The sequence below is a fragment of the Myxocyprinus asiaticus genome, chromosome 25 (genome assembly GCF_019703515.2).
Source record: "Myxocyprinus asiaticus isolate MX2 ecotype Aquarium Trade chromosome 25, UBuf_Myxa_2, whole genome shotgun sequence".
Classification (NCBI taxonomy): Eukaryota; Metazoa; Chordata; class Actinopteri; order Cypriniformes; family Catostomidae; genus Myxocyprinus; species Myxocyprinus asiaticus.
In genome coordinates this window covers 44,358,347-44,646,704 of record NC_059368.1, presented here as the reverse complement: position 1 = coordinate 44,646,704, position 288,358 = coordinate 44,358,347, and the positions used below count along the sequence as shown (strand labels likewise).

General features: G+C 38.5%; 7 protein-coding genes, 2 long non-coding RNA genes and 1 pseudogene across 23 annotated transcripts in view; 5 read left to right on the top strand and 5 right to left on the bottom strand.

Annotated features, from left to right (window-relative positions):
- Positions 1-40,490, top strand: part of LOC127415775 (receptor-type tyrosine-protein phosphatase kappa-like) — a 300,986-nt gene extending 260,496 nt beyond the window's left edge. For 3 of the 6 annotated variants that reach the window (XM_051654680.1, XM_051654681.1, XM_051654677.1), the window contains 18 exons: positions 103-263; positions 3,706-3,741; positions 9,141-9,325; positions 10,206-10,293; positions 11,249-11,388; positions 11,526-11,543; positions 12,147-12,183; positions 12,856-12,953; positions 19,540-19,656; positions 19,820-19,974; positions 27,025-27,160; positions 27,580-27,729; positions 30,104-30,277; positions 32,404-32,535; positions 35,798-35,923; positions 36,052-36,215; positions 36,608-36,743; positions 39,461-40,490. In XM_051654680.1, the coding sequence (XP_051510640.1) occupies positions 103-263; positions 3,706-3,741; positions 9,141-9,325; positions 10,206-10,293; positions 11,249-11,388; positions 11,526-11,543; positions 12,147-12,183; positions 12,856-12,953; positions 19,540-19,656; positions 19,820-19,974; positions 27,025-27,160; positions 27,580-27,729; positions 30,104-30,277; positions 32,404-32,535; positions 35,798-35,923; positions 36,052-36,215; positions 36,608-36,743; positions 39,461-39,514 (2,107 nt within the window). In that variant the 3' untranslated portion in view covers positions 39,515-40,490. The remainder of the gene's footprint in view (positions 1-102; positions 264-3,705; positions 3,742-9,140; positions 9,326-10,205; positions 10,294-11,248; positions 11,389-11,525; positions 11,544-12,146; positions 12,184-12,855; positions 12,954-19,539; positions 19,657-19,819; positions 19,975-27,024; positions 27,161-27,579; positions 27,730-30,103; positions 30,278-32,403; positions 32,536-35,797; positions 35,924-36,051; positions 36,216-36,607; positions 36,744-39,460) is intronic. The other 3 variants (XM_051654679.1, XM_051654683.1, XM_051654682.1) reach the window with 3 other exon arrangements.
- A 716-nt stretch (positions 40,491-41,206) lies between these two features.
- On the top strand, positions 41,207-61,351 carry LOC127415800 (protein THEMIS-like). The gene is made up of 7 exons (XM_051654750.1): positions 41,207-41,537; positions 42,510-42,647; positions 44,313-44,774; positions 47,618-48,669; positions 55,695-55,815; positions 56,145-56,279; positions 60,432-61,351. Exons 1-7 carry the CDS (start codon positions 41,369-41,371, stop codon positions 60,482-60,484), a joined length of 2,130 nt encoding a protein of 709 aa, XP_051510710.1. The 5' UTR covers positions 41,207-41,368; the 3' UTR covers positions 60,485-61,351.
- A 1,309-nt stretch (positions 61,352-62,660) lies between these two features.
- Positions 62,661-68,261, bottom strand: LOC127416015 (protein leg1a-like; annotated as a pseudogene).
- An 18,124-nt stretch (positions 68,262-86,385) lies between these two features.
- On the top strand, positions 86,386-100,674 carry LOC127415858 (CMP-sialic acid transporter-like). The gene is made up of 8 exons (XM_051654860.1): positions 86,386-86,520; positions 86,821-86,998; positions 87,110-87,269; positions 89,777-89,929; positions 92,085-92,151; positions 92,235-92,411; positions 97,439-97,573; positions 97,849-100,674. Exons 1-8 carry the CDS (start codon positions 86,511-86,513, stop codon positions 97,977-97,979), a joined length of 1,011 nt encoding a protein of 336 aa, XP_051510820.1. The 5' UTR covers positions 86,386-86,510; the 3' UTR covers positions 97,980-100,674.
- A 2,737-nt stretch (positions 100,675-103,411) lies between these two features.
- Positions 103,412-124,686, bottom strand: LOC127415879 (probable arginine--tRNA ligase, mitochondrial). 2 transcript variants are annotated; one of them, XM_051654893.1, is made up of 6 exons: positions 124,417-124,686; positions 123,018-123,094; positions 122,724-122,882; positions 110,268-110,368; positions 104,014-104,077; positions 103,412-103,579 (listed from the first exon to the last, which is right to left on the bottom strand). In XM_051654893.1, the coding sequence occupies exons 1-5, from the start codon at positions 124,424-124,426 to the stop codon at positions 104,053-104,055; spliced, it is 372 nt and encodes a 123-aa protein (XP_051510853.1). In that variant the 5' UTR covers positions 124,427-124,686; the 3' UTR covers positions 103,412-103,579; positions 104,014-104,052. The 2 variants fall into 2 exon arrangements, with proteins under 2 accessions (XP_051510853.1, XP_051510851.1); XM_051654891.1 differs by lacking the exon at positions 124,417-124,686 and having other exon boundaries at positions 123,018-123,156.
- A 12,486-nt stretch (positions 124,687-137,172) lies between these two features.
- LOC127415877 (akirin-2-like) lies at positions 137,173-150,654 on the bottom strand. Its single transcript, XM_051654889.1, has 5 exons — positions 150,162-150,654; positions 139,804-139,947; positions 139,538-139,684; positions 139,297-139,368; positions 137,173-137,976 (listed from the first exon to the last, which is right to left on the bottom strand). The coding sequence occupies exons 1-5, from the start codon at positions 150,337-150,339 to the stop codon at positions 137,966-137,968; spliced, it is 552 nt and encodes a 183-aa protein (XP_051510849.1). The 5' UTR covers positions 150,340-150,654; the 3' UTR covers positions 137,173-137,965.
- A 1,896-nt stretch (positions 150,655-152,550) lies between these two features.
- Positions 152,551-200,821, bottom strand: LOC127415895 (uncharacterized). Its single transcript, XR_007893012.1, has 3 exons — positions 200,692-200,821; positions 158,954-159,049; positions 152,551-153,072 (listed from the first exon to the last, which is right to left on the bottom strand). It is a non-coding gene; the product is annotated as an uncharacterized LOC127415895 (long non-coding RNA).
- On the bottom strand, positions 181,970-184,602 carry LOC127415887 (uncharacterized). 2 transcript variants are annotated; one of them, XR_007893002.1, is made up of 5 exons: positions 184,201-184,602; positions 183,492-183,682; positions 182,557-182,649; positions 182,280-182,316; positions 181,970-182,107 (listed from the first exon to the last, which is right to left on the bottom strand). It is a non-coding gene; the product is annotated as an uncharacterized LOC127415887 (long non-coding RNA). The 2 variants fall into 2 exon arrangements; XR_007893001.1 differs by having other exon boundaries at positions 182,557-182,593; positions 184,201-184,588.
- A 404-nt stretch (positions 200,822-201,225) lies between the features above and the next one.
- LOC127415811 (heterogeneous nuclear ribonucleoprotein Q-like) lies at positions 201,226-213,295 on the top strand. 7 transcript variants are annotated; one of them, XM_051654778.1, is made up of 12 exons: positions 201,226-201,383; positions 202,550-202,709; positions 206,191-206,309; positions 206,399-206,506; positions 206,714-206,827; positions 207,387-207,563; positions 207,761-207,896; positions 208,403-208,608; positions 209,098-209,247; positions 209,329-209,450; positions 209,627-210,008; positions 211,624-213,295. In XM_051654778.1, exons 2-12 carry the CDS (start codon positions 202,562-202,564, stop codon positions 211,660-211,662), a joined length of 1,701 nt encoding a protein of 566 aa, XP_051510738.1. In that variant the 5' UTR covers positions 201,226-201,383; positions 202,550-202,561; the 3' UTR covers positions 211,663-213,295. The 7 variants fall into 7 exon arrangements, with proteins under 7 accessions (XP_051510738.1, XP_051510737.1, XP_051510735.1 ...); XM_051654777.1 differs by having other exon boundaries at positions 211,621-213,295; XM_051654775.1 differs by having other exon boundaries at positions 209,627-210,150.
- A 1,777-nt stretch (positions 213,296-215,072) lies between these two features.
- LOC127415776 (mitotic checkpoint serine/threonine-protein kinase BUB1-like) lies at positions 215,073-248,439 on the top strand. 2 transcript variants are annotated; one of them, XM_051654684.1, is made up of 25 exons: positions 215,073-215,141; positions 216,426-216,485; positions 216,584-216,725; positions 217,226-217,422; positions 218,880-218,926; positions 219,012-219,094; positions 219,202-219,242; positions 220,489-220,664; positions 224,684-224,781; positions 224,934-225,217; positions 226,549-226,595; positions 226,675-226,791; positions 227,000-227,104; positions 227,989-228,070; positions 228,153-228,228; positions 228,976-229,150; positions 229,261-229,333; positions 234,747-235,786; positions 236,385-236,534; positions 236,819-236,919; positions 237,564-237,725; positions 240,535-240,692; positions 244,921-245,098; positions 247,634-247,740; positions 247,936-248,439. In XM_051654684.1, the coding sequence occupies exons 1-25, from the start codon at positions 215,110-215,112 to the stop codon at positions 248,129-248,131; spliced, it is 3,927 nt and encodes a 1,308-aa protein (XP_051510644.1). In that variant the 5' UTR covers positions 215,073-215,109; the 3' UTR covers positions 248,132-248,439. The 2 variants fall into 2 exon arrangements, with proteins under 2 accessions (XP_051510644.1, XP_051510645.1); XM_051654685.1 differs by lacking the exon at positions 215,073-215,141 and adding an exon at positions 215,487-215,698.
- The last annotated feature ends 39,919 nt before the right edge of the window (positions 248,440-288,358 follow it).

Here is a 288,358-nt window from a genome sequence, read left to right as displayed (position 1 = left end):
TGTCTTGTTCTCCTGTGTGTTGGTGGTTGGGGTGAAGGGTGGAATGAAGTGTTTTCTGGACTAACAGATCCCTAAAAATTCTCTCTTTAATTGGCTTATCAGGAAGCTTGCCAAGAAGCGCAAGGATGCCATCGGAAACACCCGTCAGGAGATGACGCACATGGTGAACTCCATGGATCGCAGTTATGCAGACCAAAGCACTCTGCACGCCGAGGAGCCCATGTCCGTCACATTCATGGACTCCCACAACTTCAGCAACCGCTGTGAGTACACAAGTCCTGAACAACCAGAGATCATATCTCAGTATCAAGTGTGCAAATCAAGCTCCCGCCATCGAGTATTCACAGTGCTGTGCAGACTTTGAGAATTGAAGCATCTGGTAAAACAAAGCAATGAAATTAGACAGGCATCAAAAACTTTTGTAAAGGAATAGTTTTAGGCCAGAAACGTACTTTACACAATCATGTAAGCGCAGAAGGGAATGCACTCCCTGGGTATAGCAAGCATGCAGTCCTATTGAACATACTTGCCTCGTGTTCCTGTTGTGGTAACAAACAAACGAAGGTACTCCACTTTGAAGTAGTTGACCTGAGAAAGAAAACTGACTGTAGAAGAAGACAGTTTCCAATAATGCCAGCTATAGCACCTCACGGCAACGCTGAGAATGACACATTTTAAAACTCAACAGCGTGTGAAATCAAGCTTGCATTGCTAAAAATGTAGCTAACACTTTTTCTGAAGCCCATATTTAAAGGGATTACAAATTCATTCAAATTTCTAATTAAAATTCATAATGTCTCATAATACACCATATAATATGTTAGAACTTCTTATTAATAATTCCAACTACAGTTATAATACATTATACAGTAATACCTAATTATATTCTTTGTAATAATATAATACCCAATGCATTATAACACAATTGTCATATAATGTTATCTGCAGAAGTTGATGATATATATATATATATATATATATATATATATATATATATATATATATATATATATATATATATATATGCAGTATATATATACATGGTATAGATAGACAGACAGACAAACAGTCAGACAGATAGATAGATAGATAGATATTGTATAATTGCTATTATGCAAAAGCAGCATTGTTTAAAGTCATAAGACTTCATGACTTGATCATATACCATTACAAAATAAATAATAGATAATATTATTAAATAATAGTTACAAAATCAGTGTCTTATAAACAGCCAAAACATAAACTTGTAACATACAATGCATTACAAGTAAAGCTAATATAATGTAAGTTGTATAAAAATGTTCATATTGCAAAGAAACACACATTCACAATGTACATTTTGAGATGTTAGGACATTTTCCATGTAATTTTGCCCAACAGGGTGTAATTTAATTGAAACATATGCCATAAGCCTAATAAAATATATATAATACAACATCAAATTCATCATAAATCAAGTGGAGTATTGAGACTTAACAAGCTTTCCATGTTGAGTTTTCCTCAAAATGTAAATTGACTTGAGAAAAATTACTTTGTGTATATCTGGATTGATGTCTTTTTTGGACCGTACAGCACCATACTTTTATTTTTTTTATTATTATTCTAATGTATTTAAATGCATTTGTGCATATTAGGCATCTGTAGTTTTATGTACCTAAATAAGACCCACAAACATTGGAGTTTATTGAAAAGAGTCTAGTATATTAATTATTATTATTAATTATTATTAAATTATTAATTATTATAATTATTAATTATTAATTATAGTATAGAGTCGGTTTGATTTTTGGGTGTGTTTTGTGTAAGAAGTAACAAAGTTTTGGCTACATGTGTGATCAACATGCATATTTGCTACATAACCTTGTAGCTTTAACATTTCCCCTTGTGCGACCTTCGGGAAATTTTTATCTTTTTCATTTTAATTTTTTCAATCATTTTGGCTGTGTTAATGCCAATGGCATACATTTTGCCAAAGGTGTGTATTTTGATATTTCAACCTCAATTCCTATAATACATCAATAATACACTGTGTACACAAAATAGTTACACTCAGGGCCTTCAGGACAAAAATGTCCCCTTTGAAACCCATTAAAACCGCAATATTTGATCCCAGTGCCATTAAAGTATAAAATCATGAAGTCTATGATATTATGCTTTCATTCCCTGGAGCCATGGCTTCAAAATTTTAATTTTTAATATTTTCCACCAGATGGCGCCATTTTTCTCATGTTTAGCCTATGGAGCAAATACATGCTTTTTCCCTATTTTCTGTTTGCTGTATTATAGAGCACTGCACGCCAATTGAATAAATGATGCAGCTAAAATTGTGTGGGTGTGTTGGTATGGATGTCAGAGTGTGTTTTGTATGTGTGTATTGAGAAATTTGTGTGTGTGTGTAAAAAGCAACATTGGCATGATTTAAACAAACTGGCATTTAAAGGGTTAAAATCCTGAAAATGAATTAATATTTGGTAGTTATGATCAGGACAGATGTTGGTTAAAAAAATTAACTCATTGAAAGTGGAAAATAATATGAATATTAATATAATAATATTAGTAATATTATTAGCAGTTTTTAGACGTGGACATTTCTGTTCTCTAAGGACCTCTGAGTAACTTTTTTTTATTGACACACAAGGGTTAATGTCTCAAAATTTACACTGAATGTTCCTTTGTGTTTTGTGCATATAACTTCCATTTTACAAGCTTGACTTGTAATTTCCTATATCCACTTAACATTATCTTATGGATGTTTATAAAAAGACATTTGCTTTTTTCACTTAAAGTATACCTAATTCAAATATGTAAAATACATTAAAAATGTATGTTGGTCATGTTAACATGCATTATACTCTTAGTATTACTATGAATAGGTAAGTGTTATAATGTATAACAATTGTGGTTGCAGTTATTTATGAGAAGTTATAATATATTAGAAGGCATACCATTATAATGCATTCATAATGCCTTTACAATTAATTCTAAATATGGGCTTTATAGAAAGTGTTACCACGCTGTGTGTGCATGCGTAGAGTGTGTTTCTGGCCTTAATGCTGTCATCACCTGAACTTTTCTAAACCTGTCGGAATGGTTTGAGGATTTTGGCACAGGAGTTGATTTGGTCGCTATGCCTATGCCTGGAGATGTAACACACTTGATACATGTGTGAAAAGATTTGGTCTGATCCACCGGAACAACCAAGGAATCTCAAAAACTTACAAAAGCCGCCCACATGAAGAAAGCTGAGAAATGCAGTTGAGAAGTCTTTGCCGGGCACTGACATGTGTAGGATGATAAAAGTCACAAGATAAGCCCACTTAATTCCAGAGTACTGAGAATATGTTGCTTTTGTTCTGCAACACAGCAATGCATGATTAAATTGGCAACAGTCATCTTGTGTGCATAATTTGCATTATGTTTATGTACCTGTTCTATGCACAGACAAATGCAAGTGCATTTAATGTAATTTGGTGTTGATACTACACTATTCTTAACACCTTTTGCAGATTTTCAAGCATCAAGGTTCAATTATTAGTAATGACACAGTGCTGAGTGATCATGCAAAAATGGCATGCACCCACATTTACCATGCACTTCTGTTAAATTATGAGAAAAATCTCTAGTCTAGACAGCCAAACTGATGTCAATGTCTGCACATTCTCAAGCTGTGTTATATTTATGATAACTTTACATATTTTTCTGCAGTGCCAAATGACCCCCTTGTGCCAACTGCTGTATTAGGTGAGGATTAAATGTATCACGTGCCCACGTCTGTGTCTGGGTCACGGAGCAATTCAGTTCAGCCTGCTTTATAACTTAAAGACAACATGAAATCAAACTGATCCTATGTACTGTCTTTTCATATGTCACTGGTCTCTTTGTGCACAATACATCAATTAAGTGCATGTTACTGTAAAGAAAAAAAAAATATTTGAATACTTTATCATTGAGAGGCACGTCTGAAACGACATAACCAAGGTGTATTGGGTGTGGAAAGTGATTTTAACTTATAATATCATGGCTTACTTTTAATGATCCAGTCAAATCTTGATGAATAAAGTCAAGCCTAGCACTACAATACTTATACGATATCCTGTTTCAATCAGAAATACTTCATTTTGTTACCTCAACGATCTTCTTCTACTTGATCTAACCCATAACCCATAACTTAAAGGGAAAGTTCACCAAAAAAATATAATTCTCTCATCATTTACTCACTCTCATGCCGTATCAAACTCATTTGACTTTCTTCTTTTTCACAAACAAAGATATTTTAAAAGATGTATGAGGTATAAAGTCAATGGGGTCCAAATTTTCTAAAGCTCCAAAAAGAACATTAAGGCAGCATAAAGGTAATCCATACGATCAATATAATGATAACGGGATTGAATCAACGTCTTGAAGCTTGTACTGTGTTATAATCGGGCTGGATGTCAAGATTCATTATGGATAAGGTCTTAAATTTGTCTGTTTCTCACCCAAAACCGATCGTACCACTTCAGAAAATAATGGTTTATCCACTTGGGTTGTATGGATTACCTTTATGCTGCTTGAAAGTTTTGGACCCCAATTATATTGTATGGACAAAAATGCGTCATGCGTCCATCAATATATCTTGTTTTGTGTTTCGCAGAAGAAAGAATGTCATGCGAGTTTGAGATGGCATGATGGTGAGTAAATGATGAGAGAATATTCTTTTTTGGGTGAACTATCCCTTTAACCTCTCAGGTAAATAAATGAAACCAGGTAATTTAGACATTTTTTAAGGATACCTTACATTTCTTACAGTGTGTAAGTTAAATGCATTGTGAATGCGGTTTCATGTTGTCTTTAATTTTTCATATTTCCAGCCAAACCCGTCTCCCCAATTATTTAGAGAACTTCATTGCTTTGTTTGTATTTTGGCTGAAGTCATGAGCTAATGTTTGAATCAAATTGAAAAGAGAAAAGAACTGAATTGAGCTGAGGACTCCTTCAACACATCAACAACCTCATTACCCAGCATGCATCATTCATGTAGCCCCTCATCAATCCCTAAATCCCTAAACCACAGGCATGTCTCCTGAGATGACGAGTGAATGAAATGAGTCTTTAGTCATCTCAAGTAGAAAGGCATGCTGTCAGGGTGTGCTTCTGCCACTGTCACAAACTATACCTAAGTGAACCCCCACACACAGTATTTGTGTACTTTATATCTGTAGTTGTTAACTGGTGGCTCTCAGGTCTGTTCTGATAGAGTTCTGGACAGCAGATAAAAAACAATGCTAAATGCCAAGCGAAATCCTACTTGCCCCCTGCCAGTTTATTTTTCCTATCTAAACAGGCAGTAGCGGTTCTAGCTTGTATGGCGCCCTGGGTGAAACCCGCTTCAACACGCCCCCAAAGTTGTTAACTTGCAACAATTGGCCCTAACAGTAGCAATTTATAACCTGTCAGCAACTGTGGCAATGGTTCAAATAAAGAATTAATCTGTCATTTGGTTGAACCTAGCCAAATAAAGTAGATTCCAATCAAATAAAGTTTGCCCTCATTCTCAAAAAACTACGGACAAAATCATGCCAGGTAAAACAAAACCTGACCCAGACTATATTAAATTTGAGTTGAAACTAGAATAAACATGTTTTTTATCGACCACAATGTGTTTTGTGTGGTGAATTACTGGCTGTCGAGAGGATGAAACCATTGAAATTCAAAAGACATTTAGAAACAAAATATTTAAAGTAGAAAAACAAGCCTGTTAAGTTATTTTTAAAGTTTCTTGTGCTAATAATTATAGCTGGTTAATTTAGTTTGATTAATTATATAAAAAAATAACATGTTAAAAAATCAACCCTATATATATCATGCACCCCAATATATCATGCTCTCGGACTTTATTAAGGAAACCTTCCTGATTTAGTGAGTCTCAGTCAGCAGGGGTCAGTAAGAGCGACTCCAGCTGTACAGACAACAAACACACTTACTGACAGCAGACACACAAGATGAGGACGTGTTCTTACGATCAAACACAGCTGGACGGAGCACAGCTCCTAATGCAGGGGTCTCCAGATGTGTTTTAAGATTCAAACTACATTTAAATTGACGCAGTGTTTATGACGCGACTCAACCAAAGTAAGACACTTCAAATGCGTCTGTCTGATGTGTCCTTAGAAAAGCCCTTATAATACGTCAACATCGGGCAGATTGATGAATTCAGTTGCAAAATGGATTGATATGGACTGCAAGCCAATGATAGACTTATGTTCAATAATATGGAAATAAACAATACATTGTCTAATCAATACTATACTCATCTGCCACAATAATAAGAAGAAATATTAGAATTATTATATATATATAAAATCATTATTTATTTATTTATTTATTTATTTATTTTTATTTGGGGGCCTGTCTCAGCAAGTATTGATTCAATGAATTAATCAGCATGTCATGTAATGAATTTGAATACAAAGTTGAATCGATTGACAGACCTTTTAATAATACTACATACTATTGACTTTTGTAAAACAAATTTAAACAAAACCAGTTGAAAACCACAGCTCTATATGTGTTACTATACCCAAGCACGCTCACACATGAGGTCATGAGGTGTCTTCAGAGTGTGTCGTAGATGCTGAAACAGAATTGACAGCTTACACGTTAACCCAGTTGCACTTCAGTCATCTTCACAGTGTCAGCTGCAAACGTAAACCTAACATGACGGAACACGTCAGAAAGACATGTTTTCTCCAGTGGAGTGATGATGATGATGATGACAGAGTATTAAAATGTCCCCTTAAGTGACAGTTTTCAGTGTTTCACCTATGAGCTGAAGAGTAGAATGCAAGACTGCATCCAGAAAAATGACATCTTTCTGATTATCAGAAGACAAACAAGCATTAACAGCACAGTAGTTTTTATACATTTATTGTATGAGAGAAGCACATGGATGACACCAACTCTCTCAATTCAGGTATTTAATGCAGAAGAATGTGAACTACAAAAATACCACTTTTCAATATTAAATCTCAATTTTTAAATGGATAGTTTAAACTTTACAATCTGGATGAGCAATGCACAAAACCGTTGTAATATTCTAAAATTAAATCATCTAAATTAGGCTAAATTGAAATGTAATGAATTATAAGATATGTAATGAACTAGAAGGACTGTTTACACCCATTTTTACTGCTTAACACCCATTTTTCATGGTAAAATCTTTTAAACGTCCTCAAGTGGCTTATTGCTTTTTTTAATACAACAAATAGTTACGGTCCTGGATGCTGATTGGCAAAAACAGCATTCCAGTCAGTCTAAAATACACAATATATTAACAGCAATGCTGTGAAACATTTGTGTATGTCACTGCAGAGCACCCATAGAGAACAACTGTTAACCTGAGTATTAACCACAATTGTGTAGAGATTCTGTTTTACAAAAAGAGAGACATACTGTTGGTTAACCCCCTCGCTTCAGTCTCCTGTAGTTGTGTTCTGTACATGTTTAGTCCCTACCACCTCATCAGCTATAATATCGAGCCTGTATGTTTGAAGTGACGCTGAACTAAACCACTCTTTTCTTTCCTGCTGCCTCATCAGTGCCTATCACTGGTAAGTGTGTGTGAGGAATTGTATACGCATTTGTGGGCTTTGCATTTATTTGTCGAGTCGTTTGAATATGTACTTGGTTGCCACGATACCAACAATTCAGTAGTACATTTTAGTTGTTTTTTTTTTATTATTAGCGACATAACGGAGGGCAGAAGGTTTATTCGGCTGAATGTAAGCGTGCAGGATTAATGCGCAGATCTGATATTTTCAGCCTGATTTCATGAAAATTATGTGACGGTGGTGACATTTTTTTACAAAATTACAATTCGTGGTTAATTACACGTATCGCGTCAGTTTTGAGGTGAAATGTCCACTATGTGATGCTAAAAGTGAGTTCAATTTTCTCCCAAACAGATGAGGTTTTTTTAAGGTTAATGAGTTTTGGGAGCCTGGGAAGCTCAGCGAGTATAGACACTGACTATCACCCCTGGAGTCACGAGTTTGAATCCAGGGCATGCTGAGTAACTCCAGCCAGGTCTCCTAAGCAACCAAATTGGGAGGGTAGAGTCACATGGGTTAACCTCCTCGTGGTTGCTATAATGTGGTTCTCGCTATCGGTGGTGAGTTGTGTGTGGATGCCGTGGAGAATAGCGTGAGCCTCCACATGCGCTATGTCTCCGTGGTAACATGCTCAACAAGCCATGTGATAAGATGCGCAGGTTGACGGTCTCAGACGCGGAGGCAACTGAGATTTGTCCTCCGCCACCCGGATTGAGGAGTCACTACGCCACCATGAGGACTTACAGCGCATTGGGAATTGGGCATTCCAAATTGGGGAGAAAACCTCCCGACCCTAAACCTAACCAATAGTGTCAGAAAAAGCAAATGTGTGATGAAAAGCATGACCACGTCATTTTGTGGTGCTTCTATGACACTTTGGGTTCACGTGTGGACTCATGTGCTCTTCAGGACTTGTACCCCGCTCCTTTACATCACAAGTGCAACGCTCTATCAGTCGAGCTAACGCACAATTCGATCACACTTGAACAAGCTTGTAAATGTAGTTGAATATGTAATGCAAACGTTAAAATGAGTCATGTGCTATAGTAAAAGTGTTTAGATGTCATAAGATAGCATTGTGTGAGGAACAGGACAAAAAGTAAGTGCTTATGAACTGATAATCTGAACAGATAAAGTTTTACTTGTGATTTGTGTGAAAGTGAATAAAAGTCATTGTTGTTGTAGCACCACCAGTGTTCATTTCACCAGGAAACTGACGCGACACGTACATTGAGCCACTGAAAATAATTTTTCAAAAATGTTGGTATTGTAACGTGATTCTATGAGACCAGGTTAGATATTTTGATAAACATCTGATTTTTTTGTCCCACCTGTGTACGTTCACTTACAATGCAGTAATATCTTACCATTGATGTTCACTTGCCCAGTAACATTACTTTGTACTACCAGTACTGTAGAAAAAAACGGTCCTGTTCTGTTTTTATTTTAGTATTTACTTAATACTGAAGTGCTGGTACTTTTGACAGCTCTGGCATGTTTATTAAGTCTTGTGTGCAAATTCAGATGAACTGTTCCCAATCCGTTTTTCAGATGAGAACCACACCGCTGCAGCTGAGAACAGCAGACTGCTGGACATCCCGCGGTATCACTGCGAGGGCACGGAGTCACCCTACCAGACCGGACAGCTGCATCCTGCCATACGGGTGGCCGACCTGCTGCAGCACATTAATCTCATGAAGACTTCAGACAGTTACGGCTTCAAAGAGGAATATGAGGTTAGATTACGCTTGACTTGTGCACACTTAGATTAATTTTGTTTAGTCCAACGCAAGTTTTGTGACAAAGAGTATGTTATTGCGTCACTAATTTGGACTAAATGTACATTATTATTTCCTAATCAGTGGATTAGACATTTCTCTAAATCAAGTCCAATATTGTCAAAACAATGAACAGAAATATGTAAAAAAAATATTATTGCCATACAGCACCACAGAATGCCCACCACATTGTTTTCAGATAACTATATATATAAAAAATCTAAATGTGAATTTATTAATTATATAAAATAGTGATTTTTTCTGTGCTGTAAGTGAGATGGCAATTCTAGATTGACACTTGATTAAAATGAGCAAAAGTACATTACCCTCTTTAATACAGAATTAATTTAGAAATTTGAATTACAATTATTCATCCTGTTTGCTATCTCAATTCAAATGTAATTCTGAATAACGCAAAACCTGTTATTCTGTTTCTGGCATCCAGTACTGTGTCGTAAACGCTGCTGAGTTCTGTGATCTTAACACAAACTGCACACCCCTCCACGCTGATGTTTTGCACTCATAGGTTTGCTGGTTGCAGGCAGAAAAAGCTGCCGTTGTATTTCTGTTTCTGAGGTTTCATCAAACCACAATCTGATTCCCTCAGTCGAGGTGTTGTGCCAGATGCAGCAAAATTTGTTTCGTTTCATCTGCTGAGACCGCCTCTTGTTTCTGGAACTGTTCAATTATTACATTTGCATATATTTGCATACGCAGAGTAAATTCAACCTTCTGTGTTGTACTGACGTTGTCCCAATATTGAATTGAATGTGTTGAAAAAGTTGAATATACTGTGCGAGTTATTGTTGTAATTCTCTCTCTTTGTATCACTCCTCAGAGCTTCTTTGAGGGGCAGTCTGCTTCATGGGACGCAGCAAAAAAAGAGCAAAACCGAACAAAGAATCGCTATGGGAACATCATTGCATGTAAGAGTCCTCATTGAATGCAGGATATACAGTCTAATACACTTTAGCACTTGCCTCTTAAAATGAAAGGTTAGAGCCTGAACGTGTTTTACAGTTGAATATCTTAGCAGAAGATTCTGCAGATAACGTTTTATTCTCTAGCTCTTCATCCTGTAGCTCAACTGGTACAGCATGGCGCTAGCAACGCACCATGGGAACACACAAACTGATAAAATGTATAGCTTGAATGCATTGCAAGTCACTTTGGATAAAAGCGTCTGCCAAATGCATAAATGTAAATGTGCTTTATGAACATGTCCTGCTTATATTTCAGCCCAAATTCAAAAGAAATAAAGAAAGATCAATAAATGTAGTACTTGAATGTATGAAGAAAATGAAGCATAATTTTAGGACTGCATTGTGACGTTATTTTCATGTCAATTTCTTTCAAATTCTTATTGAAGAAATGCAAAAATCTGAAATATTATTGAAATATTATTCATAAATATCATAGTAGTAGGGTTAGGGTTACGGTTAGGGGTTAGGGTACTCAACTGAATTTTAATGAAAAAAAAATAAATAATAATAATTGTGTTCAGACAAAAAGAGTCTTATGAGAATCATCATTGAGAATAATGATATCCAAAAGTGAAAGGAAACATCTGGATTCTTTACAGCAATGAAAACTGGGATAAATGTGTTTAATGGTTCTAAAAGTAGGCTGCATTTTCTTTATGCCAAATAGAGTGTCTTATTTCTCCCATTTGATTCTGGGGTGAAATATGACCAAGACGTATTCTTTGTGAGATTCACCCTTTAAAGAACCCAGAAAACAATGAAGAAATAAAACATTAGGAACTTTTTTAATCTCCAAAGAACCATATATTGCAACTCAAGAGCCCTGAACAGCCTAACTGACGTTGTTTTTCTCCTGAATTTGCTCTGTGTGAACACACGGCTGTGTGTCGCGCTGCAGACGATCATTCTCGAGTGATCCTGCAGCCAATGGAAGACGACCCCTCCTCCGACTACATAAATGCCAACTACATTGATGTAAGTGGCGATGCCGCCTCCTCCTCCATTGGCGAACGTGTGAGAACCGTCTCTCCCTCCCTCGTATGTGAGGTCTTTTATGCATGCCTCAACTATACATAATTTACAGCTTTCTTTTCTTCCTTGTTGGAGGTGCTTGCTGACTCACTGACATTGTTGTGCTCTCTCTCACTCTTATGTGCTTGATTTTGGGGCGGTAGATTTGGCTGTACAGGGATGTAAGTATCACTGTGGGGCATATCCAAACACACCTACACCCCAACCCTCTCTGTCTCACCTAATGATGCCCTAAAACCCATCTGCATGAAGACTGCTTGCTGTGGCTTCCTCTCCCCACACACACACACACACACGCATGTCAAGCTTTATTCTGTTGCTTTACTTCACGCTGTGTCTCCATACGCTGTGCTCATGTCACGGTCTCCATGCATGTTAACATCCCTGGTTGGTGGTTTATTTAATACTCATGATTTTGTTGTAGTTTGTTTAGTTTTTTGTGGAGGTCTTTATTTTTGGTATGATGTTGAGTGGTTTTGTGTGTAAGTGTGTATTTAATCAAAATAAATTGTGCTGTCTGTAGAGTTTGCGAGCTAGATTATTATCTGACAATTAGAAAAAAACAATTAAAAACATGCAATAATTATTCTTTAAAGATATAACATAACCCTAGAGTTTTACACAGAAAACACAAATATATTAAACCATTAAAAGTAATCTCAAGCTAACTTAATTTGTATATATATATATATATATATATAAATGATTTATTTTAATTCTTTATTTTTACATAATCGTTATTTGCTGTCTTGTTTCTCTTGCAGGGATACCAAAGACCCAGCCATTACATTGCAACTCAAGGTAAAGGAGGACTACTTCGTTTAAATTAGCTTACATAAAATATTCTTTTTATTTTTGCCAAGAATCTTGAACATTAGAAACCCTAAAAATTTTTAATATGTAACAATACGATGAGCATTAGCTCATTGTCGAGACGTCTGTGAAAAAGTGCATCATCTGAAAAGCATTGCATTGTATTTTAAGTGTTACATTTTTGTACAAGCATTTGAGAAACATTGTAAACAGGAAAAAACATTCGCTCAATCATTCGGCGTTCTAACAATCCACACTGAACATTTTAACGTTGTGTTGCCGGTGAGCAAACTCTTTTAGACATTACACACACATCGAATATATGTCGAGTCTTGTCATTTCTGTTTGTAAAGCTCTTTTCACAACGCATTGATTCAAATCAGCTTTACAGAAAAGCTATAATGTCCGTATGTAATGTCTTAAAGTCCTCAAAGTGTAGTTTCATTGAATAACATGACTGTAGATTATGCCTCAACAAAAATGATCTGTCTTGCTAATGTATGTGTGCTCTCATGGAAACAGACAGCATGTCCATTAAGACAATAAGCTGCAAAAATACAAATTTAAAGCTGTCAAATAGTACAACATGCATGAAAAATTGGTGGACATGAAGAGTAGATTTAGAGGTACATTTTTTTCTTTTTTTGATCTTGCCGACAGGCCCTGTCCACGAGACGGTGTACGACTTCTGGAGGATGATCTGGCAAGAGCAATCGGCCTGTATCGTCATGGTAACCAACCTTGTGGAGGTGGGCCGGGTATGTCGCTATACTGCCTGCTGAGGGGCCATTTTGTGTTTGTGTGCTCTGTGATGTGACGTGAAGGCCCCTGTCTGTTCAAACCTTTTGAAGAGTGAGCGAGGACTAGTAATCAGATGACTGGATCATATTTCACCTGATCTGTGGAACAAACATTTGCTGGGCAAACTGAGCAATTCTGTTCAGGTCACATTTCACCCCAATATCACAAGAAGAACTAAACAAAAGAAAACAATAAGAAATAATATTTCATGTAAAGAAAATGAAGCCTTTTAAGGGTCATTAGGAACTTCTGCATTGTGACATTATTTTCATTACAAATCAAGCACATTTCTTAAATCAATTCTCAATTGTTAATTGCCTGCTGTAATGTGAAATCATGGCAGTAATATCACGCCAGAGTCCACTGTCTCTGAAGCATATTTTATTGAAATCCTTGAGGAGTCAGGCCTGAATCAGTTTTTAGCAAAAATAGGTCTTAAAAATCTTATATAGGTTTTATTTCCGAATTTTAACTTGTTTTTCGCCATGCAAATAGCCATCAAAAAAAAAAAAATCAAAATCACTTTTATTGTCACACAGCCATATACACAAGTGCAATGGTGTGTGAAATTCTTGGGTGCAGTTCCAATCAACATAGCAGTAGTGACAGTGATGAGACATATACCAATTTACAATAACATCAAATTAACACAACACAATTTAAACATCTGTTATACACATAATTACACTCAACAATATACAAATAATAACATACACTGTACAGTATACAATACGCTGTTTTTGTTTTTTGTTTTTTTTTTGTTTTTTACTATATAGATACACATTATTCAATAAAAATTAAAAATTAAAATATATCAAAAAAAAAAAAAGTATATATATATATATATATATAGAATGTACAGTATTGTACTGTATTGACATTCAGGCTGTCGGTTGATAGTCAGTTGTTAAGAGAGAATATAATATAATAATAATATAATTTATGACAGTCCGGTGTGAGATATAAGAGTAAGAGTAATAAAGTGCAGTGCTGATGTATTTTGATCGTGGGAGATCAAGAGTTCAGAAGTCTGATTGCTTGGGGGAAGAAGCTATCATGGAGTCGGCTGGTGCGGGTCCTGATGCTGCTATACCACCTACCTGATGGTAGCAGTGAGAACAGCCCATGGCTCGGGTGGCTGGAGTCTCTGATGATCCTCAGATGATCCTTTTTTCACACACCGCCTTGTATATATTTCCTGGAGGGAGGGAAGCTCACCTCCGATGATGTGTTTGGCAGTTCGCACCACCCTTTGCAGTGCTTTGCGGTTGTGGGCGGTGCTATTGCCGTACCAGGCGGAGATACAGCCAGTCAGGATGCTCTCCACAGTGCAGGTGTAGAACCGTGTGAGGATGTGGCGGTTCATTCCAAACTTCCTCAGCCATCTCAGGAAGAAGAGGCGCTGATGAGCCTTCTTCACAACGACTTCAGTGTGGACGGACCATGTGAGTTCCTCAGTGATGTGGACACCCAGGAACTTGAAGCTGCTGACTCTCTCCACTGGTGCTCCATTGATGGTAATGGGACTGTGTTCTCTGTCTTTTCTTCTGAAGTCCACCACAAGCTCCTTTGTCTTACTGACATTGAGGGAGAGGTTGTGCTCCTGACACCAGTGTGTCAGAGTGTGCACCTCCTCTCTGTAGGCTGTTTCATCATTGTCAGTGATCAGACCTACCACCGTCGTGTCATCAGCAAACTTAATGATGGCATTGGAGCTATGTGTTGCCACACAGTCATGTGTGTACAAGGAATACAGTAGTGGGCTGAGAACACAGCCCTGTGGGGCTCCAGTGTTGAGGATCAGTGATGAGGAGATGTTGCTGCCTATTCTAACCACCTGGCGTCTGCTTGACAGGAAGTCCAGGATCCAGCTGCACAGCGAGCTGTTTAAGCCCAGAGCCCGGAGTTTCTCATCTAGCTTGGAGGGCACTATGGTGTTGAATGCTGAGCTGTAGTCTACAAACATCATTCCCACATAAGTGTTCTTTTTTTCCAGGTGGGAGAGAGCAGTGTGTATTGTAGATGCAATGGTATCATCAGTGGAGCGGTTGTTGCGGTAAGGAAACTGCAGCGGGTCGAGATTGAGTGGCAATACAGAGCAGATGTAATCTCTGATTAGTCTCTCAAAACATTTGCTGATGATGGGGGTCAGAGCAACAGGACGCCAGTCATTTAAACAAGTTATTTTTGATTGTTTTGGAACAGGCACAATGGTGGATGTTTTAAAGCATGTGGGGACTACAGACAAAGAGAGGGAAAGGTTGAAAAATGTCAGTAAAAACACCAGCCAGCTGGTTCGCGCACGCTCTGATGACGCGGCCCGGAATGCCGTCTGGGCCCGCGGCTTTGCGGATATTCACCCGTCGGAAGGTTCGGGTTACATCCGCTACAGAGACGGAGAGTGGACTAACCTCTGTAGCATCAGCCGCGAGAGCTCTCTCCGCGAGGGCGGTGTTATTTCCCTCGAAACGAGCATAAAAAGTATTTAGCTCATCCGGTAGAGAGGCAGCGGTGTTCATGGCGGAGTTTTTATTCTCTTTAAAGTCCGTGATGATGTTAATTCCCTGCCACATGCTTCTAGAGTTGGTGGTGTTAAACTGTCCTTCAATCTTGTTCCTGTACTGGCGTTTTGCTGTTTTGATAGTTTTTCGGAGGGCATAACTGGCTTGTTTATGCTCCTCCGCGTTCCCGGAATTAAAAGCAGAGGTCCGCACATTAAGTGCCGCGCAAACATCACTATTGATCCACGGCTTCTGATTCGGATAGATCGGAATCACTTCCTCTACGCACGTTCTGATGAAACACATTACGCTATCAGCGTAAAGCTCGATGTCGTCATCAGAGGCGGACCGGAACATCTCCCAGTCCGTGTGATCAAAACAGTCTTGTAGCGTAGAGTCTGATTGGTCCGACCAGCACTGGATCGTTCTGAGGGTGGGTGCTTCCTGTTTCAATTTCTGCCTGTAAGCGGGCAGAAGCAGAATGGAAGAGTGGTCCGATTTGCCAAATGGTGGGCGGGGGAGGGATTTGTAGCCATCCCGGAAGGGAGAGTAGCAATGATCCAAAACCCAGTCCCCTCGTGTGTTGAAACTAATGTGCTGGTGGTATTTTGGTGCGACTGATTTTAAACTGGCTTTATTAAAGTCCCCGGTCACAATGAACGCGGCCTCAGGGTGCGCTGTTTCCTGCTCACTTATACTCCCATACAGTTCCTTGAGTGCCCGGTCTGTGTCGGCTTGTGGCGGGATGTACACAGCAGTGATAATGATCGCTGTGAATTCCCTCGGTAGCCAGAATGGTCGACACAGAAGCATAAGAAATTCCAGATCAGGAGAACAGAAAGACTTGATGGAATGTACGTTCCTCTGATCACACCAGGATTTGTTGATCATAAAACATACACCACCTCCTCTAGTTTTACCTGAGAGGTCTTTCGCTCTGTCCGCTCGGAGCATGGAGAACCCCGCGGGTTCGATGGCTGAGTCTGGAATCTCCGCAGACATCCAAGTTTCTGTTAGGCAGATAATGCAGCAGTCCCTCGTCTCTCGTTGGAAAGAGATCCGCGCTTTCAGCTCGCAGAGCTTGTTATCCAGAGACTGAACATTTGCCAGTAGAATAGTGGGTAGCAGGGGTTGATTTGCGCGGTGTCTTACTCTGATGAGAACGCCGGCTCTGTTTCCCCTTTTCCTTTTGCGTTTCCGCGGCCGTGCTGCCCAGACAAAGGGCTCCGCTGGCGTGTTTGTAAACAGCGGGTCGGCATTGAGGAATGTGAAGTCCGGTTTTCGGTGTGAGATCGCTGAACCAATGTCCAAAAGTGTTTGTCTGTCGTAGACAATGAGGCAGACAACATCCAAGACAAAAAACATAAGAATTGTAAACAAAACAAACAAAACATTGCTATGTTGTGTTGGAGCTCGCAACGCAGCAGCCATACTCGGCGCCATGGAAGCTGGCATGGTGTGAAATCACAAATGAACATATTTGTACTGTAATACTAATTGGTTGATGCTCACGAAACTTGTTAAGAAAATGTCCTAGCCCTATTTTACTTCAAAATCAAAAGAAACAAATATGACAATTTGTTTTGCATAAAGAAACTGAAACTTGCATGTAACAATTAAGATTTTTTGCATTGTGACATTATTTTCAGGACAAAATGTGTGATTCTGTCCTGAAAATAATGTCACAAAGCAAAATATAGGCTTCATTTTCAAAACATAATTTCTTATCTTTGTCTCATGATTTTGGAGTCAGAAAGGGTCAGGATGTTTTCTTAACAGGTTTCATGAGGATCACCGAACAAATTCAATTACAATTGCACTGTTGTACTGCCCTTAATTTATGCTTATTTTAATAATAAAAAAAATGGGATGATTTTCATTACATATTAATAATAATATCACAATGCAATCATTTCATAAAAAATGGACATAAAATACATTTTAAGAATTACCTAAACACTTGGGGCTCTATTTTCATAAGCGCACATAGACCGTGATCTACATCTTCCAATTTTCATGAGAGTGCTAATTCTAAATGCAGTTTTCATGCCAGCACAAAGTGCAAGTGGGTGTGGGTGGGAGTGTTTGCACTATCTGTGGGTGTATGCGCACAAACTGTGAGTTTATTATACTACCGGTCAAAAGATTTGAAACACTTTACTGAAATGTTTCTCATGATCTTAAAAATCTTTTGATCTGAAGGCGTATGCTTAAATGTTTGAAATTATTTTGTAGACAAAAATATAATTGTGCCACCATATTAATTTATTTTATTATAAAACTAAAATTTAATTAAAAAAAAAAAAAAACAGTTTTGAAATGGATGAATTGGACCAAATAATAAAGAAAAGCAGCCAATAAGTGCCCAACATAGATGGGAACTCCTTCAATACTGTTTAAAAAGCATCCCAGGGTGATACCTCAAGAAGTTGGTTGAGAAAATGTCAAGAGTACATGTCTGCAAATTCTAGGCAAAGGGTGACTACTTTGAAGATGCTAAAATATAACACAGTTTTGATTTATTTTGGATTTTGTTTAGTCACAACATAATTCCCATAGTTCCATTTATGTTATTCTATAGTCTGTCAACCCGTGCATCTTATCACGTGGCTTGTTGAGCGCGTTGCCACGGAGACATAGCGCGTGTGGAGGCTTCACGCCATCCACCGCGGCAACCACACTCAACTCACCACGCGCCCCACCGAGAATGAAACACATTATAGCGACAACGTTCCATTTATTTTATTCCATAGTTTTGATGACTTTACTATTATTCTAAATGTGAAAAAAAATATATATATATAATAAAGAATGAGTAAGTGTTTCAAAACTTTTGACTGGTAGTGTATATGTTAATGAACTGGCGGAAAGCACAATTTGCTATTTTCCTGAGAAATAGATCATTGCATTAAGACGTTTCAGTAGCAGGTCTGTTTTCAGCGCAAAGTTTAAACTCAGTTCCTGCATTTGCAGTTTGGAGATTTCACCAGCAGGTGGTTAATAAAGTTTGTGTCCAAACTCTGAAAATATAGTGGAACATCAAATTAAATCCCTGACAATCACCGTTGTAGCTGTTTTATGAAACAATCATTTATGAGTTTTGTGTTAAATTTTCTACAGGACATGGTTTTATTTTTCAATTATTATTATTATGTTTACAGTTGTATTTATGATCTAATTTAAACGTACCCAAATCCTGACGAGAATCACATTTTCTATGCGTATTGAAGGAACGTGTCACTGTCATAGAAATATTTCTATTCTTCTTATTCATTGCATACAGTCCATTTACACTGCTGACTTCTTATAAATGTGCTGTCTTTGTTTATGTCGCTGGTGCTTGAGGGAATGGACTATATAATAGGACACAGATGGTGCAATAACCAGAGAAGAACCTCAGAATTAAACTGCATTTTATCCAGCCCATTAGTGCTTTGTGCAAGTGATTTCACCAAACCCACTTGCGCCTAGACGTAGCACATGCTTGCACGAAAATATAAAAACTTCATGCCCATTCCCACTGACTTTGCACTTATGATTTATGGCATAGTGCTGTACTTAGCACTAGCACTCTTAAAATAGGGCCCCATGGGTCTATTTGTTGAAATCCTATGGTGAAATACAAAAGGACACTTCTCAAAGGGTTGAAGCATGTTTTTTTTGGATGTTTTGCACTTTCTTTTTTCTTTTTCTTTTTTTTTTTTTTTTTTTTGCATGTTTGTGGAGATTTTATTAAATTATGTCATTATGTACAAGTGATCACATTTAAAATTATTTCACAGCAGTTTTTATAATCACATTGTTCATGGGGCAAATGATCATAGAACTGAACACAGTACTTCAGGTTGACATTGACACTTTGTGTGTTTGTTCTTTAAATTAAACATTTGAAATGTGTCTGACTGCTGTGAATCAAGGCATCATTGTCAGTCCACAACAATAAATGCACTAAAAATATATTGGCTGTTGTGTGCATGTGATCAGTAGACAGTGTGTCTTTCTGCTCTGTATTCTACGTTTGATTGGTCTGTTCCTCCTGTAGGTAAAATGCTATAAGTACTGGCCAGATGATGCTGAAGTTTATGGAGATTTCAAAGTGACATTTGTGGAGGTGGAGCCTCTCGCAGAATACGTTGTCAGGACTTTCACTCTTGAGAGGGTGAGATTGTTTTGACATTATTTAAACTTATATCCTATGTTCTATCTAACACAACCTACCTTACAGTAGTTACTAATATTTCTGGGCCCTGGAGAATCTTTTATTTACGCCATATAAAACACACTTGTCACTGTTTTGTTGATTGTTTTTGCTGTGTTGACAGAGAGGTTTTAATGAGGTGAGAGAGGTAAAGCAGTTCCATTTCACCGGCTGGCCTGATCATGGAGTACCGTATCACGCCACTGGACTGCTGTCATTTATCCGCCGAGTCAAGATGTCCAACCCACCCACAGCAGGTCCTATCGTCGTGCACTGCAGGTACAGTGATGCACAAACACTGTGCACATGCACACGTACAGCCTTCGCTGTATATTTCGAGTTCATGGGAACAGGGCTGATTGTCGAAATGGGCAGCAATTCGTCAGCGTAAGGAATTTGATGGAAAAGTTCCAAATTGATGCTGTGTGTTTAAAAAGCTGTAATAGAGTGCAACAGTCAGGTTCCTGAAGTAAAAATCCCATTCATTTTGTCCGTAGGTGAATGGATTATTAACAATAACTTATAAACCTTTAACCTTATGCGACGCCGTGTCCACGTGTGGATGTTGTATTTTGGCTTCACAATTCGCAATGCATAATTTAAATTAATTTAAATTCAATTCATTTAAGTTAAACTTCTGCTGCACTGCGTCACGTGACACAACAGCATGACGTTGATTTCCATGAATCGCTCCTATGGGCGCAGCACCAACAAAAGTGCCTCTGGTAAGAAACCTCTTTATGTTTTTTGATTGAAACCTGTTTGGTTGTAAAGAGTCGTGTCTCTAGATTAATTTGATAAGCCACTTTAAAAAATCCATTAATTTTTCGTGCGTCAGTGCGCAGATAAACATGATGTCCACATATGTGGAAAATGGGACTTTATTACCTCAAAAGATGAAAAAACGTATTAGTTATTTTTAATAATTTTCAACATTAACACATCTGTGGGTCATTTCTCTTCATTTTAATATAACTCTTGTTATATTATATTTTGTTATCACTGTTCAATACGGTTCTATTCATTAACATTAATAAATGCATTCCTATATATTTACTGTGTATTTTCACATTGAGAATAAATGTATTCATGCAAAAGCTGAAAAATGTTGCTTTCAGAGGCTTTATATGGAGTTAGGATGAAAATAAGGTGCATTTCAAACTGTTCTGAGACCAGTGCAGACAGACAGCACACTAGAGGTTCAGTCATTCACTAAATAGGGAGCAAGGGAGCATCCTGTAGATTTCTGTGGAGCTAAATGCATTTACTCCTAAAATTCGACCAAAAGTTTAGAACAATGATAATCAGTACGTAGATTCAGAATTGTATAATGCTAAATTTTTATTTTTACATGGTTAGCAGTGATTGGATGATGCTGGACATTACTTTTAATCAGAATTATTTATTCAGCTTTACAGAAAATCAGCTGTAATGTCTCAAAAACATGAATAATCAACACTCCTGGACACATAATAAACTATTTGATGAAACAAATCTGACTTTCTATAGATTGGAATTACTTAAAAGTTCACAACTTAGTCCCGCTGTCCACATATGAGGACATCAATTTTTAGGGAAACTATTTGCTCTAGAAATTTTATTTATTTGTTTGCTTGTTTATTAGGTGCTACTAGTTATAAATCAAAAAGGGAAATGGAAAATGCACACAGCAGTCATGCGGGGGTCTCAGGAGGTTAAAGACAGAGCTGCCGTGAGCTCAGAGGTTATTAATCGACGGTATATGTTTCTGTTGAAGCCATCAGTCTGCGTTATTTCAACTTTTTTAGAAACCGTGTTTAATCACAGAATTCCTGGTGAAGAACTACACTACCCATGATCCTGAAGAGAAAGATCCACCAATCAAAGATTTGCAGCCAACAATCCGAGGCTAAAGAGCTCTGCAGTGAACGCCCACTCCCATGATGCACTGTGAATGATGCAATTTATATTTGTAAATGTCTGAATATTTTGCAATTCATATAAAATAAATTATTTCAATACCTATACTCAACAACTTTTAATAGTTTAATATTTTTCCATCATTTTTAATTCGATTACATCATTCGCAGTTGTAGTTCATTTAAGGCGTTAAGTACACAGTCTTGCACCTTCACCTTTTGGTCTGATTTTCAAATACTTTTTTGCTTCAAATCAAAGTTTGTAATGTTATGATTCACCTCGGAGCTCTTTTATAAAGGATTTCATGAAGTCCCTATGAACAAAATGAATGGGAAAAATACTTCCGGAACCAAGACGACTGAAAAGTGGGCGGGCACTGTTGCGCTCTGTATTTGCGGTTTAAGCTTGTGCAAGATTACATGCTGACATTGGTTGTCTGCTGTCAAAGTTAAAGGCAATTAAAAAGTTATTTTGAGACAAAAATCTACCTAGCAGAAATATTGCAAAAACATTGCAGACATTGTGTATTGAGTTCTAAAGAGTTCTAAAGAAATTGTGCCACTGCCATCTTTCCTACTACTGTATATTAGCTGGTTAAAGATAATTGTACTTGCTTGTGTGAATGACTAATCCGGCAAAGTAACAGTTTACATGCATGAAAGTGGTTAATGAAACATATTTAGATTTGAAATATTTAGTAATAATTGGTCTGCAATAGTTTGAAGAAACGTCCTGGTTACTTTCGTAACCTCCGTTCCCTGATGGAGGAAACGAGACGTTGTGTCGATGTAGTGACACTAGGGGTCACTCTTGGGAGCCCCAAACACCTCTGCTTTTTTTTAAAAAAGGCCAATGAGAATTGGCGAGTGGAATTTGCATGCCACTCCCCCGGACATACGGGTATAAAAGGAGCTGGTATGCAACCACTCATTCAGGTTTTGTGCTGAGGAGCCGAGACCAGGTCCCGGCCATTTCAGTGGGTAGTTCAACATTGTGGCAAGAGGGACACTACTGTCAGCTACTGTCGCTGTGTTGTCCGTCCGGACCAACACATGCTTGCCCTGGATCAATGGCCGGAACCTCCGCAGGGCGAGCAGTACTGCCAACAACTCTAGGCAGTTGATGTGCCAACGCAGCCGCGGGCCAGTCCAGGAGCCGGCGGCTGTGTGCCCATTGCATACGGCACCCCAGCCCATCTTGGAGGTGTCTGTTGTAACCACGACGTGCCTGGAGACTGCTCTATGGGAACCCCTGCCCATAGAAATGCAAGGTCGGTCCAATGACTGAAGAGGCGGCGACAGATCGGGGTGATGGCCACGCGATGTGTCCCGCAGCGCCATGCCGATCTCGGGACTCGAGTCTGTAGCCAGTGCTGAAGCGGTCTCATATGCACCAACCCATGTGGTGTGGCCGCCGCTGAGGATGCCATATGCCCCAGGAGCCTCTGAAAAGTTTCAGTGGAACTGCTGTCCCGTGTCTGAACGCCTTCAGACAGTTCAGCACCGACTGCGCGCGCTCGTTCGTGAGGCGCACTGTCATCGAGACTGAGTCCAACTCCAAACCGAGAAAAGAGATGCTCTGAACCAGGGAGAGCTTGCTCTTTTCCCAGTTGACCCGAAGCCCCAGTCGGCTGAGGTGCCAGAGTACGAGGTCCCTGTGTGCGCACAGCAACTCTCGAGAGTGAGCTAGGATTAGCCAGTCGTCGAGATAGTTGAGGATGCGGATGCCCACTTCCCTTAGCAGGGCAAGGGCTGCCTCTACGAACTTCGTGAAGATGCAAGGGGACAAGGACAGGCCGAAAGGGAGGACCTTGTACTGGTACGCCTGGCCTTCGAAGGCAAACCGTAGGAAGGGTCTGTGTCGAGGTAAGACCAAGACGTGGAAGTACGCGTCCTTGAGGTCTACCACCGCAAACCAATATTGATGCGGACGCTCGTTAGAAATGCGTTTTTGCATCAGCATCTTGGACGGGAGTCTGTGAAAAGCCCGGTTCAGTACTCACAGGTCCAGGATTGGTCGCAACCCACCGCCTTCGGTATGATGAAGTAAGGGCTGTAGAACCCTTTCTTCATCTCGGCTGGAGGGACAGGCTCTATCACGCCCTTGCGCATAAGGGTAGCAATCTCTGCACGCAAGGTAGCGGCGTTCTCGCCCTTCACTGAGGTGAAGCGGATGCCGCTGAACCTGGGCGGGCGCTTGGCGAACTGAATCGCGTAGCCGAGTCGGGCAGTCCAGGTCAGCCAACACGATGGGTTGGAAAGCGCGAGCCACACGCCCAAACTCCGGGCGAGGGGGACCAAGGGAATGATCACTTCAGACGTACCGACTGGTGGGGCCTCACGGCGGGGCGGAGCTCGAGGTGCCACGTCGAGGGACTTCAAAGCCTTCCTCGGGTTCTTAGTGGCCGGCCGTGAGACGGGTGGCATCTGCTTCCTGCGGGGGGGCTCCACGCTGGAGCTGGTGTTGTTGCTGCAGGAGGACGCCCTTGGCGACGAGCAGACAGGGTGCGGGGTCTTAAGCTGGCCGGGGCAGGATATGTTGTAAGGCCTCTGTCTGCTGCTTCACCGACGAGAACTGCTAGGCAAAGTCCTCGACGGCATCGCCAAACAGGCCAACCTGGGAAATGGGAGTGTCAAGGAACCGTGCCATGTTGAGCCAAAGGTGGTGCTCCTGGACCACCAGGGTGGATATCGCTTGCCCTAGAGACCGCACCGTTACCTTCGTCGCCCGGAGAGCGAGGTCGGTCACCGAGCGCAGTTCCTCCATCAATCCCGGATCAGAACTACCCTTGTGCAGTTCTTTTAGAGCCTTGGCTTGGTGTACTTGCAGGAGCGCCATGGCGTGCAGGGCGGAGGTGGCTTGTCCAGCTGCACCGCAGGCCACAGTCATCAGGGACGACATAAACCTACAGGCCCTGGATGGGAGCTTCAGGCGCCCGCGCCAGGTGGCGGCACTCTGCGGACTCAAGCGCACCGCGAGCGCCTTATCCACATGGGGGATCACTGAATACCCCCTGGCCGCTCCACCATCGAGGGTAGTGAGAGCAGGGGAGCTGAAAGACCACGACCGGGCAGTAAACGGTGCCTCCCATGATCTTGTCAGCTCCTCATGCACTTCCGGAAAGAAAGGGACCGGGGCGGGGCATGGCCATGGATGGCGCCCTGAGCCTGGGAACCAATCATCAAGCCGCGAGGGTTTAGAGGAGAGTGGAGGGTTCCACTCTAGCCCAACGCTTGCGGTCCCCCGGGAAAGTATGTCCGTCATTTCCGCGTCGGTGTGAGACTGGGTGACCGTTGCCGAAGGAGGAAGCCCAGCCACAGCCTCTGCGTCAGACTGGACGAGCCCGCTCTCCGATGCTGCGCTCGATAACTCATCGTCTTCCTGGAGTCTTCGACGAGCCAGCGTTCTCGTGCAAGAGCCTGATCGCTGGGAAATGGGATGTCCGTGGGGGGATATCCTTTCTCACGAAAGCAAGCTACGACCACAACGTTGCCATTCTCGCAATAAGGACATGACTCATCCACGAATGATGTCTCCGCATTGGCAGCGCCCAGACACATAAGACAGCGATCGTGGCCGTCAGAAGCGGAGAGATAATGACCGCAACCAGGAATAACACACAAAAGGAAAGGCATCTTTAAAAAGACGTTCTGTGTGTGTGCCGCTCTTTTTGTGAATGAAAATATACTCTTTTAGAATATACTCTCTTATTTTCGCTCTGCTGAAGCACCCGGGGCGTTCTCTGCACTCCACGGGTGCAGAGGGGGACAAGCCGCTGATATGTGCCATAAATCCAGCAGTTTTGAGGTGCGTCTTTTGGAGGGAATTGAATTCAGTGCACTGAATACAACCGTTCGGCTCCGAAGAGAAAATCTGAATAGTGGTTGCATACCAGCTCCTTTTATACCCGTATGTCCGGGGGAGTGGCATGCAAATTCCACTCGGCAATTCTCATTGGCCTTTTTAAAAAAAAAAGCAGAGGTTTTTGGGGCTCCCAAGAGTGACCCCTAGTGTCACTACATCAACACAAAGTCGAGTGAGTGGCAGATAGGGAACTGAGGTTATATCAGAATTCTTCATATTTTTGTGAACAATACAGCATTGGAAGAGACAGATTACATCAAGCGTAGATTTTCTATCCATTTTTATTAAACAATGTGTTGGTATGATTGACAATTGTGGAAGTCCTTTTCTCTGTCGGGGATGTAGAATGATTCTTATGTTGCAGAAGAGAATGCATTGTCATGCACTCACACACACATCCAGCAGCATCCACATCTGACACTACTTGCCTTGCTGTCACAGTCGCTCATGCCCTGAGAACAGGATGTGGTCTGATCTGCATTGTTGCATGCACAAAGCAATCCCTGATGCAATGCCTTCTAAAGCTACTTTTTGTGTTGTCTAGTCAATGCTTTACTTGTGTGCTACAATAATGCAATGCATTTGAATTATTTGAATTATTATATTTATATTTATTTAAATATAATTAATTATATATTGAATCGTTTTTATTTTGGGGCCTTTGTTAGGAATATTGTGGGATCTATGTAAGTGAAGCTCAATCGACAGTATTTGTGGCATAATGTTGATTACCATAGAAAATAGTTTTAACTCGTTCCTCATTTATTTGAAAATGTGTGTTCCAGTGAGACACTTACAATGGAAGTCAATGGGGGTCAATCTGTAAACATCAAAATACTCACAGTTTCAAAAGTATAGACACAAGACATAAACAATGTGTGTGTTAACATGATTTTAGTGATAAAATCACTTATTAACCGCATCTGTGTAAAGTTATAGACAATGTACAGCTTGGTTGCCATGACGATGTAATGTCAACATGACTGTAAAAATTACAATTTAAACAACTTTACAGCTCAAATAATAAATGAGTTTTAACAGAAGAATTAATGTAAGTGCTTTTATAAAATGATAAGCTTCATATTTCTGCCTTTAAACCCTCAAAAAATTTACTCCATTGACTTGCATTGTAAGTGTCTCACTGGAACACAGATTTTTGCCTTTTTTTAAGAGTCGAAATTAATTTTTGTGATTATCAACATTACGCCACAAATGCTGTCGATTGACCTTAACTTGTATTAAACCTGGAATATTCCTTTTAACTACTGGTTTGAACAGATTATTTCAGTTCATGATGGTTTGATTCTTCTTCTTTTTTTAGCAAATGTTTGAAGTGGCATTGAATGACAAATTAAAATGAAATACTGCTCTTTATATAGTAATGCTTCATTTTCTCATGACAAAATGAAGTTTTAGGAATTGCTCAGATGTTCGAGCAGTTGAGTGTTTATGTAGCAGTGTGCGGCTCACACACGTACAGCACATCTCTCTGCTGTTGTTACACCTCACATAGTTTGCCGAAATGAATTTGAGAGAATGATTTCTTCCCTGCTCTGTCCCTGGCAGTGCTGGAGCCGGCCGGACAGGATGTTACATTGTGATTGACATCATGTTGGACATGGCAGAGAGAGAGGGTGTGGTGGACATCTATAACTGCGTCAAAGCTCTGCGCTCCAGGCGAATCAACATGGTGCAGACTGAAGTATGTGGCAGGCGTGTTAACCTGTTTTAAACATGATCCTCCATCCTATTCATTGAATGAGTTGTCATAAAAGCCTTCTGGATTACAACATTCCTTTTCATTATTGTTATTAATTATTATTATTTTTCATATTTTAGGATAGTCGTGTATGTAGTATAGTGACCAAATAATGTTAAACAGAATAATCTTATATTTCACTTTCTTCAAAGTAGACTGCAGCTCTGCACATTCTCTTGAGCAGCAATTTATCTTTGTTTAAAAAAATAATTTCAAGTTTTTTTAAGCACAAGCTTTGAGATTAAAAGGATTTGAGATCCCGAGAAACATAAATTCAATCAAGTGTGTTCAACCTTTTAATTGATAGGTTGTGTGTAGATAACACTCACAATGACACACCCCGGTTTCCCTCTGACCCTCAGGAACAGTATATTTTCATCCACGATGCCATTCTGGAAGCGTGTTTGTGCGGCGAGACGGCGATTCCCGTTTGTGAATTCAAAGCTGCTTACTATGACATGATCCGCATCGACTCTCAGAGCAATTCCTCTCACCTCAAAGACGAATTTCAGGTAAACATTGCTATGAAAACATTCCCTGAATCAGTATTTTTGTTTTGTTTTCTAAACATCCTTAAAGGGGTAGTTCACCCAAAAATGCGGCTTATGTGCGACTTTCTTCTGCTGAACACAAATGAAGATTTTTAGAAGAATATTTCAGCTCTGTAGGTCCATACAATGCAAGTGAATGGTGACCAGACATTTGAAGCTCCAAAAAGCACATAAAGGCAGCATAAAAGTAATCCATATGACTCCAGTGGATTAATTAATGTCTTTTAAAGCAGAATGCTAGGTGTGTGTTAGAAATAGATCAGTATTTGACCCTCAACACTGGAGCCCCGCAGGGCTGTGTTATCAGCCCACTACTGTATTCCCTGTACACACATGACTGTGTGGCAACACATAGCTCCAATGCCATCATTAAGTTTGCTGATGATATGACGGTGGTAGGTCTGATCACTGACAATGATGAAACAGCCTACAGAGAGGAGGTGCACACCCTGACACACTGGTGTCAGGAGCACAACCTCTCCCTCGAGGTCAGTAAGACAAAGGAGCTTGTGGTGGACTTCAGAAGAAAAGACAGAGAACACAGTCCCATCACCGTCAATGGAGCACCGGTGGAGAGAGTCAGCAGCTTCAAGTTCCTGGGTGTCCACATCACTGAGGAACTCATATGGTCCATCCACACTGAAGTCGTTGCGAAGAAGGCTCATCAGCGCCTCTTCTTCCTGAGATGGCTGAGGAAGTTTGGAATGAACCGCCACATCCTCACACGGTTCTACACCAGCACTGTAGAGAGCATCCTGACTGGCTGCATCTCCGCCTGGTACGGCAATAGCACCGCCCACAACCGCAAAGCACTGCAAAGGGTGGTGCAAACTGCCAGACACATCATCGGAGGTGAGCTTCCCTCCCTCCAGGACATATATACAAGGCGGTGTGTGAAAAAAGCTCGGAGGATCATCAGAGACTCCAGCCACCCGAGCCATGGGCTGTTCTCACTGCTACCATCAGGTAGGCGGTATCGCAGCATCAGGACCCCCACCAGCCGACTACATGATAGCTTCTTCCCCCAAGCAATCAGACTTCTGAACTCTTGATCTCCCACGATCAAAATACATCAGCACTGCACTTTATTACTCATATCTCACACCGGACTGTCATAAATTATATTATTATTATTATTATATTATATTCTCTCTTAATAACTGACTATCAACCGACAGCCTGAATGTCAATACAGTACAATACTGTATATTCTATATATACTATATATACTTTTTTATTTTTTATTTTTATTGAATAAAGTGTATCTATATTGTGTGTATTGTATACTGTACAGTGTATGTTATTATTTGTATATTGTGTTGTGTGTAATTATGTGTATATTAGACTTTAAATTGTGTTGTGTTAATTTGATGTTATTGTAAATTGGTATATGTCTCATCACTGTCACGACTGCTATGTTGATCGGAACTGCACCCAAGAATTTCACACACCATTGCACTTGTGTATATGGCTGTGTGACAATAAAAGTGATTTGATTTGATTTATTTAAAACTTTTTTTACAAAAAATTCCAAGATGGTGCTGCAGTTGACGTATCCAACCAGCCGAATGAGGCATCTATGGATGATTACTATGCTCCTCTGTTGTAAACAAAATTGCGCTTCCGTATTTTTTTGTATTTCATGCGTCAGTTCTCTCATGAACTTGCCAACACGCTTACGTCATGCAAGAGACAGCGTGTATTCGACCCTCGTGAATTATTTGTAAAAAAAAAAAAGTTTTAAATACTGATCTGTTTCTTAAACAAACCTAGCGTTCTGCTTTAAAAGACATTAATTAATCCACTGGAGTCATATAGATTACTTTTAAGCTGCCTTTATGTGCTTATTGGAGCTTCAAAGTTCTGGTCACCATTCACTTGCATTGTATGGACCTACAGAGGTGAAATATTCTTCTAAAAATCTTCATTTGTGTTATGCAGAAGAGAGAAAGTCATACACATCTGAGATGGCATGAGGGTGAATAAATGATTTGAGAATTTTCATTTTCGGGTGAACTATCCCTTTTAAACAAGATGCATTTAATTTAAATGCAAAATGGCAAGTTTATTACTATATATTATTATTATTTAAATAAATAATAATGATTATTATTTTATTATTTTTTCTTGTTTTAAGCACAAGGCTAAACAAATTAGGTAAGGTTTTTTTATTTTTCCTGCAAAACAACACAAGAAAAATGCTGATTCAGAAAGGGATTTTTTTTTCCTGTGTATTTTTGGACCGCTCAAAATTGCTCCCGTTCTCAGCATATTAGCCCTTAACCTCAGCTGCCATTGTGCTGTCTTTTGACCCTGAATGTCCTGCCCTGTCCAGACGCTGAACTCTGTGACCCCTCAGCCCCAGCCCGAAGACTGCAGCATCGCTCTGCTTCCGCGAAACCACGACAAAAACCGTTTCATGGACAACCTCCCTCCAGACCGCTGCCTGCCTTTCCTCATCACCATCGACGGAGAGAGCAGTAACTACATCAACGCAGCGCTCATGGATGTAAGTATTCCTCCATGTGATCAGAGGTCTCCCTCCCTCTCTATTCCTCTGTCTCCTGTATGTTAGACACAGAAAGCTAGAGACAAATCCAGGTGGTGAGTCCTTGTGATTGTTGGCCAATTTTAAACCCATTCCCTGATGGTAGTTGACATGCCAGTCATTGATATGATTATTCATCTTGAATAAATAAAGAATTGAAATTATTTTGGAATATTCTGTAGCCCGTACAACATATAATTCTTTCTGATGGCTGCATGTGGTCCTAAATTGAACTTTCTTTCATTTGGGTGTTCAAAAGTCCAAACTATCTTTAATGACATTATTAGAAAGGGCGAGGTAAGTGGAACTGTGAATCTTTTGCTTTGAACTGTTAATTTTGTCATTTATTAAAGGAAAAGTTCACCCAAAGAGGAACAGTCTGTCATTTACTCACCATCACGTTTTTTCTTTCTTACGTTGAACACAAAAGAAGACGTTAGGCAGAATGTCCAGGCTGCTCTTTTCCATACAATAAAAGTGAATGGGATAGAGGTAGACCGATATATCGATTTTACAGATTAATTGGTGCCGATAGTTGCTTTTTGGAGCTATCGGTTATCTGCAAAAATCTATGGAGATAGATGCAGAAAGTTTTTTCATCATTTTGTATTTTCAAAATAAGAGTCCCCGGTGTGTTTCGGGCTTGTTTATGCTTAAAAAGTCCCACCTTATGCACCAACTCTTCATTTTGTTTCTGCTTATTTTGGGGGATTTTGGTTGAACAATGAACTGAATCTGGGATTTTATTCATTTAGGACTCTTTGTCAGTGCCTGTCATAGAAAGGGAAGAATAAGACATTTTATTTTATTTTTTTTACATTCTATTAATACATTTTAAAAACTATTGGCCTTAGTTATCGGTATCTGCAAAATCCACTATCAGTCTAGAATGGGAACTGGGGTTGTTTATCGCAAGACACGAGAAACAATGATGTGACTTATGCCAAACTTGGTACCTCAAAATACGGCAAAAACGATGCAACATTTTTGAATTATTTTTCCCATAGAATGTGAACAAAGCACAGATACATTTGAGAGCTGTGGCGAAGGGGAAGATTTGATTAACAGCAACTTTAATTCCGTTCTGTTCGTCACAAAGCTATCATTTGGTTTCAGAAACTTGGAATATAGCACACAGGTCATATGGACTACCTTTATGATGCTTTTTGGAGCTTCACAGCCCCTGGTTACTGTATGCTTTAATTGTATGGAAAGAGCAGTGTGAACATTCTTTAGAATTTCTTTTTTTGTGTTCCACGGAAGGAAGACACTAGGGTGAGTAAATTGTGACAGAATTTTCAGTAGCATGATTGTTTTAAAAACTCATTTAAAAATGCAATGCAATTTATTTAGTATCCAATTTCATTTGCAGAGTGTCAACGCATCCATCTCCTGGTGGTCTATTTGTCGTGGCTGTTTGTGCATAATATAGTGAATTAGGTTGTGTCAGCATTTGTATCGTGTCTTTCAGAGTTTACATTCTGTATATCTGGGAAATTGTTCATTCAGTAATGTCTTTACGTAGCTTCCACAAATTATACAGGTCACAGCCCATGACCTTTGACCCTGGGAGATGGTGCTATACCAGCCATAACCAGCTAGAATAACAGCAGATACAAAACGGTTGTGATTTTAGAGGGTAATTCTAAATCGCTTCCTCGTACGCTTCACAAACTCTTGGACTTTTTTTAACCAAGCCGTCAGAAGAATATCAGGTAATTTCTGATTCAGTTCTGCCTCTGTTAGACTGGATTTGTTTCATGGCTTTAGTGGTATGTCAGCACTTTCCATTCAACCTCTCTTTATTGGGTTTGCTTGAGCATGCAAAGAAAAATGAATGCATTGTATCACATAAAGATATAAACATTCATCACGTCCGCACATTTAAATAGACACTTGCACACGTGCACATACACGTTTCTATCGTTCTGTCATGTCTGAATGGATCACTGTGGTCCTTGCATGATCATACTCATTCACACGTCATACATGTTCACATCATCTTGAAAAAGGTTGTGTCTTTATCTTGGTTGTGTGTCGCAAATGAAAGTGCTCCCAGGAAATGCATTATGTTCTGTGTCCCACAGAGCTACAGGCAGCCGGCTGCATTCATCGTGACGCAGCACCCGTTACCCAACACAGTGAAGGACTTCTGGAGGCTAGTGTATGACTACGGCTGCACATCCATCATCATGCTGAACGAGATCGATCTGGCCCAGGTGAGATAAACCTCACCCAGTGTTGGGAAATAATGAAAAGTAGTGACATTACTAACTTAACAACCAATTTTTCAGTATGTGACAGCAGTTCCACTGTTTTCAAAATGAAGTAATGTGTTTGGCATGACAAAACAGTACATTGCTGTTTTTAAATACATTTGTGTAAGCAGCCTTGCAGCTGAGCAAACTTAGCTAATAATTAGGGCTGTCAATGTAACAATTAACTTTAGTGTGATTAATTATATAAAAAATAACATGTAAATAAAATTGACGCAATTAATCATGCCTCCTGACCTGTATGTGAATTTCATAATGAAAGAATGTATTTTCATATCATCGGAGCAATTCAAGCTTGAAGTACATGCAAGTTTGTGTTTTTCCGAGGCGTGTCAACGGGGGGCAGTCAGCATACCTCAACAAACCTAAAAACAAAAAAGCCACAGAAAGAGAGCTGCTCACACAGGATGCCAGACACCATTTTCAGAATTTCAACTACTTTTAACTCAACACAGCATACTAAATATGTGGCGTTTCTAATGCTGAAAACCATTAAGATGCTCTAAAAGCATTTGTCTGACACAGACAAATCAGTACATTAACCAACAATTGAAAATAGCACAAATAGATTGCAAGAAAGCATCCTGTGAGAACAGGATAGACGTACACTACTGGTCAAAAGTTTTGAAACACTTGACCGAAATGTTTCCCATGATCTTAAAAATCATTTGATCTGAAGGCGTATGCTTAAATTTTTTAAATGAGTTTTGTAGACAAAAATATAATTGTGCCACCATATGAATTTTTCATTATAAATCTAAAATTTAATTAAATTAAAAATAGTTGTTTAAATTGAAGACTTATAGACCAAATAATAAAGAAAAGCAGCATATAGATAGGAACTCCTTCAATACTGTTTAAAAAGCATCTCAGGGTGTTACCTCAAGAAGTTGGTTGAGAAAATGTCAAGAGTACATGTCTGCAAATTCTAGGCAAAGGGTGACTACTTTGAAGATGCTAAAATATAACACAGTTTTGATTTATTTTGGATTTTGTTTAGTCACACCATAATTCCCATAGTTCCATTTATGTTATTCCATAGTTTTAATGACTTTACTATTATTCTAAAATGTGAAAAAAATATATAATAAAGAACTTTGTGCATGACATGAGTAATTTTTCCAACAATTGTTTAGTGGTTCAGAAGTTTACATACACTAAGTTAACTGTGCCTTTAAGCAGCTAGGAAAATTCCAGAAAATGATGTCAAGCCTTTAGGCAATTAGCCAATTAGCCTCTGATAGGAGGTGTACTGAATTGGAGGTGTACCTGTGGATGTATTTTAAAGCCTACCTTCAAACTCAGGGCCGCTTTGCTTGACATCATGGGAAAATCAAAAGAAATCAGCCAAGACCTCAGAAAAGAAATTGTGGACCTCCACAAGTCTGGTTCATCCTTGGGAGCAATTTTCAAATGCCTGAAGGTACCACGTTCATCTGTACAAACAACAGAACGCAAGTATAAACAGCATGGGACCACGCAGCCATCATACCGCTCAGGAATGAGACACATTCTGTCTCCTAGAGATGAACGTAGTTTGGTGCGAAAAGTGCAAATCAATTCCAGAACAACAGCAAAGGACCTTGTGAAGATGCTGGAGGAAACAGGTAGACAAGTATCTATATCCACAGTAAAATGAGTCCTATATTGACATAACCTGAAAGGCTGCACAGCAAGGAACAAGCCACTGCTCCAAAACTGCCATAAAAAAGCCAGACTACAGTTTGCAAGTGCACATGGGGACAAAGATCTTACTTTTTGGAGAAATGTCCTCTGGTCTGATGAAACAAAAATTGAACTGTTTGGCCATAATGACCATCGTTATGTTTGGAGGAAAAAGGGTTAGGCTTGCAAGCCGAAGAACATCATCCCAACCATGAAACATGGAGTGGCAGCATCATGTTGTGGGGGTGCTTTGCTGCAGGAGGGACTGGTGCACTTCACAAAGTAGATGGCATCATGAGGAAGGAAAATTATGTGGTGATATTGAAGCAACATCTCAAGACATCAGCCAGGAAGTTAAAGCTCGGTCGCCAAATGGGTCTTCCAAATGGACAATGACCCCATGAATACCTCCAAAGTTGTGACAAAATGGCTTAAAGACAACAAAGTCAAGGTATTGGAGTGGCCATCACAAAGCCCTGATCTCAATCCAATTTTTTTGTGGAAATTTGTGGGCAGAACTGAAAAAGCATGTGCGAGCAAGGAGGCCTACAAACCTGACTCAGTTACTCCAGTTCTGTCTGGAGGAATGAAACAAAATTCCAGCAACTTATTGTGAAGCTTGTGGAAGGCTACCCAAAACATTGGACCCAAGTTAAACAATTTAAAGACAATGTCACCAAATATTAACAAAGTGTATGTAAACTTCTGACCCACTGGGAATGTGATGAAAGAAATAAAAAGCTGAAATAATCATTCTCTCTACTATTATTCTGACATTTCACATTCTTAAAATAAAGTAGTGATCCTAACTGACCTAAGACAGGGAATGTTTTCTACGATTAAATGTCAGGAATTGTGACAAACGAGTTTAAATGTGTTTGGCTAAGGTGTATGTAAACTTATGACTTCAACTGTATATCTATACAGTATATTTTATATATATATTGCAATTAATTTGATTAATTAATCGGCAGTTTGTGTAATTAATTTGATTAAAAAAAAATTTATCGATTGACAGCCCTAATAAGAATGAAATGCGCTCGCTTAAAATATCCTCTCTGTCTCTCATATGAAGCATTAGGAAGGTTTTTTCTGATACTTCATTTAAATAAACAGGTTAAAAAATGATACACCAAATTTTGTGTGTCCACACAGACATCATTGTGGTATTTTGTGCCAATTTATTTATTGTCATTTTGTTTATTTATTGATTGATTGATTGATTTTGGTACATTTATAAAAAATAAAAAAATAGATTTGTTAAAATTGGGCTGTTTATCACTGATTTCAACTCAGTTATTTCAATTACAGTGTTTTCTAGTTTTATTGGAGGTATTTAGTGGAAATTGATCATTTTCCAAATAAAGAAAAAAATATGTATGTCATCTTATTGTTTTTGTCTCTTCTTCGATTTTGGACACCGGCTCGAACACAGTGTCGATGGAAAACGGTGGTCTGTGTGTGTGCGTGTGTGTGTGTGTGTGTGTGTGTGTGTGTGTGTGTGTGTTTGATTACTGAATAGTGTAATCTGTGTTTACAGGGTTGTCCTCAGTACTGGCCAGAAGAGGGGATGCTAAGATACGGTCCTGTACAGGTAGACTGCATATCCTGTTCCATGGACTGTGATGTCGTTAGTCGTCTTTTCAGGATATGCAACCTGACCAGGGTGAGTTTTTTCCACAACATTTTGCTATTGGTTATTTTGGCAAAGCAACAACCCACAGAGCACATACATCTCTCGGGGTCACACTGTAAGTGCATTTATATATGTACGTGTGTTGTGTTTGTCCAAAGCCTCAGGAAGGCTACTTGATGGTCCGTCAGTTCCAGTACCTGGGATGGGCGGGACATAGGGAAGTCCCCGCCTCCAAGCGCTCCTTCCTCAAACTGATCCTCCAGGTGGACAAATGGCAGGAGGAATGCGAAGAAGGGGATGGACGGACCATTATACACTGCCTGTGAGTGTACACGTGTAATGAACACCAGTGATTGTGGTAGCCTAGTGATTAAAGGACTTAGGGGCCCTTCAGACTGAACGCATTGAACCTTTGATAGAGATCAGGGTTTTGTTTGAGGCAATTAATAACAAGCAAACAATATCAGAGCACAATTGTGTATTCCACTTTATTCGCAAAGTTATATCAGTGAAATTATCAGTGTGTTGATCAGATGACCCCTTCCTGTCTGAACTAGCGATTACAGACAGGTCTTTGTGTGCCATATGAATCAGATGCACAGTGAACAGACTGTGGGCATTCCATATGATGCTGAGACTACATGTTTGACCATAAAAGTGTGCTAAATGAGAATGAAGTGTATGCACAAACTCTTACATCATCTGTCTCTGTAGGAACGGAGGAGGTCGCAGTGGCATGTTCTGTGCCATCAGTATTGTGTGTGAAATGATAAAGCGTCAGAATGTGGTGGATGTCTTTCATGCTGTGAAGAGTCTGCGGAACAGCAAGCCCAATATGGTGGACAGCCCGGTATGAACAGCACCTCTTATACATTAACATCTACTGAACACTCTGTTATATCAGCTTTAATTATTCCTTTTTTTTTTTTCACCCAATTTGGAATGCCCAATTCCCAGTGTGCTTTTAAGTCCTCGTGGTCACGTAGGGATTCGCCTCAATCGGGGTGGTGGAGGACGAATCCCAGTTGCCTCCGCATCTGAGACCATCAACCCGCGCATCTTATCACGTGGCTTGTTGAGCGCGTTGCCACGGATACATAGCGCGTGTGGAGGCTTCACGCCATCCACCACGGCATCCACGCTCAACTCACCACGCGCCCTACCGAGAATGAACCACATTATAGCGACAACGAGGAGGTTACCCCATGTGACTCTACCCACCCTAGCAACCGGGCCAATTTGGTTGCTTAGGAGACCTGGCTGGAGTCACTCAACATGCCCTGGGATTTGAACTAGCGAACTAGCGAACTCCAGGTGTTGTAGCCAGCGTCTTTTACCACCGAACTACCCAGGCCCCCCTAGCTTTAATTGTTTTGATCAAATTTTGATATTTCATTATTTATGCAATGGCTCATTTGGTCCATTTAAGAAATTATGTCACCATTGTCATCAGGCCTAATCATTTATTTGAATAAAATCTCTCCAAATCTGAAATAAAAACATTATACTCAAGTACATATACTTTTATAGCAAATACCTTTAACAGTCTTTAAACAGACTTACAAATTACAGAATCAAGCACCTTAATTTAAAACAAGACTGTATATTTGTAACTTTTAATAAGTCTATCTAAAGTCAATATGAAATGCCATTCGCAACCCATTTTATTTCTGTGTAATGTGAGATTTCGGTAACACTTTAACATTAATGTTCCCTTTGTTAAAGATTTATAAAGGGGTTCATTAATGACTAATAAGTCATTTACAAATACATATCAAATAACTGAAATACAGTTATAACCACATGAATAAAAAGGTCAACTTTAATGTAAAACTTGCCAGATAGTAAGCTATTTTACCTCACAGGTTATAAATACTTAATAAATACACATATTCATACTTGCATTCAGATTTGAAAAAGAATTACAGTAAAATCATTTATAATACAGTATATATATATATATACTTATATAATATAAGTATGAATTTGTATTTATATACAGGACTTTGCAAGAGTTTGTGAAAAATTTGGTATAGTGCTGATTTTCTTTTAGAAAATGGAAAGACATTTTATATTCATTTACGTGATAATAAGTGAAGTATATATCTTTATATATACAGTATATATATACACCGATCAGCCACAACATTAAAACCACCTGCCTAATATTGTGTAGGTCCCCTTTGTGCCGCCAAAACAGCACCAACCACATCTCAGAATAACATTCTGAGATTATATTCTTCTCACCACAATTGTACAGAGCGGTTATCTGAGTTACCGTAGACTTTGTCAGTTTGAACCAGTCTGGTCATTCTCTGTTGACCTCTCTCATCAACAAGGCATTTCCGTCCACAGAACTGCCGCTCACTGGATGTTTTTTGTTTTTGGCACCATTCTGAGTAAATTCTGGAGACTGTTGTGTGTGAAAATCCCAGGAGATCAGCAGTTACAGAAATACTCAAACCAGCCCATCTGGCACCAACAATCATCCATGTGATTATCTAATCAGCCAATCATGTGGCAGCAGTGCAGTGCATAAATTCATGCAGATACAGGTCAGGAGCTTCAGTTAATGTTCAGATCAACCATCAGAATGGGGAAAAAAATTAGATCTCAGTGATTTGGACCGTGGCATGATTGTTGGTGCCAGATGGGCTGGTTTGAGTATTTCTGTAACTGCTGATCTCCTGGGATTTTCACACACAACAGTCTCTAGAAGTCTACATATACTGTAGATATAAATTCATGACTGTAATGTTTTGACTCACTCTTGTTGTCACTTTCCTTGTTACATTGATGTCAAAAGAATGGTGCTGTTCCAACATAACTAGTCCTAGTTAGCTAAAGTCCTCTCATGCTCATTCACAGCAGATATCATATAACACAGCCTAATGACCAATAAACCATAAAGAACTTTGTGTACATACATTTCAAATGTTGGTAACTCATTAATGAATTCTTTATATGTGTCTACTTCACATTAAGGTATATTTTCATAGGATACTAATGTTGAATAAGTTTTATAAAGCTCTTATATCATTTGAGGTAAAATAGTTCACTATTTGGCAAGTATTGCATGAAAGTCACCCTTTTTATTCATGTCGTTATAACCACATATCAGTAGTTTATAATGCATTTGTAAATGGATTATTAACAATTAATTAACCCCTTTATAAACTCTTAGCAAAGAGAATATTATATATTAATGAACACACACTGATGAATGATACACTTTTTGACCAGGAACAAGTATTATAAAAGTAAATAGGGTCAATTGGAGTAAGTAAATAAATGGTAAATATGAAAGAGACTTGTTTTGTGAGATTCTTATCAGTGGTTCATATTTCGTGATAAACTGTTGTGGCTTCGAATAGATCCCCACTTCCTTTGCACAGTTTACACCTGCACTCAAATTGAAGTCACCTCTTTAAAGACAAAGCCACATTGCTTCTGTGAAAGGTCAGGGTTTCAACAACAGTGCTCTGGATAGCATTCATCAGTGCCACAGACTGAATTTACGTTATGTTGTTTGACAGTAAGGCTTATTATTTCCATGTTGCTTTGTAGGAGCAGTACCGTTTTTGCTACGATCTGGCCCTGGAGTACATCGAGACGTCATAATGCAGATATCATCTCACATGGACACATCTCTGTGTCTGAGCAGCTGATTGTGTTGAAGCATTATTTCATATTTGGGTGCTGTGTAAATGTCTCCATTTGTAAATTCGCTGTGTCAAGTTTTAAGGGGTTCAAGTGCCGGAAACCTAGTTTAAGATAAGTTTTTTTTTTTTTCTTTCTTTTTTTTTCTAGTTTGTCTGTGCAGCCGTTGTAAACACTAAGGCCGAGCTGTTGCATGCTGGAAACGCTCATTTGTGTGTGTTTCTGTTAATAAAAAATGTAGATGGACATTGCTTTTTAAAAAAACAAAAACATATTTTTAGTCATTGATCAAGTGCTGGCATGTAACTTTGGCTCGGGATGTTTGCGTTATGCATTAATGGCTGGCTTACTATGTTTTATTTCGTTTTTTTGTAGCAGATGATGACCATAAGCCAAAGACTTGTGTAAATATGTCTATAGGAATGAAGCACATTGTTTGTATTTATTGTTTACTTGCATTTTTGAAAGCTTAAAACAATCATTGTCATTCCCCATTTAGCATAAATTTACACTGTAAACACTCTTTGTAGATTTTTATGTATGAGGCGGATTAAAGTAGTGTTATTTTTTGTTGTATTTAAATTGTATTTTCTTTTTTTAATTTGTAATCTTCTATGTGTTAATGTGGTTTGTTTAACGGAACTGATTGTGAATGATTCTTCACTGAAGAGATCTCCCAGAGGGAGTCTGGAGGAAAAAGAAGAGCACTATTTTTTCCTGATGTTTTCACATTTGTATTGTGCTGGTATTGTGCATTCAATGAAGTGTACGCATTATTCTAGTGTATTTAGGATCAAAGCCAATTTAAGAGACATTTTATAGGGGGAAAAAAAATCCATCATGTGAAATAAGTTATGTATTTTTTGTCTGTAGTTGTTGGCTTTATGGCTGTAATACAATATCAAATAGTCAAAATACTTTGAATAAAAAACATGTTAAGGAATTAGTTTCCTCCAATTTTTTACTTGTGTTAAAAATGGGTGTTATTGGAATTTAAGATTTCCTCATTACTTCATATTGATGGAAAACCCACAATAAATCGCACACTTTGTCACAGATACATACACTACAAGTCAAACGTTTAGACACATTCTTTATTATTACTATTTTCTACACCAGTACTTATATTTACTATAAGTCATCGAAACTATGAAATAACACAAATGGAAGGGAAAATGATGCAAATTTGAAACAAACTACATTTTATATTATAAATGTTTTATACTTCTAGATTCCAGCTGTGCCCACTTTGTTCATTCTCTCTACCAGCTTCATGAGTATTGATATTAATATTAAACGGTATTGAAGGAGTTCTCATGTATCCTGGGCACTTGATTGGCACTTAAAATGTTACTTTTGTAATGAAATATTTAGGCACATTTTATGTTTGTTTAAAAAGCAATTCCAAGCATCCAAGCATAAGCCTTTAGGTCAAAAGGTTTTTAAAACCAAACATAAATTCAATTAAGTGTGTCCAAAAATATAACTGTTAGTGTTCTGCAATTATTTGATCCCTGTCTGTTTTGGCTTATATTTGGCCCTCAGATATCATGATGTTCAGTCTGGCAGAGGATGTGGGATTTGTATATGTCACTGTAGTTTTGCAGAAAACCTGGTGCAACTTCTCTTAACAATGCGCTGAGTTGTGGTCTTTGAGCTTCGGCTTCCTGCCCTCGTCTGCTGTGCAGAACGCCTTATAATCTCGTTCTCAGTCGACACTGCTGAGCTAAACGGGCGTCTGGAGGGGGTGAAGGGCATCCAGGGATATCCTCTGACATCTAGCCCCCTGATAACCCTCTAACTAGACTCTGCTTTATGGACCATAAGGTCCGTTTCTTCAGCTCTCAGCCTGTCCACAGCTTTAAAAGCGTCCTGTTCACGACAGAGCAGAAGATGGCCATGACACTGCATGAATTCACACTGTCTGTGGATCCTAAAACTCTACCCCGAGTGCTACAGATCCAGTCCGGAGTCTACTGTCAAGGTAAGCGTCCGTCATTAACTCTTCATAATTCAGTTGCTATTAAATTCTTCAATTCAAATGTATTTGTGTGATGAACACTACCAATAATTTGACTAAAATGAGACCATGAACCTTTATGCTATTGCAAGGGAAGAATAAAAGGTATTCATATTATATATATATATATATAGTCGTGGTAATGGGCTGTTATTAATAATAAAAATAAATTAAAAGGGGACTGTGTTAACCTTAGCATATTTATACTGCACATTCACTTGAATGATCAGAACATTCTGTGTACATTTTGAGGTGAAATTCATGTTGAAAAGTACAACTGATATTATCTGTTATTCTGTCATTTTTCAAATCAAATATCTTTTTTTATTTATTTTTTTTCATTAAAGACAAAAATTGTAATGTAATCCAAGCAACACTGTTTGTTCTTAAATTATTAACATTAGCACTTTTTTTGCCCCACATGGTCCAATTTGAACTTAAATGAAAACCTAACCCTTTGGATACCTGACCTTTAATGCATTTAAAAAGCATTATCCACCATACTAATGTCATACCAAATATCATGTTAAACAGAAAAAAATCATTAATAAAAAATGATATCTATGATTTTTAAAATATTGATAAGTAGATATTTTTAAGTGCTGAAATGATCACTTGAAGAAGCAACTTTAAATTTTATTTTTCTAATCAATGTCTAATCAAAAGTTAAAATCCACCTCTTCATTTTATTTATTTATTTATTTATTTATTTTAAGTATTTTGTACTGATTGCTACTACAATATTCATTCCAGTTCTGAACTCTGAAAACAGAATTAAGTTTATTTACTCTTAAATTATATGTATTGTTATTGTCACTTAAATTAACATAATTGAATTGCAAAGTGGATTGGAAATATAAGTGCTGAAAATACTGGACTATGTTTGTAATCATGTTAGATGTGATGACACTGTAATGATTTTTTTTTTTTTTTCAGGCTGTGTTTATGAGATGTTTGGAAGAGAGTGTTCTCTTTCAACAGGAGATCTGCTGAAAATCTTTGAAACCACCATCACTAGATTCACTGCACAAAGCTCCAACAACACGGAGATCGAAATACCATTAGAATATCCAGGTAACTTTTTTTTTTTTCTTTTTTTTTTAGATACAGAGAATTGATTTCGCCTGAAGGCTGTTTTAGTGAGCAGTTAACTGGGACACATCAATATCACAAACCATCCAATTCATTTCTTATTTATTTATTTCGGAGACAAACAAAAAGCTTATAAAAAATACTTTTTATGCAATTCACAGGACCTACTTTTATACTTATTCGTTAAGTTAAGAGGTAAAAAAAACAAAAAAAACAATTAAGATGAATTTATGTTATGTTCTAAAAAAATAAAAAAAACCTTTCTCATATCATGCATACTATGCAAAGAAAGCTACATAAATATAAATATACATTGGTTTTCCCCTGAAAAGTGTAACACTGTGGCTCAGTGGTGCTTTCAAAGCATTGTTGTTCATTTAACACAGCAACACCGGCACAACCAAAGGCAGAAAAGAGTCATTATTATTGCAATTCCATTTTGTGCTGCTAAAGGCTAAAAAATGACACACTTTACCACTGACTAAGATACATTTCAATACTAAACACTTATCCCACCCTGCCGGTTTTAAGTCTTTTTTTTTTTCTTTTTTCATTTTGCATGTAATTATACAGAACATGTCTGGCTTTTTATTGCATGTTTGAATTTTTTAGGTAAAGGTGCACTCAGTAATAATCAAGTTTCTGTTCTCAGCAGAAGTTACCAATGCCACTGTAAAAATGTGCGATTTGCAGTCAGCCATGATTGAAATTTCGTAAGTAAAAACAGGTGGTTTTTGAGATAAAATTAGCAATATTTATCTGGTCATGTCATCTCAACATGGCAGCACTCATGAATGTGCACCCACCACCATATGGCTGAAATAAGTCTTCATCTCATGTCAGTTATCACATAATTTTCAACAATACTGTTCATTTCCTGCTGTTTAACTTCCTGAGACCCCCGCATGACTGCTGTGTGCATTTTCCATTTCCCTTTTTGATTTATAACTAGTAGCCCCTAATAAACAAGCAAAAAAAATATAACAAATTCTAGAGCAAATAGTTTTCCTAAAAATGTTTTACATTAAAATGAAGAGAAATGATCCACAGATGTGTTAATGTTGAAAATTATTAAAAATAACAAACCTGTTTTTTTAACTTTTGAGGTAATAAAGTCCCATTTTCCACATATGTGGACATCGTGTTTATCAGAGCGCTGATGCGCAAAAACAAACAAACAAAAAAGATTTTTTTAAAGTGACATATCAAAGGAAACTAGAGACATGACTCTTTACAACCAAACAGGTTTCAATCAAAAAACTTAAAGAGGTTTCTTACCAGAGGCACTTTTGTTGGCACTGCGCCCGTAGAAGTATTTCATGGAAATCAATGTTATGTCATGTCCCGCCAGAAGTTTAACCCTTAAATGACAGTCTAGAGTCTTGTGAACAGGATTCAGTCGGTTTAAATTAATTTAAATTATGCGTTATGTATAGCAAAGCCAAAATACAACGTCCACACATGTGGATGCGGGGTCAAACGAGGTTAAAGGTTTCTTTATTTCTGTTCAACAAAATCACTGAGTACACCTTTAACTATTTAGGGTATTTTGCATTTTTATTACTCCCCACATTCTGCAAGTCATCATAAACTGAAGTCCCAATAACTTAATTTGACTCAACTTTTATGATGCACTCTGTGTGACAGGTTTGTTCAAATTGGTGGCTGACAGTCAGCCATACCGAAGCATACAAGAAGTAACTGACTCACTGAAGATCAGCTCTCACAGGCTGGGCCAGCCCGTGTTCCTCACCTGTTCAGAGATCCAGCTCGCACAGGGGGTCTTACGAAAGGGAGAGAGCTTCAGAATCACTGCTGTCACCCATGAGCTCAACGATGGACGTGTGGACTGTGAGCTGCTGCACAGAGAGCCAAAGTTCTGCTTTAGCTTGAGCTTCTCACAGGAAGGCCACTTCAGTGAGTGTGAGGATGACCAGTTTTACACTCTGAAAGAAATAGCAGAGTGGAAAATCTCCAGAGGCAGGAAAAGGACAGTCACTGAAGTCAAAGCTCTGCTCAAGAAAGACTTCTTATTATCAAGTTTGTTGGAGAATGTTTTCGGAGAGTTGACGCTGACTCCCATGTATGAGCTGAAGGCTGTTACAAAGCGTAAGTATGACACTAGCTTCATGTCAAGTCAAGTCATTTCTATTTGTATAGAAGTTTCAAAAGCGCTTTACACAAAATGATGCTGTAATGTCTGTAATGTCTTAAAGTCCTCATCGTGCCATTTAAACAAATAACACTGCACTGTACTCAAACTTGGTTTATAACATGACACACTGCAAAACAATCTGCACAAAAAGTGTTTTGTATTGTTTTCCAGTAAAAAAGATTTAAATATCCTTAAAAGCAAGATGTATTTACTTGAGAAGGTCAAACGTGTAAAATAGTTAGACTTGTTTTTAAAGTTAATTTATTTGTATTATCCCATTGGCATTTTTTTTTCTCCAAGCATTTAATCAGCAAAATTTTGCTTCCCAGGTAAATTTATCTTGTTTTAAAGATGTTTCGATAACTAGAAACAATGACGGAAATGCTGATTAACTATTGCAGTGAAGTCAGGGTTGTGCAAAATTCAGAATTTCAGAATGAACTCCCTTTCAAATCATGAGTTTTGGGAAAAATGGAATTGGCCACACTCCACGGGAAGTTGGAATTGGAATTTGAATATAAATGATAGGAAGTGGAATTTACTGAATTGCAAATTCAAAGAAATTCAACACATTTACACTACACAGTTTCATTAGTCCAAGACACATTCTGTGACAAACAATTGTTATTATTTTTTCATCAAGTATGTCTATTTATTCCCTAATAGATCGAATTAAATTTATAGACATAACATCTATCTCTCTAAAATAAATAAATAAATCAAATCAAATTACAGCCATCAAAAGATTTTGTTTTTGCTGTACAGCACCAGAAATGGTCTACCACATTATTTTCAGATAACTTCATAAAAGTTAACTATTGATTTTTAATATATTGAGCAAATTAGAGCATTCTGGGATAAGAAGTGTTCTTCCACCATGGTCCATAAAATGAAAATGTATTAAATATAGTGAAATAAATAAAATACAAATTTCTATAGGTGGCATTTTAAGCATTGTTACATTTTATTATTGATCATTAATACTGTAAAAGGTGATTTGTTTGTAAAACTTAAAATGAAGTAGATTAATTCAACTTAAAAAAAGCAATGCTGATCTTAAAATGTCAACTCGCCATGTCTTTTACATATTAACTGCACAGTACATATTATATATTCATTTTACAATTACATTTTTATTTTGTATTTTTTGGGATTTTCTCCCCTTTTCTCCCCAATATGGAATGCCCAATTCCCAATGCGCTCTAAGTCCTCGTGGTGGCATAGTGACTCGCCTCAATCCGGGTGGCGGAGGACGAATCTCAGTTGCCTCCAATTCTGAGACCGTCAATCTGAGCATCTTATCACATGGCGTAATACCTGGCTGGAGTCACTCAGCACACCCTGGATTCAAACTCACGACTCCAGGGGTGGTAGTCAGTGTCGATACTCGCTGAGCTACCCAGGCCCCCCTTACAATTACATATTTAAACTAAGTTAACTTTAAGCCTGTCAACTTAATCCTGTGACAATTGCTTCCGTTATTTACATGGAATTTATATTCTGAGCATCTCATGCACATTTCTACAAACATACTGTGTATTTCATGGAGAGCCATGTGTTTGCTGTCTTAAACCAATAATGTCACATTTTTACTCATCACATGACCACTTATGAGAAAAAAAATATACAATAAGTATTTTAAAATGGCACACACAGACCTCAAAACTTGGTATATACAACACGACAAAGTTAACAATCAACAAACAGATCAACTGATCATTTTTTTAGAGAAACAAACTCATCCTGACATCATAAAACAAGTCATCTATCATGACAACAAAATCAACAACAACAATGTAAATAAAACCAAACAATGCAACCACATTATTCGTGCCCAAGTGCATGCTGGGAAGAGGGTAAATGGAACTGAACCACATAAACATTTTGTGTAGGCCAAGTTAAACTCAAATAAATGCAACTCGCTGCTGTGGTTGTTGGATCGACTGAGTATGTTGTAATTGAAAAGCTGCTTTGAGATGCATTACTTGCCTTCCTTAAAGTTTCTAAGCCCAAAAAACCTAAAATAATCAAGTAAACCATTCAATGTTTTTTCAGCAATGTTTTCTTGATCTAAGAACATTTTTTACAGTGTTATATCTATTTGTTATACATATTGCTAATATGATAACTCATTTCATGTTATACTGAAAAATCGAATGTATTACTCAAAAATGAGAGTTTCTCTGAATTTCATTCCATTTCAATTCTACTTCCTTAAATTCAAATTGGAATTGCAATTCTACATCCTTTTTGCTTCCCCAATTCAAATTCAATCCAAATGCAGGAATTGAATTGGCATTCTTCATTAGTTCTGAATGGTGCACAAGCCTGCAGTGAAGTGGTGGAACTGTTCTCTTCATTGTCTAATAAAAGAAATGTCACTTTAACCAATGAGAATGAGCTAATTGGTGATCATTAACTTATTGACGTTGTGCCTCTGCACTGTGCTCAGTTGGTATTTTAATGTGTCATTGTGTCATTTATTGACAAGATGTAGGAGAGTGCTGTGTTTAAAGTTTAAATTAACAAGCCTTGCACTTGTCCAGCAATGGAAGATTAATGAAAAAGACTTGCTGCTTAAATGTATTGGGACTTTTTCATGAAACATGAGCAGAACAAATTTCTGTATAAAATATTCATAAATCCATTTGCATAAACTGCAAACTGTCACATTCAATTCAACGGGACAGAGTTTTGCGTAATTCGTTTACCCAGAAATTCACTCTGCTCACATTTTATGAAAGTGGACCATTGTATATGTCCTCCGTTCCTGACCTCTTTTTACATTTTTCCACAGTTAGCGAGAAGGTTTTGCTTATCCCATCAAATTTGGACGTGGAGGTGGTGGATGTCACAGAAAACTTTGATTGCGACTCTTTTGCGCAGCCTCTCTCTCTTCCAGATGTTTTTAAGAGGCCTGCAGAGTTTTTTCCTGTGGTGGCCGAGTTGTCGTGTGAAAGCTCTTTCAAGTTTTCCCCAGACCTGGAGTCCTTTCTCCATTCGAAACAGGTGATCATCCATCATGCTTATCGTGCAAAACGAATACTGGCCTCGGAAATGTGTCACGAAGCTCCGAGACACTTTCTCATTCCAGAGTCCTACAATGGACGCCTCAAGCGTCGGCCACGGCAGTTCCCCACCGCCTACGATCTGGAACGGGCACGCAGTGAGACAGAGGAGTTACGCGTGGTGGCCACCAGGGACTTTGACTCAACGTATAACGGGCTTGCCTCTGTTCACGCTGGAGATCAGTTTTTAGTGACAAAAGGCAAAAGCTGTGCGGTTTCACACAATGGGACAGAGAAGGCAGCAGATGCTTTCGAATGTCTGAAGGTAACAGGCGTGAAAGAGTCTGTGCGCCTCCCTTTGTGTCTGGAGGGTGGATTCATGGAGCTTGTGAGTGACAAGCGTCAATACACCATTGCGGAGATATGCCGATGGTTCCCGCTGCCCTTCAACGTCAAGGTGTCTGTTCGTGACCTCTCTTTGAAGGTGGACATTTTGGCCGGAGTGCCCGGCTTGCACATCGAGGAGGAGATCTCTGACCCCTGCCTCCTCATTTCAACCTTTGATCTCTCAGAGTCGAGGGAGGTGCCAGTGAATCGTACAGACTTGATCCTTAACATCAAAGAGCACTGGACAGGCGAGAGTCCAGCATGTAGTGGAACTTCGGCTATAGAGGAGATCTCCGAGGACTGTTACTACACTCTGAGGAGATATGCTGTTGCTACGGTGACACCCCCACCAAGACCTCCAAAAAAACCCAAAGATCCTCCACCACGGCCCCCCAAGATGATGTCATCCAGATCTCAGAGTGCCACCTCTGAAAACTCCAGCTGCTCTCCAAAGGTAAACTCTATGTTCATTGCATTTTGTGTTACAGATTCGATGTTCATACTACTGTAGCATCTGCAGCTTAGCGTTGGGTGTGTGTGTGTGTGGGGGGGTGGTGTTGTGTGCGCTTAGTGTTGGTGGGATGGGGAGTTGTGTGCGCTTAGCGGTCTTGTGACGTAGGGGGCGGGGCGTTCACATTTTTACTTGTCATTATTGTCTTTACTAAAATGAAAATAATTGAGGACCCCCCAAAGTCTATTTTTAATATCTTATGGGGGAGGGGGATCCCCAGCCCCTCTTCAATTCGAGTTTAAGCAAATTTTGGCCTTAGTTCCATGCAAAATCTGACCTATAACTGCTACAGTGGTCGAGCCAGCAAGTGTACACATCTGTTTAAACTAACATAAGTTACAATGTCAACAAAGCATGTTTGACCATCTTTGTATATAGACCAATCCTCTTCTTTACATAAATGTCAGCGCATGCGCAGTAAGTGGTGGCAGAAAGCCTCTAGCATGTTGTGTTAGATTTGACAGATTAGATGATTAAACGAAAGTACGACACAAAGCCATCGTAAATACAGGCATATTCTTATCTATACAGTTATTCTAATTTTATTAACAAACATGTAATAATGTTTGCTATTAATGTTTTCTGCAAAGTCATGAGTTGAAATGATCTCCTCATTTCAGTCAGCTCTGTTGATGGCTTGAAGCCACAGCCATCTATGAAATAATTTTTCAACAATGGAATCCAATAAAAGGTTACTTTTTGTGCATGGTTTTTGCCACCGCTTACATGAAACATGGACGTTTTTGGATGTTGCCAAAGGATTGGACTTGAGAGTGATTGACTGCCTTGCACATACTCAGTGAGGTTCTCACTTGAAGCCAGGGCAGAGATTAGAATTGTTTGACTCGCAGATACTAGCAAATGTGAAATTAGGGTTGGGAACCGAACCATTCTTTAAAAAAACACCGGAATCGTATAATCTTCATGACTTTGGTCCCGTTAACAGTTCTCGTGCGTGCAATTTTCCGCCGATGCGGCTGGAAGACCATCCTGAAATACTCTGACAGTGTTTCCAGCAGCGGATCTCTGCAGCAGCGCTGCCCTCTACTGACTCTACAGCAGGGCTACTCAACTTTGGAGAGGTCAGGGGACGCAAAGCTGGATCCCTGTACCCTCGAGGGGCCGCGCTCTTAATTTTTATGATTATACAGTATATATAAAATTATAAGTTAACATTTTTATAGTAAGAATGTTGGAATGTTAGTTAATGGGATAGTTCATCTAAAAATGAAATTTCTCTCATCATTTACTCACCTTCATGCCATCCCAGATGTGTATGATTCTACACACAAACGATAATTATTTAGAAAGAATATCTCAGCTCTGTGGATGAGAGACAGATCAATATTTAAGTCCTTGGCTTTTTTACTATAAATCTCCACTTTCACTTTCAGATGTGAAAGTGACACTAAATAGACACACGTGTGACTTACAGAAAAGAAAAAGGGAACAAAAGATTTACTCCCGGCCCTCCACCGGTGGGGATGGAGTGGATGGAGTCTGGCTACCAGCTCCGGAGTTCCTGCAGACATCTCGATCCTCAGGTGTCCCGTCCCAGGGGTGCTTGAGAGCCCTCCTGGGGGTCTTTGCGGCTGGCTGAGAAGCAGGGGGTGTCCCTCTCCTGCAGGGGGCTCTACGCTGGGGCCGAGGGCTGGGCTCGGGCTGGGGCGGAGCCGGTTGAGTTTGTGTCGCCACAGGGGGACGCCCTTATTATTTTCATTATTATAAAACAGTGCCAGATTATTATAAAACAGTACCATATTTATGTAATATTTTATTAACCTGCATGCGGCATGGCTGTGCAGTCCGGGTAAACCCTAAAGCCTTTATTTTGGAGGAAGATGTTTCTGTTTGTAACAGTTTACTATGCCTTTTAATGCAGAGAAATGCTCTCATTCACTCTTCTGTCCACAAAAACCCAGAGTTATGGAGTTCCTTTAGATTTGGACGGTAACTTTTAGCGGCCAAGAATATTTGAAATTACACAAATGTGCAAGTGAATCTAGAGTGCTGCAAATATAACGCACATAGCTCATTAGCCTTATGCGTGCTTTGAGAATTAGTAAATACAGTACAGATAACAGTGCTGCACACATACAGTAAGGGCAGCGAGCAGTGCGTGCAGACTAATTATTTGATTCATTCGTAGCCTTTGCGGTTTGATAATTGCAAAAATGACAATTCTCTCATCATTTACTCACCCTCATGCCATCCCAGATGTGTTAAAAAAAATCACATAAAGGCAGCATAAAAGTAATCTGTATTTTGTAATCTGTAATCCGACTTCAGTGTTTTAATCCATGTCTTCAGAAGCGATATGATAGGTGTGGGTGAAAAATAGATCAATATTTAAGTCCTTTTTTGCTAGAAATTCTTCTCCTTGCCAAGTAGGGGGCGATATGAATGAAGAATGTGAATCACCAAAAACAAAAGAAGAAGAATGTGAAAGTTAAAGTGGAGATTTACTGAGCAGGGAGGAAAATTTATAGTAAAAATGGACATAAATATTGATCTGTTTCTCACCCACACCTATCAAATGGCTTCTGGAGACTGGAGTCTTATGGAATACTTTTATGCTGAGTTGTGTAATTTTTGGAGCTTATATAGGGTAAGTCGTCACATAAACAGCCTATTATAGGCTTTGCAGCAAAATATATAAAGTAGCACAATCATGAGGCACAAAATTATTCATGAAATAACAAATGGAAAAAGGTAACATTCAAAAATATCAAAACATTGTTTTGGCCAATATATGCTTATTTCTCTCAATACTGCCAGTCAGCAAGCCTCTCTCTTTTAACTTGGATAACAAATATTGCATTCAAAATATTAAAATGCATTCATATTGGAACTGAAAAGACAACTTTATGTTAAAATACTGAAAAAACAGTTGTTTCTTATTACCGTAACAATTATATAAATGTTACGGTAATGATAAAGTATGTTGCTAATGTTGTAATGAGGTGACATAACACAAAAACCTTAATAATAGGGACACCCATTACAAGTGAGCACAAATTATTGCTTCATCTTACAGAGGTAGGTAAACTAATAAAGTGGCAAGATTGATCATTAAATCCATTGTCTAACAAATTTAGCATCCATTGCGGTAATGGGAATGCAAAGTGTCTGAAATAGATTATTTAGACTCAACAACAACATTTTAATAAAACAAAGTGAGATTACAAGTATTTAAGTATCCTTATTTGAACTTCTACTCTTGCTGATGCATCATAGTAGACTAAATCTTTTCTTCACCAACATTTTGTGTTTTGAAAAGTTGCACTACAGATAAATGGCTTGATGGACACCAGGTTTTTCTCATTCTATTATCCAGATTGTGATGTTTGTAACATCAAATAATTTATTTTCATTTACTATTGGGTCTTGGGTACAACATACATTATTGACATTTCTTTTTGAAATTGTTTTATTGTATTTATAGTACATTTAGTCGAAGTGTTGCGGTTATGAGAATTTAACCTGAAAATTCAAAAATCTCAAATAAAGCATGACATCGTTTGTCATCTTTATGTCCAAGATGGAGCACATAATGTATATGATGTGCTATTGTATTAAATTATCAGAATATAATTTTACATTCAAGAATATTGGCATAATTTGCGTTGAACTACGGTAAGCCAAAAGGGACAAAAATAGTGTTTACAATAACGTTTTAAAGTACAGTGTTAAAGATGAAGTTTGAAATTTCTAGCTAAACAAGCACCACTGAACAGAATTGCAATTGCAATAGTTATTGTTGTGACTGTATATCAAGCTGTGAAAGGAGAAAATAATTTAACACTGAAAAAGTAACACACTTCAGCATTACAAGCACTCAAGGAAGCTGGAAACTTCTGTCACCAAGACAAAGTCCTTGTTTGTGTAAGCATACTTGGCAATAAAGCTCAATCCATCACAGAAATCCATACATTTAAGTTTGCAAGGCATAAAAAACACATTTACCAGACCAAGGAATGTAACATTTAGCGACAACACAGCACTGGCCCAACAGGACATGTGGCAGTTCCATAGACTAGCCCGAAACTCTGTCCCATTGGCACCGGGCCAGCGGACCATCCTTTTTTGTTGAGTCCTGCCCCAGAGATGTAACATTTAACCTCCTGAGACCCGAGCGTGACTGCTTTGTGCATTTTCCATTTCCCTTTTTGATTTGTAACTAGTAGCACCTAATAAACAAGAAAAAAATAAAATAAAAAAAATTGCTCAGCATCATCAAATCACTGCCAACCATGTTAAAATAAAATTTTGTATTATACAATTCTGAATCTATGTACTGATTATCATTGTCCCATGTCTGTCAAACATGTTGAGTGATCCAAACATCATCTGCAGCCTGAAACTGAACTTTTGACTAGATGCAAGTGAATGCACTTAGCTGCATAGGAAAGCTATAGGATGCTCCCTTGCTCCCTAATTAGGTGATGACTTTACATCCAGTGTGCTCTCTGTCTGCACTGGTCTCAGAACAGTTTGAAATGCACCTGATTTTCATCCTAACTCCATATACAGCCTTTGAAAGCAACATTTTCCAGGTTTTGGATGAATACATTTATTGTCAATGTGAAAATACACAGTGAATGTAAGATTTTTATGGAAAGTTAGTCCTATTGTCCATGTACATGGACATTGTGTTTAACAGTATGCCGTTTCACGATCAATTTATGCAATTTTTAAAATGGCATGTCGGATGAAACTAGAGACTCTAATCTTTTGACTCCAACAGGTTTTAATGTGAAAAGTTAAGCTGGTTTCTAACCAGATGTAGTTTTGCTGCCATTTCTCCAAAAGACAAACTCGGCTGAGACTGGCACCATGTTGTTTTGTCACATGACTCGGTGCGCTGAAAGTTTAACCCTTTAATGAGAGCCTAGAGTCTTCTGAACTGAGGAGTTTTGGTTTGGTTTAAAATTGATTTAAAAATGTTTTATTAAGATAGTCTATAGCGAAGCCAAAACGCAATGTTCACGCATGTGGACTCGGGGTCTCACGAGGTTAAACTTTTGTTATAAAGTGTATTCTATTTCAATATTCAAAGAATGTCTGTGTGGCAGGGCGGAGGGCGGGGCCGGGTGTGGAATCACGACTAAGTAGGCTGATTAAGCCTGAGAGGGATAAGGCCGACCAGAGACGGCAGTGCAACAGAGAGAGAGTTACGGACAGCTGTCCGACACCTATGTGTGTGTTTGTCTTTTTGGTTCAGTTTATCATTAAACCTTTATTTATATTATCAAGCCGGTTCTCGCCTCCTCCTTTCCATTGATGTGTTACAGTCTGCATATGTATCCATAGAGATCTGGGCTAAGCCCTGAATATCTACTGACCCTAGAACCACCCCTATAAGAAATTATGGATAATATCTGAAAACATTGCAGCTTATCTTATCTTAATAAGATATAAGATCATAAGCTTATCTTAATTATTCCTGACCTCACATTAATTACTTAAAACATCCACAGTGATGAACCAAATATATGACATATGTTTTACAGGAATAGTTTGCCCATAAACAAAAATCATGTCATATTTACTCACCGTCATTCCAAACCTGTATGACTTTCTTTCTTCCATGGACTTAAAGAAAGAAGTTCAGAAACATCATGATAGAATATGGCATAAAATGCATAAGAAACACTCATACTTTGTTTTACATTTCAACAGATTAGGTACTTTGTGAGTTACAAGCAAAGTCTGTGTCAGTCATCAGTTCAACACTGTCATCATAGCACATTGTCTTTTTTTTATAATTCTCATGTAAACCAGAGAGGCCGAGCACATGTCAGATTGTAATTTTCTGTGAGATTAAGATGACCCAAGGATACTCTTTCAGGCTAATTAGGCTGCTTAGATTAATTTCAATATCTTCCATGTATTGCTGAGCAATTTAAAGGTATCTAAAATGTATAGCTGACAGTGAAAACAGGATAATAATTGCCCAAAAGGAATATTCTGGGTTCAGTGCAAGTTAATCTGAAATGACAGCATTTATGGCATAATGTTAATTATCACAAAAAAATTCATTGCCACGACAATGTAATGCTGTAAACCCTAAAACGACCATAAATATTATGATTGTAAAAACTTTACAGCTCAAATAATACATGAGTTTTGACAGAAGAATTAATGTAAGTGCTTTTATAAAATGATAAGCTTCACATTTCTACCTTTAAACCCTTCAAAAACTGATCCCATTGACTTCCATTGTAAGTGTCTCACTGGAACACAGATTTGTGCATTTTTTAAGAAAAGGAGAGATTAATTTTTGTGGTAATCAACATTATGCCACAAATGCTGTCAACTGAGATTAACTTGTATTGAACCTGGAATATTCCTTTATAGTTTTTTTTTTTTTTTTTTCACAGGTTTACAGAGTACAGTATGTTGTTGTTTTTTTTAAATTGAGATCTTTCAGAATATTTACTAGAAAGCTTGTCATATAGACTAGACTAGAATAGAATGGGAAACATGTAGTGTTCTGGAATGGCACAGCCAAAAATTTGGTGTGACCTGGAATTGAGAGTAGACTGTCACTCCTTATTTAATCTGATGGATTTGGAGCAAAGTTGTTCTTAAACATGGGCAAAACTTTCATCACTTAAATGTTAATCATCAACTGTTCATCATCCTAATGTTTATCTAAATAAGCAAAGCTCATATAGAGCAAAACTCGTAACTGTTTTACTTTTGTAAATGAGAAATATAAGTCTTTCATTCTGTAGAATATTTCATTATATCATGTTGAATTTGAAGAGAAAAATGTAATAATTTATCCATGGATTAATACTTTCAGAATCTGAAGACACAGGCTATAAAAAAATTATAATATATAATTATAAATCTGGAGTTAATTGTAAAATATGAGAATATCCCAAAACCCCTTTGGTTCTTTAAATATGAAAAACAACAGCATCTGTCTATTTCATCATGTTCTGTCTTCCATTGCACAGAGTCTCCATGTTGAACCTTTTAAGCACGATGACTCCATACATTGCAGTGACTTCAAAAGTGGAAATGGCAAAAAGATTCCCATCAGTCCAGTCACCTTAGCTAAACCAATCCTGCAGAAAGGTAGGAACCTTCTCCAACATTCCTCTTTTAGCAGTATTCTGCATGCACTATATCAGAGTTTGTTAGCGTATTATCCAAGTAAAATAAAGATGCAAATACCGAAATAGTTGAAGTGTGTCATTTCCACCGTGTATTTCTAGCCACAGTGTTTACACTCTTTGGGGGGAATAAACCTACAAATGGCTTCCTTCTAGTTGTCGCTTCAATTTAAGCCGGGATAGAAGAAAGTATTTTAACACTGAGGAAATCGCACTTCACATAGACTGTGTTTCAGGCAGGTGTGTTCCTGAGTGTAAAATTATGTGTGGGTGTGTTTGATTCCTCCTCAGCTCTTGGCCGAAGTCTGGACAACGTATCCACAGAGACAAATGATGGCGATGATGATGTGCATGATTATGAATACATAGATGAAGATCAGCTTGACAATATAAGGAGGACATCCCAAGAGAAGCCTATTACCACAGGTGTGAAGGGAAAACCAAGCAACACAATATAAGTACACTATGGAGACAGAAACACACTCTCTGGTACATGGTGCAATGAGTTCGCTGGATCTGTTTTGAAACCAGACACCTGATTTTGGTCAAAACGTAATTTTGGAAAAATGTGTAGTTACTGTTTTTTGCCTTGGTGGGACAGTATAAGCTTGATAGAATTTGAATTATTTATCATAAGGACTTCCACATCTACTCTCATGGCAGAAAGTCCTCAGGTTTTTTGTTAGCTCTGTAAGAAAGCCGACTGAATGTACCATGCTTTTGGGAAATGTTGGCTGAACTGAGAAGAATGCTGAACCTCCAGTGAACTGGTCAATGTACATTAGTTCACAATCATCTGATGACCCAGTAGTTCTGAGTTCGTGTTTATATTTAAGTTCAAAACCCTGTTTTCGTGCTCTTCTATGATTGAAAGGGTATTATGGTGTTATTGTTTTATAATGAAATGGTACAATGAAAATGATAGTACACACAATCTTTCAATTCTATGGTTGTAAATAATCGGTTGTTTTATACTATATACGAGACAAATGTATCCTCAGATAACAGACAGCAGATTTCACTATTTTATATATATATATATTATATAACAACAATATTAAAGAACCCATTTAGATGTGAGGTACTCATCAAATCTTACAGAAAAATGAAAAAATATGTTTTTGCTTTTAAAGGTGGTTCTGCAAAGTTCTCAGTCAAATACATTTTCTTCAGTTTTTACACACATGCCTGTGGAAAGTTGTCTTTTTTTCTTAAGTAATGAATCAGTTTTTTGTTACCTACAGTAAAGTTAGACATATCTCTGGCCTGATAAGAACAGGACTTTTTTTGTAATGTCCTCCCTCACAAAAATCAAAAGTTCTAGCAAACCCCTATGGCATATTTGCCACCCATTATGTTCACATGCAAATGAGTTTGCCAGTAGCGACAAATTGTCCATTGTTGCCAAAGGTTTGCTGCAGGTTCACCATGACCAGTGAAGAGCTGCAAACTTCTGGCAAACATTTGCAGTGAATCACAATGTCATTTGCATGTGAAAATAATGAGTGGCAAATTTCCGGCAAGTTTGTCAGAACTCTAGATTTTTTTTGTTATTTAAAGCCATAGAACTAAAAGTGTGTATGTGTGTGTGTATATACTGTATATACACTACCGATCAAAAGTTTTGAAACACTTGACTGAAATGTTTCTCATGATGTTAAAAATCTTTTGATCTGAAGGCGTATGCTTAAATGTTTGAAATTAGTTTTGTAGACAAAAATATAATTGTGCCACCATATTAATTTATTTCATTATCAAATTAAAATGTAATAAAAATAAATAAATAAATAAAGTTTTTGAAATGGATGGATTGGACCGAATAATTAAGAAAAGCAGCCAATAAGTGCCCAACATAGATAAGAACTCCTTCAATACTGTTTAAAAAGCATCTCAGGGTGTTACCTCAAGAAGTTGGTTGAGAAAATGTCAAGAGTACATGTCTGCAAATTCTAGACAAAGGGTGACTACTTTGAAGATGCTAAAATATAACACAGTTTTGATTTATTTTGGATTTTTTTAGTCACAACATAATTCCCATAGTTCCATTTATGTTATTCTATAGTCTGTCAACCCACGCATCTTATCACGTGGCTTGTTGAGCGCATTGCCACGGACACATAGCGCGTGTGGTGGCTACACGCCATCCACCGCGGCAACCACACTCAACTCACCACCCGCCCCACCGAGAACGAACCACATTAAGGCAGCCACGAGGAGGTTACCCCATGTGACTCTACCCTCCCTAGCAACCGGGCCAATTTGGTTGCTTAGGAGACCTGGCTGGAGTCACTCAGCACGCCCTGGGATTCGAACTAGCGAACTCCAGGGGTAGCAATGACAGCTTTGCAGATCCCTGGCATTCTAGTTGTCAGTTTGTCCAGATACTCAGGTGACATTTCACCCCACACTTCCTGTAGCACTTGCCATAGATGTGGCTGTCTTGTCAGGCACTTCTCACGCACCTTACAGTCTAGCTGATCCCACAAAAGCTCAATGGGGTTAAGATCCATAACACTCTTTTCCAGTTATCTGTTGTCCAATGTCTGTGTTTCTTTGCCCAAATCTTCTCTTTACTGTTGTACATGAAACTGGTGTTGAGCGGGTAGAATTCAATGAAGCTGTCAGCTGAGGACATGTGAGGCATCTAGTTCTCAAACTAGAGACTCTGATGTACTTATCCTCTTGTTTAGTTGCACATCTGGTCTTCCACATCTCTTTCTGTCCTTGATTGACTGACGAGTTTCTAGAGAAAGCTGTTTCTTTTTTGCCATTTTTGAACTAATATTGACCTGAAGACATGCCAGTCAATTGCATACTGTGGCAACTCAAAAACAAACACAAAGACAATGTTAAGCTTCATTTAATGAACCAAATAGCTTTCAACTGTGTTTGATATAATGGCAAGTGATTTTCTAGTACCAAATGATCAATTTAGCATGATTACTCAAGGATAAGGTGTTGGAGTGATGGCTGCTGTCTAGATTTGATCAAAAATGATCTTTTTTCAAATAGTGATGGTGCTGTTTTTTTACATCAGTAATGTCCTGACTATACTTTGAAATACTTTCAGCTGAATGCCACTTTGGTGAATTAAAGTACCAATTTCCTTCTGAAACAGCTAAATCTGTCCATTTTAATTCGAATGACAACGAGGCTGTGTGGGATAGACTTACAGTCTCTTCAATGGGCTGTACTGCAGTTTAAAGTGTTTTTGGATCGTTCCGCAGACAAAACATTGACAAAATATCTGTTCAAGAACATTCATTTTACAAAGAAATCCAGACAACATGAGTTGTGAAAAATCAGATGTGAACTAGGAGCTTTATACAGCTTTATACTGTTCGTGCCATTGAAGAGACTGTACGTCTATTCCTCACAGCCTCGTTGTCATTCCCATTAAAAATCAAAGATTGTTGTGGTTTTTTGTTTGTTTGTTTGTTTTACATAAAATAAATGAGACAGTAAGGAACCATGTTTGATTTTTCAGTTTTTATTTAGTTAATGATGTATTTACAGTGGTTGTCATGGTAACATCTGGAATAGTGTTGATGCAGGCACAGCAAACTTCCCAGCAAACACCTGCAGTTTCATATAAGCTGTTCGCTGTTAAATGTCCTGTAAAGAATGAACTTTTTAGAAACTGGTGTTTATTGCATGCAGTGTTTAAATCCGTCGGAGATTGTAAACTGTTTTAGCAGATACTGTGTCTTCTCAAGAGTTGGTGGCCATCTCGGTCAGGACGGACATCAGGCTGAAACCAGGGAACTTGGGGTCAAGTATGAGGTCATGGAGGAGGGCTTGGTCTTTCTCAAGGGCCTGGGAGGAACACATAGCACTATGCCAGAGAGTCACTAGAGAACCACATGTTTCAAAAGAGCAAAATAATGCTCAATTAAAGGAATGTTTTGGGTTCAATACAAGTTAAGCTCAATCGACAGAATAATATTGATTAGCACAAAAAATAATTTAGACTCGTCCCTCCTTTTCTTTAACCCTTGTGTTGAGTTCGTTTTGTGCTAACACATTTTGAGTTCCTGTTCAAAAATGACTGGCCCAATAAGATTGTTTAAAAATCTCTCATATTGCATATGTTATCACATGATATTGCATTAGATCTTTTGATCAACTTCTTTTTTTGTAATTATGATGTTATGTTTTGTACTCCTTTTTTGAACATATTTTTAAATAAATATATTTTTATTGATAGAAGGATTCATTAAACTGAGCTCATACCGGGTCAGTTGGGGACACTCCCTGTGGAAAAAAAAAATATAATAAATAATAACTGCATAATAAATTAATAACCACTTGCTTGATCTGAACAAAATAGGTGTTGTTTTAAAGCAGGGGTGGGGAAACGTTTTCCTATTAAGGGCCATTCGACTACTTACAAAATTATTAACGGGCCATACAACTGCTTGCAATTTCTAATTGTGGGTTGAAATTGACTTATGCATTACATTATGTGCGCACGTACCAAGAAAAATTTTTAAAGGTATTTTTTCTTTCTATTGTACAATATATTACATGTTTTTCAAATTACTTTTAATCATTATTTATTTTTGTATTTTTTTACAGTTAATGGAATCAAGACCAGTGGAGACGTTGCCCACCCTTGTTTTAAAGCCTAGAATCTGAACTTTACAATGCATATAGCTGATCTGACCAATTCCTAAATAATGCTTTTTAATTTGCTGGCAAATAAGAACTGTTTCATTCTAATCATTTGCAAATTTGTTATCACTACTATTATATTCAGAGTTGGTAAAACCATAAAAAAAAGATGAGATAGCCATGTGTTTTATATCATTGGAAAGGTCTCAATTAGTAGAATTAATTGAAATTTATTTCACTCAGAGACCAAACTGCAGTGAGTATTAGTGTATGAAACACACATAAATATAATAAACATAGTGGCTTTTTGTCAAGGTTTTCCTTATTACTACCCGAAACACATATATAACATAGACAATGACATATTGTAACTTACAGCAGACTATCCCGATTCAAATGAGCCCAAACGCAACATAATATGATTAGTAACTCTTGAAATATTCCTCAAAGAGTGTAGCTGGAAAGACAACGATGCACAAAAGGGTGCTCAACACACATTGTGCGTGTGTATTTGTGTGTGTGTGTGTGTGTGTGTGTGTGTGTGTGTGTCTGCAACACAACATAAGGGTTAACAAAAAGCAAAAATCTGTGTTCTAGTGAGACACTATCAATGGAAGTCAATGGGGTCAATCTGTAAATGTTAATATACTCATTGTTTCAAAAGTATAGACACAAGACATAAACAATATGTGTGTTAACATGAGTGTGATAAAATCAATTATCTGTGTAAAGTTGTATGCAATTTTATAACCTTATAAAGGAATATTCCTTTAAATTATCTGGACTGATATAGGTATACTATATGAGTTTATTATGTGTGTGTTATGTTGCATTGGTTAATATTTTCAAATAATGTTTGCCTGCTAATTATTCTCCTTATTTTCGAAATCAGTATTTTTGTGCTGTTTTCCAGCAAAAATATCTAATCATCCTTAAAACAAGATAAAAATGACTTTTTCTTGTTTTAAGCATAAATCTAACAAAATTTTGTAAGGTTTATGCTTAAAACAAGAAAAATAAAATTGCTATTGTTCTTGTTTCGAGGATGTTTAGATATTTTTCAGATATTAAGACAAAAATACTGATTAAGAAAATGTTTGGGTTTTCTTGCAGAGATGTCAGGTCATTTTTATTTGTATAGCACTTTTCACAACTTACGTAGTTTAAAAGCAGCTGTACAGAAAATTATGCTATAACTGAAAATTAAGCTGTAATGTCTTCTTCATCATTGTTCTATATTATAAAAATGTAATGTACTGTAGATGAAAAGGTAAGGATGAAAATTGTAGATAGTGTGTAAAGAATTACCAAGTTTTAATTCACAAGTAAGATGTTGCAGTAACAAAAAATGTCTTCCTTACATATGCCTTGATATCTTATTTCCTTCTCTCCAGTTATTAGTTAATCCATTTATTTATTGCACCATACACACACATAACCTCTCTCCATCCTCCCGTTTCCTCTCATATTCTCACCCGGGGGGTGAGAATATGAATAATTTTTAAAATAATGATATTTTGACCTATAATTATTGTCCCTATAGCTTCTCAATATCACTATAATCCTCCCGTGGGCCTTTTACCCCAAGTGTGTTCCTTTTTACTATAAGTTCTTCTCCCTGCCCAGTAGGTGGCGATATGCACGATGAATGGGAGTCGTCAAAAACAAAAGAAGAACAATGTGAAAGTGAAAGTGGAGATTTATACTAAAAAAACATAAATATTGCTCTATCACCTACACCTATCATATCATTTCAGAAGACATGGATTAAACCACTGGAGACTTATGGATTACTTTTATTACTTTTATACTTTTATGCTTTCTATTACCTGATGTGCTTTTTGAAGCTTCAAAGTTCTGGTCACTATTCACTTGCATTATATGGACCTACAGAGCTGAAATATTCTTCCAAAAATCTTCATTTGTGTTCTGCAGAAGAAAGAAAGTCATACACATCTGGGATGGCATGGGGGTGAGTAAATGATGAGAGAGTTTTCATTTTTGGGTGAACTATCCCTTTAAGGTGTGCCTTTAGCCACGTTGTAACCTATTGTAAATGCTGTGTGTTTTTAAAAGGTTATGTTGTTTAAGGAAAAAAAAAAAAAAAACTGAAAACCAGTTGCAGTGGACAAATATTGCCCCTGAAAGTTGCACTGGGATGCACAAGGTATTATTGGTCATGTTATGCAAAAGTTTGTATGTGCTAATGGTCTCAATCATTTTTATCTTTCAATTCAAATACATTGTGTGCAGAAGGTAACAACTGCTGTGAGCTTTAACAACTGTATTACGGCATCTGCATCAATTGTGCAATATTGTGTAAGCCTAACAAGTCACTTTTTGTATCACTGATATCTCTGTCATACCACCTGTCCTGTATAAACCATATTTTGTACCTTTCAAGGCAATAGAGGCAGTTTGTAGAGAGTCCTCCTCTACTGCCCACAGCAGTCCCAGAATCTTGTCCTTCTTGTTCAAATCAGTGTCCTTGGATTCACTGATGTGCTGCAGAGACTACGAAGAGAGAGAAAGAGAGAGAGAGGTATATAGAATTAATCATTAAGTATCCTTGTCAAGAATTAAAACCATGAAATTCAATTTTTATTAACAGTGCCTTGCAAACGTTTGTGGACACTTTTGCCACGCTTAAAAATGTATGAATGCATTATATAATAAAAGATCAAATTATACCTGGAAGAATGTTTGCCATTTAGTCATGGCATCAGGATGTTTGGTGGAGCACTCTGTGAAACTGGAGCAGTAATCTTGAGCCATCTCAGCCAGAGCATGAATGTGCACCTGAATCTCACACTTTCCAACTACACCTGTATGAACTGCTGCCAGGAATGGAAGCACGGATATGTGGTAGTTCATACCTAGAGAGAACAACAGTAATGTGAGGATGAGAAATTACAGGAAGGACTGTAGAAAAGGTAGCTTTTGCTTTACCTCCCTCTAGTGGTGTAAATTAGAACAGCACTTACATGCATACCAGCTTTGGGGAGAGATGCAAACAAGTGCTGCTACTGTCTGAAGTTGGGTCAGTCAACCTGCCTGTGACACAAACTGTAAGTTAGGCATGGCAGGTAAACATTTTTTATTTTATTAGTGTACTAATATTTACTAAGCCTCATTTCACTTACATGCACTTATGCAATACTTTTTTCTGCTCTACATACAGGCAGCTATTTGTACTAGTCTATGGGTCATTGACAAATTTGTCAGAGGTGATAAAAATAAGAAATCTTTAAAAAAAAAAATAAAACTAGTTTAAAACTTGTGTCAAGTTTGTAGAAACGTAGCCTTTGTGGCCATGTTGGTTTCACAATTTATAAATGTATATACTGTGTATGTGTGTGTGTGTATATATATATATATATATATATATATATATATATATATATATGTTATTATTCATGTATGGTTGTTGAGTGTTTGTTATTCATGTTTTTGAGACATTACAGCTGATTTTCTATAAAGCTGAATAATTCATTCTGATTCAAAGTAATGTCCAGCATCATCCAATCACTGCTAATCATGTTAAAATAAAATGATACATTATAAATTCTGAATCTATGTACTGATTATCATTGTCACATGTCTGTCAAACATGTTGAGTGATCCAAACATCATCTGCAGTCTGAAACTGAACTTTTGATCAGATTTTAGGAGTGAATGCACTTAACTGCATAGAGAGTTATAGGATGCTCCCTTGATCCCTATTTAGTGATTGACTTAACCTCCAGTGTGCTGTCTGTCTGCACTGGTCTCAGAACAGTTTGAAATGCACCTGATTTTCATCCTAACTGCATATAAAGCCTCTGAAAGCAACATTTTTCAGCTTTTGGATGAACCCCTTTATTCTCAATTTGAAAATACACAGTGAATGTAGGAATTTTATGGAAAGTTAGTCCTATTGTCCACGTACATGGACACTGTGTTTAACATCATGCAGTTTTGCAATAAATTGACACAATTTTTAAAATGGCATATCAGATGAAACTAGAGAAAAGTTAATGTGAAAAGTTAAGCTGGTTTCTAACCAGATGTAGTTATGTTGCCATTTCTCCAAAAGACAAACTCAGCTGAGACTGGCACCATGTTGTTTTGTCACATGACTCGGTGCGCTGAAAGTTTAAGCCTTTAATGACAGCCCTTTATTGAGAGTCTCCTGAACTGCGATCAGCTGGTTTTAAAAAAAGAAAATTAAATTAAGCATAGCCTATAGCGAAGCCAAAACAAAATGTCCACGCATGTGGAAGTGGGGTCTCACGAGGTTAAAAACGTTATGTGCAAACATAGAGTAAAATAATTAAAATACTTTCCTTGTACCTTGAAAACATGAGTGTATATGCACCTTTTATGTGTATTTTTCAAGCATATTTTTCAAGGTGATTTTTTATTTTTATTTTTTCAGAAATATCTTGAATCTTTGAGACAAGAATATCAAAGAATATTCAAAGAATATTATTACCTGAAAAAATGTGCCTTTTCATAAGGATCATAATATATTGATATTTAACCTTGTATACTCGTTTTTCAAAGCCTTGTGGAATTTGGATAGACATTTTGGGGAGGAATTTAGGAGCCTAATTTGGATAAAGAATGTTAAAAATGATGCACTTGTAGTTTTCTAGAAGTGTGTTCAGTGAATTAGGTTTCTCCATGACTATTCAATACATCCCCATACACACAATTGTATTTGTGTATTTGTACTTCAAAAATTCTGTTCTTCTAATTCTAACTGTTTTCACTATTCCTACATGTCTATTGTAACATGTTTTGCCTATTACACATATTAAAAGTTCATAGTATGAATTGCTATATACAGGTGCATCTCAATAAATTAGAATGTCATGGAAAAGTTCATTTATTTCAGTAATTCAACTCAAATTGTGAAACTCGTGTATTAAATAAATTCAATGCACACAGACTGAAGTAGTTTAAGTCTTTGGTTCTTTTAATTGTGATGATTTTGGCTCACATTTAACAAAAACCCACCAATTCACTATCTCAAAAAATTTGAATACATCATAAGACCAATAAAAAAACATTTTTAGTGAATTGTTGGCCTTCTGGAAAGTATGTTCATTTACTGTATATGTACTCAATACTTGGTAGGGGCTCCTTTTGCTTTAATTACTGCCTCAATTCGGCGTGGCATGGAGGTGATCAGTTTGTGGCACTGCTGAGGTGGTATGGAAGCCCAGGTTTCTTTGACAGTGGCCTTCAGCTCATCTGCATTTTCTGGTCTCTTGTTTCTCATTTTCCTCTTGACAATACCCCATAGATTCTCTATGGGGTTCAGGTCTGGTGAGTTTGCTGGCCAGTCAAGCACACCAACACCATGGTCATTTAACCAACTTTTGGTGCTTTTGGCAGTGTGGGCAGGTGCCAAATCCTGCTGGAAAATGAAATCAGCATCTTTAAAAAGCTGGTCAGCAGAAGGAAGCATGAAGTGCTCCAACATTTCTTGGTAAACGGCATCATCCACAGACCTGTTTGCTCGATAAGCAAATTGAAGGGGATCTAGAAAGGGTCCAGTGATGTCCTTCAGGTGGGCCAACACTAGTCTCTCAAATGACTTCATGACCACAGACGTCAGAGCGATAGGTCTGTAGTCATTAAGTCCTGTGATTTTGGGTTTCTTTGGGACAGGAGTGATGGTGGAATATTTGAAGCAACAGGGAACTTTACACTGCTCCATTTATCTGTTGAAGATCTGTGTGAAGATAGGGGCCAGCTGGTCAGCACAGGATTTTAGACAAGTGGGTGAAATACCATCTGGGTCCTGTGCTTTCCTTGTCTTTTGTTTCTGGAAGACACGGCACACCTCCTCTTCACAGATCTTAAGTGCAGATTGAGTAGCAGGATGGGGGTTGTAGGAGGTGTTGATGTTTGTGTGAAGTGAAGGTCAGATGAGGATGTGGGTGTGAGATTGGGCCTTTCAAATCTACAGTAAAACACATTCAAGTCGTCAGCCAGTTGTTGGTTACCTACAGTGTTGCGGGATGGTGTCTTGAAGTTAGTAAAGTCTTTCAGGCCTCTCCACACTGATGCAGGGTCGTTAGCTGAAAACTTTCTTATCAGCTTATCAGAGTAGCTTCTTTTAGCCACTCTGATTTCCTTATTCAGTGTGTTCCTGGCCTGATTGTACAAGATTTTATCCCCACTTCTGTAAGCATCCTCTTTGGCCTGACAAAGCTGCCTGAGTTTTGCTGTAAACCATGGTTTGTCATTGTTGTATGTTAAATAAGTCCTAGTAGGAATGCACATGTCCTCACAGAAACTGATATATGATGTCACAGTGTCTGTGATCTCGTCCAGATTGGTGTCTGCAGTCTCAAAAATCCAATCAGTGCAGTCAAAGCAGGTTTGTAGTTCCAGCTCTGCTTCATTGGTCCATCTCTTTACATTGGTCCATTCCTTTACAGTCTTTACTACAGGTTTAGCTGATTTTAGTTTCTGCCTGTAGTTTGGAAGAAGATGAACCAGACAGTGATCAGAGAGTCCCAAAGCTGTTCAAGGGACAGAGTGATATGCATCCTTTATTGTTGTGTAGCAATGATCCAATGTATTTCTGTCTCTGGTGGGGCATGTAATGTGCAGTCTGTATTTTGGCAGTTCATGGGTGAGGTTAGCTTTATTAAAAAATCTCCCAGAATAATAATAAGTGAGTCCGGTATTGTTGTTTTCTGTCTGTGATCTGATTAGCCAGCTGTTTCAACGCTGCGCTCATGCATGCTTGTGGCAGGATGTACACACTCACCAGAATAAACGAGGAAAACTCCTGCGGCAAATAGAAAGGCTTACAGTTGATAAAGAGCGCTTCCAAATTAGGACAGCACATCTTCTTTAATGTTGTTACATCTGTACACCAACTTTCATTGATGTAAAAGCATGTTCAGCCGCCTCTCGTTTTCCCTGTTAACTCCGCAATGCGATCCGCTCTGAACAGCTGAAAGCCTGGCAGATGTAATACGCTGTCTGGAATGGCTTCACTCAGCCAAGTTTCTGTGAAGCACAAGGCAGCAGAGTTTGAAAAGTCCTTGTTTATATGGGTAAGGAGATGCAGTTCGCCCGTTTTGTTACGGAGAGAGCGGAGATTCGCTAGATGAATACTCAACAGTGCTGTTCGAAAGCCATGCTGATGGAACTTGACCAGTGCGCCGACTCACTTCCCTCGCCTGCATCTCATAGCATGCTTAAACAACACAGCAGCGCCTCCGACTAAACTGTCCAGCAAAACATCCGAACAGTCCAAAACCGGGAAAAAATAGTCTGGTATGTGCTGCCGAATGTTCAGCAGTTCATCCCTGGTAAAACTGATTGGAAAAAAAATACTAAACACAGGACAAACAAACAAAAACAACAAAAGAATTGGAGAGCTCCACACCGAGGCTGCCATCCACTGCGCCATCTTGTAGAATCTTGTAGAAGTAACTGTAAATAATCATAAGCAGTGCGCTCTTCTAGCAATATCACAATGGAAAATAGATTTTACCTGATCTGAGTTCCAGCACAGCTGCAGAGGAAGACTTCACATTGGGTTCTCTGTTGATCCAGGGTCCATGGAGCTCATGTAAGGGTTAGTGGAGTTGATCATCACCTTGTACAAGGCCATACTCTACAGGTAGTCCCATGGGTTAACCTGGATCACACGTCAGCTGTGGGCAGCTCAAATGGCTGGTTTGGGGCTTTAGGCAGTAATAGGTCTGCAATAGGCAGGCTATTCTTGGTCACTACAGCTGCCTGGCAGAGCACAGCTGACAATACTACAGAGACGACTATCATGATCAAATGCATTTTGGAAGATGTGGGTGGACTGCTGAAGTGTTGTGGGCAGGAAGAGAGCTTTTATCCATGGGGAATCAAAGGACTTTGATCGAATTGATCCCAAATGGAGGCAGGATCATAAAGGGGTAGGGATGGGGATGGAGGCAAACAAATAGAGACAATATCTGCAATTTTTACATTTTGATGAACTTAGGTAGCATAACTGGACCTTCAAATGAGATCTCAAGTAATATGCTGTCATAATATAATGTAAGTTAGTTTATAGGAAAAAATATATATAGAGGCCCCAAAAGTAGGCTATTTGGACACTTGAGTCATACTAAAAAATGTCTGAATCACTTTTAAAAACATTTCACAAAATGATGTTTGTTAGTTTTGAAAATATTTTAAAATGGGTATACTGTTCAAAATCAAGTCAAAAAGTATTGTGACACTTTGTGTTTGTGTCTCATATAGATAGAGAATGTGCTGAACTCCACCTGTGTTTACTCTGCTAGGACACCTGTGATCTGACTTAATACATCCACTAAAAATCCCCAGAACACCAGTTGATTAAACGTTATTGCAAAATTCGGAGAAAAGCTCTAGCATCATTTGTTAGCAGGTGACATTTTTTTATTTGATATTTCGTTATTTAATGAAAATGACATTCACACATTCTAAAGTTTGGCTTAAGTGTCTGATACTTTTAAAGCCACTATATGCAATATGTGCAACCATTCAAATGAAATGGCCGTAGGGTTATGGCAGCCAAAAGTTTGGAATAATGTACAGATTTTGCTCTTATGGAAAGAAATTGGTACTTTTATTCACCAAAGTGGCATTCAGCTGATCACAATGTATAGTCAACACATTAATAATGTGAAAAATTACTGTTACAATTTGAAAAAATGTTCAGAACTTCTTAAACTACTTCAAAGAGTTCTCATCAAAACATCCTCCACGTGCAGCAATGACAGCTTTGCAGATCCTTGGCATTCTAGCTGTCAGTTTGTCCAGATACTCAGGTGACATTTCACCCCACGCTTCCTGTAGCACTTGCCATAGATGTGGCGGTCTTGTCGGGCACTTCTCACGCACCTTACAGTCTAGCTGATCCCACAAAAGCTCAATGGGGTTAAGATCCATAACACTCTTTTCCAATTATCTGTTGTTCAATGTCTGTGTTTCTTTGCCCACTCTAACCTTTTCTTTTTGTTTTTCTGTTTCAAAAGTGGCTTTTTCATTGCAATTCTTCCCATAAGGCCTGCACCCCTGAGTCTTCTCTTTACTGTTGTACATGAAACTGGTGTTGAGCGGGTAGAATTCAATGAAGCTGTCAGCTGAGGACATGTGAGGCGTCTATTTCTCAAACTAGAGACTCTGATGTACTTATCCTCTTGTTTAGTTGTACATCTGGCCTTCCACATCTCTTTCTGTTCTTGTTAGAGTCAGTTGTTCTTTGTCTTTGAAGACTGTAGTGTACACATTTGTATGAAATCTTCATTTTTTTTTTGCCAATTTCAAGCATTGTATAGCCTTCATTCCTCAAAACAATGATTGACTGACGAGTTTCTAGAGAAAGCTGTTTCTTTTTTGCCATTTTTGACCTAATATTGACCTTAAGACATGCCAGTCTATTGCATACTGTGGCAACTCAAAAACAAACACAAAGACAATGTTAAGCTTCATTTAATGAACCAAATAGCTTTCAACTGTGTATAATGGCAAGTGATTTTCTAGTACTAAATTATCAATTTAGCATGATTACTCAAGGATAAGGTGTTGGAGTGCTGGAAATGGGGCCTGTCTAGATTTGATCTAGATTTGATCAAAAATAACATTTTGCAAATAGTTATGGTGCTGTTTTTTACATCAGTAATGTCCTGACAATATTTTGTGATCAGTTGAATGCCACTTTGGCAAATTAAAGTACCAATTTCCTTCAGAAACTGCTAAATCTGTACATTATTCCAAATTTTTGGCTGCCAATGTGTGTTTGAGCAGTCAGAACGACTGGTGTACGAGAGAGGTCAGGTGTGACATAACAGTTCCATGTCCCCATGAGCCACTGAGGATTAATAGAATTCAATGGAAAAAATGTATGTAAGAATGGCCTTACACTTTACACAATTTTGTTCTGCTTATGTTTCATGGATAAGTCCAAATGAATATAAATCGACAAACAACTTACAGAATTTCTGCTGTACTCTCAATTTGACAGCAATGCAATAGCCAGGCCATGTGATGAAGTTCTTATTGTTTACTTCCACCCTGCTACTTCATCACACAGAAATGGCAAACTTCCGTCCTGAGCAAGAGTTAATAGTTACTAACATTCAGCATGGTTGTGCAGAAAATAGATATATTCATGTGGACAACTTTAAAGTAGTAAAAACAAGAACGCAAAGGAGCAATAGTTATATGCTGTAATAAAAAGCTTGCAATAATACAAAATTATTATACAAATAAAATGGTAACACAAATATAAAAAATCAGGGATGCAAACTCATGAGGGGTGAAAAAAGTGAGATGATCACAGGTTCACAAACATGTTTTCCGGGAACATTTTTAAAAGTTAAAAGCACCCATTTCAAGTGATTTTTAATGATTTAAGTATAGCAAATTAACTGCACAATTTTGCAGAATTAGCAGCAGAAATATAGAGCATCCTGGTGTTTGCTTCTGTATCACACATGAAAAAGAAACATTTCATCAATGAAAATAGTGTACAATTTCATTTTTACTATCTGCCTGTGCATACAGTATGTTATTAGTGGGGAATTTGATTTATCCAAGTGGCTCGAGTCTTGAATCTGTTCACCAAATTTTTTTTTATTTATTTATTTTTTTTCAGTTATTAAGTTGTCTTCTATCAATTTTCTTCTTTTTTAAATGAAAATTGATTTTTGGATGAATATCATTCTGGTTTTAGAGTGCAACACAGCACAGAGACTGCTCTGCTCAAAGTATCAAATGACTTGTTGTTGTCTGTCGATGGGAATTGTGCTGTTGTAATTCTGCTGGATCTTAATGCAACCTTTGATATTATTGATCATGCAATCCTTCTGGAGCACCGATTCAGGGCACTGCTCTTGGCTGGTTCTCGTCCTACCTCAAGGATTGAGCATTATCTGTTGAGATTGGGAATTTCTCTTCCTCCTCTGCACCTCCTCCTACCTGTAGGGTTCCTCAAGGCTTCATTTTGGACCCTGTACTGTTTTCTTTGTACATGCTTCCTTTGGGTACAGTTATCATATCGCTGTTATACTGCCTTAGGGACATTAAAGTTGGATGGCTGAATGAATCTAAGACAGAAGTACTTAGTCCTTTTAGAAATATCCCCGATAACCTGGGTTCGTTATCCTTTAATATACACACACAAGCAAGCAATCTTGGAGTTATTTTTGATTCAGGACTAAAATTTGATAAATTAATTCTGCTTTCAAAAGTGGCTTCTTCCAGCTCAGGGTCATTGACAAATTGAAGCCAGTTCTGTCATTCAAGGATCTGGAAACTGTTGTACACACTTTTATTTCTCCCAGACTTGATTACTGCAATGCACTATATAGGAATCCCTCAGGGGGAATATCCCTATGGAATAATGGGGTTCAAAACAGTGTTACTATGAATGCAAACTTTAATACAGTGAAAAAGACACTCTATTAGCATAACATAAATATATATAAATAAATACAAATTTCCCACATACTTTTGAATGTCCATGTACTAAAATAAAATATTTGATGCCATGAGAGTACCTTCATTTACTATTACTATTATTTTGAATGGCCATGGAAAATGAAGCAATGTGATAATTTTACCTGGTCGCAAAAAGTAGTCCGTTAATTTACCTGATGAACTTTCACCTTTTGCTGACCCTTTATGCTTCACAGAGCTAATGTGTGCTTCTAAATCACTTGCACCTTTATAGCTTCTGGGAACGTGACGTCAGCAACGCAGTGCATGTTGGGACTTTAGGACACGGAAGCTGTGGTGGATACTGTGTTGTATTGGAAATAGACGGTACAGTTTGTATTATACAGATAAAAATACGTAACGATGGTGAATGCTTGTTGTGTAATTGCACTCACGACCGGCGTGGAAACCGTATTTCAAATGGAGTGCGATTGGTCTTCGTTCGTTCCATTATTGTTTTTTTGTTTTTTTTCCATTTATTATCGCTGTATACTAATATCTGATAACTGATGAGCGTGTCCTAAAACATGGCGGCAACTACCCAGAATGCAATGCATAGGGGCGTAGTTTCCCAAGCTCTATTAGCATCTGACACATAAGTGCCAGCTTTACATGTCATACATTCTGCTTCCCACGGATCTTGACCTGGACGAAAGCATGGGAATTTTTTGTGCAAATCTTCTGTAAATTTGCACTTTCATTTGGGCACTGTTTCCGCTTCCACTGCTACTGTCAAGCAAGTGTTTGGTGCCGAACACAACAGTGCTTCACGTGTTTGCTGAGAGATTGACAGGCAGGAATTTGGCCAATAGTTGCTGCAAAAGTCTTATAAAAAGTCTGCAAAAAAAAAAAAAAAAAAAAAACCTAAAAGTCTGTCTATTATACAATATTTTTCTTATTATCTTTTACAATTATTTGAATGGCTTTTTTTGTTTTTTTTCGTTTATTGAATCATTTTTTGCTTTTCAAATTATTTCTCAAATGGTCTCTTGACTCCTGGTGTAGGGTGTTTGTGGGGTCTAAATAAACACAATAAAAACACGCTGCATTGATGCCCCTATACTGTATTAGAGTTAATTAGCAGTGCAGAGAGATTCATCCCTGTGCCATTACAGATTTACGCCAGTAGAGAGCGACTAATGAGCATCTTTCACGTGTAATGAGTGTAGTCAAAACATCTCCATTGTCTCTCACTGCATGACCACTCAGAACGGATTACAGCTTCACTATAGCTGAGACAAACTTAAACTAATGTTAGCTAATGTTAGAGGCATTAATGCATTTATACAGCAATTACAATTGCATAAATTATGTTTTGAGATGAATGTTTTAACCTTTTAATGCATACCAGGACCTCATTCCACCCACTGTACCTTATCCATTTTCTGGAGTTGGGCCCACACCTCTTTAGTATTCCTTAGTCTATATCTTATTAATATTGTAAAAAAAAAAAAAAAAAAAAAAGTATAATGGTTGAAGTACCAAAAGTGTATAGGGTCATTAGAGTAAGAGTGTCTTTTTTTTTTTCTTTTTTCTTTTCACTTCCATAAATTATATATATTTTTATAATTATTTAATATCTATTTAAGTTTACTATCACATGGTATTTTTGTTTCTTACAAGAGAAATGAGTACTATATTCATACAAATAACTACATCACGCTGATTTTCTGTGCAACAATGGATTATCAACATTGGTGAATAATCAGTATTTCATATGCGTGTACACATACATAATATAGCCTACATGTAATTTCGTACTCAAGGTGGCGCTGATGTTTCAGTGATTGACTTAATTTACATTTGTCATTGCTATTTAACAAAGAAGCAATGTGGAAGTAAACTACAGCAAGTACAACACATGAACAGTATGATATGACTATTGTCATTTGAGTGTACTACTGAAATTATGTAAGTTGTGCATCTATTTAGACTCAGTAAGTGTCTGAAAAAATACATATGTGTAACGTACAGTACTGTGCAAAAGTTTTAGGCACTTGTGAAAAATGTTGCATAGTGAGGATGTCTTCGAAAATAATGCCATAAATAGTTTTCATTTATCACTTAATGTCATACAAAGTCCAGTAAACTTAAAAAAGCTAAATCAATATTTGGTGTGACCACCTTTGCCTTTAAAACAGCACCAATTCTCCTAGGTCACCTGGACAGATAGGATGTTCCAATCTTCTTGGAGAATTCACCACAGTTCTTCTATCTATTTAGGTCTCAACTGCTTCTGTCTTTTTATGTAATCCCAGACTGACTCGATGTTCAGTGGGGGACTCTGTGGGGGCCATGACATCTGTTGCAGAGCTCCCTGTTCTTCTATTCTAATATTTTCTATTTGCAAAATTAATGTTTGGGAGTCTAACATTTATATTTCCTATTGACACTAAAGCTGAAGATATAAATAACCATCTTAAGACAAATGTTTTTGTGAAATATCTTAAGTGCCTAAAACTTTTGCACAGTACTGTATGTATAACTTATGTGTAGATTATGTGTTATGTGTGGCGCAAAATGTGTTTGACAGCCAGCTGCATCTCATTAAATTTCAGAGTGAAAATAATGAACGCCTTTCTAGATTTGTCCTGATTTGTTGCATTATCTGTTTCATTTATGAAAATTAAAACATCAAAATATATCAAAAGATATTTTATTTTATTATTTTCTAATATGCATATGTATATACCATGCATTTAAGGGTTAAATGTAAAATTATGAAAATATGAAATTATACTCTTAAATATTCAACTATACATGACCAAATATATGCTCTTTCATGACAACAACAAAGTTTAAGGCTGCCTTTGATGCCAGGGGCTGAGGTGGGTCAGAGCAGGCATAATAATCTTTACACTGAGTTTTAAACAGGCACAGAGCAGCCTTAACTAGGCTTTATATGATGTTTTTTTATAAAGTCAGCATAATTTAAATGCAGTACATCAAATCTACCATGTTGTGTAAATATTTTTTCATTGTTTTTAATTTAATATTCACCATATTACAATAATAATAATATGAGTATGAAAATCTTTCTTTGTATTATAGCAATAAGCAGAAATAGTAATGGAGGCTTGGGCCTTCTTTCCAGCATTCAACGGCAGCTTTGGCAGTTTCTAAGCACAATCCTGAAACCGGGGCATAAGAAAGTAATTCCACACACAAGTTCCTTATTTATTTACTTGTTCGTTGAACTGTTGTATAAAAGCAATACCACACTCGCAATCGTGCTATTGCTCCCGTTGTATCTGCTCAGCTGTGATTACCTGCGGTCTTTATTCCTACAGCCGAATTGCAGTCGTGCTGATATATGGCACAACAGCACTCTTGCTTTTGGGATATTTCTTTAAATCAAACACACCTGAAGCAGCTAGTCAAGCCCTCTGGATTCACTTGAGAGAATCATTAGCAGGTTTGTGAGTGTAGTGCTGGAATTAAACTCTACAGAGATCTCCTGGAGCAGCGTTCGGTACTCCTGATCTAACCCACAAGTCATTACTATCTCCAAAAATGATTTACTTGTCCTGTGATTTCAAATATTGCTCTGGTTTTTATTTGATTTTAGAAAAGCCTGAAGATGTGAATCCAGTGGACTCATAAGAGGAGAAAGAGGAAGGAAGGAATGACACTTTGAAAGACAATAAAACTTGGTCATTTTCTTGTGTTGTTTATTTTAATTAGGAGAATTCCCCAACAATCTTCGGGGGCAGAGACATTGTAGCAGAGACGACCAATAATCTTGTTTGTCCTGGTTGTTGGCCGTCCCCTCCCTGGCATACAGGGGCAGCAAATTAACATATTCTTTACTAATAGAAGGATTAAAATGATTAACTTCGTTCACGGTGAGAGACACTATAGAGTACTGGTAGAGCAGTAAGCGGTTGGACATCACTGAATGGTAGAGAACGCCTCATCGGTGACAACCGCAAGAAAGTGATTCATGTCTGGAACACGCATGAAATTCGAGATCATATAATCAAAAATCTCAAAGAAAATATAAAATAAAAATAATAACTAAAAGTCTATGTTATATGTTAAATGTGTATATTCATCAAAATGAGTTTAAAGTCGCAATGGGCCTCTCTTAAATTTGGTTTAAAAAAGACTATGTATGATTGTTTTGAGTGTTCTGTTGTTTATGACAAAGAAAAGTCCCAACTTTCAAATTATGTCAGTGTTATAATTCAAACTAAATATGTTGTTTTTGGTTTTAAATGTGGTCTGTCAAAATTGCTTTAGTTGCTGATAAATTAAACAGGAGTGCTGCATATATCGTCTCTCCTCTTGATCAGCGCTCCTCATTTTACTTACGCTTCAGGTTATTGCCTACAAGAGATTTTAAGCATTAGGCTGCCACCACCTCTGGTAACCTGGTTTTTGTCCAGTCTCGTACTGCCCAAGCACATCACACAGGACAACATAGTTTACAAATGTACAAATTGCCAGAAAACTTTATTATTGATCACACAAAGGCATTTAATCAGGAACTGAGCACTCCACAGTACATCCCAGTAGTGAATTCAAGCAGCACCTTCACAGGCGAATTAGGCAGTCGCCTAGTGCCGCCCCACCAATGCCTTTATTATTATTTATTTAATTATTTTTATTTAGGGGCCTTTATCAGCAATTATTGATATGTGTTTGTCATTAAATTAATTAATGAGAACATCATGTAACTAATTAAATTATATATTTTTAATTGATTCACAGCCTTAATACAATATGAACATTATAAGGAATTTATGTACATAATGTTTGTCCAATCAAATACTCTCTGGAATCAGAATGCCCCTCCCCTAATACCAATTGGTTGATCATGGTTGTCATGTAAATAGACCTTTTTCAGTGTAGAACCATATTTGATTTTTGATGGGAATGAAAACGAGGCTGTGAGGGATTGTTTTATTTTATTTTTTTTATTTTATTCTTCAATTGGCACTGATATTTCAGCGGACTAAACATTTAGTAAATAATAATAATAAAAAATCATATAAAAACTCCAGAAAATGCTCCAAAGTTGTGAAAATTAGATGTGATATAGGTCCTTTATACAGCCACTGAATGCCATTGAAAAACAATGTTTTTAAAAAAAAATAATGCTTTAACATCTAGTATTGATACAGGATTTATTTCTCGTTGATAAATGATGTGAATTTGTCTTTGAACAATAACTTAATACCAAACATAAACCGATACTATAACTAAATCTTATTCTACATTTGCAATAAAATTTAGAAACAACTGAAACCATCAGAATACAAAAAACATGGAATGTGTTATAATATATATACACACACACACACACGCACACAGTATATAATGTGTATATTTCTGCTGAGGTGGCCAATGCGTTCGCCAAATAAAGATTTTGCTGAATTTGTGTTCCCTGAGAATCAAACCCTTGGCCATGCTGCTGTTGCCATGCTCTTCCTGTTGAGCTACAGGAATGTAAATGTTTGTTTTTACAGAATTGTCAAATGTCATATTCAGTCTATGTTATGTTAAGAATAACATATGTTTGGCCAGTAGCGGTCACGTATCCACAGGACTCCCTCTCCCTCACCGTCTGTCACCTGCTCTCACCCGACTGAGTTCTAATCACGCACACCTGCAGCTCATCATCACCTCGTTTGGACATGCACTTAAACATCACTCTCACTCTCAGTCAGTGTCTAGCCTTGTTATAGGTACCTCGGACTCACCGTTTGCTCAGTCGCAATAGAAAGCGGTTTCTCTGTTTATTACTTTGTCAACGACCTGTTCTGGAGATATAAGATTCTGTGATTACGGCATATCTACTAACCTGGCAAATCTAACCTGTTTGTCTGCAATCTGCTCCAGACGCGCAAGATGCGTGACTTTGTGAAATCCCAGTTTACTGCATATCTACTTACCTGTTTGAAACGTACCTGTTATACCACGAACCTCTCCGAATGTGACTCTGAGAACTCTGAAAAATACTTTTGTTTTGATAAACAGAGGAGCTGGTTAGTATATGTACGTAACGCACCTGTGATCCTGTCTGACGTTGAAGTTACCTGTTTGGGCACATGTTGATTTGGAAATTACCACTTATGGATTTGTGCCTTCTGTTTGATCAAAGACTAGTGTACCATACCTGAATACTTACCTGGCTTGCTTTTGCAGTGTCCTGTATAATAAACTCCCGCATCTGGGTTCATCAAGCTGAGTCAGCGTGTCATTACGGTAGCTAAACTTGTTGGCCAATGGAGTTCAAATATGTGAAATGTTTGGCCAGTGTAGTGGTAATGGTAATATTTGGGGGATACTTACAAAACCTGCTGAGATAATGTACTGGTCATATCTAATCCCAAATCAATACACAAAAAATATGAAGTTCTATTTTGCATGAAGAAAGTGAAGCACAAAATGTAGGCCCATCAAGAGTTTTCAACATTGTGATTTATTATTTCAGGACACTTGAGACATTCTACTTTCACTATTGTTTTCAATGATGATTCTTATTACTGTAATTTTTCTTTTCCTGTATTACAGTATAAGTACAAATGGGCTGACTCAAATAATGGAAATGTTTTCATCATGAGCAGATCAACTCGTCATTTTCAAAGTTTTGGTAGTCTCTGATTGATTTTCACAAATGTAAAAAAAAAAATTTTATCAATGGGCTTGAAACATGTTGATTGATAAAGCAGAACGTTGTCACTCTGTGACCATGCGCGACACGGACAGGTTCAGCCGTTGCACACCATCTGTGTTTACATCAGTGGCTGTGTCTCATTTGGAAGGCTGCATGCTAGGTAGGATGTGTCCTTTGAAGGCTGCAGTATACCGAGTGTCCTCCTTTAAACAAATCTTGTTTAAACGAGACTGCCTTCATAGGACAAATTGAAACCGAAGGTAACATGGTTGATATGACAGCACGCCACTTTTTAAACAAGCGCGAGTGCTTTGAGAAGGGAACAAAGTCCCTTTAGAAGGGAATGTATGAGGTAAATTTTAGGAGAGTCATGATGTAAAGAGAAAATAGATTTTACAGGTGTACTTTTAGTCTAATACTTTAATTATATATTAATATAATACATTATATACTCTGCAACCATCTACTGAGGTACTTCAACTTAGGAATTAACATTACTTGCATTTGAACATTTACGGGCAAATTGGCGTCCTTTTTTTTTTTTTTTTGACATTTCCGTTGAAGCAAAGGATACACCTCATGCATCCTCCGAATTCCCGTGAAAGGTTGCATTCAAAGTGTCCTACTCGCTTTTATGAAACAAGACAGCCTCTGATGTATGCGGCCGAGAAATGCGACTTCCGGAGGACGCATCCTTCCAAATGAGACACAACCAGTGTCTCCAGTATGCGAACTGTGACATTTTAATGGTCTGAGTTGGGGTGGCAATTGCAGTGGCAAAGATAATTTTGAGGGTGGCAGCTGTCACCCCGTGCCACGCCCCTGGACACATGAAGATTGTTTCACTTTTGTAGTAGTGTGTTTTAGCGAAAGATGCCGGTATCCATCTATGATGCTGCTCACTGTATTTCTCCGCTACAGTCTACTGTCATTAAAATAACCATGTCTGCAGCTCTACTGCAGTGCCTCATGTCGCAGGTCAGGGGAGAGAGGCAACACGTGTGGTGGGCATAAATGAAGCATGTTCGATGCTAGAGAAAAATATTCAATAATATAGCACTGAATAATCAGTGTTCATGTCATGACACTAGCAAACAGGGTTGTGAAACAAGGATATATCAATCCTCCTTTGCAGCCAAAAACTGGAACGGCCTTTGTACATGCCCAAGAGGAAGCCATGCTCCTGGTAGAATGAGCCCTAACACCAATGAGACACTGTGTGTCTTGCAACACATAAGTGAGAGCAATGGCTTCAACAATCCAGTGGGAAATTCTTTAATTGGAGATGGCTAAACCCTTTGAACAGCCTCCAAAGCATACACAGAGCTATTCAGACAGCCTAAATTGACTCGTTCGGTCAATGTGCATGCTTAATGCCTTCAGAGGGCAAAGCATATGCTGTCTCTTATCTGTCTAAAAGGGAGGAGGAGAGAATGCTTGTAGGGTTACAACCTGAGCCCTAAAGGGGATGGCCAGCACTTTGGGCACATAAACCTAACTGGGCTTAAAAATGGCTTTTGATAAGCCAGGTCCCAACTCTAAACAAGAGTCTTTGATCGAAAAGGCCTGAAGTTCCCCAACATGTTCGACTGAAGCCAAAGTTACCAGCAGCACTGTCTTCAAAGAGAGTATGTATAAACGTATCAACTTTAGTGGTTTAAACGGGGAACCCGTGAGTGCATTTAATACCAACACTAGGTCTCAGACCGGGATGGTAGCATAGAGCGAGAGGGTCTGAGCCATCTCGCACCATGCAAACACTTACTCACCAGAGGGTGTTTGCCTACAGACAAACCACCCAAGTGGTCATGAGTGGCTGAGTGCAGAGTATATTCTGCACAGGGCAACACACAGGGTCCTCAACATGGGAGGAGCAACAGTCAGCAAAAAGTCACCATTTTAAGGCATATACAGTAGCCGCCACTTTGAGGGGGCTCTGGTCTGAAGTATAGTATTGAGCACCGGCTGCGATAATCCTATTGCATCAGACATACCCTGTTCAGAGGCCAGACATGAAGTTTCCACAGCTCCAGCTGGGTATGCCAGATCGTGCCTCAGGCTTACGAGAGCAGATCCCTTCACATAGGATTGTTCCCATGGGAGAGCATCCAACAGCACGACCAGCTCCGGAAACCAAAGGTTGTTGGGCCATTTTCGCAATTAGCAGCACTGGTTCCATGTCTTCCTGAATCTTGCACATGACTTGGTGTAGCAAGAGGATGGGAAGAAACGCATATTTGCATTTTGCTGGCCATTTGTGAGCTAGGGCTTCCAAGCTCAGCAGAGCTTGAGTCATCAAGTACCAGAGGTGACACAGTGTGTGGTGTCCAGAGAGACAAAGAGGTTCACCTCGGCTTTCCAGAAATCTCCCAAATCCTGTGAACTAACTGAGGATGAAGTCTGCATTCCCCAGGTCTGACACCCTGACATGAGTAAATCCGCTCTGCAGATCAGGTTGCTGGGGATGTGCACTGCACGTATTGATAGGAGAAATGTTTTGCTCCAGAGAATTATATATGGCAGATTCAACACTGGGAATGACCATACTCCTGCAACTCTGATAGTACTTGGCAGCTTATACACTGGTGGCCAAAAGTTTGGAATAATAGATTTTGCTGTTTCAGAAGGAAATTTGTACTTTAATTCACCAAAGTGGCATTCAACTGATCACAAAGTATAGTCAGGACATTACTGATGTAAAAATCAGCACCATCACTATTTGAAAAAAGTAATTTTTGATCAAATCTAGACAGGCCCCATTTCCAGCAGCCATCACTTTAACACCTTATCCTTGAGTAATCATGTTAAATTGATAATTTGGTACTAGAAAATCATTTCCCATTATATCAAACACAGTTGAAAGCTATTTGGTTCATTAAATGAAGCTTAACATTGTCTTTGTGTTTGTTTTTGAGTTGCCACAGTATGCAATAGACTGGCATATCTTCAGGTCAAATAATAATATTAGGTCAAAAATGACATAAAAGAAACAGCTTTCTCTAGAAACTCATCAGTCAATCATTGTTTTGAGGAATGAAGGCTATACAATGCTTGAAATTGCCAAAAAACTGAAGATTTCATACAAAGGTGTACACTACAGTCTTCAAAGACAAAGGGCAACTGGCTCTAACTAGGACAGAAAGAGATGTGGAAGGCCAGATGTACAACTAAACAAGAGGATAAGAGTCTCTAGTTTGAGAAATAGACGCCTCACATGTCCTCAGCTGACAGCTTCATAGAATTCTACCCGCTCAACACCAGTTTCATGTACAAAAGTAAAGAGAAGACTCAGGGTTGCAGGCCTTATGGGAAGAATTGCAAAGAAAAAGGCACTTTTGAAACAGAAAAACAAAAAGAAAATGTTAGAGTGGGCAAAGAAACACAGACATTGGACAACAGATAATTGGAAAAGAGTGTTATGGATCTTAACCCCATTGAGCTTTTGTGGGATCAGCTAGACTGTAAGGTGCATGAGAAGTGCCCGACAAGACAGCCACATCTATGGCAAGTGCTACAGGAAGTGTGGGGTGAAATGTCACCTGAGTATCTAGACAAACTGACAGCTAGAATGCCAAGGATCTGCAAAGCTGTCATTGCTGCACGTGGAGGGTTTTTTGATGAGAACACTTTGAAGTAGTTTAAGAAATGTCAAACTGTAATTGTAACTTTTCATGTTATTAATGTCCTGACTATACATTGTGATCAGCTGAATGCCACTTTGGTGATAAAAGTACCAATTTCTTTCCATAATAGCAAAATCTGTACATTATTCCAAACTTTTGGCCACCAGTGTATATGCCACAATTGCTGATTTGTCTGTATAAATCAGAACATGAAAAACTTGTAAGTCTGGCCGAAAGGCCCTTAGAGCCAACAGGACTGTGAGCATTTCCAGGTGATTTACATGCCACACAGCTGTCCAGGTGCCAAACCCCAGATGACTGTCGCACAGGGCTCCCCAGCCTGTGTTGGACGTGTCTGTCATGATCACTTTGCATATGATCACTTGGGCAGGTGCAACTCTCTTCTGATAAAACTTGGGCATCTTCCAGATAGTGAGTGTGGCTACAAACAAGGTGAAGTCAACCGTGTCACCAAACGTCATTCCTAAGAAGGGCACTTTGCTGACTGGGTGCCAACACGCTTTTTGTCCCTGTACCTGAGTCCAGTTGCTCAAAGTGTGTGAGCAACAGGTCCCTGTGCTTGCACATATATTCCTCTGACTGGGCTAACAGCAATCAAACGTTGAGGTAGTTCAATACCTGTATGCCGCTCAGCCTCAGTAGAGTAAGAGCAGCATCAATACATTTCTTTAATGTGCGATGAGCCAGGGTTGACCCAAAAGGTAGGACTTTTAATTGAAATGCAATCCCTTCAAAGAAAGAATCTCAAGAATAGCCTGTGATGAGGGGCAATTTGCATATGACAGTATGAGTCTTTCAGCTCGATTGATACAAACCAATCCATCAAGGGGTTACTATCTTGAACTGAGACTTCCTAAGTGTCCAATTCAAGTGCCCCAAGTCCAGTATGGGCCACAGCCTACCACTTTTTTTGGCAGTAAGAAAGTAATGGCTGTAAAAGTCTTTATTTTCATCACTTGTTAGTATGCTCACTATTGCATCTTTGGTGAGGAGATTCTGTGTCTCTGAGCATAGGATCGGCACGTCCTGCGCCAACATCGTGGAGGAGAGGACATTGTTGAAGCGAGGCAGTCATCTCGCAAACTTAAGCACATAATAATATCTGACTGTATACAGTACCTATCTTGAGACACCCAGAAGACTGCGCCATGCACCCAGGTAGCGTGACAAAGGACACAGAAGCTTGCCTGTGACCACTGGGGTCTGTGCGCTGCCCACTTTTGGAGGGTGGTCTCTCAGTGCAACCGAGTCAATTAAAGCTGGAAATTTGCCCATTTTCGTGAGAATGTTTGTGCCTCAAGCAACTGCATTGAGGTTTGCAAATTTTATCAGAACTTGACAAACATTTGGCACAGAGTAAACAGAAGCAACAAACACACTGTGAGCATGAAGAGGAGGGGAGTTTGAGAGAATCATTGCAGAGACACGGAGCAGTGTTCCAGGCCTTCTACAGAGCCAGAGTGGACTGGTTTGTGGGCATATGTCCCTGCTTTATATGTCCTGGACCATCAGGAACACGTGGTATGTCAAGAAGGAACCTTTCCACTAGGGTACGGGCAAGGTAATACAATCTTTATCTTAGGTTCAGGCTACTGAGGCCTCACCGGCGGCTCTGTCTCCACTACTTTGGGAGGAACTGGAGCAATGGCTTCAGTCTGTTTTGCTGTATTCTGCCCAGACAAAGAGCAAGGGCGAACTGGCTGAGCTACAATACCACCCCACCTCGGTAGGATGTATTTGTAGGGCAGCAATTGCTTTTTATAAACTGAAGTTTTTAAAAGATCACACAAGGAGGACAGGAGATCCACTCGCTGAAAAGGTACAGATCCAAACAACAATTAGCGTTGATTTTGGTTCCAAAGCACAGAAGATGTTCCTGTGACTCTTTAGAGGCAGATTTTGATGATGTGGGCGTTGTCTCCGGCTTATATGCACACAATATGCATGTATTGGGGCGGAGTAACAACCGCCACCTGCCAATATGTAATTGGCGTGATTGAATAGGGTTTCAGAGTTCAGTACTCCTAAAAGGGGCTCCCATAGCTTCAGCTACTGATGTAGCATCGAAGTGACCGACTTGAAAGGGAACCACCGGTTTAGTATACATTTTATTATATTGTGTATTTTGAATAAGTATTTATAATAAATTTAGAAAATCAGCAGAACTGACTTTTCAGAAGGAAAAGTTTGTTTTGTGGCATTAAACATTTCTTATGTTCTACTTTCAGAACTAATGAGAATCTGTCTGAGCATATACACACCAGCAAAAGAGCTTATCAGTGCTTTCAATGCGGGAAGGGCTTTTTACGACCAGGAAGACTTGAAATCCACAAGAGAATCCATACAGGGGAAAGCCTCATCAATGTGTTCAGTGCAGGGAGAGTTTTAAAAGCACAGAGGAACTCCAACTTCAAACAGTCATACACACTAGAGAAAAACATTACAACTGTTCTCAATGTGAGAGGTCTTACAGGCGAAGTTGATGAGACATATGCAGGGTTGGGGGGGTTACTTTTGAAATGTATTTCACTACAGATTACAGAATACATGCTGTAAAATGTCATTTGTAACGTATTCCATTAGATTACTCAAGGTCAGTAACGTATTCTAAATACTTTGGATTACGTCAGCACTGGTAGACTTTTTCACCTGTTTTGACTATAAAAACTCTGTCAGTACAGTAAGACAAAATACACATTTTAAAAATACATTCTCTGAAAAATATAAATATCTTATGCAGTGTTGTTTCTAAAACAAGATCAATCAAACTGATCGTGTTTTAAGGATTTTTAGATATTTTTACAGGAATGCAATACAAATATTATTATCAAGAATATGATTTTTGCCCTAATATCAAAGGTCTTACTAGAAAAAAGAAATTATAATCCAACGTGAATTTTCTTGATAAAAAAAATATGATCGTGCCTGGTAACGTGCATGTAATATGGCTAGAAATAGCATTTTATCTTAGCGTAAAGCTGACAATTTACACAAGGACTATTTCTATTTCTTCTGCTCCAAACTTACTTCAAATGTTCTTCTCTGTCTGCTCGTATGAATGTCACATCATAAGAAAGTGTTTCACTGCTGTTCAAATGCACTTTGGATCGCATCATTTATATGTATAAATGTTTTCCATCTGAAAGGACTAAATATTAAATGAAACAAATGACAATAAAATGCAAAGTAATCTCTTCAGTAATCAAAATACTTTTTAAATGTAACTGTATTCTAATTACCAATGTATTGTATGTGTTACAAATTGTAACTGTAGTGGAATACAGTTACTTATATTTTGTATTTTAAATATGTAATCCCGTTACATGTATTCCGTTACTCCCCAACCCTGGACATAATAATAAAATATTTTTTATTATAAAAGTTGAGTGAACTTATAATTGCCATGTTAGGTGTTTTGCTTGTTTATTAATTTATTAATTGAGCTAAAAATTGTGAAATGTTGAAAATGATCAAATCTTTCATTTTCAATAAAATATTTATTTTGGAAATTTCATCTGACAAGTGGAAGTGTGTCTGTTTCATCTGGTTGCTGGTGATCTAATAATAATAATAATAATAATTAATCATTAAATACATACAGTATTTGTACATATTTGTATTATATAATAAATGAGAACACTATAAGAGAACACCGTTGAATTAGGAATTTTGAACCGTAAAATATAAAGCTGTTCAGCCGTGATGTGAAATTGTAGATGAACTCAAAAGGCAAATTCTCTAAGGGTTCCATCGGGAATTTCCTATGGGTTTTTATAATGGAGTTTTTCAATTAATAAGAAAAACAGCTCAAAAAGCCATACCTCAAAAAGCCGCCCTGTTTAAAATAAAAATGTATGTTGCTAACAAGTTGCTATAAGGACTACAACTACCACAAGCACGTGAGTTTACGTGCCTGACAAAATAGAAACATTTATAGTCTTTATCTAGCAACTTGTAAGCAATACACTTTTTTTATTTTTTTATTTTTTTTACACATTGGGTTCAAAAATCACGTTTGAGGTATGACTGCGTGTAATTTGTGTCGTAGAACAAAATGTCCTATAGAAAAAGTACAAACGTATAAAATGGCTCGAAAATGCTAATTTTCCTGGTTTGTGGACTACAGTCTGAACAGATTGACTTATATTTTGAAATGTCGCCTGACACGTGTCCTCCCTGAAGTGTCAGTATCTCCTTGTTGCTTTGAAGCGTCATTCCTCTTAGAAACGGGAATGCGGCGCTCGTCACGGTCAGAAGTTAAAAGATTAGTGCTTTTATTATCTAACCGACAGAAACTCAATCATGGCGAACGGTAAGTGTGTTTTACCTGGGCATACAATAACGAACTGTGATTTTCTGAACCAAAGAGCCAACACAAGGCTACAAAATAGTATTAAAGATAAAACGCTACGTATATTTATATTTGACCTCATAGTTTGAATGGCAAAACTCATTAAATACCAGTTTATTCAAATAAATTAATTATTACACATATTGTTTTATGAATATGTATCTAAACTAATGGAAATGTAATGTTCATGTCTGTCACTTTAAACTCTATGAAGTGTTTGACATATGAAAGGATGTTGTGATGATGTTTATCTTGTCTTAGAGTCAGTGGGTGTGCTGTTCAAGCTGTACTGCTTGACTGTGATGACTCTGGTTACTGCCACATACACTGTGGCTCTGAGATACACCAGGACTGTGACCTCTGACCTCTACTTCTCCACCACTGCAGTGTGCATCACTGAGATCATCAAACTGCTGCTCAGTCTGGTGATGCTGCTCAGGTGAGCCCACATCAGTCACAGGGAGCCTTATTTGTTCTTTGCCAGCAATGTTGTTCGACTGTGATTGTGTCATGCGTGCTGATCACCTGTTTTGTTGTCATGGTGATGCAGGGAAACAGGTGACCTCGGCAGGTGTAAAACTGCGCTGGTCAACCACATTTTCAAAAGTCCAAAGGAACTGCTCAAGCTGAGTGTACCGTCTGTGGTATATGCCATCCAAAACAACATGGCCTTCTTAGCCTTGAGCAACCTGGATGCTGCTGTCTTCCAGGTATGAAAACAATGAAAATGGATGCTCCGATCAATTTGCCACTGAAAAAAATGCGTGAGGCTCATTTAAGACTTCAGCATCACTATCATGTTACCGCAGGTGTGTGGGGAACACTGGGAGAATGTTGTAAGACAACTAACTGGATTTGGCAGTTACAGTGTGAGAGGTGTGGCGGATATGAAAAGCATGTGTAATAACACGGCTTACAACTTTATTAAATAGCTCCAGAGCAAACTGCATTAACACCTGTTCAGCGTGTTCCCCTCATTAAAGCTCCAGCAGAAACAAGTTTCATTAAATTATCCTTAATAAATGTAGTTATTTAACAAAATATATATTTTTAATTGTTTTCATTATGATTATAAAATTATGTATATATAATTTAAATATAACAATTCTACATACAATATTTAGATAATATAATTTGATTTATTAAATATGCTTGCAACACCAATATCAAGGGTTCGATTCCCAGAGAACACACAAATGGATAAAATGTATACATTGAATGCACTGGAAGTTGTTTGTATAAAAGTGTCTGCCAAATGTAAAAATTAATAATAAAATAATGATTAACAATAAACAATGAATAAATAAAAAAACATTTCACATAAGTTTAATTGCAATTATCTGTCGTAATGTAGAGAATATTTTGTGTAAGCCTACTTGTTTTAGAGGCTTATTGAAAAAGGCCATTGTAAAAATGAATATACAATATTCAGCAAAAACTAGGCAACACTTGTGGTTGTTTCAAGGAGCACAATACGACGATACTTGAACAAAAATGAACTGCATGGTCAAGTTGCCAGAAAGAAGCCTTTACTGCGCAAATGCCCGGTTTCAATATGCCCGACAACACCTTGACGCCTCACAGCTTCTGGCACACTGTAATTTGGAGTGACAAGACCAAAATAGAGCGACATGTTTGGAGAGGGGTCAACAAGTTTTGTGCTCCTTGAAACAACCACACCATCTTTTCCCAGAGCAGCCTGTATTTCTCCTGAGGTTACCTGTGGGTTTTTCTTTATATCCCGAACAATTCTTCTGGCAGTTGTGGCTGAAATCTTTCTTGGTCTACCTGACCTTGGCTTGGTATCAAGAGATCCCCAAATTTTCCACTTCTTAATAAGTGATTGAACAGTACTGACTGGCATTTTCAAGGCTTTGGATATCTTTTTATATCCTTTTCCATCTTTATAAAGTTCCATTACCTTGTTACACAGGTCTTTTGACAGTTCTGCTCCCCATGGCTCAGTATCTAGCCTGCTCAGTGCATCCACGTGACAGCTAACAAACTCATTGACTATTTATACACAGACACTAATTGCAATTTAGTTAAAAAGCCACAGGTGTGGGAAATTAACCTTTATTTGCCATTTAAACCTGTGTGTGTCACCTTGTGTGTCTGTAACAAGGCCAAACATTCAAGGGTATGTAAACTTTTGATCAGGGCCATTTGGGTGATTTCTGTTATCATTATGATTTAAAAAGGAGCCAAACAACTATGTGATAATAAATGGCTTCATATGATCACTATCCTTAAATAAAAGACAGTTTTTTTTGCATGATCAGTCATATTTTCAAAATCAATGCCAAAATTTCACAATTTCTGCCAGGGTATGCAAACTTTTGAGCACAACTGTATAGACTTATTAGTAGTGTTATTTAAAAGACTACTTGCCAAATAAATAAATAAATGCACATGAAATATTGATTTGAGTTTAAATCATTTTATTATCTTACTTGTAGAGATCGCACATTGATCCGAGAAGCAGGAAAGATGACTTGCAGTACCTGCATGAGCGGTCTGATACGTGGATGTGCGGTTGTTACTGAGAAATATCGGACCGCTAGATGGCACCATTGACCAATCAGAATCCAGTATTCCATAGAGCCGTGTAATAACAGTCAGTGCACTACGAACTAACAATGAACAATTGCATTTTTATTAACTAATATTAACTACGTTTAATAAATGCTGTAAAAAAATATTGTTCATTGTTTATTCATAGGGTAGTAACGGTTTATTGTGGGACGATATATTGCGGTTCAAAAATGTGATAATGCCCATCATTTTTTAAATATTTTTTTTAATTTGTTTTCATGCCTGTTCTATTCAAAACGCACAATGTCCTACGCCTACTTGACGTGGGCATGCAAATGGAAATCGCTTCATTGCACACTAGCAGCAGGTGTTGATGAGTTCAGCTGAAACTGATGTGGAGAACAAGCAATGATAAACATTGACCTTCATCTCATATAATCCGATTCTCAGGCTGACACACGCTTTGTAAGTGATTAACAGTCAGTGATCTGAATCTTCATGATAAATGAGCAATGGATGTTCGTGCTTCTTCAATTAACATCTATATGATTTAATATGTAACATCAATGAAAGCACACTATAATAATGCGTTTTAGCGTGAGGGATTGAATGTCCATCTGAGGCACGGGACTCATATGGTCTCATACAATCTGTACACCATATGTCTGTCTGTGTGTGTCAGGTGACGTATCAGTTGAAGATCCCCTGTACAGCCCTGTGTACGGTGCTGATGCTGAACCGCTCTCTGAGCAAACTGCAATGGTTCTCCGTCTTCATGCTGTGTGGAGGAGTCGCACTGGTGCAGTGGACCCCGCCAGAATCCACTAAAGTTCAGGTACGTCCACCTGCCCTCTTTATCTCACAATCTACTACAGAAATGAAACCGCTTTCTTGCCCCAGAGATGCATGTGGTTCTTCAACTTCAGGCACTTTTAGCCTTGTGAATTTCTGGAAGGTAACTGTAAAATCATTAAAAAAATAAAATAAACTTCACACTCTCACTAGTTTATTTCATTTGTCTACTAACAATGTCCAACAGTGTGTGTACATGCATCACAGGAGATTTATGTCATTCAGGTCATGAAAATTCATTTCCAGCGCATCTCAAATTCTATTTCTCGACTTCTTTGTCTTGCTTAAAGGGATAGTTCACCCAAAAATGAAAATTATCTCATCATTTACTCACCCTCATGATATCTCAGATGTGTATGACTTTCTTTCTTCAGCAGAACACATTTGAAGAAAAATGTCTGAGCTCAGTAAGTCCTTAAAATGCAAGTGGATGGTGATCTGACTTTTGAAGCTCAAAAAATCACAGACAGTCAGCATAAACGTAATCCATACGATTCAAGCTGTTAAATGAATATCTTCTAAAGCGATAGGATCATTTTGGTGTGAAAAAGATCAATATTTAAGTACTTTATAACTAACAAATTGCTTCCGGTCAGCAGCGGTATGCACGTGGGACATAATCGCATTGGCATTTGAAACAGGTGAGAACTGACGCACGTGTGTCACAGCCGGAAGATCAGCGCTGTTTATAAGTGAGGAGGAGGAACACTGTACAATAGCTTGGTTGGTTTTGGTTTAGATTTGTATTTATCTGTTTCTTTACTCACAATGGTGCATTTATGTGCTCATCCTGGATGTCTCAACCAAGTGGAGAATGTGAGATTACCTCTGTGTCATGGCAACACGAATACGTCACACGAGAGACCGCTTAAACTCCACCCTCTCGTGAAGCGTTGGATTATAGTTAAAAAGTACTTAAATATTGATCTTTTTTGCACCAAAAGTGATCATGTCTCTTTAGAAGACATTAATTTAACCGCTGGAGTCATATGGATGACATTTTTGCTGACTGCCTGTGATTTTATTTTCGAGCTTCAAAAGAGAAATCGCCATTCACTTGCATTTTATGGACCTACTGAGCTAAGATATATTTCTTCAAATTTGTTCTGCTGAAAAAAGAAAGTCATACACACCTGGGATATCATGAGGGTGAGTAAGTGATGAGAGAATTTTCATTTTTGGGTGAACTATCCCTTTATGCTAATTTCATAGATAACATTTTATGTGTCTTAAATCCACACAATTAAATCAGATTTTCACTGTTTTTGCATAATTGGCCAAAATTACAGCTTGATTAATAATAATCTTCTGTTCACAAGTGATAGTTCCTTTGTTTTTCTTTGTTTTGTCTCATATTTCATCTTAAGCATACTCTTCACTGACACGTTTGTCCACTTGGTTAACAAGTACACTAACTTTTGAACAAAACTTTTATCAGGTGCAAAACTATTTGGTGTGGTGGAAATGACACCACAACTGTGGGACAGTCTGGATTTCTGAACAATCGATAGAAATCATTTTCACACAATAAATATTGAAATGGTTTATTTTACTCTTTGTTTAGATGATCATAGTTGGTGTTGTGATGGTGGATGGTGGATGCTTATACCAATAACTAGAGAGCAGGTGGCTGATGATATACTGTATATACAGTGTGTGTGTGTATGTGTGTGTGTGTATATATATATATATATATATATATATATATATATATATATATATAATGGAATTTATAGATGATTTTCTTGAATAATGAAAATCTTTTTTTTTTTTTTTTTTTTAAACAGATATTGTAAATTATGCATTAGCTAGACTAAGGTAGATTTTGGAACTGACACAAAGGAGAGCGAACACCACTGTTCTGTCAACCAGTACCAGTAATCTCCAAATATCAATTTATTAGCCAGTCTGTAATTACTGAACGAAATGTTTTAATGTCTTATTTCACTTGAAACATGTACAATTCTAGATTGGAGCTTCGGTGTGAATTATTTTGTTTAAAACAACAGACACAATATAAATGTACAATATTGGTGATCAGCCATAACATAAAAGTAATAAATGGCCAAAACATCCATATCTGTGCATCATTACTGTTATTGTTTCACCTGTGACAAATTTTGTTTATTGTGATTCAGGTGGAACAGAACCCGTTCCTGGGCTTTGTGGCGATTGCGATCGCGGTCCTCTGCTCTGGGTTTGCAGGTATGATATTAACAGTGAGATGGTTTGATATTCTGTGTTTTATCAAAGACTCTATTTTTTTTTTTTTTTTTTTTTTTTTTTAGGTGTGTATTTTGAGAAGGTTCTGAAGAGTTCGGACACATCTCTGTGGCTCAGAAACATTCAGATGTACCTGTCAGGTATACTGGTGACCCTCATAGGTGTCTTTGTGACAGACAGGGCCAAAGTGTTGGAGAAAGGATTCTTCTTCGGATACACACCTTGGGTCTGCCTTGTAATCTGTGAGTTACCTTCCTGTCTTCTGGCATGGCTACTTCTGGATGACCTTATTTATTTCAAACACTGTGACTGGTGTCATGTAAATGTGGAAGTTTAGGCTTACTGAGCAAGAATGTGATGCCTTGAATGCATTTAAATGGGCCACACCTGATAGTGAAACCTACTCATTAGGGGCCAAGCACCGAAGGTGTTATGGCACCTATTGTATCTAACGTACTATATTATTATTATCATTCTTCCTCCCAATGGAAGTCTATGGCAGCGCATAGAACCGTACATAGGAAAATGATTAAATTTGGCACACTGATAGAGGTGGCCATGAATAGCCCCCATACTAAATTGGGGTCTCTAGGACATACTCTATAGAGCCACCACCATGTCAAAAATTCGCTTTTCTTTTGTGTGTATCTTTTGAACCGTTTGTTATAGAAACAAAATCAGTTTTGTCTGATTACTCTCCTCCTGATGATTAAAATGGATCACATACATTAAAACTTCTCCCATTACAAAAGACAAACATCTTCGTTTGTGTCATTTACCTTTAAGATACTTCAAACTTTGCCCAATTTTTCCAAACAAGGTCTCAAAATAATCTCCAGATCGAGCTGCACAGAAATGGAGCAAAATTTAGATTTTTGTCTTAGAAAAGTTACATCAGCGCAAAGTTTACGAGTTCGAAGTAAAACAGGATATGAGGCTGTATCTCAGCAATGCTTTGTCCTATTGAAACGAAACTTGGTATGCTTCATCAGGACCATGACCTGAAAGTGCAAAGTTTGGAGACAGCGCCACCTATTGGTCAAAAGATGGGAAAAATAGCCTTTTTTGCCCGTAACTTTTGACCTTGTGTCCTAAAATCATGAGCATTGTTGTCTCAGGACTCCTTGGCCATGAGAATTTCAACAATACCAATTTCTCCCATATCGACCATACTGTATCTCTGCCATACTGAATTTTATAAAAAAGTGATAAATATTTTGAAAACAATTGGTATGCTTCATCAACATCATGTCCTGAGGATACCTGAGCAGTTTGGAGACAGCGCCACAACATATTGTTTGAAAGATAACCCACACTTTTGTGCTATCTCCAAACTAAGGTTGTCTCTTTGCCACCTGTGAGCATGTCAGCTAAGTGGCTCAGTGTTGTTAGTGCACTGGATTGTAGATCAAAAGGTCCTGGGTTTGAATCCCCTCCCAGACAAGAATTACATTTGATTTTATATTGTATTGGAGGTCTTTGTTTTGTGCTTACTGAATAGTTGCAGGGCGTATCCCTGATCATTTCTGCATGCAGATATTATTTTTGGTTTTCTTAATATAATTGAGCTTCTGATATATACAGTACTGTGCAAAAGTCTTAGGCACATAAGATGTTTCACGAAAGCATTAGTCTTAAGATGGTTATTTATATCTTCAGTTTTGGTGTGTCATTAGGGAATATAAATGTTAGACTCCTTAACATTACTTTTGCAAATAGGAAAGATTAGAATAGAAGAACAGGCAGCCCTGCAACAGATGTCATGTCCCCCACAGAGTCCCCCACTGAACATCGAGTCAGTCTGGGATTACATGAAGAGACAGAAGCAACTGAGACAGCCTAAATAGATAGAAGAACTGTGGTGAATTCTCTAAGAAGATTGGAACATCCTATCTGCCAACAACCAAGACAAACTGTGTCCAGGTGTACCTAGGAGAATTGGTGCTGTTTTAAAGGCGTCAAGGTGGTCATACCGAATATTGATTTAGCTTTTTTTCTTTTTTTTTTTTTTTTATGTTTACTGGACTTTGTATGTGATAAATGAAAACTATTTATGTCATTATTTTTGAAGACATCCTCACTATGCAACATTTTTCACAAGTGCCTAAAACGTTTGCACAGCACTGTACATTTTGTTAAAACTGTATTTATATATTTTGAATGCATTGTTGAATTTAAAAGAAAATTGTTACACATCATCAACATTATTTCCTGAGGATACCTGGACTGTTTGGAGACAGTACCACGTCAACAAGATAACCCACACTTGTGTACTGTCTCTATAATCGGCATGTCTCTTTGCCATGGTTAAGCTATGTTGACTGAGTGACACTGTTTGTAAGGGTATTGGCGATAGTCCCAAGGGTTGTCGGTTCGATCCCCACCTCAGCAAGTCATGCATTAGAAAATTCTGTAGTTATGTAGATTGTTGTATTTTGTTTACTGAATGGTTGCTGGGATTTTTCCCAATCAATTGTGATTTTCATCCTTGTTGAAAAGTTGGATGAAAACAAAGTTGATTATGATGACTGCTACACTTGGCTGTGTTGCTCTAAGCTTGGTATGCCCCATTGGTGACTGACAAAGTTGTGGCTCTGTGGTACAGTGGATCATTCCAGTGGATTGATCTCTGAACTGTGGAATGGAAAGTCCTAGGCTTGAATCCGTCCTGGGGTGACTTGTCATGTGGTGTTTGCTTGTTATGTATATCATATGCACTCTATGTGCTGTTTAGTGTTGTGCAGTGGTTGCCATGTTTCTGCTTGGCCCCGTAGTTGCTGCTTGCAGCTATATTTCTTTATTATTACTGTTTTGTATATTTTAGAATAAAGTCATTAAAAATGTCAAAAAACACAAATGGAAGCAAGGGAATTATGTTGTTACTAAGATGTTAAACATCAAAACTATCTTAAATTTGAAGTTTTCCTCTAGTATTTATTCCTATTTATCAATTAAAGAAATGTGTATATACACTGATTATCCACAACATTAAAACCACTTGCCTATTTTTGTGTAAGTCCCGCTCGTGCCACCAAAACAGCGCCAACCCGCACAGGGTGATTATCTGCGTTACCGTAGACTTTGTCAGTTCAAACCAGTCTGGCCATTCTCTTTTGACCTCTCTCATCAACAAGGTGTTTCCATCTGCAGAACTGCCGCTCACTGGATGTTTTTTGTTTTTGGCACCATTCTGAGTAAATTCTAGAGACTGTTGTTCATGAAAATCCAAAGAGATCAGCAGTTACAGAAATACTCAAACCAGCCCGTCTAGCACCAACATGTCAAAATGTTGACAGAATTTACTCTAGAATTTACTCAGAATGGTGTGAGGGGCAGAAATGCCTTGTTGATGAGAGAGGCCAGACTGGTTTGAACTGACAAAGTCTACAGTAACTCAGATAACCACTCTCTACAATTGTGGTGAGAAGAATCATCTCAAAATGCTATTCTGAGATGCAGGTTGGTGCTGATTTGGCGGCACGAGGGGGATCTACACAATATTAGGCAAGTGGTTTTAATGTTGTGGCTGATCTGTGTGTGTGTGTGTGTGTGTATAGAAACGTCCTCTCACTTTCAACTGCTTTTATTTTCAGCAAACTTAACATGTGTAAATATTTGTATAAACATAAAAAGATTCAACAACAAAGACAAACTGAACAAGTTTCACAGACATGTGACTAACAGAAATGGAATAATGGGTCTCTGAATAAAGGGGGGGTCAAAATCAAAAGTAACAGTCAGTATCTGGTGTGGCCACCAGCCGCATTAAGTCCTGCAGTGCGCATCCTCCTCATGGACTGCACCAGATTTGCCAGTTCTTGCTGTGAGATGTTACCCCACTCTTCCACCAAGGCATTTGCAAGTTCCCGGACATTTCTGGGGGGAATGTCTAGCCCTCACCCTCCGATCCAACAGGTTCCAGACGTGCTCAATGGGATTGAGATCTGGGCTCTTCGCTGGCCATGGCAGAACACTGACATTCCTGTCTTGCAGGAAATCACGCACAGAACGAGCAGTATGGCTGGTGGCATTGTCATGCTGGAGGGTCATGTCAGGATGAGCCTGCAGGAAGGGTACCACATGAGGGAGGAGGATATCTTCCCTGTAAAGCACAGTCTTGAGATTGCCTGCAAAGCCCTCCACCTCCAAATCGATCCCGCTCCAGAGTACAGGCCTCGGTGTAACACTTATTCCTTTGGAGAGTTCGACCATCACCCCTGGTGAGACAAAACCACGACTTGTCAGTGAAGAGCACTTTTTGCCAGTCCTGTCTGGTCCAGCGAAGGTGGGTTTGTGCCCATAGGTGACATTGTTGCCGGTGATGTCTGGTAAGGACCTGCCTTACAACAGGCCTACAAGCCCTCAGTCCATCTTCTCTCAGCCTATTGCGGATAGTCTGAGCACTGATGGAGGGATTGTGCATTCCTGGAGTAACTTGGGCAGTTGTTGTTGCCATCCTGTACCTGTCCCGCAGGTGTGATATTCGGATGTACTGATCATGTGCAGGTGTTGTTACATGTGGTCTGCCACTGCGAGGACGATCAGCTGTCCTTCCTGTCTCCCTGTAGTGCAGTCTTGGGCATCTCACAGTACAGACATTGCAATTTATTGCCCTCTGGCCACATCTGCAGTCCTCATGCCTTCATGCAGCATGACTAAAGCACGTTCATGCAGATGAGCAGGGACCCTGGGCATCTTTCTATTGGTGTATTTCAGAGTCAGTAGAAAGGTCTCTTTAGTGTCCTAAGTTTTTATAACTGTGACCTTAATTGCCTACCGTCTGTAAGCTGTTAGTGTCTTAACGACCGTTCCACAGGTGCATGTTCATTAATTGTTTATGGTTAATTGAACAAGCATGGAACACATTGTTTAAACCCTTTACAATAAAGATCTGTAGTTATTTGGATTTTTACAAAATTATCTTTAAAATACAGTGTCCTGAAAAAGGGACGTTTCTTTTTTTGCTGAGTTTTAGTTATATATATATATATATATATATATATATATATATATATATATATATATATATATATATATATATATATATATACACACAATTTAATAAATTACAATTTAAGCTTTGTATAGAAATTCTTAAAATTCACAGCAAATCTATGTTTGTCTTCAAAACTAATTTAAAGCATTTAACCATAAGCAAATGTCAAATGTTTTCTTGACTGGTGATGATTATCAGTGGAAGCCTCAAGAATGCCATTGATGATTTTGTAAAGTTATTTAACAGGTTTGTTTGTCTGTTTTCTGGTTGTAGTTTTGGCGAGTGTGGGAGGAATGTACACATCAGTGGTGGTGAAATACACTGATAACATCATGAAGGGCTTCTCTGCAGCCGCTGCTATTGTGCTGTCCACCGTGGCCTCCGTCATTCTCTTCGGCCTGCAGATTAGTGAGTCCAGATTTCGGTCATTCATTTCTAGTTGGGTTACAGTAGCCTCGCTCGTGGGATTCTGGGCTACTGACATAATGGTTTCAGGCTCCATCCTAAATGCGAGTGACCCACTAACCACAAAAAGTTTTTACCATCATTGTGATCTTGAGCAATGTAATATTATTGCAGTAATTGACATCATCTCTGATACCTGGTTAACTCTGGTTAAAATAAAATGGACACATTTTAAGTTAGTTTGGAGTCTGTTTCATTTAACTTTCTGCTCTTTGCAGCGGTGACTTTCATGGCAGGAGCCTTGTTGGTGTGTGTGTCCATTTACCTGTACGGACTGCCAAAACAAGACACCAGCAATGTGCAGAGAGCTGATGCAGACACCACAAAACAGAAACTCATAGCAGTCTGACCAGCGATTGGTGGGAATCAGAGACCAATGAGCCACCAGTGTCAGCGCTTTGCCAAACGCCAGAGCAATTCCGGTATTTGTGCTTGATTCTAGAGCCAACACATCTTTGGACTCTTAACACGTTAAGACTCGCCCTGTTTACAGACGATGATCGTGGTTCACTGTTGGCCATAAAGTGCTCACACTAGACCACACCGAAGGAAAGCCTTTTGTTCTTTTATCTCTGCTTTTAAAGGAAGGGTGGGGTAGTTTTTTAAAATGTGAATGTCATCTTTTCTCTCTGTATAAAATCATTTACAGGTTTTTACGCTGCAGATTGTTAGACACTGAACACTGTTAAAGCCAAAACACATTCTGAATGTACATGAATATATGAGGCCTCATATAAGAAGAACTTTGTCTTGCCAATTTTATTTGCATAAGTGTTTTTAAATATTTACATAAGGTGAACGTAAAGAGGATCCACGCTGTTTCCTGGGTGTCTGGGGAGCCATGCTAGTAAAATAACTTCCACTAATTTGATTACAGTGCAAAGAAAATGTTGACTCCTGGGGTTGGGGTATGCCTCTCTGTATGTATTTATAAGGCATTGCTTAATTTTGCTAATCGTATCCACTGACCTGATTAAACATGTTGTGATGGTGGACACATTCTGAATTAGATTTTTGAGTGAATGCAAGCTCTCTGCAGGTAAACAGCAGAATGATGAAGCTTCTCAAGGGGCGGTTTGTGGATCAGAGGCCTGTCTCACAAAGATTGTTTCAGTGGCCACCCTGGGAAATTTGAGTTTAGTTTGAGCAAACTCTGGTTTATCGGTCTGAAGAAGGCAGGTCAGTTTTTCCCTGTGTTTAATGAAGTAACTTACGCTGCATGGCTAACCTACTCCGGAGCTGGGTTTGTTCTGGGTTACAGATTGCAAATTGACAAGTGACATCTCTGACACAATAAGGACTTACACTTACTGAGCACTTTATTAGGTACACCTACATATTCATGCGATTTTCTAATCAGCCAATCGTGTGGCAGCAGTGCAGTGTGTAAAATCACGGAGATACGGGTCAGGAGCTTCAGTTAATGTTCACATCAGCCACCAGAATGGGGAAAAAGGATTGATGATGAGAAAGGAGAATGGCCAGACTGGTTCCAGCTGAAAAAAGGCTACGGTAACTCAGATAACCCCTCTGTACAATTGTAGTAACCAGAATAGCATCTCAGAATGAACAACATGTCAAACCTTGAGGCGGCTGGGCTACAACAGCAGAAGACCACGTTGGGTTCCACTTCTGTCAGCCAAGAACAGAAAACTGATGCTGCAGCGACCACTGGACAAAAATATAGCCTGGTCTGATGAATCTCAATTTCTGCTGAGGCACACAGATGGTAGGGTCAGAATTTGGCACCGACAGCATGAATCCATGGATTCAACCTGCCTTGTGTCAACAGTCCAGGCTGGTGGCGGTGGTGTAATGGTGTGGGGAATGTTTTCTTGGCACACTTTGGACCTGTTAATCAATCATCTCTTGAATGCCACAGCCTATTTGAGTATTGTTGCTGACCATATGCATCCCTTCTTGGCCATGATTGACCCATCTTCTAATGGCAACTTCCAGCATGATAATACACCATGTCACAAAGCAAAAGTCGTCTTAAACTGGTTTTCATGAGCATGACAATGAGTTCACTGTTCTTCAGTGGCCTTCCAGTGGCCAACCCGATCTGAATCTAATCAAACACCTTTGGGATGTGGTACAACGGAAGATTCGCAGCATGAATGTGCAGCTGACAAATCTGCAAAAATTGCGTGTTGCAATCATGTCAACATGGACCAGAATCTCATCCATGCCATGAAAAATTTAGGCTGTTTTGAGAGCAAAGGGAGGCCCTACCCAGCATTAGTATAGTGTTCCTAATAAAGTGCTCAGTGAGTGTATATACTGGTTAAAATTATATTGTAGGCTTTTTAATTTTAAATGAATATAAAATCTTTTACATTTTAAATTAATATATACATTTTTAGGTTTTTAAAATGAACAAGCCTGTTCATTTTCATTGTGAATCTATCAGCTATAAATTTAATTACAAGTTATAGTCAGTTTGTTTTTTTTCCTAGCATCTGAAACTTCTTAGCGGCAGCAGCTGTGTTTTTTCTTAATGCTTAAATTCTTAATATTTTTATAATGATCTCTTGATCATCAGAAGTAAATCACACTAAATGTCTTGCATGAAGTAAATTGTTCTGACTCTCTCCCAGCTTCACCCATTGGCTGTTCGTGGCAAATGTCACTCATTCATGTGCACACGCGCTTCAGGATTAATCATGAACTCAGGATCAAACTTTGAGTTGACAGAGAATGTTTGTAGTGAGCGACTGGAGATCGCTGAACCCCATCTAAACCAGTTTGGCTCTATCTGCTTATTTCAACCTTAAACTTACTCTGAAACTCTGACTTTGTTCAGCTAGGTTTTTGAAATAGGCATCTCACGTTGTTAGGATACAGCAAATTAAAAGGCTAATCAACTTTTTAAAAGGGTGGCAAAAATGCTCAAATCTTTTGTTATTGCTGTCAAAGTCTTGGGTGTCCAATCAAAGTTTGCAACAAAGACTACTTTAAATATGGGTTAAAGCTAAGGTAAACCTGGCTTGTGTCGAGACAAGCCTGATTTTTTTTTTTTTTTTTTTTTTTATATTAATAAATTACAATATCATAACATGAATGAATTTTAATGTCTTATTTTGGGGGACATTTTTTTTACTTTTGTACGACATATTATTTTGGTACTGTGTTGATCACTACTTGATGTCCAATGTTAAATCTGAGTCCTGAAGCAAAACCAGTTACGTTTTACTGGCTCGAGTTTAATTTGTGTTTCGTTAGTGGCTTGAAAGTGCAAGTTTTCATGTTATGCTCTGCCATACTAACTTTACTGTTACTGAGTGCATCTTATGGCACTGGCACTATTAGCAGTATTATTAATGACATATAGTTCTTCACCAGGACCATTTCATACATGCAGAAGATGCCAAGCCAAAACTTTATATGGTTTTAAACACCATTATTGGTCTTTTTTGGACATACAAATGTAAGGGGCCGCCCACTGGTCCAATGGCGGCATCCAATGGCGTGACTGAAGGTCTCCTGCGTGTTCTGTTTTTTCGTGCTCATTAAGTTTATTTTGTTCCAATTAAATAATTATATTATTTGATTTATGATCCCTGTTTATTTTATCTGACTCCAATTATAAAAGTTTCCAAGGATATATTAATGTTCCAATTTTAATTATTATTTTTAAATTTGGTTTAACATTTGATCATCGTATTTAACTCTATTTTATATTGTACTTGTTCATTCGGATTCCTGTCGCTTAGAGAGTCTCGCGTCGGCCGTGTACGCTGATCTCATGGTCACAAATACGCCAGTATTGGTCATTAAAACAGTAATTGACTAAATACTAATTAGTTGGCTGCTCATGCTTGCCTTTTTATATAAAAGTATTTTGTTTAGTCCCCTTAGATAGTAAACACTTAATTAGAGTAACATTATTTCTACCCAGAGGTTATGACCACTAAATTTACAAAGGTAGACCAACAATACATAAGTTAAAATAGCTTTATATGATCATGCCATAGTTTCCTATGTACCCTTAGCTAGAAAATATTACAATAACCAGAGGTTTAGACTTCATGCTATTTAGGCTTGGCCGACAACTTCATGTTGTCCTAAACAGAAATTCCATAATGAGCCTGTACACTCTAAGTACACTAGAAGTAATGCCAATTTGTTAGTCGGAGCTCTAAAGTCTCAGTCGGTGTGCCCCATGCTCCACTCAGAACTGAGCTTTAGTCCGCTACTAACCTGGTTCTACTAAAGACAATAATTTCAGAATAAATCAGAATAAACTCAAATGTAAAAATTTATTTACCAGGTAAAATAATACATTCATCAATTCCAATTAGACAATAATAAGTCAAATGTAGACATTTTATCAAAACATAAGAAATTCAAGTTGCATTTACCTGGTAACTACACACAATGTGTTCTGTGTGGGTCATCTGGCTACAGAAACCCTGATTCCTTTGTCATCTCTCCTTAAATACCAAACGATTCTATTGTTATTTCAGATGTGTGTGTTTGATGTTATTCAGGATTTGGTTTTACAATTTAGGAGGTTGCAAGCAAGCTCTTTGAAGCTTGCATTTATGTTTACAAAGAATGCACCTAATCTGTATACAGCATCTGGTCTCTGTGAGAGATCTGGGAGGGGTCATGCCCCTGATAGAATACAGTATTTTACTAAGTTCTTAAATCTTACTTTGTGATTTGACTTCGGTAAAATGGTCTCATTCCCTTTCAGCAGTTGCACTGAGACCTCTTGAATGATACCAAACATGTATGATCAGAAAACCTTTTACATTACAGAACAGGATAAGTCATAACAGTTTTTTGGTGTCCTTAAAGTGACCTGAGGTGAGAGAGAGAGAACAGATGTGAGTGTGATTTGTGTTTTATGGTCCCTAATCGGTGGGATGCGTTGTCTCATGTGGAGATGTCTTTTGGGTGAGGGCTTTATGACGTTGGTTCTCGCAGAGTTCTTTGACTTTTACCGGAAGTGATACAGACAATTTTGTGCCAGTCTTGCACAAAACTGGACCAGTTGTTCTGTGACTTTTAGTGTTTGTATAGTGTATTTCAAAACCTATGTAATGTAAGGATGGACAAGAAATCCATTTTTAAGCCAAACAAAAAGATCTTCTGTCTTAAACAGATTTATGTTCCGACACATCGTTGGGAGGTCCAAAAAGAAACAAACAAAACATTCATATTTCGTAATTTAAAGAATAATTCACCCAGAAATCAATATTCTGTCATTATTTACTTGCCTTCATGTTGTCTCAACCCATACACTGTTATTTGTTCAGTGGAACACAAAGGCAGAATTTTTAAAGAATTGTTACATAGTTCTTTCCATACAACAACACTTAATAGTGACCCCGTCTGTTAAACTCCAAAAAACACAAACACAAAACTAATACATGCGACTCATGCGGCGTATCCCAAGTCTTCTGAAGTTGTCCGATAGGTTTTAGTGATTTTCATTATTCACTGATAACCTTAGAATTCAAAACTGCCATGAACAAACGAGAATCAATGCCGTATGGCATCAATGACATTAACGCAGCATTTTTGAATCTGGATGCAAATGCAGACTAGACATGAGCTTCAGCAGAGCAGATTATCAGTGATAATGACTTAAAATTTTGGTCTTTCTATCATATGACTTCAGAACACTTGAATATTGCACATCACTAGTGGAGAATAATAATAATAATAATTTTATGCTGTTTTGTTCTTAAAGTTTTTGAAGCTTGACAGATGCATCTACTTTCATGTTCCAGGTAAACAAAAAACACACACACACAACAAAGGGTTTAGAAGAACGTAACAGTGATAAAGAAATAACAGTATTTTCAATTTTAGGAGATCTATTCCTTTAATTAAAAGAACATCACATTTGTTTGTCATTATCACAGGTGTAATACCAAGAATCCTCATGCCATTGGCCAGAACTGAGCAGACAGAGCTGAACAGACACAGTCTGGCCTGAAGAGAAACAAAGAAAGAGAAACAAAGAGGCCATAAACAATCATTTGAAGCTCACATTCAAATTTGCTTGTTTTACCTTGTTTTACTAAAATGAGAACTTGTGCTATTGCAGCATCAAGCAATGTCAATGTAAAGTGTCCTACCTGATGTTATACTATACGTGTTTACTTGGGAATGATGGCTGACACATAGTTTAATCCACAGCATGCACTTCATTTATTTGGAAAAGTGAAAAAATGGGCACAACTGTTTGCTATAATTTGGATATTCTCTGTAAACTATCTAAAAACACACCTGACTTCCATAGACTTGTATTAGAAACAAGCAAAAGCGTGTCTGATAATGTGGTGGACAGCAACAGTTGCTAAGGTAGGACTGGTCGATAACTTTTATCGTTTTGACGGACAGTTCAAACATGGGCGTATGTTTACCTGAGCCATCTCTAGAGAACTTCCCTTCGCAGGCAGCTGTCAATGGGCCGAGGCCACCAGATAACTGAAAACAAAACAAATACAGTTCTATTCATCCACTGCACATTGACACATCAAACCTGTTCAAAGGTGAAAATTCCTTCTCTGGGGCTTTCAGAAGGAAAACGCCTAGTGAAACCTGCCCGTGAGCAAGTTATGCAAGCTAAACTACACAAGCTGATGTTCTTTGTGCAGAGAGACACCAATAAACCACTGTCATGATGACACACATAAACCCAGTGTGAATGATTATAGCTCATAAAGCATGCGCATAAAGAGGAATTTGACCAGATTTCTGGGCTGCAGGTCACACACTGACTGAAGAAGTACTTCATCATATCTGAAAACAATCAGCCAGGTTACTAGGGGTGTAATGATTCACTCGTTTTCTCGATGCATTGATCAAATATGATTTTTGAATTGAGAAACATTAGTGTTGGTCAATAATCGATTTAGACTGTTAAAAATCAAATTAATCGCATTTCAGCAAATCAAATCAGTAATGATATTTCAGAATATACAGGTGCATCTCAATAAATTAGAATGTCGTGGAAAAGTTCATTTATTTCAGTAATTCAACTCAAATTGTGAAACTTGTGTATTAAATAAATTCAATGCACACAGACTGAAGTAGTTTAAGTCTTTGGTTCTTTTAATTGTGATGATTTTGGCTCACATTTAACAAAAACCCACCAATTCACCATCTCAAAAAATTAGAATACATCATAAGACCAATAAAAAAAACATTTTTAGTGAATTGTTGGCCTTCTGGAAAGTATGTTCATTTACTGTATATGTACTCAATACTTGGTACGGGCTCCTTTTTGCTTTAATTACTACCTCAATTCGGCGTGGCATGGAGGTGATCAGTTTGTGGCACTGCTGAGGTGGTATGGAAGCCCAGGTTTCTTTGACAGTGGCCTTCAGCTCATCTGAATTTTTTGGTCTCTTGTTTCTCATTTTCCTCTTGACAACACCCCATAGATTCTCTATGGGGTTCAGGTCTGGTGAGTTTGCTGGCCAGTCAAGCACACCAACACCATGGTCATTTAACCAACTTTTGGTGCTTTTGGCAGTGTGGGCAGGTGTCAAATCCTGCTGGAAAATTAAATCAGCATCTTTAAAAAGCTGGTCAGCAGAAGGAAGCATGAAGTGCTCCAAAATTTCTTGGTAAACGGGTGCAGTGACTTTGGTTTTCAAAAAACACAATGGACCAACACCAGCAGATGACATTGCACCCCAAATCATCACAGACTGTGGAAACTTAACACTGGACTTCAAGCAACTTGGGCTATGAGCTTCTCCACCCTTCCTCCAGACTCTAGGACCTTGGTTTCCAAATGAAATACAAAACTTGCTCTCATCTGAAAAGAGGACTTTGGACTACTGGGCAACAGTCCAGTTCTTCTTCTCCTTAGCCCAGGTAAGACACCCCTGATGTTATCTGTGGTTCAGGAGTGGCTTAACAAGAGGAATACGACAACTGTAGCCAAATTCCTTGACACGTCTGTGTGTGGTGGCTCTTGATGCCTTGACCCCAGCCTCAGTCCATTCCTTGTGAAGTTCACCCAAATTCTTGAATCGATTTTGCTTGACAATCCTCATAAGGCTGCGGTTCTCTCGGCTGGTTGTGCACCTTTTTCTTCCACACTTTTTCCTTCCACTCAACTTTCTGTTAACATGCTTGGATACAGCACTCTGTGAACAGCCAGCTTCTTTGGCAATGAATGTTTGTGGCTTACCCTCCTTGTGAAGGGTGTCAATGATTGTCTTCTGGACAACTGTCAGATCAGCAGTCTTCCCCATGATTGTGTAGCCTAGTGAACCAAACTGAGAGACCATTTTGAAGGCTCAGGAAACCTTTGCAGGTGTTTTGAGTTGATTAGCTGATTGGCATGTCACCATATTCTAATTTTTTGAGATAGTGAATTGGTGGGTTTTTGTTAAATGTGAGCCAAAATCATCACAATTAAAAGAACCAAAGACTTAAACTACTTCAGTCTGTGTGCACTGAATTTATTTAATACACGAGTTTCACAATTTGAGTTGAATTACTGAAATAAATGAACTTTTCCACAACATTCTAATTTATTGAGATGCACCTGTATACACTGGCAGCCAAAAGTTTTGAATAATGTACAGATTTTGCTGTTTCAGAGGGAAATTGGTACTTTAATTCACCAAAGTGGCATTCAACTGATCATAAAGTATAGTCAGCACATTACTGATGTAAAAAACAGCACCATCACTATTTGAAAAAAGTCGTTTTTGATCAAATCTAGACAGCAGCCATCACTCCAACACCTTATCCTCATGCTAAATTGATCATTTGGTACTAGAAAATCACCTGTCATTATATCAAACACAGCCGAAAGATATTTGGTTCATTAAATGAAGCTTAACATTGTCTTTGTGTTTGTTTTTGAGTTGCCACAGTATGCAATAGACTGGCATGTCTTAAGGTCAATATTAGTTCAAAAATGGCAAAAAAGAAACAGCTTTCTCTAGAAACTCATCAGTCAATCATTGTTTTGAGGAATGAAGGCTATACAATGCTTGAAATTGTCCAAAAAACTGAAGATTTCATACAAAGGTGTACACTACAGTCTTCAAAGACAAAGGACAACTGACTCTAACAAGGACAGAAAGAGATGTGGAAGGCCAGATGTACAACTAAACAAGGACTCTAGTTTGAGTCCTCACTATTTGTGAGAACAAACAGCATCAGATGGAGATTGTGCATTGGTACTCTGCTGCTTTTCCTGGATGTGGAAGGTTGAATTTCCAACCAAATTTGAACCACTGAATTTGAGGAAGCGAATTTTGTTAAGCGAAATAGAACGTGCTGAATTTAACGAGCTGAACTGTTGAAAAATCTAGATGGTATTTATTTATTTTTTCTCCCCAATTTGGAATGCCGAATTCCCAATGCACTCTAAGTGCTCGTGGTGGAGTAGTGACTCCGGGTGGCGGAGGACAAATCTCAGTTGCCTCTGCGTCTGAGACCGTCAATCCACGCATCTTATCATGTGGCTTGTTGAGCGCATTACCGTGGAGACAGCGCATGTGGATCTTCATGCTATTCTCCGCGGCATCCACGCACAACTCACCACGTGCCCCACCAAGAGCGAGAACCACATTATAGCGACCACAAGGAGGTTACCCCATGTAATTCTACCCTCCCTAGCAACCGGCCAATTGGTTGCTTAGGAGACCTGACTGGAGTCACTCAGCATGCCCTGGATTTGAACTCACGACTCCAGGGGTGGTAGTCAGCGTCTTTATTCGCTGAGCTACCCAGGCCACCCTAGATGGTATTTTCAAATTAACTGAATATTTTGGAAACGAACTTTGGAATGTGAATATTTAATTTTTAATTTTTAATAATGAAATTAGTTGTGAAATGTTTCCAAATGAAATATTCCAAGGGTTGGCAACCTATTAGTTTTTCTCAACAATCAAACAAAATAAATGCAGTGCTGTTGTTTATGATACTTAGAGCTCTGCTTTTTGTTGCCAATGTCAGACACTTTTGTGGCATTTATGATTTCAAAGACATTTATGTCAAATCCTTGAATAAGTTTGAGCGAAACATTTGTGGGTGCTCGTATCGTATCATATCGTGAGGCTAAGCATCATATCATATCGTGAAATTTGTGTAGCATTACATGCCTAATATATATATATATATATATATATATATATATATATATATATATATATATATATATATACTACCGTTCAAAAGTTTGGGGTCACTTGACTGAAATGTTTCTCATGATCTCAAAAACCTTTTGATCTGAAGGCGTATGCTTAAATGTTTGAAATTAGTTTTGTAGACAAAAATATAATTACAAAACTACAATTTTATTTAAAAAAAAAAAGTTTTTAAAATGGATGACTTGGACCGAATAATTAAGAAAAGCAGCCACTTAGTGCCCAGCATAGATGGGAACTCCTTCAATACTGTTTAAAAATCATTCCAAGGTGATACCTCAAGAAGTTGGTTGAGAAAATGCCAAGAGTATGTTTCTGCAAAATCTAGGCAAGGGATGCTAAAATATAACACAGTTTTGATTTATTTGGGATTTTTTTTAGTCACAACACAATTACTATATTTCCATTTCTATTATTCCATTGTTGTGATGACTTTACTATTACTCTAAAATGTGATAATAATTCAAATTAAATAATTATTCAAAATAATAATAATAATAAAAAAAATAAAGAATGAGTAAGTGACCCTAAACTTTTGAATGGTAGTGTGTGTGTGTGTGTGTGTGTATATATATATATATATATATATATACAGTTGAAGTCAGAAGTTTACATACACTTTGTTAGTATTTGGTAGCATTGCCTTTAAATTGTTTAACTTGGGTCAAAAGTTTTGAGTAGACTTCCACAAGTTTCTCACAATAAGTTGCTGGAATTTTGGCCCATTCCTCCAGACAGAACTGGTGTAACTGAGTCAGGTTTGTAGGCCTCCTTGCTCGCACACCCTTTTTCAGTTCTGCCTACAAATTGAGGTCAGGGCTTTGTGATGGCCACTCCAACACCTTGACTTTGTTGCCCTTAAGCCATTTTGCCACAACTTTGGTATACTTGGGGTCATCCATTTGGAAGACCCATTTGCAACGAGCTTTCACTTCCTTGCTGATGTCTTGAGATGTTGCTTCAATATGTCCACATAATTTTCCTTCCTCATGATGCCATCTATTTTGTGAAGTGCACCAGTCTCTCCTGCAGCAAAGCACCCCCACAACATGATGCTACAAACCCCCCCCCATCATTCACAGTTGGGATGGTGTTTTTCGGCTTGCAAGCCTCACCCTTTTTCCTCCAAAAATAACAATGGTGATTATGGCCAAACAGTTCAGTTTTTAGTTTCATCAGACAAGAGGACATTTCTCCAAAAAGTAAGATCTTTGTCCCCATGTGCACTTGCAAACTGTAGGTTGGCTTTTTTATGGTTGTTTTGGAGCAGTGGCTTCTTCCTTGCTGAGCAGCCTTTCAGGTTATGTCGATATAGGACTCATTTTACTGTGGATATAGATACTTGTCTACCTGTTTCTTCCAGCATCTTCACAAGGTCCTTTGCTGTTGTTCTGGGATTGATTTGTACTTTTCGCACCAAACTACGTTCATCTCTAGGAGACAGAATGCATCTCCTTCATGAGCTGTATGATGGCTGCGTGGTCCCATGGTGTTTATGCTTGCATACTGTTGTTTGTACAGATGAACATGGTAACTTCAGGCGTTTGGAAATTGCTCCCAAGGATGAACCAGACTTGTGGAGGTCCACAATTTTTTTTCTGAGGTCTTTTGATTTTCTCATGATTTCAAGCAAAGAGGCACTGAGTTTGAAGGTAAGCCTTAAAATACATCCACAGGTACACCTCCAATTGACTTCAATAAGCCAATTAGCCTAATTGGCTAATTGCCTAAAGGCTTGACATCATTTTCTTGAATTTTCCAAGCTGCTTAAAGGCACAGTTAACTTAGTGTATGTAAACTTCTTACCCACTGGAATTGTGATATAGTTAATTAAAAGTGAAACAATCTGTCTGTAAACAATTGTTGAAAAAATTACTTGTGTCATGCACAAAGTAGATGTCCTAAACGACTTGCTAAAACTATAGTTTGCTAAAAGGAAATCTGTGGAGTGGTTAAAAAATTAATTTTAATGACTTCAACCTAAGTGTATGTAAACTTCTGACTTCAACTATGTATGTATGTTTATATATATATATATATATATATATATATATATATATATATATATATATATATATATATACACACACATGTTATATATTAATAACTTGTGCTAATATCTAGAAATTAAGTAACAGCATTGAGTTACAGAGACCAAGCAACAATAAAAGGAACATTGATGCCACCTATAGGCTATTGATATTGACATGAAATTGTCCAATTTTGGTCATCTGTTTTTTTTTCAGCAGAGGGCAGCAGCCACTCTTAATGCATGACATATAGCAGCCTTTTCATAAATATTTAACTTTGCATTCGCGTGGTGCCATGCGGGGGTCGGACGTGTGAACGGCGAGCTCTGCGCACTTTGCTAGTTTTTAATTTTTTTTGTGTCTTAAACCGGTGAGATTTGATACATCCTGCTACATAACTGTTCTAAGAAGTCAACATGTCAAAGAATTCAAAGTCCTCTGGCTCTGGAAATATAAAAAGACACTTACATGCTCAAGCTGATACCCCAGACAGGGCCGCAGACCAGGGACTCATCAGAGAGGGAATTAGCTGCTAACCCGCTAGTGACCAAGGCAGATTTGCAGTGCATCTGGGAAAAGTTGAAAGACCTTGAGAATCATAATCGGCAAAACAACATCTGAATTCTTGGAATTCCTGAGCATGAAGAAGGCCGAGATATGGTGAAATTCCTAGACGAGCCCTTCCAGAGTCTGCTCGACATTACAGGCCATAAGCTGGAAATCGAGCGAGCTCACAGAGTGCCAGCTCTCAGATCTGCTGAGGGAGATAGGCATTGCAAAGCCTTTCTATCAAACAAACCAGAGAAGTGAAGTCACACCCCGTTATCTTGCATTTGTACGTGATTTGGACAAAAGTGTCCAGTGTGTTTAATTCTGACATTTATTTAAATGTTGCCTCAAGCATATGGCTGAACCCTAAATTACGTATTAATAATTCCCCTTTCTGCTGGTCAGAGTGGATTGGGAGAGAGTTACTACACTACCTATATGAGAATGGAGTGCTGAGATCTTTTGAAAATTTGGTTCAACATTTTAAGATTCCTAGATCGCAGTTCTTTAGGTATTTACAGCTGCACCACCTGTTCTGTACTATTTTTGGGAGTAGTATACACCCCCCTAAAGCGGCAGATACTCTGGAAGTAGTGATTACTGCTTTTGGAAAAGGTCATGAGGTATCAGTGTATTACTCCCTGTTAATTCAGAGTCTGGGGGACAGGGCTTCATCTTCTCTCAAGAGATTATGGGAGAAAGATTTAAATTTGGTACTGGAGGAGGGAGTGTGGGCTAGGATTCTAAAAAGCATCAAGTCTACATCTAGAGATGCAAGGGTCCATCTGATGCATTTTAAGATTTTGCATAGATTCTAATTAGTTGGGTATATGTATTATTGATGTTGTTTGAATATAAATATATATATATATATATATATATATATATATATATATATATATATATATATTATGTATTTTTTTTATTTTTTTTTATTATTGTTATTACTATGGTCTAGTTGTTGGTGACCACAGTAGTGCATATTTGTGTCGGGTGGGGGGTGAGGAGAGGGGTTTAATTTGAAAAATTGATTCCATTTTTTATGTTGTGTTTGTATTTTTTGTGATTGGAATCAATCAAATTGTTAACAACAACAACAACAACAGCAACTTTGCTTTTCACTGTACTGAAGGTAACAAAAACGTGCTTATTTTATATACAAATTTAATAGTGTAATAGCTAGTTTGAGGTCAAAATAAAAAAATCCCCCCAAAAATGCAAAAACTGTATAACTAATAATAATAAAGAAAGCACTTAATTTAGAGGTGTTGGGCCTCATGTATTCAGATAGAAGACAAAGGCAGGCCTAACACAGTCATAAAACCTAACTCAGCCCCCACATACCAAGTCGTAAATCTTACTGATAAAAATCGCGCCAAAATCAAACAAAGGGGTCCAAAACAGACTACAAATCCCATGAAGCCTTGCTCACTAAAGGATCAAACTCTCAACTCCTATTGGATGAGGCACACAACAGAACGTCCCTCAACTATGACATCATCAGGAGTAGAAATACCTCTGAAATGCTTCCGGGATTTGCTTCCAGCAACTTTGCTCACTGGGTAGATGCAGCTCATCACTGCTCTCAGGTGCAGCTTCGTGGCACAAGGAAGTAACGTCCGACTTGAAACTGTGGCCATACAATCTCCATCTCGCTGGACGAGTTGAGATTACTCTGTGTTCCACCGAACACTCTAACGGATCTGAAGGAGACCGCTGAGCAATCCGCATCTTCATCCGTTTGCCTGCAGAAGTGAAGAGATTAAAGATTTCTCTTCCATCTTCAATCAAGTCGACATTTCTGATTTCTCCGCCAGCCCGCCGAGAATCAGCAGCCGTGCCCGCTGACAGAGTGAGGAAACGGCCTCCCGTCATCACCCGAGCCTCGAGGAACCGAGTCTGAGTTAAAGGATGGATGAACACACATTCTGCATCCTCATGCGATTCAAGTAAGAGGTTACGTCTGGGCAGAGATAGAATATTACAGTGTGTTATTCTTGTGTTTCAAGGTTTTTGCTTGTACAGTTTACGGACCGCCATGTTATCACAAATTTGTTTTGCTGTATTGTGGTCCAACCAAATTGGACTGTTGTGCATTTTCGCCATCGCGGGTGAGTTTATCCATTAAAGAGTCAAAGAACGCGGGACTTTTACGAGCCGTCCACCGCGTCTCTGAGCGGTAAACTAACAGCTGCTTTCTCTCCCATGATCACGAAATCGGCTTTAGGGCCATCACTTTATTCTCTCTCTCTCTCTCTCTCTCTCTCTCTCTCTCTCTCTGTCTCGTACTAACCACACACACACACACACGCGCGACCCCTCACAAACATTGTGGCACACATTTTTGGCTCGTAGATAGCTTCGTGCTAAAGCTCAGCTTTGTCCCTAAGCTATCATACAAGCGGATACGAGCGGTAACTGGTAGACGCCATTGACTGGTTTCTCTCCGCCCACATTCGCGCCCATATTCCCTGGCCGGAAGTCTCACGTGACATACTCTCCACGAGAGTCACATCATTTTGTGCACATCCCTCCTTACACACACACACACACACCCTTATGTGTTATAGAATTATTTTATTTCCATATCTAATCATATCACTGTTTAGTTTGTAGTTGTAAGTCGGAAGTTTATTGACTGCATTGTATTAATTATTAATTGATATTACTGCATAAATAAACGTTGTTTGTATTACAAAGAGAAGTGTTTTGGTTTGTTTTGCATACGCCTGTGTCATGCTGACGGGATGTCAGTGCTCGGATTCAAGCCTTCATTCATTGTTTTTTTCCCGAAAATCGATATTCATCGGATGTCGATTTTCCTAAGAAAACAATCTAATATTGAGACTGTTTTACTATTTGGTTATTAGTCCCTAATTCTAGGGTTGTGCCCCGTCAATTTTAATCCTTATTAATATTCTGTTGATTTTTGATAATTGATAATTATCTTTGATGATTGTTGAATTTGAATGACCAATAAGCTAGTGTTCATTTTAATTAATGTTTCATCGATGTTAACAATTAACGATTATCTTTGATAATTGTTGATTTTAAAGGATTAAAAAAGCTAACATTGATTCTCATCAATGTTCTATTGATTTTAATCATTAATAATTATCTTTGATAATTATTAATTATTGCTAATAACCAAACCCGCTCCTAAACGTAGCGCACTACATTTACTGGAGCCCCATATGAGGTTTTAATGAGTTAGATTCAATTAATTAATTTAAATATTAGTTAATAACTAAAGAAATAATTATTAATTATTTCTGATAGTAACACTGATCTAAACAACCAGTAAAGCCCTACAGAGGTGTGACACACAAAAAATGTTAGTAAATGTGTTATGTATTTTGGAAAGACAGGTTGCACAAAGACTGTTCCAGAAATTTTTGTCTGGGAACAGTACAAGTGTTACTCCAATATGAACAGAAAACAAGTGTTACAGAGATAGTACAGTGAAAGTAGATGGTTTTATACTGCCAAGCTCCAAAAAGGACAGAAAATCACCATTAATGTAATATAAAGCACTATAAAATTAGTTCACACAACTTTCAAGTCTTCTGAAGCCATATGATGACTTTGTATGAGAAACAGATCAAAATTTAAGTTGTTATTCACTGAAAACCTTCCCCTCTGCTGCAACTCAGACTCCTTCAGACACCAGGTGTGATGTCACTGTTGCCTAACACCATTGGTTCTTGTGCGTCAAGTGAGCAATTGTAGCATGGCAAGTTTGGAAAACATAAATGTGCAATAATTGCGATGAGCCAACCACTAAGGAGGAGCCAGAGGGCAACCAAACTGATAGGGTGTTCTCGGTAAGATGACGATCTGCTTATGTGACTAGGAAATATAGTGGTCAAGCCAATTGGTTTGAGACTGAACTTCACTAATTTAATCCCTTCAGCCTGAAGCTGCTGTTGAAGGCTGTCGTCAGCGGTGAGGCTGTGACCTCTAAATGCATCCATGATCTCAATTTCTGCGTCATTTTTGTCGACGTTGAGATGATGGAGGACAATATCGTCAATGTGCTTGGTGGCTCCTTGGGGAACCGTTAAGAACACCGTTTGGTTTGGTAGCCTTAGTTTAGTGGCTGTATCATGGCAGTCATATGACATTGGGATTTCAGTGGCTGGTGTGTTAACGAGCCAGCGATTGCCTGCTCGCTCTACCTTTGTTTCTGTTCCTTCATCTTTGATGGACATGCTACCATGACACTTGTTCAGGCAGGTAGTTAGTCACCTCTCTAACAAAGGGGTTGCGTTTTGACAAACCTAATGAATGTACTTTGTCTTGGTACACGTTTAGGTTAGGGATAAGGTAGAGCGAGGGGTCCTCATCATGGTAGGCGAGTGCTGGTGGTGTTTTGAGGTGAATGTGTGCATTACCTCTCTGAAAACCAACATTAAATACAGATTTTAGTCTATATATATTCTGCCTATGACGGTAGATTGAGGATAAATCCTATTTTGAGGTTCTGAGGATTTACATGGTTTGGAATTTCAATGCCAAAACTATATGCCATGTGTATCTGTGAAGGTTGCACAATGGAGATGGTAGCAGATCTAAGGATTTGTTCGACAAGGTCTAGGGAGACCAGGTAAGCTGGAATCCTTCCACCACTCAGACTGTTGACTGAGGAGCTAATTTCCCTGAGGAGGTCCTGCATTAGATCTCTAACGATACACGCATAAGTTGTTTTCTCTGACAAAATCCCTAAAGCGTGCAAAGTGTTATTGATAAGAACGGATTGCAAATTTACAGTGACTATAGTACCCTGAAGGGTTTTATTCAGGCCCTGTAATTGTTCTTATTGGAGTCGTCGTTTCTGTTGGATTTTTGGACGATGGCGACGTGTGCATCTGAAGCTGGCGAACTGTTTTCTGGACCAAGTGGTCTCGGTATGTCAACCTGAGCCCACATGTGTCCACGACAGCAGTCAATGAGCGGAGCCAATCGGTTCAGTAGGTCCTGGCCAACTAACAGTGGTTCCGTATTAATGAGACATATGTAAACAGCGTCTATTAGCATCATCCCTTGAAAGGTGTCAATCCAGGCCCGTTTTGTGATAGACGACCTATCTTGCGTGTAGCTTGTGATGCTTACGTTGCAGGTCTCTGTCTATAACGGTTTGCCAAGGGAGAGCTTTGCTCTAGCCACCTCTGCAAAGGTGTTGGAACCCATTAGACTATTTCAGAACCGGTGTTGAGTAGTGTGTGGGAGCTAAATGACCCATATGTCAGGCGTTGCCCTTACGGTACAGATTGCCCAAGAAGGTCAGAAAAGGAGGGTGTGGCATGTTAGGAGTGACTGTTTTGGGGTGCAACTTGGACACTGTTCCCCTTTTCCCGACCTACAAAGTAAACTTTGGCGTTAACGGAAGGGGGTACATCGTCTAGTCATACTGACGGGGTATCGGCACCGTGTTCCTTTGAGGAGTTCGACAGACCTGGTGGACAATGGAGCACGTCAAGCTTTGTTACTAACTCAGTCAAGCATCTCCATATATCCTCCATTTCCTCTCTCAAATCTTGTTCTCTGAGGGGATTTGAAACCTTGCCTACCCACTCACCTTCTTGTTTGGGTTTTCGTTCGAAACATGCATTTCTTTTCGGCTGGTGAACATTTTGTTGTTTAGGCCTGCCGTGACCCTGGGGGTGTGTCTGGTTACCACCCCCCTGGTTCTGTTGCCTACCCTGCTGGCAGGGTGATCGGTGCCTCTGGGGTCCTGTTCTAGCATTCACCTTAACGCAAGGCATTTTGTTGCCTTCAAGCGCTAGGTCTGCATATTCAGAGGCTTGGATCCCCAGGGCTCTGGCGTCACCTTCGTGCCCTCGGGCAGGGCGCACGCGTGTCTCCCATGCCAGTTGCGTGTACTTTCTGATTTCCTGCATGGTGGGGTTGCCCATTCTGCAGTGCATCGTGACGTCATATCGCACGCACTCGTGGAGGTTGTGAAGGAAAAGAGACTTGAAAGCTCGTTCCTCCTCCAGACCTGGTGCATTACTTCCTTGGAAATACGTGGTTCTCAGGCGTCTATAATATTCACGCGGAGGCTCATGCCTCTTCTGGGTGATGGCGAAAGCAGCTATGGTAGCGGAGGCTTCATCGATATACAGCGAATACTCCTCACGTAGGGCTTTACACAGAGCTGAGTAGTGGTTTCGTGTACCAGTCGGTAGCGTTTCAATGAACACTCCTTACCGTGGTCTTCCATATAAGCTTGAGATTTTCACGCGACGAAGCGTAAGGCAAATCAATCAGGCAGTGCTCAATTTCCCTAAGATAATTGTCGATGTTTGAATCTCGATTACTTGGGTCAAAACGTTCTATGTCCCCTGCGAGGGACTCGAGTTTTCGGATGCGCAAGCGTTGGTGTCGGTATGACCACGGTTCGTCCGAGTCATCCGAAACATCATAGTCACTCGGATCGCTATAGCGATGAGGATGACTTCCTCCCCTTCGTGGTGGGGAAGGAGTCCAGTCGACGCGTGGGGGTGGACCCCGGGTTGCGTACGGCTCCCTGGCTAATGGGATCTTTGAGCCGCTTACACCACTCTGGGCTTGAAAATAATTGTCCCCCCTTCGTGGTGTGGAATCAATCGGTTTGAAATGCAAGGTGGCATGACTGAAAACTGACTGGGGGGGGGCAACTATAAGGAGGGGCACCTGCATCCAACCAGCGGGCCACTGGAGGATTTTGAAAGGTGTCTTGGAGGACGAAGTCAGAGACTGTACCACTAGGGGCAGCTCGGCTCCTAGCGTGTGTTCTTGGGTTTCTCAGGGGCATATTTCTACGTTTAGCACTAAAAAGGGGGCCCTCTTCTATGTCAGATGTTGTGCTGTGCATTTCAGCTGCACTTACCTGATCTGACTCTACTTTTAGCTGGGCAGCTTGAAGCTGCCTGCGCAGGGCTTCGTTTTCCTCCTGCATCCAGGCATTATCTTTCTGTGCCTGGACTTTCTCAGCTTGGGTGCACCTAATTTCTTGGTGCAGGCTGAGATTTTCCCTCTGCACCGCTTGGTAGCTGCTCTGCAGCTGGGCGAGCTGGGCCTGGTGCTCGGCAGTTTGCAGTTGGGTTTTGCGGTGATGAAGAAGGAACATTTGGCCCACAAGGTCCAGGATTGTGTGCATTGGCTTTCCGACTGGGTTGTTGACATAATCAACTAGTTCCTGCAATGCTTCATCACAATGACTAATATTGTAGCCATTAAGGTTCTCTCTCTCCTCTATGGAGAGACGGAGGACAGCAGCAACTACATCTTGCAGTGCTGGGTCGACTAACCTCTGTGGAGCTTCAGCTCCAGTCACGCAGGGCGATTGGTGACTCATTTTATTGGGGCAGTAATAATTCTTGTGACAGTGGCTCTGATAGCTTGTTGTTTTACAGTTGATATAATGCTAGCACGAATGCACAGGTGAGAGGCTTCAACCTGTGGCTTATGGGCTACTGTTATGATGTGCGAATTTCACTGTGTTCTCTCTTTGGTGGACGTCAATGAAGTGACTTGGCACCTCTCTGTAACATCTAGATGAAAGCGTTAAATAACAACAACAGCAGATTTTAAGCAGACTATAGTAAATTTACCAACCCCTAATTCACTCTTAAGAGCACTTTCACACCACACTGGCTTATGTTTGGCAAGTTGTGAGAAGTAAATTGTCAAACAGAACCAAACTTTGAAGTAATGATTCAAATTATTACTTTGGATTCTTATGCATACACACTGTGACAGAACTGGCACGTAGGATGCCTCACACGGGGCACCAATTATTATGTAGGGCTTTACTGGTTGTTTAGATCAGTGTTACTATCAGAAATAATTAATAATTATTTCTGTAGTTATTAATTAATATTTGAATTAATCAATTGAATCTAACTCATTAAAACCTCATATGGGGCTCCAGTAAATGTAGTGTGCTACGTTTAGGAGCAAGTTTGGTTATTAGCAATAATTAATAATTATCAAAGATAATTATTAATTATTAAAATCAACAGAACATTGATGAGAATCAATGTTAGCTTTTTTTAATCCTTTAAAATCAACAATTATCAAAGATAATTGTTAATTGTTAACATCGATGAAACATTAATTAAAATGAACACTAGCTTACTGATCATTCAAATTCAACAACCATCAAAGATAATTATCAATTATCAAAAATCAACAGAATATTAATAAGGATTAACATTGACGGGGCACCACCCTGGAATCAGGGACTAATAACCAAATAGTAAAACAGTCTCAATATTAGATTGTTTTCTCAGGAAAATCGACATCCGAAGAATATCGATTTTCGGGAAAAAAAACAATGAATGAAGGTTTGAATCCGAGCACTGACATCCCGTCAGCATGACAGAGGTGTATGCAAAACAAACCAAAACACTTCTCTTTGTAATATAAACAAAAGTTTATTTATGCAGTAATATCAATTAATAAGTAATACAATGCAGTCAATAAACTTCCGACTTACAACTACAAACTAAACAGTGATATGATTAGATATGGAAATCAAAATAATCCTATAACACATAAGGTGTGTGTGTGTGTGTGTGTGGGTGTGTGGTTAGTACGAGAGAGAGAGAGAGAGAGAGAGAGAGAGAGAGAGAGAGCACTAAAGCCGATTTCGCGATAGTGGGAGAGAAAGCAGCTGTCAGTTTATCACTCAGAGACGTGGTGGATGGCTCGTAAAAGTCCCACGTTATTTGACTCTTTCATGGATGAACTCAGTTGCTGTCTCACCTGCAATGGCGAAATTGCACAATCCAGTTTGGTTGGACCACAATACAAATTCGTGATAATTAATACCCTGAGTATTAATAATGAGCGGACATGACGACCGTAAACTGTACAAGCAAAAACCTTGAAACACAAGAATAACACGCTATAATATTCTATCTCTGCCCAGATGTAAACCTCTTACTTGAATCGCATGAGGACACAGGTAGAATGTGTTTTCCTCCATCCTTTAACTCTGACCCGGTTCCTCGAGGCTCGGGTGATGACGGGAGGCCGTTTCCTCGCTCTGTCAGCGGGCAGTACAGCTTTTGATTCTCGGCGGGCTGGCGGAGAACTCAGAAATGTCGACTTGATTGAAGATGGAAGAGAAATCTTTAATCTCTTCACTTCTGCAGGCAAACAGATGAAGACGCGACTTGCTCGGCGGCCTCTTTCGGATCTGTTAGAGTGTTCGGTTGAACAGAGTAATCTCAACTCGTCCAGCGAGATGGAGATTGTATGGCCACAGTTTCAAGTCGGACATTACTTCCTTGTGCCACGAGGTTGCACCTGAGAGCAGCGATAAACTACGTCTATATTCGGTGAACAAAGTCGCTGGAAGCAAATCCCGAAAGCATTTCAGAGGTATTTCAACTCCTGATGATGTCATGTTTGAGGGACGTTCTGTTGTGTGCCTCATCCAATAGGAGTTGAGAGTTCGATCCTTTAGTGAGCAAGGCTTCATGGGATTTGTAGTCTTTTTTGGACTCCCTTTGTTTGATTTTGGCACGATTTTTATCAGTATAATTTACGACTTGGTATGTGGGGGCTTGAGTTAGGTTTTTACGACTGTGTTAGGCCTGCCTTTGTCTTCTATCTGAATACATGAGGCCCAACATAAATGAAAGGAGAAAAATGTGAAATTTCAGCCCTTCACAGAGGGGAAGATTATCAGTGAATAATGACTTAATTTTGCTCTGTTCCACACACAAAGCTATCATATGTCTTCAAAAGACTTGGAATATAGCACACAAGTCCTATGCACTACTTTTATGGTGCTTTTTTGTTATTTTTGGATCTTGACAGTGTAAGTCACCCTGAATCCTCGTATGGAAAATAAAAGCTTGGACATTCAGCCAAACTTTTCATTTTCGGTGTAACTACACTAAATATTCAGTAATGCTGAAACAGATCAAAACATCATCAGTGTTAAACAGTCACAGCAGAAAGAGAAACAGACGTACTCAGTGGTCTTTAACAGGTGTTTGCTCATCAGATCCTCCAGAACATTGTGTGTTTGACTCTGATGGAAAGACTCTCCAGAGTAATGATCAAAGTGAACTCCTAACCACTGATAGAAGCCAAACACTGTCAGACGCTCTTCATAGCGACATTAAAAACATATCAAATCAAACCTCCTGACCGTAAATATCCTAGAAACTCTCTTAGTAAAACACAAAGCATTACTAGTTTTACATACGAAAAGGTTAGCCAATATGGCCAATACAATAACAGAGGTCATTTATATATAGAAGTCTTAAAGGTACAATGGACAAACAGTCTGTTTAAAGGGTTAGTTCATCCAAAAATGAAAACTTTGTCAAAATGTCATCATGTCGTTCCAAACCTGTGTGACTTTCTTCTGTAGAACGCAAATCTTTGCACAGCTCTTGCCATGCAATATCAGTTCATAGTGACAAAATGCACTATAAAAGCATTATAAAAGTAGTGCATGTGAACCATCTGATAATTTTGCATGATGAACAGACCAAAATCAGTGGTGGGTAGTAATGTGGTACATTTACTCCGTTACAAGTAACTTTTTGAAGAAAAGAAAAATACTTTTAGAGTAGGTTTAACAGTGGGTACTTTTTACTCGCACTCAAGTAAATTTCTAATGAAAAAAATTTACTTTTACTTCGTTACAATAGGCAGCGTTCCTGTCGTTACATTACTGGGTTTAATTTTAATTAATGTGTAATTTATTGAGAGATTATTGAATGGGACTTTTACGACAGCGGAAGTTCACACAGCTGCGTGCGCTGTCACAGATTGTCACTCAAACCGAGTCCATCACTGCTGCATCATCATGCTCTTCTAACTAAGTGACACAAACACTTGCTTCACTCTGCACAGTGAAAAAAAGAATAGTTTCGTCATGCAATACCTTCATTTAACACCAAGACAAGCTTATATTTCAAGATTAAAATTGAAGCTCCAACTTAAGGCAGCACGCTGAGGTGAGTTGTGGATCTAATGATAACGTGAGCTTTTCTGTGTAATGTGATGGTCATTTTCAGGGTGATTCTGTAAATATGGGCTCTTATGACATACATTTTTAAGTGTACATTTTAAAATCTACAGCAATATATCAGTGCGCTTTGTCCTGAATGTCATGAACAGTATTTACGCATTTATCCTGCGCCCTCACACTGCAAACTATCGCAACTATTTGGGCTGATTAACTGTATAAATCCATGTTAACATCCACGTTAAGTGTAAATGCCTTTTGCTCTACGGATCATGTGATTGACAACTGGAGCCCGAACAGACAGCATTTCTGCGCATGCACAGCGAGGGGCGCGCGTGAGAAATGTGCGGGCGTGAGGCGATCATATGGCGAATAATATATATGTTAATATAAAGAGTAAACACATTTGATCTAATATAGATTATTGTATTTATTTGTTATACTTTAGTATCTTTAAACTGCAATACAATCTGGGTAGCATTTCTGGGTGCATAGTGCCCTCATCCACCAAATTATCATATGAATTATCATCATAAATTATCAGTGAATTTTTTAGTAAATAAAGAATTCTTCAGCTTGATGGCAAAAATTCTGTATAAATATAAATAAAGAGTACATTTTAAAATGTATCTGTATGTTTTGCCTCTCTATATGTTTTTTTAAATTTTATTATTAAGTAATGATTTGTCAAAAAGTAATTTAATACATTCAGCATGAAATAAAACATTGCAGGAGTGAAGGAAGCAGTAAACTCTCAGCTCGTACATCTTCCCCGCAGTGGATTATGGGCAATTAACCGTCGTCGAGTGTACATCAAATGTACGCTCGAAATTACAGTGCATTGTGGGTAAGAATGAGTGAACAAAAGTAGGGAATGAGTGGCTCACTCAGAATTCACACACTCCTACAAAATGGCGGACACCCGAAATAGTGCACTATATCGTGGATGGGGGCGGTTTCAGACACAGCGGGTTTTCCACGACTGGGGTTGGGGCCCTACGCAGGCTGTGTACTCTGCGTTTAGAGAGCGGCGGTACTGCTGTACAGAACTAATGATCTAAATTCTTTCGACACTGAAAACTGTAACTACACTAAAATAAGAATCCACGCAGGACTTTAAAAGCTATGAAATAGCAAAAGTAGGGATTAATAAAACATGATCTTGCTTTGGTTTATATTTCAGCATTATATATATAATGTCTCTGTGGGACATTTTCACGTTTTCACCATAATAATTACTAGAAACGTTTCCAAACCTCTCTTATTGACAAATTCATCCAGATCTGACAAGAGCCCTTAAAGGGATAGTTCACCCAAAAATTACAATTCTCTCAATAACCCTTTTGATTTGATGATGCAGAGCACTAAAGACTCTTGCAGATATTAGCTGTCGTTACCTCATAGATGCGTTTGTACTCCTCCACTGTGATCTCACGAAACTGTTTCCACAGTGACAGGGGCTGATCCTCATGCTGCTCGAGACATCTGAAGAACACTGCAGCAGCCAAACGCATGCTCTCATCACACTTGGCCTCACGGTTCCCCTGAACATGCACCTGTGCAGTCCACAACATGAGCAAATGTGACTACGCTGCACATCACTTCCTCTACAGGTCACAGAGTGTAGTTAGATATCTTCAGCCTGGGCCAGGGCAGGAAATTTCTAAACCAAACTCAATTCAGGAACTGACCTTAAATAGGTGCTGGAGGGCACGTGCTCTCAGTTTCACTTGAGATCTGAATCGTTCAAAGCCTGCTCCCAACAGACCTGCAAAAGCCCCCCAAAAAATTAAACACCCACCAAAATCCATCTTCATCAGTGACAGGCAGTCACAGAGTAGTTGACAAATAACAGATTCTTTTTTTGACATCAAGATTGTAGGTTAATATTTACATAATCTGTTAATAAATAGGTGGGTGTTTCTTCAACTTCTTGCACTTTCATGTCCCAGGGGTTGATTTTTATTAAAATTAACAGATTTCAACTTTTTTTACATTTAGATTTTATATATATATATATATATATATATATATATTTCTTGAAAACTTTTCACCAGCCCTTCATTTATATTTGGTACATTTCAAATGTCTTTTATGTATAGATTTGACTGTTTTAGCCTTCAGACCCAGACTTTTAATATTAAACTATGATAATCCATTATAAAAATAATAATTATTACATGTTACATGATTACATAATCTAAACAAAAAACAAAATAAACAAATTTCATATTTAATGTGTGAAAATGATGTCTGTCAATTTTTCTGAAATTACGACTGTCCCACAATTTTGCCCCTCATTAAAGTTTTTTATTTTTAATTTTTTTATTTGTTTTAAGTTAGTGTACTTGTTAACCAAGTAGACAAAAGTGTCAATGAAGAGCATGCCTGAGATGAAATTTGAGACAAATCAAAGAAAAATCAAGGGAAATATCACTTTTTATTGGCTGTCATTTCCAATGAAGCTGTAATTTTGACAAATTATGCAAAAAGTGTGAAAATATGATTTAATTGTGTGTATTTTGGATAAATAAAATGTTAGCTATTAAATTAGACTTAGCAAGGCAAAGGAGTCGGTCATTTTATTTGAAAAGCATTAAAAATATCATTTCCAGCACAGAGTTCTATTAAACACAATACAGAATTTGAGATGTATTGGAAATGAATTTTCATGACTTGAATGACATAAATCTCCTGTGATGCATGTACACAAACTGTTGGACATTGTTAGTAGACAAATAAAATAACTAGTGAGAGTGTGAAAAACGTTGATATGATTTTACCTTCTAGAAATTCTGAAAAAAGGCTAAAAGTGCCCGAAGTTGAAGAAACACCCATATGCTTTTTACATTTTTTAAATCACTATTTTTAAATACCTTTCAGCTTAAATAGTCCTGCAGTGTGTCAAATTAAATTTTAAAAGTATATTTCATGTAGCGCTCAACTGTTATGCACTTGGTAAAACTGCTGTAAAACTGTTTTATACAAGAATTGGGAAAATGTTGTTTAAATAGTTTGAGATGAAGCCATAGTCCAGGACACATCTGGGCTTTCACTTGTCTCTGTTAATAAAGTTCAGAGTTCACTCACCAAACTGCATTCCCCAGTCACCCAAATGATTCACATGAATAACCTCTTTCCTCAAAGCCTTCTTTAGTTTGACAGTGAAGTTTCCTGTGAAATATGGGCAAATTGTTTAATTTAAGAGTATCTTGTATATGCAGAGCACTCCCTCTACAGGTGACAGGGAAAAACTATTGGCTATGTTTACAACTGCATTTTAACACACTACCCTTGATATTTCTGCAGTATACACCGATCAGCCACAACATTAAAACCACCTGCCTAATATTGTGTAAGTCCCCCTCGTGCTGCCAAAACACAGCCAACCCGCATCTCAGAATTGCATTCTGAGATGATATTCTTCTCACCACAATTGTACAGAGTGGTTATCTGAGTTACCGTAGACTTTGTTAGTTTGAACCAGTCTGGTCATTCTGTTGATCTCTCTCATCAACAAGGCATTTCCGTCCACAGAACTGCCCCTTACTGGATGTTTTTTGTTTTTGGCACCATTCTGAGTAAATTCTAGAGACTGTTGTGCGTGAAAATCCCAGGAGATCAGCAGTTACAGAAATACTCAAACCAGCCCGTCTGAATGGGTGCCAAACTTTTGAAACTCCAAAATCCACATAAAGGGAGCATAAAAGTAATCCATACAACTCCATTGGTTAAATCAATATCTTCAAGTGATATGATCAGTGTGGGTAAGAAACAGATCAATATTTAAGTAATTTTTTATAAAACATTTTCCTCCCTGCCCAGAAGGGAGCAATTTGCATTAAGACTGTGAATCACCAATAACACAAGAAGAAGAATGTGAAACTGATGTGGAGATTGACTGAGCTGGGAGGAGAATTCATAGTAAAAGTAAAAAAAAAAAAAAAAACTTAAATATTTATCTGTTTCTCACCCACACCTATCATATCAGTTCTGAAGGTATGGATTTAACCACCATCATCTGGAGTACTTTTATGTTGCCCTTATGTCGATTTTGGAGCTTAAAATTTTTGCCACCCATTCACTTGCATTGTATGGACCTACAGATCTGAGATACTCTTCTTTTTTTGGGGGGGAGGGAGGGGGGGGGGGGTTTCTCCCCTTTTCTCCCCAATTTGGCATGACCAATTCCCAATGCGCTCTAGGTCCCCATGGTGGCATAGTGACTCGCCTCAATCCGGGTGGCGGAGGACAAATCTCAGTTGCCTCCGTGTCTGAGACGTCAATCCGCACATCACATGGCTTGTTGAGTGCGTTACTGCGGAGACATAGCGCATGTGGAGGCTTTACGCTATTCTCTGCGGCGTCCACGCACAAATCACCATGCTCCCTACCAAGAGCGTGAACCACATTATAGCAACCACAAGGAGGTTAACCCAACGTGACTCTACCCACCCTAGTAACCGGGCCAAGCTGCTACCACTAAAGGGCAAGGGGACTCGCAGCTGGTTACCATTGCAGGACAAGGAAGGGACAGGCAGCTGGCTACCACTTAAGGGTGAGGAAGGAACTGGCAGCTGGCTACCACTTAAGGGTGAGGAAGGGACTGGCAGCTTGCTACCACTAGAGGACAAGGAAGGAACAGGCAGCTTGCTACCACCAGAGGAAGGTACAGGCAGCTTGCTACTACTAGAGGACAAGGAAGGGACTGAGAGCTGGCTACCATTAAAGGGTGAGGAAGGAACTGGCAGCTGGCTACCACTAGAGGACATGGAAGGAACTGGCAGCTGGCTACCACTAAAAGGCAATGAAGATACTAAAGGATGCCCATTGATAGCTCTCTATCACTAGAGGGCAAGGAAGGCTGTATTAGCTGCTGATTTCCAACAGAGGGAAAAAGGACAGAAGGCTGCACTGAGCATTGGCTACTATTAGAGGACATGGCCTAAAGGTGCATATGCTCTAATCTGAGCAGACAAAAAGGGACTAAAAAGTTGTGGTGTTGCCATTGAAGGGTAATAGCCAGGCAGAACATATGGGCCATACGGTGGATATGATGCAGGATTAAAAAAGGGGGCGTAATATGAGAAAGAGGGCATTAACAATCCATCACCTGGAATTTACGCCGGATAACTTGGATGCATCCCCGGAAGACAAGGAAGCAAGACATTTCCCTGCATCGGAGTAGGATATAAGGGCTCATTACTTCTTAATGCTCGCCGGTCAATGGGATGATGAGCTGGATTTGATAGTTGGTGACTGACAGAAGATAACCATTTTGAACTATTGCAGAACTGGCTTTGATTTTCAGATGTTGAAGTGGGATTCATTGAAGGCTGTTGCTTCAGGTTAATAGGGACAGGGGCTAAAGGCTTTGATAGTGAGGAGAAAAGGATACGATCTTGGTGTGAAGAACTTCTGGTCTTCATTTGCATGTCTTTCACCATCTGATAGAAGTTCAACACCATTCCTTTTAATTCATTAGAATCCTCAGCGAAATAATTCACATCAATTTGGGAATCATCTCTTGATCTCATACAGCCATCTTTAATCCTAGCAGTCTTTCCAGCTCAAAGGACCATGTAAAATATTGGAGGTGGGTGTTGGTAATGTAGGGCTTTACTGGTTGTTTAGATCAGTGTTACTATCAGAAATAATTGATAATTATTTCTTTAGTTATTAATTAATATTTAAATTAATTAATTGAATCTAACTCATTAAAACCTCATATGGGGCTCCAGTAAATGTAGTGCACTACGTTTAGGAGCGGGTTTGGTTATTAGCAATAATTAATAATTATCAAAGATAATTATTAATGATTAAAATCAATAGAACATTGATGAGAATCTATGTTAGCTTTTCTAATCCTTTAAATCAACAATTATCAAAGATAATCGTTAATTGTTAACGTCGATGAAACATTAATTAAAATTAACACTAGCTTATTGAGTATTCAAATTCAACAATCATCAAAGATAATTATCAATTATCAAAAATCAATAGAATATTAATAAGGATTAACATTGACGGGGCACCACCCTGGAATCAGGGACTAATAACCAGATAGTAAAACAGTCTCAATATTAGATTGTTTTCTCAGGAAAATTGACATCCGAAGAATATCGATTTTCGGGAAAAAACAATGAATGAAGGCTTGAATCCGAGCACTGACATCCCATCAGCATGACACAGGCGTATGCAAAACAAACCAAAACACCTCTCTTTGTAATATAACAAAGTTTATTTATGCAGTACTATCAATTAATAATTAATACAATGCAGTCAATAAACTTCCGACTTACAACTACAAACTAAACAGTGATATGATTAGATATGGAAATAAAAATAATCCTATAACACATAAGGTGTGTGTGTGAAAGTGTGTGTGTGTGTGTGTGTGTGTGTGTGTAAGGAGGGACGTGCACAAAATGGCGGACGTGACTCTCGTGGAGGGTATGTCACGCGAGACTTCCGGCCAGGGAATATGGGCGCGAATGTGGGCGGAGAGAAACCAGTCAATGGCGTCTACCAGTTACCGCTCGTATCCGCTTGTATGATAGCTTAGGGACAAAGCTGAGCTTTAGCACGAAGCTATCTACGAGCCAAAAATGTGTGCCACAATGTTTGTGAGGGGTCGCGTGTGTGTGTGTGTGTGTGTGTGTGGTTAGTACGAGAGAGAGAGAGAATTAAGTGACGGCCCCCAAAGCTGATTTCACGATCGTAGGAGAGAAAGCAGCCGTTAGTTTATCACTCAGAGACGCGGTGGACGGCTCGTAAACCATCCCGCGGTCTCTGATTCTTTAATGGATAAACTCAGTTTGCCGGTCTCACCCGCGATGGCGGAAATGTATAACAGCCCAATGTGATTGGACTACAAACAGCAAATCAAATTCGTGATAATTAATACCCTGAGTATTAATAATAAGCGGACATGGCGGTCCGTAAACTGTACAAGCAATAACCTTGAAACACAAGAATAACACACTATAATATTCTATCTCTGCCCAGACGTAAACCTCTTACTTGAATCGTATGAGGACAGAATGTGTGTTTATCCGTCCTTTAACTCAGACTCGGTTCCTTGAGGCTCGGGTGATGACGGGAGGCTGTTTCCTCGCTCTGTCGGCGGGCGGTACGGCTGCTGATTCTCGGCGGGCTGGCAGAGAAATCAGAAACATCGACTTGATTGAAGATGGAAGAGAAATCTTTAATCTCTTCACTTCTGCAGGCAAACGGTTGAAGATGCGGATTGCTCGGCGGTCTCCTTCGGATCTGTTAGAGTGTTCGGTTGAACACAGAGTAATCTCAACTCGTCCAGCAAGATGGAGATTGTATGGCCACAGTTTCAAGTCAGATGTTACTTCCTTGTGCCATGAGGCTGCACCTGAGAGCAGTGATGAGCTGCGTCTACCCAGTGAGCAAAGTTGCTGGAAGCAAATCCCGGAAGCATTTCAGAGGTATTTCTACTCCTGATGATGTCATGGTTGAGGGACGTTCTGTTGTGTGCCTCATCCAATAGAAGTTGAGAGTTCGATCCTTTAGTGAGCAAGGCTTCATGGGATTTGTAGTCTGTTTTGGACTCCCTTTGTTTGATTTTGGCGCGATTTTTATCAGTAAAATTTATAACCTGGTATGTAGGGGCCTGAGTTAGGTTTTACGACTGTGTTAGGCCTGCCTTTGTCTTCTATCTGAATACATGAGGCCCAACAGTAAGATTGGAGGAGTACTAACGGGATGGTGTGTCCATTAAAACAAAAATCCAGTTCATGGTCTCATTATTCTTTATTTGATCCAGCAGCATTATTAGACATTGCATGAAGTTTATATAAGTTATTAGTCCTTAATAGTTATAGAAGGTATTTGAAGTTATTGGAAGGAAGGCTTGGAAGCAAGTGGAAGCACTGATATAAATGTACTAATGCAACACTTTCAAGAGGAAAAACCACTAAAAGGACAGAAGATCACCAGCCACACACACAAAGCAATCCAAATTAAGCACTTAAATAGTCCACCAAGGCAATTACACTGATTAATATCACCTGGACCTCCAGTGGGTGGAGCTGAAACAGTGAGTATAAACTATTTATCAGCTACAGGTGGCAAAACAAGGCCTCAACAGTGGTGGGAATTCTCAACAACTGCTACTAAACCAAAATAATGACTTCAAATTAATTTTAGTTTTAGATACACAGTGCATTATAAAAATTAGAACATTTTAATTCCACTTAATCATGAAAATGCTACTAATAGCTATTTGCTGCTTGCAGCTATATTTTATTTTTGGTACTTTTCAAATGCATTTATGTTTAAATTTGACTGTTTTAATCTTGTCCCAGACCCAGACTTTCAATATTAAACTATGAAATTCCATTATAAAAATACTGATTATTAAATGTTTAAAACTGTGATCATCTGAATAAAAAATAAAATGAACATAAACCTTTTCAATATTATTGTGTGAAAATGATTTATATATATATATATATATATATATTACGACTATCCCACAGTTGTGCTGTCATTTCCAACACACCAAACAATTTTACCCCTAATAACGTTTTTTTTTTCAAAAGTTAGTGTACTTCAGTGTCAGTGAAGAGCATGCTTAAGATGAAATATAACATAAAACTAAAACAAAAAATCAAGGGAATTATCACTTGTGAGCAGAAGATTTTTATTGGCCGTCATTTCCAATCAAGCTGCAATTTTGACAAATTCAGAAGGTATGAAAATATGATTTAAATGAGTGCATTTAGGACAAATCAAATGTTAGCTATGAAATTAGCCTTAGCGAGACAAAGGAGTCAGTCATTTTATTTGGAAAGTGATAAAAATGTCATTTCCATCAGCATCATTTCCAGCACAGAATGCTATTAAACACAATACAGAATTTGAGATGTGCTGGAAATGTGCTGGTGACTTAAATGACATAAATCTCCTGTGATAAATATACACACACTGTTGGACATTGTTAGAAGGTAATTTAAATAAACCAGTGAGAGTGTGAAAAAGATTTAAAGAGACTTTACTTTCCACAGCGTTTAAAGTTGAAGAAACACCCATATAGAGTTTTACAGTTAAACAGTTGTTCGAGTGTTTGTAAGGATGACACCAGAACCGTAGAGATCAGAGGAATAAAAACATCCTCAGACTGTCCACAAATCTGTGCAAGCTGCAAAACAAGTACAGACACTGAGCTCCTTTGTCATATTATATTCTTTATGCATCTTACTACAACACACTGCCAGAACCCAGGGTCATTTTATTCTGTGTTAATTCATTTATTGCAACAAATAAAATCTATTTCAATATAGACCCTGAGAGACTTTTATTATTAATGGCATTGTGAAGATCATATATCAAAGACAGACTTGTTTTCCTGCAGTGCAATATTCCTCCTGAGGAAGCAAGCCATGAGCATTTATTGATAGTTATACCACGGGTCTGTTGAATGCTTGATTCTGATTGGTTGACAGACGTTCTAAGTTGTGCAATTATTTTTCAAGTAAATGCATGGCTATGAAGTAGTTCCAGGTCTTGACCGCATAACAGTTCCATATCACTTCGCCACATTATTTCAGTTATTTCAAAGAGCCCTACAGGCTACCACAACAAAATAACCAGTTAAAACAAAACATTGTTTGTCATTCTTATCCGAAGACCAATGTCTATAATATCCTAAATTTATTTAAGTTTCAGTTGAAAAGGGTCCTTGGGCTCCCTCTCTTTGTCTCTTTCTCTTTCGCTCTCGCCTCTCCCACACACATACACTGAGACCAAAAAATAGAGCCGCACCCCTGCGACTTGATCAATACAATTTCGCCCTAATCAGCCTCACACATACTCTCTCAGGAGCAAAGTCAGCGCACCCCCGCAACTCACTGGGATTGTAAACAGTTGTTTAGCTATGGAAAAGCTATACAAGAATGGCAACACTCGCTGCTGCTGGGACTAAACTCTGGTAATGTGATGTTATTCCTGATGTGAGCCACTTTAAACACAGGTAATTCCACACGCGATATCTCTGTTTCTCTCCTTTTCTCGCGCACACACAACCTTGTTACTCCAATGCCGAAAAGCAGCGCATCCTCTGTTGCAATTTATAAAGTGACATTTTCAAACTAGCAATGAAGGCTTGAGCTGAATCAAAGCTAGATACACTTGATCAATAAAACAGTTTCCATATTATCTGAAATATCTGTGGGAAACACCCTCGCGCTTCCCTTCCCCCTCTCTTTAGCTCTCTCATACACACACACATATACGCACAAACTTACTCGCAAGAGAAAAACAGAGCCGTCATGTCAGAGCACACCTGCATCTCAATGGGGTTGAAAACAGTTGTTAAGGTTTCCATTGGAGAAGCTATATACAAAAATGGCGACACTCACTGCTGTTTCTGTTTCTCTGATGTCACATGCTTTTACTGTAAGGAGGTGATTTTGAACATTTTGAAGTCATCTACTGTCATCTCTCAGTTTTCAAAATAAAAATCATCATGCTGTTTCAAACACTCATAGATTGCGGTATTTCTCTTTTGTGAGAGATTTTATTGTGCAGGTCATTCTGAAGGAATTTGCATTTTCTTTTTTTATTATGCAAGAAACATACTGACATATATATTACACAACTGGGGATACAAAACAGATCTTTAAATTTTTCATACAAATATTAGTGCAAAAAAATCATAGTTTTTCTTGAGCAATTTACACATTTTCTTTGTCATATAGTGTAAAAAAAATAAAGTTAAACAAATTACTGTTTTTCAATAGAAGAGAAGTTTAAGCTGATTTCTTATTTCAGACTAAATGCCAGTATTCTCTTAGAATTTAACCAGAAGAACACCAAGCCTACTCAATACTTTAATTTACTGCACAATAAATCAAACATAAACCACAAAATTCACAGCTGTGACGAGGTGAAGGCCATGACAGGGCCGTGAGGGTACACACCTGGCACCGAGTGGCTCAATCAGTGGGAGAGAGATAAGAGGAGTCGTCGGGGATGCCAGAGAGAGAAAGAGAGAAAGACATAAGCGGAGCTGTGTGTCGTCGACGTTTGTTATTATGTACCAGTTCAGTTTGATGCTAAGTTATAATTAAAGTCTTGTTGAATGTTGATCCGGTTCCCGCCGCCTCCTTTCCCGAACCCCGATACACTGGTGCTGAAACCCGGGACTGGAGGAGGACACGCCGTCGGAGAGCCCTCGCCGCTGACGGGGGATTGCGACGCTGAGGAGGTGTGATGCGGTGGTGCTGGAGTGGTTCGCCTGAGGACAGAGGAGCCTGCTGCCATCCGACAGGAGAAAAAGGAGCCGCTGTCATCCGCCAGGGGGAGGGGGAGCTTGCTGCTCTCCGCCAGGAAGTGGAGCAGCTGCTCACATCTGCCAGGAGGCGGGGGAGCTCGCTGCCGTCCGCCAGGAGGCAAGGTCCAGTGCCATCGCCTGGCATCGTGGAGGACCGCTGGCCGAGGACCGAATGGTGGCGTGGTCGGGAACCGGAGTTTTTTCTTTTCTCTCTCTCTCCCTCTCTCTCTCTCTCTCCCTCTCTCTTGCCCTCTTTTCCTCTCCCCTCGTCCTACCCAGGTACCCAGGAGGTAGGGAGAATCAGCCGGCGAGGACATGGCCGAAGGGGCAACTCCACCCCTCTGGGGTGTAATTCAGTCCGGAGCTTTCCCTGGCCTGAATCGGGCGGTGGGGGTATGTGACAAGGAGGAGGGCATGGCCGGGCCGCGAGAGTGCACACCTGGCACTGAGTAGCTCAATCAGCGGGAGAGAGATAAGAGGAGGAGTCAGGGATGCCAGTAAGAGAGAGAGAGAGAGAGAGAGAGACACACACAGAGAGAGAGAGAGAGAGAGAGAGACAGACATGCGGAGCTGTGTGTGTGTCGTCGAAGTTTGTTATTTAGTTCCAGTTCAGTTTGATGTTAAGTTATAATTAAAGACTTGTTGAACGTTGATCTACTTCCCATGTCCTCCTTTCCCAAATGCCGTTACAATCTTTTTTATTTGAAGTAAAAATAACATGTTAAACATTACAGAAGTGTGCTGATGTTGGTAGTAACATTGGAAGTGGCTAGAATTGTCTAATGTATGAAGTGAGCATACTTACAATCATTTTTATTTTTTAAGAAAAATTAAGATGTTAACATACATGAAAAGTGTATTAATGTTGGTAGTCATATTAGAAAAATCTCACCCATGTGCAATATCTTTTTCATTCACAACCTGTTAGGAAGAAAATAGAATTAATAGAATTATTCACATATCAGACACTTTTTATAACCTGAAAAACACTACTCACATTATCTACATCTAACACTTTTGGTCCTTAGCTGTATATATATATTTTCCATGGCATGCCATAGCCTAGCCACACATGGCTCTCATTTATGTGTTGTCATCTGGTCCATATACCTCAATGCCAGTTGTGACCCAAGAGAAAATTCCCTCCAAATCTAAAGCTTTGGCAAAACATATATGGTGAAAGTGTGGCCCACATGTGTTTAGCTATGCCAGATCTAGGCCAGATGTGACAGCTAACTTCCACAGTTGGCCCAAAGGTTCTTTCTATCTGGGTAATAGACATTACCTTAGCTTTATGCGAGTTATTCATTTTAGAGTAACATCAATTATGGGAGAGGTAAGCTGTGTCCCAAATGACACACTATACACTCTGCACTTACAAAATGTACTATGCACTTAGCCATGTAGTGTATTGAATTTTCAATGTGTAGTATTGTCCCAAATGGAACACTTAAAGGCATTTTACTACATGAAAGTGTTTGCCGTTTAATGGCTGATGGAAGTGACGTTTCAAACCCAAGCAATTGTGTTGCTGCTAGCTTTAGCGAGCATTTCACCCTCAGTTCAACACTTATATCTCAATAATATACATATTCACACAGCATGGTATGATGGTAAAGCGTTTAACTCACTTTTGTAAGGTGTTGTCTTCACAGAAGTTTCACTAGTTGTCATATTCTCCATTATTTACAATCAGTAACGTGCACAGACCTTAGCAGGGACAGGGGTGGAAGGATAAAAAAGGGCACAGATTTTTTTTTTTTTTTTTAATAAGTAGTAGTTATAAATACTTAACTAATTTCTTTGCTTTATGAGTATTTAATGATTTTCTTGTGTGTGTATATATATATATAGGGTGGTTACAGGAGGTGTAAATGTTTGTGTGCTGTGAAGGTCAGAGCGGATGTGGTGTGTGTGACTGGGCTTTTCAAATCTACAGTAAAACACATTCAGGTCATCAGCCAGTTGTTGATTCCCTACAGTGTAGGCGGATGGTGTCTTATAGTTGGTAAAGTCTTTCAGGCCTCTCCACACTGATGCAGGCTCGTTAGCTGAAAACTGTTTTTTCAGCTTTTCAGAATAGCTTCTTTTAGCTACTCTAATCTCCTTTGTCAGTGTGTTTTTGGCCTGAATGTACAAAATTTTATCCCCTCTTCTGTAAGCATCCTCTTTGGCCTGAAAAAGCTGCCCGAGTTTTGCTGTAAACCATGGTTTGTCATTGTTGTATGTTAAATAAGTCCTTGTAGAAATGCACATATCCTCACAGAAACTGATATCTAATGACACAGTATCTGTGAGCTTGTCCAGGTCTGTGGCTGCAGCCTCAAAAACACTCCAATCAGTGCAGTCAAAGCAGGCTTGTAATTCCAGCTCTGCTTCATCTCTTTACAGTCCTTACCACAGGTTTAGCTGATTTTAGTTTCTGTCTGTATATTGGAAGAAGATCAACCAGACAGTGATCAGAGTCCCAAAGCTGCTCGAGGGACAGTGCGATATGCATCCTTTATTGTTGTGTAGCAATGATCCAGTGTATTTCTGTCTCTGGTGGGGCATGTAATGTGTTGTCTGTATTTGGGCAGTTCACATGTGTGATTTGCCTTGTTAATATCTCCAAGAATATTAATTAGTGAGTCCAAGTATTGTTGCTGCATATCTGTGATGTGATCTGCCAGCTGTTGCAGTGTTGCACTCACACATCTGTATGAAGGAATTTAAACACTCACAAGAATACACGAGGAAAACTCCCACGGCATGTAGAAAGGCTTACAGTTTATGAAGAGTGCCTCTAAATTAGGACAGCGCATCTTCTTCAGTGTTGTTACATCTGTACACCAACACTACTTACTACTTTTTAACTAAAATTTTTCCCCTTTTTCTGGACGACGAAAAGGGCACCTTTAGATTTGTGAAAAAGCGGCAGGGGCTTGTCGAATCGTGTGTGAGACAATTTCTGATGTGAAAATTATTGCATTTTTTATTCAAGAAATTTGCATAAAGTCGAGTGGGGAAAATGCTTGTGTTTGTTTTTTGTTTGCTTCAATGTAAATATTTGAAGCGTCACATATGAAATGTGACAAAAGTTATCATCAAAATGCGCCAATGACAACAACTGATGCTCGTTTTAGAATTGTGAACGGTGCTTTGAAGAGATTATTCTATTTTCTACAACAACAACAAAACAAAGCTGCTGTGTAGTGTGAAATTATTATGACTGTGTTAGATTCTACATCTGAAACTATTGATCTTTTCGTAGCCTACATTGTTATTTTATCAGTAAAGTAATACCAAAGGCTTTTTAGCAAGTCAGGTCACTCCGCGGCCATCTTTGTAATGCTCCCGGCCAGCTATTTCCAGTCATTAAAGTGCAGCTCCTATCTACTTGAATGTGGGAACACTGAATCTTCAAAACGGCTGGTCAAGATTACGATTAAAGAATATATTTCAAATCAGCAGTAAAATCTGACAAAACTGGTATCATAAATTGTGCTGCTTTACCTCAGATTACTCTACTAAACGCTATTTTCCCAGCATGTGGAGATAAAGCGCATGCGCATTCTCGAGTTGACTAACAGGCGATGTCTGTATCTAAAAGGTAATTGACTCTTTTACCTGTAAGGTGGGATTTCCTTTTCTACATCTGCTGACCGTTCAAATTTGCCCCATTCATTTATATAATAGAAGTGGCCCATGTCTGCTAAATACTCTCTGGTAATACTGAACTTTATTAGAGTATGCTGTCCTGGCATCCAAGTGTTTTTGTGATAGATTCTTAGCAGGAAGGATCTGCTAGGACTAACAGAAATAAGTCAAATATCAAAGTTGTGCAATTATTGTCATGTAGAGACATATCGAAAAAGAGCACATCACATTTTACCAGCTGATTAATAAACATATTTAATAAAATGTGAATACAGGAGAACAAAAAACGCTTTGGAAAATTTATAATAAGGTTCTATAGGTTTATATGAGTTAATGCATTTTGGTATCATGAACAATTAACAGTATTTTGCTTCTGCATTTATTAATCTTGGTTTATGATAGTTTATGAAAATATAGGTTTTCATTCTTCATAACGCACATTTTCCATTTTAAAAATGTGCATGTTGAAATTAACATTAACCATGATTACTACATGCTGTCAGTTTATTGAAACTGAAATTTATTGTCAGTTTATTGTTATTGAAATTTGTTCACGTTTGTATTGAAAGTAAATTGTTCTTGTATTCCCCTAAGCCCCAAACATGGACTACTATTAGAGATGGTAAAAGTGATGGTCATATTTCCATGGCCTCTTTATTCTAAATTCAGAAGCCATGCTGAAATATAGAAAAGCTGTAATCTTCAGCCCAACCGCCAATCCAATAAAACAGCAGACGGTTAGGTCAACAGGACCACTGCTAACTGTATACCTACTGTTTAAACAGTTCAATCTATAATCTTGATTCGTATGGGTTTAAATGTAGGATATGAAACGTTTTATCTAAATTAGGAAACCACAATTTATCCAACCTAGAGTGCATTTACAATTTCGAGAACACAAGTTATGTAAACAGTTTATTGGTATACTTTTCCCAACAGAAAGTCATTTAAACTACAGGAGCAGTAAAACTATAATGCAAAAGGGGAAAAAAATAAACCAAAATAAATACAAACCATGAACAGAGACTCCAATCAGAATAAATGCTGTATATGATTTGTACATGAAAACTTCAAGTGAATGCCAGGATGTATTTACACAAAGCTATAAACAGCAGTCTCAAAGATACGCCCATTTCTCAACATCACACATTTATCATGGCAATCAACATCATTTGCTGTGAATGAAGGCATTTCATGAAATTAAACATCAAAATTTAAGAAAAACAAAACTCTAGGATGAAATGACAGGTGACTGTATAAAAGGCATCGTTAAAGCCTAATAAATATCCAGGGTTCAATAAGAGAGACACAAGAGCCACTGATTTGAATAATAGTTTGCAGAGGTCCATATATGGTCATTGATGGCAGGAAGCACTCGGCTGCGAGAGAGAGAGAGAGAGAGAGAGAGAGAGAGAGAGAGAGAGAGAGAGAGAGAGAGAGAGAGAGAGAGAGAGAGAGAGAGAGAGAGAGAGAGAGAGAGAGAGAGAGAGAGAGAGAGAGAGAGAGAGAGAGAGAGAGAGAGATACGCACAGACAGAAGCCTGACACATACTCTGTGCCCAGTGGGGAAAAGGATGTGATTGGCACTGCGGGAAAGCCAGCTGGACCAATTCTGAGTGTCAAGAGGTCACACAGGCAGAGAGATCCACTGGAGAACGGCAGCAACCACAGAAGAACAGGACGCGGCACGGCTCCCTCAGGACACATCTGTAGAAAAATCATACCCTAAATGAAGTGAAAGCTGAAGCAGATCATTTCTGCACCAATTAACAGAACTGCACAAATAAATGTTTATTTTCAAAAGTGTCGTCACTGGCAGATAATATTGATAACACTTTACAATTAGGTCCTTTATGCTAACATTATTAAACATATTAGATAACATGAATAAACAAAGAACAGTATCTTTATAGCATTGTTTAATGTTGGTCAATGTTCTTTTATAAATGTACAATTGCTCACTGTCATTCATAAAGCATTACTGTTAACATACAATATATTAAACTTTTAATGTTAAAAATATGCTATTAAATGTCAGAATTAACGTTAATCAAGACTAATAAGTGCTGTAAGTATTGTTAATTGCTAGTTCATTGTAACTAATACAGTTCACTAATATAAACAAATACAACCTTATTGTAAAGTGTAACAGACAATATTTTGTGGTGTTATAATGGATGAAAACTTAAACCAGACTAAAACTAAAAATAGCCATTTTCAAAAAATAAAAAACAATATGAAAACTATTTATGCACCATTAAAAAAAACCCCACTGAACTTGAAAAAATAAAAATAAAACAATTGTTCCAATATTTTATGACTTTTTGAAAAATATCCTAGCTGCTCTTTTCCCTATAATGGATTTCTTCTGCTGAATGAAAATGAAGATTTTTAGAAGAATATTTCAGCTCTGTAGGTCCATACAATGCAAGTGAATGGTGACCGGAACTTTGAAGCTCCAAAAATCAGTGGTTTAATCCATGCCTTCAAAAGCAATATGATAGGTGTGAGTGAGAAACAGATCAATATTTAATTTTTTTTTACTCTAAATCTTCACTTTATCAGATGTGAAAGTGACACTAAACAGGCACCACATGTGACTTTCAGAAGTGAAAGTGAAGATTGAGTAAATAAAAATGACCTATTATATCACTTCTGAGGACATGGATTAAACCACTGGAATTTTACGGATTACTTTTATGCTGCCTTTATGTGATTTTTGGAGCTATAAAAGGTCTGATCATCATTTACTTGCATTGTATGGACCTACAGAGCTGAAATATTCTTCTAAAAATCTTCATTTGTGTTCTGCAGAAGAAAGTCATACACGTCTGGGATGGCATGAGGGTGAGTAAATTTCATTGTGGGGTGAACTATACCTTTAACAGCACCAAAAGAGAGTACTGGATATTCTTCAAAATTCACCTTCTGTGTTTTGCTAAAGAAAGTCTTATGGGGTTGGAGCGTACAAGACAAAAGGTTCAAAAAAACTACAGATCTTAGAATATTTTGATTGGTGTTACTTACAGCTGGCAGGCTGCTCCCCGAAACGCCTCATCAATTGGTCATGGGTGAACTTCACAAATGCATCATATTGTTCTGGAGAGAAAAAAAGAAAAGAACTAAGTGAAGCCCTAATGTAAGTAGACAAAAAAAAAAAAAAATTTAAGCTCCACTGGAGATCATATTTTGCTCAGTTGATTAATATGTTGTGATGACCGCTGTGTTTCAGGACACAATAATGAATGACAGAGGCAACTGCAGATACCTGCGAGTTTGGTTGTCAAGATCTCATCGTACTCTTCCCGAATCTTCTCCTCACGCTCCTTCAGCAGACGCTCGCAGATCATCCCCACCTGCTTCAGCGTGAATAACGGCTGCTCCCGTCTGGAGGGTGACACCGATCCAGAGGCACCTAATGGAGTCAAAACCAGAACAACATCCCTGTCAACGCTACTAAAGCAGTCCAGTGGGGGATTAAAGGGTTGGCCCCACTAAGTGAAACAGACCACAATCACAGGCCTGTTTCAGTACCTGGCAGTGTGACGGTGCTGCTGATGGAGGTGTGCGGCTGCGAGTCGATGGGGCAGCAGGCGTCTGTCTGCTGGAAGCTGTTCTCTAGATGTCTTCTCTTCTGCATGCGCTTGTACTCCTGCTTGATGTTGCTCAAGATTTGTTCTGGAAGATGGAAGTGAAGCATGATTTTAAAAACTGGCTCAATGGTTTGAGGGACAGATGTTATTGGAGAAATGCTGTTAAAGGGTCATCATTATCAGAAATCACTGTTGCAGATAAAGACCCCATGAAATGGCTTTTCAAGCACAACTGTCTCTCCTGCCATGACATATTTCCTATTAAAACAGTAAGTTTCTAATAATTTCTTCATAAAATTAGTGCTGGGTATTAATACAGATTTCCCCCATTTGATTCAATTAATGTTGTTAATTATACAGGGAACCTTATAACTACATTACGAAAATATAAATTTTACAAATGTTATTTTACCATTAGTTTTTCATCATGTGTCACATTTTAGCTTTTCAAAATGTACAAATCCACGTATTCCGTAAACTGGATGTATAAATCCATGGATGGATGGCTTTTACTCAACACACAGTGAAAGGATCTCGCTGCTGAACTTCACTTCACCATTATACTTCTCAATCACTGCTGAGCGATATCTCAGCATTTATCAGCCAGTGGAGAATGACATTTTTCGTCGCATAGCGCAAAATTTGGTTGCAAATGCGAGTGATTTCCTCAGTGTAGGTGTGTTGTGCATAAAGTAAACGATAGATCTTGGGACTTAAAACAACAATATAGAGATTGTTGTAAAATGTATAGTGATACTGAGAAGTGTCCAATAGGTGTTAGAGTGTATTATGGCTGCATGTTGTTAATAAAAGTCCACAAGTGGAATATCACCTCAATTCTTTATTTTGGTATACAAGATACCACTTATGCGATGAGGATAAACGTCGGGATTGTTGGTTAGCTGTTTTCCGAGGGCAAGTGAAAAGACTCAGAATTAGCATGCTAGTGAGTAATTCGCTAACGGCTACCATGTGAATAGATTGGACAAGAGGATGGTGGGCATAGTAGGATCCGTGGCACCATTCGACAACAAGTCACAGTCATGGGAAGAGTATTGCGAGATTTTGAATAATTTCTTTGTGGCAAATGTACACACTAATGAGGAATTTACTGAACCTGACGCGGCCAGAATCTAAGAGTTATGATGGACTGGTGAGTTTGCTGATGAATCACTTCAATCCAAAACCCAGTGAAAAAGTCCAGTGGTTGAAATTGAATCCAAGAAATAGATGGCCTGGTGAAAGTATAGTGGAATATGTGGCAGAGCTTCGTACTCCTCGTGCAAGACTGTCATTTCGGGGAAACGCTCACCATCATGCTGAAAGACCGGTTAGTGTGTGGCGTCAATGACAGCATACAGCGGAGGTTACTGGCCGAGGATTGGCTGACGTTTGAGATGGTGCTAAAAGCAGCACAGGCCTTTGAAGCTGCTAATAAAGAGATGGCGGATTTGAACAGTTTGAACAAAGAGAAAGTAAATAGACCTGGGGACAACTGTCTACAAGCTTGAAACAGGAGACAAGAGTAAAGCAAGTGGGTACAGGGACGTGCTACCAGTGTGGTGGGAGTAACCATGTGGCAAAAGACTGCAAGTTTGCTGTGGAAAAGTGTTACAATTGTGGGAAAATCAGACATTTGAAAAGAGTATGTAAAATGAAAGTATACGAGACAAATGGCTTTAAAAGGCAAGAAAAACTTCAAAGGGGGGAGGGGAAAGCAGTCAAGGAGGGAAAATTATCTTCAAGAGGATGAGTCTGGAGAGGAGGTCTTCATGTACAGTGTAGACACAGCCACGCCCCGGGTGCCCCATCTCACTCAAATGTTGTCTTTGAGTGGATGCCCAGTGAAGTTTGAGATTGACACTGGATGTAGCGTGACTATTCTATCAGAGCCTGAATATACAAAATTGGAAGCAAATAGAAAACTGCCTGAACTGAAAACAAGCTCCATCAGCTTAAAATAAATTCTAGGCACCACCAAAGTCAAACAGAGAGAAACCACCAAAGAGCTAACAGTGGTAGTGGTGGCTGGATCAGGGCCTAATTTATTTGGTCGAACGTGGCTGACGGAGTTGAAAATTAACTGGCAAACAGTGAACAAAATAAAGAACAGCTCAGAAAGGTTGCAGGATGTTCTGAGAAAGCATGAACCAGTATTCAAAGATGAACTGGGAACACTAAAAGGAGCCACAGCAAAGTTTTATGTAGCCAGTGATGCAACGCCTAATTTCTTTAAGCCCAGACCACTGCCTTTTGCCATGAAAGCCATAGTTCGAGGCAGAGCTAGATCATCTGATCAAAGACAATATCATAGAGCCCGTGGAATTCTCAGACTGGGCAGCACCAGTTGTGCCTGAACACAAACCAGATGGGTCGGTGAGGTTCTGTGGGGACTACAAAGTAACCATAAATAGAGAGTCATCACTTGAGCAGCATCCCATTCCTTGAATGGAAGGTAAGTTTGCATCCCTGGCTGGGGGAGAACAATTCAGATGAGACAAAGCAGTATGTCACAGTGAATACACACAAAGGTCTGTTTACCTACACCAGACTACCCTTTGGGGTCAGTACTTGTCCGGCAATCTTCCAAAGGACTATGGAAGGCATCCTGAAAGACATTCCAAAAGTAGCTGTATATCTGGACGATATCCTGCTGACAGGGCGAGATGATCAGGAGCATTTGAGGACACTGGACCAAGTGCTGCATCGGTTGGAGGAGGCTGGCCTGCGGTTAAAGCGAGGTAAGTGTAGCTTCATGGAAATGGAAGTCACAATCCTGGGGCACCAGGTGGACGCCACAGGTATTCATCCAGTTCCAGAAAAAGTGCAAGCGGTGCAGGACACACCAACACCTACCTCGGTGATGGAGCTGAAAGCATATCTGGAACTGTTGAATTATTATAACCGGTTCCTTCCAAACCTCTTAACACTGCTTGCTCCATTGCACAAGCTCCTGAAAAAGGAAGAAACCTGGTGTTGGGGAGCAGAACAAGAAAAAGCTTTCAGACAGTCAAAAGAGCTGCTTCAGTCTAACCGTGTGTTAGTACACTATGACAAGCAGAAAGAGCTAATACTTTCATGTGACACCTCACCTTATGGTGTGGGTGCCGTGTTGACTCACCGCATGACAGATGGGACTGAAAGACCCATTGGGTTTGTATCATGAACTCTCACAATTGCAGAGAAAAACTATTCACAGCTAGATAAAGAGGGGTTAGCTTTAGTGTTTGGGGAAATTTGTGATCTGCACAGACCATATGCCTTTAATCAGTCTCTTGAATGAAATGAAAACTGTGCCACAGATGGCCTCGCAAAGAATAATGAGATGGGCAGTTCTGTTAGGAGCATACAAGTATATGATCACTTACAGAGCGGGCAAGGACAATGGGAATGCGGACGCGCTCAGCCATTTGCCTATCCCTGAGGTTCCTGACAAAATTCCAGAGAAGCACATCTTGATGCTAGACAGAGATGTCAGTTCCTTGATGACGTCAGAGCAAATTAAGCATTGGACTACCCGAGACCCCGTCCTCTCTAGAGTTTTTAGAGAGGCTGGCCAGATCACATTAATGAAGTACATTTTGCACCTTATTAACAGAGACAGCAAGACCTTAGTGTCCAGTATGGGTGTGTGCTGTGGTGGGGCATGCATCATCATTACAGGACAAGGACACTCTGTGTTGATGGAACAGCTGCTTCAGTCTCACCCAGGTATGTTGAGGATGAAAGGCCTGGCTCAGAGTTACCTATGGTGGCATAAGTTGGTTGCCAACATTGAGACCAAAGTAAAAGCTTGTTCAGTATGCCAAGAACAGAGAAAAGCACCTGCTTGTGCACTAGGGCTGAAATGATTAGTCGATGTTATCGACAACGTCGACAAACATTTTAGTTGGCGAATAGTTGTTTGATCTCATTTAACATAACATGAGATCACATTAAACTCTTATGATGATGCACGAGAGCGGCACTGCAGCTCGTGCCTGACTGAGGAGAGGAAGAATTACACACTGCTGAAGCAAAACTTGCGTGTCGAGCATCTTTAAAGGAAACACCTGACGCTACATCTTTAATGCAGTTATATTTAATGCGTTTTATATTTATAGCTTTATTAAAGTTCAAATAATACGGAAACAGATCATATAAATAACTTCAAACTCTGAAACTGGCATTTCTCCGTGCAGTCAGCATCTCTTCTACGAGTTGCGTGAATGTACCGATCTAAGGGGGAGAGATTGAAACTGCATCTGGCTGATGCACACAGTCGTGGGGACGCTCATCCCTCGAGCGAGCACGCTTGCAGCAGCTAGATTATAACGTGATGGCTAGCGACTTATTGAATCATAATATATGTGTCACTGTGCATTTCTTATCCTGAAGAAAATTGGCAATATGCAGCTTTATTAATAAGAGAGAGTTTGTTTTTTGTGAGTTAAAAATGAATTAAAGTGAACAGAAAGGTGAGAGAGGGTAGTCTTCACCCCATTATACACTGCAACAAAATGAGTTTTTGATTTGGCTTGTTTTCCAATATAAATATCTAAAACTCCTTTAAAAAATTTTTTTTTTAAAAAATACATTTTCTTTAGCAGCTATACTACAGAAGAAAATATTGTTATCTGAGAATGTTGAATATATTTTAAAATATATACAAATCATTTTTTTAAAAAGATGCATTCACCTGAGCAGCAGCAGCATATAAGATATTTAGACTTGCTTTTAGAGAATAGATCTTGAATATAAATATATTTGACAAAATACACTTATATTTAAGATACATTGTCTTAAAGCGAGTCTAAATATCTTATGTTGCTTCTCACGTAAATATATCTTGTTTTAAGGATTGTTAGACAATGTTAAATGGAAAACAAGACAAAAACACTTGATAATAGGATTTTTGCAGTACATTTCTTTACTGAATTAAACTTAATAAAAAGTATTTTTCCCCTTTAATTCAGTGAATGTCATTTAGAAGTATTTTTAAAAGATGATTTTGTCCTCTATTGATGGTAAACACGATTAATACAACCTTTTAAGTCGGTACACAAACTGAATAATTGGTTAAGAGCTAATGAATAATAGTTGCAATAATAGCCAAATAATTGTTCTAATAATCGTTAGATTAATCGATTATCAAAATAATCGTTAGTTGCAGCCCTATTGTGCACCACTTTATCCTTGGGAGTGGCTGCATAGACCCTGGAGGAGAGTTCACATGAACTATGCTGGACCTTTTATCGGCAAAGTGTTCTTAATTTTAGCTGATGCCCATTCTAAGTGGATTGACGCATATCCAGCGAATTCTGCAACAACAGCTGCTACTCTTGTGTGCCTCAGAAATAGTTTCAGTACACATGGCATTCCAGAGATCATGGTGTCTGACAACGTTCAGTGTTTTATGAGTGATGTGAGCAAAAAATTAATGTCCAGGAATGGAATAACACATCACCTCCTCTCCGTATCATCCATCATCTAATGAACTGGCAGAGCGAGCAGTCCAGACATTCAAGGAACTCATGAAAAAAAGCTCAGGTGACACAGTTGAGACCGAGTTGCACAGAGCATTGTTCATTTAACACATAACACCACAGTCCACAGCGGGACTTTTGCCTGAAGAAATGATGATGGGGCGAAAACTGCTGTGCACACTAGATAGAATCCACATTGATCTCACAAGCAAAGTTGAGGCAAAACAACAATGTCAGAAAGAGCACCATGACAAACATGCAAAACCCCGCTACTTTGAGGTAGGAGGCACAGTGTATGCCAAACCTTTGGATATGGACCGAAATGGGTTCAGGGACTATTTCAGGAAATCACAGGACCTGTATCATACAAAGTGGTACTGGGAAATGCCCAAGTGGTGCATCGCCATGTTGATCAACTATTCAGTCAATGGGGGCCTGGGTAGCTCAGGGAGTATTGACGCTGACTACCACCCCTGGAGTCGTGAGTTCGAATCCAGGGCATGCTGAGTGACTCCAGCCAGGTCCCCTAAGCAACCAAATTGGCCCAGTTGCTAGGGAGAGTAAAGTCACATGGGGTAACTTCCTCGTGGTCACGATTATTGGTTCTCGCTCTCAATGGGGGTGTGGTAAGTTGTGCATGGATCGCGGAGAGCAGCATGAGCCTCCATATGCTGGGAGTCTCCGCTGTGTCATGAACAATGAGCCATGAGATAAGATGTGTGAATTGACTGTCTCAGAAGCTGAGGCAACTGAGACTTGTCCTCCACCACCCGGATTGAGGTAACTGCGCCACCACGAGGACCTACTAAGTAGTGGGAATTGGGCATTCCAAATTGGGAGAAAAAAATTATTTAAAATTTTTTTTTTAAATATTCAGTCAACTAGAGTAATGTGCCACGTTCTGAAACTACATCTTAAGATGGTATTGGTACTCAGCCTCAGAATACTGATGTGGTGCCATTGGACTCTGGTACTGCCTCACAAAGCCCACTCAGTGAAAAAAACAACACCTGAGTTGCCTTAGGTTGCAGACACAAGTGAGCCTGAAAGTTCACAAACTGGGTGTCTAAGATGTTCGCTCAGAGAAAGAAAACCACCAGAATATCTAAAAGATTTCAGTATACAAAAGAATAATAATCCTAAAAACAAAACAAAAACACTGTACAACCCTCTACGATCATGTTGGAGAAAGAAATGTCATTGGCTAGTAAATTTTCGTTTTTACTCGCCAGACTTTTGACGACATGTAAGCATAATGTAACTAAAAAAATATATTAAGCAAACTGAGAGAGGGAGCCTATTCATATATATTCACGCAATATAGTATATTGTAATATTTTTTTTTCGATTTTGCTTTATGATTTTAATCACATTTATCTTTTTAAAAATGTACAAATTTCACATTCTATCAGTTTATATGATGTCATGAAACAAGCTGTTGTCACTGTTTGAAATTTCGTACACATTTTTAACCAAACAATTCACAAGGTAGGAACCTAATAATGAAAATTAGGGGTCACGATTGTGAAATTTGGCTGACAATTAATTGTCAAACAAATAATTGTGATTATGATGATTAATTGCCTGTTTTAGGTGTTTCATGAATATGATGATTAATTACCATACAAACTCACTATGTGTGCTTCATGCAAACAAATAGTAATTTATACAAATTTAGCTTGGGTAATATAATAAAATAAGGGTATATGATTTCCTTTTCAGGCTTCAAAAACGTATGAATGACAGTCAAATATAAAAGTATAAAATTTAAAATAATTAAAATAATATTTTAATTATCAAAATATGTCTAAACAAATATCTCTCTTATTTGTCCGATTTACTTTTGAACCATTGGACTTTTTCAGTGTTTTGTTTTCTTTAGCTTCTTTTGTAACCCAGCCAACCTGTACAGCTATTATATTATATTACATTATATTATGCAATAGTAAAATATTTCTGCCTTAAATTCTTCACTTTCACACATTATTTTAAGGCTCTTTGATTAACTCTCAAGCCCTTCTTTCTCGTGAAGGAAGACTTTGAAATTGTTTCTTGCATTTTATCATCTCCACAGAAATAGAGCAGGGCATCTCTGTCTCACTGCGTGTTATTAACACTGCGTGAATAAACCCACAATGACCACGGACATTTGCCATTACATGGCTGTTAAGTGAAACTGGAGTGCTTTGCATTCACAAAATTAATGAGTTTATACCTTGTTTATATTTTCATGGGAATTTGGTGCAAGCCTCTGTAGATGGCGTGCACATCAGAGCGCTTGAGAAGTGGTTCATCTTCACACGCACTCAAGAGAGCTGCTCTTCTGACGTCCGCGGTACGGTTCCCTGAGATGCTTGGAGTTCAGCTGAATGAGACACAAGTGCTTTTTCCTGCGCGCTCATGAGACAGCATGCAGGGAAAGACGAGGCTGAATCCAGCTTCTTAATCAACTGCTTTGTATTCAGTAAAAGAGCCTCGGTGCTTCGACACTACACAACTCTATCACTGGCGGGTGAAATGTTAATATTTACTTGCCAGTGGCTAATAACAGACGTTTTTTGGTCACATAGTGCGAAATTTACTCGCATATGCGAGTAATTTACTCGCAATGTAGAGGGCTGCTGTCTGAATGTGTTCATGTATTAAGTAACCTTACTTGTACTATTGAAAATATGTAAAAGGAATGTCTGAATTATTATTCATAACTATGGAGCTTACTGAACTGGGAAAATATTTTGACCTTGGGTTGAATGTTACTAATATATATATATATATATATATATATATATATATATATATATAAAAAATTCTCCCAGAACTGTTATGCTTCCCATTAATTTGGGGGGGGTGGGTGGGGGTGGTGGTGCAGGTGATGTTTTTCCAAATAGTATTAATTCGTGTAGAAGAATTAAAGGTGCACACTTTGTCAAATTCTGCAAATATCTCCTCACAGTTTGCTAGTTGTCCGTTCTGTGGGTGGGCTGAAAAATAAATCTAGTATTTGTACACAGCCCTGGCTCTGTATAAGGGACAAAAACAAAGTGGAACAGACCGATCCACACAACACTACTCCAGCCAATCAGCAACAGGGGGTGGTTCTTGCACATGCACAGGATGGGGGGTGGGGGCAGAGCGAGAGGGAAATTCATTAGAAGAGCGACGGCAAATCTGGCAGATGTGTACTTTCTAAACTCCAAGGAGGACAAATGGCTGAGAAACAGACCAAGGGAAGTGGTCAGAGTCAGAGGGATATAAAAAAAAAAGGATTATGATAAGTCGAGGGCTAGGAGCCGCGTCAATATCGGGAGGCTTTTCAGCATGCATGAATTTTGGGGGCGGAGCTTCCAAAGGAGCACTGTAGGGAGGGGTGTGTTTGTTTTGGCAGTTGAGTTTGAATATCAACAGTGTTTCTGGGGGGAGGGGGGGGAGGGGTGGTTGTAAATGTATAGTGATACAGAAAAGTGTCCAATAGCTGGCAGTGGCGCACTCTTTTGGTACAAGTCCTGTAGCACTGAAGAGCAGTGTGTTAGGGCGAATTCCAATAGAAAGTGATCACCCCTATGCCCTACTCACTACAAAAGACAGAGCTCTTGATGTGGGCACTCTGAAAGGAACATGTCATTACAGTTTAAATGTAGCCTTCACTAAAAGTCTTCTGAAAAAAAAATTACTTTGGTTTGGAACGACTTTTCGAGTGGCATCCCCTTCGCGAAGTGCCCTTCAAGGATGCAAAAACGCAGTTTGGAAAATGCCCTTAGAGTGTATTAAGGCTACATGTTGTACGCGTCGTTAATAAAAGACCATAAGTGGAATATTGTCTCCTCAATTCTTTATTTTGGTATACAAGATACCCCAAAAATTGTTCAAATTAAAATTGTGATACATTGGAAAATCAATATTTATTTAGCCAGCCCTACTTAATATTACCCAACAGTCTTTAGTTTACGTCACAGCCATAACTAGCTACTTTTTTTAGCTAATATATGGCAGATGGTTGAGACATTGTCTTTCTAGATAGAAATTTTTCACAAAATGAATATGCCCCTGCAAATAAAGTTAGCAATATTTTGAAATATTTCCCAGAACAAAAAATTTGTTTTTTAAAAAATGTAAATAAGTATTTAGAATTTTCAGACATTTTGCTCACCCCAATCACACCCCTTTTAACCAAAACTCCGCCCTTCAAAGATATTAGCCAACCCGATGTCAGCAGAGCCAAACCACGCAATATGACTGACAAGCACGGAGCGTTTCTGATTGGCTAAAAGAGTGTGACTCGCTGTTTAAAGACCCAAGCACTCACACAAACAGGTGTGATCTCTCACGACACGAATTTCACAGGTATTTGCGACATTTTCAACATGTTATTCAAAAAAAGGATCAACCTCAACGAGCCTATCACACTTTAACACCTCAAAATGACAATCAGTCTAAATGTTTACACTGATAACAATGAGAATCACCCTTTCAAATAAGACAGTTAGAATTAATGCATTTAGTTTATCTTACTAAAAGCCAACAAGGTGAGACCCAAATCCGATCAAGATAACTCTGCCTGCCTTTAATGATTACAGCTATGCAGCCGAGTTCGCACCAGTGTAACGCATCTTGACGAACAGAAGACTGATTAATTCAATACTTATAGGAGTAAAGTGTACGGTGATATTGTATATAGAGATATGTGAGATTTATATGATCATATTTAAATATGTAGTCAGCGCTGTAGGCAGCGGTAATGTCGCTAGCTATCAGGGAATTAGCAATCCATCCGTCGCTTTCAACACATCTATAATGTTGATTTAGTGCGTGTTTGTTATATTAAAGCCTTACAGACCTGTGGTGAGGGCTGAAGACACTCTACCGAAGGGCGAAGGCTCCATGCGCAGGTACTTCTGCGGGGAGGCGCTGGAGGAGGACGGGGACATGGGAGCACATCTCCTCCTCTTTGGAGACGCTTGGTTCATCAAAGGATCAAAATCCATAGTCCTTTTAAGAGTGGCCCCACAAGCCATTTTAACTAGATATTATGACTGTTAATAGGATAAAGCGAAAGGAAATAATCCGCGCGTACACACACAGAGACAACGACAGTCCTGCTCTGATCTCAAGGGAACACGACTCAATCGCTTCGTAATTAATCAAATCCTGCCACAACCTTCCAAACAAAACATTGGCTAGAAAAAAATAAACACTTCAAAGCAGTAAGAATGCAGTTGGGGCGTCGATGGTCTTTACAGAAGCACCGATGATTTCGGATTGTGCTGAGATCGCGTTCGACACTGCCTGATTTCCGCCAGTGAGCGCTAGCCGGCTAACAAAACATTTGTCGGAGCTGCTTCTCTGCGCACGCGCAGCTGCGTTCAGGGGAAGCAGGTACTTGTAGTTCAATCAAGACGCTTTCTCGCCTACGCTTACTGTCGAGAGCGGCCATGATAACTACATAACCCACAACATATTGCTCTCGTTTTTCCCGAGTGAAGTCGCCTATTGGTGGATTTGGATTTTTTGTGGATTTAAAAAAAGCACCGAAATACAGTATCTCCTCCCATCAACTCGTTCAGCAGGAGTTGCTATCTTCTTTCGTTTTCCTTGAATCTAGTTCCTGCTTAAATGGCCACTGGCTGTTTTGTATTCCTAAATATGATCATTTTTGCTTGATCTTAGAAAATATGTGTGGTTACAACAATTAGTGTAAAAATAAAGTCTTAATTTCCGAAATGTTATCAAATGAAGTAGAAAGGGAAAAAGTATTTTTGTTATCTTAGGTGGTGACGTTAAAATGTATAATCACACACACACACACACACACATATATATATATATATATATATATATATATATATATATATATATATATATATATATATATATATATATATATATATATATGTGTGTGTGTGTGTGTGTGTGTGTATATATATATATATATATTAGGGGTGTAACGGTACATGTATTCGTCCCGAACCGTCACGATACGGACGTCACGATTCGGTGCATGCAGTCAGACGAAGAATACATCCGAGTCAGTCACAGGCGATTCACTCCAATCCAGAACGGGGCGCGCGCGGTAATGCAACGCTTTTTGCTGACCGCCACAACAGGAAAAAGAGCAGAAGAAGAAGAGACCATCTATGCACCAACCCAAACAAAAATGGCGAGTTCAGATGACACGCAAGAGCTCGAAGACCCGCCTACTTATTTTAAATCAGCAGTGTGGGAAAGTTTCGGGTTTCCAGTGAACTACGGCAGCAGTGGAGAGCAAGCGGTAGATAAGATGAAGACGGTGTGTCGGCGTTGTAAAGCAGCTGTACGGTATGTGAGTGGAAATACGTCCAACATGCTAACATATATCAGACGACATCACCCAGATGTGCCAATCACCGGAGGTAGGCAGAAAAAGACGACAGGAGTGCAAAAACTGATCCCTGCAACTTTTAATCAGCCTCTAGATGTGAGAGCAGACAGGCCCTAAGTCATTACCCAGGCAATTGGCATATACACAAACAACATATAGTTTAAGTGGAACAAATTGTAACACTCCTTCTAATGCACAAGTTTCATTTTTCATTATTCTATTTATTTTGTACTTTATAATAAAAGAGAACTTTTGTTTTTGTATCAACCCTACAATATATATATATATATATATATATATATATATATATATATATATATATATATATATTTTATGGCCTATGCAAGAGTGCATTCTGTTTACTGCTTAGTGCTTAATACACTAAAGGTGCTGTACTGTACCAACTACCTCAGGGGGGACTAAATGCCGCTAGGTGGAACAAACTGTAATTTGCACTACAGTCTGTTCAAAATAAATGAAAAGAAACCTAGCATTTGGGATTTGTTGCTTTTTCCTGTTGTACCGAACTCGTATCGAACCGTGACCCCAAACCGAGGTATGTACCGAACCGTGACTTCTGTGTACCGTTACACCCCTAATGTATATATATCTCCATCCCTACTTTGTCCTTAAGGGTCAAATTGACCTTTTTTATGTTCAATTTCAAAAGCTTTGTTTGCTCATTCTCCCTACTTTTAGTCTTAGATCATTCCACTAGATGGCAGAAAATACTAGAAAAAAATCTTATCACTTTCTTTCACACAACATGCAGATCTTAAAAGCACACTGAAATATCAAATCAAATTAAATCACTTTATTGTCACACAGCCATATACACAAGTGCAATGGTGTGTGAAATTCTTGGGTGCAGTTCCGATCAACATAGCAGTCGTGACAGTGATGAGACAGTACCAATTTACAATAACATCAAATTAACACAACACAATTTAAACATCTGATGTACACATAATTACACTCAACAATATACAAATAATAACATACACTGTACAGTATACAATACACACAATATAGATACACATTATTCAATAAAAATAAAAAATAAAAATATATAAAAAAAAGTATATATATAATGTGCAGTATTGTACTGTATTGACATTCAGGCTGTCGGTTGATAGTCAGTTGTTAAGAGAGAATATAATATAATAATAATATAATTTATGACAGTCCGGTGTGAGATATAAGAGTAAGGGTAATAAAGTGCAGTGCTGATGTATTGATCGTGGGAGATCAAGAGTTCAGAAGTCTGATTGCTTGGGGGAAGAAGCTATCATGGAGTCATCTGGTGCAGGTCCTGATGCTGCGATACCGCCTACCTGATGGTAGCAGTGAGAACAGCCCATGGCTCGGGTGGCTGGAGTCTCTAATGATCCTATTTTATATATAAAATATATAATATTTAAAATATATACATAGCATTTTTGCATCACACTTTTTAAGCAAATTCAACTTAAGGTCATTTTAAGTAAACTTAGCTGGAAAACCTTTGTTAGATATCCATAAATGTTTGAGATCATTCAGAACCAGAATGAGCTTTATTGCCAAGTATGCTTACACATACAAGGAATTTGTCTTGGTGACAGAAGCTTCCAGTGCACAAACAATACAGCAACAAGACAAAAATAATAATAATAAATACAGCTGCAAGCAGCAATTAAGGGGCCAAGCACATCAATCATTATTAGGCACAACAATGGCAAAAATAAGTAATTAAAGCAATCTGGTCATGATTTTAGGCTAAATGGTTGAAAAACCAAGAATATTATCAATTGCAATGGGACATAAAAGCTTATTACATTTGACCAACAGGTTGCGCTGTCACCAAATTGATATGGTGTGGTCAAGGTGCGGTCATGATGACAAATATAAAGTTTCATGTCAATACGCTAAAGCGTTGCCGAGATAAACCATTCTGGCACCGTGCCATCAAATTCATTGTTGTATTAAAAACAGTTTGGTCTATCAACACGAAATCCATAACTTTTTGTCGGCATGGTCTGAAGGTGGTCTGATTCGATTTTGGTTAAAATCCGACAAACGCTCTAGGAGGAGTTAGAAAAAGTATGTTTTTACAGGATTTCAAAATGGCGGACAGGAAGTTCGATCGATCGTGGCATAATTGGTATCCACGTTCTCGGCATGACCCATGGAATCTACCAAGACTGATCTCATGAAAATAGCACAAAGTAATCAAAAGTTATTAGCATTTTATGAAAATTTGGTATAACTTTTGACCAGAAGGTGGCGCTGTCCCAAAACTTGAGTACCTTCAGGGCATTGTGCCAATGACACATAACGAGTTTCATAACAATATGTCAATGTGTTTGAAAAATAAAGCATTTTACAACAAAATTAAAAATGGGCGACGCCCAAATGGCCGACATAGGAAAATTTGGTATCGACTCGGCATCCCACACAGAATCTAACAAGACCAGAGTTGTGATTTTAGGTGAAACCGTTCAGAAGTTATAAGCAAAAATATGCATTTTTCATATCTCGTGACCACTTGGTGGCGTTGTGCCGAAACTCTGCAGGTACCCTCAGGTCATGGTTGTTATAACACACACCAAGTTTGGTGTGAATACGCTAAAGCATTGTGGAGATATAGCCTCACGTCCAATTTGGCATGCTCTACGTCGAATTTGTTCATGCGTTATTCGAGAACCGTTTGATTAATTAACTTGAATTCCTTGAATAACTTGATGATCTGAGTCCATTTTCGTGCAAATTGGACAAACGGTCTAGAAGGAGTTCGAAAAAGTAAGTTTCAAAAATAAATCAAAACTGTGTTATATTTTAGCCAAACTGGAGTGAAGTTTCTTCTCACACAGTAAGACACACTCTGCAAAGAAGTGGAATGCATGGTTGTAATCCACGCAGGAAGGCACTACTGAACCCAAAGCATAAAAAGCTTGTTTAGCCTTTGCCAAAGCCCATACTGATAAAGCTGCAGACCCTTGAGAATCTATAAGCTTGTCTCATGAGCCCAAAGTAATTTTTTGTTTTTGGATCTGATGGAATCCAAAATGCATGGTGTCACACGGGAGTACAGTGGGAAGTGCATGGTACCCACAGTGATGTACAGTGTTGGTAAAGTTGTTATATGGCAATTTAGGTGTGCTGAAGGTGTAGGGGAATTGTACTTCATCAATGGCATTATGAATTCACAGATGTTTTTTGTTTTGTTTTTGTTTTTTCAAAATCTTAAAAGAGAAGATGCCACCCTCTCTTCCCACCACAAAGACGGGCACTTTTTTTTTTTTTTTTTTTTACCATGACAACAACCCTAACATTTTTCCAAAGCCACTGCTGCATTCCTGTGGATAAACAAGATAGTATGTCACCCAACCTCAACCCTATTTAAGCACCTGTGGTGTGCAAGTCGAGCATCACTCCCATTAAACAGAGTACTCAAGGAGGTCATTCTCCAGGAGTGGAAGAGGATGTGCTTGACAATATGTCATGAACTTGTACATTTGATGTCAAGAAGGGTCAGAGCAGTATTTAAAAGTTATGGAGGACTTTCTAAGTACTAAAATATTGTACACTATTTGAATTTTTCAAGGGTGTACTAATTTTTGCAACCCTTAAGCAAAACTTCCTAATTTAATTATTTTACAGATATTGATAACATATATTTCAATTATGTTATTAAGTATATGTTAAATACATTTCAATTTTGTCATCTTCGCATAAATTGTAATAGTAATAATTTAGAAATAGAATTATATCTTTGTTCAGAGGGGGTGTACTCATTTATGCTGTGTACTGTATATATGTATGTATATATATAATATGCATGTACAATATATAAATACAAATCTGTTATGTACAGTGCAAGGGAATGTAATGGCAGAAGAGGTAGGGGATGTTAGATAAATATAAATAGACTAAGCTGTGTATTACACACAATTATTGCTCAATGAGGCAGTTTTCACTGTTCATGAGATGGATAGCCCAAGGGAAAAAAACTGTTCCTGCGCCTGACGGTTCTGGTGCTCAGTGCTCTGTAGCGCCTGCCAGAAGGCAACAGTTCAAAAAGGTAGTGGGCTGGGTGAGTGTGGTCCAGAGTGATTTTTCCAGCCCTTTTCCTCACTCTGGAAGCATACAGTTCTTGAAGGGAGGGCAGGGGGCAAGCAACAATTTGTCAGCAGTCCAAACTGTCCTTTGTAGTCTTCTGATGTCTGATTTCATAGCCGAACCAAACCAGACAGTTATTGAAATGCATAGGACAGACTCAGTGACTGCTGAGTAGAACTGTATCAGTAGCGCCTGTGGCAGGTTGAACTTCCTCAGCTGGTGAAGGAAGTACAACCTCTGCTGGGCCTTTTTCACAATGGAGTCAATGTGGGTCTCCCACTTCATGTCCTGTGAGATGGTCTTGCCCAGGAACCTGAATGACTCCACTACTGTTCCAGTGCTGTTCAGAATGGTGAGCGGGGTCAGTGTTGGGGTCCACTATCATCTCCACTGTTTTGAGTGTGTTCAGCTCCAGGTTGTTTTTATTGCACCAGACAGACAGCTGTTCAACCTCTCTTATGTATGCAGACTTGTCTTCATCTTCGATAAGGCCAATGACAGTTGTGTCATCTGCAAACTTCAGGTGTTGGACAGAGGGGCCCTTGGTGGTGCAGTCATTTGTGTACAGGGAGAAGAGTAGTGGGGAGAGCACACATCCCTGGGGGGCACCAGTGCTGATTGTACATGTGCTGGAAGTGAATTTCCCTATTCTCACTAGCTGCTGCCTGTCCGTTATAAAGCTGGTGATCCACTGACAGATAGAGGTGGGAACAGAGAATTGGGTTTATTTAGTCTGGAGAATAGCTGGGATGATGGTGTTGAAAGCCGAACTGAAGTCTACAAAAAGGATCCTTGCATATGTCCCTGGTCTGTTCAGATGTTGCAGGATATGATGCAATCCCATGTTGATGGCATAGACCCGTTTGCTCGATAAGCAAACTGAAGGGGATCAAGAAAGGGTCCAGTGATGTCCTTCAGGTGGGCCAACACCAAACTCTCAAATGACTTAATAACCACAGACATCAGAGCGACGGGTCTGTAGTCATTATATATTCTATATATCTGTATATACTTATATTTTTATTCTATTTTTTTATTATTATCTCCGTTTTGTTGTTGTATTGTTTGTGCACTGGAAGCTTCTGTCACCAAGACAAATTCCTTTTATGTGTAAGCATACTTGGCAATAATGCTCATTCTGGTTCTGATTTAGTCCTGTGATCTTGGGTTTCTTTGGGAGAAGGATGATGCTGGAGGGTTTGAAGCAGCTGGGAACTTCACTGTACTCCAGTGACGTGTTGAAGATCTGTGTGAAGATAGGGGCCAGCTGGTTGGCACAGGCTTTTAGACAAGTGGGTTAAACACCATTTGGGCCCTGTGCTTTCCTTGTCTTTTGTTTCCAGAAGACCCGGCACACATCCTCTTTACAGATCTTAAGTGCAGGCTGAGTAGCAGGAGGGGGGTTGCAGGAGGTGTTAATGTTTGTGTGTAGTGAAGGTCAGAGTGGGTGTGGTGTGTGAGACCGGGCTTTTCAAATCTACAGTAAAACACATTCAGGTTGTCAGACAGATGTTGGTTCCCTACAGTGTTGGGGGATGGTGTCTTGTAGATAGTAAAGTCTTTCAGGCCTTTCCACACTGATGCAGGGTCGTTAGCTGAAAACTATCTTTTCAGCTTCTCAGAGTAACTTCTTTTAGCCACTCTAATCTCCTTTGTCAGTGTGTTTTTGGCCTTATACAAGATTTTATCTCCACTTCTGTAAGCATCCTCTTTGGCCTGACAAAGATGCTTGAGTTTTGCTGTAAACCATGGTTTGTCATTGTTGAACATTAAGTAAGTCCTAGTAGGAATGCGCACATCCTCACAGAAACTGATAAATGATGTCACAGTACCTGTGAGCTCATCCAGATTGGTGTCTGCAGCCTCAAATACACTCCAATCAGTGCAGTCAAAACAAGCTTGTAGTTCCAGCTCTGCTTCATTGGTCCATCTTTTTACAGTCTTTAATACAGGTTTAGTTGATTTTAGTTTCTGCCTGTAGGTCGGAAAAAAATGAACCAGACAGTGATCAGAGTCCCAAAGCTGATCTAGGGACAGAGCGATATGCATCCTTTAATGTGTAGCAATGATCCAATGTATTTCTGTCTCTGGTGGGGCATGTAATGTGCTGTCTGTATTTTGGCAGTTCACGGGTGAGGTTGGCTCTGTTAAAATTGCAGAGAATAATAATAAGCGAGTCCAGGTATTGTTGCTCTGTATCCGTGATCTGATCAGCCAGCTGTTTCAGCGAATTATTAAAAAAAAACATTTTTAAATATCATGTTAACATGCATATTGATTATATCTTTTGGCTATACTTTAAAAACAGTGAGTATTATAAAGTTTATGGATTGGCCCCATTGACTTCCATTGTAAGTTACTTAATGAAACCATAATAGCTTTCTTCAAGCAGGGACTTTTGTGGTAATCAACATTATGCTAAAAATGCTGTCAATTAAGCCTAACTATTTCACCCATTCATTTTAATATGGCACAGTTGGGCACATCCTAACAGTGTTTAACCAATGTTCATCCAAATCATCTGGCGCTAAAAGCAGAAAGAAAAATAAACTGAGAAGTCTTAATAAAAGCTTCATAGTGCTTTTCAGTGGAGGTGGAAACAGAATCAGAACAGCCATGTTCAAAGCAGACAAATTGTCGGGGGCCTGGGTAGCTCAGCAAGTAAAGACGCTGACTACCACACCTGGAGTCTCAAGTTCGAATCCAGGGTGTGCTGAGTGACTCCAGTCAGGCTTCCTAAGCAACCAATTGGCCCAGTTGCTAGGGTGGGTAGAATCATGTTGGGGTAACCTCCTTGTGGTCGCTATAATGTGGTTCTCGGTCTTGGTGGAGCGCGTGGTGAGTTGTGCGTGGATGCCACAGAGAATAGCGTGAAGCCTCCACACGTGCTAGGTCTCCACGGTAACACGCTCAACAAACCACGTGATAAGATGCGCAGACTGACGGTCTCAGACGTGGAGGCAACTGAGATTCGTCCTCCGCCACCCGGATTGAGGTGAGTCATCACGCCACCACGAGGACTTAGAGCACATTGGGAATTGAGCATTCCAAATTGGGGAGAGAAGTGGGAGAAGATCCCCCCCCCAAAAAAAGCAGACAAACTGTCTAATTAGCTGACAATGCCTGAACACAAACAGGCAACTGTAAAATTAAAATATATTTTGAATCGTTACCTCTGAATGCTTTTCTTCACATAGGATTCCAAAGGTTTCTACACAACTTGTCTTGCTGCTGAATGGAATGATGGAGATTCACATGTTGATAAAGTTCTTAAAGAGAAAAAATGAGAAAAACCCATGAAAGGTTTAAAACAAACTGCCCTTACTGCATGTGTTAAACTGCACAGACACACACACACACACACACACACAATGAAATAGGGGAGACCAGGACTAGATGTCACACAGGGAAGTTGTCACAGGGGCTACAGTATATCTCAGCAACTAAGGGTTTGAGAAAAAATATTATTACCTTTTTTCTTTGTAATAACGGTTTAAATGTTCAATATAGAGCTTCGGTGGTCAATATTTTATGGTGCCTATGCAGGAGCTGACTTAAAAATAAAATAATGTACCTATAAAAATGTTAACTTAAAGGTGCATTCAGTAATTTGGGGCTAATTTAAAAAGTTTTACACATTAACAAATTAATTGTTTTTTTGAAGAGTGATCTGAATGATGTACACTCACATGAGATGAAGACTGTACTCATAATAGTTTTCTATAAAAAGTGTTTCTATTATACATGGTGTGGGTCACCCCTTCAATGTGTTTCACCATGTTGAAATGACATGGTCCACAGCGTTTCACTAAACGTGAAGAAGAAAGTCCTTGCGCTCATTGGCTGCCGCCTATTGCTGGTTTTCCATCCAAAATGTTTCGCATTTTAAGTGCTTTTCTAAAAATTAAACTTAAGAAAATATATTGTTGTGCGTTTCCATCCACTACGTAATGCGCATTATTATGAGTGAGCCGCCTCGTCGTGATTGAGCAGCTGAATGACCTCTCCCTGCTTTGTTTTATTTGCAAAATTGGAGCAAGTATCTAATTTTATTAAATGCATCCACGAGACACTGCAGCCCATACTTAAAAACTTACATAGTCTGTGGCTGTAAAAAGTGACCAGCCACCCCTCTCACGCATACGCGAAAACTGAATTGGCATACATATACTTGAATTCGAAAATTCCCGTGCACACATGAAACTCTATGTATGCGCACATATTTATAAAATCCTCACACATTTATGCAACTCGAAGGATGCCCATATACTCTACCACTTTATAACTAAAAATTTCAGAAATATGCAATTTTTTGAGAAAAAGCTATTTATATTAATATATTGTTGTTGTTGAGCCAACACATTTTTTATTTAATTTTTTCAGCAAGTTTCAGGACAAAAACTTACATTTAAGTTGATGTCAGTGTTAAAAATTCAAAAGGGTCAAACTGACCCATTAGACCAAGGAAGGTTTAATCAACAGCATTTGTGGGGGGGATCCCTGATAGCACACGTACATCTCTAAGACGTCTGTTTTAGATCTTTTAATCTGGAAAGCAACACAATCTAATAAACAGCTTAAAAAAAAAAAACAGATTTACAAACATTCTAAATCATAAACGTCTCAAAGACATCTGCTGAATGTCTTATTGACATCCAGGACATGACACGTCTTGTTGACGTATTACAGATGAGCAAACAACCTAAAAAAATATGTCTTCCAGATGTAAACACATCAAATAGATGTCTGGGTGATGTACGTGTGCTATCAGGGATGTTGATTAACACAAATTAATTTCGATTTGTCACTCCTTTTCTATAAAAAAAAAAAAAAAAAAAAAAATGCCATACTGTGAATGGGGGCCAATCCGTAAACATTAAAATACTCACTGTTTCAAAAGTATAGCCACAAGACATAAACAATATGTGTGTTAACATGATTTTAGTGTGATAAAATCACTTACTAACCGCATCTGTGTAAAGTTATATCCAATTTTACAACTTCTTTGCCATGACGACGAAATGCTGTAAAAAAAACCCTAAAAAGATAACGATGATTAAAAAAAACTTTACAGCTGAAATAATACACAATTTTTAACAGAAGACTTAATGTAAGTGCTTTTATAAAATAATAAGCTTCACATTTCTGTCTTTAAACCCTCCAAATATTGACCCCATTGACTTCCATTGTAAGTGACTCACTGTAACACAGATTTTTGCTTTTTTAAAGAAAAGGAGGAACGAGTCAAAATACATTTTTGTGGTAATCAACATTGACACAAATGATGTCGAATGAGCTTAACTTGTATTGGTATATTTCTTTAATTTCTCAGTAGTTTTTTTTTTTTTTTTTTACCTTATCAAACCATATCTTATAGCTCCTAGTACAGATCACTAAGTGTCAAATTATGAAGTTAAACTTAAAAACCAAGTTTATCCTCAAAAAAGATGACTATATGAAAGCTGTTGAAACCATCCATTCAAACAATGTGTTAGCTTAACTTGATAAATGGGATATTTTTTTTAAATACAGAATTTTTTCTTACACAACCGCAAACTGGATGTAAACAACTGACTAAATGTTATAATTTTAAGAGACCTCTTTCATTAAAGAAGTAAAAACAAACCTTAAAGGAATAGTTTACCTAAAATTGAGAATTCTGTCTTCATTTACTCACTCTCATGTTGTTTCAAACCCATACATCAGATATGATTTGCTTCCATGGATCACAAAAGCATATGTTTGGTAGAATGTTAGCCTCACTTTCACTAAACCATTTTTCCACACCGTGAAAGTTAATGACATTTGAGGCTATCGTTCTGTCTTGGGCTACACTGTTCATTGAAATAAAATCAAAATCACGATATGACCTTGTGTGAATATTAAACTGCAAAGGGCTGCGATTTAATTAAATTAATAAATATTCTGCTTGCTTCGAAGTTTATGTGTGATGTGCTGTCCTATCTGTATAATGTTAGTGCATTATTACAGTGATTTCAGAGCGGTTCTGTGCTTCACGTCTCCATCTCATGCTCAGAGTAACAGATGTTCTTCGATTTTGTTTTCGTTTGTTTACGAGCATTGAGCGCATTATATATTAAGCCAGGTGTGCTCATTAAGGTGATCCCAAGATTACCATTGATCGATCTTAATAACAGGCCAAAAGGGAAAGAGGACAGAGATAGAAATGTCAAAATAATAAAAATCTTAAGGACTGAATTTTTGTTTCCTTTGTTTGACTGACAGTCTGCATGTGTACGCTTAATGTGCGTGTGCTCCGAGATCACTTGTTTTAATGATATGCGCCTAAATGGTCAAATACACTCAAATTCTGCCAAAATGCCCATCTTGATGCAATATTAATGTAAATACAGTCAGTTATATCAAGTGAATGTAAACAGTGGGACAAAAAAAGCTGATTTGTATCGAAATGTCAGACTTTAAGAGACCTGCCTCTGTCTATGTCCACATATCCACATGTCCACTCAAATGGTCACCACTTGTAGCTGGAGAATTATGCCTTAAAATGCTCTGTTGGGCTTACATTGACTAGCGCTTGTAAGGGACCGTCTGAAAATTCCACACACTGTGTTAAAACATCACTTGTGTCCAAGTGTTCAATGCAACTGCCTTGCATGTTCTGACTCAAACACTTATTAAACAAACATTTACACATTCTAAAGATTGTAAATTATATGCATAACTTACACTTTAATTGGTTTAATTAATTAATGAACACTTGGACATTTCTGACATTTTAGTGCTGTGAGTGGAATTTTCAGACAGTCCCTTACAAGCGCTAGTCAATGTAAGACCAACGGAGCATTTTAAGGCATAATTCTCCAGCTATAACAAATGGTGACTGTTTGAGTTCAATGTTTTATACCTGTATAATATAGTCATATATTCTTTAACCTAATTGTACTAATGATGTCATTGTAAAATTGTCGGCTCCAGAGAGTGCGGGAAGGAGAAACCGAATGTCAAATGAATAACAAGCCAACAACTTCTGGAGATAAGGAAGAAATTCAGCATTAGTTTCGCATCTTTGGACCTGCCAGCTCCAGTTTCGGTTCTACTTAATGTGGATTATGCATGCTGGTGTAAATGTAAGCGCAAGTTAATTTACTTTTGTAGCGCAATTTCCCACATTATTATCACAAAACCCGATCTGCATCTGATTTTCTGCCTTATTAAATGCACCTGAGCCCATCTTGTTTGAGATCGCTCTTATTTAGCAAGCGTTCATTATAGCAGCACCTGCAATGGCAAATGTATTATTAATACACTTAAAACTTAAAATTGGAACCCTTATAAACCACCCCACTAAAGCCCAAATAAATGACTTAACTGCAGTGAGAAAGGCTCTTATACACTAAACTCACCACATCAACGCACTTCAGACATAATAATGATTAAAAAGCACATTAAAGCCATCTTACTGGTCACTTATAATTACGATGCATGCAACTTTTTTAAACTCACAGTAATTAAGATAGATACATGCATTTAAAAATTCTCTTGTTAAACTGGACCATTTAAAATGAACTAGTGAATTTAAAAATATCCTTAAAAATTCTTAAAAGAATCTTAAAAGGAAATTATGAGCATTTACAAGACCTGTACATGCAGATTATAGCCTACAGATTAAAAAAAAAAATCTTTTTTTATTGATTCCAAAGATAAAGAAAAACGTCTCAGTTACGTATGTAACCTCAGTTCCCTGAGACGAAGGGAACGAGACATTTACTGGACCGTTGCATCATGTACAGCATACTGCTATAAATGTATAAATGTACAGATGCATTGTGGGATATTTACCGGTCGAGATTATTGGTGGCGGCAAGAAGAGTGAGTGATTCACAACTGCGGTAAGTGACTAAAGGCTGCATTACACAACTTTTAAAAATCATATCAGATTAAAAAATATATATATGTATATTAGGTATCATACACTTGTCGACTTTGAAAGACGCTGTTGGCAAAAAAAGAACAGTGTTCTTATCACAGAGATCTCGTGGAAGCACGAGCCCGCCGTAATTAGTTACTCTCGTAATCCGTCTCTAACTGTACCTATCATCCCTCTGTCTGTCTCTAACTGTACCTATCATCCCTCTGTCTGTCTCTAACTGTACCTATCATCCCTCTGTCTGTCTCTAACTGTCTCTATCATCCTTCTATCTGTCTCTATCATCCCTCTATCTGTCTCTAACTGTATCTATGACCTTGTTGTTTGGCCATGTTGGCCTGTTCATGAAGTGTTGAAATATTGTGTCTTTGTGACATTTGAAACTGTTTTATGATGACCATGTTGATCAACTTATGTTTATATTTCTGTATTGTTTGAAGGGCCATGTTGGCTAATATGGGAAGTTGTGAAGTGAATAAAAAAATATTTCATGTACAAAATTAACTTTGCATTGTTTTTAGGATCATGTTCTCACATAGTGTCCAATAATGTATGTGAATGTGAAAGTTATATTTTATATTTTGACCAGTTTTTCAACTGCGTGAGATTTTAGGACTAAAGTTAAGTCCCAAGTCAGGACTGTAGCCGGCCGAGGTGGGTTTAATCGTCTTGCTCCTTTAAGGAACTTTATGATTAAATCATGCTTGCCTATGGAGGCGCCGGCTTCATGTGCGTGATACACAGATATAGTTGCCACATACACATTTAGCGTTGACTGGGTGAGTCCGTCTAATCGCTCTTGAAGAAATATTATAATTTCATGTATGGGGCAGTTTACTGGGTCCTTGCCATGTAAGAGACACCAATCAGTGAACACCTTCCATTTTAGTGCATAGAGGTGTCTCATGGACGGTGCTCTGTCTTGTAAAATAGTGTTCATGACTGAACGCATCAATTCTGGCGTGTGTAGTGAGCCCCGTTCAGGGGCCACACATGCAGGTTCCACAGCTGGGGCTGGGGATGCCAGATTGTGCCTCGCGCCTGAGGGGAGATCCCTCCTCAGTGGTGAGCAAGCTGTACAGCATCTCCATCATTTCCGGAAACCATGGCTGGTTGGGCCGTTTCAACGCAACTAATAGAACCGTTTCCTTGTCCTCTCGGACTTTGCATATGACAGAGTGAATAAGGCATACCGGGGGAAACGTTTATTTGCGTTTCACCAGCCATTTGTGTGCCATTGCATCCGTTCCCAGTGGGGCTTGGGACTTCGAATAACAGAGGGGACAGTGGGCATTCTCCACTGAGGCAAATAGATCGATTTCTGCTTTGCTGAATATTTCCCAAATCCTCAGGACAGTTTGAGGATGAAGTCTCCATTCGCCCGGTATCTCAACAGTGGCGGTGAATGAATTCCGCTTTGGCTGTTTATATATGCAACAACTGTCATGCTGTCTGAGCAAACCAGGACATGTCAGCTCGCTATTTCTGACTGAAAGACTTTAAGGCTAGAATTACAGCCGATAGCTCTAAGCGGTTGATGTGCCATGCCCTCCTCGCACCTGTCCAGGTGCCGAAAGTCGGGCATCCATCGCACGCCACCCCCCAACCTGTGTTGGAAGCATCCGTGGTCACCACTTTCCGCCTGACAACTTGGGACTTCAAGTACCAGAGGGGACAGTGAGTATCCTCCACTGAGGCTAATAGATAGATTTCTGCTTTGCCAGATATTTCCTAAATCCTCAATACAGTTTGAGGGTGAAGTCTCCTGAATTCCGCCTTGGCGGTTTATATATGCCACAACTGTCATGTTGTCTGAGCGAACCAGGACATGACAGTTTGATATTTCTGATTGAAAAGCCTTTAAGGCTAGAAATACAGCCGATAGCTTTAGGCGCTGCTTGACAACTTGCCCCAGCGCGACACCTCGCTGATAAAACGCAGGAGCTGTCCATGGTGCTAAAGCACCTATACAGTGGCGGGATATAGTGATGCGCATGTGCCCTTGGCACCAAGCACGTCGTGGCTCACGGCGCTTCAGCCAGCACTGAAGAGGTCTCATGTAAGAGACCTAATGGAATGACCACTGCCATAAATCCCAATGCTTTCTGAAACAGTTTCAGTGGAAGTGTTCTCCTCAGTTTGAACTGAGATGGACACTGTAGAATAGCTGAAGCAGTAAGTCTCTGTGCTGGCATAACAAAGCCTCTGATTGTGCCAGTAACAGCCAATCGTCGAGGTAGTTCAAGATGCGTATATCGCTCAGTCTCAGAGGGTCGAGAACCGCATCAATGCACTTTGTGAATGTGTGAGGAGCCAGAGACAGTCCGAAGGGCAGGACTTTGAATTGATACGCTGTTCCCTCGAACGCGAATCTCAAAAACACCCTGTGATGTCATACAATTTGGATATGAATGTGCGCATCCTTCAGATCTATCGACGCAAACCAATCGTGTGGGTGTACATGCGATAAGATCCATTTCTGAGTAATCATTTTGAATGGGCGCTCTATAAGTGTGCGATTTAAATGTCTCAGATCCAGGATTGGCCGAAGCCTGCCATCTTTCTTTGGAACAAGAAAATAACGGTTGTAAAACCCTTTTTGTGCTTGACAATTTGGCACAATATCATGTTTTTCACGATGAGATTGTGTATTTCGTCTCGTAACACTGCCGCATCTTCAGACGAAACCGTGGAAGACAGAACGCCGTTGAAACGGGGTGGCCGGTGTGCAAAACTGGATCGGATAACCATGTTCAATCATTTTTGCACCCATTCTGAAATACTCGTTAGAGCTTGGCACGCATCCGCGTAACGGGACAGAGGGCAATTTGGTTTGCTCACTGTATGATATGATGCGACGCTCGTGTGTGCTTTGAAGAGGAAAAAGGGGCTCTTTATTGAGAATGTGTGAGCATCTCGTGCATTTGCAATGAATGCTGTATTCTTTTTTGCACTTATTGCATTTTTTATTGCATTGATTTGAGTGCAAGACACAGAAACAACATTTTGAACAATATTGTGAACAATATTCCTTTCCCTACAAACAATAGTGGGGAGATGGGGAACAGTGTTTTGTGTCTCCAATTGAGCCTTTTTTGGAGCAGACCCTGAGGGAACCGCGGGCTCTGCTTTCCGCTTCAAAGGTTTGTGCCCGTCAGGAGCGCTTTTGCTGCGCGTGATGATACACAGGTGCCGGTGAGGCAGCAGGTATGGGGCTTTTAATCGGGCGCTGGCTCGAAACAGAGCAAGGGTGAACCAATTGTTATAAACTCCATTTGGGCATAAATTGTCTCATAGCCTGTGATTGCTGCTGAATCACAACTTAACGCTCAGCAAACTTATTCACAGAGCTGCCAAAGAGGCCGGCTGGAGACACTGGAGCATCCAAAAGAGTGGCTTTTTCCTTCTCACATATTTCTGTAGGGTCAGCCATATATGTTGATCCAGAACCGCCAGGTTGACCATGGACTTGCCGATGGCCTGCACAGTGACTTTCGTGGTATGCAGCGCTAAATCTGTAGCGGTGCGGAGCTCTTTGAATATCTCTGGATCGAAGCCGTGCTCGTCCATTTGCCTGAGGAGCTTGGCTTAATTCCTGCCGCACCGTCATTGTGTGGAGTGCTGATCCAGCTTGTTCTGCTGCTGAGAAAGCTTTTCCCACCAGTGCGGATGTTTGTTGACATGGTTTGGAAGGATGTATGCGCCCTTTCAACGCCCTGTTACTCGCTGGGCAGAGGTGTGCCAATTTAATAACCGTTTTCTTCCCCGTGATCCACATTAAAGAGGATGGCGTCACTGCGTGAGCATGCCGTATAAGGTTGTGTGCCAGGACTTGGATAGTTTATGAACTTCGGGGAAGAATGGGGCAGATTTGCGGGACGCTGCCGTTTGATGGCGTCTGGACTGCTGGAACCATCCACCTAGGCGAGACTGTTCAGGTGCCTCTGGGAGAGACCACTCAAGGTGAAGCTCTTCGACCGCCCCTGTAAGGATGCGGAGCATCCCTCTGTCAGTGGCGTGTGCACGTTCCTTGCCCTTGCTGGGGGGAGGGGTGGCAGCATCATCCACTGACCACTCGCCTGATGCAGCAAGACATAATGACATCGTCATTATTATCCCCAGCATCAGAACCGCTGCACGAGACTAGGCCGCCCGCTCTTTCAGAAGGCCGAAGCTCATCTCACACATAGTGTATCGGAAAACATGCGCTTCAGAGAGATTAAGGGGCTCGTGGGCGTATGCCACCACAAGGACCACCTCAAAGTCATCCTGCTCGACCTTGCGGCCCCGCCATGCCTCCTCGTGTGAATCCTTGGGTATCACAGAAGAGGCAGGTGGGAGGGCTTGTGAGGCTTAATCATCCCTCAGAACAAGGGTGATTCACGAGCAAAGCGTCTTGAGACTCATACCCTCATAGTGAGGACAGTCTGTCTCCCATGAGAGCTGACTCTGTGTTGGCCCAGCCCAGACAGTAAATGCAGCTCTCATGCTGATCTGACGGTGGGATGTGCCTCTCGCACAAGGAACACTTACGGAACGACATCTTGAAAAAGACGCGAACACATAAGTGACTCTTTTAGATATATAAATATATTAATGAATATATATTTATATATATATCACACAGTGTACAATACACAATATACAATTTCTTGGTAAGGACACACAAACCCTGCCGAAGTGCTGCGGGGAATCAGGATGCTAAGGCCCGTTCACCAGCGACGCGTCAATCGGCGAGGCGGCGTGATGTTCGCCGGAACACTGCAGGGGAGCAGAAAGTTTTCCCATGAAGATTCCGCCCGCTGACTGGTGTATATCAACAGCAAAGGTAGATGGCTTCTAGACGAGATGTCTTGAAGGAAGAAATTCTGAGGAAATGGTGTTTGTGCACCAGTTTTTATAGCGGACAGTTTCACGCCAAAACAGGCAGGGCTCAAACACCATAGCCAATATTAGAATATTGGCGTTATTGTAGAAAGGTTTCAACTAGGTTGTGTATGAAGGCACTCCCCATATGCGTAACTACGCAATGTCAAGTGTACTGAGTCATAAGGGAACAGCACCAACCCGAATCTCATCTGTACGGCCGTGCGCACTGTGCGGACCATGAGCGACTGACATGAGAAATATTTACTCTCAGAATATCTCAATTAAACATTAATTGTTTCCCGTATTTCTGTTAGCTGTTTAAAAGAACTAGCGGTGACCAATTTGCAAATGAATAATTCTTTTGAGTCGGTTCTTTTCAGTGAATTGGCCAAACGGGCTTGCACAACTGTCTGAATCGATTCGTGATTCAGTACAATTCGTTCGGACCGCTCTCTCACTAAATCATTTGGAGCGGTTTCTCACACAGTAAAACAGTATCGGGATATTTACGAATACAGCGCTGGATACAGTGTAAATTTACCTACAGTCAGCTGAAACAAAAGGCTGTCTTTTTGAGAGGTAACTTTGAGAAACTTCAGCTAGTGCTGTGTCATGTGAACAAGGGGCTATTCAAACTGAGCGTGGTTTTGCGTCCGCTCGCGCTGTTTTTCAGTCGTTTTCAATGTAAACATTCGCTAGATGGATATCTTTTGACAACTGCGTCTTGTTTCACTGTGTTTTTAACATTTCTCACGGGATCTCTGCATTTCTAGACGCTGCTTTAATTTAAAATGAACTTCTACAACTGAAAACACGTCTCGAAACACCTGTGTTCTGCTCTATTCGTTGTGGTGCGTTTTGCTTTTCTTTTTTTTTTTTTTGCATCTGTCTGAACGGTTACTGGAAGAAATGTAACCCGACGGGACCCGAGAACCCGTCAGGTTTCGGGTCGGGTTCAGGTTTGTTATTAACGAAAAATGTTTCAGCACATAAACGGTAAGTCAATGTTTTTTTTCCCTTTCTGCTCTAGTGTGCTGAGGGGCTGCTGTGCCTTGTTAAAACTGTATGTTTACTGTTTCAATACTGTTAAGAATGTTGCCTAAAGCTGTACTAGGAGAAGATAGTAAGCGATTTCGGGTTCGGGGCTTAAAATCTGACGGTATCCTCTGGGTTGGGTTCGGGTTTCATTTTAAGGCCCGTGCAGACCTCTAGGCAGATTTCTGTGTGTACCCTCAGATTCAATCCTGCAGGTGCCCATGTCTCAAAATTGCATTCTGACATGATATTCTTCTCACCACAATTGTACAGAGCAGTTATCTGAGTTACCGTAGGCTTTGTCAGCTCAAACCAGTCTGGTGATTCTCTGTTGACCTCTCTCATCAACAAGGCATTTCCATCCACAGAACTGCCGCTCACTGGATGTTTTTTGTTTTTGGCACCATTCAGAGTAAATTCTAGAGACTGTTGTGTGTGAAAATCCCAGGAGATCAGCAGTTACAGAAATACTCAAACCAGCCCATCTGGCACCAACAATCATCCATGCGATTATCTAATCACCCAATCGTGTGGCTGCAGTGCAGTGCATAAAGTCATGCAGATACGGGTCAGGAGCTTCAGTTAATGATTACATCAACCATCAGAATGGGGAAAAAATGTGATCTCAGTGATTTGGACCGTGGCATGATTGTTGGTGCCAGATGGGCTGGTTTGAGTATTTCTGTAACTGCTGATCTCCTGGGATTTTCACGCACATCAGTCTCTAGAATTTACTCTGAATGGTGCCAAAAACAAAAAACATCCAGTGAGCGGCAGTTCTGTGGATGGAAACGCCTTGTTGATGAGAGAGATCAACAGAGAATGACCAGACTGGTTCAAACTAGGGATGGGCATTCATCAATAATTTGGTATTCGAATATTTAAGCTAATAAAAAACGAATACTCGAATATTCTATTATTTAAATGAAGGTAATTAATGAGAGAGAGAGACATTGTAAAATTATTTTTTTAGTCATAAATGTTGCATCACCATTTAAAAAAAAAAAAAAAAGTTTCTAATTACTTCCAAAACAAGCTTATATTATGTCCTGTGTTTTTTTTTTTTTTTTTTTTTTTTTTTTTTTTTTTTTTTTGAAAACATTTAAACAAGCAATGCGTGAAAACAAAAAAGTACAGAATGAAAGCATTTAAGCTCATGCAAAGCGAAGAAAAAGAAACCGCTAATAAAGTAGACTTACGCAATTAACGTACAGGACGACTATAAACACTCGGCATATAATAGTTATGTTTATATTGTATCTCGTCATGTTTTTGTTGAGAAAAACAAGCATATCCACATGCTTAGTAAACTTAGTGAACATTTTTACACACCTCCGCTAGCAAAGTCTTTCTCGGATGCCATGTTTGTTGTTTACAAAAGCATCGCAGGGATTACGTTGCAACAGGGACGTTGCTTTCTGATGAGTTGCAAATATATGGGAGTAAAGTGTACACCGCTTATACAGTACATTTAAACAGGAACCCAGCTTTCTCACAGTAACCCACATTCTCGCAATAACCTGCTTTTTGGTGTTCATCTAAACGTACTGACAGAATGGTTTGCACATTGAATGTGATCAACTTGTGTCCACACTCAACAGCGCCACCCTGTGCATTCTATTATAACTGAGTTTTAGTTTGTGTGTTCAGGATTTAACATGCATCTCACTGCATATATGGACAGCAAAGCAAAATTTTGCGAAATTCGGATAGTATTTTTACTTTGAGTACTTATTGCAAAACGAATACTCAAATATTCGACTACTCGTGCATGTCCCTAGTTCAAACTGACAAAGTCTACGGTAACTCAGATAACCACTCTGTACAAATGTGGTGAGAAGAATATCATATCAGAATGCTATTCTGAGATGCAGGTTGGTGCTGTTTTGGCGGCATGAGGGGACCTACACAATATTAGGCAGGTGGCTTTAATGTTGTGGCTGATAGGTGTATGTCTGTATTTGAGGGGCTGCACAATGTTAGCCAATCTGAACAGTGGGTGTTTACATTACATTGAAGTCTTAAAGGTCCAGAGAGTTTAAAACTAGGGGTGCACCGATCGATTGGCCACCGATCTAAATCAGCCGATCTTAGTCTTAAGTCTGTGATCGGCAATCAGCCTAGAAATTTTTAATTTTTTAAATTTTTTTAAATGTGTAAGAATTACACGTGTATGAATATTAAGTTGCACATTTTCTAGAGACATTACGGTAGTTATTCTGACTCGCTGTGCTGTGAGCAGGAAGAGGATAAAGAGACTGCTAACAGGTATAAAAATGAATTAAACAACATATAAACAGGCGAATACAAATCTGAGTACACGTGATGTAACGTGAGTCGTGACAATCTGATTGAGCTATAGAGACTGTTTGAGCGATCATGAGCACTTTCAACTTCACTCCTTTTAACATGAGTGCTCTTGGTGTCAATCAAATATGCGCAGTCTCCAGGTGCTCTCAATATCTCATCAGTCACTCATCCAAGCACTATTCTGTGAGGATCCCAATTTAAATCAGATTAATGTTGGTTACAATACCACTAAGAACAGATGTAACTGTTTAACCTTCAATAACAGCACCGCATCTTCATGCATTTGCTTAACAATTAGGGATTTGTGTTACAAAAAGATGCCAAAGACAGTAAACAAATCATTGATATTAATGATTTCTCACTGGAGCAGTTTTAGAGCTTGTAATGGATATATTTTTCTTATTTTTGAAAGTATCTCTGCTGTGTGTAATGGTCTCATGGTTTTTACAGGTTGCCAGTATTTCACAATGACCTTTTGATATTGACAACAGAACTATTCATAACTGTTTTCAATACAAATAAATGTTAGTAATTCACAATTTAGTAATTTTGGTAACTTTATAAAAAGGTTCCATTCGTTAACAGTAGTTAATGCATTAGGTATCATGAACAAGTTATTTTTACAGGCTTTATTAACTGTAATGTTAGTTAATAAAATTACAATTGTTCATTGTTAGTTTATGCTAGTGTTGTCAAAAGTACTGGTACTTCCATACAAAGTCGGTACTAAAATAAAAAAGATGTAACAATACCAGTTTTTCTGCAGTACCGGTAGTACCGAGCACCGAATCTATCCGGTACCAGTGTGCAGTAAAGCCGCCTTTTCGCTCTCTCCGACATTCGCATGCGACTGTCGTATTTCTCCCCCTAGTGGCGGTCGTGATGAATTCATTTTGCTCACAATGGATTTTATTCATTTGAGGTGGATGAATTCAATAAAATTCAGGATTAATATTCACTCAGTATTATTAACAGTATTATTTATCATTATTACCGTTTTCATAGTTAATATTATGATAATTAACAGCATCAACAACCCTAATTAAGCAAATATGAATCAGAAATTCATAGATGTGATTTTAAATATGTAGGTTTTGTGTGTGCAGAAATAAATAACACATGTACACATTTAATCACACGTTTACTGTAATTCCATAAGCTTTTTGTGATATTTGCAACATAAACAATAATTTCTGACTTCTACATTATTAATTGTCCAAAATACAGAAGTTAGCAGGCGTTTAGAAAAAAGTTTAGGACAAAATCTATTGATATTTCTCACTTCGCGCTGATAGTTTTGCATGAATATATCACTTCCGCTTGCATATGGTCTAGTCGCACGAGTTGAAATATTTTAACGCAGCCGAGGCTCAAATCGGATCCGAAAATGTCACATCCGGAGACGGTCGGAACCTCACGCAGCCTCCGTGCGTCTCTCCATTGAAAATGAATGACTTCCAGTCTGTCGGATGCAGTGAAAAGGCGGCTTATGACTGACACACATGCTCACAGGCTTATTTTGAACACATGCTCTGTTACTCCTTGTACACTGAAATGGACAGTTAATCTAATTAAAATCCCCTAGTGTGATTTATTAAACCGCTAAAGGCTGCAGTCTTACTGTGGACGAGCTGCGCACTTTGAATGAATCTGACTGCACATCCACTGGAAACTCCACAGACACTGAGAACCATTCACGTTGTATGAGATGACAGAGCAGAGCACTAATCTACTGTGAACCACGCAGCACATGTAAACTATATATTTATATAATTAAATCACAGCATTTGTGCTTTAATCTCGATTGACCAAAGTGCTTCACAGTAATACAGTTTAAAACATTTAATACAAAATTACCACAATCACAAACTAAAACACATAATACAACACTCCAAAACTGTGTCCTGCATTTCATTTGTCAGACTGAAAGGCCAGTGTAAAGAAATGAGATTCTTCAATGATCACACTGGGTGTGTCGTGAACTGTTTATCCGGAACAGTGAATCTTCCGGCAAAAAATACACGTCACAATAAAAGCAAGATTCAAAATAAAATCTAGATGCCTGAAATTTAAGAAAAATATATTACAACTGTATAGTAAAATGTAATATTCACTGTAATAATAATTCTTAAGCAATATATTACAAGCAAGACAGTTGTTGAATAAAAGTTTGGCAAAACAAATGAAATGTCATATTGAAAAGTTCTATTTTCACTTGTTAAAAGTTGTAAGAATATATTGATTAAACACATTTTGATGATGAAATTAAAATAAACTTTAAAAAATGTTCTGAAAAATAATTATTAAACTATATTAAATAATTAAAAATAACTGAACTGGTGTTCAATAGCACATTTTAACATTAGCATATTTTTGCTGTGGTATCAAAATTGGTATCGAGAACTGTGAAATTTCACTGGTATCGGTACCGACTACTGAAATGTTGGTACCATGACAACACTAGTTCATGTTATTTCATAGTGCATTAACTAATGGTAACTAATACAACTTGATTTAAAACAATGTAATAGTATATGTTGTAACTAACATTGAGTTCATTAGTTCATGTAAACTACAGTAATATTGTTAAATAATGTTAACAAATGGAACCTTTTTGTAAAGTGTTACTGTAATTTAATTGTGTGGGGCATAAACGTATAACTGCACAATATAACTTTTAAAAGTGTGGCAAAGGGCACTTTAAAAAAAATCTGTATAGGTATCGGTCGATCTTAGTGTTAAAAAAATCGGAGATCGTATCGGCCTCAAATTTCCTGATCGGTGCACCACTACTTAAAACCGAGCGTTTCAGACAGAGGGCCAGAGACAGGGTGGAAAATTATTATACATTACTAAATTATGACTGTTTTGGTTCAAAAACAGAACAAAACTTTACTAACATTATAAGTGAACCTCAGACAAGATAATAAAATGATGAGTCCTTTAAGTGCTACAGATTTACTTGAATTTCACTTTTGCATAATTCCAAATATGTTTGGCCACTACATGTTTATACAAATAATAAACCCCATGGTGCAGGAAGTAGATAAAATGAGGAGCACATTAAACAACTGTTGTGAATTCAGCTACACACAAACTTCAATCAGTTTTCCGCCAACTACCAGACAAATAGCAATGCCTTGTGCATTACAGAAATATGATCTTTTTGCTATAATAAATAATAAATCCATATAAAATTATATTATTACAATAATATGTTATTCAGGTTGACTGGGTTCTAAAAATGATGATGATGAATAGTGGGTTGAGACAGGTGCACAGTGGACAGGTACAATGTGAAAACTAAGACAGAGTTTTTTCTTTCTCTTTGTTTCACTTTTCTATTTATTTTGTTTGTTTGTTTGTTTGTGGCTGAAGTGAAAAATGTCTGAATTTGGTTCTTTTTAAGAGGACTCAAGTGTGAACCCTCAAAGAGTAGCCCAAGTCTTTTTATTGGCAGTAGAACATGAGCATTACCAAATTTAGGTCAAAATGAATCACGTACTAGTTTTTTGTTCATCATATCACAATTCAAATTGCAATACTTTTCAAAATAATCGCAATATGACTTTTTGTCCAAGTTGTGCAGCCCCTAGTTGTCAAACATCTCCTTTTGTGTTACACAGAGGTATTAAAGTCATTTTCAGGTTGAATGATAAATATAAATAAGAGATCAATTAAAAAAGGATCTTTACAGTTATAATTTAGATTAGATTTAAATGAGTAAAGCTAGAGAGGCATATATTTAGATCAATGGACAGAAGCAGAGAAAAAAGTAATGCTATTAAGACTTTAATAATTAATGGTGTAAAGTGTTTTGATGATAAATTAATCCTCTTCATTCTCTTCCTCAGTTTCAGATTACATGCCCTTTTTGAAGTAATTGGCAAGTTTGTCCCACAAACGATTTAAAACATTTTTATCTTTAATAATGCAAATTTAGCAAGTGAGGAACTTGCTTTTGCTGATATGTGTTTGTCATTAGATAAGTCACACAGCCTGGATAATTTCACATCCTACGTTTTGTGTAATTTTTGGGGTCTTTTATGCTTATTTTTGTCTTAAGAATCTGTACTCGCCTGTGATTCACACTTAAGGGAAATATGTTTTTATCTGGTCTTTTTTATTTTAAGTGTATTACAAAAAGAAAAAAAATAATGTTGACGGAGAAGCATAATTTGTGTACGAAATGAATGTTAAAAAGGTTTGGGACATAACTTTGGCAAAAGATGTTCTTTTCCTGATTCATTTCATTACTGATTAATTTTAAATCACTCTTTGGCATTTCATAATTTCTCACATTTCATAACAACTTGCATTTTTCTACAGTTATTTAATGGACAGTGTTTCTCTTAGAGCAACCATTTTAGTTCTTGTGTACTTCACAAATAAATCTACATTGTAACTGGAGCAGTCAGTATAAGCTAACGCACATCCATCGCAACAAATCCATTCCTCACTTATGCAAAACAATTTATTGCAGTACTACAGGTATTTAGAAAAGAGCTGTACGTGTCTCTGTTGTCACGTGACATCCAAGGGACTTTTCTTTTCTTTTTTTTTTTTTTTAATCTTGAGGGGCCTTAAGCCCCATTATGCCATTTCATGAGGAACAGTATGTGTTGGGGGCTAATTGTAATGTAAAATGTTTCACAAGTTGGCTGGTTCATATAGTCAGTCATATTAAGGTAAACTTATTTGGCATGCTGTCCATAATGGAGGGGCTCGAGCATATGACAGGGCTTGAGCTCTGAGATCCCCCCCTGTATAATCTGACTAAAGACAGGAATAGAAAAACTATTTTGAAATAATAATTGAAATATAAAAGGTGGAGATGGGGAGGTGAAGCGATGCTGTAAGAACTACCAGAGTAAAGAAAGCAGCTGCTCATACTGTATTTTCTTGAGATATAATTGGCAGGACAACATGAAAAAGCTCCTCAAGAACATTTGAAACTTCATTTTGGTCTAATTTGATTCTTAAAAACAACATAAATCTGCACAACATGCTGAAAGACCATTACATGTGTAAAGACCACAAATAAAAATAAAAAAAAGAGATTTTGCTTTTATTGTGTTTTAGATATTCTGACAATCTCACAAAGCCTGGTTCCAATACCAAAGGCAATGTGGTATTGATAGCATATTCTCTGCCAAAAATGTTGAGAGAATTCATTTTTTTTCTCCCTTTCACTCAATAAGGTAAGGTTTAATAACCAAACCAAGGTTTAATTCATACCCAAACCAGGGAGGACAACTTGTTAACCCAAATATATAATAACTTGGATGTGTAAGAGGCTGATCTACACAAACATAATGGCCTTTTGGATTTATGACTAAAATAAGGTGTGTGTTAAACATTACTTGAAGCCACTTGGACATTTTGTTCTACAACATAAATGACACAGTTATACATGAGTTTTGAAGCCACTGTATTTAAAAAAAAAAACAAAAAAAATTTGTTGACAAGTTGCTAGGTAAGGAATTCAAATACCACAAGCATGTGAGTGAACGTGCCTAACAAAAGAGAAGGCCGCTGTAGTCCTTATCTAACAACTTGCTAGCAACATAACTTTTTTTTTAAAACACGGTGGCTTCAGAATTCACGTCCGAGGTATGACTGTGAATAATTATGTTGTAGAACAAAACACCCAAGTATCTTCAGGTAATGTTTACTACAGATCTTATTTTACTCATAAATCCAAAACTACCATTATAAAATCCAAAGGGGACCAATGGCTTGAAAAATTGCCTTCTGGGTTTTTGGACTACAACCTGAACAGCTAGGCTTCAGTTAGTGTTACTTAGTAAATTCAGAGTTAATTTAAGTAAGGATTGTGATGTGTGGGTTAAAAAGCCTTCCCATGTTTTGTCTGTGCATGGCAGTGTTTTCTTCGTTTTCCTAAACACTGGTGTTTAGATTGTCACACTGATTATTATGGCTTTTTACTAGTTTCATCACAGAGACATTTGGAGTTTTGCAACAGAAAATTCTGTGGCAAATTCAAGTTGGTTCCACGTCCCATATCGTGCTTCTCATTGGTTCTGCGTGGTTGAGATCGATCCGCGAGTAAAACCTGCTCTGCGCTCATGCTGATAAATGGTCCGGGTAGCAGGAATAGCCTTGTTTCCTTTCACTTTTGGAACGTTTCGTTTGCCATTTGATGTTTCGTAAATGCAACCAAAAAGTGCAGGTCATAATGAGAGGAAGAGAGATGGCCAGCTCTGTAGCTGCACTATTGCGAACTGCGACAAAATTTAGGCGAGAGAGTCTTTTGCCCTGTAACTACAAAAAAATCAGCTTATTCAATCAATCAAACAGACAATGCAAGAAACCCAAATTTACGTGAAATTTTATATAAGGGTAAATTCTGTTTTTTGACGTAAAATGCACGCAGGAAAGGGCACCTGTGAAGGTGTTTACATGCTGAGCGAAAACGGTGTATGGGGCCAGGGGTGTCATGCACCTATTTATTTTTTTAAGGGCACCAGCCATCATCACAAAAAAGCAATTGAAAAGGTGCATTTACACAAAGTTTATTTGATACAGCAAATGCTGCACTATAAAACACTGGAAACAGTATCACGTGGAACTCATTTGCATATTTTAAAGTACACAGTTAGATCGTTGCCCTTAAAGTTTTACCTATGCGTTGTTCACTTTCCAAACCATTTCCAAAATACTCTTGGCATTGTTCTGAGTGCATAGAGTCTAAATGAAATTATGAACTTAATAGTCCAATTTGTGTGAACTATTGTGCTAACAACTGCAATTTACATAAACAGTTCTGTGAACAAACATGGAGTTTTTCAGTTGCATTGTAGTTGGTGTCCAGTTCAGGCTTAAAAGTTTGTGTGTAAAGATTTGTCTTTGTGGCTTCTTTGTTTTAGCTTTTGCCACATGGTAAGTTAATGCTGCTTCAAGAGGTCTTGAGACATTTTTATAGTCCTTCTCAACTTAGGGCAACCCTTAGGATGGAGGGTTTTAGAGGTTGCGAAGAAACCACTCGTGAACCAATGAGAAGTCCTTTCCAATGTGTTGGAAGGTCCAGGGCCTTCTTTCTGAGGTGTCTGGCAGTTGTCTGAGCAGCTTATCTGATGGCTGCTTGGAAACTGTTTGTGTTTGTCCACCACAATCCAATCAAAATGGAGCCACTTTTCCTTACTTTGACTGTTAGAGATGGGCCATGCAATAAACTGAGATTCCTGGAATTTAATTTTGTCTGATTGTTCACTACAGTCTTGTACGTCGCGGTGATGTTGTCCAGAGTTACTATGAATCTCGCCAGCTCTACATTTCTCTATGATGCTGTTGAACACCTGTCATTTTCTCAAGGTATCCATGGTCAGATCTGGATAAATCGACATGTGTCCCCATGTAATAAAGCAGTTGACTTTGTCTGGCCAGGCGTAAAAAAAAATTCCTTGGTCTGATAGTGATGAAGCCTGGCAATTATTGCTCTCAGCCTGCCGCTGTTAGCCGGCTTTAGATTACAGTGTGCCTGATGGACTTGTGTTCCTCTTCCAGAAGCTTTGGAAGCAACGTTGCAAACAAATTAGGTAGGTTTTCCTTGTTCCTTTTTTTCTTTTATGCCAGTAAGCCAGATATTTTGGCAGTGAGCTCAGACTCCAAGTCCTCGAGTTTGGCATGTATTTGAGAAGACTCAGAAGTAAGCTTTGCACACAGCTTCTCTAGAGCCTCAATTCGCTGTTCATGTGCGCTTAACATCTGTTCAATTTCAGTTACTCATGTAACATTCGTTTTTCAGGGTGGAAAGTGAGGCTGAAAGATTGTTAAACCTTTTGTCCATATTGCCACTGAACGAACTAATAGCGGCCATGAGGTCGTCGTTGCTAACAGACGGAGCAGAGGGGCTCATGCTAGCGTCAGTTCCATTAGCACTGTTGTTCCTTTTCGTCATCTTTATTTCTTCCTCGTCAACACTTTCATTGCCTTTTTTAGCTTTGTTCAACTTTAACACAGTTCCCTGGATAATGACAAACTAAAGTGTTACTGTTTTTTTGTTTTTGTTTTTGTTTTTTTTTTTTACAAATTAATCAGTCTAGGTGAGGAATTTAGGGTAAATCAGACAGAGCTTCAAAAAATGCATCTACTCCATCACACACCACCAGAAGTCCCCCCCTTTTACAATATCACAGCTGAAAATTAATTCCGTATTCAAAGTCAGCAGTAGAACTGTTGAGATGTTGTCTTCAGATGAAGTGTGGGTTTGTCTATGCTGAGATCATGACTCTTCATCCACAGTGGTCTCTTAAGATCATTTCTGACAGCTCTCTCTCTCTTCTTTTTCTCTCTGTATCAGGCTGGTAATCTGGAAAGGCTGAAGGAAGAGCTGAAGCAGATGAAGATTAAGGCCCACAGACGCTCCTTAGGGAACATTAGGTTCATGGGTAAGCTCTAGAAACAGCAGATGCTCAGAGGCCAACATGCACGAGTGTGTGCACAAGCTACTCCAAAGCTGCAATGAGGAGTCACTCGAGTGCTTCTGTAAGCTGCTCACCACTGTGGGCCAGGACATGGACATCGAGAAAGCAAAGGTCAGTCCAGGATCAGACAAGGGAGTATGTACACATAGACAGTGGTCTGTTTACATATACTTGTCTCATTTGAAGCTTAAGAATCTTATGGCATGCTCTTGCTTTTTCACTTTCAGTCAAAGATGGATGAATACTTCAGCCAGATGGCAGAGCTGATCATAGAGCGGAAAACGGCATCTTGCATACGCTTCATGATGCAGGATGTTGTGGACCTGCGACTAGTTGTGTGTGTTTCAAAAATGTATGGAAATAAGTGGTCACAGTCTTAATTTAGTTATCACCTCCTCTCAGAAAAACTGGGTGTCTCGGAGAGCTGCTCCGGGACCAAAGACCTTCAAGCAGGTCCATGAAGAGGCAGAAATGGAAGAGCAGATGGAAGACAAGGTCCTTCATAGGAAGAGACCAGGTCAGAAGAAGAATTCTGCAATAGGCTGATCCACTTTACAGTTTATGTAGTCCTCTGAGTGTCTTGCTCTTCCTCACTTCCTTTTTGATAACGATGTTCTCGCTTCATGTTGCAGTGGTGCAGAAAGAGTACACCTGGAGCTCTGTGTCAGCAATGTAAAACAACAGGACAGCAGAGCCCAGTGTAGTTCCCAAGGTCTCCACACCGGAACCAGAGGGCTCAGTGTGTGCACCACAATCAGAGGGCTCCAAAGAGCCCTCTATATCAGAACCAGAGGGCTCAGAACAGGTAGCAGTAGAGGCCGTGGTTGAGCCTCCCAAATATGATCCAGAGGAGCCCTCAACATCAGAACAAGAAGGCTCAGAGTGTGAAACACAACCAGAGGGCTCCGAACTGGCAGAAATAGAAGCAGTTTTGCCCTCCAAAAAACAAAACGAGGAGCCCTACGCACCACACCTAGAGGAGTCTTCCAAACAAGATCCAGGGGAACCCTCCAAAAATGAACAAGAGGAACCCTCAGGACCACCCCCTGAGGAGCCCTATGCACCATTACCACTGGAACCCTCAACAAAAGAACTAGAGAGCTCATAGTGCTCAGAACCAGCAGAGGTGAAGGAAGAAGACCCATTAATCACCTAAGCTGAGCCCTCAACACCAGAGTGCTCTGAGTTGCCCTCAGAAGAGAGCTATTCCACACCCTCCACCCATCTTGAAAAAGAAGATGAGAGCTGTGACAACACAACTGGGAGGCACCGTGCGGAAGACAAGTTGACAGTGGGAGTGGTGATAATTAAGGCTATTGCATTTGTTATAAATGCAGTATATTATTAAGGGAAACATAGCAACTGGTGCAAAGAAATAAAATGTGCAACGTGGAAAAAAAGGGGTGTGGTGCAAATAAAATACAATTATATATATAAAAAGTGTATGTCTTTGTTCAGTTATGGGTGAACTATCCCTTTAAGGAAATGTAAACTTTCTAAGGGCAACAAACTGCTCTGTGCCCTCAGAACTGTGGTAAAAGTGCTGTGTCCATCTTGACGTCCATGTTTCCTTTGGCAGAGTTGTTCCTTTGGGGTGTGTGAAGAAGATGATTATTACTGATGAAGATTATGAAGGCTGGCTGGAAGCAGGTCGAGATTGTTGGGATGAAGTGGATTCGGGGGACGTGTGTCCTGGGCTCCCCTTCATGACTTCATTATTGAGTTGTGCAGGACACTCAGTGCACACAGTGAAACACCTGCACCAATCACAGGTCACATCATAAACTGAATTATTTTATGCTATCACAGCATCATTTCAAACATTCATACCTCATTTGCAGTAGTGGCAAGTATTTAGTTATATTTTAACAGTATAAGAAAGAAGTACTATTTAAAGGGAAAGATCCAAAAATTCTCTCATTTCCTCACCCTCATGTCAACCCAGATGTGTATGACTTTCTTTCATCTGCAGAACACAAACAAAGATTTTTAGAAGAATATTTCAGCTCTGTAGGTCCATACAAGGCAAGTGAATGGTGATTAAAACTTTGAAGCTCCAAAAAGTACTTAGTCAACATAAAGGTAATCCATACGACTCCAGTGGTTAAATCCATGTCTAAAGAAGTAATATGATAGGTGTGGGTGATAAACAGATCAATATTTAAAGGGGTAGTTCACCCAAAAATGAAAATTCTCATTTACTCACCCTCATGCCATCTCTGATGTGTATGACTTTCTTTCTTCTGTAGAACACATGAAGATTTTTAGAAGAATATTTCAGCTCTGTAGCCTGCTTCATCTATACAAATATATAAGTGGTTAAAGAGTAAAGAGAGACCGATTCATTTGTGCCATTCACAGTACGGAAGTGCCTACAAGGTTAGCATAGATTAGCGTCCCATAGACATTCTCTGGTGGTACACTAGCAAGGAGACAAGAGGCTGTTCTTTTTGAATAGATGTCTATGGAGGAGATGCTTCACTAAGCTGAATAAATGCTTCGAGGAAACAGCTCATCATTTAATGAATTAACTGTCTGTCCACTAATCTTCAACATGTTTTACCCTAAACAATCCTTTTGGAGTGAACTATTATAAAATTGCTGTTTTATAAGAGAAGTCACAGATTTTAAATTAGTAACGACTTTACAACCGGAAGGTGTCAGTTTACAGCTCTCTCCATTCATTTGAATAGCATCATCAAACTGTTGTAAAATGCTAGTTGACCATTACAGCCATTACGCTCTCTCCAATGATAGAACCGCAAAGGTTGTTATCTCAATACTATCCACTGTTTTCCTGAGCAACCACTGGGCGGCGCCATGATTCTAATCGCCTGTTTTCTGTTTCTGGTCTCGAGACGCCAAGTAAAAACTGCCAAAACGAGCAATCCAGAGGAGAACAACCACCATTTAAGTGTTACCTGGTGTAAAAATTAATTTTAGGCTCAACATGTTCAGTTGTTGGTTGTCATAACTCATAATAATTAATAATACCAACGTAACTTATCTCCGACCATCTCCACGTCATCAACACACTCAGGTGAGGCGCTGTCTGAAAAAAACGGTCATCTCGACTCTGTGAAGTATCGGCATGTTTTTTTGACAATTTTTACAAATGGAATACCTTAAACATTACATTACCTTCTAAGCATTTATCCCAATGGGTGAGAAAACACTGGAGACAGGAAATTGAAAACAGTCGAATCGTAGAACACTTCCGAGTTCAGGAAAAAGGTGGATATGATTTCTGGCGGGCTTTCCTGGCTGAACTTCTCTGATTGGTGGATCTTTCTCTGCTGGATCATGGGTAGTGTAGTTGATTACCAGGAACTCTGCAATTAAATACAATTTTTTAAACAGTGCAGTTGAAATAATGCGGACTGACGGCTTGAACAGGCATATACCATCAATGAACAATCTCGGAACTCACAGTAGGTCTTTACATCTTTTCTCTGGTAGGTGAACAAAAAAAATATGCCAAATAATTGTAAGTTTGAGAGGTAGAGTTTAGCTGGCTAGTTAAATCAGATTATTTCATTACGGGCTCTATAGATCTCTCTATTATAATGAATGAAGCTCCACAAGTCATTTACATTTAGTCATTTAGCAGACGCTATTATCCAAAGAAAATGAGGAACATAAGCTATTTGTCACACAAGTCAACAATATCTGCAGTATTGCACTTCCGAGTTCTCAGAGTAGCTGGAGTAGTAAAGGTGTTAGCATAGAAGAAAGAGAGACAATGAAAGTTTCCTTATAATAATAATAATAATAATAAAAACTACCTTGTCTGCAAGTCATGCGCTTACAGCTTCATTGATTATAACAGGAGCAATCCAATATTTCCTACCTTTTTGCTGAGGAAACAATGCATCATCTAAACTACTACGCACTTTCATCGCCTCCCTCGCATCTGGATAAGTCTCTTCAGGTAAACATTGATGTACTTTGAGGAAATTTGTTGAGTTAGTCTAAGTATTAGAGTCTTATGTAAAGGATCCGTTAATGACACCTCATTGTTTATTTTCAGTTTTTGCAAATATCTTGTTCTATTTTAGCTTGACTCTCTAAAGTACATGCTTGTCCCAGACATCCCACCTTTCCCGGAAGTTCCGGGAGTCTCCCGCATATTGATAGCGGTTCCCTGACGCCCGCAAATTATATACTAGTGATGGGTCGTTCATGAGCGATTCGATCATTTTGAACGAATCTTTTATGTGACTCAAAAGAACGAGTAGTCTCAGAGAGTGATTCGTTCATTTTGTGCTGGCCGCGCATGCGCACTGCGCAACCTCCGTTCATTTTTTACGTGAAAACCGCATAGAAAACAGAAATTAGTTCACCTTTCAACTCTTTTGGTCCGAGTCGTTCGTTCTTTTGTCACGTGACAGTCAGGAAACAAAAATGATTAGAATTGCCTTTTAAGTTATCTGATTTTCATATGCAGGTGTTACTATATTGGAAAATGCTGTATAAGCATAATTTTACTCCACATAATGCGATGATTTGGAATAACAGGTGTATTTTACATCAGAGGAAATCTTTCTTTCATAAAGACTGGTTGGAAAAAGGAGTTTGGGCTGTAATCCATTTAATGGATGAAGATGATAATATGTTAAATTACAATAATTTTAAGATAACATTTAATTTGTATTGTTCATATAGACAGTATTCTTTAGTTGTCAAAGCTATTCCTGTAGCTTTGTGGAATCTAATTAAAGGTATATTACAATATTCTTCTGTAATACCTACATCTGTTGATTTGTTGATTGACAATTATAATTTCTTGGATGATAAATGTAATAACAAGGTTTTGAGATCACTAATTACGAAAGAATATTTTCCTCTTCCTGTTAAAAGAAAGGTTTTATCTCAAAGGTTTTCAAAAGCTGACACTATCAAAGTTAGAACTAGATATTTATCATTTCCTTTGTTACCTAAAATGAAAGAAATACACTTCAGAACAATTTGACTATCACATTGTTAAATTTGGTGTCTTTATGCAAAACAAAGAGGTTGAATTTTTGTGTAATAATATGTTGAATGAAGCCAAGTTTTATTTACACAAATGCAGATTTGTTAAAGTTTCTCCATCTTTTGAGGCATTTAAAAATTATTTTACAATTTTATTTCAATCCTTAAAGCATTTAAAAAAGAGAAATGTAACATTTTAATTTAATTCTGCTCAAATGAACTAAATGACTTGAAAAAAGATTTGTTCATTTTGCTGAACGAGACTCAAAGATTCAAGTCAGTAAAATGATCCGATCTTCCCATCACTATTATATACAATATCCCGGAAATTGATTTTTTTGAGAGCGAGCGAGACCAAGAATTTCTAATAATAGATGGGTTTTGGAGAGACGGAGAGAGCAAGTGACAGAGAGCGTATCTTGATTGGTCTCTCTTTCTGCTAACTAGACCTATCAGTTTTCTCTGTGGGCGGACTTTACAGTGGACCTCTCTCTCTCTCTCTCTTTCTCTCTTTCTCTCTCTCTCTTCAGTTCATCCATCAGTTCAGTGTACCATTGTAGTTCAGTAACTCTGTAGTGTCCGGCAGCACTATGGCAGAGTGTCCAAAAAAAAAGAAAATACAAGATGCACACTAAAGTGTACCCCTGCTTAATAGGGATCAAAAATAATGACAGTTTTGCTCACTGCACTGTTTGCAACAACTAATTTTCGATAGCCCATAGTGGGTTAAATGATTGTAAAAGACATGTTGAGGTGAGTTTAACAGGTGTCATTTGTTCATTAGCATAGCTAACATTATTTAAACTAGCTGGCTAGCTACTAACGATCTACTCTATTGATGTCCTACGTGATGATGCCAAACTCCCTGTAGACTTGCTCAAAGTTGTAATAGAATAAAAATTAAAAAAACGTCTCCATGAGTTGAATAATATAATATAATGGTACATATTAAGTACATATTTGAATGTCACAATTTCTGCATATATCCAACTTGGTTTACAGATTAGATAAAATCACTAAACAAAGTATTACGTAAGACAATATAATAAGGATACACCTTATGCTTTTATTTCTTTTAGGGACCACAACATATTAGGGAGGCTACGTGCAGAGAAGGCTGCTCAAGTATTTCACAGTTCTTTTCAGCAGAAAACCAAAGTCTGACAGAGAAGGTCACTAGAGCTGAGGTGTACTTTACATCTTTCATTGTTGAGCATAACCTGCCATTCCAGGTGTTTAAGCACACAGGCAAGTTATTCAGGAAAATGTTTCCAGATTCAGAAATGGCAAAAAACTATGCCTGCTCATCAACCAAAACAGCAGCTATTGTGAACATGGCACTGGAACCTTGTTCAGAGGATCTGTACAAGTTCATCCGGACAGAAAAAAGGCCATACAGTATTTTGGTAGACGAAAGCAACAATATCATGTTTGAGATGGAATGTGCCATTTTAGCCAGGTACTATAATGAAACACAGGATAAGATAACAGTTGGATTTGTAGACATGCCAGTGTGCAATGATGCCAAAGCTGAAAACATATTCAACTGCATTGCATCATCCATGCATGACAAAGGCCTTGAATGGTCTAATTGTGTTGGATTTAGCAGTGACAACTGCAACGTGATGATTGGCAAAAACAACTCTTTCTTATCAAGAGTGAAAGCATAGGCCCCTCATATTTACAGCGTTGGCTGTCCAAGCACCTGGTCAACATTTGTGCCAAAACTGCTGCTAAGGAGCTCTTATTGTCACCTGAAGAACTGCTCATTGACATCTATTACTATTTTGAGAAAAGTTCCAAACGAAGAGAAGACCTAAAACAGTTTCAAGAGTTCTGCAATGTTGCCCAGCAGAGAGTACAAAAGCATTGTCCTACATGCTGACTTTCTTTAGGAAAAGGTTTGGACCATCTGCTTCACCATTGGCCAGCCTTTATTTCATATTTTGAGTCAAAGAGTGAGAATCAGAAGTCATCTCATATTCAGAAGAGGCTGAAAGACCCCTAAATGAAAATATACACATGCTTTCTCCATAATGTCACACAATGTTTAGACAAATTCAATTTGATTTTTCAAAACAAGGCACCTGTCCTCTTCAAGTTGGATCAGAGCATAAAAGAGCTCCTGCATGACATAGCAAGCAGATTTATTGAGCCAAAGGTATTGAGAGAACAGAACATTCAGGAGATAGATGTGAGCAACCCTGAAATTCACCACCCAGATTAAGAGCTTTTTATTGGCTACCTGGCAAGGAGGCAGTTGCTAAGCGAGGAAACACAAGAGATGCCCCCTTACAAGACACAGCAGTTCTTCAAAGATGCCAGAGCATTCTATGTCAGGAGCTTTCAAAAAATCTTGGAGAAGTTCCCAATGAGAGACCAAATCTTGAAAAATCTGTCAGTGGTCAATATAGAGAGCCAAGATAAGGTGAATTCAGAGCAGATTTTGACTTTGGCAGAGAGATTTCCAAATGTGATCAAGGCAGATGCCAGAGAACAGCTCCACTTGGAAGTCCTGGATTATGTTTCAACTAAATTTGAAGGACTGGTGCCAAACTACAAAAGTTTGCCAGTTGATGAGTTCTGGGGGAAGCTGTCCAAAGTAAAATCTGTGAGCACAGGGCAGTTCGGATTCAAAGAGCTCTGCCAGTTGATGAAGCTGCTTTTGGTGCTGCCAAATTCTAACTGTGATGTGGAAAGTGCATTCAGCATGGTGCATCACATTAAGACAGAATTCAGTGAGATGGCGTTGTGGGGGTGGTGGAGCTACCTCCCTGAAATGAATTTTTGCAAGGGGGATTGTCTGTTGTAATTTTATTTTGACAGTTCTGGGTTAAAAAAAATGCAGAGGCCAGGCAAGATGGCGACCGTGAAGGATGTAATGGTGTGAGGCTAAAACTTTTGTCCAATTTCCACAACTTTATGTTTGTGATTTTTTGCGGCGCAACCTGGTGGTAATAGAGTAGCCCCTGACCGATATGGGATTTTTGAGACCGATACCGATTTTAGAGGGGGGAAATTAACCAATTACCAATATGGTGGCCGATATAGTTCATTTTTGAGCTGGAATAAAAACAGACCTTTTCTATGTGGATTTTTCACCGATTTTGCACCGATATGACTATGCAAAGGTACTCAGAGGCTGCTTTCTTAAATATTTTTATCAAAGAATATTTGACATTATTATTATACATTGTCAACAAATTCTAGAAATGAACACTGAGAAAATAAAGTATAAATAAAAATACAATAAATAGCTAAATAAAGATTAGTAGTACTGTTTAGTATCAGTCAAATGCTGACTATTTTAATACTGCCAGTCAGTTAGGGGCAGATTGTAAAACAAGAAGTGTTTACACCTGCCGAGACAAGAGATAAACAGCGGCAGCGGTGTTACACCGTATTCTGCTATACAAGTTCAGGGGGAACTTTCAACGGTGGAAAACCAGACTTTTAAATATTACATTTTATAAATGCAACGACTGGAATTGTTCGCCTGAAGGGGGTACCAAACTCCACTACTCATCCTTGAGTAATCATGCTAAATTGCTAATTTGGTACTAGAAAATCACTTCCCATTATATCAAACACAGTTGAAAGCTATTTGGTTCATTAAATGAAGCTTAACATTGTCTTTGTGTTTGTTTTTGAGTTGCCACAGTATGCGATAGACTGGCATGTCTTCAGGTCAATATTAGTTCAAAAATGGCAAAAAAGAAACAGCTTTCTCTAGAAACTCATCAGTCAATCATTGTTTTGAGGAATGAAGGCTATACAATGCTTGAAATTGCCAAAGAACTGAAGATTTCATACAAAGGTGTACACTACAGTCTTCAAAGACAAAGGACAACTGACTCTAACAAGGACAGAAAGAGATGTGGAAGGCCAGATGTACAACTAAACAAGAGGATAAGTACATCAGAGTCTCTAGTTTGAGAAATAGACGCCTCACATGTCCTCAGCTGACAGCTTCATTGAATTCTACCCGCTCAACACCAGTTTCATGTACAACAGTAAAGAGAAGACTCAGGGGTGCAGGACTTATGGGAAGAATTGCAAAGAAAAAGCCACTTTTGAAACAGAAAAACAAAAAGAAAAGGTTAGAGTGGGCAAAGAAACACAGACATTGGACAACAGATAATTGGAAAAGAGTGTTATGGATCTTAACCCCATTGAGCTTTTGTGGGATCAGCTAGACTGTAAGGTGTGTGAGAAGTGCCCGACAAGACAGCCACATCTATGGCAAGTGCTACAGGAAGTGTGGGGTGAAATGTCACCTGAGTATCTGGACATTCATGTTATTAATGTCCTGACTATACATTGTGATCAGCTGAATGCCACTTTGGTGAATAAAAGTACCAATTTCTTTCTATAAGAGCAAAATCTGTACATTATTCCAAACTTCTGGCCGCCAGTGTAACTAAAATTATTTTAAAAAAATCTGTGATCTGAATTGGATTTAATTGATATCTGGAGGATCAGAAACCCAACTACACAAGAAGTTACTTGGTGGTCTATTAACAGAAGCTGAAATCTAGTGTACTGGAAAATCAAGTTACTTGGGTTACTGTAGAAACATCTGTCCTTACAGATTATAAAGCTATTTATTTAGCTATTGGCTTGTCTAGGTTTGTTGGTAATAATATAAAAACATACCGGAAGCTAAATAAGACACTACTGCACGATGAATTGTTTAAAAAAAAAAAGAGATTAAAAATATAATTTTGGATTGCTGGAATAATGCAATAAAGTCAAATAAATATGGAACCAATTGTGAATATATGAAGTACCTTATAAGAATAAGCTATTGTGAGAGGAAAAGAAATAGCACAATTTAAAAGGGCTAGAGAAGAAGTAATAAAAGAGAAGTTAATTTAATCAGTATTAATGTATTAGAATTACAATTGGAACTAGATAAGATGCATGAATATAAAGCTAAAGGAGCATTCGTGAGGTCTAGAGGGAAGTGGCTTGAAAAAGGGGGAAAAAATTCCAGGTATTTTTTTAATTTTGGAAAAAGAAATGCTGAATTTGGTTCTGTTGTAAAATTGAATATAAATAGGGAAGTTTCTGAAGATATTTAAAAAAATTCTTAATGTGTATCGAAATTTTAGTAAATCGGATGCTAATTGTGATATGAGAACATTTCTAGAAAACATTAAAGAGGATGCACAGCGTATAGATCAAGATTCTAAGAATTTTTGTGACAGAAATTTCTATAGATGAAGTTAGATTTGGGATTAACAAATTGAAGGACAATAAATCTCCTGGAAATGGTGGTTTGATCGGAGAATTCTACAAAGAATTTCAAGAAAAATTAAGATTGTATTAGTTTTAAGAAGCAGTCGAGTTTGGTGAACTACCTCCATTGTGTCAGGGATTAATTACACTGATAACAAAACCTAATATGGATTCAACGTTAATTGATAATTGGCAACCTATTACTTTGCTTAACAACAATATTAAGGTGTTTGCTTAGAACAAATGATTAATGTTTGCCAATCAGGTTTCATGAAAGGTAGACATACATAAGTGATAATATTAATTTGGTCCTAGATTTAATTGATTATAATGAGTATATAGAAAGTGAGAGTTTCATTTTATTTATATATATAAAACGCATTCGATACAATTAATCGCAAATGTATGTTTTTTTATTTTTTGGCTTTGGTCATTTTTTAAAAAGGGCAATTTGTACTTCATAAATTATAATGGATGCACCAGCTCAGTTAAACTTACAAATGGCACTACTCGCAGATATCTTTTTTTTTTTTTTTAATCCCCTTTTCTCCCAATTTGGAATGCCCGCTACTAGGTCCTCGTGGTGGTGCGGTTACTCACCTAAATCCGGGTGGCGGAGGACAAGTCTCAGTTGCCTCCACTTCTGAGACCGTCAATCCGTGCATCTTATCACGTGGCTCGTTGTGCATGACACCGTTGAGACTCACAGCATGTGGAGACTCATGCTACGCTCCACGATTTACGCACAACTTACCACGCGCCCCACTGAGAGCGAGAACCACTAATCGTGACTACGAGGATGTTACGCCATGTGACTCTACCCTCCCTAGCAACTGGGCCAATTTGGTTGCTTAGGAGACCTGGCTGGAATCACTCAGCACACCCTGGATTCAAACTCGCGACTCCAGGGGTGGTAGTCAGCGACTCACAGATTTCTTTTTAGAAAGGGGTATAAGACAGGGATGTCCGATATTTTTGTTCCTACTGGCAATGATCCGTTATATTAACAAATATAATTTTCATGGAATTAGGATTTCAGATGAAGAAATAAAATGCTGTCAGTTGGCAGATGATACTACAATATTTGTTAGGGATTCCCTGGAATGTAAAAATTTGATTGATTGTTTAAATAATTTTTCATTAGTTTCAGGATTAAAGTTCAATTTAAAGAAATATGAACTGTTCCCATTGAAAAACTGTGAATTACTTTAAATTAATGGTATCCCTGTAAAGAATGGAATTACACATTATAAAAAAAAAAAAGTATCTTAAATAATTTGATTAGCAACAGAGGTTTAAATGCGCATGACCTCATGACCTTTAATACTATTTTAAAAGCAAATGGATCAAGAATTATATTCAATACAAAGATAAGATTTGGTATTTAATCCCTAATCTAATTTTAGAAAAAAAAAAAAATCATAATGTGTGGCATTGCTTTTTTGTTGAAATGTAACTGAGATTAGTAAAATTCCAATTAAATTAAGTAATTTTCACAGACAGGCCCTACTCTCCTGGTTGATTGTTTATAAACATAATTTTTCATCCAATAATAGTATAATTTGGAATAACAGGCATATAACCTTTAAACACAGAACTTTAATTTTTCCGAAATGGGTGGACAATGACATTATATTTGTTAGACCATTATTAAATGAAAATGGGCACCTGTATACACAGAATTTCTTCATGGGAATAAGATTTTAATCATTCCTAAGGAAAACAGTATAGTATTTGATGCTATTCCATCTGGTTTAATCTGCCTGTTAAAGGTCATTTGACTGAGGACACTGCTGATATTTTTAGACCTGAGGTTATAATTTATGGAGTTGATATTACAGATAGGAGGTGGAACAATCATTATATAAGGTGTTTGCTGACAGAATAAAGCCCCATATCTTCTATCTAAACCATTTTGATAATCGAAAATTGACTCCATTGATTGGAAATTTGCATGGTTGTTTCCAAAAAAGTATTGTATAACTAACAAGGTGAGGGAAATACATTTTAAAATAAATTTGATGTACCCTGTTAAAGATTTCATACTGATTGATACTAAATGTGAGTTTTGTGGTTTGGGGAAGAAGACCGTTGTTCACTTATTTTTCAATTGCATGTATACTGACTTGGAAGGCCTTCTTTGCAAGTCACTGGGTGTAAAAATTCATCCTTTTTTGAAAAAGATATATATTTTTATTTTAATGGACAAGGATTACAACCAAATATGGTTAATATATTTCTATTTAATTATGGGAAAATGCCAGTCATAAGCAAAAATGGGCTAAAGGAAACCCAAATATTTTGTTATTTAAAATAGAAATGGAAAATTATGTGGAGTTGGATTGAAAAATAGTAAAGCAAAACACATTAGGACTCTGTGTTATTTATATGATTTTCTCTACCTATTTCTTCTGTGGTTTTTGTTTTTTCTCTTTTTTTTTTGTGTGTGTGTGTGTGTTGGTGCTTGTTTTGTTTATTATTGCATTATGTGAACTTGATCTTGATTTCTCAATAAAAAGAAATTAAAAATCAAGAGTTTTGTGTTCCTGGTTCCTGCCCTGATTGTTCACAGCTGTATCACGTTTACCTTGTTTGCTCCAGTGTATATTATTGTGTTCTTGTGTTTGCTCTGTCTTTTTCAGTTGTTGTTCCTGTTCACCCTTCATGGATGTAACGGTTTGTTCTGTTTTCAAGTTTTAGTTTCCTGTGTTTATTTTCCTGAGTTTATTAAATAAGCCTGCATTTAGATCCTCTTTCTCTCGACACCTTCCTGCAAACATTACAGAAGGTAGACACATTAACACATTACCATGAGTGAGTCCACTTTGGAAAAGCTCACATACAGTATTTATATTTATGCTGTTCCACCACACAAGTTATAGTCTATGAAAGCTGCATTATGCACTTATGTATTCAATGTTCCTTAAGCCCAATGAAAATACATAAAATAAATTCCACTGATTTTAAAAATGTGCAATTGTGAATTTGAAAGTTTGGATTTCCCTGTGATTAATTTGATGTTTAGAGTACTGTGGGTGTATTGTGTGGTAATGAAGTGGCGCAAAGTGCAATTTGATATTTTCCTGCAAAATAGGTCATTTCAGTAGCAGGTCTGTTTTCAGCGCAAAGTTTAAACTCAGTTCCTGCATTTGCAGTTTGGAGATTTCACCAGCAGGTGGTTAATAAAGTTTGTGTCCAAACTCTGAAAATATAGTGGAACATCAAATTAAATCCCTGTTGTAGCTGTTTTATGAAACACATTTATTAGATTTGTGTTAAACTATCTATAGGTTTATTTTTCAATTATTATTCTAATATTTATATTTACAATTGCATTTATGATCTAATTTATATTGGTATTATTCCACCAATTATTCACATAGAGTGATTTTGCAAAAGGTGCCAGTGAAAGACGTTGGAGATGGTGTTTGGAATTGGAATGATTTTTTTGACCATTTCTTTATTAACATTTTAATTTCATATGAAGTGTAATTTGAATTTATAAATATTTTAGGTTTAATATTTTTGCATTTCAATAAATGAATTTAATTGTTCAGAATCAACTGGTAGAAGTGAATTGTGTGTGTCACTATTAATACTAGAATAACATTTTCTAAGCATATAAAATATTTTTTATTCTTCTTATTCATTGCATACAGTCCATTTACACTGCTGACTTCTTATAAATGTGCTGTCTTTGTTTATGTCGCTGGTGCTTGAGGGAATGGACTATATAATAGGACACAGATGGTGCAATAACCGGAGAAGAACCTCAGAATTAAACTGCATTTTATCCAGCCCATTAGTGCTTTGTGCAAGTGATTTCACCAAACCCACTTGCGCCTAGACGTAGCACATGCTTGCACGAAAATACAAAAACTTCATGCCCATTCCCACTGACTTTGCACTTAAAGCATGATGCTGTGCTTAACACTAGTGCTCTTAAAATAGGGCCCATAATGTTGTCTTTAATGTGTTTATGAGAAGTATGGATGACTCCAGGCTGAGGGGTATTTTAACTCTCTGTTGGATGTTTCTCCGTTCTTTCATTTTCACTCTGTTAGCAACTGTTTTTTTTTTTCTGCCAAAATCTGTGTATTTGTTCCTTCAGGGCTTGTCATAAAAAGTGTATATGTTCATATTAGACAATGAAGTGTTGGATAACCCCAGAAAAACACTTGGTTACTAAATCACCATTGATAACAAACAGCATTTTTTGAAATGTAGTTTTGCTTTCGCTTTGGAAAAAAGTTCTGATCAGATCTAAGCAGGACGATGGCTTGTCAGTTTTTCAATGTGTGAGAAGAAGCTCATCGATCACATGAGAGTCTGCCCCCGTGACTGAATACCTCCGTATGTGATTTTTGATTCAATCACAAAACTTTTGGACCCCGTTTACACCTTTAATTTAGCACTCACCACTTGTGATCGGATTACCCAAATGCATTTTAGTACCGGGGTCAATGTTAATTTCAAACTTGTTGGGAGTGTTTGGGCCATTAACTCAGCAGGGTGTCACGGTGACTGTTTACACTCCCCTTCTGAGAGACATGGACACGTGTACCGTCTTCCTCTTTAACGACTATGTAAATGAATCTTACAAATTAAAATCAGCTGAAAATGGGCTGGTGGGACGGCGCCTTTACATTGAAGGAAGGATCCGAGCCATATCTAGGGACCAGAAAATCATATTGGTGGTGGGCTCTTTTGATTTAGGCCAGTAAGGAACCATCTAGAAACCACCCAGAACACCCCAGCAACACCCTAACCACCACAAATAAAAACCACTCAGTAACCTTAATAACTGAAAAGCCCTGGAAACCACCCACAACACCATATAGCATCCTCGTGGTTACTTTCACACAGACAAGCACCACTCCAAACTAGTTTTCTTTTCTTATGTTTTCATTTATCCTTTTCTAATTAGTCTTTTTTTATTAATTGTAATTCCTTATTTTTCACCTCATTTTATCCTAACCACCCCTCCATCCTATTATTATATTGTTTTGTTTCATCATTGTTGCTTTATGTATCTTTTAGATCTTTTATTATTAGTAGTTTATTGTAAATATAGCAATTAAGGGTGGGGGGGGGGGTTAATTGCCACCCTCGATTTGCCTTGAGTCCCCCCAGAAAGTTCGGATGCCCCTGCCCTGACTGACGGTGAAACAATCAACACTGCTCACATCCTAATGCAGGCCCCCATCTATGAAAAATGTTTTTCACATACCCTAAAATAAAGATTAGCAACTACACATCACTCAAAGTAATTAGTAATGACAACAGTACTCAGATAGCACTCGTACATCTCAGAGATTTTTTTATCTTTTCATCTGGAAAGCATTGCATTCTAATTAACATCTGCTAAACATCTTAAAAAGATCAGATTTACAAACATTCTAAATCCTAAATGTCTCACAGACATCTGCTGAATGTCTTATAGACAAATTGCAGATGAGCAAACTACGTAAAAAAAAATCAGTCTTCCAGATGTAAACACACATATCAAATATACATCTGGGTGATGCACGTGTGCTATCAGGGTATTGATGTCTTTGAGATGTTTCTGATTTAGAATGTTCGTAAAAATGATCTTTTTAAGATGTTTAGCAGATGTATAGTAGAATGTGATGCTTTCCAGATGAAATGCTCTTAAACAGACATCTTCACCAGAAAACACATGTACATCTCATGTACATGCCCAACACAGGGGCAGTGGTGGCTCAGCAGTTAAGGCTCTGGGTTACTGATTAGAAGGTCAGGGGTTCAAGCCCCAGGTACCACTGTTGGGCCCTTGACCCTATCTGCTCCAGGGGTGCCATATCATGGCTGACCGTGCACTCTGACCCCAACTTAGCTGGGATATGTGAAAAAGAATTTCACTGTATATGTGCAAATGTATAATGTGTGATAAATAAATATAATTAATTAAATTAATCACCAAGTCTAAGTACATTTAATCTGGAAAGCACTGCAATCTAATAAACATCTTAAAAAGATCAGATTTACAAACATTCTAAATCAGAAACATCTCAAAGACATCTGCTGAATGTCTTATTGACATCCAAGACATACTCATCTAATTGCACATGAAAAAAAAAAACAATGAAAAAATGTCCTCCAGATGTAAACACACATCAAATAGACATCTGGAAAGACATCTGCTGAATGTCTTACTGACATCCAAGAGAAAACGTCTTATAGACGTATTGCAGATGAGAAAACCTAAAAAAATACATCTTCCTGATGTAAAGACACATCAAATAGACATCTGGGTGATGCTGGGTCTTTATGAAATACCAAATTTGTTGTTTTTTTAATAAATATATTAGAGGGGAAATTATAATGCACGGGTGTGGGATGGGATAATCCTAATAGAGAAATTAGGGAAAGGATCACAAAGTTTAAAGCTCTTATAGTTTACCCTTTTAAATGGGAATTGCTGTTTTTAAGCATTGTTTTTCATTAAAATCCTCACAGGCGTCGTAAAAGTTCCCCTAAACATCGCTTGACCTGGGATATATAATTTTTCCCCTGTACGCTCTCCCCGAGTTCCTGCCCTGTGTGGACCCGTGATCAACTGCAAATCCCCGCCACTGTTAAAACGTCCCTTTTTCAGGACACTGTATTTTAAAGATAATTTTGTAAAAATCCAAATATCTTTACAGATCTTTATTGTAAAGGGTTTAAACAATGTGTTCCATGCTTGTTCAATGAACCATAAACAATTAATGAACTTGCACCTGTGGAACGGTCGTTAAGACACTAACAGCTTACAGACGGTAGGCAATTAAGGTCACAGTTATATAAACTTAGGACACTAAAGAGACCTTTCTACTGACTCTGAAATACACCAAAAGAAAGATGCCCAGGGTCCCTGCTCATCTGCATGAACGTGCTTTAGTCATGCTGCATGAAGGCATGAGGACTGCAAATGTGGCCAGAGGGCAATAAATTGCAATGTCCATACTGTGAGACGCTTAAGAAAGCGCTACAGAGAGACAGGAAGGACAGCTGATCGTCCTCGCAGTGGCAGACCACGTGTAACAACACCTGCACAGGATCGGTACATCTGAATATCACACCTGTGGGACGGGTACAGGATGGCAATAACAACTGCCTGGCACAGACTGTCCACAGTAGGCTGAGAGATTATTCCATTTCTGTTAGCCACATGTCTGTGAAACTTGTTCAGTTTATGTCTTAGTTGTTGAATCGTTTTATATTCATACAAATATTTACACATGTTAAGTTTGCTGAAAATAAAGCAGTTGAAATTAAGAGGACTTTTCTTTTTTATGCTGAGTTTATATAGATCAGTGGTCCCCGCCAGGGGCGGTTCTAGGGTCAGCGGACATCCGGGGCTTAGCCCACAGACATCAATGTATGCATCATAATACGCACTTTAAAATATGTTTAAAAGATACATTGGCAAAGAGTCAATTCTTAAATTAAGTTAAGGACTTTCAATATTGTTAAAGAATACAAAACATAAAAGAATGCCTGAGCATGAAATGAGTTGGATTGAAAACATTTCAGATCTCCCAACTGCTTTATTCCACCACTATAGACAATCTTCCGCAATCCTCCTTAATACTGACCAATGCTATTATCGTTTTTAATCAAACTCATTGAACGCAGGCTATGTTTAAAACCTACAAATCCAGAGCTATGACACCAAGCTGTTATTCCTATTAGGAACCTGCCTACAGAACATCCACAAATTATTTCATATTCATCAGCAAAAATGCATGATCACAAAATGAGAATACCAGACTTTCCTAAACATTAGATTAACAAACAAAAGTACAGCACAGGTCACGTTTAACGTGTTAAATAATTTTGTTTAAGGTTTAACATGTTAAATCTGCAGCCATTGATGACAGGAAAGTCAGTCCATTCCTCTTTCATATTACTGGATGTTGACAGTGAATCCAAACTTCTTTCCAAGTACTGAATTTTTAGAAGCAATTTTTGAGAAAATAAATAAATGCATAAATTAATAAAGATTATCTATAAGTAAAGATTCCTTACCCATTCGTCAATCACATAATTTTATCTCATCTATTCTTAGTATACACAAGCACGTAAATATATAACACACACACGTTGAGCCAACTTTAATCAGGGCTCGAGTTGAGGGGGGTGCGAGGGGATGGCATCCCCCTTGTTGCAAGAAATACCAAAAAGCATCCCCCTTGTAAAACCAGCATCCCCCCTTACCATCCCCTTTAGATCAATTGTGTCATGTATTACTTAGAGCTAATCATGCAAGTAAAATATTTCATATTTAATTTTAATACGTTTGATAAATAACATACTTTAATAATGGCAATCAGCCAGTCAGAATTAGATTTCGACCTGTGTGAGGTTGCCAGATTTCTGTCAGTGAAATCCTCTAATCAGACACTTGTACAGTTTGGATCTATGCTGCCAGGTTGACGCGTTAGTCCCGTAATCTGGCAACCTTGAGCGCGCTAGCTCTATCTCCACTGTGATAAAAGATGCCGGTTTTCTGAAAATACTGGCAGGTATGTCGGAGATTGCGACGGTTTGATTTGTCCTTCCTAGTGTTCACATGACGCCACAAGTTTTCAAATGTTTAATGCACTTTCAAACATGGTCAAGTAGTAGTTTGGAGTAGAAAAAATGTGTGTCTGCAGTGGGCGAGTGATCTAGAAAAAAAAACTTTTTCATGATCATAAGGTGGATTCTTTTCACGAAATGAATCATAAAATACAATAACAGAGGGTAACAGGTGCATATTATGGCCATGTGTCCTAAGGGTCAATGAAGTGATGCTCATTTTTGTCCTGATCTATTCAATTAAAAATACATAAAAAATGCAATTCACAAAAAACATTTACTTGAATTGACCTCTTCTATGATGAACATTTTTCAATTGCTGAGTTTAAATTCTTATTGATATTTTTTTCTGGGGCTTAAAGTAAAAAATTTGATGTTGCATCCACAGACAGAATCTGAAATGGCATGACTAGTGCAGAATAATATTTTATTGCAATTTCTTAAAAAATAAACTGTGAAACAATTGTTTTAAACTATGATTAATATTTTAAAATGCTTTTGTCCACCAAATCAAACTCTTTGGGTGTAACCAACATGTAGGTAACCATTTAGTTGTTTATGTTGACCATAAAAACTAAAAAAAATATATTGTTTTGTCAGTATTTAGTTTACTGAGATAAACATTAGTACTGAGACTGTTCAGTATAGATGGGCCACTTCTATTAAAATCAATGGGAGAAATTGGAGCGCCCAGCAGTCAACGGATGTAGAAAGGAAGATGCTTAAAATACATCTGATATTTATTTTGACATGTTTATGAAAAGGCACATTTTATTCATGTGGTGTAACCCTGAGAACATTTTTTGATATTTTTGACTCATAATTTCATAATATAAAAATATTTCCTTGAAAAATTTGTTTGAAAATTTTTTGTAAATGAATGAATAAGTTGTTTATACTCTCATGTATTCAAGGTGCAAAGAAAATATTATAATACTTTTTACTTAATGGTTACACCACATGACAATTTGCAAGTTTGATTATTATTATTATAATTTATTTATTTAAAAAAAAAATTTTTAAGAAAATGCTATAAAGGTTTTTAAAAAATGTATGAAACCAAATTGGACAAAGATTACATTTCTGAGAATATAACATAAATGTTTAAAACGGATAGATTTTTAAAAGGTTTCTCATTTTAATTTTGGGTGTAATTTGTCAGACCCATAAGAAATAAATAATAAAAAAAAAAAAAAAAAAAAATTACGGAGAAAAGTCTTGCACACACAACACTATACATCCAAGCCTGTTATATGAAATGAGAAACACATGCGGATATCACGGAAACGGAACGTTCATATAATCGGTGTGTGGGTGGGTGTTTTGGGAAGACTGCTGATGCGCGAGGACTAGTCAGAAACTTCGCTAGCTTTTCTTCCTCGAAGAAAGTTTTTTTTTTTTTTTTTTTTTTTAAATAACACAAAAATGCAAATAATATAATGATGAAATCTATAGTTGTCTCTTACAGTTACAAGGCTGTTAAGGGACAAATAGTTAGCCTCATTTGACAGTGCAATTAATAAGTAGTAGTTACACATACCTTAAGAAGATAGCAGAATGCATCTTTCTGTTGAAGTGCTGATGTTGACTGAGGCTGTTTTACTACTACTTTTTTTAAATGTCCATTTCAATATTCTAATAAATCTCCTCATCAAGACAAGTGCACGCCTACGAACCATTTGTCTCTAAAGCATCCAATCTCATTGGCTGGATCCAATGCATCTTCTTATCAACGATTGGCCAGTTTACTTGTCAATCAGTACTTTTTGTCTGATTGGGCTGTTCTTGTCAACAGTGAATGATGACACTGTTTGATGCGCAGCGAGCAGAATAGCGGTTCTAATAAGGATTTTTTTTTTTTTTTACTGCGCGTATGAAAACTCGGTGATTAGTTCAGTGTTATAAAAACATCCGGGGCTTAAGCCCAGTAGGCTCACCCTTAAGGCCGCGCCTGGTCCCCGCCCTGTGTGGGATCAACTGCAAGCCCCCGCCACTGTTATATATAAATATAGCTCAGTGGTCCTCGCCCTGTGTGGGCCAGTCCGTGATCAACTGCGTCAGAAACCCCGTCGATGCGCGCGCACGAGACTGTAGATAGAGAGACCGCGCGTGAACGTTGCTGCCCGCCATTTTACATTATTGGGAATCAAGCGGAGCTCTGCCGGGGAGTCATTTACCCACCCCTGTACATCAATACCAACCGACCCGAACAGACCAGCAAAACATCGCCAGGTAACCGTGCGCCCGCTATGAGGTGACTTTAATGGCGTTATAAACGCAGCGAATGGCTTTATTTTACCGGTGTTTGGAAACAATGTGAGGAGCGCGCGGGGGAGGGGTGCATCGGACACGTTCAGCACACAGCGGTGTGAGATCAGGCCTACAGCTCATTTTAAGCACCACAGTGTGTTATGTGTGTTTTTATGGCAAATTACAGTGTGTGAATGCATGAACGCAGAGCAGGTGTGTGTTTTATGCTGGTGGGTTATGCTAATGCCGCACAGACTGGAGACATGCGCCAACGCAATTCACGTGCGCAATCTTTTTGTTTATTTCTGCATATATGGTTTATTTATAAAGTAAAAATTGGGATATGTAGCATAGACTTGCAACTGTGTTTAAGATAAATATGTCCGGTTTTTAGCTGGGCCTAAGGCTCATGTTCACACGCGCGCGCCTCTAGACACCGGTGTGTGTGTGTGTGTGTGTGTGTGTGTGTGTGTGTGTGTGGCGAGAACAAACACTAACCGACCGTGCAGATAATGTTGTGATATCAGTTCAGCCAGCAGCATGGACGTGCACGCACTGATTTCGAGGAGTATCAGAAAGAGCTTTATTGCCAAGTATGCTTACACATAGAAGGAATTTGTCTTGGTGACAGGAGCTTCCAGTGTACAACCACACAAAAACAGCAGCAAGACATAGATAATAAAAAAAAAATAATGAAACACATACGTACAGACACACATACATACACACAGGTAGTGCAAATCTAATACAATCTGTTATGTACAGTGTAAATACAAATCTGTTATGTACAGTGCAAATGTTTTTTGGGTATAACAGATGTACAGTGTTTTATAATGGTTATGAAGGCAGGTTGGGTTAGCGAGAGGTAGATGCATTACACATGGACTTGAGATCACGTTGAAAACGCAGGCTGATTGGTTTGGGAGAAACTAAACCCGAAGAATAAGAGTATTGTGTCTGTAGGTGTTGTGATTGCTATAATGGTATGAGCATGAAAAGGGTTATAACATCTCATTATCATTGCTATCAGCATTTTTCTGATTTTTAGGTTACAGTGCTGAACCCTGTAGATAAAATTGAACACCCAAGTGATTTGTCTGCTGTCTCTATCAAAACCTGGAATAATTTGGCTCATTGCATTTGAACAGATTTCTGGAGACATGGCCACAGAACATATTAATGGGAATGGTACTGAAGAACCAATGGACACGTCTGCTGCAGTTACCCATTCTGAACACTTCAACACTTTATTAGAAGCTGGTTTACCACAAAAAGTTGCTGAAAAGCTAGATGAAATTTACGTAGCAGGTAAGCCAAAACTTGGACCTTCCAAATTGACTCGTGCTTCTGTATCCCATTCAGTGCATGTTGTGTGATATCTGTCTTTCTTGAGTAGGGAATTGGAACGCAACGAGCAACTTTGTGTGGTTTCACCACAAAATGGGTACTGCAGCGTTAAACGATGCTGAATTGGAACAGCACACCGGACCGCAATAATAAAGGCTGAATTGAGCGTGTCTGGTCCGATCTGGAGAGAAGAGCCATTTAGGGGGATTAGCTCTCCGTTGTAAAAGGGGGGTGATGGGGAGGGGGCTGTCCTGGGGGAAACGCGGGCAAGCTGGGCATATGCCAGGACAATAGAGGCAGCTGTCTGGAGCAGAGACAGGTGATGTCCCCCACGGTTTATCACTAACAGATGCTGATTATAAAGAGGGGCCGGGTGCACTTAAGATAATCATTATTAGTTATTTTACTGAGGATTAGACGATGATATTCAGGGCGAATTTAGGCAGTGCATTAGTTAGGCTTATCATGAAGATTCCAGTGATTGCAGATACTTTTTATTTATTTATTTATTTATTTATTTTTTTTATTATTTTTTTTTTTAAACAGGTTACCAGGAGAGGGAATATGCCCTTTTAATGAATGTCTTCATTTTACAATAGACCTGTCAAGTACGTCAGATAGAATGAGTTGATTTTACTGGTAACAGCATAGTTGTTATATATTATTTTTAATTAGTGTTTGAAATAAGTGACAATAAAAATGCAGCTTAAAATCATTAATAATTATTATTATTTTTTTTTTCTGCCACTGAAAAAATCAGGGAATTTTTTTTATTTTATATTTTATTTTTATTATATTGATTTGCCTTGGAAAATCAGTAGTAGGGCTGTCACAATTATGAAATTTGGCTGACAAATAATTGTCAAACAAATTATTGCGACTGATGATTAATTGTCTTGTTAAGGGCTTTCACGATTAATTGTCATATTTAAGATGTGCTTTTTTTTTTCTGAATGTGTGCTTGATACACCAAGTAATTTACTTATTTAACTTCAAATATATATTTATCAAAAAATAAAATGGGAATGAACTATGATTTCCTTAAGGCTTTAAAAATGTATGAATGACTTTTTTTTTTTTTTTTTTTTTTTTTATAAATATCTAAATATATTTATAAATACTTTAAAATATGTCTCTCTTTGGTCAGCTTCAGTTTTGGTCAATTTTACATTTACACTTGTGTTTTGAACTCGTATATTATATTTTAAATAAAAAAAATAATTTGTATTTTATTTATAGAATATTTTAATTATATTATGCAATAGTAAAAAAAAAAAATCATAATTTCTTCACTTTCACATGTTATTTTAATGCTCTGATTTAACCCACAAGCCCTTATTTGTCATGAAGCAAAACATTTGAGATTTCGTTTAATCATTTAATGAGTAATTGTGCGTCTCTGTCACTGCACGTATGAACCACAAACATTTGCAATTACACGATCGTTTGAAGTGAAACCAGAGTGCATTGCTTTTACTATTGGGGCTTTTCCACTGCACGATACAGCTCGACTCTGCTCGCTTTTTGGGGGTTTTCCACTGTGGATGGTACCTGGTACTTTTTTTTAGTACCACCTCGGTCGAGGTTCCATGCGACCCGAGCGGATACTAAATGTGACGTCAAAACCCTGCAGATCACTGATTGGTCGGAGAGAATCGTCACTACCAGCGTCATGGGACATCAACCCGCTAGTTTTAAAGTTAGCAACAGCGACAGCAATATCGTTTGTTCACATGACTTTCGAATTGTAAAAAGAAATGGCTGTGTGCAAAACCACGCTGTGGTCAATAAACGAGGTGCAGATGTTCCTCTCGTTAGCGACGAACGATGCGAAATGAAAAAGTTTTGGGCATGTTTTGCCCATTTTTACTGCTGATAGAAACCATTACTCTGGTGTTTACACTTGCATTCTCATAAGATCCATTCTTTATTATTATTAACATTATTATTATTATTATATCCCCTTACCCTACAGTAATATATAGGCTAATAGTAATATTTTTCTGTAATAATTGAGCGTGCAGAATTGCTATTCAGTCTCCGGCGTCTATTTTGAAGGAAGCCTAATTATTTTATCAAGCCTTTTATTTTGAATGTAGACAGTGTTGTTTCTGTGTGTTACCAGCAGAGCTGACTGTGCCATTTTGTGCTCCTTCCATACAATGAGAGAACGAGAAATGCTCTCATCTCTTACTCACTCCACACAGCCCCGGTGCCATGGGGTTACTTCAGATTTGTTACACACTTGTTATGGCCAAATATATAGGCAAATGTGCAACTGAAGTAAATGCGTAGCGCTTTAAAATAATGTTAGCGACATGCACGAGCCAAACTAGGAGCTCAGCTGTTCTGTATAAAACTTACATTATCAAAGCACGAGACGGAATTAATGTGCATCGAGCACAGAACGCCGTAACATAATCCTCGTGTGCCGCACATACAAGACTCATAAACATCTGTGGTGCGGTTCTGTATTTCAGCACATGCTCGAGAAACAGTGGTCAGTAGCGAACTCCTGAAGAGAGAGTGATTGGACAGAGATAAAAATGGACTAGGAAAGAGCTTGTGATTTGGTCTGTCATCCGTAGACACAGGCTATAATGAAAATGAACAACAGTTTGCAACTTTACCTGGCTGATAACTTCTGCTAGCTCACTAATATCACAGACGATTCTGCTTAATTAACCGTGAGGGGCAGAAATCGTGATCACGATTGAAATACGATTAATTGTGCAGCCCTTCAAAAAAAGGTTGAAATATTTTGCATAAAATAAAATGTAACCCTACATTTAGGATAGTTAAGATTTTGCATTGTGACATTTATAGGACACTTAAATGTTACCCCCATTTCTCATTACCATAATGCATCTGGACATTTTACTTTTACTATTCCCATTGTTTTCAATTATGAATTTCATTACCATAAGGTTGCAAAGTGATACTTGTATTATTGCAATCAGCAAAAAAATGAAAAGCAGTACCAAGAGAGAACTACAATGATATATAAATCATTACAATTTAATACAATTTATACAATGTTATAAAAATGTTCTATATTTATATTGACTTCAGTTTCTATGTGTAAAATATTTGTTTCTTTAGATTTGAGTAAAATAGGACCTGGATATTTCTTGATGGGTTTTGTGTGAATTGCTCAAACATGTATACTAATGTTTCTAAATCCTCAAGTAATTGTGAATGACTGTAAAAGTCATGGAAATTCATTTATCAAAAGGTCTTTTTGTTGTTTTAAAGTAGATGTCGTTTATGAATACGGTTTAATTCCTTGTCCAAATGATGATACTCTTGAACTCTCTCTCTGAGAAACTTCAGTTACTCTGATGTACTACAAGAATCTGATTGGACACAGGTTATGAAGAGTCCCTGCATTTTGTGATGTCACTTGGCTATTAATAAACACAGAGATCTCTCTTGCCCTCAGGCCTTGTAGCGCACAGTGACCTGGATGAGAGGGCCATCGAAGCGCTGAAAGAGTTCAATGAGGAAGGTGCGCTACAAGTCCTTGTACAGTTCAAAGAGAGTGATCTATCCCATGTGCAAGTAAGTGCACTCACGGTATTGTGTACGAGCGAATGCAGTGAAATGTGAGAGGTTTTAACAAGTTGTGTGCTCTTTCTTTTGTAACCCAGAACAAAAGTGCCTTTCTCTGTGGTGTGATGAAGACCTACAGACAGAGAGAGAAACAGGGGAGCAAAGTTCTAGATTCCACTAAAGGACCAGATGAGGCAAAAATTAAAGTACGTACAAACTGAACTACCAGTACTGCATTTTTGGATGGTAACACATTTACAATGGTCTTTAAAGAAGATATTTTTCCCCAAACCTGTTGTGGTTTGTTATTAGCTGTAATGCAGTTGTTATTTAGTTTATTTGCCAATTTGGGCTTGATTTTGGGCAGTAAATAGACTCCAGGTTGTGTTGGTAACATTTGTTTTTGCTTACAGATTTTGCTTGATAGAACCGGCTACACGTTAGATGTCACTACAGGTCAGCGCAAGTATGGTGGTCCTCCACCAGAATCCGTCTACACGGGTGTTCAGCCAACAATCGGAACGGAGGTAATTCACATCAGAGCAGCGCATGTCATTCAATAAAACACTGGATTAAAAGATGAATGAAATGGAGCCATTACAGCTTTAAATGTTACATCAGATGTCTGTAACAGATTGTTGTCTGAATGGTGAATTATGTACACTATTCTGGAGTAACTTTGTTATGCTGACAGTTTACTGCTAAGATCTGACTCAACAGCCTCTCAGAGATTCAACATTTGGAAACCACCTGGCTGCTGTAAATCCAGTAGTCACTGCTCCAAAAAAAAGTCACCTAAAATTTGCTATGTTGACAAATGTAGTATATGCTTAACTAATAAAAAGCACATTTTACTGGCAAAATTGTTCATATGTTGCCATCCCAACTATTTTCAGTCACCATTTTGACACTTCTGAGGCATCCACTCCTGAGCCATCTGTTTAGATTGAGAGCTTGAAGATAAAGGAAGTTCTTGAATTAATAACGCAGCCTCTGGTGTGTTAGTATGGCTGTAAACACTAGTCGTCAGGTTACAGACTGATCTGTCAGGCACTGTCGTTGATGTTTCCACACTCTGTCCTGCAGATCTTTGTTGGGAAGATCCCAAGGGACTTGTTTGAGGACGAGTTGGTGCCTCTGTTTGAGAAGGCAGGGCCCATCTGGGACCTGCGTCTGATGATGGATCCACTGAGCGGCCTGAACAGGGGTTATGCTTTCCTCACTTTCTGCACTAAAGAAGCTGCACAGGAGGCTGTCAAGCTAGTAAGACCGTTTCTGGAACTGAAGTGCATGCATGGCTTGATTGCACATTTGTTCTTTAAACATCAGAACAAGACTTCAAAATCAGAACCTAGTTCCAAGTCATTTTTACTTAATTACATTGTTGCATTTTAGCATCATCTACAGACAGCACTGCAAATTCAATAAGGGTTAAAATCATCTGTTGTTTCTCTTCCCAGTGTAACAATCATGAAATTCGCCCCGGCAAACATATTGGCGTGTGTATATCAGTCGCAAACAACAGACTCTTTGTTGGCTCCATTCCCAAGAGTAAGACAAAAGAACAGCTTGTTGAAGAGTTTTCCAAAGTCACAGGTAAGCTTTGGCTAATGCAGCATTTTTCAGTGTCGTCTTTTTATTCTTTTAATTATTTAAATCGTTTTCTTAAAGGAATAGCTCACCCGAAAAATTAATATCCTCATGATTTACTCGCTCTCTCGCCATCTCAGATGTCTTCTGCTGAACACAAATGAACATTTTTAGAAGAATATTTCAGCTCTGTAGGTCCAAACAGTTCAAGTGAGTGGTAAAGTTCTGGTCACCATTCATTTGCATTGATTGGACCTACTGAGCAAAAAGATTCTTAAAAGAATCTTCATTTGTGTTCAGTAGAAGAAAGTCATACACATCTGGGATGGCATGAAGGTGAGTAAATGAGAGAATTTTCAATTTTGGGTGAACTATCACTTTAAGACGATGACTCTACCTGACTCAAGTCATCTCCTCAGTAGTGCATCTCTTTTCAGTAGAAACTGGCTTGACAAATAATAGATGTTACCTTATTTTCTGTAAGTGATGATAAATGTTTCTCTTCTCATCAGAGGGTCTTACGGATGTCATCATTTATCATCAGCCGGATGATAAGAAAAAGAACAGGGGCTTCTGTTTTGTAGAGTATGAGGACCACAAAATGGCAGCGCAGGCTCGCCGGAGGCTCATGAGCGGGAAGGTGAAGGTCTGGGGGAATGTGGTCACAGTTGAGTGGGCCGACCCTATCGAAGACCCTGACCCAGAGGTCATGGCAAAGGTCAGGATGTTACCCACCCACTGCGCGAAAAATGTATTTTTTTTATTTATTTTTTTTATCTTTTATATCTTAGACCAGTTTAACTGAATTTAACACCTGATAATGACACATTTGAATGCACTTTTTGCTTTAAACTACAACCTGTAACTATTGTGAACTAGAACAGTTGGTTTTGTGACAGTTTTTTTTTGTTTATTGTATTTATAATTAATCCGTTGGATTAATTCTATTGATTGAAATAACATGATTAAATCAGACGGCAATCAGGCTGTCCGAATTATGAATTCTGGGCACTGTTCTGGAGTAACTTTGTTACGCTGACGGTTTACTTCTAAGATCTGACTCGCTAGCCTAACTCCACACTAGCTTTGCTCTCATGACTGATGTACTTTTCAGTTTCGGATGCACTATTGATCTGATTGAAATCAGGTTTATATTGGGTCTAAATATGCACGGCACTCACAATCTCATCTCCATCTGTGCATGTAGGTGAAAGTGTTGTTCGTCAGGAACCTGGCGAACAGTGTAACGGAGGAAATACTTGAAAAAACATTCGGTCAGTTTGGCAAACTGGAGCGAGTGAAGAAGCTAAAAGACTACGCCTTCATTAACTTCGACGAAAGAGATGGTGCGGTCAAGGTAAGATTTCTGTTGATTTGACACCGATAATAAATCTTAGGTTGAACGATAATGACCATAGTGTGTTCTGTATGTTCACAGGCACTGGCAGAAATGAATGGTAAAGATTTGGAAGGAGAGCACATCGAGATTGTGTTTGCTAAGCCACCCGACCAGAAACGGAAAGAGAGGAAGGCGCAGCGTCACGCAGCCAAGACTCAAATGTGAGTTTTATGAATTGACATGCATGCAATGATTTCTTGTGGTTCAAAGGTGACTGACCAACCAGTGTAGTGGGGTCCCCCACCACCCCCTGCTACATATTAGAAATAACTAATAATCGTTTATGTAGAACTGTGGTAATTTTGCTCGTTAACATGCTTATGCTCTTTTCTTCCAGGTATGATGATTACTACTACTATGGCCCTCCTCAAATGCCCCCTCCCGCCAGGGGCCGCGGCAGGGGTGCTAGTCGTGGGGGTTACTCATACCCGCCCGACTACTACGCCTACGAAGATTACTATGATTATTATGGCTATGATTACCATAACTACAGGGGTGGCTATGACGACCCATACTTCGGCTACGATGATTTCCAGGCTCCCACTCGAGGCCGAGGGGGGCACGGCGGGGCCAGAGGTGGGCCGTCTCCCGCGCGGGGCAGAGGGTCCAGCAATCCAAGGGGCAGGGCGGGCTTCCCACAGCGCGGCGCAGGCGGTCCGGGAGTGAGCAGAGGCCCACGCGGAGGAGCCAGAGGCGGGGTTCTGCCGAGAGGGCGCGGGGTACGTGGTGCTCGGGGTGGACGCGGTGGAAATGTAGGAGGCAAGCGCAAAGCCGATGGCTACAACCAGCCAGATTCCAAACGGCGCCAGACCATTAATCAGAACTGGGGCTCGCAACCTATTGCACAGCAACCCTTGCAAGGTGGCGATCATTCTGGTAACTATGGTTACAAATCTGCCAACCAGGAGTTTTATCAGGATTCTTTTGGGCACCAGTGGAAGTAGAGAACGTAGGGCTTTTTTTTTTTTTTCTTTTTTTTTTTTTTAAATAAAAACCCTTTTATAGAGACTTGATTGGCCCTAAAAAAAAAAATCCATTAATGGTTGCCTCACTTTTCCTGGCGGGTTTTTTGTATATATTTTAAGAATCCGCTTGGACTCAATCAATAGTCACACTCCCACCTGCTTCTGCCGAACTGATTATGTTTTATGTTTTGTTTGGAAGTCGTTTATTACTTTTTAAAATCGGGATTAAAAATTTTAAATTTGCAATTCTGTGCTCAACCTGTCTATTTGGCTATATAGTACCATGTATGTTCATAGGAATTTTGCTCTCCATGTCTTAAGTAGGTAACAGCAACAAAAGGACAAAAGTAAAAAAAAAAAAAACGAAACAAAAAACTGTCTCCTAAACTGTATACAACAAAAAGAAAAAAAGGAAATTGCTATTTGTATGTTACAAAAGATAATGCTAGTAAAATAGCTTGTTTTTGGGGAAAACCTTTAAGAAAAAAAAAAGGATGTTTGATCCTTATTTTTGGCTTTACGTTTTGGCTTGTATTCTTTGCTGTTTGTCTGCTTGAATAAACATACACGCAACAGTGTACAAAAACTCAAATTGTGTTTCAAATTCATGTTTCGGCAAATTCTCTCTTCAAATTGCCTACAAATTTATGGCTCCTTGTGGAAGAAAAGGACTAAAGGTTTGCCTGTTAGACATGTGCTGCTACCTCACTCTGCATGCCTTTAAATCACCATGTTCAAGTCCACATCCTCTCTCCACTCAAGCTTTGTGTAAACGCATACCCCATTTCACAGAATCGCCTCCAACGGAGAGGCTTTTCTCTAACAATGCACTGCCATTTCAATTTTTGGGAACCTTCTCTCCCGGATCCCTGTTTTGGATTCGCTGGGTTTTCGTTTGAAAAACTCCACCGGACAAGAGTCTGAACGCAATAAAAGCCACAAAGCACAATTTGACCGAAAGCGGCTTGTCCTGATGAGGCTATCTCTGCCCTTGCACGTTTGTTACAAATTTGAGCAACGGTGGGAAAAAATACCATGCATGAATTTGTCTTTTGCTTTAAGCACACTTTTCTTCCTGTTTCTTATCCCTATAAACGATCATAACCATTTCCCACCCTTTCAAACCACCTAATTCCTGTCGCTTAGAGCCAGATCAGTTGTGCTTGTTTCTCTCTCAGGCTTCTCACAGTTGTGCATGCCAAACCGTAGGGTGTTGATAGTTTCTACTGAATGCATTTTTTTTTTTTTTTCGTCTTACATCCTTGCAGTCTCTTCTCGTTTTTGTCCTTTGTGCTTTTCTTTTCATTTTGTGTTGTATTTGTTGTTAATGCTCCTCTAATTTGTGTTCCTTTTGTTACCTGGCTAGCAGGGGAAAGGGGTCGAGGCTGGTCCTGACATGTCCCAGTGAAGACTGACTAGCTCAGTGGGGCCACGCCAGGTGCTGCCAGTGGATGTGATGATGGTAAGGTCCGTTTGATGGTCCACCTCAGTTCCTGCCTTACAGAAGCATCTCTTCTCCCTGTCTGCCTCCCAAGATTGCCATAGACGCAAAGTTATGATTAGACATATTTGCACTCTGTGTGTGTATTTTCTTTTTTTGTATTTAATTTTGCTTTATAGAAATGTCCCAGAACTCTTATGTTATGAGAGAATATGCCATTTCCAGTTACTTCTGGAGGTCGAGCGAGCCCAAAGGATGTTGTCCTTAACATTAAATGTATATTGCACTTTGTAGATTTTTGTGGCTTGGACGAGCTTGATGCTGTTGTATATTTTGGTGCATTTTTTTTAATGGCAACTTATCATGGGATGAACATGTTAAGCTTGTATCAAGTCTTGCATTTTATTTTATTTTTAGTTGTTTCAACCTGGCACAATCAGCCAGGCATTCCAGGTAAAATGGTTGCTTTTGGAACCTTTGTTTGGTTTGTTTCTTCAGTTAAATGCTTTAATTTTTAGTTATTTTTAAAGGGTCGGTTAACTACCTCATCGTGGAGGCTGAAACTGCCCTATCTGTACTGTACATACGGAGACTTTTAATGGAAGCAGGGCTTTTTATACTCAACTTATGCACACGGGCAACAGCAGAGCCAATGTACTTTTGTAATGATGTTGAACAGTCAGACTGGGCATGTGAATGACACTTATGACGAGTCTAAAGAAGCCTTGCCTTCATCCAGTCTGAGCTAAGCAAGCCACCTGCTTCTGAGGATGTAGTTACTGGTTAGGAGGATGTAATGTTTTTATAAAGGTTTGAACTTTTAAGCTTGAGCCATGTTTCTCTGATCCCCTCCAATTGAACCACATTTACAGCTTTTTAATAATATGCAGTCCATGCTGATGGCTGCTTGACCCGATTGAAACCAACATCACCCTGTTTGTAAACTGTCACCTTAACATAAACGATTTGCCACCATTTGTAAAGGTAAGTTAAGAGATTTGACCATGCACATCAGTGAGAATTGTGTTCTCTCAGACAACCAATCAGATTTCAGATCTAATCAGGTTTCAGATCTAAGAGAACTGAAATGCCAAGTGCTTCCTTGTTCTTCTCAGGCAGTAAGGGTGGAGATCAGGTTCAATATTGTTTTGCTCCATCTATGGCACCGGTCATGAATCAGACCGGGTTGGATGGCGAGAGTGGTTCTGTTTCTGCCAATTTGCCGTTATTCAGTCTGTAATGAGAGCTGTGCTCCGTAAGGAAGGACAGGGATTGTGATGTCATTTAACTGGGCATGCCATAGCTGCCTTTTCATCACATTTACTGTGATGGGTTAAGATGCATCATTTTGGGCATGTTATCTGTAACTTTATATTCTGTCTCTTACTCATACAGGGTTTATACCTTTCTAAAGGGATTCTGACAATTTGTTTCCATTTCTTTATCTTTGACAATATTGACTGGATTTTGAACATGACTGACTACACCATTAGTTCTGTATCACAGTCAAACCATTTTAATGAAAAAATGTTTTGTTTTAAATAAATTACTGGTGCATAAGTGTTTTTGCATTCCTGCAAATAAATTTTGTAAAAGTAAATTGTGGAGTTTTGTTTAATTCTCTAGGTCTCCTGAGTGCTTTCACTGTTTAAAGAAACTTGAATGTGTGGATCTCTCTTGGTTATAAAATGTGAATACGTGACTTGAGTGTTGATTGTAGGAAATGCTTAAAAGCATGTAAGGAATTATTTAATGAAATTGAAATGGACAGAGAAATAAGTCAGTAAATTAGCCCAGTGCAAGAATGGCACTCATTGTGTTCTCACATATTTCCCTACTCTAATAGTCATATTTTTATTTAAATGTCTATGAATAATGGGTGACAAAAATAGGTATTTATAATTAATTGTTGGAGATGCCTAATATAAATGACCAGTGTTTTTATCTGTATACCATCAGATATTTTAAACCCAGGTTGGGTTGCGCGGTGTACCGGTACTAACGAAATATTGCGGCGATAAAAACATTTAAATGGTGTTGTTGCTAATTTCAGTATCATGTTACAGTATGTTGCCATTAGAAAAATCTTATGAGATGTGAAAGTTTTGAGATTAAATCGTTGACCATTTGAAGGAAAAAAAAATTCTAGATATGGCCAAGTGTGATCATTTAAACAGCAGAAGGGAGTCATTTAAATAAATAATATACAGTACCATTCGCTGCGTGCTACAAAATGAACGAGAGGTGCCGCTCTGCTCTATATACTTCACAGACACACGCACGCATGCGCGGACACACAAACGTAACACACTACTGGTGCTTGATTTTCATGCACTGTTTTTAGTGTTTAAAAGGTTGTTAACACTCAAATCTCCTTCTCCGGTGCAGCTCGGAGATTTTAGCTCGCGAGTGGTGACGGAAGTATAACAGCATTAATGGGAAGCTTGATTCAATTAACCCGTCAAAAAAATAAAATAAAAAAAGAACTCGAACGTCTGTCAAAATAAAAGACTAAAATGAAAGCTCTATTTATGCCTGAAAATTGAAGACAGAAAAATGTAACTAGTGTATAAAAATGTAATATTCAAAAAGTAGTAATAACACTAACAGTAGTATAATATTAAATGGTTGTATTATGATTCTTATCATCTGTAAGCAATTTCACAAAAGTGTACTCAATATCAACATGTTGTGATTCAGCCATAGCAGCCGTGTGTCTGAGGTAATCAGGTTTTTTCATTAATGTTTCCATCAATACTGTAAAGCTCTGTTGTGCAGCAAAAAAAAAATAAAAAACGTGACAATTTTGTTTGAGTTGGTCCCCCTTCAGTGTTTCATCATTTGTCCAGGGTTGTCAGAAGTTTCAATGGGGGAAGCACAAGGAAAATCTAGGTGGGCGATCCCCTCCTTAGACCCCACGGTGGACCCTTATGTCTGTGGTTTTGTCTTCTTGGTCATCTTTTACGTCCTCGGCTTCATTTCTGTCATTTTAGTCTTTTACTTAATATTTCAGCCTATTTAATTGTATTAAAGAGCCCCGCATGTTTGCTTTAAGACTAAAATGTTCATTTATTACGCAAAAGAAAAAGCGGCCAATGACGTTTCCGTTCCAGCTAAATGCGAGATCTATGTATTTGTTTCTATAATTTCACGCCACTAAAATGGGACATTGGCCCTTCAAAAGATTATGAGCCAATGCAATCCTGGAGATGCATTAAACTGTTCCGTCTTCACCCTGCAAACGAAATCGAATCTTAAACGGCATATATACCGTATACATACAACGTTTTTTCTAACGAGGCATTAATGCATGAGTAACAATGTACCGCCCACCGACAGACAACACGTGCACGGATAGACAACGGAACATTTTTGTAGAGCCATATTTAAACAAGTCAAATGGTATAGTGTAATATGGAGGGGCCTTGTCGGGGGAGCACAGGAAGGTAAATTTAAGAGAAAAGAGTACAGGACTCTTTCTCCTCCTCAGCGCCATTATTTCGCCTCATTAAAGACTTCTATGCATGACGTCATAGCTCGTGTGTGGGGCGACAGACATTTCCGGAACGCCATTATTTGAGTTGCTTACACTTACAACATCTGTACACATTAAAGTAGATAAATTATTGAAACCATGTCATATATTTAATAATACCTAGATTGTTAGCATAAGGAAAATCTCCACGAACAGGAATGAGCAATTAATTGTGGCGGGGAAATGATGACGTAGCGGACAACGATTGGCTATTCTGCATCCCGGAGGGTTGTGATTGGTGAAGCGGTGAATTTGAAAACATTCCGTTGTCGTCGCCTAAACTGGGCTAGTTAGCTACCAAAAAGGACAACTATTCGGGATTCATGATTTTATTTATTTATATATATACACACACACACACACACACACACAAAAAGCTCTAAATGAATTGCGTGTAACTATAAGCCTTTAAAATCGGCCTTTCGGGGTTAATCAAGAAGAAACGATGGACGTTAACTCATATTTTCAGTAAGTAGCATGTGACAGAGTAGGATTCGGCCAAATGTTGTTTATTGTTTGTCGTATCTGGTTTCTCGCAATACCGAGGTGTTTATTCGATTCATGAAGCATAATTATTTTGATGCCAGATCATCGTGATGGCTCTACAAAGCCAAATACACTGTTCTTCCAGTCATGATTTAAGGTTTTTTGCTTTTTAACCCAAGACCAAATGTCTGACTAACTCGTTACACAGTTTTTAATCTACACCCATCAAACTTGCTACAGTACTTCAGATTATGCTGTCTCGGGTTGCTATGACTCTAATCCTAAAACTCCCATGTTCAAACGGGTTAGACTATTCTAACTCCAACCGTCTGTCTGACAAGGTTTTGTCAAGCCAACATCAAACCTAATCCATTTAGTTTTTATGCTGTTCTCTTTCTAAACCCATTTTAATATAAGTGCAGATTTGTGAAGGTGTTTAAATCCATTTTCCTGCGTCTGCTTCACATATTGTTCAGGTGTTTGTTATATGCAATGTGAAGATCCACTGTATGCTTTGCAGAGACTCTACAACACATCAGAGAAATGATAACCAGCTTTGCATTTGATTCTGACAACAAATATTTTTCTTTCTGTACCCATTTTCACCCCTGGTTTACTTTAAACCATGTCACATTCTGTCATGAGCAATTCTGTTTGAATTATGCAGTTTTAATGCACATTTCATAACTGCCACTAATGATCATCACAGGGCCTTTGAGTCAAGTGTGAGTGGTTATGTTGGAGACGACCCCTTAGATCCTTGGGTCAAGTAAGTCATTATCTTTTATGAATGGCTTGCCTTTATTCTAGTTATCTGTGCCGAGCACCTTTTCTGCGTGTTACAAAATGTGTGTTGTGCTGTGGCAGGTTTGTACAGTTTCTAGAGAGCAAGCTGTCCCCTGAGGAGAGGAAGGGGATGTCTGTCGTGCTGGACCGCCTTGTTCAAACCTTCCTTCAAGATGAGCGATACCATAACGACCTGCGATACGTCACTCACTGCGTCAAATGTGTACGTGCATCCTCACAAATTCACAATCACTATTCTGAAATCAGCGTCTTACTCTTTGAGATCAAATGATTGGTTTGGCCAAAAGAGCACAATTCTCACATTTACTCACACTCATGTTGTTCCAAACCTACTGTTACTGTTATTAATACAGTACTAAAGGAGCATTTTTGCACAGCTGTTTTCCATACAATGACAACCCATAGTGTCTTTCAAGGTCGAAAGAGGACAAAAAACAACACCATAAAAGTAAAAAGTCCATTTGACTCTTGAGACTTTATTCCAAGTTGTACGATTGCGTAGTTTGATGAACAGACCCAAATTCAAATTGTCATTCTGTGAAAATCTTCTCCTCCACTCTAGCTCTCAAATCTTCTTCTCCATTCTGTCTCTGTATGGAAAAGAGCTGGATAAAGGTTTTTTAAAATGTGTCTCTTTGCCAATTAAATAATGAAAGAGTTTTTGTTTTGGGTGTACTCGCCCACCTTAACCACTCCCTCCAGGCGAGTTTCTACAGTGACCCGATTGAGGTGTACAGTCATCTGCATGGCCAGGGCGTTGGGACGCAAACAGCAGTGCTGTATATTGACTGGGCCCATCAGTTTGAGAAGAAAGGTCTGCTCGCGCAGACTGAGACCGTGTACCAGAGAGCTCTAGAGAACGCGGCCCAGCCACAGGACATTGTGCTTCAACAGTACAAGTGAGTGAACGCCACATCACTCAACAAGCTCATGAGTTTTCTTTTAGCTGGTTTGTGGTGCTGGCTAAGGCAAGCATCACCATCACCATCACTATTGCTCATACTTTGGTTGAGAGATATGAATAAACCCCTAACTATCAAAACACAGACATGAAGGTGCTACAGACATGAAGGACTCCACAAGTTGTGTGGCTTTTGAAGAGGTGTGCTATTACTTTTCAAAGTTTCACCTGGTGGACAATAAGAAATTCCATAGATTTACACTGAAGGAGGGGCTCAACTTATATGTGTATTTCTTCAACTTCAGGCACTTTGTTTTCCCAAAAGTCATGCCACATGCCTGGTTGAAGGGTTGGCACTCCTAAACACATTTAATATTTAATTTGTATTCTTTCTCGTTCTCACGTTAATGTGGAAAAACCGCCATAAACGGATGTGACAGTTGTGAAAGCGTCACTTGGCTATACATGATAAAGGCAAACCATCCAAAACGCTTTAAAACCAGCAGACTTTGACTTCTGAGAGATCGGTATAATATCCATTAATGCTGCATAATTGAGAGAATTAAGACTGAAATCGCAATATGGCCTTGCGCCATTACTAAACCTTAAAAGGCTATGTTTCAAAATCTAGTCTGCATTCAGCGCTGTGTGAGCATGCGGCGCCCTCTACCGGTCTGGATTGGTTTATCCATTATACCAATATAATACAGAATTTAAAAGGGGGTTTGTTTCTTTGGTTAAATTTAATTTTTCCATGATGTGGTTGACATTTCCGTGGAATTGCCCAACATATGTGTAATACGAATGATTAATGTTCTATCGTGTGCAGTACATTCATGTAAAATGAGTTCTGTTGTTTTGAACTCCAAAAACAGAAGTGCAGTGCTTTAGAAGTACCAAATAACCTTTTTTTTATTTTATTCTTTTTATCCGTTATCATCGGATAATATTTAGTCAATGTCTTTTTAAATATGTTTATCTTCTATTTATATTTTATTGTGGCTCTCTTTTTAAAATTTTGGCCACGTTCAATGGAAAATACTTATTGTTAGAACAGTAAAAAAAGCATTTGTACCTCTTTTTACATTTTTAAAGCATAATTCTTAAGTAAAACAGTGATCTGATGACAAAATAATGTTAGTGGCCAAGTATCAGTATCAGCTAAAAATCTTCATATTGGTTTATCCCTAGAAATAAAATATTGAACGTTTTTTTTCTTTATGGAAAATTCATTTAGATTGCACATTTATTAATTAAGGAGTTCAGGTAGAAGAATTTCATGCAGAGATGTCACTGCTTTTGCTGTGCTTGTGGAGTCGATAAGCAGACGTTGCAAATTCTTACCAACTTCATTGTCTTGTTGAGTTACAAAGAATCCTCAAATGCATTTACCTTGAAATATCTACTGACTCCATTTCCCTCTAATTGTCTTGTTGAATTGTGATGTGTTTTCAGGCTCTTTCAGGGGAGAATATCTGCAAATACTGAGACAGCACAACCAGGTAAAGCTTGTGGCGCATCTTTCATTTTACTGTGGCTGTTACTCGGGACATTAATGAGTACATTGCCATCTCTTGAATCACACAGATAATGTACGGCAGCCACTTCAGAACTCACAACTTGTCAATCAGAATCCCAGACAGAGAGATGCTGTTCAACCGCAATGCAAGGTAAAACCATGCTCCGATTCACGCTCGCTCTCTGTGTTTCACTTTACTCTTGATGAGGATTCTAATTCATACACATTAAAGTTAAATACAACAAATCTGTGTCGCAGGAGCCAGAAGAGCCCTCTCCTGCTCCTAGAACAGTGCACATGTAAGTGTTTATTATCATCGCTTTATGTTCTCTGATAAGGACGTGTCACATGTTTGTTTTGAGCAGTCGCTATGGTTTAGACTAGTGCTTCTCAAATGGTTTGCTTCAGGATCAGATTTTACAACCAAGTCAAGCCATCAAGTGGTGACCCAACAAAGTACCAAAATTGCGTATCACACAGAAGTAACAAAAACATCATTAAAATCAAACATTGAAATGTATTTATTGATTTAACATGACATAGGCAGATGGGAAAAGTGACATTATTTTAAATGTTATTACAATAAGCTGTAGTACCAAGAGACATGAATTTACAGCAATAAACCGTAGAGTTTGATTAGACGCTCACCCTTTAACATCAACACCAAATGATAAGGGAAGCTTTTTCTTTTCCCTTTGTAAAGTTGATAAGCCTATTTATTGTGCTGTCCTAACTGTGCACGATTAGATGATTTGTTGCATTTCACATTTTACTGTTTCTTCAACTTCGGGCACTTTCATGTTCCAGGGGTTAATTTTTCAACTTTTTCCTTTTTGTTATATGAAGATCTCATTAAAACTCAATTTGAAAACTTGTTACCAGGCCTTCGTTTATTTTTGGTATATTTCAAATGCCTTTGTTTTACTGATTTAGTCTTATCCAATACCCAGAATTTCAATATTAAACTATGAAAATACATTATAAAAATACTAATTATTAGATGTTCAAAAGTAAAATCAATAACACAAACCGACATGACTCCAAGAGTTGCAGCGTCATGTCCACCACACCAAAAATGTAATTTCCATCAGCGTCATTTTATGTATGACTCTCAGGAAACAAAATGACAAATCTCCTGTGATGCATGTACATACAATGTTAGCAGACAAAAAAACATAGTGAGAGTGTGAAAAATATTTTAACGAGACTTTCTTTTAAGAAGTCCACAGTGGTAAAAGTGTCCAAAATTTGCATTTCACATTGTTCATTCCAAGCTGTCCACAACCCTATCAGAAAAGACTTGCATCTCTTTTTTGTGTCGTGAACCCAATATTTTGTTTGAATTGAAATTGTTTGAGTTAAGGGCATTTTTTGTGTACTTCTGGACAATAAATGAGCATTTTTGGTATCCTGTTGAGTCGCTGCTTGATATCCAATGTAAAATCTGAGTTCTGCAGCACCAGTTCAGTGAGTCAGTGGTTTAGAAGTCAAGTTTTCAACTTAGGTGAATATAGTAGTGTTGGTAAGTGTTTCCTCTGTGGTCAGAATCTCTCGATCAGAGAATAACCCGAGCCGGACGAGCAGCAGTAATGCGGTGCAGTGTGTGTCCATGTACTGTGTGGATGAGCTGAAGTGTGACGGATCAGAGCTGTCTTTTGAAGAGCTCCGAGCCACACGCTACTTTGCTAAATGTAAACAGCAGGAGGAACAGCGCAGACTGGGTGAGCAAACATCCCACGATACACACTGATCACCATTCTCTGACATACTCACTTTACATGGCATCAGCTCGCAGATGGATGGATGGATCGTTAGACGTAGACGGACAGTGTGAGGAAAATGATATTATAAAAGAATGTGAGACTACAGAGCCCCTTAGAAGATGTTTTCTGCCAAAAAACATATGGTTCCTACAGTTTTACTATAGAATCACTAAAGTTCAACTAAAATCATTGATTAGGCCTGTTGTGATTATTACATAATTGCCTGATCGTGATGATTTGATCTAACTGCGGTTTATTGTGCATTTCAAATCCAATCACATTTTACCGTCCAAATAAGAGAATTTTAAGCAAATATACTGTATAAATCCCACAAACAGCGAGTTTGTGCGTTTCAATTGAATTCTGAGGACCGCACTCAGAGCAGCTCCTGAAGATTATCTGCTTCTGAAGCGCTCTGATGCACGTACCATCTCCGCCAAAATCTTTTTCACTTTAATTTAATGATCGTTTAAAGGCAAATGTTCTTGGTCGTTGTGGTTTCATACACGCAGTGACACAGAGGAGATGACGCCTGCTTATACAGTTTCTATTGAGATGATTGTCAAATGCACACAGAATCTCAAGGTCTTCGTGTGAAATAAGTGCTCGAAGGTTTTATCGGACAGCCATAAAATAACGTGTGAAAGTGAAGAGTTAAGGCCAGTTTTTTTTTTTACTATTGCATATATAATAGGGTTGCGCGGTATATCGGTACTAACGAAATATCGTGACCCATTCGCTGCGTGCTACAGAATGAACGAGAGGTGCCGCTCTGCTCTATATACTTCACACACACACACACAGACACACGCACGCATGCGCGGACACACAAACGTAACACACTACTGGTGCTTGATTTTCATGCACTGTTTTTAGTGTTTAAAAGGTTGTTAACACTCAAATCTCCTTCTCCGGTGCAGCTCGGAGATTTTAGCTCGCGAGTGGTGACGGAAGTATAACAGCATTAATGGGAAGCTTGATTCAATTAACCCGTCATAAAAAAAAAAAAAAAGAACTCAAACGTCTGTCAAAATAAAAGACTAAAATGAAAGCTCTATTTATGCCTGAAAATTGAAGACAGAAAAATGTAACTAGTGTATAAAAATGTAATATTCAAAAAGTAGTAATAATACTAACAGTAGTATAATATTAAATGGTTGTATTATGATTCTTATCATCTGTAAGCAATTTCACAAAAGTGTACTCAATATCAACATGTTGTGATTCAGCCATAGCAGCCGTGTGTCTGAGGTAATCAGGTTTTTTCATTAATGTTTTCATCAATACTGTAAAGCTCTGTTGTGCAGCAAAAAAATAAATAAATAAATAAATATATATATGTGTGTGTGTGTGTGTGTTAAAAATTATATTTTCATTTGATTAAAGCTACATGTATTAATCATAAAACATTTAATACTGAATCCAGAAAATCTTAAATGGAAAACACAGAATCTGTAAGACTTTATGCAGTTCTTTTAATCGTCATTTTCTGTGTAATTTCATCAAAAATTTGCCTAATTATCGATTTAGTATCGATACCGAGGTACCAGAGCTTGTATCGTACCGAAGCCAAAATCTTCGTATCGGAGCAACCCTAATATATAATATAGTATAATAGAATTTTTTTTTAGAACCCAACCAACCTGAATAGCAATTATATTTAGGTATTTGGATTATATTGAGTGTTAAAATATAGTTTTTCATGTCATTCTACCCCTGTGCAATATTTTCCAAGTTTTTAAAGCCTTAAAGGAAATCATATCCCTATTTTATTAGATGATGCCAATTTAAATATGTATAAATGACTTCTTAACATGCATGTGTTATAAGCGCACCTTAACAAAAGTGTGTGTGTGTGAAATGGCATATTAAATGATGTTTTTTTGAAAGTGTAAAAATGCAAAAAGTTTTTTGTGAGGGTTAGGTTTAGGGGTAGGGTTAGGGATAGGTGATAGAATCTAGTTCATACAGTACAAAAATCATTATGTCTATGGAGAGTCCTCATAATGATAGCTGCACCAACGTGTGTGTGTGTGTGAGTGAGTGTGTGAAATGGCATATTAAATGATGTTTTTTGAAAGTGTAAAAATGCAAAGTTTTTTGTGAGGGTTAGGTTTAGGGGTAGGGTTAGGGATAGGTGATAGAATCTATAGTTCATACAGTACAAAAATCATCATGTCTATGGAGAGTCCTCATAATGATAGCTGCACCAACATGTGAGAGTGTGTGTGAGAGTGAGAGTGGCCGTAACATAACATAAAGGTAAAAAAAAAAAAAAGCACAAATCTGTGTTCCAGTGAGACACTTACAATGGAAGTCAATGGAGTCAATCTGTAAATGTTAAAATACTCACTGCTTCAAAAGTATAGACAAGACATAACATGATTTTAGTGTGATAAAATCACTTACTAACCGCATCTGTGTAAAGTTAGAGCCAATTTTACAACTTCGTTGCCCTGATGATATAATGTCAACTAACCCTAAAATGAACCCTAAAAGTTTACAGCTTATATAAAACACGAATTTTAACAGAGGAATTAATGTAAGTGCTTTTATAAAATTATAATCTTCATATTTCTGCCTTTTAAACCCTAAAAAAATTGACCCCATTGACTTCCATTGTAAGTGTCTCACTGTAACACAGATTTTTGCCTTTTATTAAGAAAAGGAGGGACGAGTCTACATTTATTTGTGGTAATCAACATTATGTAACAAATGCTGTCGATTGAGCTCAACTGTTGAACCCAGAATATTCCTTCTAAGAAGCAGGACAATTAGTCATCATAATGGCAATTGTTTGTTAATTATTTAATCGTCAGTCAAATTTTATAATCGTGACAGCCCTATTTATGACCATAATTTTCTTTTTTTCTGAATTATTGTTATGGTTTACCACCTATATCATGGTTAATATATGGTTACTGTAGTAAAACCAGGGTGCATTTTGTGGTAATGGTTATTTTGTATTTAAAATAATTGTGAGGGAATCTAAAACTATTTCAGAAAATTAATTCTGTCCCGGTCCTTTTTTTTGTTGTTGTTTTTTCAATTTGGAATGCCCAATTCCCAATGCGCTCTAAGTCCTCGTGGTGGCGTAGTGACTCCTCAATCGGGGTGGCGGAGGACGAATCTCAGTTGCCTCCGCATCTGAGACCGTCAATCCGCGCATCTTATCACGTGGCTTGTTGAGTGCGTTACCGCGGAGACATAGTGCGTGTGGAGGCTTCACGCTATTCTCCGCAGCATCCACGCACAACTCGCCACGTGCCCCACAGAGAGCGAGAACCACATTATAGTGACCACGAGGAGGTTACCCCATGTGACTCTACCTTCCCTAGCAACCGGGCCAGTTTGGTTGCTTAGGAAACCTGGTTGGAGTCACTCAGCATGCCCTGGATTCGAACTTGTGACTCCAGGGGTGATAGTCAGCTCTCCCTGTCCTTTTTAAGTTCTGTTGTGAGATGTAGAGCATTGCACATGTGAGGTCATTTTAAGGATTACAAAATACTCCTTTTTTTAATATTTTCACTCCTCTCATTATTTGTGATTCTTGGATAATTGGTTTGTAAAGCCACCTGTGTGTGTGTGTGTCTTATCTGAGGAGCGCTCATGCCAAGAGATTAGAAGTGTGAGCATTAGTAATTTGGCCTTGCTTTTAGACAGCAAAGACATTGTGTTGTGTTCTATTCGGTGTATATTCTTGTATATCATTTTAACCTATTCACCATATTCATTTCATTTGTTTCTTTTAATTACTTTTCTTGTTGCATTTATATGGATATTTTGCATTTCTGTTTTAATCATCCTATATGCTTTTATGTAGTTGTCACAAGCACAATGTTATTCTGGTTTAATTTCTTCTGGTACCAGTTTCTCTGCTAGTGTCTCTTATCTTCAAGATTAGCTGATATCGTTGCATCATGGGAATTTGACATGTTTTAGTAACACGTGTGCTGTAACGACTGTTGTTTGATCAGCGGAGGAGCATCGTAGACTGTGGGAGGATGAGGAGGAGGTAAGGAAGATGAAGCAGCTCTTGGATGATCTGGAGAAGAATGTGACTCTACAGCCAGAGGTACAGACTCCCTAAACCTGTCCTGACTAAGTGTTCTCACACCAGTGCTGAAGTCTGCTTGCAGCCTTGCTTACATCAGCAGCCGAGAAGAGAAGTGCATTACATTTTGATGGAAGATTATGAAAACAAACATTATAACTGTTTTCCTGTAGAGTCACATCCAGAGAGCTGCACTGCGCACGGTTGAAGCCCCGGAGCCAGCAGCAATGTACCAGCCTCATACAGGACTGCAGCTCCGCACAGGACATGAGGTGAAATCAGACAGCGCTCTGTCCTCCAGACACGTGCCAGAAGCAAGCGGCGCAGATCATGGCTCCTGGGCCGAATGTGTCAGTGGCTTTAGAGAGAGCCTGCCTGATCCTGTATCACACAGCAATGCCAGCACGTCCCTGATGCAGAGCAGCCACTGTGCTGTCCCGGAGAGCAGAGGAGATCAGTGAGTATCAAACACATCCATGTCAAACTCCGTGGGTCTTTTCCAAAACCTAGTGAGCTGGCAGGTTTATACAAGTGATGTGAGAGGAACGATACGATACTCTAAGCATAGATGTAAAATAATCAGTTTTATTTTATTAGTTGTGCTTGCTTTAGTTGTTCTGACCTTTGCTTGGAGTTTCTTCTCCCTTACAAATTTTGGCATTTAACTCGCATGCACTGTTTGTCGTACACCAGTGAATGAGGTGTCAAATCGACCGGTTTATTTATTTATTTATTCCTCCTCAATTTGGAATGCCCAATTCTAAGTCCTCGTGGTGGCGTAGTGACTCGCCTCAATCCGGGTGGCGGAGGACGAATCTCAGTTGCCTCCACATCTAAGAACGCCAGCCTGCGCATCTTATCACGTGGCTTGTTGAGCGTGTTACCGCGGAGACATAGTGCGTGTGGAGGCTTCACGCTATTCTCCGTGGCATCCACGCACAACTCACCACGTGCCCCACCGAGAGCGAGAACCACATTATAGCGACCACTAGGAGGTTATCCCATGTGACTCTACCCTCCCTAGCAACCGGGCCAATTTGCCTGCCCAGGAGACCTGGCTGGAGTCACTCAGCACACCTGGATTCGAACTTGCGACTCCAGGGGTGGTAGTCAGCGTCTTTACTCGCTGAGCTACCCAGGCCCCCAAATCGACCAGTTTATTGAGGAGACGTGTGATATGACTTTTATAAGCAATTGGGCATATGATGTTCGCCTGGCAGGCGAAAACTTGGAGGAAACACCCCATAGATTTAACATGGTGAAGGAATCACAGGGCTCATATCTCCAGATCTACAGTCCAGTTTATCTGTTGTTGGAGAAAGACCTTCTTAATGGCAAATGTATAAATAAATCAAATTCAGGTTTATTCAGTTCACAAAAGTAAAGCCATTGTTAGTCATTGAATGTTGGAATTTAAATATCATCAAAGTTAAACACAAATTAAATATCACCTAATCTCAAAACACGATTAAAGGGGTAGTTCACCTAAAAATGAGCATTCTGTATTCATTTACTCAACCTGACGTTCTTCCAAACAGTATAACTTTCTTTTTTTTTTTTTTTTTTCTGGAGCCCAAAAGTAGATGTTCAGTCGTACGCTAGGCTTAGTCACCACTGACCTTTATTGGATCTATTGTTTTCCATAGTATAATGAAAGTGAATGGCTAATGCTAACATTCTAGTAAAAGGTCATACGTGGTTTGGAACAACATGAGGGTGAGTAAACCACTTTGTTTTCTTGGATGCATTAATTTTTGTGAGCTTTAATGTGTCTTTCTCTGTCCTTAGTGATGTATTTAAACCGGGCGAGGCAGATGGAGACGGAACAGCAGACAGTGAGTATTCCTCCTCGTGTACATCACTTCCTGTACAGCTGCTGTATGTGCACTCGCGCTCTCTCTCTCTCTCTCTCAGCATCATGTGGAGGTTTCAGTCACTCTCACGTTACTCCAAACACATCGCTGGGTTTCATTCACGCCACACCATCTCGTGTTCAACCTTCCCCCACTGTCAACACACGAGAGGCTTTGGGTAAGAATACACACACACAAACGCACACACCTGATTTAAGGCCAGAGGTCACTTTGGAGATTGTCATTTGTCATAATTTGCTTGCAAACACTTGATATGATATTTTGATCTGTAGATTAGGTCACATATTGTTTTATTATATGTTAGTTTGTGTGGTGCTACTGGTGTGTGTGTTTTTTGATTTTCTAATCTGTGTCTGTTCATGTAGGTGTGATCATGGACATGTTTCAGGCGCCCACGCTCCTCCAGGAGACCATGTTCAACAGCCTCATCCAGCCTGAGGACAGCTTTGAGAAGAGCTGCAGAATCACTGGTACGTCCTAAAGTCATCACTCGGTGCCCTAATGATGCTTTCAGTGAGTGAGTCCTTTGACCATTTAACATAGATAACTTGTGAGTTCAAGACTGATTTGGGAGACTTTTTCACCAATTTATTAAAATAAGTTATTTGTTTGTGAATCAGCCTACACTAGTTGCATTGTTTTGTTTTTGTGTGCAACCATTGAGGACAACACAATAGAAAGATTTGTTGTCTGTTTATTGTGTTTGTAAAATCACAGTAACCAAGGAGTTGGTAGCGACTACTAACTTTATGACATTTTTCAGTAGCGTGACAGTAGTTCAGATATTTTGACAGAAGTGCAACAAGCTACATTTTCCAGCGAGCAGCTTTGTAGCGTCACAAAACACTTCATGTGTCACATTATATTGTGAACGCCGCAATGGAGCTGAGGGAGTAATCAAACACACTCACCTGAACCGTCCTCTCTCTGTCATGTAGAACTGGGAAAAAAGAATCATTTAAGTGAATCGACTCTTTCAGACAGTTCATGTAATTAAACCGCTTAAAATAAATGTGTCACTTATATGTGTTGGGAACTCTTAATTTTAGTGAGTCAGTTTGTTTGGATGGTTCATGTAAATGAACTAGCTCACGTAAGTGATTCACTGATTCGCTTTAAAGGGACTTTGCCAGAGGTGTCGTCGTCTTTAAAGCAAAATATTTTGTTAACTGATGCTGTTTATCAGTATATTTTCACTCTGTTAAATAATTTGTTCTAGTTTTGATAGTTTAAGTGAAAAGTGAAAGTGTAGATTTACCATAAAAAAAAGCACTTAAATGCATTTCGAGATTGCGGCTTGTTGTGGTGCACCCGGTTAGAACACATTCTGATTCTGTCATCTTGTGTTTTTAAGGTAGTGCCCCCTTGTGTGTTAAACCACCCAGCACGACTCCATTCAAGATTTTCCAGGACAAAGATGAGCAGGAGAATGGAGGGTACGATCAGGCCTTCATCCATTCTGTCACATATATGCTGTCTGTCTCATTCTGACTGTCTTCTGTCTGTGTTGTCCTGCAGTTCTGATGCGGCAGTGAAAAGAACCAAACCAGCCGTGAGCCGAGTGCTGACAGAAATCCCAGTATCCAAAGCCAATGTGAGGACTGTAGGCCAGCAGGACAAAACTGCATTTATCAATACATATGGCAGTGAAACTGTAATATCATGAGAAATTACATTTAACTCTTTCGATTTATAAGAACTTGATGTATTATGTAAACTTACTGCAACCTTTAGAACTTAATACATCCTCCCGAGTCTGAAAAGAGCATTTATTGAAACTAAGATGCAAAAACGACTTGCTGTGAAACGAGTTTTGATAAAAAATGACTAGGCCTGTCGTGATTATTTAATGATTATTTGAGATAACCATGATTAATGTGCACTTCAAATCCAGTGACATTTTACTATCCAATTAAGTACATTTCAAGTGATTTTCAATGCTCGTACCCTTTAAAAAAAAAAAAAAACAAAGTAGCAAATATGCATGGATGACTCGTTCACCATAACAAGTAACTTGCATTAAGAAAATAAATGGTGTCAATTCTGATTTCATATCAACTTTAAGGCACAGCAGCAAAAAAAAAAAAAAATATTTAATTCTATAGATCAGTTAAAGGGTGGTAAATGCTTATTTTCCAATTGGTTAAAAATGTTATGGACTGCGCAAAATAACTAAACCTTGGGTTAAGAAATGAAATTATAAAAATAAATGCATGTATGAGCCCTTTAATGTTCATCAATATCTAGGCCTTCATTAAGAAACTAAACAATAAATGAGTAAACTGATGGTCTCTTTGTTGACGTTGCCTTTCGCTGTTGTTGTACTATATCTGTTTATCAGGACACTCCAGTCAGCACTGAGTCTATAGCAGATGAGAGTACCGTATGGGGCGCTCGTAACGTCTCAGTGGGCCCGTGTCCCAACCACACATATGATTTCACCCTGTCCGCTCATCTGGTGTCCACACCGCTCCACCCTCACGCTCCTCACTCATGGGATATGGAGCAGGAGTCAGGTATTCAACTACATGAAAGCGTGAATCAGTATTGAGCCTTTAATCAAGAGTCCAGTACTGTTTATCAAGCAGTATTCAGGGATGTCTTATTAATGATTGTTCTCTACCAGAGGAAAACATGCCACTCAGAGCTGTTGGCTGTCCTGAGGAAAATCCATTCATGCGGCAGCCGACTAAACTCAGGTACTGTCCTTATGAAACACATCATCTTTATTCTGGAGCGTTATGACCCATTCAAGCAGATTCAATCCTCGAATAAAGGATTAACTGTTAAATACATAAACTGATCAGAATAGACCAATTTCTTTTCCAAAACTTGCCTCAATGTCTACATAGGCAGTATCATAACTGGAATGGAACCTCAGAAGTGACTGATTTGGAACAATCTGTCATATAAATGGTGTTCCTCACATGAAACACACGAAGGATGCCACTGTTAAATGAGTCAGACGTGCATGTTGCTAAGCAAGTGACTTGATACTCTAATAAGCATAAAAATACATGGCTCACATATTGTACATATTCGGGGGGAAAAATAAATAAAATAAAATGACAGCATTTTATAATCATACCTGCAAACTAGTCGCCTTTTGGTGAAATTCGCTGTTTTGAATCCAAAATAGGTCATTTGCGTGATTCGCGCAGATCCGATGAGGTTTTTCTCTTTTTTGGGGGGTTGTGTTGGGGGTGTCGGTGAAGTAGCCTATACATGCATGTGAACGATTTGGTAAATTTCAGCATTTCGATATTGATTCTTAAAATTCCAAGATCGATCTTTTACCCTATGCGGCAACCCTCTACAATTTCTAAAAGCTAAATTCAAGCACTTTTTTCGGCCGATTGCTTCCATGATAAGAGCAGCACATGCATAGCTGGACGCGTGCATACCACCACCTCGGTGTTTGATAGACGCATCTCTGAAGGGCGACGAGCAGCAAGCTCTAATAATCGCGTATCCAAACCAGGGGGAAGGTACTGTTGCAGTGTTTGGTGCAAAACAGATTTACTAACTGTATTTGTCTCTAAATACTCCACAGAATTCGTTGATACAGAACATGACTTTAAAATGTTGTAAGGGGAGGTGATTGTAAATGGGATGGCTCATTTATCGCCCCCCCCCCCCCCAAAAGATGCCGCGTCGCACGCCCATTTCGCCCATGCCTAAATCAGCCACTGCGTGTTTGGTCTGAACCAGGGTCAGAAATTAACAAGGGCTTATTTGATGTTCATTTAAATTTATAGGTAACCGCTTATCTGATTATGCAGCTTGAACATGTTTTTTAAGGAATTGATTAAGTTGAAATATTGATGTAACACAATGACATCATATTGTCATATTTTGTATGGTTAGAAAAAAATATGTCCTATCAATTCCCTCATAATGGTGAAAAATGCCCCTAAAAACAACTCCAGGGGGCAGATGTTACCCCTCAATAGAAAAGTTAATTTCTGACACTAGTCTAAATAGCCACTTTTAGACGTGCTTTAGCCAATTGTTACATAAATGCTATACATACTCAAGAAAATAATAATAATAAAAAATTGCTTATCTCAAAGTGACCAAAGTTGAATGCTTCGGTGTTTTGCCAAAAAAAAACAAAAATACAATAATGGTACACTTAAAATATGTTTTTAAATATAATAGAATAACATAGAAAAACATATGTTGATAGATGCATGTCACAAAAAATGACATTTGTATGCTCCCCCCTTTGCAGGTATGATAGTAATATAGTGGATTATGTTGAGAATGGCGTACTACCATGCTATTTTTGCAGTATGCACCAAATGAGAATGACCTACAGGGTTTCCACAGTCATCAATATCAGGGACTTTTAAAACATTAATTTCCAGGTCCGGAAAAGTCTTGGAATGTAGTTAAATCTTAAGTCATGGAAATTTCTATAGTGCATATTAGACTTGCCACTATCATAATTTTCACACCGGTGCGGTGTTCACGTTTAAACTGACTAACACTGGTATTACCGCTGGTTGGATGCTAAATGGTACTATGGGGTAATTTTCGTTAAGCAATAGCCTACACAATAATGCAAGGCAGCTTGATTTCAAACTTTATTTTTTATTTATTTTATCTAAAAATTCAAGTGAAACTGAAAAAAATGAATTGCAATTAAAATGTTTGTTGTTCAACTTTTTGAAAGATGGCTTTTCAACAGTTGTGAAGGGCAACATTTCTTTGGCAATGAACCTACTTCATCCGTGTATTCTCTCCATCATGGGTGACCGGTCAGGTGTTTCGTTGTCCGGGCAAATACATTACTTATTGTGGGTTGTTGCGGGTTTAATTTTGGTGTTTTATTACCTTTCATCCCAGGACCAAATTTAGCTGCTTTGTGAGGGTAATGACTTTGAATGTGTGTGAATACATTTGTTTTGTTCCCTCCTAGGGCTGGGCGATATGCAAGAAATATGTTCACAATATTTTTATATACATATATATATATATATATCACAATATCCAATTTCATCATCAACCCCCCGGCTATACTTGCTTTTAGTTATTTTGCATTGAAAATTAAATTCATTTATTTAAAATCTGAAAACTTAAACCAGATATTTCTATATTGAAACTGCACTCCAAACAAAACGAAAAAGCAATTAAATTAAGGAAGTGGTAAAAAAAAAAAAAAAGTCATATATAACCACCTTTCCATTAACCGTCACACAAGTATCCATCTATGACAACAGGCAGAAAATTACTAATACAAATTAAGGTCTAAAAACAATTATAAATGTATAAATAATAATTATAATGATGATGATAATCACTGAAATATAAATCATGGTTTGAGGTGAACGTGTTTTTGTATTACTTTGTTTTGATCACAGATGTATAGCTATATATAAAGTGACCTTGCAGAGTTGTGTTCACAATGAACTGCTCTGTGGAAATAAAGTGAACTGAAATCAAAGCACTTCCTGAGCTGAGATGTCTGTGGTCATTTGCAGCACTCATAGACGATACTATTCTTGCAAAAAAAAATTTCAGAAGACTGAAACAAAGAAAGAATGAGAACCCTTTACATTCGCGTGTTCCACGAGACTGTACGCCTCCAAACAAACATCGCATCAGACATGCACATAGACGGCTTTCTGTCATCTGTTTTTTTTTTTTTTTTTTCTCTCCCAATTTGGAATGCCCAATTCCCAATGTTCTTTTAAGTCCTCGTGGTTGCATAGTGATTCGCTTCAGTCCGGATGGCGGAGGACGAATCCCAGTTGCCTCCACGTCTGAGACGTCAACCCGCGCATCTTATCACGTGGCTTGTTGAGCGCGTTGCCACGGAGACAGCGTGTGTGGAGGCTTCACGCCATCCACCGCGGCAACCACGCTCGACTCACCACGCACCCCACCGAGAACGAACCACATTATAGCGACCACGAGGAGTTTACCCCATGTGACTCTACCCTCCCTAGCAACTGGGCCAATTTGGTTGCTTAGGAGACCTGGCTGGAGTCACTCAGCACGCCCTGGGATTCGAACTAGCGAGCTAGCGAACTCCAGGGGTGGTAGCCAGTGTATTTTACCACTGAGCTATCTTCTGAGCTACATCTTACAGTTACCCACCATGCATTTTATATTCACTACCTGCAATTGAAAGTCTTCTGTCAGTGCGCTTTTCTGCCTGTGTAATTTGATACGTCGGTAAAGAACGTCTGGCTTTCCATGTGTTATTTAGGATCATTTATCATGGGTCGCAAACTCTTCATTAGACAACTATTCTTTATTTAAGGCTATTCGATTCGTTAGGCTATTTTATTGATATTGGAAGTTCCATTCATAATGTTTCTTCCTTTTATCCGGTATAAAATTTCACACCGCTGTTGTCCCTTGGACCGAGTAAAACCGGTAACGCCATACACCATGGCAACCCTAGTGCATATAACATTTTCTGGTTATGCTCTGCTTTAAACCTTGTGCACAGTTCGTTCATTTTACCGAAATCAGTTTTGTTTCTTTAATAAAAATTGTACACTTCATCTGAGTGACTCGAGGCTTGGTTACTTTTGCTACATTTGCCATCTGAACACACACAAAACAAATTTGGACTGAATTATGAGTTTGGGCTGTGTGACAAATTAAAGCGACACTTATGTTGTTTGCGGTCAAATTTGACTGACCATAGGAATTGAATGGGCGAGACTATAACACAGAGCAATAATTCAGCCACAATACAGAATATGCACAGACAGAAATGAAGGGGTGAGACTAGGGATGTAATGGTTTATCATGGGACGATATATCGCGGTTCATGTAACGATACACATCGTGGAGAGTGGACTTTTTATTCAAATGTGATTTCTCTGAATTTTAGAGCCTACAGTAGAATATTTTGGATGTTATCAGAAAAATTAAATATTAATTATTTTATACAAATAAAATATGAATTTAGAATATTTATAATGTATGTAATCATGTGAAAGCATATGTCTAACATAATTCTGTATTTTCAGCTGAGCAGAATTATGATGTTCATTTTGTGTCACCGTTGCCCAGTGCTGGGCTGATATTAGTTCCAGTACACTTTAATGAACATTCTTTTAGTTACATGTGTCATGTATTGGGACAGCAGTCTGCCCCAATACATGACACACACTCATATTTTCTTCATGCTTCAACCTATAGAAGTATAGGTTTCTACTGTAGTTAAAATGAACAGAAATTTGCTTATTTGCTTATGCAAATGAATGGTGTAAATGAAAAGTTTTAAAGGTAAATAAGATAAATAGCAAATGTTTTTACTGAAGTTAGTGTTATAACATTTTATTAAATAAAAAACACTTATTATTTTCGGTCAAATTTGACTGCTAACAATAGTAAGTCTAAAACGAACAGTGCACGAGTTAAAAGATTAAATTATTAAACAATATACACAAGAGAAATTTTTTTTTCGTGAGTGCGATCTCTTTTTAAAAACCCTTACCAGTTATTCAAGCGCCTGGAAATATAATTGAAATGAATTGATCAAAAAGTGTAGGAAGCCCACTTGCTCTCTTTTTCAAAAGTTGATAGATTGTTATACAAATATGGGTTAAAAAAGCTAAATATTTGTATTATTTTCCAAGATGATAACTCACCGTCACTATGAATTAAACATGCAGTGTTATACTGTAATTTGGAATACTGCCATTTGATAAATTTATCGTTCATACTGCAACACTTTCAAAAATGGTATATAATAATGTAGTTTCCATTCCAAATATAGCCATTGTCTTCAGTTGCAATCCTATCTCTCTTCCTGTCTGTTCTTTCACCATTGGGCCGAATGGTTCTTGTTGAGGAAACCGTATCAATCCGGGCTCATTGGCATGGTTACGGTTTCTTTTTGTTCACTGTGGTGCTATGAAATCAGGATTAGAATGAACTGTTCTTCATTGGCAATTGAAACCGTGTGTGTAAGCCAACCATGCTGAGAATTCTGGGATGGGAATGGTTTGCAATCGAACTGAACCGTGCTCAAGTAGAAATGCTACCGGGACCATTACTCACCATGCTTGAAACCATTCGGCCTGATGGTGCAAAAGCACTTAATGTTTCTTGTAGCTGACTGGCCAGTTTCTCATTTGCCTGCAGTCCTATCATTGAGCAGAGTCCAGCAGATGAGAAGGCATCAGAGGTGGTCGAGTGCAGCATGCGTGCTCAAGGTACTATTGTTGGTGAAGGCGTGTCTTTGGCTCATCAGAGTCAGGGGCTTTCTCTGGCCCAGCACAGCCAAATGACTTGCAGCAGGGACCCGCTGGCCGCCCTGTCCTTCCCCGATCAGACAGTCCTGAGGTCGGAGGACGAATCCATGAAGTCCATCAACATAAGCACCAGACCCAGCTGGAGCATCTATCGCTGCCCAGAGAAAGAGCCAGAACCAGATCCGATGCACTCTAATGTATTTGCCCCTAATAGAGATGTCTTAGTACATGAAGACGTTGTTGATGCTCTCCTGCCAAAGAGGTCCTTTCACAGGCGAGAGTCAGGGAGGAAGCCTTTGAAGAGTCAGGATGTTGTCAGCAGGTCCCTCTGTGAGCAAGATGTCCTGATGAGTCCAAAACCTGCTCCTGGACTGCACTGGTTACAGGTGGACAGCTTTGCACCTACAACAGATCCAGATCTTGATGTCATGATGAGTCCGACCTCTGGAGCGGAACGGAGCATTATCGCCAAGCCTGCCTGGACCATCTACCAGAGTCCGGAGAAAGCACCCGAACAACACGTCCTGTGGGCAACGAATCCAGAACCAATGGCAGAGCAGGATTTAGACGTGCTCTCAGCTCCTAAGGCTGTTAAAGTTCTCCTTCCAAAGAAATCATTAAAGCAGCGGAGGTCCGGGGTGAAGGCTTCACAGATGTTTCATGAATCTCTCTTGATGAGTCCAACGCAAGCCTCTAAACCAGCTCAGGAAGTGCCCATGAGTCCAGACGCAGCATCGGGACCGAACTGGCTCTGCACCGACAGCCCTCAATGGCCGAAGGAAACAAATCTGGATGTGGCCAACCCACCACAGAGCTCCAAGAAAATCTCTTTTCCTGCAGTAGGAAGCACAACGCTTCTGCCGAGTCCGGCTCGGAAGGCTGTCGGTGGAGTGGAGGTTCCTATGAGCCCCATGGACACATCCAGACCAGGTATTATTGACATCACTGCTCTCCTGAGCTGTTGGAGTTATGTAAACATGTGCGGGTCATATTTCACCCCAAAATCAAACGTAAAAGAATTACAAACTTTATTTTGTATTATTAAAGAAAATGAAGCCTATTTTTAGGACCATTACTAGGGATGGGACGATATATCGAATTTCGATATATCGCGGACAAAAAAATTATGAACCTTGGCATAACTCAATATTTTCGAAATTTGAAACATTGTTTTCTGTCCATGTGATCATAAATGAAACGACCCTTCAAACATCATAATCTCTCTATTGCTTTTTCTACACTGTTTACCGAGTTCACACAAGGTCCTTGAAGTGCTTAAAGTGCTTGAATGTAGCTTTTAGAAATTGTAGAGGGTTGCCGCATAGGGTAAAAATCGATCTTGGGATTTTAAGAATCAATATCGAAATTGTTGAAATGAAGATCGTGATACATTGGCAAATCAATATTTTTACCCATCCCTACAATGCATGCATTACAGTGCATTAAGGATACTGTTCTAAAGCATTCTATACACAAACTTTGGCTTGTGTCCCGTAATGCGCTCATTATCATGTCATTTTTTCTGCAGTCTTTGTGAATCTGGTGTCAGATCCCTGGAATGAGGACTTGATAGTCTCTCTGCTGTCGAACCTGCAGCCTCCTCTCTCATCCCATCGCAACCTCACTGTCTGGAGCTGTCGCCTGCCCACCATCACTCCCAAAATGACTGTTCAGATCGGTGAGTCATTCTAAACTAGCCGAAACCTCCATACATGATGGTCCGTTAAAAGTGTTAAGGCATGCATCACAACTACTCTTGCTCATATTTAAAGGGATAGTTCACCCAAAAATGAGAATCCCCTCATCATTTACTCAACCTTATGACTTTCTTTCTCCTGCGGGACACAAACCAAGAAATTTTCATAGATGTTTGATGTGCTTACCACCACATCAGACATGAATGATACTTCATATCATGCAGCTATTTTTTTTTTTTTTCATATCTTCATCTTTCACCCTCAGCGGGAGAGTCACTGCGAGTGGACTTTGTTCTCGGACAGGGGGCTTTTGCCACAGTATACCAGGCCACCAATCTGATGACCACACAAAAACTCTTCCTGAAGGTGAGGACCAAACAGTTCAATATTTTATTTGTATAGCGCTTTATAATGCATATTGTTCCAATCACTTGTATCTGATTCAAAGATAGTAGTGAGAATCTCATGGCAGCGAGGTGTTGCTTCTCAACTTTATACACAGAGCTTGACATGAATATTTGTCTGCTCTGTGAAAAGTTTGCATAGGGAATAACCTTTAATAAATAAACCCTTGTTGGCAAAAATATTATGCCAATTTGTTGCTGTGAATTTACACACATTTCAGTTTAATGGCTTGTCGTGGAGAACGTTTGTACTTGGTAAGTAAGGTTAGTAAGTGATTTGATCACACTAAAATCATGTTGACACACATACTGTTTATGTCTTGTGTCTATATTATTGAAACAGTGAGTATTTTAACGATTATGGATTGGCCCCGTTGACTTCCATTGTAAGTGTCACACTGGAACACAGATTTGTGCTTTTTTTTTTTAAAGAAAAGGAGGGACGAATCAACTTTGTCACAAATGCTGTTGATTCATCTTAACTTGTATTGAACCCGGAAGATCCCTTTAATTCATGGTGCTTTTCTAGTTCTAGAAACTGTATGTTTGCTGTGTAAGTAGAAACCGAGTGAATAACAGCTCTTTGTGTTCCTCTGCTGCTCACAGGTGCAGAAGCCAGCGAACCCCTGGGAGTTTTACATCGACAGTCAGCTGAACGGCCGCCTGCAGCCCAGTGTACGGCATCTCTTCAACACCATACACTCGGCTCACCTCTTCATCAATGGCAGTGTCCTCATTGGAGAGCTGCACAACTGTGGCACACTACTGGTGAGAATATCCAGTGTGCATCGAGTAGAGAAATATTCTCTTATAGGTTTAGCACTCATTCTGGAGGTGGGGTTTAATGTGCCACTAAAGGGATGGTCACACTAGACTTTGAGCACAAATAAGAAATAATATTATATTAAAAATGTTAAAATATATTGTCTACTCACTTTCATGCAACAAAACACACAGCTTTAAAATATATTTATTTTAAATTGAGCCAAGAGGTCAGTGTGTGATGTTTCGATCTTCTATTGGTCACGCGTCCTCTTGTCGTGTAGATTTGCGGTTCAGAGTCCACCAAACTTGAACTTTGGAACGCAGCATCATACGATGTTTCTTTGCATGAGCTTGCGTTTCCGGTCTCCTGCGTTTGGATGGATTTGAATGGGAGTGAATGGAGCGCCGAGTGTAGTGTTATTGTGCTGTTTATGGCAGTGTTATTTTAGTTTATATTTCACCTTTTGTCCTTTCAGATTTTTTTTTTTACATTTTTGTTAGTTTTCAATATGATTGTTATTTAAGTTTGTTTTTTCCCCTCAGAGTTTTCTAGTTTTAGTTCAGTGTATTTAGTTTTTTTTTTTTTAGTTAGAGTACTTTTGGGCTGCCAAAGAGAATGTGTTAACTAATATCAATCAAATGTTTAAACGGTGTTAAATTTCATTGATAGTTATTACTATCTGTATTCTGTTGAGTTGGGAATCGAGAGCCGGTTCTAATTCAGAACTGGTTCAATTTAAAAAATAATAATAATGGAAATGTATGATTGTCATGAATTTTAGTTCCATCAACGTTTTTTTGAATGTGCATTTTTTCTGATGCGGGCAGAACACCATCCTAAAATACACTGACTGTTTTTCTAAACTATTTAAGTATGAATCATTGGTTAAATTAAAATTTCTAGTAATATACATATCAATGGAAAAAATAGCAGCAACATCAAAAAGTTGCACAAAGAAATATATTGAAATATGGTCCTCATTATTATTATTCTAACTAGATGAAAATCTAGCTTTCTGAAAAAAATCACTATGACAACTGTTATTGTCTTATTTATTTCCTTTTGAGTTTTTAATATTTTATGTGCCTTGTATAAAAGCTTAGTCCTGTTTTTCTGTTTCTTGCTGTGCTATTCAGCGGCAGCGCTGCCTATCTATTGAATTTATAGTGTGAAATGCATCAAGAGTGGTCTGATTCCTGAATGAATGACTCTTAAGAACCATGTCTTTTTAGTGATTCAAAAACACCATACACATGAGTTTTGTTGAAATCAGTGGAATTTTATTTAACAACAAAAAAAACGTGTGTGTGTGTGTGTACATTTTTATATATATATATATATATATATATATATATATATATATATATAAACACATACACTGGCGGCCAAAAGTTTGGAATAATGTACAGATTTTGCTGTTTCGGAAGGAAATTGGTACTTTAATTCACCAAATTGGCATTCAACTGATAATAAAGTATAGTCAGGACATTACTGATGTAAAAAACAGCACTATCAATATTTGAAAAAAGTCATTTTTGATCAAATCTAGACAGCAGCCATCACTCCAACACCTTATCCTTGAGTAATCATGCTAAATTGCAAATTTGGTACTAGAAAATCACTTCCCATTATATCAAACACAGCTGAAAGATATTTGGTTCACTAAATGAAGCTTAACATTGTCTTTGTGTTTGTTTTTGAGTTGCCACAGTATGCAATAGACTGGCATGTCTTAAGGTCAATATTAGGTCAAAAATCGCAAAAAAGAAACGGCTTTCTCTAGAAACTCGTCAGTCAATTATTGTATTGAGGAATGAAGGCTATACAATGCTTGAAATTGTCCAAAAAACTGAAGATTTCATACAAAGGTGTACACTACAGTCTTCAAAGACAAAGGACAACTGACTCTAACAAGGACAGAAAGAGATGTGGAAGGCCAGATGTACAACTAAACAAGAGGATAAGTACATCAGAGTCTCTAGTTTGAGAAATAGACACCTCACATGTCCTCAGCTGACAGCTTCATTGAATTCTACCCGCTCAACACCAGTTTCATGTACAACAGTAAAGAGAAGACTCAGGGGTGCAGGCCTTATGGGAAGAATTGCAAAGAAAAAGCCACTTTTGAAACAGAAAAACAAAAAGAAAAGGTTAGAGTGGACAAAGAAACACAGACATTGGACAACAGATAATTGGAAAAGAGTGTTATGGATCTTAACCCCATTGAGCTTTTGTGGGATCAGCTAGACTGTAAGGTGCGTGAGAAGTGCCCGACAAGACAGCAACATCTATGGCAAGTGCTACAGGAAGTGTGGGGTGAAATGTCACCTGAGTATCTGGACAAACTGACAGCTAGAATGCCAAGGATCTGCAAAGCTGTCATTGCTGCACGTGGAGGATTTTTTTGATGATAACTCGTTGAAGTAGTTTAAGAAGTTCTTTTTCAAATTGTAATAGTAATTTTTCACGTTATTAATGTCCTGACTATACATTGTGATCAGTTGAATGCCACTTTGGTGAATAAAAGTACCAATTTCTTTCCATAAGAGTAAAATCTGTACATTATTCCAAACTTTTGGCTGCCTGTGTGTGTGTGTGTGTGTGTGTGTGTATTAGCACTTTTTTCCATTTAGAATTGATAATATATAGTTACAGTAGGATTAATTATCGGATTGAATTTATAAATAATTGAAAAGTCATAAAGTTGGGTGCAGAATCACCACTAGACTTTAGGGTTTCCCCACCTCTGAAATCCCACTGTAACCCCTGAATATGAGTGAGCTGACATGTTTTCTTGTCTCATCCCTCTAGAATGTTATTAACCTGTATAAGAACCGCAGTGAGAAGGCGATGCCTCAAGCTCTAGTGATCTACTTCACTGTCTGCATACTGCACATGGTCGAGCAGCTACATCAGGCCAACATCATACATGCTGACATCAAACCTGACAACTTCCTGTTGGGAGAGAGGTACTTCCCGTTATGTACAGCTCACCTGAGACTCTGGCCATGTTCACAATGGAATACTAACTTACTACATACTGGATACTGTGCAGTGTACTTTGTATACTGTCTACGGTGTTAAAAAAAAATAAAAATAGTAAGGAAACTAGAGGGCTTCAAACAGAAGCATGTACATTGATGTCATTTGATCTCATCAGATTCCAGGTTTATTTCCGAGAGCAGCGTCCAGTTATCATCTTGAAAATAAAACAACAATATTATTTAGAATTTTTAATCCAATTTTTTGTAAAAATGCCTTGACTCTCGCAGTCCGATCAAATGAGTTAAGGAAGAGATGTTAAAAATTATGGCTGATATTACGTCTTCCACTGAGATGAATGAACACAGTCAGTTCGATTGCATTGGACACTTTTACACAAGTGAAACAGTTAAATTGGCCTGGTTGTTTTAGAAGCAAGCTTTCCAGTAGCTGGTCAACTAAATAAAGTGAAGCTTTCAAGCAGAATATAGAGTTAACATAACGAAACGTACCATCCTCCATCGTGGACTCCAACAACTCGTGGCCGAGTCCAGGGCACTCTCCCTCCCATTGCTCAGTGGTCTGTTGCCATAAATAGCGTCCATTTGGTCGAACCACTTCCACTTTCTTCTGTTTGAACCACTCCAGCTGTTGTAGTCCTTGATGGTTCTGTAGTCACTTAAGTTTTGTTTTACTTTTCCCTACACTGTTGGTAGGTCCGGTGGTAGCCGTGTGCGGCCAACAGCTGAGACACTTCCTGAAAGACTTTTTCGTTTCGTTCGTCGCTAACAAGAGGAACGTCTGCACCTCGTTTATTGACCACGGCGTGGTTTTGCGCACAGCCATTTCTTTTTACAATTCGAAAGTCGCATGAACAAATGATATTGCTGTCGCTAACTTTAAAACTAGCGGATTGATGTCCCATGTCGCAAATCCAGTGACGCTGGTAGTGACGATTCTCTCTGACCAATCAGTGATCTGCAGGGTTTTGACGTCACATTTAGTATCGGCTCGGCTCGCTTGGAACCTCGACCGAGGTGGTACTAAAAAAAGTACCAGGTACTATCCACAGTGGAAAACCCCCAAAAAGCGAGCAGAGTCGAGTCGAGCTGTACCGTGCAGTGGAAAAGCCCCATTAGATATGGTTTGAGGCTGTCTGAAGATGCATGCTATGAGCACAAACTGCCAGATAAGGTGCTGCAGCTCTTTGGCACTTCAGCTGCCTATTCGTTTAAAACATGTCCTGCAGCAGGTTCTAGCTCTTCCTCTGCAACCAATATCGCCCCACAGGGGGAAGAGCACTGAGGTTATGGATCCTGTGGATGATGATGAAGTCTGTTTCAGCACCCTCACGGAGTGATCTGGAATTAGATCAGAATCACAAACACAGTGTTTTTTGTAAATAGTGGTTTGTTATGGCTGAGCGCTGTGTGAGAGAAAAGATAAGAATGTTTCTGTCGCTTCTAACTTTCTCTCTGAGTGATTTATAGATATAGGGAATTAATAGGGTATTACAGTATGTACGGTAAGCACAGAGAAGCAAACACATATAAAGGGCAGACACTATGCAAAATGCAAATGAGATGCGATGATGTCACAAATATGCTAATTAGCGTATGCCGTCATTTAGCGACTTTTCGAGCAGGCTTTAGCTACTTTCCATTGAAACTAGTTGGTAATATTGCTTGACAGGCGTCCACAGGTTGAAAACTCCTGTATTAATGCACAACTCATTTATGAACAGAGAGCTCACAAAAACTTCCCACAAATTCAGCTCAGCAAACTTGACAACGAAGTTGCACAGCCAATGTTGTCTACCTGGTTAGTGGGGTTTACTGTATGTAAAGAACCAGACGCACCACTTTACTGTTACCGTACTATTTTTTACTGTCTAAAAAATATTACAATTTTATTCTCATAATGCTATGACTTTATTGTCGTAATTTTGACTTTATTCTCAAAACATTTCAGTTTTATTCTCAAACGTAGATTTATTTATTTTTATTTTTTTGACATGGCACTAAAACTGTAGTAAAATGATGATTCTACTGATTTAAAAAAAAAAAAAATCCCTTTTATGCAAATACATAATTATTGAGATATATATCAAATATCAGCAGTAGGCTGGAAAATATTGAGATATATTTTTTGTAGCCATATGGCCAAGCCCTATATTCTGCGCTGTACACACACATTTTGGCAAATATAGTAGATTGTCCGTGAATTCCATGCATACAGAATATGTACAGTGCATCCGGAAAGTATTCACAGCGCTTCACTTTTTCCACATTTTATGTTACAGCCTTATTCCAAAATGGATTAAATTCATTATATTCCTCAAAATTCTACAAACAATACCCCATAATGACAATGTGAAAGAAGTTTGTTTGAAATCTTTGCAAATTTATTAAAAAGAAAAAATGAAAAAAAATCACATGTACATAAGTATTCACAGCCTTTGCTCAATACTTTGTTGAAGCACCTTTGGCACCAATTACAGCCTCAAGTCTTTTTGAGAATGATGCTACAAGCTTGGCACACCTATTTTTGGGCAGTTTCTCCCATTCTTCTTTGCAGGACCTCTCAAGCTCCATCAGGTTGGATGGGGATCGTTGGCGCACAGCTATTTTCAGATCTCTCCAGAGATGTTCAATCGGGTTTAAGTCTGGGCTCTGGCTGGGCCACTCAAGGACATTCACAGAGTTGTCCCGGAGCCACTCCTTTGTTATCTTGGCTGTGTGCTTAGGGTCGTTGTCCTGTTGGAAGATGAACCTTCGCCCCAGTCTGAGGTCCAGAGCGCTCTGGAGCAGGTTTTCATCAAGGATGTCTCTGTACATTGCTGCATTCATCTTTCCCTCGATCCTGACTAGTCTCCCAGTTCCTTCCACTGAATAACATCCCCACAGCATGATGCTGCCACCACCATGCTTCACTGTAGGGATGGTATTGGCCAGGTGATGAGCGGTGCCTGGTTTCCTGCAGACATGACGCTTGCCATTCAGGCCAAAGAGTTCAATCTTTGTTTCTCATGGTCTGAGAGTTCTTCAGGTGCCTTTTGGCAAACTCCAGGCGGGCTGTCATGTGCCTTTTACTGAGGAGTGGCTTCCGTCTGGCCACTCTACCATACAGGCCTGATTGATGGAGTGCTGCAGAGATGGAAGGTTCTCCTCTCTCCACAGAGAAACGCTGGAGCTCTGTCAGAGTGACCATCGGGTTCTTGGTCACCTCCCTGACTAAGGCCCTTCTCCCCCGATCGCTCAGTTTGGCCGGGCGGCCAGCTCTAGGAAGAGTCCTGGTGGTTCCAAACTTCTTCCATTTACGGATGATGGAGGCCACTGTGCTTATTGGGACCTTCAATGCTGCATACATTTTTCTGTACCCTTCCCCAGATCTGTGCCTCGATACAATCCTGTCTCGGAGGTCTACAGACAATTCCTTGGACTTCATGGCTTGGTTTGTGCTCTGACATGCACTGTTAACTGTGGGACCTTATATAGACAGGTGTGTGCCTTTCCAATCATGTCCAATCAACTGAATTTACCACAGGTGGACTCCAATCAAGTTGTAGAAACATCTCAAGGATGATCAGTGGAAACAGGATCCACCTGAGCTCAATTTTGAGTGTCATGGCAAAGGCTGTGAATACTTATGTACATGTTATTTTTTTTTTTTTTTCATTTTTTCTTTTTAATAAATTTGCAAAGATTTCAATCAAACTTCTTTCACGTTGTCATTATGGGGTATTGTTTGTAGAATTTTGAGGAAAATAATGAATTTAATCCATTTTGGAATCTGGCTGTAACATAACAAAATGTGGAAAAAGTGAAGCGCTGTGAATACTTTCCAGATGCACTGTACATACTGTGTACAGTATACATGCTATATACTGCAGTAAGACTGCCCCATAAGGGCAAAACACAATTATGACAACAATGAAACAGAGGAAAATGGCTTCAAAGTTACTTGGTGTAAGTGCAGATTTTGTAGTTACTGCAGCTACTGTAGTTACTGTTATTGTTTTCTCTGAATCTGAGCACAGCGGAGCCAAACCTGACATAGTCAACAACTCGGTTTTCACAAAATACTGCATTTTGCCTTTGCATGTCATTAACATAAGTGTAGCATGGACGTGTGTTATTCCAAATTTAGCCCATCGTAACACGTCCACTTGATTTCCAATGAAAACAAGTATTCTGGTGTTCGTCTCTGATTCAGGTTTCTGGAGAATGACTGCTTTGAGCAGGATAATCTACAGCACGGTTTGGCTCTTGTTGATCTGGGTCAGAGCATTGATATGACACTCTTCCCAGAAGGCACAGTGTTCACTGCCAAATGTATGACATCAGGCTTCCAGTGTGTGGAGATGCTGAGCGGGCGACCCTGGAACTACCAGGTAACCATCATCCCCAACCACACCATCACAAGTGCACTTTCCCACTGTATACTAGTTTGTACAATAGCTGGGTTTCCATCGAAAAGTTTTGCATTTAAGTGCATTTAAAAAAATTAGACTTGAGAAAATATGAATTGTTGTGTGTTTCCATCCACTACGTAATGCGCATTATCATGAGTGAGCCGCCTCGTCATGATGGAGCAGCTGAATGACCTCTCCCTGCTTTGGGGACAGTTTTATTTGCAAGATTGGAGCAAGTATCTCATTTTATTAAATGCATCCACAAGACACCGCAGAATAAGTGTAATATCTGATATAATGTGGGCTGAAATAGCTGCGATGCCCACACACCGCCAGTCTCTGCATACCTGAGAGCGCCCACTCTCGAAACTGTTCTGGAGGATTGTGAGGACCCACTTTATCGACCAGCTGTGGGTTAAACACATCCAGATGACAAGCGCAATGTTCAAAGAATTGTGTGCCAAGGTCTTATCTTTCATTGGGCTAGTCACATCAAACTATCGCACACTCATAACTCGTGCACGAATGGTCAAAACACGTTTTGTGAATAAACTGTTTCCATCACCTTAATGCGCATTTTAACTAATGTGAAACTCTAGAAAATCCACCTCTTCCTAGCGCATTACATTTTTTGTGAATTTAGAAATGTTTATTTGCATATCAAGTGTTTCCATTCAGAATTTCTTATGTGCAATTTCAAAATGCGCGTACATATAGTTGGATGGAAACCCAGCTAGTGGTACAGGGATATTGTCTTGAATACTACTATACAATCACAAATCCCATACAATCTCTTCAGTTTGGCATCCTTTAAGCCTTAAGAGAAATTTGCAGATGGATGCAATGTATTGTGGGAATGTTTAGCCCAGTTTGTTAGCTTTGGTGTATTTTGTGCAGGTTTAGTGAGTTACCCAGGTATCACTCGGATGGTACATATGCTGTTAAGGTCCTTTCACACCAAATGCGATTACTTTCTGTGATGAAGACTTTGAATTCTCTTGAATTATTTGACTTTGATTTCTATTAAGAATGCACTGACATGGAATGTTTTTGGGCCTATACAGATAACCAATAATTCACAGCTCATTGTGACTGGCAGGGACTAAAAACAAAATGTTTTCCATTTCGGTTCATTGTGAGCAGAAACAGACTTATTTTTTTAGGCAACAGGAAGTGGTGTAATTCTGTCATTAAACCCTTTGGTCTTTGGTTTCATGAAAAAATAATTGGAACAAAATGTACCGATTATTATCCAGTTAACAGCATTAAAAAAGAATGTTTGTACTCCGTAACAATTGAAAGGGATATTGTTCATTTTCGGTTATGTTTTCAGATGTATACTGAAATAATTGATATTACCATCTTCATCAATGTACACCTAAATTTTGTCTTGGGATTTTAAGAATTGATATGGGGTTTGTTCAAATGAAGATTGCAATTAATTGGAAAAGCAATATTTTTACCCGGGCCAATTGCCCGAGAGGGCCCTGTCTGTAAATGTTGTGAAATTAAAGCGTTTTCAAACTAAAATGTATTAGTGTGGACGTGGCCTGAGATTCTCTGTGGCAAGCAAATAAAGCAGAATTGCGGTAGCTGTGATTCCACTATCAGTACAATTTTAATATTTACATTTTCCTAATTATCGGTCATTGATATAACGGCTGTCGATATATCGTGCTCCCCTAATTCCTAATGGAGCTTTTTTTATATGGAGTATTTTCTTTTTTCTCTTTGCCACACAATGAAATCCCACAAACCAATAAAACGTAAGCTTTGGGTGATGTGGATGGAGACATTGCCATACACAGCCACACACATGAGGGCGCTAACGCATTGAAAACTGTTTTATCAACAGATGATGTATATGTACACTTACACACCTACCTCATCAAAAATACAGACATTGAATTTGTTCAGTGAATTTGAAAGCACTGAAAGAAAAAAGTCAGTGTCCCCTTGGCACCATATCACCTTTTTATAACATAATTCTAGGACTGTCAAATGATTAAAAAAATCGTGATTAATCTCATGAAATTTGATCTTAGTTAATGCTTACAGTTCCTTTTTAGGAAAAAAAAAAAACCCCAAAACAAAAGCATAATGTAGTAAAATATGTGCACACATATAAAGACATCAAACACACGTTTGCCTTTTTAGTTGTGCCACCTGTTATACCGGCATAAATTAGCTTACAACAAATATTCATGTCGCTTTTTCACCTCATGTTTAGTGTGAAAAGACCTTAATATGAATTATATTAATGCATACAGATTTGCTTTCCCATCTAATTTTCGTAGTCTGCTATTTAGGACAGCACTGTCACTTGCTCTTGAAAAGTGAAAAGAAGCAGACAGTCGCATGCTTCTGTGGGAATTATTGAAGAATATTCTTTTAGTCGTTTCTCAGTGGGTTTAAAAATGCTACACGTTTATGTTAAATAGTCATAAATTACGTTTTGCATTCAGAAGGACAAATTTTGGGTTTAAAATTGTAATTTTGCTGTGTTTCTAACAGACCGATTACTTTGGCATTGCGGGAACGGTCTATTGTATGATATTTGGGACGTACATGCAAGTTAAAAATGAAGGTGGAGTTTGGAAAACAAATGGAGTGTTCAAAAGGTGAGTTATTTTTTTATAATTGAATATTCCATTTCACATGGATATATGGCACATTACCATGTTATCTTGAACTTGAACACACACACACACACACACACACACACAAACATGATGCACGACACGCATGCAGATATTAAAGATGAAGTATTATAGACTGCTTCAGCTGTTCTGAAGATCTTTTAATCCACCCCTCAGGAACATTCATGCTGATCTTTGGCAGGACTTCTTCCACACACTGCTGAACGTGCCAGACTGCAACTCTTTACCATGTCTGCGCAGTCTTCGTCTGCGTCTGAACGCAGTCTTGCAGGAGAACTACAGCACCAAACTGCGCAGCCTGAAGAACAGACTGGTGATCCAGATCCTGGAGTCTCACTCCTCGCGCAGATGAACACACATCTGTTTTCAAGAATTACTCTTGCTAAATTCCTGCTGGAAAGTTTTAGTTTGCTATGAAAAAGGACAAGATGCCTGACAGGCTTCATTGAACAGTATTTTGTATTTAACCATAACAGCACTGCAGCTGTTTGTAGGTGGGACGGTGCCTGTTTGTCAGCGTAAAATTATTTGGTTAAAACTGAATTTGATATTTCTTTGCCATTTGTATTTTACTGAGATTATATTTTGATTAAATTGTAAAAAAAAAATAAATAAAAAAGTCATTGAATCCTTTTGTAGATTGCAATAAATCTTGTTGAATCACAAGCACACTTGCTGTGAACGGTTTTTGTATGACACACTAGATGACACTGTTGGACAGATAAAGACAGGATCAGATTCTATTGATCAATCTGATAAAGGGTTGTTGGCACACAAGACAATTGACTATCAAATATATAAGTTGAATGAAAGGCCAATACTTTGCATTCTTTACAATTATTTATTTACTTTTTACTGATTTTAATAAGTAAAAATATTCCATGTAGCTTCTCAATTAATATTAGAACATTAAAGCTATATGCATAATAGTTAGAAAAGAATTTAAAAATCTAGTAAAAAAAAATAAAGGTAAATGAATTGCTTTTTCATTTCGGTGGGAAAATCACCATGTGCACATTTGAACACCCTCGTGATCTGACCTTGAAAGTATTTTTCCACAACTGCTGGTATTTTCAAAATGCTAGTTTTTAATATTTATAACACATATGGCATGACATAAAGGGACAAACTTTCTTTTAAAATGATTTATAATATTAATTAGGAGAGGACAATGCATTTTTTAGACACTTTGCAATTGTTTTTAAATAATATTTTTGTATATGTAAAATATAAAGTATATATAATTTTTTTAATATAAAATTGTTATATATACACTGATCAGCCATAACATTAAAACCACCTGCCTGATATTGTTTCGTGCCACCAAAACAGTGCCAACCTGCATCTCGGAATAGCATTCAGAGATGCTATTATTCTCACCACAATTGTACAGAGTGGTTATCTGAGTTACCGTAGACTTTGTCAGTTCAAACCAGTCTGGTGATTCTCTGTTGACCTCTCTCATCAACAAGGCATTTCCATCCACAGAACTGCCGTTCACTGGATGTTTTTTGTTTTTGGCACCATTCGGAGTAAATTCTAGAGACTGTTGTGTGTGAAAATCCCAGGAGATCAGCAGTTACAGAAATACTCAAACCAGCCCATCTGGCACCAACAATCATGCCACGGTCCAAATCACTGAGATCACATATTTTCCCCATTCTGATGTGAACATTAACTGAAGCATGATTTTATGCACTGCACTGCTGCCACACGATTGGCCGATTAGATAGTCGCATGGATGATTGTTGGTGCCAGATGGGCTGGTTTGAGTATTTCTGTAACTGCTGACAACATGTCATATTAATTTTAGTCGATTTTACTCTGACTAAAATGGCATATCATTTTAGTTGACATAAACGACTTTGGTAGGAGTTGCGAGGTGTGGTGCAAAAGTGCGAGCGCAAGGTGATCGTCTGTGTTTCGCGACTGCTACCGGGTCATGGTATAACATATAAGTGCGAGTAAGGGCAGCCGGTGGAGTTTCTGGTGCACCCCTAGAGAGTTGGTACCCTACGCAGATTTCAGGATGAGATTTTGCAGCTTGGGGAGGAAGTTTTCAATTCTTAAAGTACAATGAACGTTCAAAATATCAAGGAAAAGTGTTTCCTTGTGGTTTGAACCCTATAATTATTTCAGTGTAAAGTATTGTGTCAAAGTTGTGTTGAATTTGATTCATCATAATGTGTTTGTGTGAGCTGCTGACATTTCACAAAGTGATGTCCTAATTCCACACCACCATCAGGGGAACACGAGCAGAGGATTAGAGTCTCATTTGAATGTACTGTACCTGCATTGCAGTGTGACATTGTTTGTAATAACCTCTCGAGCTGCAGGCCACCTTCTCATTAAGAGGACTGAAGCACTATTGGAAGAAGCGTAAATTTACCTTTTATCCTCAGTGTCAGTCCGATAGCCTTGGTGCTTTACTGGGCACAAAGTTAATTGCAGCTGGGTGAGCCATTAAACTTTGTGAAGCAGGTCAGCATTAACACGTGGTGGAAGAGGCTGCCATTACCTTAGCTGGTATCAGTACTGCGGGCACAGGTACATTTCACAGAGTCTCACACACATGGAGTATTTCTTGCAAGTCATTGGAGTGATTAGGTCATTTGTTGCACTCATGTTGCAGCCGAATGGGCTGGCTCATGGAACATTCGTTTGACTGTCCGAGGAAACTGAGCACCTTTTTTTTTTTTTTTTTTTTTTTTTTTTTATTTGCTGGTTCCGCTAGCGGCTGGAGTTTGTTTTGTGGAGGAACACACCTTCGGGTCAATTATGTGGATGAATCTACACGTTCTTTGTGTTTATTCCGCCTATTGGCTGGAGTTAGTTTTATAAATTATCTTTTGTTGTGTAATTCTGTCTCACAAAATTTGTATAGAAACACCGGACTTGAGCAATCCGACGGCAAAGTTGTCGTGAGGACTCTCATAGGCATACATGGACTGTTTGAGTTTAGAGGGATGGACGCATGCGTGTGGTTAATGTGCACGTTTTTCTTTTTTCTGTTTGTTTTGTTCTGGGGAAAGTTCGGGGTTTGATTGTTGCACTAATGAGGAATGTGGTCTTTATAATTTTATTTTTGACACACAATCTATTTTTTCTAATATGTCAAAATGTTAATATGAGTGGATTATCTCTCTCCACATGGAATGTGAATGGGTTGGGGCACCCCATAAAAAGAAGAAAGGTAATTTCTCCTTAAGTGTAAGAAATATGATACAATGTTTCTTCAAGAAACTCATCAAAAATTTGGGAAAATATGGGGTGGACATGTTTTCATTAGTGCTGGCTCAAGTAAGAGCAGGGGAGTCATTACACTAAGTAAACATCTACAATTCAAATGTCTTAGATTAAAGATAAATTAGGAAGAGTAATTATTGTTTTATTTAGGGGCAAAGGTTGATTTTGGCTAATATATACGCACCTAACGCTGATGATCAGGGCTTTTTTATAGATCTTGAAGGGATGTTTCAAGCCGCTGGCACCCCTCATAATATAATATTGGGAGGAGACTTTAATCTTTTGATGGATTCAGTCTTTGATCATAGTGAAGCAAAAGTGTGTAAACCCTCTAGAGCAACTATGATGCTTCACAGGATGTGTAAATATCTTGGTCTTACAGATATTTGGAGACTTTTGAACCCATCTGGCAGGGACTATACATTTTCTGTACGGGTTCGGGAATACTTTTTTTTGGTTGGATTAAGTTACTTTATAGACACCCGGTAGCGGTGGTACAAACGAATGGATTAATTTCAGATTATTTTAATCTGGATAGAGGCACTCGGCAGGGGTGCCCTCTTTCCCCATTATTGTTCTATCTTGCCCTAGAACCATTAGCAGCCGCGATAAGAAAGGAGGATGATTTTCCAGGAGTGAAGGTGGGAGGTCTGGTGCATAAGCTTCTGCTTTACGCAGATTATATTTTATTATTCATCTCCGACACCACTAGATCTATGCCTTGCCTCCACATATTTATTAATTCCTTTTCGAAGTTCTCGGGATACAGAGTTAATTGGTCTAAATCCGAAGCTTTGGCTCTGACAGCATACTGCCCAGTAACTGCTTTTCAGCCAGGCGCCTTCCAGTGGCCCAAACAGGGCATTAAGTATTTGGGTATTTTATTCCCAGGAAATTTGTGTGATTTAGTTAGTTAATTTTGACCCTTTAATAAAAAGTCATTTGCATTCCAAAATTCAACTATCTGCTACAGTCTCACCCTATAGATGTCCCCCTCTTATTTCAAGCAATTTGATAGCATAGCGAAGTCCTTCATTTGGAATGGTAAACGTCCCAGATTACATTTCTGTTAGTTGTATAGGCTGATTGACAAAGGTGGGCTAGGCCTACCCAAGTTTTTGTTTTATTATTATGTGTTCGGTCTCAGACACTTGGCTCACTGGTCGCTTCCACCTGAGAGAGCCCCTCCCTGGTTTTGTATTGAACAGGAAGTTCTTGCCCCTATTTCGCCATTGCAAAGCCTTTCTATCAAACTAACCGGAGAAGTCACACCTTGTTATCTCATATTTGCATGCGGTATGGACAAAAGTGTTGAGTGTTTAATTCGGACATTTATTTAAATGTTGCCTCGAGCATATGGCTGAACCCAAAATTATGTATTAATAAGTCCCCTTTCTGCTGGTCAGAGTGGATTGTGAGGGGGGGGGGGGGGTTACTACACTCGGTGACCTATATGAGAGTGGAGTGTTGAGATCCTTTGAAAAGTTGGCTCAACATTTTGGGATTCCCAGATCTCAGTTCTTTAGGTATTTACAGTGGAGTAGTGATTACTGCTTTTGGAAAAGGTCATGAGGCATCAATGTGTTACTCCCTGCTAATTCAGAGTCTGAGGGACAGAGCTTTAACTTCTGTCAAGAGATTATGGGAGAGAGATTTAAACTTGGTATTGGAGGAGGGAGAGTGGGCTAGGATTCTAAAAAACACATCAAGTCTGCATCTAGAGATGCAAGGGTGCACCTTATGCAATTCAAGATTTTACATTGATTCTATTGGACCCCCTCTAGATTGTATAGGCTTGGTCTTAAAGACACACCCACCTGCTGGCGATGCAAATCAGAAGATGGAGACATAAACCATGTTTTTTGTGGTGTGTTTAAGATCTAAGAATTTTGGTTGAAGGTTCAGAGTTTTGTGTGTGACGTATTGGGCACTCAAATTTAATTTAGCCCCAGACTCTGTATTTTAGGCAATTGGGTGGTCATCAATATAGGGAATAAACACACAACAAATTGGGTCCTAAACAGTGTTATGATCACCATACAAATTGTTTTAAGGGGATGGAAGTTGGCTGGAGCGCCCCCATTTCAGGAGTGGTGCACGGAGATGGGGAGGGTGGTGGCTTTCGAGGATGTATCATCTAGAAGACTGGGGAACTTGGATTCCTTTGTTGGGAAGTGGGACAACTATTTGGCGTTCTTGGAGGGCTCTCGGGGAGAGGCAGTGGAGAGAGAGGTATAGTTATAAATGTGTGTGATTATTATATATTTTTTGTTTTGTTTTTTGTGTGTATATACTCATGTGTGACCACAGGAATGTTTGTTGGGGGTCAGGTTGGGGACTGGGAGGGCTAGTGGTAGGGGTTAAATGTTGATTCTGTGTATAAATGTTTTGCTTTTCTTTGTTTACTGTATGAATCAATAAGAAATGTTAATCACAGAGTCTCACACATTTTTTGAAGACTTTTTATTTAAGGAAAAGTTTACCAAAAAAGGAAAATTATAAAACGGATAGTTCCAACCCTGAATTCTGATTGGATGAGCTGCATTCCAAGATATTGTGAAATGACTACAAAACACATTTGGTGATCAGTTTTGGTTTATATGATGGATAAACAGTTGATAAATGGTTGGAGGAGATTGATTTACATGTGGAAAACGAAAAAATTACACCAGGACACTTACCCGTGGTAAAATCACAGTAATGCATGCCCTCTCATGGCTTATTACTTAGTTCTTTCATTATTTACTCACCCTCATGTTGCTCCAAACCTGTATGACTTTCTTAGCTCCATAGAACACAATATTCACATTGCTCTTTTCCATTCAATGTGAATGGTGAGCAGGAGCTTTACAACTCAAGAAAGGACCTTAAAACTCGCTGTATTCCATGTCTACTGAAGTCATATGATAGCTTTGTGTGAGGACCAGACTGAAATTGAAATCATTATTCACTGATAATCTTCTCCTCCACCACAGCTCTCAAATCTGACTCACATTCATAAATGGTGCATCAAGACATATCTTAAGGAGTTCTGTGAGCAAAGGCACAGGGAAAGACATCCAGTGAAAGAATTAAAATTTCAGTCATAAAATTATGACTTCAGAAGACTCGGAATATAGTGCACAAGACAAAATGGACAACTTTTACAATACATTTAAAGTGCCTTTTTTAATTTTGGAAGTTGACAGATGTGGTCATTGTTCACTTTTGTTTTATGGAAAACAACAGCTTGAACATCTTTAATACTCTACAGAAGAAAAAATTATAATATGGGTTTGGAATAGGGCTGGGCAATAAAATTATATCTATTTATCAGAAAAAAATACATTTTTGATATCGATGATAATCTTTTGAGTACTTTTCGATATTTAGCCTAAGTTCTACAGCTAGACGATCGGATCAGGGACATGGCGCTAAAAATGCAAGCAGTTCGGCATATTAATACACACAATTAGCTAATTGAGACATGAAATCAGCCTGTTAGGAAGTATTAGCAGGCAGACCTGCTGTCATAGAAACCAATCGGGCTCGGTAGCCACTAGCCATTGGCTAGCTATCTGGCTAATTTAATATCGTTGTGTACCGAACAAGACAGCACTGACAATGCAATACATCAGCTGTCGACTGAACATAACAAAAACTCCAACATCAACACCATTGCAGTTTATTTATGTACTATTAGTTAAACATTTATTTCATGATCCATAGCGCTGTCATGGGAAATTTAAGTTTTCTTCTGTTGATATTTATTGCCGTTTATGGTGCATTACCATCACCTACTAAGCTGGACAGTGAAACGTCACAAGAAACTTTTTCAGTGGAGTCAAACATCAGCTGAAGATAATGAAATTGGCTAAATTCTATCAAAACAAGGCCACACTCCTTATGTAGGATTAAATCTTAAACTGAGTGTACTTTAAAGTAGCTTACCCTATGGAATTTACTTGTAAACAAACAAGTTGTTTAATTAAATCTTGAGGTCTAACAAATATGTGGAATGCAGTTCTGCCCCCATTAATGATATGAAATGTACAGTATATATCATGATAAATATCGATATCGAACTATATGAAAAAAAATATTAATTTTTTTTATTTTGTATTTTTCTTTATATTGTACTTTTTGCTTTGCCCAGCCCTTGTTTGGAACAACATGAGAGTGTGAAAAGTATGGCAGAATTTTCATTTTTGGCTGAAATATGTTAAGTTAATATTTGCTTCCTATAATTGACTTTCAGGAGTATGCTTGTACAATATAAAAACACACAATGTCATCCATTTATATTAAATACTTAAAATGAATCATTTAATTGAAATAAATTCTTAATCTAAACAATTATGGCTGTTAATTATAAATGACAAAATTAGCTGTAAATGCACAAAATATCAAAACAATGAGAGATCTCTGTTATACAGCGTTCTATTGTTTAAAGTCACAGTTGACATGTATGCATTACAGATGTATGTTTAACATACATGACAGATTGCAGGGGCATTTTTTTGTTCTCACAATTTAAATATCTGGGGCATTTTATCATTTTCGGGGGCATTTTTGCCACAAACGGGCATCTGTAGAATTTCCTCATGGAGGTACGCCCAGAAACCTAATCATTTTAATTCAGAAGGATCTGGGATAATAAAGTGAGTAGCTTGAGTAAGCTATACAGCTGAAGGCGCTGCAACCAATGTAGACAGCTCTTTGCGTCTAGTGTTGAGGGTGTTATGTTCTGACATCTCCCTCTCTCTTTCTCTTGTTGCTATTGTGAAGCACATACAAATCAGGAAACACCTGAACAACAAGATTTATGTAAGGGATAATGTACAACCAGCCTGTCATTATTGCAAAATAAACCCTGACAGGGTGTCAGGACCCTGACACAATGCGGTCATTATCGCCATCCGCTTTGCGTTGGGGCACTGATCACCCTGTCAGGTTTTATTTTGCGATTGCACAAAAGCCATAAAAATTACTTTCATTCGTGTAATCTAATTTGTCAGGAAAAAAAATTTAAATTCAAATTAAATAACATTTTTGAATACAATAAAACATTTTGAACAGTGCAGGCACCACTGACCCCAAACACTGATTAATTTCTGAGCCTTTTGTGCATGCATTAATCTGTGGGTCCTATGATGAATTTACCATACATTGCATTACACAGATTTACTAACAGCAGCACCTGCTCACAGCAGCTCTCACTACAGGAGCTGGAGAGGCAGGTGTGAATGACCCATCATGATCATTCAGTTTAATTTAGAACAGAGAACAAACAGAAAAACTAATAGAGAAAAGATTGATAGAGAGTACTATTAGAGAGCAGAGTCAGATAAATGGTAGAGATACACTTTATCAAGAGCTCTTAACACATTCAGACACTCACAACTCCCTCAGGGCTAATGCTTCAACAACAGACGCTTGAGCAAGCTTGCAGTAAACATCAAGCTGACATGAACTCTACAAAGGCAAAACACATTCATGTAATCTCAACAAAGAGTGCTTTGTGTTCTTAAAACAACATTTCATAAGACCGGACTAATGAGTTTACTCTGCATAGCTCTAGCTAATATACAAAATATTTCAAGACAATCTTTGAAGTGATTCTGTGTCATTTCTGAAAAGATTGAGCCGAAATCCCAAGGCTGACATAGTATTGAAGTCAGCAGCTAGAGGGTTACTGAAGGTTACTGCACTATATTGTGCCCTTAAAGCGAGAGGTTAAAGCCCAACCAGCTCCTGGGGCAACATTCACATGGGCTTCTGTTGGTCCATCCAACCTGCTGATGCTCATGTTGAAAAAGGGTTATATAGTACATCAGTTTTGCTCACATATGTGTTTAGTCTTGTTCTGTGTCTGGGTCTTGAAGGGTCTGGTATTGATATGGTCAGGGACTTGGAGGGTCTGGTATTGGCCTGGTCTTGTAGGGTCTAGTATTATTCTGGTCAGGGTCTAGGGGAGGGTCTGGAATTGTTCTCGGTCTTGACATTTCTGGTATTGGTCTGGGTCTTAGGGGGTCTGGTATTGGTCTGGGTCTTGGAGAGTCTGATATCGATCTGGTCAGGGTCTAGGTGAGGGTCTGGTATTGTTCTCGGTCTTGAAATTTCTGGTATTGGTCTGGGTCTTAGGGGGCCTGGTATTGGTCTGGTCAGGGTCTTGGAGTGTCTGATATTGGTCTGAATTTTGGAGGGTCTAGTATTGGTCTGGGTCTTAGGGGATCAGGTGTTGATCTGGAGAGTGTGGTATTGGCCTTGTCTTGGAGGGTCTGGTACTGATCTGGTCAGGGTCTGGGAGGGTTTTGTATTGATCTGGTCTGGTCAGAGTCTTGGATGGTCTGGTATTTTTCTGGGACTTGGATGGTCTGGGATTAGTCTGGGACATAGGGGGTCTGGTATTGGTCAGGTCAAGTCATTTTTATTTGTATAGCACTTTTCACAACACATCGTTTCAAAGCAGCTTTACAGAAAATCATGCTTTAACAGAAAATGAAACTGTAATATCTATAATGTCTTAGAGTCATCATTGTGTGGTTTGATAAAATATGATTGAGAATTGTGTTTAAAAATAAGTAATTATTGTATTTAGAACTCCATTGAGCAAGCCGAAGGCAACTGTAGCAAGGAACACAAAACTCCATAAGATGTTGGTTAATGGTGAAAAATAACCTTGGGAGAAACCAGACTCACTGTGGGGGCCAGTTCCCCCTCTGGCTAACATCATGAATATAATGCCAGTATTACTTAATTATGTATAGTGCAAGTCATGGTTTAAAATTAGTAAACTAAGTAAGTGTTAAGGGCCAGTGTTTATACAAAGATTTTGTATGAACTGTAAGATTAATGACTAATGTCTTTGAAGTTCATTCTGGATTAACTGCAGAAGTTCGCATAGATGCATTGTCCTGTGTTAATTGGCTGATGAAGGCTTTTGTTGGCAATTAATTGATAGTCTATGTATTCCATTATAAGAGTGTAGTCCATCACTAGACCAAGGTGATGCAGGCAGAGATCAGTGAGGTGCATTGCAGTTCAACCAGTAGGTCATTTTGGTGAAGTCCAAGGTTCAGGCAGTGGCATATGAAGTATCCCATGTCTTATGGTTGGAGTTAGCATCAGTTCATCCTCTGAAGTCCATTGTAATAGACTGAAGTGATATTTGGCTGGCAACGGCTGCATTTTGTCATCATCACTCAGAGACACTTAGCAGTGGAGTCCGACACCAAGCAGCAGGGCCTGGTTAAGCCTCCCGGGGCCCTGGGCTAGCTCATGCATATTAATTAGGTCACGTGATCTACAGCTGTACACAGGTTAACCAACGTCATAATAAACTAATTAATATTCATGAGCCGCACCCCTAAACATTCGCTCATGACCCAGAGATTTGCAATCTACCAACATACATTATATGACCACAGAAGACTCACCAATGACACATGTCGAATCTTGTCCAATAAAGAACAATTAGTAAATACATCAACCCTTGAATAGCCGTTAGTATGAATGTAAAATAGAGAGAAATCATTTTGTGTAGACTGTGGAATACATACAAAAATAGCCTACCCCAGTGAGGATAGATACATTTACCAAGCAATCATACATGCAGATCAACATAAAATTAAAAGACACTCACCACTATCATCAAACCACTTAAAACCTCTTCATGGTCTTCTTGAAAGCAAGCCCTCAAATAAATCTTTCAAACCCAAAAGGTGCAGGGGATCGTCGTGCTCTGTTTACATTGTCATCGTACAGTTCAGTCTGCTACAATTCACTGATGTCTTCAGCTGATTTTGATTAGGCTGATCTCCGAAAACAAACTCTCTCTGGTTTAAGGGTGAATTCAATTATAAGTGCTAAGAGTATGGAGCCAATTCAGACTGGTAATGCATATAAATACATATTTTTATAATGTGAACCAACATCCTTGTGTGATTATTTTAACATTAAAAAAAAAAAAAAAAAAAAAAAATGTCTCTTATCGCCGAGACAATTATAGCCTACAGTAAGTAAGCCATTTGTAGGTTGATTTCCCCCGAAAAATGTAAACACTGGCTCTATAGCACTTTCAAAACTTTGTTCCCTTAGTTTGTGACATGTCAACTTCTGGCTCAACCAATTGCGTGACTTTGGGGCGGGAGCACCTGTAATACACTGTTTAGCTGTGAATTTACTCATTTTTGCAAACAATAGCAGACTAAGAGTGTTCAGGAAAACTCAGTTCATCTCAAAATTCATATTTAATCTCGCAGCCCATGTTGCCCTTTGGGGTAACGTGGGTAACGTGGCCCTGCCAAGCATGAACGGAGCTGGATCTGGTAACCTTGGGATATGAATCCAGAGGTTAAGACAGGGAAATTCAGATAATATTAGCGTAGATGCCATTACATTATTTTGCAGAGTTATAGATCATGATAGATGTTTCTGGTTCCGGCAGACCTAACTAAAGCAGCCTAATTGTGAGTTGATGGATAAATTAGGTTTATGCCTGGCTAAATAGATGTCTTAGAGGGTCTGGTATTAGTCTGGGTCTTGGAGGGTCTGGTATTGGCCTGGTCTGAGTCTTGGAGGATCTGGAATTGGCTTGCTCTTAGAGGGTCTGGTATTAATCTGGTCATGGTCTTGGATGGTCTGTTATTGGTCTGGGTCTTAGGGGGTCTGGTTTTGGTATGGGTCTTGAGGGGTCTGGTATTAATCTGGTCAGGGTTTGGTATTGATCTGGTCTGGTCAGAGTATTCGATGGTCTGGCATTGGTCTGGGTCTTGGATGGTCTGGTATGGGTTTAATCAGGGTCTTGGAAGGTCTGGTATTGATCTGGCCAATCAGGTATCACTCAGCGGTCTATACAAGTAAACTAATAAAATAATTAAACTTAAATCATGTATTTATTTATTTGGTAAGTAGTTGCATCATAAGCATTCCACGTTGGGGTCATGTCTTGATCACCCTGTCTTGGTTTATTTTGCAAGAATGAACGGCTGTCTGTACATTATCACTTCTGTAATTCTTTCCGCTGCCAACAAGAGTTGTGCTCTGTTTAAAACATTTGAACATATTTAATCCATTCCACAAAATTCCCCAAACCAACACAGAAAATGCAGTCGGTCCACAGATTCTGTCTGAGCCTACCCTTCAACAACAAATTGCAAACTTTTAATGCATAGAAGAAGCAGATGCATTCTCAGCATTCTCATAATGCTTTCAGAACAAGCACACACCCTGGAGTTTGCCGCACAGAACACAAACCACTTTCAGTAAATTTCATTGTTGCATTGTGGCTGCCAGGTGCTTTATAAACTGTGCTCAAGTGAGTTCATTGACCTACGTAAGATGATTCATCTGTGGCTGTGTTAAACAATTTTACAACAATCAGTTTAACTCAAGCTGCTCAGATGGACACATCTTGAAATCTCGCTCTGCTCTCTGCTCTCCCCGAGCACTTCGATTGCTGTTCCTCTTGATGAGCGACCACACATCATCTCCTAATGAAGAGTGGAATAAATATGCTTTTATTTTCATCTCCCCAACTTCATATCACCCTTCTTGAGATCGTTACCTTGGATACCTCTCCAAAACTCATGAATCTTTGATCAAAATTCAGCCCCTTTGATGATAAAATGTGTTTTATAGTCACATGAAGCACTGTGTTGGAAGTTAACGGCAGGTTAAGGTTAATAGTGTTTTTTAAAACGGTAGGGCAAAAGTAAAGGTAAAGACAGCTTAGATGTATTAAGATGGGTTGTTCTCTAGATTACACATATATTAACTTGAGTATTTTTTATATAGACTTATATTTGAAAAACTGTGAATTGGCAACACTGTGTTTGATTCATGTACAGCGCTGTGCGCATGCGTCAAGCACGAGGAAGTGTGTGAACAAGTTTCTCTTATGAACACAGCAAGGAGACTGCGGATGACAAGATTTATAGTGAATATGGACATTTTTCTCACTCAAAGCATTTACGTATATCGTTTTAGCAGACATAGATTGAACCACTCGAGTCGTATGGATTACCTTCATGCTGCCTTTGTCCTTTTTAGAGCTTGAAAGTGTTGGATCCCACTGACTTGACTCATATATTCTTTAAAATATCATGTTTTGTGTTCTACAGAAGAAAGAAAGTCATATGAGTTTGAAATGCCATGAGGGTAAGAAAATATTGAGAGAACTATCATTTTTGGGTGAACTATCCCTTCAAGCAAACACTTAGCCACAGTTTGCTCGGGGGTTGTTCACTCAATAATTGTACTGTTCAATCGTGTGCGTGTGTGTGATTAATTAACTAAACAAGTTCAAATTGGAGGTCCAGTTTCTATATTTTCTTCCCAGTAAAGTCTGATGTCATATCTTATAGTCAACTTATCCTAGCAGTCAATATGTTTCTAATGCAGCAATTGTTTTTTAAATCATTTATTTGTATAGTAGGCCTACTTTTAACAAACAAAGAGCATCTTTACAGAGAATAAAATGTTGTCTAACAAAACCCCAGTGAGCAAGCCAAAGGTGAATAGTCTGTGACAAGTAAACACTCCCTAGATTAATAATAATAGACTAATGGCAGGGCCATCCCATTCATTTTCTCCATTGGTGGAGTGACTTTTTTAGGATAATTCAATCTTTAAAAACAGACCTAATTCATGTTTTTGCTTATAACTCAGGAACCATATAGGCTAGAATAAAATTGTGTAGCTTCTCTGAAACCATCAGTGCCTCCAAATAGTATGGTCACATGAATTTCCATTTCCGCAAGAAACATTTTCTACCACTTCGATTTATTTGAAAAACCTACTTTGTCAAACTCGTCCGAAACTTGGTATATATTATCTACCGACCCTTCTGACAAAAAGTAATCAAAATTATTTTGATATGTCAAATCATTCTGAAGATATAAGTCAAAAGATTTTTTGGGTGTTGCCTATTACTACTAATTGGCCTGTATCTTGTGAGCACAGTATCCAAACTTAACTAAACTTAATACATATGGACAGTAGACCATTCTGAAGACTCATGCAAACTTTCATCAATTTGTGTTGCTAGGGGGCGATATAACAAACACTTTTTGTGCTACTGAAAGGCAATTAGGGTTAGGGTTACATAACTAACACCAAAACAACTGTGTCGAAGGCATTCACAGGATCTTTTCTGTCAAATTTGATAATTTTGTTATCTCTCCATATGTGCTTGGACCCCGATAATTGCTGCTTGTGGCTACATTTTTTGCAATGCTTCATGGAAGTGTAGTTCATTCCCTCATTAAAGTCTTTAAGTACACAGTAAGTAACCTTTGTCTTTTTGTCCACTTTTCAAATACTTGTTTTTGCTTCAAATAAAGTTTATAATGTTGTGATTCACCTTGTAGGTGGTTAGTTTAGTTCATGACTTAAAACTCTTTTAGTTTTAACACTTTGATAATAATAATAAACATAAAATGTCCAAAAAGTGGAATAAAGTGTCCAAGGGGAAAAGTGTCCAAAATAAAGGGGAATCTGGTGATTCTGTTGATTCTCGTGGTGAATGGGGTATGTGTAGGCAGGTATTGGAAACATGCAGAGAAGACCAGGAGACTTGGATAAAGCTTCAGCAGGATTCTTTATTATACAAGATCAGGAGTATCAGTCTACACATCAGAACATGCTGTCTTACGCTGCAGTCATCAAGTCTAAACTAAGGGAGACAACATTGTATTTTATAGGCATTCAGTGGGCAGTCCTTATCCATATTGGTCTTACACACAGGAGTGAACCAGAGGTGAGAAAATGTACCCCTGACTATGAGCTCAAATATAGACCTGATCTAGATAAGTGTCACCAAATGGCATGAGGCCTTGTGAGCTCCAGCATGCCTAATCTAGATAAACAGTATCACCAAAGGGTTTGATGCCCACCTGGTCCTGAGAACTAGAGACAGGTCGGTTTGATTCTTATCAAGAATGAACTAAAAAACAGGCATCATCATTTATCACATAGTTTTTCATGTGATGTTATATGAAAGACAGTAGACCACCTGATTTTAAAGTAGTGTCCATAAGATGGTCCAGGGCCACACGTGCTCCCGTCCTTCCGGGATGTGAGGGGCGGCGTCTTCTCTGGTGGCCTGTCTTCCCAAGTGCCACCGTGTGTGAGGAGAAGCGGCCTGGTGACCTAGCCCATCGACCGCAACACGTGCTGTCACCTCTGGCAACACATCTAACTCATATAATTCAGCCAGTCCACTCCGCGGTCTGCTCCTGAACCTACAGGGATGCCTGTGTGTGCACATGAGATAGAAACTGGCTCCCCGAGGAGAGGCGCACTCTGCGTTATCATGGCAGCTTTTATGAGTTATATTTACGTCAGGTGTGCATCATCATCCGTTGCCCAAACAAGGCTTTTTAAGTTGCACCTCTCCTCTCTCCGATCCACTCCCGTTTGTGAGCCTGGCACGTTTGTTAGGGAGGGGCGGTCGTTCCACCACACTACAAATACCATGGTTAAATGATGGTTACTGTAGTAAAACCATTGTTAATTTCTGTAATTAAATCTATAACTGAACTAATTGCAGAATTAAATAATAGCATTTCAAAAAATATAAAAAAAATTTAACCTCTTAAACCTGTAGCGACCTGATACCGGGCGCTGATCACTAAATATATATATATATATATATATATATATATATTATGATATTATTCAACAACCACTTGCTTGATTTGCACAATATAGGAGTCGGTTTAAAGCTTAGACTCTTATCTTTACAATGAATATAGCTGATCTGACCAATTCTAAAATACTGCTTTTAAATTTGATGATACATTTGAACTGTTCCATTTTTAATAATTAGCAAATTTGCGAGCACAACAATCATATAATAATAAAAAATTAAAAAAAACAGTAAAAAAAAGATCACACAGCCATGCGTTTTATCTCTTTGGAAAGGTCTTGATTAGTAGAATATGGCAATGTTTCATTCAGAGAACAAACTACAGTGAGTGTTTGCATGTGAAATCAATGTGTGTGTGTGTGTGTGTGTGTGTGTAAATTATATATATATATATATATATATATATATATATATATATATATATACAGGTGCATCTCAATAAATTAGAATGTCGTGGAAAAGTTCATTTATTTCAGTAATTCAACTCAAATTGTGAAACTCGTGTATTAAATAAATTCAGTTCACAGACTGAAGTAGTTTAAGTCTTTGGTTCTTTTAATTGTGATGATTTTGGCTCACATTTAACAAAAACCCACCAATTCACTATCTCAAAAAATTAGAATACATCATAAGACCAATAAAAAAAACATTTTTAGTGAATTGTTGGCCTTCTGGAAAGTATGTTCATTTACTGTATATGTACTCAATACTTGGTAGGGGTTCCTATTGCTTTAATTACTGCCTCAATTCGGCGTGGCATGGAGGTGATCAGTTTGTGGCACTGCTGAGGTGGTATGGAAGCCCAGGTTTCTTTGACAGTGGCCTTCAGCTCATCTGCATTTTTTGGACTCTTGTTTCTCATTTTCCTCTTGACAATACCCCATAGATTCTCTATGGGGTTCAGGTCTGGTGAGTTTGCTGGCCAGTCAAGCACACCAACACCATGGTCATTTAACCAACTTTTGGTGCTTTTGGCAGTGTGGGCAGGTGCCAAATCCTGCTGGAAAATTAAATCAGCATCTTTAAAAAGCTGGTCAGCAGAAGGAAGCATGAAGTGCTCCAAAATTTCTTGGTAAACGGGTGCAGTGACTTTGGTTTTCAAAAAACACAATGGACCAACACCAGCAGATGACATTGCACCCCAAATCATCACAGACTGTGGAAACTTAACACTGGACTTCAAGCAACTTGGGCCATGAACTTCTCCACCCTTCCTCCAGACTCTAGGACCTTGGTTTCCAAATGAAATACAAAACTTGCTCTCATCTGAACAGAGGACTTTGGAACACTGGGCAACAGTCCAGTTCTTCTTCTCCTTAGCCCAGGTAAGATGCCTCTGACGTTTTCTGTGGTTCAGGAGTGGCTTAACAAGAGGAATACGACAACTGTAGCCAAATTCCTTGACATGTCTGTGTGTGGTGGCTCTTGATGCCTTGACCCCAGCCTCAGTCCCTTCCTTGTGAAGTTCACCCAAATTCTTGAATCGATTTTGCTTGACAATCGTAAGGCTGCGGTTCTCTCGGTTGGTTGTGCATCTTTTTCTTCCACACTTTTTCCTTCCACTCAACTTTCTGTTAACATGCTTGGATACAGCACTTTGTGAACAGCCAGCTTCTTTGGCAATGAATGTTTGTGGCTTACCCTCCTTGTGAAGGGTGTCAGTGATTGTCTTCTGGACAACTGTCAGATCAGCAGTCTTCCCCATGATTGTGTAGCCTAGTGAACCAAACTGAGAGACCATTTTGAAGGCTCAGGAAACCTTTGCAGGTGTTTTGGGTTGATTAGCTGATTGGCATGTCACCATATTCTAATTTTTTGAGATAGTGAATTGGTGGGTTTTTGTTAAATGTGAGCCAAAATCATCACAATTAAAAGAACCAAAGACTTAAACTACTTCAGTCTGTGTGCATTGAATTTATTTAATACACGAGTTTCACAATTTGAGTTGAATTACTGAAATAAATGAACTTTTCCACGACATTCTAATTTATTGAGATGCACCTGTATATATATATATACACACACACACATATACACATACACAGTGGTGGCCAAAAGTTTGGAATAATGTACAGATTTTGCTCTTATGGAAAGAAATTGGTACTTTTATTCACCAAAGTGGCATTCAACTGATCACAATGTATAGTCAGGACATTAATAACGTGAAAAATTACTATTACAATTTGAAAACAAATTTCAGAACTTCTTAAACTACTTCAAAGAGTTCTCATCAAAAAATCCTCCACGTGCAGCAATGACAGCTTTGCAGATCCTTGGCATTCTAGCTGTCAGTTTGTCCAGATACTCAGGTGACATTTCACCCCACACTTCCTGTAGCACTTGCCATAGATGTGGCTGTCTTGTCGGGCACTTCTCACGCACCTTACAGTCTAGCTAATCCCACAATCAGTTGTACATCTGGCCTTCCACATCTCTTTCTGTCCTTGTTAGAGTCAGTTGTCCTTTGTCTTTGAAGACTGTAGTGTACACCTTTGTATGAAATCTTCAATTTCAAGCATTGTATAGACTTCATTCCTCAAAACAATGATTGACTGACTAGTTTCTAGAGAAAGCCGTTTCTTTTTTGCCATTTTTGACCTAATATTGACCTGAAGATATGCCAGTCTATTGCGTACTGTGGCAACTCAAAAACAAACACAAAGACAATGTTAAGCTTCATTTAATGAACCAAATAGCTTTCAACTGTGTTTGATATAATGGCAAGTGATTTTCTAGTACCAAATTAGCAATTTAGCATGATTACTCAAGGATAAGGTGTTGGAGTGATGGCTGCTGTCTAGATTTGATCAAAAATTACTTTTTTCAAATAGTGATGGTGCTGTTTTTTTATATCAGTAATGTCCTGACTATACTTTATGATCAGTTGAATGCCACTTTGGTGAACCTATTTCACCAAGAACCAACATCCTTCCGAAACAGCAAAATCTGTACATTATTCCAAACTTTTGGCTGCCAGTGTACATACATACAGTACTGTGCAAAAGTTTTAGGCACTTAAGATGTTTCACTGAAGCATTTGTCTTAAGATGGTTATTTATATCTTCAGCTTTAGTGTGTCAATAGGAAAAATACATTTTACACTCCCAAACATTACTTTTGCAAATAGAAAAGATTAGAATTGAAGAACAGGGAGACCTGCAACAGATGTCATGGCTCCCACAAAGTCCCCCACTGAACATCGAGTCAGTCTGGGATTACATAAAGAGACAGAAGCAGTTGAGACCTAAATAGATAGAAGAACTGTGGTGAATTCTCAAAGAAGATTGGAACATCCTATCTGTCCAGGTGTACCTAGGAGAATTGGTGCTGTTTTAAAGGCAAAGGTGGCCACACCAAATATTGATTTAGCTTTTTTATGTTTACTGGACTTTGTATGACATTAAGTGATAAATGAAAACTATTTATGCCATTATTTTTGAAGACATCCTCACTATGCAACATTTTTCACAAGTGCCTAACATTTTGCACAGTATTGTGTATATACAGGTGCATCTCAATAAATTAGAATGTTGTGGAAAAGTTCATTTATTCCGGTAATTCAACTCAAATTGTGAAACTCGTGTATTAAATAAATTCAATGCACACAGACTGAAGTAGTTTAAGTCTTTGGTTCTTTTAATTGTGATGATTTTGGCTCACATTTAACAAAAACCCACCAATTCACTATCTCAAAAAATTAGAATACATCATAAGACCAATAAAAAAAAACATTTTTAGTGAATTGTTGGCCTTCTGGAAAGTATGTTCATTTACTGTATATGTACTCAATACTTGGTAGGGGCTCCTTTTGTTTAATTACTGCCTCAATTCGGCGTGGCATGGAGGTGTTCAGTTTGTGGCACTGCTGAGGTGGTATGGAAGCCCAGGTTTCTTTGACAGTGGCCTTCAGCTCATCTGCATTTTTTGGTCTCTTGTTTCTCATTTTCCTCTTGACAATACCCCATAGATTCTCTATGGGGTACAGGTCTGGTGAGTTTGGTGGCCAGTCAAGCACACCAATACCATGGTCATTTAACCAACTTTTGGTGCTTTTGGCAGTGTGGGCAGGTGCCAATTCCTGCTGGAAAATGAAATCAGCATCTTTAAAAAGCTGGTCAGCAGAAGGAAGCATGAAGTGCTCCAAAATTTCTTGGTAAAAGGGTGCAGTGACTTTGGTTTTCAAAAAACACAATGGACCAACACCAGCAGATGACATTGCACCCCAAATCATCACAGACTGTGGAAACTTAACACTGGACTTCAAGCAACTTGGGCTATGAGCTTCTCCACCCTTCCTCCAGACTCTAGGACCTTGGTTTCCAAATGAAATACAAAACTTGCTCTCATCTGAAAAGAGGACTTTGGAACACTGGGCAACAGTCCAGTTCTTCTTCTCCTTAGCCCAGGTAAGACGCCTCTGACGTTGTCTGTGGTTCAGGAGTGGCTTGACAAGAGGAATACGACAACTGTAGCCAAATTCCTTGACACGTCTGTGAGTGGTGGCTCTTGATGCCTTGACCCCAGCCTCAGTCCATTCCTTGTGAAGTTCTCCCAAATTCTTGAATCGATTTTGCTTGACAATCATAAGGCTGCGGTTCTCTCGGTTGGTTGTGCATCTTTTTCTTCCACACTTTTTCCTTCCACTCAACTTTCTGTTAACATGCTTGGATACAGTACTTTGTGAACAGCCAGCTTCTTTGGCAATGAATGTTTGTGGCTTACCCTCCTTGTGAAGGGTGTCAATGATTGTCTTCTGGACAACTGTCAGATCAGCAGTCTTCCCCATGATTGTGTTGCCTAGTGAACCAAGAAGAGAGACCATTTTGAAGGCTCAGGAAACCTTTGCAGGTGTTTTGAGTTGATTAGCTGATTGGCATGTCACCATATTCTAATTTGTTGAGATAGTGAATTGGTGGGTTTTTGTTAAATGTGAGCCAAAATCATCACAATTAAAAGAACCAAAGACTTAAACTACTTCAGTCTGTGTGCATTGAATTTATTTAATACACGAGTTTCACAATTTGAGTTGAATTACCGGAATAAATGAACTTTTCCACGACATTCTAATTTATTGAGATGCACCTGTATATAACAGATATACAGCTTTTCCATCACATTTTGGTTTATTACTTCATGAAAAAATTACATATCACAACTTACAGCAGGCGATCTTGAATCAAACAAGCCCTCACTCGATGTAATATGATGTGTAAAACCAGAAATATACCTCAAAGAGTGTCATGAGAGCTACCGAAGGCTAGTGCTATTAGCAACGGTGTTCTCTGAGAGCGTCTCACTGAAACACGAGCCTTCACATCATAGATGTGTCAGATCGCTCTCATTGGATCTCTAGAGTGTGTCAGATTCCATATTTGGAAACATCCATATGACCCACTAGGTCAACAGAACCAGACCGCACATACATAATATAACTAAATGGAATTGATAAAACCTAAATATTTTTATAATAATCTATAAGTTTTATTAATTAAATGTTGTTATTGAAATTAATTACATTTAGTTGAAGATTACACAGTTTAGTGTTTCATTGTTATGAAAAATAAGTAAACCTGAAAAAGAGCTTGTGAAACTTAACTATTTAAAGAAGAACATATTTTTACAATCAAAAAATATTTTCTTTTTAAAATAGTTTCAGTGTGGCTACTTTTTGTTAGTAACTTTTTTAAAGAGTAGCTTGACTGTAGTTGAACTACTTTAAGTTAATGGAGAAACTTCAGTGGGTTTAACAATGTTTAAACTTGGCTGGCCGAAGCATTCAGTGTCATGTAGTGTTTTTGTTGGTGGCTTTTGTGTATGTTTAAGTTTGTGAGCAGTTTTAAAATGCCAATAGCTGGTTTAATAGGTCTACTATAATTGAGAATTTAAAACATTTCCTGAAATGTCAAAGTAGAGTTTGCAGACAATTAAGAGGGTTATACATGTCTGTCTGTGAGTTCATTATATGACTTCTTCCTGCTGAGCTGAGCACAACCTACAAATCAACAAAAGCTGTCTGTCTATATTTTTATTTATTTATTTTTTTTTGACATAATGACTGAAGAGTCAACTATTTCTCTGAAATTTCATTGAAAAACAGACCAATAAAGGTCTGAGGGACAATTGGCTTTTTCTCTAGGCTGTTGTGACACTTGAGCTATTTTTGACCATGGTGGCTGCATTTGAGAGTCCATTGTCCCCTCTAATTTATGTCTGCAGAGAAAAACTGTCTGTCTGTGTGTGTGTGTGTGTGTGTGTGTGTGTGTTAATGACACCGCACTGGCCATTAACTTGTGGCAAACAGCAGCTTCATGTAAACAGGCACTTACAGATCTGTTCCCTAGAGAAAGATCTGTCGCACATTTGCAAATTTGTCCAGATGTCAGAGAGAAACACTTTCTTCACACTGGAAAGCAAGAGACACGAGGGTGAGAAGGGGGATGAGAGAGTGACCGTGAGCAATATATACCCACACACATCCACATTGAGACAATAAAGCAATGAATTTAAAAGATCCACGGCAAAGACATCTAGAGCTGAATTTAGTGGTTACAGGGATACTTCATCCCAGTGTCATTCAAACCACGTATGACTTTCTGTCCTTTGTGGTACACAAAAGGAGATGTTTAGCAGAATGTTCATGCTGCTCTTTTCCAAACAATGAAAATGAATGGTGACCAGGGGCTGTAAAGCGCCAAAAAGGAGCACCATAAAAGTATTTCATATACAGTATCTCGTGCATTATTCCCAGGTCTTATAAATTCATATAATAGCTTGACCCAAATTTAAGTTACTGAAAATTAGAATTATTCTCTGAACATCTTGACATCTGTTCTAGCTCCTCTTGATTCGTTAACTAGAGAAGGAACAATTTGTCTGATTCATGAATGAAATGTTCTGTTGTGTCAGATCTTTTCAATGTACAGTATTGGTTGATCCATTTCACAAAGCTGATTTGTTCAGACTGGTTAACAATGTCTCAAACTGAGGGGGTCACATGACGCCATGCAAGAAGCAGATGTGTGAGCGACAAGCTCTGCACACTTTGCTACATTTTCAATTATTTTCATGTTATAATCTGGTGAATTTGATACACCCAGTTACACAATTGCTCTTTGATGCAAAACATGGCAAAGAAGTCAAAATCCTCGGGCTCTGGAGACATTAAAAGACACTTACGTGTTGAGGATGAAAGCCCCGACAGGTCTACAGACCGGGGACTCGATTTGGATGGCGTGGTGGGAGAGGAGATCCAGCGTCAGTTGTCCAACATGTCGGTGATGTTGACAAAGATTCTTGCTGACTTTGAGGATCTTGCTGTAATACGTCGATCGATTACGGTGATGGAAATAAAATACTCTGAGTTAGTTACAAGAGTGACTGATGTTGAGAGATGAATCGATTTTCTGGAATCTTCGGAGAGGGAATTTACATGTGTAAAAATCTTGGTCTTTTGGATATTTGGAGACTTTTGAACCCATCTGGTAGGGACTATACATTTTTTTCCATCAGTCCATAAGATTTATTCTAGAATAGATTTGTTTGGTTGATATCCAAATCCCTCATTTCATCTGTTGTTGATTGCTCAGTTGGAAATATCTTAGTCTCAGATCATGCCCTGGTGAGTTTAGAGATGTTGCCATATACAGAGAAAAAGAAATCTTATAGTTGGCGCCTTAATGTATCCCTTCTGCAAAATCCTGAATTCCAACAAATGTTAAAGACTGAAATCAATGTTTATATGGAGACCAACTGGTCCTCAGTATCCTCTGTGGGCGTGGCTTGGGAGGCACTTAAGGCAGTTCTTAGGGGTCGGATCATACAGTATGCCTCATTCATCATAAAATCCAAAGCACAAGAACTTGTGGAGTTGGAAGGAAATATTAAAAGTGCAGAGGCAGAGCTGAAGCGCCGTATGTCATCTGATGGCCTCAGAGAATTGACCCGATTGAAATATAGATATAATACTATTTTGTTGCGGAAAGTGGAGTTTTGGTTATTCAGGGCAAGACAGTCATACTTTGAGTCGGGTGACAAAGTAGGGAAGCTTTTGGCTAGATATATAAAGCAGAGAGAGTCTTTTTCTACCATTCCCTCTGTGAAATCTGCTGGTGGTGAAATTTTACCTCAGCCACTGATATTAATAATGCCTTTAAAGAATTGTATATTGATCTTTATAGTTCCACGTCTTCGTCTACTGATGAAGTTATTAGAAACTTCGTGGAACCATTAGATCTTCCTAAACTGACGATTGAGCAAAAAAAACTCTCTTGATTCTGAGATAACCTTGGAGGAGCTGACGAGGTAATTAAGTCCCTACCTACTGGCAAGGCTCCGGGGCCAGATGGTTTTGCCGCAGAATTTTTTAGATCTTATGCTACAGAACTGGCTTTCTGTAGCACTTTTGTTAGAAATTTATACTGAATCATTAAAGAATGGAAAGCTTCCACCAACCATGACACAAGTCCGGATCAGTCTGATTCTTAAAAAGGACAAAGATCCAAGCGAGTGTAAAAGTTACCGTCCAATCTCCCTGATCCAACTAGATGTAAAAATATTGTCAAAAATTTTGGCTAACCGATTAAGTAAGGTTATGACATCTCTTATATATAGATCAGGTGGGGTTTATTCGGGACCGTAACTCTTCTGATAACATCAGGCGTCTCATCAATATCATGTGGTCAGTAGCGAATGATCAATCTCCGATCGCTGCCATCTCATTTGACGCTGAAAAGGCCTTTGATATGGTAGAATGGGATTATCTTTTTAAGATTTTGGAAATATATGGGTTCGGGAGTACATTTATTGGTTGGATTAAGTTACTTTATAAACACCCTGTAGCAGCGGTACAAACAAATGGATTAATTTCAGATTATTTTACTCTGAATAGGGGTACTCGGCAGGGCTGCCCTCTTTCCCCATTATTGTTCTGTCTTGCCCTGGAACCATTAGCAGCCGCGATAAGAAAGGAGGATGATTTTCCAGGGGTGACAGCGGGAGGTGTGGCGCATAAGCTTCTGCTTTACGAAGATTATATTTTATTATTTGTCTCTGAACCTACTAGATATATGCCTTGCGTGTAAAAATGTAAAGACAATCACTCAGCCTTCATTCTTCTGCAGTGCTACGTACATACAGTATGTTCCTCTTGGTTGGTTAAAATTCATTTGTACATATTTATATATCCTTGTCTGTCTTTTTGCACTAAGAGTAACTGCTGCCTATCTTGAACATATTAAGCCTACCTCACTACAATACTTGCAGACTAGACAAAACTTGCACTACAGTAACTACCTAGAGTAATTACTGCCTCACACAACTCAGTATGGGTGCCTGTACACATCGGAATTTTTTCATTGGATCTGTTGCTATGCTTATTATCTAAAATACAAAGCACTGACAATTTGAATTGTGAGTTTGTACATCTTGACATATTATGTACAGCTACAGTTCTGTAGTCTTATTATTTCCTTAGGTAGTCTTTATAATAAATAAACTTGACATTAAAGGGATAGTACACCCAAAAGGTGGGGGGCTGGCTTGAACATGAAATTCCCGAGCTGAATATGAATCCACTCCAGCCCTGCCAGTAGTCTATTATTATTCATTTTTATTTAATTTGTATTATTATTACTATTATTTTTTATTTATTATTATTATTATTAAAGGGAGTGTTTACTTGTCACAGACTATTCACCTTTGGCTTGCTCACTGGGGTTTTGTTAGACAACATTTTATTCTCTGTAAAGATGCTCTTTGTTTGTTAAAAGTAGGCCTACTATACAAATAAATGATTTAAAAAACAATTGCTGCATTAGAAACATATTGACTGCTAGGATAAGTTGACTATAAGATATGACATCAGACTTTACTGGGAAGAAAATATAGAAACTGGACCTCCAATTTGAACTTGTTTAGTTAATTAATCACACACACGCACACGATTGAACAGTACAATTATTGAGTGAACAACCCCCGAGCAAACTGTGGCTAAGTGTTTGCTTGAAGGGATAGTTCACCCAAAAATGATAGTTCTCTCAATATTTTCTTACCCTCATGGCATTTCAAACTCATATGACTTTCTTTCTTCTGTAGAACACAAAACATGATATTTTAAAGAATATATGAGTCAAGTCAGTGGGATCCAACACTTTCAAGCTCTAAAAAGGACAAAGGCAGCATGAAGGTAATCCATACGACTCGAGTGGTTCAATCTATGTCTGCTAAAACGATATACGTAAATGCTTTGAGTGAGAAAAATGTCCATATTCACTATAAATCTTGTCATCCGCAGTCTCCTTGCTGTGTTCATAAGAGAAACTTGTTCACACACTTCCTCGTGCTTGACGCATGCGCACAGCGCTGTACATGAATCAAACACAGTGTTGCCAATTCACAGTTTTTCAAATATAAGTCTATATAAAAAATACTCAAGTTAATATATGTGTAATCTAGAGAACAACCCATCTTAATACATCTAAGCTGTCTTTACCTTTACTTTTGCCCTACCGTTTTAAAAAACACTATTAACCTTAACCTGCCGTTAACTTCCAACACAGTGCTTCATGTGACTATAAAACACATTTTATCATCAAAGGGGCTGAATTTTGATCAAAGATTCATGAGTTTTGGAGAGGTATCCAAGGTAACGATCTCAAGAAGGGTGATATGAAGTTGGGGAGATGAAAATAAAAGCATATTTATTCCACTCTTCATTAGGAGATGATGTGTGGTCGCTCATCAAGAGGAACAGCAATCGAAGTGCTCGGGGAGAGCAGAGAGCAGAGCGAGATTTCAAGATGTGTCCATCTGAGCAGCTTGAGTTAAACTGATTGTTGTAAAATTGTTTAACACAGCCACAGATGAATCATCTTACGTAGGTCAATGAACTCACTTGAGCACAGTTTATAAAGCACCTGGCAGCCACAATGCAACAATGAAATTTACTGAAAGTGGTTTGTGTTCTGTGCGGCAAACTCCAGGGTGTGTGCTTGTTCTGAAAGCATTATTGAAAACATTGAAAGCATCTACCAGTGAGGGCTAATGGGGTGATGCTAACCAGCTAGAGCACATCTGTCTGTTTCCGGAAGTAAAAATGCCATTCATTTTCTCCATTGGTGGAGTGACTTTTTTAAGATAACTCATAATCTTTAAAAACAGACCTAATTCACATTTTTGCTTATAACTCAGGAACCATATAGGCTAGAATAAAATGTTGTAGCTTCTCTGAAACCATCAGTGCCTCCAAATAATATGGTCACATGAACTTCCATTTCCGCAAGAAATTTTCTACCACTTCGATTTATTTGAAAAACCTACTTTGTCAAACTCGTCCTAGGTTGTTTGCCCAATTCACATGAAACTTGGTATATATTATCTACCAACCCTCCTGACAAAAAGTAATCAAAATAATTTTGATATGTCAAATCGTTCTGAAGATATAAGTCAAAAGATTTTTTGGGTGTTGCCTATTACTGCTAATTGGCCTGTATCTTGTGAGCACAGTATCCAAACTTAACTAAACTTAATACATATGGACAGTTGACCATTCTGAGGAAACATGCAAACTTTCATCAATTTGTGATGCTAGGGGGCGATATAACATAAGAAAAACTTTTTGTGCTACTGTGAGTAAGGCGGTTAGGGTTACATAGCCAACACCAAAACAACTGTGTCGAAGGCATCCACAGGATCTTTTCTGTCAAATTTGATAATTTTGTTATCTCTCCATATGTGCTTGGACCCCGATAATTGCTGCTTGTGGCTATATTTTTTGCAATGCTTCATGGAAGTGTAGTTCATTCCCTCATTAAAGTCTTTAAGTACACAGTAAGTAACCTTTGTCTTTTTGTCCACTTTTCAAATACTTGTTTTTGCTTCAAATAAAGTTTATAATGTTGTGATTCACCTTGTAGGTGGTTAGTTTAGTTCATAACTTAAAACTCTTTTAGTTTTAACACTTTGAATTTTACTAAATCCCTATAAAAGAAATGAATGGGAAAAATACTTCCGGATGATAGAATAGTTTAGAACAGCACTGTTTCAGAGGGTAATGATCTGATTGTCCACTTACTGTCCAGAATGTATCAAACTATCCCACATCTCAGCATGTAACCTAGCAACATGAGCAGATAAAGCAGTTGTCACAGTACCATCACATGCTGGTTTGAGGTGCAGTAAATACAGCATGTGTGGGTGATTAGCGAGCTTAAGGAGGAAAGGGTCTGCTGAAATTCCTTGCGATGCCAGTAAAATATTATCAGTTTCACCCTGATACAGAGCTCATTAAAATAGTCACTACCATCATCATTTATGGTTTGCTGTAATGGATCCATCTATATGCTGACTTCTGGAGTTTATCTCTAGCTGTTCTTAAATGTATTTTTTATAATCTCAAGTTGATATCTGATGTTGTTTACATTATATACAGTTGTGGTGATGGGGGTGTGGCCGAGCGACATCTGTGGAGAGCGAGGCTTTGAGGGGAAGAACAGTAAGGATTGACACCTGTGGGAAATTATCTTTAACAGCTGTTTGTGTTTGCAGTGAAAGCTGAGAGGGATAAAAGAGCAGTCCAGTCCGCCAGAGGAGAGAGACACGCATGATTATTAATTAAATCGGTGAAAGTGTCCAATAACAGGACGGTTACTGAGATTAAGCGAGTAGTATTCAGCTAGTCTTGTGATTCTAACATGGCAGCCCCCATGAGTGCGCCCCTGCCCCATGTAGAATAAAACAGCTTTTATAAGGTTACTGATATGACTGGAGTCTTCATCTCATGTGAGTGCTCATGATTTTATACATATGTTTCAAAATTACAATTCATTTCTTTAGGAGTTAAACTTTTTTAATGAGGAAAAAATTACTGAGTGCACCTTTAATAATATATATATTTTTTTAATGCCTAATGTAATTAACATTAATTATAATGCTTTATGGTTCTACAATAATAAGTAAATAAACAGTGCTTCTGAATTCTCGTGTGAACTCGCCGACACTCTTATGTCACGCCACAGATACGTGATGCATCAACTGCTGGCAGGAAGCACTTTTTAAAAGTTAATAACGTTTTAACTATCGAATTATTTTTTACACAAACATATCGATTTGCCTGAGAAGACATTCATTGATTGACAGGAATCGTGTAGATTACTTTTATGCTGCCTAAATGTGACTTTTGGACCATCAAAGTGCTGGCACCCATTTACTTCCATTACACCTGACAGAGCTCTATCTTCTTCTAAAAATCTTAATTTGTGTTCTGCTGATGAAAGAGTCATACACATCTGGGATGGCATCAGGGTAAGTGAATAATGAGAACATTTTCATTTTTGGGTGAACTATTCCTTTAACACATTTGTTTAAGGTGTGGTTTATTTTACAATATTTGTAAAGGATAAAACAACCTGATAATATTAACCCACTTAAGACATAAAATGAACCCAGCATTCCTGTCAAAATGAATCGGCATTTGGGTTGACTAAATAACTTATTTGCTGGGTAAAAATTAACAACCCAACTTGCTGGGTTAGATTAGCATAATATGTGTTCTGTCCCATATTTAAGCAGCGGCTGGGCTAAAAACAACCCAATTTGGGTTGTTTTTAACCTAGCATTTTTTTTGGAGTGTGATTAAGGATTAATCGCCCGATAGTTTTAAAATCGATTTATCGAATGTTAAAAAATTCTTAGTCTTTCCTTACTATGATGGGCAAAGACACAACAAGAGTCCAAATGAATAAACTTCCAGATGCACTTTGTGCAACCAAAATAAGTAATTCATTAAATAAAATGATGATTTGGTGCGTAGCATTGGGTTTTTAACTATAAACAAGCCAGAGGACTGTTATTGTGAAATAATGTCAGTACTCCCAGCTGCTCACACAAACATATCAGGGAAACACAATATGCACTCTTATGCTGCATTCCATTCAACTCGGAAAGTTGGATTTTCCAACTTCCTACTGGGAAATGTGCAATGGAATGCAACTTGAAGTCATAATTCCAACTTGGAAAGTCATGCAGAAATTTTAAACTGATTTCACCGAGATGCAGGTGCTGACGTCACACAATCATGTTGGCACCCAGGAAGATATACAAAATAAGTGATAATCATTCACTTTTATTAAATAATATCGATAAATTAGTCAAAGTTCCTACATTACATGATATTAAAGCATGTTTAACAAACATTAGCAGAGTAGCAGGTGTTCAAAACATGGTAAATTATCCTCTCTTTTGATAATCGTACACCTGTAGCACAAATGCTAGCGTTGCAGATTGTTTATGAATTGGGTTGCTAGTAGACATCTCTAGTGACAGTCAAACACCAGCTAAGCTAATGGGAATGTTGCAGTTTTGTTTCCTTAAACGTCATCTTCCAAGCATCTGGCAATGGAATGCATTTATGGTTGGAATTCGGAGATATCAATTAGAAATATCCCACATCCGATTTCAATGGAATGCAGCACTACAATCATTTACAACGTGTTACAACATAATGTCCCCCACCTTTGTTCTATGGGCACCATCAGTCAAAATCAACATGAACTCAACAACCAATAAAGGTTATTTAAATAAATGCTAAAGGAAAGTCAGCACACTGTTGGTCCCAAAACATTTTATGAGCTCACCACAGAAATGAGCAAATGTGACGTTTCGAGTTACATGCTCTTCATCAGACTAAATTGACACTCACCAACACACCCATATATACATCCGTGTATACCAATCAAGAAATCACATGACAGAATCACATGATAACATCACATGACCCTAAAAAAAAAAAAAAAAATCTGAATATATAAACAACCATACATATAGTATAAATATACCTAAACAAACATCTAATAAAACAATCACATCAGTTTATAGTTCAGGTGAAAACACCATCATACTAGGTAAACACAAGTGTCAGAGTGTATTCAAATGATGAGACAAATACACAAATCCTAGAATAGAATCTTAAAATCTTACAGTACCCACAGTCTTACAAAGGAGTTCAGATCTGATTGTATTAGTCAAAGAAAGGGACATATATCAAAGTCCTCATTAAGGCCTATAGGTGATAAAGTATTAAGAGAAAATATCCAGAATGTAGTTATCCAGTTACTTAAACTGGTGTTGACATACAACTATATTTTCTTTTTGGCTCTGAATTTTACTTACAAATATCTGGAGTTAGTATTACTTGGAGCCAGTAAGATGGCTCCGAGTTTTGCCTCTTTGTTTTGTGGTTTGTTTGAACAGAGAATCATATTCAGTTAGTCATATAACCCCTTCTTTCAGTTCATTAAGGTGTGGAAAAGGTATATCGATGACATATTTTTCATTTGGAGTGGTACTGAATCACAGCTGTTGGAATTTCACTCATTTGTGAATGCTAACAGTAGTGATTTGAAATTCACAATGGAGTTTGACCAACAGAAAATGAATTTTCAGGATGTTTATGTGATTAGATTCCAAAATGGACTAATGACTAGTCTATATCGAAAACCTACAGACAGAAATTCTATATTGCATGGGACTTCATATCATCCTGTCCCTTTAAAAAGGTCACTTCCTATTTCTCAGTTCAATTGAATTCGATGGATCTGTAGTTCAGATCATGATTACAAACCGCAAGCTTCTGACCTGATACAGCGGTTCAGGCAGAGGTCTTATGCTGAAGAGTGGATTATGTCATCAGCTAAGCACATGTCCCAACGTGAGTGCCTTAATAAAAGAACTTCAAAATCTAAAGATTACGAGGGTTAGTAGTTATATACAGTATTCTCCTCTTGCCAAACAAATTGAGTTATTCTGAAGAAACATTGGTATATTATCAATAGTGATCCATCCCTTAAGAGCTGTTTTAGCAGTTCCCCTCATATAGTATATAAAAGACCCCATAATCTGCATGATATGGTAGTTAGGGCTGACTTGCCACCAACTACGGCTGCTTCTCATTTTTTGAGTGATATCGGTGTGGTAGTTGCCAGCAGTGCAATTTTACTTACAAAACAAAAACTTTTAACTATCCTCATCCGGGAAAGTCATTTAGGATCAAGGGTGTGATATCTACAAATGTCATATATATGCTCCAGTGTCCCTGTGGTTTATCTTACATTGATAAGAAAAGTAGATCTCTTAAGACTAGACTTCTGTGGTGACACATTTCACTTCAGCACATCATCGTTTCTTCAGTATATTGTTATTGAAACGGTTAAACCACATCGGAGAGGGGGTGATGTTAATACACAATTTCTTAAAAGAGAGGCATTCTGGATATTTTCTCTTAATACTTTATCACCTATAGGCCTTAATGAGGACTTTGATATATGTCCCTTTCTTTGACTAATATAATCAGATCTGAACTCCTTTGTAAGACTGTGGGTACTGTAAGATTTTAAGATTCTATTCTAGGATTTGTGTATTTGTCTCATCATTTGAATAAACTCTGACACTTGTGTTTACCTGTTTCTATTGTTTACATGGTAGTATGATGGTGTTTTCACCTGATGTTTTAGCCATCGTATCACTGATTTTAAAAAACTAATGGTTAATTATTTTAATATTGTTCAGGATAAATTTCTTCTTCTTTTTTCTTTTTTAAAATTTTTTTTTTTTTATATAAACTTGAACTATAAATTGATGTGATTGTTTTATTAGATGTTTGTTTAGGTATATTTATATTATATGTATGGTTGTTTATATATTCATTTTTATTTATTTTTTTAGGGTCATGTGATGTTATGTGATTCTGTCATGTGATTTCTTGATTGGTATACACAGATGTATATATGGGTGTGTTGGTGAGTGTCAATTTAGTCTGATGAAGAGCATGTAGCTTGAAACATCACGTTTGCTCATTTCTGTGGTGAGCTCATAACATTTTTTGGGAGCAACAGTGTGCTGACTTTCCTTGAGTTTTTGTGGACGTACGTTTTTGGTCATGCACCTGTATTAATGATATTGTTTGGATGTGCACGCTTTCTATAATATTTAAATACATGCTCAGTAATGCCCATGCCTCATATTGTCATAATGTCTTTTTTACAACATCATTATAACATCATTCACTGTTTTTCTTCATGAACCAGATGAGGTTTATCTTGCCAAACTTTCCTTTTCCGGTTTTTGTCCAATTAAAAGAGATGACAATATGAAGTCAAGGTTAATATAATGTAGATAATAATACGTGCATTCTCGTTTTAAAAGCAATATCCTCTAGTGATGTATTCCCTGAATATAAGCACACAATGTGCTTGTTTATGACTCATAGATTGTGTGATGTTAACACCAAAGTCTTAAACGTGACGCACAAAGGCAGCCGTGAAACATGTGAGTGTTTTGACAGCTCGGTTGGACAGATATCTGGGCTAAAACACTTGTTACATGATCATCATAAAGTAACATACATGTAGTGATATAATGTTCTGACATTTTCAGTGACAGCTGCCATCTCTGTTGGTTAAACTGGACCAAGATACAGTATACACTGATCAGCCACAGCATTAAAACCACTGACAGATGAAGTGAATAACATTTGTTATCTCATTACAATGGCACCTGTCAAAGGATGGGCTATATTAGGAAGCAAATGAACAGTCAATTTTTGAATTTCATGTGTTGGAAGCAGGAAGCGTAAGGATCTGAGTGACTTTGATAAGGGTCAAATTGTGATGGCTAGACGACTGAGTCAGAGCATCTCCAAAACGGCAGGTCTTGTGGGGTGTTCCCAGTATGCAGTGGTTAGTACCTATCAAAAGTTGTCCAAGGAAGGACAACTGGTGAACCAGCAACAGGGTCATTGCCCAAGGCTCATTGATATGAGGAGCTAAGGCTAGCCCGTCTGGTCCGATCCCACAGAAGAGCTACTGTAGCACAAATTGCTGAAAAACGTAATGCTGGCCATGATGGAAACGTGTCAGAACACACAGTGCATCGCAGCTTGCTGCATATGGGGCTGCGAAACCGCAGACCGGTCAGAGTGCCCATGCTGACCCCTGTCCACCGCCGAAAGCACCTACAATGAGCACATGAGCGTCAGAACTGGACCATGGAGCAATGGAAGAAAGTGGCCTGGTCTGATGAATCATGTTTTCTCTAAGATCATGTGGATGGCGGGTGCATGTGCGTCGTTTACCTGGGGAATAGATGGAAGCAGGATGCACTATGGAAACAAGGCAGGCCGGCAGAGGCAGTGTGATGCTCTGGGCAATGTTCTGCTGGGAAACCTTGGGTCCTGGCATTCATGTGGATGTTACTTTGACACGTACAACCTACCTAAAGATTGTTGCAGACCATGCATGTACACCTCTTCATGGCAACGGTATTCCCTGATGGCAGTGGCCTCTTTCAGCAGGATAATGCACCCTGCCACACTGCAAAAATTGTTCAGGAATGGTTTGAGGAACATGACAAAGAGTTCAAGGTGTTGACTTGGCCTCCAAATTCCCCAGATCGCAATCCGATTGAGCATCTATAGGATGTGCTGGAATCCAATCCATGGAGGCCCCACCTTGCAACTTACAGGACTTCTACTAACATCTTTGTGCCAGATACCACAGGACACCTTCAGAGGTCTTGTGGAGTCCATGCCTCGACGGGTTAGAGCTGTTTTGGCAGCACAAATGGGACCTACACAATATTAGGCAGGTGGTTTTAATATTGTGGCTGATCGGTGTATAAATGCAGGTGTTTGAGAATCAAGAGGACAGAGTTGAGTTGAAAACCTTTAAAGTGACTCACTGATGATAAAAGGAAGGTCATTTAGCAGTTCATCAGATGCTAAAAGAAATGACCTTGCATTCAAAACACTGAATTACAGGCGCTGATAGAACAGAACACATAAAGGAATGTAGAGAATGAAAGAAACCGGATTAACACTCCTCTTCTGAGTCATACAGTGTTTAGAGTGAAGTTCAGTGACAGGAAGAATCTTTTCAATTTGTTCGTTCTGCCCACTTCCTCTCGTATAGAATATAAAAATAACAAAGCCGAGATGCAGACCGTTCCTAAGGGCAACACTGCAGTGCTTTGGTGGAGGTCTTTTTTGCGCTTTGCATGAAATTTAGAGAAATAGTTTAGCTTAAAATGTGCTTTTACACCTTTAAAATGTGTCGATTTCAGGCTAAAGTCACCATGACATGCGGCAGTACTTATCTCTGTGTCCATGTTAATAACTTTATGGATGGATTTAAGATCAAGTGAGATTGTTTTTCAACTTTATCCTATCTAAGCTTATCTCAGACAACTCTGCATATTGTTTTTTTTTTTTTTTTTTTTTTTTTTACAGAAAAACAAGTGTGTTGTTTCTTAAGAAAGATATTTTGTTGTATTAGTATACTGACATTATATATTTAGGGGAATGCATTGAACAGATTTTCTGACAGAAAGCAGTTGTCTGCTTTCATAGCAATGCCTTCCCTATCAATCAGCTCCAAAACTCACCTTGTGAACATGCTATTGAGAAATAGTACTTATTGTCTAACTAAAATGATCTGAAGTTAAATCCTTTTTACTGAAATATATTAATCAACTTATGATGAATAGACTAAAACTAAACACTTTGATAAAATAATGTTCATTACACATTTTAAAGATTACATTTTCAAGTCAGTCATAAATGTTTTCTCTCATTTTATATTATTGTATATTATTGTATGGTGCCTTGATCCAGCCACAGAACAAAAAGAGAAATGGTAATCTGACTTTATATCTGAATCTGAACTTCACATCTTTAACATGTTATCGAAATTGTGAATAATAAAGTCAAAATTGCGAGAAATAAAGTTGCATTTGCGAGAAATAAACTCACAATTGCAAGAAATAAAGTAAAAAATGTGAGATATAAAGTTGCAATTGCACGAGAAATTTGAAATTGCAAGATATATAGTCACAATTGTGAGAAATAAAGTTGAAAATGTGAGATATAAAGTCGCAACTGTAAGATATTTGAAAGTTGAAGTTGTGAGAAATAGTCTGACTTGCAAGAAATCAAGTTGAAAAGAAGCAATTGTGAGATATAAAGTCGAAATTGGAATAAAAAGTCAAAATTGTGAATAACAGAGTTGAAATTGCGAGAAATATAGTGCATCTGGAAAGTATTCACAGCGCTTCACTTTTTCCACATTTTGTTATGTTACAGCCTTATTCCAAAATGGATTAAATTCATTATTTTCCTCAATTCTACAAACAATACCCCATAATGACAATGTGAAAGAAGTTTGTTTGAAATCTTTGCAAATTTATTAAAAATATAAAACGAAAAAAATCACATGTACATAAGTATTCACAGCCTTTGCTCAATACTTTGTTGAAGCACCTTTGGCACCAATTACAGCCTCAAGTCTTTTTGAGTATGATGCTACAAGCTTGGCACACCTATTTTTGGGCAGTTTCTCCCATTCTTCTTTGCAGGACCTCTCAAGCTCCATCAGGTTGGATGGGGATCGTTGGTGCACAGCCATTTTCAGATCTCTCCAGAGATGTTCAATCAGGTTCAAGTCTGGGCTCTGGCTGGGCCACTCAAGGACATTCACAGAGTTGTCCCGGATCCACTCCTTTGTTATCTTGGCTGTGTGCTTAGGGTCGTTGTCCTGTTGGAAGATGAACCTTCGCCCCAGTCTGAGGTCCAGAGCGCTCTGGAGCAGGTTTTCATCAAGGATGTCTCTGTACATTGCTGCATTCATCTTTCCCTCGATCCTGACTAGTCTCCCAGTTCCTGCTGCTGAAAAACATCCCCACAGCATGATGCTGCCACCACCATGCTCCACTGTAGGGATGGTATTGGCCAGGTGATGAGCGGTGCCTGGTTTCCTCCAGGCATGATGCTTGCCATTCAGGCCAAAGAGTTCAATCTTTGTTTCTCATGGTCTGAGAGTTCTTCAGGTGCCTTTTGGCAAACTCCAGGCGGGCTGTCATGTGCCTTTTACTGAGGAGTGGCTTCCGTCTGGCCACTCTACCATACAGGCCTGATTGGTGGAGTGCTGCAGAGATGGTTGTTCTTCTGGAAGGTTCTCCTCTCTCCACAGAGAAACGCTGGAGCTCTGTCAGAGTGACCATCGGGTTCTTGGTCACCTCCCTGACTAAGACCCTTCTCCCCCGATTGCTCAATTTGGCCGGGCGGCCAGCTCCTGGTGGTTCCAAACTTCTTCCATTTACGGATGATGGAGGCCACTGTGCTCATTGGGACCTTCAATGCTGCAGAAATTTTTCTGTACCCTTCCCCAGATCTGTGCCTCGATACAGTCCTGTCTCGGAGGTCTACAGACAATTCCTTGGACTTCATGGCTTGGTTTGTGCTCTGACATGCACTGTTAACTGTGGGACCTTATATAGACAGGTGTGTGCCTTTCCAAATCATGTCCAATCAACTGAATTGACCACAGGTGGACTCCAATCAAGTTGTAGAAACATCTCAAGGATGATCAGTGGAAACAGGATGCACCTGAGCTCAATTTTGAGTGTCATGGCAAAGGCTGTGAATACTTATGTACATGTAATTTTTTTCATTTTTTCTTTTTAATAAATTTGCAAAGATTTCAAACAAACTTCTTTCACGTTGTCATTATGGGGTATTGTTTGTAGAATTTTGAGGAAAATAATGAATTTAATCCATTTTGGAATAAGGCTGTAACATAACAAAATGTGGAAAAAGTGAAGCGCTGTGAATACTTTCCGGATGCACTGTATAGTCGCAATTGTGAAAAATAAAGTCGAAATTGTGAGATATATATAGTAAATATTGTGAGAAATAAAGTCGAAATTGTGAGCTATAAAGTCGCATATGTAAGATATAAAGTCGAAATTGTGAGAAATAAAGTTGCAATTGCAAGAAATTAAGTCAAAATTGTGAGATATAAAGTCACAATTGTAAGAAATAAAGTTGAAATTCCAAGATATAAATAGCAATTGTGAGATATTAAGTCGAAATTTGAATAAAAAGTCAAAATTGTGAATAATAATGTCGAAATTGCAAGATATAAAGTCGCACTTGTAAGATACTGTATAAAGTCAAAATTGTGAGATATATAGTGCATATTGTGAGAAAGTTGAAGATGTAAGAAATAAAGTCACAATTGCAAGAAATAAAGTTGGAATTCTGAGATATAAAGAAGCAATTGTTAGATATAAAGACGAAATTGGAATAAAAAGTCAAAATTGTGAATATTAGAGTCGAAATTGTGAGAAATAAAGTTGCAATTGCAAGAGATAGTCAAAATGGCGAAATATACAATATAGACACAATTGTGAGAAATAAAGTTGAAGTTGTGAGAAATAGTCACAACTATATCTGAAATTCTGATATTTCAGATATAAATACTGGACATTACGAGTCGGTTGAGATGTCTGCTATGGATAGCATATCTGAGAGAACTTTAGGTTACTCTCGTAATGCCGGTTCTCTGATAACAGGAGTGAGGTATTTCACCACACTTCCCTCCTTGCAGTTGCGCGGAGAAGAGATTTGCGGAGAATATGGCAGTGACCCTTTTGACTGCTGTGATTGGTCTGTCAACTGACAGACGTGATGTTATTTGTGCTTGCAGGATTGGTCACGCACGAGGCGATTCCCGTAGTAAGATTAGTCCCTCCAGGTTTTTGCACTCTTGCGATAGCAAGAATTCTTGCAAATTCAGCCAATCTCTGCATTATTTGCGGTAGCTTGAAATGTATATCATTTCCACAGATTTTCTGCATAAAACGTGAATCTGAGGTATTCCCATCACTTTCCTCCATAGCAGCAAAACAAATGCTTGAAAAGCTTGAAGAAATCATGACATTTCCAAATGCACATCTGCCGTTCTATCATCTCCACCGGAACAGAGTAAGTGTCATTAACCCTGCATGTATGAACCTGCAACAGCCAAGAGCATTTTCCACTACATAAATGATAAATTAAAGTGAAACCGGAATGTTTTGCATTTACTAAATGCACTTATATTTAACAATTAAAAAAATAAATAAATCTTGTCTATCTCTTTCTTCTGCACTAGCATCTATACTACTCCAGCAACTTGGCAGTGCGATACTGAAGATATTGTTGACTTTTGTATTACAAAATGCTTATGTTCCTCATTTATAAGTTGCTTTGATAAAAGCATCTGCAAAATCACTCAATGTAAATATAAAGTTTAAATGTACTATCAAAATCCTTGTCTAGATTTTTGCAGCTAGCTTTTAATCTTCACTCTATGTGTGGTGAATGAGGCACAAAAACTTGCCGTTAATGCCATTTCTATAGACGTTTAAAATTCCCTTAGTTGGATAGTAAAATGTGATTAGAATTTGAAGTGCTTAATACAGTATGAATCTGATAAATTGCAGTATATGGTAAACACTTATATGAAATATATGTTCATATATTGTTTTCACTGATATAAAAATGCCACATATACTGTAAGTACATACTGTATATGTAACATATATTTTTTCCAGCTACTTTTGGAATTTGAATTTGGACATAAATGCTCAAATATATCAACTGTAATTTTACATGTTCATACAGACCTGTTTCATGTGATGTCACTGTATGTCCGCGCCGCCATGTTTGTGACCAATGTTCCATATACCTTCATTGTGCTGCACTGTGGGATGCGACAAAAACCTTCTTCAGGAGTTAAAAGAAGCTCTTACATTCATACAAACGGGATCATCACAGACATTTTTTAATACTGTGACTTAATCAGACCAGAAAACAACACAAAAACATTTGTAACTTCTGAATGAGAGACGTTTACGGTGATGTACCAGTGGGCGTGTGTACTCGCCGGTCACACATTAGACTTGCCGACGTACGGAGATGAATCGTGGATAAAATATCTTTAAATGTCTGTGAAAGTTCAGTTTGACCATATTGTGATGTCTTCAGACCTGTGTGAACTTTCCCAGGGGCTTCCCCGCTGATGGTCACAAATATGGCAGCTGCGGGAAAAAGTGACATCACTTATATCATATAGCAGATTTGTACATCAGGCAATATAATAACAAGCCTAATTATTGAATCCTCTTTTGTGTTTTTAATTTACAGATTTATTGTAGGTCTATTTTAAGCTTAGAAAACCTTTCCTTGCATTGAGTGAGGCATACAATTTTAATACAAATATAAGGGTCTTCCAAAAGCCATATCAGAGGTTTCACCTAAATGTATGGTATTTTTGTGTGTATTTATTATTTTTTGCTTGTTAATATGCATTCACTTATTGTGCACTAAAATGTCTATATGTAATTGCATTTACACTGACATTGACACAAATTCCACAGGTATACAATGCTGATTTCTGAGTTTTCACTGCAAAACAACACAATAAAAAATGCCACATATTGCATCGCAATATTTGAGAAAAGCTGCAGCAAATTCAGTCATTTTGGGCCACAATAATGAGGAAAAATTGCTGTGAAATCCTGGTGGGACTGTGAAATATCTCACTCCCGTTATCAGATTATGTGAGTAGGTTATGTGAGTAACCTAAAGTTCCTTTGGCAGGACACAATGTTTTCATTTATCAAAACTGTCTAAAACATTCCACTAACTTTACATCCTCTCTAGAGTGCCCTTAAGAGACTCTTGTTCACCTTACAAAACCTGCTGTCTATGTTGGACAGTTTAAAAGGTGACTTTCTCACTATGTTCCCCTAGTGGCTGACAGCTCACCAGCTGAAAGCACTTACAGAGATGGATTGATTTAAGTCATACACAACTTTCAGCACTTCTAGAAG

Coding starts and splice junctions, on each gene's coding strand:
- LOC127415800 (XM_051654750.1), top strand. CDS start 41,369: ATGGACCATAAGGTCCGTTTCTTCAGCTCTCAGCCTGTCCACAGCTTT. Junction 48,670..55,694: donor ACTCCAGCTGCTCTCCAAAG/GTAAACTCTATG, acceptor TCCATTGCACAG/AGTCTCCATGTTGAACCTTT. Junction 55,816..56,144: donor TAAACCAATCCTGCAGAAAG/GTAGGAACCTTC, acceptor ATTCCTCCTCAG/CTCTTGGCCGAAGTCTGGAC.
- LOC127415858 (XM_051654860.1), top strand. Junction 86,999..87,109: donor AGTCTGGTGATGCTGCTCAG/GTGAGCCCACAT, acceptor ATGGTGATGCAG/GGAAACAGGTGACCTCGGCA. Junction 92,152..92,234: donor CCTCTGCTCTGGGTTTGCAG/GTATGATATTAA, acceptor TTTTTTTTTTAG/GTGTGTATTTTGAGAAGGTT.
- LOC127415879 (XM_051654891.1), bottom strand. CDS start 123,143: ATGAAGATGGATTTTGGTGGGTGTTTAATTTTTTGGGGGGCTTTTGCA. Junction 122,883..123,017: donor CCCTCCAGCACCTATTTAAG/GTCAGTTCCTGA, acceptor TGGACTGCACAG/GTGCATGTTCAGGGGAACCG. Junction 110,369..122,723: donor AGTACAAACGCATCTATGAG/GTAACGACAGCT, acceptor AACTTTTCCCAG/ATGCACTGCAAATCTGCCTT.
- LOC127415877 (XM_051654889.1), bottom strand. CDS start 150,339: ATGGCTTGTGGGGCCACTCTTAAAAGGACTATGGATTTTGATCCTTTG. Junction 139,948..150,161: donor GTCTTCAGCCCTCACCACAG/GTCTGTAAGGCT, acceptor TCCATCTTCCAG/AACAAATCTTGAGCAACATC. Junction 139,369..139,537: donor CTTGACAACCAAACTCGCAG/GTATCTGCAGTT, acceptor TTTTCTCTCCAG/AACAATATGATGCATTTGTG.
- LOC127415811 (XM_051654771.1), top strand. CDS start 202,562: ATGGCCACAGAACATATTAATGGGAATGGTACTGAAGAACCAATGGAC. Junction 207,564..207,760: donor CACAGGAGGCTGTCAAGCTA/GTAAGACCGTTT, acceptor TTCTCTTCCCAG/TGTAACAATCATGAAATTCG. Junction 208,609..209,097: donor ACCCAGAGGTCATGGCAAAG/GTCAGGATGTTA, acceptor CTGTGCATGTAG/GTGAAAGTGTTGTTCGTCAG.
- LOC127415776 (XM_051654684.1), top strand. CDS start 215,110: ATGGAGGGGCCTTGTCGGGGGAGCACAGGAAG. Junction 226,596..226,674: donor TGGAGACGGAACAGCAGACA/GTGAGTATTCCT, acceptor TCTCTCTCTCAG/CATCATGTGGAGGTTTCAGT. Junction 228,071..228,152: donor GATGAGCAGGAGAATGGAGG/GTACGATCAGGC, acceptor GTTGTCCTGCAG/TTCTGATGCGGCAGTGAAAA.